The sequence below is a fragment of the Ovis canadensis genome, chromosome 25, assembly GCF_042477335.2.
Source record: "Ovis canadensis isolate MfBH-ARS-UI-01 breed Bighorn chromosome 25, ARS-UI_OviCan_v2, whole genome shotgun sequence".
NCBI classification, from domain to species: domain Eukaryota; kingdom Metazoa; phylum Chordata; class Mammalia; order Artiodactyla; family Bovidae; genus Ovis; species Ovis canadensis.
This window is the reverse complement of record NC_091269.1, coordinates 35,815,163-36,103,520: the sequence shown is the minus strand read 5'-3', so window position 1 is coordinate 36,103,520 and position 288,358 is coordinate 35,815,163. Positions and strand designations below refer to the sequence as shown.

At 38.7% G+C, this 288,358-nt stretch overlaps 2 protein-coding genes and 1 long non-coding RNA gene across 3 annotated transcripts; 1 reads left to right on the top strand and 2 right to left on the bottom strand.

The window, feature by feature from the left end:
- Window positions 1-11,770: 11,770 nt before the first annotated feature.
- Window positions 11,771-37,599, bottom strand: ZNF365 (zinc finger protein 365). Its single transcript, XM_069571759.1, has 5 exons — window positions 37,175-37,599; window positions 34,748-35,503; window positions 19,860-20,040; window positions 13,718-13,755; window positions 11,771-13,009 (listed from the first exon to the last, which is right to left on the bottom strand). Exons 2-5 carry the CDS (start codon window positions 35,488-35,490, stop codon window positions 12,754-12,756), a joined length of 1,218 nt encoding a protein of 405 aa, XP_069427860.1. The 5' UTR covers window positions 35,491-35,503; window positions 37,175-37,599; the 3' UTR covers window positions 11,771-12,753.
- A 57,419-nt stretch (window positions 37,600-95,018) lies between these two features.
- On the bottom strand, window positions 95,019-96,397 carry LOC138430054 (uncharacterized). Its single transcript, XR_011252981.1, has 2 exons — window positions 96,274-96,397; window positions 95,019-95,656 (listed from the first exon to the last, which is right to left on the bottom strand). It is a non-coding gene; the product is annotated as an uncharacterized lncRNA (long non-coding RNA).
- Window positions 96,398-117,471: 21,074 nt separating this feature from the next.
- Window positions 117,472-246,925, top strand: RTKN2 (rhotekin 2). The gene is made up of 12 exons (XM_069571757.1): window positions 117,472-117,753; window positions 128,472-128,668; window positions 158,701-158,759; window positions 178,224-178,277; window positions 179,519-179,636; window positions 182,094-182,288; window positions 194,300-194,394; window positions 205,891-205,997; window positions 206,926-207,057; window positions 238,335-238,500; window positions 243,376-243,483; window positions 244,719-246,925. The coding sequence occupies exons 1-12, from the start codon at window positions 117,694-117,696 to the stop codon at window positions 245,249-245,251; spliced, it is 1,824 nt and encodes a 607-aa protein (XP_069427858.1). The 5' UTR covers window positions 117,472-117,693; the 3' UTR covers window positions 245,252-246,925.
- The last annotated feature ends 41,433 nt before the right edge of the window (window positions 246,926-288,358 follow it).

The following is a 288,358-nucleotide window of genomic DNA, read 5'->3' as shown; positions in this document are numbered from 1 at the left end:
GAAACGTCTGAAAATCAGAAAGGAATTTCCCACTGTTTCATAATGCAAAAGAGAGAGAGAGAGAGAGAAAAAAAGAGATCCTGCCAGGAAGAGGGGGAACAGTGAACACACAAGACATTTAGTTGAGAAAATCCTGAAGGACAATATTTTAGTAAAAGACAAGGTTCCAAGGCAGACTGAACCTTGCCAGAACTGTCGGTTAGCCTCAACTCAGTTCATCCCCTGATTGGTTTAAGAAATTTCACCAACCTAGCAGAGGAAAGGATAAACCCACCATGAAGAAAGAAAAGCCACTTGGAGCAATATAATTTTTAGACACATGCTGCTGCTGCTGCTAAGTCGCTTCAGTCGTGTCCGACTCTGTGTGACCCCATAAACGGCAGCCCACCAGGCTCCCCTGTCCCTGGGATTCTCCAGGCAAGAACACTGGAGTGGGTTGCCATTTCCTTCTCTAATGCATGAAAGTGAAAAGTGAAAGGGAAGTCACTCAGTTATGTCTGACTCTTAGCAACCCCATGGACTGCAGCCCACCAGGCTCCTCCATCCATGGGATTTGCCAGGCAAGAGTACTGGAGTGGGGTGCCATTGCCATTAAAAAAAATTCTATACATGGTGTGACTCAGGACTATATTACTAAAACCACAAGAAAAACCATTCAGTAGGAATAGAACCACAGATGACACAGATATTGTAGTTAGCAGAAAAGGACTTTAGCTATGATTAATATGTTCAAGAAAATAGACCTTTAAAATATCTGTGCAATATGTTTAAGAAAACAGACAATATCAATTTTAAAATGGGAAATTTTCAGAGAATTATAACCTCTGAATGGAATCAAATGGAAATTTTAGAATTAAAAAATAGTGATATTATGGATTTAATAGAGATTAGAAACAGAAGACAGGACTAATGAACAGCAAAAATGACCAATAGGGAATTCCCCAGGGGTCCAGTGGTTAGGACTCCATGGCTCCACTGCAGGGGGCACAGGTTCCATCCCTGGCCAGGAATTAAGAATCTGCAAACTGCACCAAGAGGCAAAAAAAAAAAAGAAAAAAGAATATGTCCAAACTGAAGCACAATGAAAGTAGGAATGAAAAATATAGAAAAAAGCACAAAAGATATGTAGGACAGAATGAAAATACATAATACATATAAACTCTAGAAGGAAAGGACAGAATGAAGCAAAAGGAATATTTGCAGATAAAATGGCCAAGAATTTTCCTAATAAAGAATGATAGCAATACACAAATTCATGAAACTCTGCCACAGATTCAAGAAGCAGCCATAAGCAAAATAAATACAAAGGAAACATCACTTGGGAACATTATGTTAATGCTGCTAAAAATCAGAAGGCAAGGCAAAGAGAGAATCTATGTATACCACAAAAATCCAGACACAAAACAGGCCATATGAACAGAAAAAAGGAAGCTGGATTACCTGGATGATCCACAGGGTGGTACACTTGGCAAAGTATTTCAGAGGTGGAGATGAACGCTCTTAAGAATAAAGAGACAAAGGAACTTTTGAGTTTTACTTTTAGTTCACTACTGCTAAGAAGCCTAAGAACAACAATGAAATCTCAGGCAATTTGTATACAGTAGAGTCACCATCAAGCTTTTTCTCTAGGTGACTCTGATAATAAAGAATCCATCTGCAATGCGTTTTTTTATATAGTTTATTGTTTGATAAATGCTTTAAATGTCAGGAAGGGTCTGCTTCTTGATTGTTGTTGTTGTTTACTTGCTAAGTTGAATCTGACTCTTTTGCGACCCCATGGACTGTAGCCTGCCAGGCTCCTCTGTCCATGAAATTTCCCAGGCAAGAATACTGAGTGGGTTACTATCTCCTTCTCCTGGGGATCTTCTCCACCCAGGAGTTGAAGCTGTGTCTTCTGTACTGCAGGTGGATTCTTTAAAGACTGTGCCACCTTGGTGGGTCCCCAGCAAAAGGCCTCATTGCATATTGAATAGTTCCCCTTTTCTGCCTCCCCTATCCCTATGCCTGGCCCCATTAAGAGCCACTTCACTATACTGATGCTAATGAATCACTCAGGGATCCTATTAAAATGCAGATTCCAACTCTGTAGCTCTGGGGTGGGACCTGGGATTCTGTTTTTCTAGCACCCTCCCAAGGGAGGCAGGAAATTGTTTCACAGACCACTTGGAGAAACAAGGTTTCAGGTGACCCCCAAATCACCTAAAATTGGCCACTTGGGCTGTTAAATGTGTACTGCTTTAGGATAAAAGATCTGAAGTTCTCTCATGAAGTGGGGGCAGTGGGGAGTGATTGTAATTTTCAAATGTTTACCAGTGTATATTCTGAACACTAACTGTAGCAGTTGCAGAAGATGCAGGTTCTCAAGAAGAAATCGTTCCATGGCTAAGTAAGTTTCGGAAGCATCAGATACTTTCCCCCCTCTGAAGAGATTCGTGATGCACATTACCACTTAATGATTCTGAACCATCTGCAGTAGGATAACTTATTTCATCTGATAATTTGTTTAATTAACTGTTAACACTCTGTGATCTAGTGTTCCATGGAACAAACTTTGGGAAATGCAGCCATACAGTGCAGTGGCTGTCAAACTTTGGCGTGTATCAGAATTAGCTAGAGAGTTAGTAGAGGACACAGATACTGTTACTGAACGGAACTTGAGTCTGCTCACTCACCATGCAGCAAAGCTAGCTTACTGACTCTGGGTGTAGTGAAGGAGTGTACAGCATTTATTGCTAGCACCAAACAAGGAGAACAGGCAGCTCATGCTCAGAAGACCCAAACTCCCTGATGGCTTTCAGGGAAGGGTCTTTTAAGGCAACATTGGTGGTGAGGGTTGCAGGGTACATGAATCCCTTCTGATTGGTTCATAGTGAAGAAACAGGATGGTGTTTTAAGAGTCTTAATCATCAACCTCTGGTTCTGGCCAGTCTGGGGTCTGTGTGCTTGCAGGCACCATGTAGTCACCATCCTCCACCTGGGCAGGGCTGTTCGTTTCTGCACAACTCAAAGATATGCATTAGACTGTTATATACATTCCCTGAGGAATATATATTTCTGTTACCATCTGGAGAGGGAGGGTTGCCTATTAGCCTGCTTCCCTTTTGCAGAAGCCTATGTTGTCCCTGGAAGGACAATCATTGGTTACAAACTGCCTTCATCTAAGGAAGAAGAACATTCAGACTAGATGGGGTACCCCAAAGATTCCTACATGTATTCTACATACCACAGGGATTCCTCCAAGTCTTTTCACTGTAACCTCTCAGTCATCAATGGCTATTTATTAGCCTTGCTTCAAATCAGAGCTCAGGAGAAGGACTTTCTGTCTAGAACCAATTCACTGATTCACTGAATACATTTTCATCAATCAGTATTGGGGCAGTACTCAGTGAACAATATGGCACTTCCACAAGGTAGGGTAGGGAACAAATGAGTAAATAATTTCAGATAGTAATCAATGCTGTGAAGCAAATAAAGTGTTACAGGTTGGGAAGCAGGGTTATTGGATCATATCATCACTTGAACTGAGAAGGATCTTGTGGCTGAAAACAAAGCAGGCAGCTCCATAAAGTGCAATTTATTGTGGGTGCCTTACATTCAGATAGACAGGTTGAGGCATACAGAGGATCCAGAAGCATTTGCAGCTTTACCCCACACTGCCAAAGGGGCACAGAGTAATTTAGAGGGGCTAAGGCTGAAAACAGAATCTGACTACCAAGTGGAGGAGGGACCAAGATGGCAGAGCAGAAGCACATGCTCTCATCCTCTCCTGGGGGAACTCCAAAATTGCAACTAACTGCTGAAACCCATTGACTGGAGAATGTTTGATCCCACCAAAAAAGATACCCCATGTCCAAGGGCAAAGGAGAAGCCTCAGAAAGATGGTAGGAGGGGCGAAATTGCATTTAGAATCAAACCCCATACTCACCAGAGATGCTCGGAAGGCTCAAACAAAACCTTGTGCACACCAGAACCCAGGGACCCCACAAGAGACTGAGCCAGACCTGCCTCCTAGAGAGGCACAGGTCAGCAGTGGCCTGCCCCAGGGACCTGAGCTCTGGGTGCAGCAGACCTGGGAGGTACAGCATGTGAGCCCCACCATAGAGCCACCAAGCAGACAACCCACAAACTGGAGAACAATTATATCAAAGAAGTTCTCGCACTGTTGTGAAAGTTCTGGGGCCCAGAACAGATTTCCAAACCTGGGGATCCGGCAAAGGGACTAATTGCACTCATCTTATATGCTAGCAAAATAATGCTCAAAATTCTCCAAGCTAGGCTTCAACAGTACATGAACTGAGAACTTCCAGATGTTCAAGCTGGATTTAGAAAAGGTAGAGGAACCAGAGATCAAATTGCCAACATCCACTGGATCATAGAAAAGGCAAGAGAATTTCAGAAAAGCATCTACTTCTGCTACACTGACTACTCTAAAGGCTTTGACTATGTGGATCACAGCAAACTGCCAACTAAAAAAGATGTACAACTGGAGAGCTGCGAGTTGAGTTTTATCTGGGGCAAAATGGGGACTGCAGCCCAGGAGGCAGCATCCCAAATAGGTCTGAGAGACTTCTCTAAAGTGGCCATGGAGGAAAGTCATTATATAAGGTTTTGGTGAAGGGGGAGTTCAATACCATAAAGCACGCATTTTACAAAAGGTTTTTTTTGTTAGTTATGAGGATCTGATATCACCATGAAGGGATTTAGTGCTTCTGTAGATGTAAGGAGATGCAAGGATTGAGATAATAAAATCTGTTCCTAAAACCATCCAACTATCTAAAGACCTGTCCCACCAGATTCCCTGGAGCACAGAGTGCCTCACTCCATCCTGAACTCCCTCAGGGGTTGTTGAAGGTCAACAGCTATAGCAGCAAGGGATTCAATCTCCATGGCAGATGGCAAATGCCTCTGTTGTCAGCCATTGGCAATGCTCCTGGTAAGTGCCAATTTGTAGTCAAGAAAACTGTGGAAAATTCTTGAAGGGATGGGAATACCAGACCACCTTATCTGCCTCCTGAGAAATCTGTATACAGGTCAAGAAGCAACAGTTAGAACTGGACAGGGAACAACAGACTGGTTCCAAATTGGGAAAGGAGTACATCAAGGCTTATATTGTCACCCTGCTTATTTAACTTACATTCAGAGTATATCATGCTAAATGCCAGGCTGGATGAAAAACAAGCTGGAATCAAGATTGCCGGGAGAAGTATCAATAACCACAGATATACAGATGACACCATCTTTATGGCAGAAAGCAAAGAAGAGCTAAAGAGCCTCTTAATGAAAGTGAAAGAGGAGAATGAAAAAGCTGGCTTAAAACTGACCATTCAAAAAACTAAGATCATGCCATCCAGTCCCATCACTTCATGGCAAATAGATGGGGAAACAATGGAAACAGTGACAGATTTTATTTTCCTGTGCTCCAAAATCACTGTGGATGGTGACTGCAGCCATGAAATTAAAAGATGCTTACTCCTTGGAAGGAAAGCTATGACCAACCTAGACAGCATATTAAAAAGCAGACATATTACTTTACCAACAAAGCTCTGTCTAGTCAAAGCTATGGTTCTTCCAGTAGTCATGTATGGATGTGAGAGTTGGTCCATAAAGAAAGCTGAGTGCCAAAGAATTGATGCTTTTGAACTGTGGTGTTGGAGAAGACTCTTGAGAGTCCCTTGGACAGCAAGGAGATCCAACCAGTCCATTCTGAAGGAGATCAACCCTGAATATTCATTGGAAGGACTGATACTGAGGCTCCAATACTTTGGCTACCTGATGTGAAGAGCTGACTCACTGGAAAAGACCCTGATGCTGGGAAAGATTGAAGACAGGGGGAGAAGGGGATGACAGAGGATGAGATGGTTGGATGGCATCACCAACTCGATGGACATGAGTTTGAGCGAGCTCCAGGATTTCGTGATGGACAGGGAGGCCTGGCCTGCTGCAGTCCATGCAGTCACAAACAGTCAGACACAAACAAGCTACTGAACTGACCGACCAAGTGAGGAGCAATTGAAACCAAGTCCACACAGATTGGAACTAGGGGTTTTTCCCCCACTCCCTGAGGGCATCTCATGACCATCAGCCATCTGTGTCAGCAAAAGGCAGTCTTTAAATTTTCCTGAAAAAAAGCTAAATGGGGACTCATCTGATTTGGTGCATTCCTTGTGAGTCAGGCTAAAGCTCAGTCACTCAGAAAAAGGGAAGGGGTAGGACTGTGGGCCTAAGCAGGAGCTAGCAAAATGGTGGCAGAGTGGTTCAGCCACATATCATGGGATGGAGAATGACTGAGTCAGGTAGTCTGTTTAGATGTGGTCCTGAAAGACAGCAAAAGCCCTAGGGCCAATCAGGGTAATGTAGACACCATTCCAGAAAGGCCAATAGTGATTGCGATTGGCCTTAAAGGTTGAGAAAACTTCCTTAGCTACTCCAAATATATCTGGTCAGGAGGCAGCCTGTATCATTAGTGACTGGTTCCTACAGGACTCCTGGTGAATGTTGGTGAACGGTTGGTTCGATGCATGCACGGATGGATGGATGAGTGGATTGTTGGATGTATAGTTAGTTCCAGTAATTCTGACAAAATTTCTCTGGTGAGAACTTAAAGCAGGATTTGTTTAAGCCATTGGGCCAAACGGGCTTCCCTGGTGGCTCAGAGGTTAAAGCGTCTGCCTGCAATGTGGGAGACCTGGGTTTGATCCCCGGGTCAGGAAGATCCCCTGGAGAAGGAAATGGCAACACACTCCAGTACTCTTGCCTGGAGAATCCCATGGATGGAGGAGCCTGGTGGGCTGCAGTCCACGGGGTCACAAAGACTGAGCGACTTCACTTTCACTTTCACTTGGGCCAAACTGGGTATTCACTTTGATGAACAGCTCCTTCTACATGATAAGGCTAATGGTGAGATTCACTACATCTGACTCTGTAGGTACGTGGTGGTCTAAGCCTCATGAGGCTGCCTTGAGGAAGTGACAACTTACTGGAAATCTGAAGGCTGAGTAGAAATTAACCAGGGTAAGAAGGAGAAGGGCATTTCAGGCAGAAGGCATAACCCAGCATACCTGTGGTGCAGGGGGAACAGCAGGTCCAGGTGAGCCTCTGGAAGGAAGCTGGTCTGGACAGAGGCAAATCGGAGTTATGGGCAAGGTGGGGTGGGAGAGGCAGGCCAGTCCAGAGTCTGCAGGCAAGCTCAGGGCTTTGTTCTGAATCCTAGTAACTGGCTGTGTGTCCTCTCATTCGCCCTTACTCCCTGTCAGCTCCCTTGTGTTTATGCTAGGGTGTCCCTCACCTAATAAGAACCACAGTTTCTTCCACCAGCCCTCTGTGTTTAGGATTATAGTAGCTTCCCTGGTGGCTCAGATGGTAAAGCGTCTGCCTTCAATGAGGGAGACCCGGGTTCGATTCCTGGGTCAGGAAGATCCCCTGGAGAAGGAAATGGCAATCCACTCCAGCACTCTTGCCTGGAAAATCCCAAGGACGGAGGAGCCTGATAGGCTGCAGTCCATGGGGTCACAAAGAGTCGGACACGACTGAGCGATAATTCACATAATTCACATAAAGAATTTCAGCTATGGTGTCAAGTTACAGGCAGCCTTAAATAAGGATAAAAATGAAGTGATGGTTCTTGAGAATGAGGGAAATGGATGCTCCACCTTGAACAAAAAGGAAGGATTGAGATATATAATCAGATATTTCCCTATGATATATTTGACCAAGGTAAACGCAGTGCCCCTCTCATCAGTCAGCAAACTACCAATCTGAAGTATCCAAACGTGTGCACTGAACTCTTAACAGATTTAGAATCTGAAACTGGAATTCCTTGGCAAGTTGGGGTGGCTCTGTTATAAGGCAGGGAATGTACAGATTGTGTAGAATGTTATATCCTCCACGGTGGCTTGCATTAAGTAGGTGCAATAACTGATAATAAATACTAAGTTGACTTGTAGGACACTGACAGCCATTGTATAATCAGTGAATGCAGACATTAAGGAGCATGTTCTGGGACTCTTGTCAAGGAGTGGCACCAAGTTGTGAAGAGCACTAGCTGAGGTTCATGAAGACAGTATTCTGGTTCTTACTCTGGCTCCGGCATAAAGGAGATTTTGGCCCCTAGACAACTCTTTCAAACCACTATAAGCCTCACCTTCATTGTTAAATATGACAAAATCACCTTCTTAAGTATGTGACTTAAATTTGCCTTAAGAAGAAAGATGCAAGTTAAATATCATCAAAACTATCTGAAAGATGGCTGAGGAAAAAAATGCCTGAGGAGGGCACATGGCTGGAGCTTGACACACTGCACCATCTCTTACCAAGTCCAACGGTGCCAATTTCTCTCCCAGTGTCGGACAGAATTGCTGTTGACTCAACTGATGAAGCTGTTGGCCTGCATTCAGAAGCCATGTTGTAAACAAGGAATGTACCCTCTCTTTAAACACTGGAACGACATTTTAGCAAGGTGAGATGCTTCCTGGGAAGTGCCTGGTTCTGACTGAGGTAACACTGCCACATGTATCTCTCCAATTTCCCCAACTGCTGTTCCTGCATCTGCTAAGAGAAGCAAGTGATACCACCTCATCCCTGCCTGCCTCAAAAGCATTCTATGAGGATAACCTGTATATGCATTACAGAAACCTTTACAAAGTCCAAGTCAGTGGGGAAAATCTCCAAGATCAATGTCATGTCAACACTAAGTTTTATGCAGCCAATATTTACAATAAGGCAGTATCACATATGACAGAATCCTAGGGATACAAGTGGTCTTAGAAGAATCCTCACTTTTCAAAAAGGTGACCCACTACATGTTGCACTCAGACATTTTTCCATTAATGACTTAATATCTGCTTCTTCAGGACTGCCATTCACTGTCTTAGTAATGTCTTTTGCAGCCACAAAAAATTAGTATTCTTGCTTATGACAACACTTCAGATATTCAAGGGCGGCAGCTGTGTCTCCTCTCCTCATAGCACATGGGTACCAAAGCTCTCATTCACCATCCCAGACACCTGCCTGCACATACACAAAATTTATTTACCAGCATCCCTGTCACAGGGTGGGGCTTTCCAGGTGCAGCTAGTGGTAAAGAACCCGCCTGTCATTGCCGGAGACATAATGAGATGTGGATTCGATCCCTAGGTTGGGAAGATCTCCTGGAGAAGGGCATTGCAACCCACACTAGTAATCTTGCCTGGAGAATTCCATGGACAAAGGAGCCTAGTCAGCTAGGGTCATAAAGAGTCAGACATGACTAAAGCAACATAGCATAGCATAGCCATTATAGGGTGGGCAGGGTCTTGCCTGTGCGTGAGCTTCCTTGAATGCAAGAAATTCATTTCTGGTATGGAATAATGGCTGCAAAGCCGGAGTAAACATATTGGGCTACAGGCTGAAGATCCTTTTCTTAAATAAAAAATTCAGATGTGTGCATTTTTTACTCATAGAGAACACGGACAAAAAAAGAAAAAAGAAAAGAAAAGAATTCACCATAAGAAAAACAATTTCTGAAGTCCCCCACCCTTTTAAATATTTGAAATGTTTCCAGGGATTGTGTTTGGTTCCTGCATGCATGCCATCTCTGGAATTCAGTTTTCAAGGGCCCAGACTGAACAGAATTGAGATACGGGGATTTATTTATGTTTTCTAATGGCCATAGATAATCAAGAATGTCACAGTTATTTCTCAGGAGCATTATAACCTGGTGAACCCATTAACTTCAACACAAGTAAGCCTAAGAACAGACCAAGTCATCTCCCTAACGGCTCTAACAGCTCCTGAACAAATGGAATCCCCTGCATGTTCCTAATTCCATGGTTCTTAAAAGACCATGGCTGAGTAATTCTACTTGTGACACAACTCTGTTAACTATCCTGATCACTTTCTGAGCCTTATAATGACTAGGATGCATAGCACATACCATCTGAGATACACACTGTGAAATCTGTTCATGGTTTTTGCTAAGAGTTGACAAGTTTAAAAATACCTTGTAGGAAAATTACTCATGGTTGTGGAGGAAGATGGGAGAAAAGTGCCAAATGAGCTTTTAATGAGGACTTCTCAGTGTGAACATATGTAAAAAGAACCTTTGGATAGAGGCATTGTGATAAACAAAAATGATCCAGCTAAGCTCTCAAGAAAACTTACAGGTACAAAATCGTGGTGTTTACATGTACAATGAACAGCTTATTCATGAAGAACCAGCTTGGTTCCCCAGAAACATTTCAGCTAGACAAAACATACCAACACATTAGTCATAAATATAGTTTTATTATTATAATATTTCATAATCTAAAAACCTTTATTTAAAATCTGGGAACAGAATATTCCAACTTCCATACAACAAAATGACCCTGCAGAATACTGGAAAACAGTGTCTAAGTAGTCTGAACTTTTCAGTTAAGAATCTGTAACCTAGTTTGGGAAAACAGAATGAAAGCAAGTTGAAACAAAATACTTCCTCCTTACAAAACAAATAATAAAATTAGATCCATTCTTCAGTTTAAACTCTAACATGTTTTCCTAGAAAACTTTGGTGATTTCTTAAAAAGACCAACTCTGAGGTTGACTACCCATGAGGACAAAGAATGCATTTAAAAATAACACCCAAGTGGGACATGGCACAAGGCTCAGGCCATGGCAGGTAAATGGGATATCCCTTAGAATGAGGTGGCTCGCATGTTTCAAAACCAAATTTATGTCTCTAAGGAAGCACAATATACATAATGCATTTCCTTATATAAGGATCAGAATTTAGTTACAACTTAAAAAAATTTTAATATAATAAACCTTCAAATCATTTGTCTTGTATAATGTACACAGAGTAGATAGGACATTATGGTGCTTTCTGAAGATCACTGGGTACCACTGTCAAAGAGACCTGTTATGCCCTCAAGGCATAGTAAATGAAAACTGAAAACGTAAGTTACATTAAATAAAATGGGAAAAAAATCTGGCTTATACTACCTTTAAAAGCAAACCACTGTCATTACACACACACATTATGGGACAAAGAGCATGCAATACAACAAACCAGTCAAATTTTTAGTATGTAAAAGGTGAGTGCAATCATGGTATAAACATCAATAATAAATAACCTTGGAAGAAGTTAATTCTCCAAATAAATAGTTATTTTTAACATTACAGTTTTTACCATGTCATCCTAACAGTAATATCCACAGCAATGTTTTTTATCACTTGATAGCTGCCTATACACAAGTGAAGGGCCTATCCCCATGAGTTGAAAGTCAAGTGAAGATTCAAAAATCAACAGTTTCACTATGATAGGCTCAAAGTATTTGTATAAATTACACTTTTCAATTTACTGGCATTTAACGTAATTGTTTTGTTACCTGTTTTTAATGCACTGCTAATCTGATGCTTATTGCAGTAACAATCATAATCCTACTAATGTTAATTAGGTTAAGCTTTAATTTCTAAAATCAGAGAATTCAATTTACATGAACATACATAGTTTAAAAATCACCCACCACAAACATACAGCTTTTTCATGAGTATTTAAAAATAAATTGTTAATATACTTGACATATACATTTTGTATTTGTTATATATATATATGTATATAGTTGTGGACATAACTGTTGTTTCCAAAGGAATGTCAGCACTTATAAACTCTGCAGGAGACCTGATGATATTGCTAAATTTTAAAAACTAACACAGAAATTTATTCTTGAAGAAAACTATAAAGCAGGAGGTTCATGACAGATGGTTCTTTATGGAAACAAAGGCCATTTTAGGGAGGCAGAGAGATGATTTCAGATTCTGGATCCCACATGCATTGTTTATTTCAGAAATCACTTTAGAAAGCCATATACAACAAATACATCAGACACTCGGCTGAAAGGTAAGAAAGTGTATTTTAGTCATAAAATGGCACAGAAGTAGCAAGAGATGGAAAAGTCAGGCCAGCAAGGAGAAAGGCATGCCTATAACTGACAGAGAGGCTGCTAACAAACCACCCCTCCCCCCACCACCCCAGGGGAGCAGGTCTTAGGAAAGAGCTGAGTAACATCTGTGGTCTCCTGGATGGCTCGCAATGCACTAAATGTGTAGTCCACGGGTATCCAACCTTTCTGACCCTGAACTGCCGACAGGTGCTGAGCATAAGGGTTTTACTGTTCTCCCCAACCTCAGCAGTAGAAGCAGCTATTAAGATAGAGGCTGACAGCACAGTCTTAGAGTGCAGAATACTCAGCCAAGGAAGAAAGCAGAGAGGCACCAAAATAAGGAACATCCAGGGAAACAGAAAACCTGAATCGAACAAACTGGAAAACAGTCTGTCGAGATGACAACTGACGTCTAACGGAATGAGTTCTTGAAGCAACCCAAACACTGGAATCTCGATTAACCAGAATTTTCAGGGAAACAAGAAGCTTTATTTTGGAGGCTCCCCAATTAATTGACAGTGAGGTTAAAAACAAAAATATTTTTATTTCATAGAACTTTACTGGGCCAATTATTTTAAGAGCTGGAGCTAGCTTCATTTTACTAAAACTTTGGAATAAGACTGATTTCATTATTTTAAAAACAATTCTGTAATCTGCCTCCTGCTTCCAAAAGGGACTTGTAAAAAAGCCTGGTTCACCAAGATTCCCATTTGTTAAATTCTGGTTAATCCAGGTCAATGCCCACATTGACATGAAATATGTTTTATGAGGCAGTGTGTCCAAAAGGACACTACTGATGCCCCCTAGGACATATTTCCCAAAGCCCAGTGATGTGGTCCAGAACCACCCCCCCCCTTTAGATGATGTTCACAATGGCTGTCGGCTTTTTCTTGGCCATTTTGGGTCTGATGTTGCCTTTCCGGCCAAACCCCAGAGGCTCCCCTTTCTTTGCTGGTCTGCAGAGTTCCCTTGGCGACTCGGACTGCTCATGCAGGGCCTTAGCAGGCTGCATGCTGGCTCTGTCATCCTTGGCTTTTTTCATCCTTCCCTTTGGATGGAAATGGGTCTTGAGATCAGGGTGGTTACACACAGAATGCAGGTGCCCTCGGCTTCTACAGATGGTTGTGGGAGGAGGTAGATAAGCAGAAAGATTTAAGTCCTTAAAGGAATAAAAACTACTCAGGGCACAATCACTTCTACGTGCTAAGGTGGCAATAACGCTACCAGTAAAACAAGTAATATATTGTATACTGATTCTTTTCCTTCCACATTGACACGATGGCCTTCATGAAAATGATCTCATGATACTAAATTCCCAGGGAGATATTACTAGTCTTATTTACCAGTGATAGAACCTGAGGCACAGAAAACCTAAATGACTATTGAGGGTAACACACAGTGGTCTATGGAGAAGATGAGACCAGACCCTATACCTTTTGACTATTTAAGTGACTTCTAGGTGATTCACACAAATCTGTAGTACAGCTATCATAAAGTATATGATTCACAGTATAAATTTATGTATAAAAAAATATATATATATCAGTGTGCAAACTACATTAATAGCACTATGACTACACGATAGCACAATACGAGAAAGTTCTATCACACAACACTTTAAAAAGGCTCCTGTAGTACTATCATACTGCCGTATACTCATAGACCATTAGCATAAAAGTCACATCCACATTTTTAGAAAGGCAAATAAGCAGGTAAATTTTCACCTGAAGCTCTCAAAAAACATTTGTATTATAGATAGCATAAGAAGTGCAACAGGAAGGCATTGATCAAATGGTCTAAGTATAAAAAGATATACATACAGGCATTTGGGCTTCCTATTTGAGGAGATATCTGTAAGCTGAAGGAAAAAAAATAAGACAAAATATTACTTTCACTTAAAGGTTGGGTTTGGTTTCATAAAAATCCTCCTTATGTTTTTAAGAAACTGTATTCCCATTAAGGAAGCCAGTGACTGTTATCAGGAGCACAGCCCATGGCACCATCCATCACTGCAGTGAACAAGAACAGTTCGTGCTCAGCTCTGCTTACTCAGGAAGCCTCTCTGGCTCCCTGTCCTCAGAATTCCAAGAAGCCAGTATCAGCAGATCTCAAAAATTTCGAAAAGTTAAACAGCCCCTCAAGAGAACAACATTTGAAGAAACATGTTTTTAAAAACTGGAATGATGTGCCATTGTTTCTTGATTGATTCAGGCTGTATTTGCAGCTAATTTACACAGCTATGACTGGTCACAGTGTATCAACTAAAGGGAAAATTGACACAAAATATTTATTGCCTAAAATACATCATTTCTAAAATGAGAGCACACGGAAACCCAACTCCACAACTGTCCTGGGCCATCTATCATTGAGATAATTTTCCACTCTCAATGAGATATCTGCATGCACTTTTGTGGCTGGGCTCAGAATACCATTTGCAGAATAAATTGATAATTATCATTTTGTGTTCCAGATGTCACCAAACACTTTATAGGCAAGTGTATTTTCAGTGTATTCCCAAGCTTCAGTTCCCAACCTCCCGCATGCAGCCTTCAGCTAAAAGAAGCGCTGTCACATTAACAGGCAGATTGACAGAGAGGGTGACAAAGAGAATGTGGAGAAAGGGCCATGTTGGCCCAGTATGGCCAACATCCACCCCCGCTATACTCAAGTCACCCAAAAAACCAAGCCTGACACAGCAGGATCTTCCTCCAAGTTTTCTGTATGCAGCTTAAGCCGTAGACAGCGGCAAATCAGAAAGGTTTCTTAAACAGACTTCTTGGTGCCCAAGAAGGTGAGATGGAATTCCTGCCTTCTGCCTTGGGACACAATTGAATGTTACATTATTGCCAACCCTGTCCACGCTGGCTGGGTTTGGCATGGGATTAGTAAATGTAAACAGAAAAAGGCACCTTCCTTGCATGAGGGTCCTGAGGTCTTGTAATATACAAAGAAGGGGGAACAGATGGCTCCAGCAAACACCTGACTGGCAGCTTCTGGGAACCCTGGAGACATCAGCATTTCTACTCTCTTTCCTCCAGTCTGCCCATGCCCCCTGCTCCAATCAGCTGGGCTCCTTGAATGGATTTCAGTGTCTCTATAAACTGTAAAAATGTACAGGGTTTTTCTTCCTTTAAATACTTTCCCACTTAAAAAAGTCATTATTATTGAGATATAACAAAATGTTTTCAACTTTATGTGTGTATGTAAACATATACTGTGATGATTTGCTGCATATGGGTACATAATTCCCTTTGGAATTTTATTCAAAAGTATGTGTGTGTGTGTGTGTGTGTGTGTGTGTGTGTGTGTGCGCGCGCGCGCGCGCGTGCACGCCTCCATGTACACACATATACATGCTCCCTTACTGGGGAAAAGGCCAACAGTGATCTGACGGATTATGAGGTTTGTGGGTGGAGGTGGTGCCTGTTATCACAGGCACCAAAGAACTTCCTTTGCTCTCCTCCCTGTGAACACAAGAGGCCAGTGTTCCTTCTGGATCCACAGCTGTAGGCAGATGGAAATGCTCTTCCCACTCAGTCAATCCACCTACCTCCATTTTTTCCTGGTCCAACTACTCTGTCTTTTTATTTAGGGAGAGAAGGGTGTGACGATGGGTATCAAGAGAGGCCCTGGTCAATATTTCTGGTTGAAAAAAATATAAATAACCTTATACTGAGAGCCAATCTAAGTACTTCTAAAACACAAACATGGTGTCTCAGGTTATAACAGGTTTTGGGAAACTGGAAACCTAGCCCTCCTCCAATTTTGCTCTCTGTATATACCCAACTTCTTAGGCCAAAACCATGAATTTGTTGTTGACTCCTCAGTTTCCCTCACCAGCTAAATCTAATCCTTCATCCAGGCCAACTGGTCCTGTCAATTCTCCTCCAAGAACATACCCTATACTTTTTACTTCTACTTTGGCTCTATCTGAGCTGCTGCCCCCTCTCACCGGCCACAACATAACCCATCTCTTATTCTTGCATCCCTCCATCAGTTCCCCCAGAGAAGCAGAGTGATTCAGCTAAAACATAGATCTGCTGCTAAGTCGCTTCAGTCGTGTCCAACTCTGTGCAATCCCAGGCTCCGCCGTCCCTGGGATTCTCCAGGCAAGAACACTGGAGTGGGTTGCCATTGCCTTCTCCAATGCATGAAAGTGAAAAGTGAAAGTGAAGTTGCTCAGTCGTGTCCAACTCTTAGCGACCCCATGGACTGCAGCCCACCAGGCTCCTCTGTCCATGGGATTTTCCAGGCAAGAGTTCTGAAGTGGGGTGCCATTGCCCTTCCAGTGGTTTTCCCTATGTGTGATGGAACAGATCCACACTCCTTACATGACCAAGAAGCTCCTGCTTAATCTGGACCCCTCCCGCCTTTCCAACTTATCTCCTGCCTCTCAAATGTGCCAAGCTTATTCCCTCCTGAGGCAGCTGCACTTCCTATTTCTCTGCCTAGAATGTTCCACTTCCAAATTTTCCAGAACTGCCTCTTTGCCATTCAGGTCACCATGCAAATGCTGCCTTCTCAGCGGGGCTTTTCTCGAAAGATTTTTGCTAAAGCTAAAGTGACCATCTCAAACATGTCATCTTACTTTTTTCTTCATAGTAGTTATTCACTATACGGAATTATCTTCCTTATGTGTTTGCTTATTGAATGTCCCTCCTCCCTGAGACCAGGGACCTCATCGATCTCGTTCACAGCAGTTTCATCAGCACCCAGTAAGCACTGCGTCCCCAATAAATATGGTAAATGAATTACTGCTAGCACTAATTTAGCAACCTGCAGGAAATAAATACAATGCTTAAAATAAGATTATCCAAGCTATTTCATGACCTTCTATTTGAGCAGGTCTGTGAGTAATTCTGGCAGATGGTATATTAGGTCACTTTGTGTCTAATTCGACAGCATGTTTCAGAGCATACAGACAAATTATCTGAGTAAGCACATTGCATTTTTAGAAATCAGCCAGGTGAAAAAGAACATAAATGCTCAAGGGGATTAATGCTGAAACATTATTTTAGAAAAGGTGCTAATTGTGAGGGGGAAGGAAATTTTTCTAGTGCACAAAAGAATCTTAAAGCTAGAAAGAATCGAGGTACACATCAATCTAAAGATGCCATTACTCTCTGGAGGGGTAATGAGAAAAAGAGGGAAGAGGAGAGAGGGAGGGAGGGAGGCAGAGAAGAAGGGAGATGTTGGCCACGCTGTTTCTGCAGAGCAGCCTTGGTGGAAATGGGGAGAGCAGGCCAGGCTGGGGATGGCATTCCCCATGGTTCTGGAGGAGGGAGTTTAAGTGCTGGGAGTTCAAAGTTCTGCTCCATCCTGGGGTGCACCCGGGCAAGAAGCTCTCCCAGACAGAGCTGAGGCTCCAGAGGCCTGCACCTTCTCTAAGCTGGACCAAACAGGTTACTACAGATATGACCCATAGCTTATCCTGCTAAAAGCTTCCAAGTTCTTCCATGGCCAGATGGAGTAGTTAAATTACATCAAAGACGTGGTAAATGTATTTTATCATGTAAAATAGACTAAGTTAAAAGGAAAAATTATTTTAGGATTCGTAGACTGTCTCATAACATGGCACATTATGGCCCAAAGTAGAGTTGAGAGGACTATATGTGAAAACAGGGAAAACCACATCTGCCCATTCTTTCGGAAATCAAGCATCTCATCCTTGACACCTCTCAGGGTGATGTGTCCTCCCTCCAAAGTCAGCTTACCTCGCTCCAGCCTGATCATGCCCTACTTACACACAGCTCTCATTTCTAAATTCCCACTCAATCTCAACTGTATTTTATTTGATTTAAGTTCTTTCCTATGTGGATTAAATCTGAAAAAGGCAGATGGTGACATGTTTGGGACGTAAAGAACAAAAACATAAAAATTCACTATTACATGTCCTACCATATTTGCACGTACATGTATACATATATTTATGTGTACATGTGTGCATATATACATCATGTGTACCTACACACACATATAATTTATATCTATACATTTGACTACAAGAGCTGGGATGCTGTTTGACTTTTGATTATGTGATACAGTAGGTAAGAACTAATGACTGGCTATGTCTTTTAAAAGGTGTTCAGTTTCCAAGCTGGAAAAGTAAAGTGAGCAGAGGAAGTGAACATAGAGATACAAATAAAGGCAAGAACTAATGGGCTTCCTTTCTTTCTCCTTGCCTTCTCTTATTTTCTCTTTCTTTAAGAATTCTTAATTTTGTACAATAAAAATTTATACATTTCGTAGCTCTGCATTACTTATAAGCCTAAGTACTGAAAATATTATGGCTACATTTTAATTTTAGAACTCCTAACCACCAAAGTCAGGTGATGGTCAGAGACTCTGAGAAGTTTAAAGCCCTTATAGAGCGTCTAGTCCAACTGCTCCATTTTATAGGAGAATGAAGAGCCCAGGAAGACCAGCTGTCTCCCCCAGTCAGAAGCAGGGTGGGAATGGTCTGGAAGCCAGGCGAGCTGACCGAACATCTGGTCTCCATGATCTCATGCCACACCCCCCTCCTGAGAGAGGGCAAAGTGGAAGGAGGAGGCAGGGAAGAGCTCAGAGTGTCCCTCTGTCTATAACTGGACTCTCGTAGTTTCCCAAGGAGGTGACTAGGGAACCAAGGAGGGGGATAAAGCTTCCTTCTCAGGAGACCACAGACACCCGCCCAGAAAATAACAAATACATCAGGTAGCTAAAACTGCTTTGATGACAGTTGCCGAAAGCTCACAGGCATAACACACTGACTTCCTTCCAATCAACTTTGTTCTTGACTGCTTGCACAGTTGTTTGCACAGGGGCTTGCACAACTGCACAGCTGTAAGGCTGAGTGAATGTTACTACAGTAAGCGCTGTGTAAGTCTTCATTTCTTCCCTTCCTCCTTGCCTCTGTACTTTCCAGCTATCTGTGTCTCTCCCTATGGTCTTCCTTCTTTCATTTCACTCCTTGTTTATTTAATCATGTTTCCTGTTAAATCTTGGCTTCCAGACTGCTCAGCCTAAATTTTTCAATCAACCAACAGCAACCTTACTAATCTTTTGGTTAGCATAAATGTTTCCTATTTTTCTTTTCCTCATTTCGGGGTTAGTAAAAGAATTATTTTTAAATCTTCTGAGAAGATGGTAAGCGTAAATAAAATTCAATTGATAATGAAAATGTTATAAATAAACCACTTTAGGTTTTCAAAAATCCATTCTTTGGCTTTGTTGTTTATACCATCAAGGAAACTGTATAGACGGTGAATGTGACCACCCACATCCCTCATCTGAAGTGTGCTTATTTGTAAACCACCCACCTCCCACCCACCCTCCAAAGAGACCAGGCAACCTTGATCAAGCCACTTATGACAGGTGGGCCTTCATCTATACTCAGGGTTCTCATTTGGGCTCTGGGGGTTTCTTAAGTCCCTGCTACCATATGTAAAATTGTATGCAAAATCCTATTATAGAATACCATTTGGGAATTTTGCTTAATCTTTTTGAAAATCTACTTAAAGAATGTTTCACCTACAGAGACTTCCAACAAGGGGGACTTCCTATTAAGGGGGGAAAAAGTGATTAAATCTTTCGCTAACTATGAAGCATGAAGGTTTTCAGATGATTCCTTGACGAGCTCAAAAACAGAATAATATTAACAGCTTCCTATCCACCTGACACATAATTGGGACAAATGATTTCTTTGGATACTTCAAACTGTTAAGCTGCAACATAAAAGTATTTCTACCACCTCAGCTTGATGTGGAGCTGGAGGTGAAGACCTGGAGACTGTGCATCCAGGGCCTCACTTACTCCCAGGTGTCCTAGACGCACCTGTATCACTTCCGCAACACAGGTGTGGCTGGGGCAATGCTTTCAAATGATGCCTAGAAAATTCCTGCAAGTCATCCCCCAGCACGCTTTTCTTCTGCCCTTGACCCCACTTGACGCATCACGACCCTGACACCGGCCTGCAGGACTCACCGCGTGCTCACGGGAGTCCCCGCAGAGGCCGGCCCTCTGCTGGCTGTGATAGTACTCCAGCTGCTTTTCCGCTAGCTCGACCCGGTGCAGCAGATTCTCTATGAAGTCCTGGAGCCGAGCTTTTCCTTGAACCTCCTTCTCAGCTGCTGTTTCCAGGAAATGGTTGAACGTAACCACCTCTCTGCAAGGCAAAAATGTCAGAACACAAAATGGAGGACTGAGACAGGAATTCATTCATTCAGTGAATATTTACTGAGAGCCTACTCTGTGTCAGGCACTGCCCTAGATGGTATGGCCACAGCCATGATGAAAGACATGAAATTCCATGTTAGTGATTGCATTGAGAGGTTGCATTTTAGTGGAAGACAGTCACTATAAAATAAACATATGTGTCAGTAGGTGACGAGTGCTAAGGAGGAAATGGAAACTGGGTGCAAGGGACAGAGAGTGACCAAGGAAGGAAGGGAATAAGTGATACTGTAGACAGCAAAGACATCCACCTTTTGGATGGGGCAGCATTTGAATGGACACCAGGAAGCAAGCACAGCCGTGAAGACAGCTGGGAAGAGTAAGCCAGGTCCTCGCTGGGAAGACGCAGAATGGTCTCAGGTACAGAGCAGAGCGGGGAAGCGGGGGACAGCTGAGGCCAGGACCAGGTAAGGTCTCCCAGGTCAGCATGAGGACTCCAGATTTTATTATGAGATGGGAAACCACTGGCCGCTTCTGAGAAAAGTTCTGTCCTGTATTTTAAAAGTCTGGCTATTAGGGAAGAAAAGACTATAGGTAGGGAAGTATGGAAGCAAGATGCCACACTGAGCACCAGAGCATATAGAATAGTATATGTCCAACAGTATATTTTGAGCTAAGAATGAAACAGTCCAAGAACTGCCATCTTGAGGTAGATCCAAGGTATGTTGGGGAAGCTATTATAGCTGACATAGAAGAAGCAATGTGCAGGCTGCCCCTCCCTAAAAAGTTGAGCAAAATACCTTCATCTACATAATTCATTGTGATTCACAAATCCAGAAAAATTTTAATAACTATATTACTATTTTATATCTTATTTCTAATGCAAGTATGGAAATAATACTTCCCTGAGTTACAACTAAAGAAGTTGTTTATTAAAAATTCAAACACATTAAACATATAATGAAAATATCACCTAAAATCCCATTAACCCAAGACCATCACTACTTACATTTGGTAATTGTCCTCACAAACATCTCTACAAATACACACACACACTAATCAGCACTACCAGTAGGTATATAGTATCACAATTTCTCATTTGATTTGCTTCACCCAATAAGAAATCATGAAGACCTTTTTGGCCATCCTCTTTGTATGTTTTGTCACACCCACTGGAGCAAATGAATTCAATAATTTCACTACCTGTTGGATACAATATTTATGTGTCTTTGAACTCTCAACCTTCAAGGAGTGGGCCCTCATTTTTCCGACCATGTTCTACTCATGCAGAACCAAGATTCTAAAGAATCTGATCATTGTCCCCTAAACCTTTTCCATTTTAGATTAACAAATCCTATTTTTTTAAAATCTAACCTCAGGCATTTGTTCTAGTCAATTAAATTCTATTCCTTCTCTGAATCTTCTCAGCCTCTACTTGATTTTTATTTTCTGCTAAGCTCCATAATTTCTTGAGAGTAAAACTTCATGGATGGTCAGCTCAGGAAGTCATAGTTTCACAGGTCTTTGCCAAATAATTGGTGGTGACTTCCAATTCCTTTATTTTGTACAACTAGTCAGGAGGCCACTTTTACAATTAGTAATGATTTTTCTCTCACAAATACATTACATCATATTTTGCCATACTGAAAAGTTTCTGACACTTCCTACAGAGTCAAGCATCTCTGCAAAACTTTCAGAATTATATATTTATACAAACAGAAAAGAGACTGGTTCTAACAATGATTCACTCCAAAAACTGCTCATCAAACTTGTTCTAGTTTCCTATCCAGATCAAATATAAACTCAGAGCCCATAAGAATTCCATTATCTTTCAGTAGCTAAGAAGTATTCACATATAAGAAGTAAGAGTCCTTTTGGAAAGTTCTCTTTTGTAATTAAGTTCCAATTTTATTTCCAGATGTTTCCCTATGAGCCCTGAATAGAAGATGTACACTTTCCAAGCTGTTCAAGCCACAGAGAGATGCCAGTTGTCAAGTTCTGCTGTCACTTGCCTTTGCTCTGCCTCCTAGGTGAGTCACAAAACCCTAACCAGCAGCAAAACAGGGAGGGTCCATTCAGGTGTCACATGCAGCCAGCCCTGTGATGGTCCTCAGTTATAGGAGAGAAACTTTGGATGGAACATCTTCATATGGCTCAAAAGCACCACCAAAAACAAAGCCCAGGAAATGGCTACTCCTTCCTCTTTCCAAAATCAAGGCTTCAATTTATGTGGAATCAAGCCTGTAATAAAGAGCCCTCTAGATAGAGAGTGATATTCAGGATAACTGACTCTTGAAGCATCTCCACACTGGTACTAAAAGGAGAAACCACCAGAAACCCACAACCCTCTTGCTGACCAAAACCAAAAACGTAGAAAAAAGAGCCAGTGTATTTTTTCAGCTTATTTTGGTTTAAATATTTACTATATTTATCTCATTACAGAAGTATTTCACATTTATTATGAGAAATATAAAAAGTGATCTGTGGAAGACCCAACTGAGCAGAAGCTCAGTCACCTTTTTGCTTTAACTCCATCATTCAATACACAACACATGATACTCAATAAATATTTATCATAATCAATGTTTAAAAAGGACAAAGAAGAAACAAAATGTAACCCATAGTCCCATAACCCAGAAGCCACTACTGTCAACATTCTGGTGTACTTTTTCCAGTTGTTTTTTTTTTTTTTCTGTGCATATTTACTATTCTTGGGCTCTCAGGCTATACAGTTTAGAATGTAAGACATCAGTGTTTGACAGCTTAATCCCACAGGATCAACATCTCCAAAGCAAGAAGACAAATCTGAATGCAATGAAGCTTATGATTGTGGCTGTATTTTCACATCATGTGATGTTTTATAACTGGTTCCATATAAAACTTTTTTATTTCATATAAAACTTTTAAAAACATTAATGCCATTAGTTGATTGTGTAGTGTTATGTCATGTTGTAAAAAGGAAGCGTCTTTTTCTAACCTCCCTCATCCAATTATCTTGTGCCCTAAAGCTAACAAGTTAATACCCTTTTTTCCAAACAACCTGGCATCAATACTAACCTAATTTCAGTTTATGGATGTTTCACATCAACTAAGAAAAAAAAAAAAAAAAAACAATGATTTAATTCTAAAAGAGAAGTTACACGAGAAAAGGGCTGGAGAAGTTCATCATACTGAGACTGTGTTTGGGTATCTGTATTAGATAAAAACAGGAATAAAACCTGGTGGTTAACTGAGGAATAATATGTGTGCACAATTGCACATCCCCTTTTCACATCCTGTTCAGTCTGGATTAACAATATCCAGAAACACCTCTTATTTCCCCAAGGAATTTTGTGAACTTCCTGAATGAAAAAGAAAGAGCTTTAACTACTTTGCATTTGTACTTTTAAAAATAATTATACTCCTAACAGTAAAATATCCACTCCGAGGGCGAGACAGACCAATGGATTTCAACGGAGGGGAGGAGGAAATGTTTGTTCACTGGTGTGGTTTCAGATTCCACACTGCAATTAACCTTTGAGAAACTACCAATTGTCAAGCTTTGGCACAGTATCAAAGCAGAATAGCCACCATTCTCTCAAAAGACTATTAAGGTACCTCTCCACTTTCCTACTACCTATCTGTGTGAGACTAGATTTCCTTCATCTACTTCAACCAAAACAACAAATTTGCAACAGATTAAAGGCAGAACTAACGAAGTTCAGCTGCCTCCTGTTAAGCCAGACATTAAAAGTATTTCCAAAATTTCAAAAACAAAACCATTCTTTTCACTAAATTGTTTTTGGGAAAATTGATGCTTTTTGAAATATTTTCATTGTGTTAAACAAGTAATGGATTTAATATTGTTATTTTTATATGAATTAATAACTGTCCTTTTTTACTTTTCTAAATTTTAATTTTTAATATAGTAACCCTTGATAGAATAAACCTACACAGAGCAAAGTTTCTTGGGGTCCTCAGATTTTTTAAGAGTGTATGGGGAAGTGAAGCCAAAGAGTTTGAGAACTGCTGCCATACCATGTACCGTTCAGTTCAGTTCAGTCGCTCAGTCGTATCTGACTCTTTGCAACCCCATGGACTGCAGCACGCCAGGCCTCCCTGTCCATCACCATCTCCCGGAGTTTACTCAAACTCCCGTCCATTGAGTCGGGGATACCATTCAACCATCTCATCCTCTGCCATCCCCTTCTCCTCTTGCCTTCAATCTTTCCCAGCATCAGGGTCTTTTCAAAAGAGTCAGCTCTTTGCATCACGTGGCCAGAGTATTGGAGTTTCAGCTTCAACATCAGTCCTTCCAATGAATATTCAGGATTGATTTCCTTTAGGATTAACTGGTTGGATCTCCTTGCAGTCCAAGGGACTCTCAAAGAGTCTTCTCCAACACCACAGTTCAAAAGCATCAGTTCTTTGGTGCTCAGCTTTCTTTATAGTCCAACTCTCACATCCATACATGACTACTGGAAAAACCATTGCTTTGACTAGATGGATCTTTCTTGGCAAAGTAATGTGTCTGCTTTTTAATATGCTGTCCAGGTTGGTCATAACTTTTCTTCCAAGGAGTAAGCATCTTTTTATTTCATGACTGCAGTCACCGTCTGCAGTGATTTTGGAGCCCACCAAAATAAAATCTGCCACTGTTTCCACTGTTTCTCCATCTATTTCCCATGAAATGATGGGACCAGATGCCATGATTTTTGTTTTCTGAATGTTGAGCTTTAAGCCAACTTTTTCAATCTCTTCTTTCACTATCATCAAGAGGCTTTTTAGTTCTTCACTTTCTGCCATAAGGGCGGTGTCATCTGCATATCTGAGGTTATTGATATTTCTCCCAGCAATCTTGATTCCAGCTTGTGCTTCATCCAGCCCAGTGTTTCTCATGATGTATGCTGCATATACATTAAATAAGCAGGGTGACAATATACAGCTTTGATGTACTCCTTTTCCTATTTGGAACCAGTCTGTTGATCTATGTCCAGTTCTAACTGTTGCTTCCTGACCTGCATACAGATTTCTCAAGAGGCAGGTCAGGTGGTCTGGTATTCAGAATTTTCCACAGTTTATTGTGATCCACACAGTCAAAGGCTTTTGCATAGTCAGTAAAGCAGAAATAGATGTTTTTCTGGAACTCTCTTGCTTTTTCGATGATCCAGTGGATGTTGGCAATATGATCTCTGGTTCCTCTGCCTTTTCTAAAACCCGCTTGAACATCTGGAAGTTCACAGTTCACGTATTGCTGAAGCTTGGCTTGGAGAATTTTGAACATTATTTTACTAGTGTATGAGATGAGTGCAATTGTGCAGTAGTTTGAGCATTCTTTGGCATTGCCTTTCTTTGGAATTAGAATGAAAACTGACCTTTTCCAGTCCTGTGGCCACTGCTGAGTTTTCCAAATTTGCTGGCATATTGAGTGCAACACTTTCACAGCATCATCTTTCAGGATCTGAAATAGCTCAACTGGAATTCCATCACCTCCACTAGCTTTGTTGGTAGTGATGCTTCATAACGCCCACTTGACTTCACATTAAAGGATATCTGGCTCTAGGTGAGTAATCACATGATTGTGATTATCTGGATTGTGAAGATCTTTTTTGTACAGTTCTTCTGTGTACTCTTGCCACCTCTTCTTAATATCCTCTGCTTCTGTTAGGTCCATACCGTTTCTGTCCTTTATTGAGCCCATCTTTACATGAAATGTTCCCTTGGTATCTCTAATTTTCTTGAAGAGATCTATAGTCTTGCCCATTCTATCATTTTCTTCTATTTCTTTGCACTGATCACTGAGGAAGGCTTTCTTATCTCTCCTTGCTGTTCTTTGGAACTCTGCATTCAGATGGGTATATCTTTATTTTTCTCCTTTGCTTTTGGTTTCTCTTCTTTTCACAGTATTTGTAAGGCCTCCTCAGACAACCATTTTGCCTTTTTGCATTTCTTTTTCTTGGGGATGATCTTGATCCCTGTCTCCTGTACAATGTCACAAACCTGCATCCATAGTTCATCAGGCACTCTGTCTATCAGATCTAGTCCCTTAAATCTATTTCTCACTTCTACTGTATAATTGTTAGGAATTTGTTTTAGGTCATACATGAATGGTCTACTGGTTTTCCCTACTTTCTTCAATTTAAGCCTGAATTTGGTAATACCATGTACAGCACGTGCTAAGTCACTTCACTGGTGTCTGACTCTTTGTGACCCTGTGGACTGTAGCCCACCAGGCTCTTATGTCCACTGGAATTCTCCAGGCAAGAGTACTGGAGTGGGTTGCCATTTCCTTCTCCAGCAGACCTTCCCAATCCAGGGACTGAACCTGCATCTCTTACGTCTCCTGCATTGGCAGGTGGGTTCTTTACTATTAGCGCCACCTGGGAAGCCCTACCGTATACACAGTGATCCTAAATCTCAGAAATCAGATGAGGGTGGACAACACAGGCTAGAACCCTGGTATAATGCAGCCATTATCCCTAAATTTATTTACTCCACTCTTCAGTAACTCAGCAAACATTTACTGAATGCTACCAGGTATCGGGCTTAGTGCAACGGCATTTATGAACCAGTAGCTGTCCTCATGAAGCTTACTGTCTAACCCAGGGATCAGCCAACTTTTTCTGTAAAGGAAGTAAATATTTTAACCTCTGCAATTCACACGGTCTCTGTTGCAAGTATTCAAGTCTGCCTAGCGCAAAAGAGCCACAGAGGCTGTGTAACAATACAACTTCATTTATGGACACTGAATTTTGAATTTCATATAATTTTCAAATGTCATGAATTATTATTTGCCTTTTGAATTTTTTTTCAAGCACTCAAAAAAAAAAAAAAAAAAGAAAAGAAAACTATTCTTAGCACAGGGGCTCCACAAAAGCAGGTGGTAGGCTGGATCCAGCTGTGGTAAGGCAGACTCCCCATACAGTGGGGAAGCAGACATTAAAAGAAACAAACATGTAGTTAGGAAGCTGAATGTGACTAAGAAAAAGAGTAACAACATGATGTTATCAGGAAGCAGAGTAAAAGACCTGTGGTTTTAAGTTCTCAACACTGACTCAGAATACAGTGCAAAGCTGGAAGGCCAGATAAGAAGATAAGGGCAAACCTGAAATTCAACCCAGGTGTGGGTGCAGACCAGCTCTGGGAAAATTAACTGATTCTAGGCTGCTTCCTGGAAAAGGCAATGGCACCCCACTCCAGTACTCCTGCCTGGAAAATCCCATGGACGGAGAAGCCTGGTGGGCTCTAGTCCATGGGGTCGCTAAGAGTCAGACACAACTGAGCAACTTCACTTTCACTTTTCACTTTCATGCATTGGAGAAGGAAATGGCAACCCACTCCAGTGTTCTTGCCTGGAGAATCCCAGGGACAGGGGAGCCTGGTGGGCTGCTGTCTATGGGGTCACACAGGGTCAGACACGACTGAAGTGACTTAGCAGCAGCAGCAGGCTGCTTCCAGCCCTTTTTTTATTTTTGACTTATTATTTTTTTTTTAAGGTTTAATATGATTGAAATCGAGGTTTTAAGCTTCAATGGAGAATGCTTTTATTCTAAGCAATATCTGATACTAAAGGAAAAAGATACCAGTATATAGTATAAGAAAGAGGCCTGAAGCTCATTATCATGCTGAATGATTTGCAGACCTAGGAATCTATCGGTTTCCTGAGATGCACAGGTATTCAGAAACAATGTCTAGAAGGAGGCAGGAAGGGAAAAAGCCCCTTCAGTACAAAATTTTATTTAGAAAGAAATATTTGCTCACTCATGCACTCATTCATTTGCAGGATAGCTATAAGCTCTAAAACATAGGTAATACTTCATTTTATTGCAGGGTGAATCCCTTCAGTTACTTCTTCAGAAGTAGGTTAAAGATGCGTTAATTTCAGAAAAATCAAAGATACACTGTCATGCGAACAAGACACTCTAGAAGCCGGTGTAGAGACAGAGGGAAGTGCATGTTCACGCTCCATGGTGTTCACTGCCATTTTACACTGGCAGTGAACTGTACATTGTTAATGAGGGGCGGCACACTGATCATATCACCCGTTGTAATCTACTGTCAACAAACCATTTCCAGCTTTCACGGCCATCCTGTAAGCCGTCGGTTCACCTCGGGCCTCATCAAGGCACATCACGTCCTCTCCGCTCCAGCATTAGTTCATGCCCCTCAGCCTCCAAGCCAGATGCTTCCTCCTGCACATGCTGTTCCCTCCACCAGGGTCCCTTCCCAAGCCCCCTCTTAGCGATCCTTCTAGCCTCAGGCTCCCAGCAGGCCCACGCCTAGATGATCTGCTGTGTTCTCCCGCAGAGCCTGGTAGGCACACTCCAGGGACTAAGCTGTGCCATCGATGCCATCAGCCACAAAACCAGGGACTGTGGGGTCCTGGCCTGCTCCTTCTCTGCGACTCCCACAGCACCTCACATGAGGCCAGAACACATCAGCCGCTCCACAAATGTCTGCTGAGTGCGTGAAATGTGTTATTAGTAACTCTATCTTTAGTCAAAAATCTTTAACCGACTGTAAGATTCTGAGGTTTCTTTGTGTCTTGTGCCAGACAAGTATTGGGGCATAAAATGAGTAAGTGACCTACAACAAAGGTACCTGCTGCAGAAATACAGGTGGGATCTAAAATCGATGCCTCTTTTCTATTCTTAAACAACACTTTAACAGCTTCCATCCCAAGGGCAAAGCTCTACCCACTTATTTAAATTTCATTTTGCATTACTGATTTATGAACCTCTTCAGAGGTATACGAAACGGTAAAAATACCCCTAGTTAAAAATAGCCTAGCTATTGATCACAGAGCACCTCAGACAGACTGTAGTGTCACCCATGAGGCAAATCCTAAAACTAGAGCCAACTGCCTCCAAGTGCTGGAAGCCTGGCTGCTCACTCAGAGCTCGGGGTCAGCTCCTGTGTCCCTGGAGGGGCCCACAAGGTGGAATCCACACCTGCTACACGTCAGGAGCCACATCACATTTCCACTCGGGTCAGCCCTTTGCCTCATCTTTCTTTTATGACCTCCTGGAACACATCAAAAAGAATACAATTCTAATTAAGGACTTAAAAAAAAGAAGAAATCAAATTATTCTTATTTGCTCTAAATAGATCAAAACCACATCCTAAGCCCCTCAGTCCAGACAGAGAGGGAGGTAGGGGAAGGAAGGACAGACGTGAGAGAGAGACACATCAGGGGCTCCACAAATTTCTGCTGAATGCATGACATGTGTTATTAATAATTCCATCTTTAGTCAAAAATCTTTAACCGACTCAAAGATTCTGAGGTTTCTTTGTCTCTTTTTCCAGACAAGTATTGGGGCATAGAACAAGTAAGTGACCTACAACAAAGGTACCTACTACAGAAACAGAGGTGGGATCTCTTTTACAAAATTTGAAAATTTGGGCGGGGGTCTCCAAATTTTATCAGCGATCTAAGAGGGCATGTCTGACATCCTGTTGTTTCCCACCTTCGTCTGTAAGTCTGCACGGAGCACAGCCTGCACAGAGAGGACTCCATTCACATAAATGTGTTAAAACGTGAAGCAGACACCTCCCTGTTGCACTGCACTCTACATCTAACGTGATTTCTCTAAGCCTGCTTCCTAGCTATGGGTCAGTCTGGAGACCAAATTGCCCGCTCACTGCTGTAGTTGATCAAAGATGGGAAAGAGGGTTCAGTTGTGCAAAGCAAGTTACCAAGTCAAACTTGTCTTTCAAAGGGCAGTGTTCTACAGCCGGCTCTGGGTAGAAACCTAAGTGGACAGTCCTAGCTCAAGCCACCCCTGGATGTCTCTTCTAACACACCCCTCACGATGTTTAATGTCTGACTGACCTGCTCATCCACTCCTGTCATAGAAGCAGGAACTGGATTCCTTTGGTTATCACTGTATGACCAGAACCCAGAACAGTACCTGGCACTCAGCAGGCACTCAATAAAGAGCTGTCTTCTGGCTGACACCAGCCTGGGAACAGGACAAATGATGAAGGAAGAAGGGAAAGGTCATATCTACGGCAGCTTGCAAGGGAGCAGCATGGAAACGACATGGAACTACAGAGTCCCCCTCACTGCCGTCCAAGGCTGGCAGAGGCATGTACTCCACCCTGACTGGGCATGGACACCTAGAGGGCCAAGTTCACAGCCCTTGTTGGAAGCTAGAAGTCCTGAGCTGGTGTTCCAGAAGCTTCATATCATAACTATCCTGATGATGCTGCCATTCCCCATTTCCCAACACTTCTGATGCTAAGTGATGTCACCATGCCAGGCCTCTCGACACAGCAGAGAAGTAAGCCCATTCCAAAATAGGCCAGATTTGGTATTACCTAAGTCTTGACGCTCTGGGCAAATAACCCACTTTCAGTCTGGCTGAGGCACAGTAAATTAATGGAAAAGGCACTCAGCAAAGAGACAAGAAATTTGGGTTCCCATTTCAGGTTTGCTACTAAATCTTTGCCTGTCATTCTACTGTCTCAGGCGTTATTTCTGACATGTGTAAAATGAACGTGGTTTCTTTCCACGAAAAGTACACAGTCCCCTCGGGTCCACCTCTAACAGTCACCTCTCTGATGCCTTCAGTGCCACCGTCCTCCGACTACCAATGCAAATCCCACCCTTCCTCCTCACTCTTCAGTGTGGCCTTAACACAAGGGAAAAACCCTTTCTCTAATGTTCATCAACTTGAAACCGTGGCTTGTATTTAAGCACTGAGTTTGAACATGGATATGATTTATTCTTCCTATGTAGTGTGGAAGCTTCTTAGGGAAAAGGACTGTTATACGCCCCCTCCCACCCCACCCCCCACCCCAACACACACCCCTAGCACAGCGTAGGGCACAGCATAGGTGCTTGGTCAGGGCTTTCCAATCCTGCTAGCACCTGACTGTGCAAGTAAGTTTAGGATTACTGCTATTACATTGATGTTCTCTGAACCCCAGGTAACCAAATCAGCCAGGAGTCAGCTACAATCCAATCCATGTCTATCTTTCTAATTAAGGGATACCCTACTGCAAGGTTGGCCAGGGTTGATTTACCTGATCATGGACAGTGCTACCTACAAGCTCTAAATATTCTGAGACAAGTAAATACAGTACCTGTTTGCATAAAACTTTTAAAATTGCACAGGCTGAAAACAATGGGCAGTTTCTTTCTTGGATGTGCACTCCAGAAACAGAGATACCTCTCTGTGCAGGTACAATGAGACTCACGCGAAAGTACAAAACTGCCAATTCAATCAATCTCTGTTACACAGCATAGAGATGACTTCTATATCCAAGTTGGTTCCGCCTATAGATGGCCTCAAGGCAGAATCAGCCCTTAAGTCTTTTATTTCAGTATGAAAAAAAGGATTTTTTTTTTTTTTTACTTCAGCTATGCTGTGCAGCTTGTGAGATCTTAGTTCCCAAAAAGAGACCAGGGATGGAATTGTGCCCTGTGTAGTAGAAGTCCAGTGTTTTAACCACTGGACGACCAGGTAAGTCCCAAAAAGGATTTTAAAGTTGAGGGGGAAATCCATAATCAAGAGAACCTCATGTGAATCTCAAAATACTAGAAGTCTGCTTATTTTTTTAAACCAAATCTACCTGTGTCTTAAGGGGTCCCTGGAGTTAAGTCAATTTCAAATGGGACTGTAACAACCTCCTTTTTCTCACAAATGAGGCTTGAGAGCTGAGGAGACCTGGGTTCGATCCCTGGGCTGGGAAGATCCCCGGAAGGAGGACATGGCAACCTACTCCAGTATTCTGAGCTGGGAAATCCTATGGACAGAGGAGCCTGGCAGGCTACAGTCCGTGAGGTTGCAAGAGTTGGAGACTTAGTGGATAAACAGTATCAACAACAAACAGGAGAACACAGCTCCCGATGTGTTTGTTGGGCAAGCAGGGCCTTCCGTATCTGAAAGGTTGCCTCTTTCCTTTGGTGGCAGGCACAGCACTGTGAGGGAGTGGTGAGGGGGGAAGGAGCGTGGCTGAGCCAGGCTGATCTGGTCAATCACCCTGGCATGACAGATGGACAGCTGGCTTGCCCTGCTCCCCACCCTGGGGTGGGGCTGGGGCTAGCTGTCGCCACTGAGGCTGCTGGCTACAGTTGCTCTCTCAGACCAAGAGCTCCACTGTCCTTCCTGGAAAGAACACTCTTTCAGTCCTATTTTATATACAGAAAGAGTGATTATTTGAGGCATGAATACAGAAATTAATGGGACAGGCCAAACGAATGCTTAACAAAATGAAGACTTTGTTCATCTCATGTTTAAAAGTTTAAGGCAGTTTCACTAAATTTTCACTTAAAGTGGTTTTTGTTCTGTTTTTGTCCCTGCTCTTTTTCCCCTGGTCGTCCAAAAATGTCATACTAAAACTCAACTCATAATTTATCCTTAGGTATACACCCCAAAATGTGAACAAAGATATATGTACAAGGACATTAACTGAGACATTACTTTTTAATACCAGGAAAATGGAACAAAACCCATGTACTCCTCAGTAGCAAACGGATCAGAACAGACGTGTCATGATTCCACTGGGGAAAACACAGTAACTCTGTAAGTGCATATAAAGTACCTTTGACTGTATGCACATAGGAAAAGTCCAGAAGGATAGCCACTGACCTAAACAGTGGCTGTCTCCAGAGAATGGGGGGGCGTATACTTGAAGAGGAGGGAGGACTTTAACACATACAATTTCACCCTGTTAAATCTTATTTTTACGGATATATTTAGTTTTCTAATTGGTCCTCTGGTAACAGCATTGGATTATCCTTATATACCATATTATCACTGCTGATTTATGCGTGGCCTGCTTTTATTTAAGCTATTTGACCAGTTATTTTTTAATAATAAAGCACCCTCGAACACAAAATGAAAGTTAGATCCTTGACAATAATCTGCTACTGCTAAGTCACTTCAGTCGTGTCCGACTCTGTGCGACCCCACAGACGGCAGCCCACTGGGCTCCCCCGTCCCTGGGATTCTCCAGGCAAGAACACTGGAGTGGGTTGCCATTTCCTTCTCCAATGCATGAAAGTGAAAAGCGAAAGTGAAGTCGCTCAATCGTGTTCGACCCTCAGCGACCCCATGGACTGCAGCCTTCCAGGCTCTTCCGTCCATGGGATTTTTCAGGCAGGAGTACTGGAGTGGGGTGCCATTGCCTTCTCTGACAATAACCTAGATCTAACCATATGCTCCTCCCTACCATCATATTGTTTTCCCATGCTCCAGGCAACCACCACCCCAAAGCCCATCTCCATTATTACTTGTGTACTTAATAAATAAAATACTACAAATAAATAAACAAATGCACACGATTAATTTGGTTGCCTTTTAAACTGACTGCTCTTCCATCAAACAGAAATATCACAAGTTTAACTCCACGCTCCTCTCTGCACATAAAGCAATGCCATCTGCCATTTCTTCTGTGGTGCAGTGTTAGTCACCCTTGGTGCTATAGCAAGTCAAGGCACTAACTTCCCACCAGGAAATACCAAGAGCCAAGAGTGAAACATTTTTCAAAGCAGATCATTTCCATAGGAGTAAAGTAAATCAGTGGCTGATTCAAATCTGTCCTCACTACATGATTTTAAAAAAGTATCTAGCTGAGCAGTGCAGGCTTTTTCTCCAGGCAGGCAGTAAGCATTTAGTAATAGCAAGTGGTGATCTCTTTAATACATAGGGTTTCTCAGCCTCTTACCAAGTGGAGAAGCTTTAATTACCACATTTTAAGAGACAACACAAGATAGAAGAGTGCCAGAGGACAAAGAAAGCATGAAATTAAGTCAATCTGTATAGCATACCTCAAATTATTTGAAAATCTTCCTTTTAGGCTGTTTCAGTCAATCAATTTTTACTTCCTTTGGTTCTATGAATTCTGAGCCTCCATTTAAAATTAAATCTAACATTCTGCATTTGGGATATAACACTGCATTGTTACATATACTTTTCTAGTTTGAGATGAATCCATATACTTATTGATAAGGAAATGCTTTACCAAGTGTGATAATTTTTAAACGAACAGCTTCTCCAATCACCTGTAATTTGTAAAAACCAGCGTCAACTCTGCAAGCAGGCATGACTTAGTCTAGTATTTTTCAAAAAGAAAATTCTCAAACTTAAATCATAAAAGTATGGCAATCTCAGATGCTTCCTCTGGGTTTCCTAATGTCTGCTTCTTTTAAATAAAAATTATTATTAATAGATTCTCAGTTACAAATATTTAATTAACACGGACAAGTAATACGAAATGGCTAAGAAGCAAAAATTATTTATATTTAGACCATATTTTTATATTTGAATAAGACAACATCTCATGTTCTTGATTTTATTACACGGAGTTGTCAATAAGACAGAAAGGGTGCCCAGCACTCCCTTTCTGCCTTCCCATTCAACTTACCACCCCTATCCCCCCACTCCCTACTCTCCTCACACACACACACCAGGAATGGATCCCAGCATGGACAGAGGACACTTGTAGTAGACATTTGTAGTGTCTACAGTTTCTAAGGTGAGAAGGAATGCGATATTTCGACTTTCAGGTTGCTGAGCTGGAGACCATAGCAGAGACGGTAAACGGTACTAAAAGTCTTGGGTCTCCTACATTCAACTATATCAATGGGAGACTGCAGCGAGGTATCTGCAAGCAATTAAAACCAAGCCATGCTTCACACTGGAGTGTAACTTGGGAGTGGGTGGGAAGTGTCTAAAGCAAGGGGTTTAGCATCCATTCTCAACGCCACTTACTCTTCTTTCCTGAGAAGCTCCTCTTCGGATTCCGTCAGGCGTTGCCTCAGGGCTGCGATCATCTCCACGGCCACATCCACCTGTCTGTTCAGCGCCCGCTCTCGTCTCTGAACTTCCTGCTTCTTCTGCGTCAGTTGCACAAATGCCGCCCGAACTTCCAACAGTTCAGCAGTTTTCTGGGCCAGCTCTTTGGTGAGTTTATCAATCCTCTTCTCTATGGTCCTGTCCACAGCCTCGACCATCCGACTGAACTTTTCTCTGACATGTGCCTCGAAAGCTGCTTTGGTGTCTGGGGCAGGAAGGCCTGGGCTGGCCCTTGGTGCCTCCGGCGAGTCTGCACGCAGGTCCACTGTAGTGTAGGTCTGCACGTAGGACACAGGCCTCTCTGCCACCATCTCGAACGGCTTCCTGTCCTTGGAGTGTTCGTGCGAAATACTATACAAGTTCACATAGCTCGGTTTCTGCTTTACTATGTTACCACAGCTCTGCAGTCTTCCCTGTTTCGGGGGTTCGGAGGAAGTGACCAGGTCTGTGTCTTTGAGGGATGGAAAGAGGCTGCATTTTGTCAAGAGGGTTCTCTCCTGGTAGCTGTGACTAAATTCCAGATGGGCCCTCAAGGAGGACAGGCTTCTAAATCTGGTATGGTCCCCACACCTCGGGCAACGGAAGGGCAGGCACACAGCGACATTCTCAAAGGACTCTTGCCAGGGGTATCTGCTTTCCTCAAAGGCCTTCTGTTGCATTACTCTAAAAGTCCTAGGCAGGGGAGAATAAAACAGGTAGTTTGCATGTCTGTTTAAAAAAATACTACTGAAATGAGCTGATCTCCATGGGGACAGAGGCTTTGAAATTCCAAATTACTTTTACATATAATAACTAATAAAAATTAAAACCTACAATCCATGGGCCAAATCCAACAACATTTCCATACTGTCTACTGCTGCTTTGCACTGAAGGATGGAGGTGAGTAGTTGAGGCAGAGGCCCTATAGCAGGCTAATTCAAAATACTTACTACTTGGTCTTTACAGAAAAAGTTTGCCAACCCCTACTTAAGATAAAAAAAGATGGGTATCATTCCCTTTTCACAGATGAGGAAATTGGAGAAAGAAGGTAAAAGCAATTACTCCAAGGCCAAATGGACAGTGTCAGATTCCCACACGGAATTCAACTTTCCTGCCCTCCTGAATTTAGTACAGTCACTGCAAAAACACACACTATTTTACTGAGGACCCTGATAAACATGAAAAGAAAAAAGAGAGAGAGAGAGAGAAACTCACATGAATTGTCAAGACAGGTCCTAAGACAGCAGACTCAGCAACCTTCCTCAGATCTAGGGAAGGTATCACTCAGACTAGCCAGGGGCATTAAGCACACAATCAGCTGAAAATTTTCCAGTCTGAGGTTTCTGCCCTTAATTTTATTTTAAAATTATTGCTGTGATGATTTAATCAACGTTTATCATAATAACGATGCTTCCCTAATACTCCAGATTTACTGAAATCTGGAAACCCAATGTATCAAATACTAAGTGGGGCCACAGATAAGGTTTTACTAAAACAGAGTGTTCTGGATGGATTTGCCTCAACTGTGATCCTGTTTTAACATGAGGACCGCTAGGGTGGCCAAAGTTTGAACCATGTAGGTAACAGAATAACTCTTTTAGTAAAGGGAAGTTCTTATTTCCTCATAGAAATTTATTTTCTTAACCCTCGCAACAGATGACTGCTAGCAGCCCAGTTCTACAAGCAGCGCCTATCTAGTCCCTCCAGGAATGGTTCCTTCAATGTAATAAGCACGGGACCCTAAAGGGAGGGTGCCAAGAGTCTTGGCTAAAAAGTACTATTATTGGGCCCTCTACCTCTTTGAAAGCAGAGGTACCAGTGGTCCCCACACAGTAGACAAAGCTTCCATGTTAATAAGCCTCTGCCCCCAGAGACGGGACCCTCTTCCTGAGCTACAGCAAGCTGTTTAAACACGCGTATTCTGGGGACAGGAGGCCAACTCTGGCAGAAAACGGAGGCCAGACGTGAAAGAAGGGGTACCAGAATTCCAGGGAGCAATGAGGAAGGAATGGCATCCCCGGATGGGGAAACCGGTGCTCACGCACCCCGGGAGTGCGCAAGGTTTCAAGGGCCCGGAGGGGGCCCCAGTTCACAGGGCTGGCAGACAAGTCCTAATTTCCTCTGCCTTAATAGGTGCAGGCTGGAAATGAGTGTGCCTCGGGGGTCCCGGCTCTCCCCACCCCAGCTCCTCTGCGTGCCAGCCCGCCGGTGCCAGAGTGGATACGTGCGCACACGAGTGCCCGCAGGCGGGGGCCGAGATGCCCAGCTCCCCGCCGTGGTGCGGGACGGGACCTGCTGCCCAGCCCGGACGGCCCCTTCTGCTGCGCCCCCTGGGCCGGGCCGCGGGCGCAGATGCCCACTTACCCGACTTGTTGCTGCAGCTGCTGCTGCCGCCACGACTGTGCTACTGCTGCGGGAACGAAGCGGTTTTCAGCAGAGCCGTAAATCAGGCTGAGCCGGCCTGCTCGCACCCCCCGCGCACCCCCGCGCCGGGACCAAAGCTGCTTCCAGGGCGGAGCGTGGCGCGTGCCAGCGGGGGCGGCGTGCGCGGTGGCCGGGACCCCGCGCGCGGAGAGAGCTTTCGCCTCAGGGGTCCCGGACCGCCGTGGTCCCGCGGGGTACACCCCAGCTTTTCCTGGCTGCCGAGAGCACCGTCTGCCCTCTCCCAGCCGCGGAGCGGGATGGGGCTCAGGATTCCACTGACATCACCGTCAGAGGTGCCGGGATCTCTCCCCCATCCGGGGGAGGAAGGGGGAAAGCGTGCCAGCCTCTGAAGCGCTGCGCTTTCTGCAGGCCCTGGCAGGGTTTGTTTGGACTTTACAGTTATTGGGGAGCGGGAGAGTGTGCGTCAGGGTGAAGCACGGCCGGGCATCTTCTTTGAAAATCTGCCAGCAGGAAGATGCGGGTGTATATGTTAGGACCTCTTCATTCTAACTGTCATCCCAGAATAACTAGCCTAGACAGTCCATACTTCCTAGCGGAGAATGCTGGTGCTGAGTTAACTGGCAGAACTAAGTCTAGAAAAGTATATGGGTTGTGAATAAAGAATGAGACCCTACCATTTGCACTCCCATCTCTGAGATACACCCTCCCCCTGTTCCCCCAGCAGAAGGGAGGATTTCCCATCCTAAAGAGAGGTTTCTTCCTTTCTAAAGGACACAGATGACTCAGCTTTTTTTTTTTTTTTTAACCTCTTTTGGAATATTCCTAGTCTAATGAAATGAAACCAGAATAAAAGTTACCATTGGGTTTTCTTGTCAAAAACAGATTTTGTTCATCTGCAGTTACTCTGATGAATCTTCTTAAGTCCACAGGGTGTCTCTATTCTCAGAAGGTACTGTTACTCATTTTAACCTTGATTTTAACTGTAAATATCTCAGTAATTATCTCAGATTTGGGGGAGAGGTGCAAATGAATTATCACATCAATGTAATTAAGAGTCCAAGCTCTGGAGTTAGGCTTGATTCGAATCCTAGTTCTAGAATTCAAGTGTGTTTTATAGTAAATACGGTGATTACATTTACCAGAAATCGACCTTAGGAGACCTGAAGAGGGCCCCGCTGTTTGTATAAAGCTCCTGTGAAGGGAATGCAGGTCAGATTCCTGTCCCTTCTCCATGTCTGCAACGTGAGTGTGTGTGCAGAGTCCCCTGGGTTGCAGAAGTAAGTGACCTGAAGAGCAGAGACAGTCCTTTGGAATCAGACACATCATTTCACACACTGCCAAGTAATTACTAAAATCCAAGGTGATTATGAGTGAACTGGTTTCAGGCTGACTGAGGATTGACTTAGGTAGCATCTGCTGCTGGGTCTTCATCTCCCTAATGCAATTAACTGCATTCATGCTTTGTTTTTCCACCAGTGTAATGGTGTACCTACTGTGTGCCAGTACTTGCATCACTTGCCTCAGTTAATCACTTGCATCATTTAAGCTTAAGAATCAGAGCTGTAATCTGGCTTTAAAGCCTTCCCCCAGAATAATCTACTAGAACACTCTATTTCTGTTAAATTTTGTTGGCATGGCAACCACCAAGCAACACCATGGAAAGTGCCTTAAATCCCACAGCAGTCTGTTAGCCAGAGTGAGAGCAGAGAGCACAGGGTATACGGAGGCTAAAAATAGGCAATTTACAGGGAGGTTTCCCCTTCCCCACTAGGAGGAGTGCAATTTACTTGCTCCCTTTGGTGGAGTCAAGTCTTCCCTGGTGGCTCAGAAGTAAAGAGTCCACCTGCAATGCAGGAGACTTGAGTTTGATCTCTGTATCTGGAAGATCCCCTGAAGGAGGATCCTTCCTGAAGGAGGAAATGGCAACGCAGTATTCTTGTCTGGAGAATACCATGGACAGAGGAACTTGGGCTACAGTCCATGGGGGTCACAAAGAGTCAGACATAATTGAGCGACTAATACTTTGGTGGTATCAAACATGAGCCAATTGAGAGAGTGCTCTAACTTTCCAGTTTACAGGTTTCTTCACCCCCAACACCCGGCCTGGAAATGTGCAGACTCAAGGTCTAACACCAGTTTCACTCCCTCATTAGCTGTGTGAGATTCAGTCCAAGAGGGGCAACATCTCTGGGCCTTAGTGCCATTACTTATAAAAGGCAGGGGCTGGAATGGACCAAGGGCTTTCCAGTACAACAATCTTAGTTGCTAGTTCAGTTAATGTGTTTGTCATTTCCTTGCTAGCGTGGATGGGGTATCTAGCAGAGAGGGCATGGCAGGCAGGTGTGGTGGTGATAAAGTTTGTCATTTGTCAACAGACGATTTGGCAAAAATGAGGTTATCTCTGGTAATAACAGCTGACATATGGTGTGTTTACCGCATGCTAAGGAAGGTTCTAAGTGATTTTCACATAATATGCCATTCAACCTTCCTAACAGGGCCATGAGAGAGAAATTCCTGGTATCCCTGTTCCATAGGTGAGAGTGTGTGTATGAGTGTGTGAGTTGTGCAAGCACATGTGCTTAGTCGCTGAGTCATGTCTGACTCTTGGCAACCTCACGGACCTCCTCTGTCCATGGAATTCTCCAGGCAAGAATACTGGAGTGGGTTGCCATTCTGTTCTCTAGGGGATCTTCCCAACCCAGGGATCAAACATGGGTCTCCTGCATTGCAAGTGGATTCTTTACTATTTGAGCCATCAGGGAAGCCCCATAAATGAGTAAGCTGAGTCACAAAAGTAATAGAATTAATAGATCATATTTACACAGGTAGTAAATTATTTGGGCTTCCCAGGTGCCAATAGTGGTAAATTATTTAGTTGGAATTTAAACACAGACTACCTAAATTCAGAACCTATGCTTGACCATTATCCCATTGTACTCCAGTGCTCAGATCATTGCCTGACCCCCCAAGGGTCCTCAAAAACTAACTGTTGAACGTGCAATACGTGACTGCTATGCCAGAAGATTCTCAGTGAGTATTATTCACAAAACTTCAAAGCCCGTTCCTTTCTTAGTAGTTTATAATATGAAAATAAACCTTTGAGACATCTCCCCTAAGAACATGGTTGGGGGCAGGTAGAAAACATTGCTATGGAGTAAAATATACAGAAAAAGATACAGTTAAAATATAAGTATTGTTAGGTAATGAGTTTAGATTATGTGAAAAATGAATTATGCAACTGATGTTTTATCAAAATAGGGCCTGTTTTCTAGGACCTAGAATATATAGGCCATTTTCTTCTGTTTTAGTTGAAAGTTATATTTGTTTCTAGAAGCAAGAGGGGGAAAGTGGGCACTTATAAGTGTAGGCATGGAGAACTGAACTTGAGAATAACATATAGGCTATAGAAATAAATCTTCTGATTGGGAAGAAGGATTCCCCCCACCTGCCCCATCTCGCCTATCACGGCAGTTACAGGAGCTATTTTCTAGGGTTAAGAGAGGTATTTTATCATGTGGCTCAGGGCTAAGATCATAAGGTGAGTTAAAAAGATAACTTCTTTGGAACATTATTATTGTAAGGTGAAATTAGTGATGTACATCAGTCTCGACCTGCTAGTCTAATTCCTCTCTAAAAATGAGTTGTTAGTGTATTTTGAACTTTTTACTGGAGACGAATATACATATAATAGTTTTTCATATCGTAAGTGTAAATCCGAATGAATTTCACAACTAGATACATTCCTGTGACCAACATCTAGATCAGGAAACAGGATGATTTCCTGCTTCTCAAGATACTCCTTGGTATTCCTATCAAACACTTGTACCCTCCTCCATTCATGTAACCATCATCCTGACTTGAATCGCAGAGGGGCTCAGGCTTGCCTCTGTGTGCTTCAGGTAAATAAAATCCTATTGTATGGACCCTTTTTAGTTTTAGCAGATACTGCCTAATAGTAGTCAGAAATGTACCAATATACAAACCTTCTAACAATGTATGAGAGTTCCAAATGGTACATACACATCCCCTTCAACTCTTGGCATTTTCTGACTTTAGCCATTCTGGTGAGTGTGTAGTAGTAATCTCAAGCTGTGGTTTAATTTAGAAGTTCCTGATGGCTCATATCTTTCCATACTGTTCACGGGGTCCTCAAGGTAAGGGTACTGAAGAACACCAAGGAACGCCCCAACTACAGTGCAACTGCACTCATCTCACACGCTGGCAAAGTAATGTTCACAATTCTCCAAGCCAGACTTCAACAGTATGTGAACCATGAACTTCCAGATGTTCAAACTGGATTTAGAAAAGGCAGAGCGGAAACAGAGATCAAATTGCCAACACCTGTTGGATCATTGAAAAAGCAAGAGAGTTCCAGGAAAACGTCTATTTCTGCTTTATTGACTATGCCAAAGCCTTTGACTGTATAGATCACAACAAACTGTGGAAAATTCTTCAAGATATGGGAATACCAGACCACCTGACCTGCCTCTTGAGAGACCTGTATGCAGGTCAAAAAGCAACAGTTAGAACTGGGTGTGGAACAGCAGACTGGTTCCAAATTGTGAAAGGAGTACGTCAAGGCTGTATATTGTCACCGTGCTTATTTAACCTATATGCAGAGTACATCATGAGAAATGCAGGGCTGGATGAAGCACAAGCTGGAATCAAGATTGCCGGGAGAAATATCAGTAACCTCAGATATGCAGATGACACCACCCTTATGGCAGAAAGTGAAGAGGAGCTAAAAAGCCTCTTGATGAAAGTGAAAGAGGAGAGTGAAAAAGTTGGCTTAAAGCTCAACATTCAGAAAACGAAGATCATGGCATCCAGTCCCATCTCTTCATGGGAAATAGATGGAGAAACAGTAGAAACAGTGTCAGACTTTATTTTGGGGGGCTCCAAAATCACTGCAGATGGTGACTGCAGCCATAAAATTAAAAGACGCTTACTCCTTAGAAGAAAAGTTATGACCAACCTAGCTAGTATATTCAAAAGCAGAGACATTACTTTGCCAACTAAGGCCCATCTAGTCAAGGCTATGGTTTCTCCTGTGGTCATGTATGGATGTGAGAATTGGACTGTGAAGAAGGCTGAGCGCTGAAGAATTGATGCTTTTGAACTGTGGTGTTGGAGAAGACTCTTGAGAGTCCCTTGGACTGCAAGGAGATCCAACCAGTCCATTCTGAAGGAGATCAGCCCTGGGATTTCTTTGGAAGGAATGATGCTACAGCTGAAGCTCCAGTACTTTGGCCACCTCATGCGAAGAGTTGACTCATTGGAAAATATTCTGATGCTGGGAGAGTTTGAGGGCAGGAGGAGAAGGGGGCGACCCAGGATGAGATGGCTGGATGGTATCACGGTCTCGATGGACGTGACTCTGAGTGAACTCTGGGAGATGGTGATGGGCAGGGAGGCCTGGCGTGCTGCGATTCATGGGGTCGCAAAGAGTCGGACACGACTGAGCGACTGAACTGACTAACTAATACACATCCTAGATATTACTCCTTTGTTAGATACGTGTGTGTGTGTATATATGTATATATAGGGATGTTATTCTCTGTGTTAATAATGTACTTTATGTCTTGTTTAAGAAATCTCTACCTACTCCAAGATCAAAGGATGTCTTCCTGTGTTCTCCTCTAAAAGCTTTATTGTTGTATTTTCACGTTTAGATTGGCAATCCATCTGGAATTAATTTTTGGGTAATGGTATAGGAAGAGGTACATATATATATATATATATATATATATATATATGTATGTATGTATGTATTTTTAACATATCCTATTAATCCAGCAACGTTTATTGAGAATACTCTTCTTTCACCCATTGCATTTTTGCCTTTGTCATGAACCAGATGACCATTCATGCATAGCCCTCTAATCTAGTTCACTGGTTAGTTTATATAACTAAGTCAATCCCATGAGGTCCTCATTAACTATGATTGGTTTTGTTCTTGGGTAGAATGAATCTTCAGCTTTGCCCTTCTTCAGTTGCCTTAGGTATTCTTGGCCCTTTCATTTCCATATGAATTTTAGAATCAGCTTTGTCAGCTTTCCCAAAAATCCTGCTAGAATTTTGACTGGGGGAGTGTTAATTTATAGATTTATTTGGGAAAAATTGACATCTTTACAATATTGAGATTTCTGAATGTTAAAAGCTTTCTGAAATGTTTATTTCTAAATTTATCTAAATATGTAGCTTCACTCAAGGATTTTTTGGTTTCCAGTGTTGGAGAATTATAAATATTGGGTTGGCCAAAGAGTTCACTCAAGCTTTTCATACCCTTACAAAAACCCAAACAAACTTTTTGGCTAACCCAATATTTTATATGATATTTATTTTATAAGAATTATTTTTATGTAGCCAATATATTCTATTATAAATAATATATTTTAAAATATAATTTTCTATTTGCAAATCATATATAGAAATACAAATGATTTTTCAAGAATGACCTTTTATCCAGCAACGTTGCAGATTCAATGTTAGGTCACAGAATTTATAGATTCTTTTGGATTTTCTACCATATAATTATGCTGTCTACAAATAATGACAACTTTTCTTTCTTTTCAAATTCATATATATATATTTATATGTATACATTTAATATACCACAGTGGCTGGGACCTCCAGTACAGTATCAGTTATAAATAGTAAGAATGGCATCCTTATCTCATTCCCAAGGTTAGAAGGAAAGTTTTCAGTTTTTCACCAGTGGGTATGACGTTTGCTATTGTTGTTGTTGTTTTGGGAATATTCTTTAATTGTTTAGACCCGTGGACTGTAACCTACCAGGCTCCTCCATCCATGGGATTTTCCAGGCAAGAATTCTGGAGTGGGTTGCCATTTCCTTCTCCAAATTGTTTAAGAAAGTTGCCTTTTACTCCAAGTTTGTGAAGGCTTTGTTTTTAAATATAAAATACATGACGAAGAGAAAATTTTTGTCAAATTGTTTTGCTGCATCTATCAAGATGGTCATATAATCTGTTTTCTTTTATTTACATCAATATGATTGGGTTAATTTTTAAATGTTAAGCCAATCTTGCATTCCTAGAATAAGCTCAACTTATATATCACTAGATTCAATTGCCTAATATTTTGTTAAAGATTTTTCATCTGTGTTTATGAAAGATCGGTTCTGTTAATTCCTTCTTGTCATGTCCTTGTCAGATTTTGGAATTCTGGTTATATTGCTCCTACAGAGTTGCATTAGATCAGTTGTCTTTTTGTTTTCTAGACGAAATTGTGCAAGATTCATGGTATTTTTTTCCCTTAGATTTTTGTAAGAATCTACCAGTCAAACCATATGAGCCTAGAGTTTTCTTTAGGAGAGATTTTTAAATAATAGAGAAAATATGTCTAAGCTAACTACTGGCTTAGTTAGCTTAAATACTGAACTAACTACTGGCTTAAATACTGAACTAGTCAAATTTTCTACTTCTATTTTGGTAAATTATGTATATAGTTTTAGAAACTTATGCATGTCACCCAAATTGTCAAATTAATGCTGCAGTCCATGGCATCACAACAAGTCAGACACCTGAGCAACTGAAAAACAGCATAAGCCAGTTAAGCCAAGTTGGTCAACTGGGTATTGTTTTTACAGTTTTTTTTTTGTTGTTGTTGTTAGACTGTCTTATGAGCTATTAAATAAAGTATGCTGAAGGTTTTCTTTAAGAGAATGCATCTGTTCACTGAGCCTTTTCATTCTGTTCATTTCTCCTTTAATATTTGAAGCTCTGTTATGGAGTACAGAAAAACTCAAGATTGTAAATAGCTTCCTGCTGAATTGATCCTTTTACAATTATGAGGTTTCTTAATTGTTCTTTTTACTTTATATCTGCAAATTTGGTAATTCTTTTTGTGTTAAATCTATCTTATCTGATTTTACTATAGATACACTACCTTTGTTTTGTCTATTGTTTGCATGCCATATGTTTTGTTTGTTTTTTACTGTTAACATTCCTGTATATACTTAAAGTGTGACGCTTTAAACACGATATTGTTGTTGTTGTTGAATCCAATCTGACAACCATAAACCTTTACTTGGTGTATTTAGTTCATTCACAGTTAAAATAATAACTGACGTAGTTTGATTTCTATATCTATGTTCTATTAAGGCTGTTTTGTTACTACTTTTTCTATTTTTCTTTCCTTCTTTAGGACTAAACTTTTAAAGTTATTACTTCATTTATCCTTTCTATTATCTTGTAATTATTGGGTTGCCCAAAATGTTATGGAAAATTCCAAATGAATTTTTTGGCCAACCCAAAATATATCAGTTCAGTTCAGTCGCTCAGTCGTGTCCGACTCTTTGCGACCCCATGAATCACAGCATGCCAGGCCTCCCTGTCCATCACCAACTCCTGGAGTTCACTCAGACTCATGTCCATCGAGTCAGTGATGCCATCCAGCCATCTCATCCTCTGTCGTGCCCTTCTCCTCCTGCCCCCAATCCCTCCCAGCATCAAAGTCTTTTCCAGTGAGTCAACTCTTCGCATGAGGTGGCCAAAGTTCTGGAGTTTCAGCTTTAGCATCATTCCTTCCAAAGAATATTTCTCATTAACCATTCACATAGTAGTCCTCCTGGATATGCAGCCCTGGTGGGGGTTTAGTCTCTCAGTCGTGTCTGAGTCTTGTCACCCCATAGACTGTAGCCTGCCAGGCTCCTCTGTCCATGGAATTTCCCAGGCATGAGTACTGGAGTGGGTAGCCATTTCCTTCTCCAGTGGATCTTCCCAACCCAGGAACTGAACCCTGGTCTTCTACACTGCAGGTGGATTCTTTGCTGATTGGGCTACGAGGGAAGCACTAGCATGCCCTGGCATGGCCATATTTGCCAGGATCCTAGCAGATGTTGCCATCATTAGGGGACACTTTCACTTTTTCATCCAGTCTACTTCACTCACTTAATTCACCTGCCTGGCCACTCTAGGAATTAAAGTTTGAGATTCTTAAGTCAGAAGTTCTAAGATATACATCATAGTTCTTGCTCTCAAGATGCTTATATTCTAGAGGAGAAATAATGGAGTATGATCATCACTGCTCTGTAAGTGCCAATCTACAACCTGTGGGTCAAATCTGCCCTACTGTTTGTTTTGGTGAATAAAGTTTTTACTGGAACACAGTCATGCCCGTTTGTTTACATATTGTTTATGCGTTCACACTACTGTGGCAGACTTGGATAGCGGTGGCTGAGATTGTACATGTGTTCCTGGATTAGCTAAGTTGGGGGGCTGAAATCATAGAAATTGATTCTGTCACTTCGTGTAGGTCAGAATCCAAAGTGAAGGTGTTGACAGCACCACACTCCCCGCAGGGTTCCAGAGCTGTCCATTTTCTTTCTTTCTTTTTTTTTTTTTTTTTTTTTTGCCATATCCAGCTTCCAGTGGCTGACAGCATTGCTTAATTCATGGCGGCATCACTCTGCTCCACCCTCTGTCTCTATGGTCACATTGCATCCTCCTCTCCTACCTATCTTCTCCTATATGTTTCTTTTATAAGGACACATCATTAAATTTAGTCTCCACCTGGATGGTTCAGGATGGTTTCATCTGACAACCCATTACATCTGCAACAATCTTTTTTTTTTTTTTCAAATAAAGTAACATTCATAGTTTCCTGGTTTTAAGACATGGATCTTTTTAGGGTCCGTTGTGTAGCCTACTTGGAGAAGGAAATGGCAGCCCACTCCAGTATTCTTGCCTGGAGAATCCCATGGATGCTATCAGAACCTAAAATATTTATTATTTGGCCCTTCACAGAAAACAGTTGCCAACCTTCATCATAGAGTAGTACAAAGAAGGCCATATAACCCAGATTGATGAAGGCAGGAGATCAGAGACATACATATTCCTGGGGAAAGGCGACATTTGAGCTGAATCTTTAGGGCTGAATACAATGTAGCCAGTTTTGAGGAGTGTTTGAAAGATATGAGAGTATAAAAAAGTGGGAAAAAACTTCAAGAGAGGCAATAGCAGTGTGTGCAAGGGCCCAGAAGAATACACAGTGTGGTATGTAGTTAAATACAAGCATAATAGCTCAGCCTGGCTACTGTGTCAGGTATGTATGGCAGACGGGTAAAGTGCAGATCATGAATACCTTTAGAGACATAATGAAAAATGTTGTATTTAATCCAAAATACTATAGTGAACAATGATGAATTTTAAACTGGGAAGAGAGGCAATGAGATTTCCATTTTGTAAGGATTGATTGGAACCAGTACACACCAAATAAATTGGAGAAGGGCACAAGATGAGTCCAAAGGAAATTAAGTGGCTATTACAAGAATCTGAAAGTTGGAATGAGGGCCTGAAGTGGTAGCCGTGAAGATGAAGAAGATATGGTATTTAAATATAATTTTGGAGGTAAAATCAATAAGACAGGGAGATTTATTTCCCCTGGCTGTGCTGGGTCTTCACTGCTGTGTGAGGCCTTCTCTAGTTGCAACAAGCCGGGCTGCTCTTTAGCTGTGATGCCCAGGCTTCTCACAGTAGTGTCTTCTCTTGTTATGGAACTCAGGCTCTAGACTAGCGTGGGCTTCAGCAGTTGGGGCACATAGTCCCAGTTGCCTCATGGTACGTGGGATCTTCCTGACCTGACCTTGAACCCATGTCCCCTGCAGTGGCAGGCAGACTCCTAACCATTGGACCACCGGGAAGTCCCAGGAGGTCTTTTTGTTTTAGTGGATGTAACAAAAGTTGAAGAGATAAGATGACTCCCATATTTCTGTTGGAAAGGGGGTCAATGTTTGTGCAATATGAACATAGGAAATGAAGGAATATGAAGATAGAAAATGCAGGAGAGTAGATTTAGAAGGAAAGATGGAGAGGTCCATGGTCCATTCTGAGATGGGAGTAGGATAATAACTAACATACTGAACAAGTTTGAGTTGTAGATATACAATTGAACCTATTGTATAAGCCCTTGTGTGTGTGGGTGTGACAATTAGAAAAGATATCAAGTGTTTCACTATTATTATTCACTATTATTTTTATACCTTTTGAAGACCATGTTTTAATTATCCTTATCTGTTTCAAATCTTTCCTAGCAGAATGAGGTAAAGACTCATTTTCTTTAAACTAACAAGATGAAAGGACAGGAGGATGCTATTCTCTGCAATAATATTGTGATGATGTTTGTTACTATCGGGTGATGAAAATCAACCACTACTTAACTCCTGTTTCTCCTCCTACTTTACAAATACTAATTAGTATTCAAATCACTAAGGCACAGTGAGTAAGAGCTTCACAGAGATTATTCATATACTTTCTGGTTGCTGGAGATCCAATTTATCCACATAGTAGATTGGACACACAGGAAATGACTAACATATGTGGTGTTAAGTTGCATGAGGAAGTAAGCTAAACAGGTAGAATTCTTTGAGTTGAACGCTTATAAGAGCAAGAAAAAAAATCTCTCTTTCAAATAGCATTCAGATATTATACAGGGCTTGTTTATCCAGTTTATATCTACATGTAATATCATATATTACCATAGTATATATCTTGATACAAAGATGTTTCTTCCTTTTCCTGTTGTTGCCATCCTGTGGTTATTGGCAAAGAAAAACAGATTCTGTGATATTATGCATACATTCAAGCAAAGTTCTACCCCATATGATCCTCATTTGCTTGGTCCTGAATATGGAAACTGAGTGGTTTTCAATGCACGATGCTCTTTCTAACCTCAAGAACATCCTAGAAATCTTCCCTTCGCTAGATCCAAATATCCTCCGTCTAGGTTGTCTTCACTCTTAGATTAGGAAAACTTTCCCCGTACTGTGTTATCTGTGCTGGTTCGCCTAAGTTTTTCTTCCCATCCCAGAATCCTATGATTCCTTCTTAGAATCAAGTAAAACCTGTATTATCTGTTCTATTTTTTTTCTTTTTTAAACTGAAATATTGAAATATTATGTTAGTTTCAGGTGTACTACATAATGATCTGACATTTACATACATGATGAAAAGATCACCATAAGTCTGGTAACCATCTGTCCCCATACAAAGTTATTGCAATACTCTTGACCACATTCTTTATGCTGTGTATTATATCCCCATGACTTATTATTATATAAATAGAGGTTTGTACCTCTTAGCCCCCTTCACCTATTTCTCTGATTTTACCAGCCCTCTCCTTTCCAGCAAAACCCATTTGTTCACTCTATCTTTGAGTCTGTTTTCATTTTGCTTCTTTATTTGTTTTGTTTTTTAGATTCCACGTGTAAGTAAGATCATGTGGTATTTATCTTTCTCTGTCTGATTTATTTCACTAGCATAATACCTTCTTGACCCATCCATAGTTTTGTGAATGGTGAGATTTCATTTTTTTAATAGCTGAGTAGTCTGTCCCTGTAACATCTATACCACATCTCATTTATGCATCTGTTGATGGACACTTAGATTGCTTTCATACCTTAGCTATCATATTGAATAAATAATGCTACAAGGAACACTGGAGTGCATGTATCTTTCAAGTTAACATTTTGTTTTCACAAGTGAAACTGCTGTATCATATATTCATTCCATTTTAGTTCTATGACACACCTCTGTACTGTCTTCCACAGTGGCTGCAGCAATTTACATCTCCATCAACTGTGCTAAGGTCCCCTTTTCTACACATTCTCACCGGCACTTGTTATTTCTTGTCTTTTTGATAATAGCCATTCTGGCAGGTGTGAGGTAGTATCCCCTTGTTGGCCTTCATTTGCATTTCTCTGATGATTAGTGATGTTGAGCATCTTTTCATGTGTCTTCTTTGAAAAAATACTTATTCAGGTCCTCTGCCAATTTCTTAATCAGGTTGTTTGTTTTATGATGTTGAGTTGCAGGAGTTCTTTCTATAATTTGTATATTATTGATATACATTTGACCATCAGATATATCATTTGCAAATATCATTTGCAAATATCGTTTGCAAATATAGATATACATCTGATCATCAAATATATCATTTGCAAATATCTTCTGCCATTCAGTAGACTGCCTTTTTGTTTTGTTGCTAATTTCTTCCACTGTGCAAAAGGCTTTTAGTTTGATGTAGTCCCATTTGTTTATTTTTGCTTTTGTTTCCCAGGCCCAAAGAGGCATATCCAAAAAAAAAAATATTGTAAGACCAGTGTCTGAGAATACACTGCCTGCATTTTCTTCTAAAAGTTTTATGGTTTCATGTCTTACATTTGTCTTTAATCCATTTTTAGTTTATTTTTGTATACGGTGCGAGAAAGTATTTCAGTTGCTACTTCTGCATTAATTCATGTTTTTCCCAATGGTATTTATTGAAGAGGGTATTACTTGTTATTACTTGTTATTATATTATGGTAATTTTATATTATTATTATATTGTATTGTATTAATATATTTTTATCTCCTTTGAAATAGATTAATTGATTAAATAAGTATATTTCTGGATTCTCTATTCTGTTCAGTTGATCTATGTGTCGTTTTTGTGCCAGTACAATCGAGTTTTGATTATTGTAGCTTTGTAGTTTAATTTGAAATCAGGGAGCATGATACCTCCAACTTTGTTCTTCTTTTCTCAAGATTGTTTTGGCTATTTGGAGTCTTCTGTGTTTCCATGCAAATTTTAGAATTATTTGCTGTAGTTCTCCAAAAGTATTTTTGTATAAATTATATTAAATCTGTAGATTGTCTTGGGTAATATGGACATTTTATCAATATCAATGTTTCAAAATTTTCAGCACAGTGTATTTTTCCATTTGTCTGTGTCTTTAGTTTCTTTCATCAGTGGCTTATGGTTAGCTAAGTACAAGGCTTTTACTTCCTTGGTTGGGTTATCTCCTAGGTATTTTATTCTTTTTGATATAATTTTTTTAATTTTTAATTTTTACTTTATTTTACTTTACAATACTGTATTGGTTTTGCCATACATTGACATGAATCCACCACAGGTGTACATGCGTTCGCAAACATGAACCCCCCTCCCACCTCCCTCCCCATAACATCTCTCTGGGTCATCCCCGTGCACCAGCCCCAAGCATGCTGTATCCTGCATCGGACATAGACTGGCAATTCGTTTCTTACATGATATAATTTTAAATAGGATTGTATTCTTCATATCTCTATCTGATAGTTTGTTATTAATGTATAGAAACACAACAACTTTTTGTATATTAATTTTATAATCTGAAACTTTCAGTTCAGTTCAGTTCAGTCGCTCAGTCATGTCAGACGATTTGCGACTCGATGGACTGCAGCACACCAGGCTTCCCTGTCCATCACCAACTCCTGGAGCTTACTCAAACTCATATCCATCATGTTGGTGATGTCATCCAACTGTCTCATCCTCTGTTGTCCACTTCTCCTCCCACCGTCAATCTTTCCTACCATCAGGGTCTTTTCCAATGAGTCAGTTCTTCACATTAGGTGACCAAAGTATTGGAGTTTCAGCTTCAGCATCAGTCATTCCAATGAATACTCAGGACTGACTTCCTTTAGGATTGACTGGTTTGATCTCCTTGCAGCTCAAGGGACTCTCAAGAGTCTTCTCCAACACTACCGTTCAAAAGCAACGATTCTTTGGTGCTCAGCTTTGTTTATAGTCCAACTCTCACAGCCATACATGACTACTGGAAAAACCATAGCTCTGACTAGATGGACCTTTGTTGGCAAAGTAATGTCTCTGCTTCTTAGTATGCTGTCTAGGTTGGTCATAGCTTTTCTGCCAAGGAACAAGCGTCTTTTAATTTCACGGCTGCAGTCACCACCTGTAGTGATTTTGGAGCCCCCCAAAATAAAGTTTCTCACTGTTTTCATTGTTTCCCCATTTATCTGCCACCTATTTGTCTGAAACTTTACTGAATCATTTATTAGTTCTAATAGTTTTGGTGACATCTTTAGGATTTGCTATATACAATATTATGTCATCTGCAAACTGTCTTCCTTTACAATTTGGATGTCTGTTATTTTTTCCTTGTCTGATTGCTGTGGCTAGAACTTCCAACACTATGTTGAGTAAAACTGGCAAGAGCATACATCCTTCTCTTGTTCTTGATCTTTGAGTAAATGCTGTCAGCTTTTCATCATTGAGTATGGTCTAAGCTGTTGGGTTGTCATCAGTCAGTCAGTCAGTTCAGTCGCTCAGTCATGTCTGACTCTTTGCGACCCCATGAATCACAGCACGCCAGGCCTCCCTGTCCATCACCATCTCCCGGAGTTCACTCAGACTCACGTCCATCGAGTCTGTGATGCCATCCAGCCATCTCATCCTCTGTCGTCCCCTTCTCCTCCTGCCCCCAATCCCTCCCAGCATCAGAGTCTTTTCCAACGAGTCAACTCTTCACATGAGGCCGAAGTACTGGAGTTTCAGCTTCAGCATCAGTCTTTCCAATGAACACCCAGGACTTATCTCCTTTAGAATGGACTGGCTGGATCTCCTTGCAGTCCAAGGGACTCTCAAGAGTCTTCTTCAACACCACAGTTCAAAAGCATCAATTCTTCGGTGCTCAGCTTTCTTCACAGTCCAACTCTCACATCCATACATGACCCCTGGAAAAACCATAGCCTTGATTAGATGGACCTTTGTTGGCAAAGTAATGTCTCTGCTTTTGAATATGCTATCTAGGTTGGTCATAACTTTCCTTCCAAGGAGTAAGCGTCTTTTAATCTCATGGCTGCCATCACCATCCGGAGTGATTTTGGAACCCCCCAAAATAAAGTCTGATACTGTTTCCACTGTTTCCCCATCTATTTGCCATGAAGTGATGGGACCAGATGCCATGATTTTCGTTTTCTGAATGTGGAGCTTTAAGCCAACTTTTTCACTATCCTCTTTCACTTTCATCAAGAGGCTTTTTAGTTCCTCTTCACTTTCTGCCATAAGGGTGGTGTCATTTGCATATCTGAAGTTATTGATATTTCTCCCGGCAATCTTGATTCCAGCTTGTGCTTCTTCCAGTCCAGCGTTTCTCATGATGTACTCTGCATAGAAGTTAAATAAGCAGGGTGACAATATACAGCCTTGATGTACTCCTTTCCCTATTTGGAACCAGTCTGTTGTTCCATGTCCAGTTCTAACTGTTGCTTCCTGACCTGTATATAGGTTTCTCAAGAGCCAGGTTTGTCATATATGACCTTTATTGTTTTGAGGTATTTTATTCTATACCCCCTTTCTGGAGAGTTTTTATGTTTAAAAAATGGGTGCTGAATTTTATCAAAAGCTCTTTCTGATCATTGAGATTCTTTACTTTGTTAAATAGACATATCTTCCCTTGTGGCTTCTCTTGTGGTTCAGCCAGTAAAGAATCCACCTGCAATACAGGAGACCTGAGTTCGATCCCTGGGTTGGGAAGATCCCCTGGAGAAGGGAAAGGCTACCCACTCCAGTATTCTGGCCTGGAGAATCCCATGGATTGTACAGTCCATTGGATTGCATTGGATTGCAAAGAGTTGGACATGACTGAGCGACTTTCACTTCATCATGTTGATTTGCAGAGATTGAACCAAACCTGGGATGAACCCCACTTGATCTTGGTATATGATCCTTTTGAAGTGTTGTTGGATTTGGTTTGATAGTGTTTTGTTGAGGAGTTTTGAATCTATTTCATTCAGTTTTAAATCCAATATCAGTATTGGTCTATAATTTTCTTTTGTGGGAGGAGGTTGGGTCTTTGGTTTGGTATCAGGGTGATGCTGGCCTCATGGAATGTGTTAAGAAACATTTATTCTTCAATTTTGGAGGAAATAGTTTGAGGATAGGTGTTAACTCTTCTTTAAATATTTAGTAGAATTCATCTGTGAAGCCAGAAGATTTGGACTTTCATTCGTTGGGAGTTTTTAAATTAGTGATTCAATTTCACTCCTGCTCATATTTTCAGTCAGTCTGCTCATATTTTCTATTTCTTCCTCATTCAGTCTTGGAAAATTGTGTATTGCTAAGGCAATGGCACCCCACTCCAGTACGCTTGCCTGGAAAATCCCATGGATGGAGGAGCCTGGTAGGCTGCAGTCCACGGGGTCGCACAGAGTCGGACACGACTGAAGCGACTTAGCAGCAAAGATGCATCCCATTCTTCTAGGTTGCCCATTTTATTGGTATATAATTATTTGTAGTAAACTCTTTTAGTCTTTGTATTTCCACTCCATTTGATTCTTCTTTGTATTTTCTGACCCTGTTAAATTCTCACTGTGTTCATCCACTCTTCTCCTTAGTTTGTTGAGCATTTTTTACAATCATTACCTTAAACCGTTTATCAGGTTGATTGCTTATCTCACTTTGTTTAGATCTTTTTCTGAGGTTTTGTCTTGTTCCCTCATTTAGAGTGTATTTCTCCATCTCCTCGTCTCCCCTAATTCTCTGTGTTTATTTCTCTGTGTTAAGTGAGTTGGTTATGGTTTTAGATCTTGGAGAAGTGGCCTCCTATGGGAGACTTCCTACGAAGCTCAGCAGTATGCTAGTAACCAGAGCTGTATGCTCTGGGGGTGCCCACTATGTACTGCATAGGTCCTTCTGTTACGGTAGGACCAGCTGCTGACCTGCTATTGGGCAGGGCTAGGCCCTGGCAGATTTCTGCATAGCCTTGGGTGTCCTTGGCTGGTTCTGGCCCACTGGTAGGCAGGTCCAGTTCCTGGCATGGCTGGTTTTGGAGCCCGGAGGACTGAGGGCTGGTTCTGCCCACTGATGAGAGGGGCCACATCCCAGGGTGATTGGCTGAAAGACCTTTGGGGACTACTCTATTTTTCTTTAATCAGACTCAAGAAGAGTTTAATTTTGTTACTCTTCTGTATTTTTGAGAGCATTATTATCTTTTTTTTTCTTTACATTTATTAACTTTCTTATCTCCTATCTTTAAATTCCATATTTCTAGTTCTTTCAGTTTATTTTATTGATTTTTTCCAATGTTCTTAAGAGATATACTAAAAATGCATCCTTTTTTTTGTTATTTTTTCCTTGGTGATGCAAACATTTAAAGGCTAATATTTTCAGTTTTTAGTATAGCTTTTGCTGCAATGTTTCATAGGTTTTGATGTGATCTCCTTACATATACTTCTATGTGCATTTTTCCACAATAAAAATATTAAGTGAAAAAAGTTATCCATGTTCATTTTAGGTCATGGCTCCTCCACATAAAATTTTAAATGGAGAATATCCTATCAATATCTTTGCCATAACATTATTGAATCCTAATCTTTTAATACAGAGTAAGTTTCTAAGTTGCCTTTAGACTTTTTTTAGTTTTACATTTTTTTAATCTTTAAAGGAGTTGCTTTTTGGAGGGTTATTTTTATGCTTAAGAACTTTATATTTTACAATAATTTTTGGCAAATATTCAGATACATACAGAAAAGAGTATGTCATAAATTTATGTCTTGATGAATTAACACAGGTGAATTGCTCATATAAATACTAACCAAATCAAGGAACAGAACATTACCAACCCCACCCCTTAAGAAGTGTTCTTTGTGTTCCTTCTAATTCACTAACTTTACCTTCTTCCCATAAGAAACTACTTATTTAATGTGTAATTTTAATGTAGCTTGGTTTTACAATGCTTCCATTATAAATTAATGCTTTTTGTTCCCAGTTCAAGAACTCTCCTTCCCAAGTTTCTTAAAGTCTTCTCCCTTGTTATTATGTTTCAGATGTTTCCACTGTGACATCTTTGACTCATAAATTATATAAGTGTATGAGATTAATCTCCAGAAATTGGAGTTATTTTATAATTTTCTTCCTATTATTGATTTCTAGTTTAATCCTGCCATGATTAATTTTAGTCTTGTCAAATTTGTAGAAGCTTGCTTTATGATCCAGCATGGGATTAATTAAGGTTTGTTCCATGTACACCTGGAAGAATGTGAATTCTCTCACTGTCAGGTAGAATGTTCTGCTTATGTCTGTTAGGTCAATTCTTCTTTACCTTTAATGATATTTTCACCTTAATTTTTTTTGTGTGTGAGAATGCCTAAGATCTACAATCTTGGCAGATTTCAAGTATATAATACAGTATTGCTAACTATAGTTACTATGCAGTATATTTAGATCCTCAGAATTTATTCACCTTATAAATGGATTTGTGCACCACTGGATCAAGATATCCTCATTTCTCCCATCCCCAGCTCCTGGCAAACACTATTCTACCCTCTGTCTCTTATAAGTTTGATTTTTTTTTAGATTCCACATATAAAGTGATACCATATATTATTTGTCTTTCTCTGTCTGGCATATTTTACTTAGCAAAATGCCCTCTAGACTCATCCAGGTTGTCCCAAATTGTAGTATTTCCTTTGTTCTCATGACGAATAAGATCCCATTGTATATACACATCTTCTTTATTCGTACATTCATTGATGGACACTTAGGTTGCTTTCATATTTTGGCTTAGTGTGAGGGATGCTGCAATAAAAGATGGGAGTGCAGATATCGCTTTTGATTTCCTTTCCTTTGAATATATACAGGAGTAGGATTTCTGGATCAAAGAATTATTAATTCTTTGAAGAATTATTTTCCAGAATGGCTATAACAATTTACATTCCTACCAACATTATCAAAGATGAATTTTTGACTGCTTGTTTAGTCACCTAGCAAAAAAATATATAAATTCTCCCACCATCTTTGTAGACTTGGATACTCCTACTTTTAGGTCAATAAGTTTTGCTTTATAAAGAGACATATAGCCAAATATATTATGCAGAACTTGTTTGTAATGTGATAGGAAAATGTATTTTAAGACACCAGGGGTATTTGAACATAGGCTATTGTTGTTGTTCAGTCACCAAGCCGTGTCCATCTCTTTGCAACCCCATGGGCTTCAGCACACAAGGCTTCCCTGTCCTTCACTATCTCCCAGAGTCTGCTCAAACTCATGTCCATTGTATCAGTGATGCCATCCAGCCATCTTATCTTCTGTCACCACCTTCTGCTCTTGCCCTCAATCTTCCCTACCATCAGGGTCTTTTCCAGTGAACAGGCTTTTCACGTTAGGTGGCCAAAGTATTGGAGCACCAGCTTCAGCATCAGTCTTTCCAATGAATATTTGGGACTGAGTTTCTTTAAGATTGACTGGTTTGATCTCCTTGCTTTCCAAGGGACCCTCAAGAGTCTTCTCTAGCACCACAATTTGATAGCATCAATTTTTCAGCACTCAGCCTTCTTTATGGTCCAACTCTCACATCTATACATGACTACTGAAAAAACCATAACTTTGACCATATGAACCTTTATCAGTAAAGGATGTCTCAGCTTTTTAATACCTGTATAGGTCTGTCATTGCTTTTCTTACAAGGAGCAAATGTCTTTTAAGACGTAAGCCACTATCTGCAGAGATTTTGGAGCCCAAGAAAATAAAATCTGTCACTCTTTCCACTTTTTCCCCATCTATTTGACATGAAGTGATGGGACCAGATGACATGAAGTGATGGGACCAGATGCCATGATTTTAGTTTTTTGAATGTTGAGTTTTAAGCCAACTTTTTCCACTCTCCTCTTTCACCTTCATCAAGAGGCTCTTTAGTTCCTCTTCACTTTTTTTTTTCCATTAAAGTGGTGTCATCTGCATATCTGAGATTGTTGATATTTCTCCCAACTATCTTGATTCCAGCTTGTGATTCTTCCAGCCCAGTGTTTCTCATGATGTACTCTGCATAGAAGTTAAATAAGCAGGGTGACAATATACAGCCTTGACATACTCCTTTCCCAGTTTTGAACCAGTCTGTCCAGTACTAACTGTTGCTTCTTGTTCTGCATATAGGCTTCTAGGGGGCAGGTAAGGTGGTCAAGTATTCCCATCTCTTTAAGAAATTTTCCACAGTTTGTTGTGATCCACACAGTCAAAAGCTTTAATGTAGTTAATGAAGCAGAAGTAGAATTTTTTAAATTTCCTTGCTTTTTCTATGATCCAGAGGATGTTGGCAATTTGATCTCTGGTTCCTCTGCCTTTTCTAAATCTAGCTTGTACAGCTGTAAGTTCTTGATTCACATATTGCTGAAACCTAGCTTGAAGAATTTTGAGCATAATCTTGCTAGCATGTGAAATGAGTGTAGTTATTCGGTAATCTATATATTCTTTGGCATTGTCTTTCTTTGGGATTGGAATGAAAACTGACCTCTTCCAGTCCTGTGGCTACTGCTGAATTTTCCAGATTTGCTGGCTTATTGAGTACAGCACTTTAACAGCATCATCTCGTAGAATTTGAAATAGTGCAGCTGGAATTCCATCACCTCCACTAGCTTTGCTTGTAGTAATACTTCCTAAGGCCCACTTGACTTCACACTCCAAAATGTCTGGCTGGGTGAGAGACTACACCACCATGGTTATTCGAGTCATTAAGATCTTTTTTGTACAGTTCTGTGTATTCTTGTCACCTCTTCTTAATCTCTTCTGCTTCTTTAGGTCCTTGCCATTTCTGTCCTTTATTGTTCCCATCTTTGCATGAAATGTTCCCTTGGTATCTCTAATTTTCTTGTAGAGATTGCTAGTCTTTCCCATTCTATTGTTTTTCTCTATTTCTTTGCATTGTTTACTTTAGAAGGCTTTCTTATCTCTCCTTGCCATTCTCTGTAACTCTGCGTTCAGTTGGGTATATCTTTCCCTTTCTCTTTTGCCTTTTACTTTTCTTCTTTTCTCAAATATTTGTCAGGTCTCCTGAGACAACCACTTTGCCTTTCTGCATTTCTTTTCCTTGGAGATGGTTTTTGTCACCACCTCCTATGCAATGTTATAAACCTCTGTCCATAGTTCTTCAGGCATTTGGTAGATTACCAGATCTAATCCCTTGAAGCAATTCATCTGTCCACTGTATAATAATGAGGATTTGATTTAGGTCATATCTGAATAGCCTAGTGATTTTCCCTACTTTCTTCAACTTGAGACCAAATTTTGCAATAAAGAGCTCATGATCTGAGCCACAGTCAGCTCCAGGTCTTGTTTTTGCTGACTCTATAAAGCTTCTCCTTCTTCTGCTGCAAAGAATATAATCATTCTGATTTTGGTATTAACCATCTGGTATTGTCCATGTGTAGAGATATCTTTTGTGTTCTTGGAAGATGGTGTTTGCTGTGACCAGTGTGTTTTCTTGGCAAAACTCTGTTAGCCTTTGCAATGCTTCATTTTGTACTCCAAGGCCAACTTGCCTGTCACTCCAGGTATTTCTTGACGTCCTACTTTTGAATTCCAGTCCCCTGTGATGAAAAGGACATCTTTTTTTTTTTGGTGTTAGTTCTGGAAGTTCTTGTAGGTCTTCATAGAATCATTCAACTTCTGCTTCTTTGGCATTGGTGGTAAAGGGAACAGACTTGGTTTATTGTGATGTTGAATGGTTTGCCTTGGAGACGAACAGAGATCGTTCTGTTGTTTTTGAGATTGAGTACTAAAGTACTGCATCTTAGACTCCTGTTGACTATGAGGGTTACTCCATTTCTTCTGAGGCACTCTTGCCCATAGTAGTAGATATAATGGTCATCTAAATTAAATTCATCCATTCCCATTCATTTTAGTTTGCTGATTCCTAAGATGTCGTTATTCACTTTGCCATCTCCTGTTTGACCACATCTAATCAACCTAGATAGTATATTCAAAAGCAGAGACATTACTTTGCCGACTAAGGTCCATCTAGTCAAGGCTATGGTATTTCCAGTGTTCATGTATGGATGTGAGAGTTGGACTGTGAAGAAGGCAGAGCACCAAAGAACTGATGCTTTTGAACTGTGGTGTTGGAGAAGACTCTTGAGAGTCCCTTGGACTGCAAGGAGATCCAACCAGTCCATTCTGAAGGAGATCAGCCCTGGGATTTCTTTGGAAGGAATGATGCCAAAGCTGAAATTCCAGTACTTTGGCCACCTCATGCAAAGAGTTGACTCATTAGAAAAGACTCTAATGCTGGAAGGGATTTGGGGCAGGAGGAGAAGGGGACGCCAGAGGATGAAATGGCTGGATGGCATCACTGACTCAATGGACGTGAGTTTGAGTGTACTCCGGGAGTTGGTGATGGACAGGGAGGCCTGGCATGCTGTGATTCATGGGGTCACAAAGAGTCAGACACGACTGAGCGACTGAACTGAACTGAACTGAACTGAATTTACCTTGATTCATGGACCTAACATTCCAGGTGCTTATGCAGTGTTGTTCTTTACAACACTGGTCTTTACTTTCACCACCAGACACATCCACACCTGGGGATATTTTAAGAAACCAGGGACATTTGAACATAGGCTGTGCATTGGGTGATATTAAGGAGTCATTGCTAAATTTGTTAGATGTAGTGATATCTACTAGCAATACAGGCTAAAATGATTATGGGCTGTTTTACATTTTATAGAATTTGCTTATAGGGACTTCCCTGGTGGTCCAGTGGCTAAGACTCCTTGCTCCCAGTGCAAGGGGCCCAGGTTAGATCCCTGGTCAGGAAACTAGAGCCCACATGCCACAACTAAGGTTTCACATGCTGCTGCAAAAGATCCCGTGTGCGACAACTAAGACCTGAGGCAGCCAAATGAATATTATTAAATATTAAAAAAATGAATTTGCTCATAGAATAAACTGAGACAACTGAGAAATATATTTCCTTTAAGATTTTTATAACAAAGGTCTTTTGTTACTCATGAAGATATCATAGAGACATGATTGACAAGGATACGATTTATCACATGCTAAACAAATAGAGCTACTTGGCTTCCCATGGCAAGTTGGCTTGGGAGTTTGTCAGGCATTTAGTCAGACGTAGATACAGATTATATCTTTTTTAAAGCCACTAATAGATGATTTTTCATTCTATCTTTTTCTAAACATGAGCCAACAAATATTTTTGGAAAAAAATATAGACATGCAGTCATGGGCGGGTAGGAATATTTTCAGAGTGAAATCAGAAGACTCATGGAATGGTTAATTTTATGTGTCAACCTGACCAGGCTGAGAGATGCCTAGGCAGCTAGTAAAATTCTGGAGTGTTTGTGAGGGTATTTCCGGAAGAGATTAGCAACTGATTCCATAAATTGAGTTAAGAAGATTGGCCCTCACCAATGTGGGTGGGCATCACCTGATCCATTGACAGCATGAATAGGACCAAAGGGAGGAGGATAAAGGAGTCCCCTCTTTCTCTCTTGAGCTTGGACATCCATATATCTTGCTTTCAGACACTGGAGCTCCTGGCTGTCTGGCCTTCGGGCTCTGGGACTTACACTAGTGGCCCTCCAGTTTCAGGCCTTTGACTTTGGATTAGGGCTGACACCATGGGCTCCCCTGGCTCTCAGGCCTTCTGACTTGGACTGAATTATACCTCCAACTTACCTGGTCCTCCAGTTTACAGACAGCGGATCATGGGCCATCCTGGCTTCCATAACTGCATAAGCCAGTTCCTATGACAAATTTCCTTATATATGTCCTTGTAAGAAGGCATGGTTATATTCATTTGACAGATATGAAAACTGAGTTTCTGAAGGTGTAGGTGACCTGTACAAAGCTCGGCTCTAAGTGCTGGGTGGTGTTGTTTAATTGCTCAACTGAGTCCAACAGCTGGGATTTAATCATAGATCCACTGGCTCCAAACCCTGTATTCTTTCTTGTATCATAAAACTATTGACTGCCATGTGCTTCAAATTAAAATGATCATTTAACTACATTCATATGGGATTGTTTTCAAACATGCTAATTTTTTTCTTTTCCTTGATAATTATTTTGTTTATTTGCCACTTAATTACTTTTTTAAATTATAAAAGTATGCTTGCTTGTATTATTTTTTAAGATCAAATAATAAGAAAAGTATAGTTAATTCCCCTATTAACATCCCATGCCCTTCCTATAGATGTGTGCTTAGTCACTCGGTCGTGTTTGACTCTTTGCAACCCCATGGAGTGTAGCCTGTCAGGCTTCTCTGTCTATAGCAGTTTCCAGGCGAGAATACTAGAACGGGTTGGCATTTCCTTCTCCAGGGGATCTTCATGACTCAGGGATCAACCTGAGTCTCTTATGTCTCCTGCATTGTCAGGCAGTCTTTTACCACTGTGCCATCTGGGAAGCTGTCTCCTATAGATGACCACTGTTACGTTTCTTACATAGTCCTTATGAGAAATTTTATCTCTATATTCAAAAGCACACATGTATTTTTTTTTTTTGCTTAGATGAATGTATATTTTGCAAATTTCTCTGTCCCTTTTCTTTTTCACTTAACATATCTTACACATATTTCCACATAAATATATAGATATATAGTTCTATATTTTCATTATTTATTTATGGCTGTTTTGGGTTTTGCTGTTGTGCAAAGACTGTAGTTGGGTGACTCTAGTTGCTACTCTCTCTTTGCAGTGCAAGAGCTTCTCATTGCAGTGGTTTCTCTTGTTGCAAATCACAGGCTGTAGGCACATGGGCTACCGTAGTTGCAGCACGTGGACTCAGTAATTATAGCTCACCAGCTCTGGTTCAACAGTTGTTGCACACAGGCTTAGCTGTCCTGTGGCATATGAGACCTTCCTGGGCCAGTTATCAAACCCATGACCCCTGAATTGGCAGGCAGATTCTTTATGCCTGAGCCATCAGAGAAGCCCCTATATTTTCATTTTAATGGCTACATATATCCACATTCCTTTGTATGGATGTATGTCATCCAGGTAACCAATCCCTATTAGAATTACTTCCTTTTTTTTTTTTTTTTTAATTGCAAACCATACTGCGATGGGCTTCCCTGGTGGCTCAGTGTTAAAGAGTGTACCTGCCATGCAGGAGACATAGATTTGATCCCTGGGTCAGGAAGATTCCCTGGAGAAGGGAATGGCAATCCACTCCAGTTTCTCGCCTGGAGAACTACATGGATGGAGGAGCCTGGCAGGCTACAGTCTATGGGGTTGCACAGAGTTGGACAAGACCAAGTGACTAACGTTCTGCAATGATCAGTACTGTATGGATATCTTTGCATACTTATGTATCTGTCTAATTGAATTCAGTCAGTTCAGTCACGCAATTGTGTCTAACTCTTTGCGATCACATGGACTGCAGCACACTAGGCTTTGCTGTCCATCACCAACTCCCAGAGCTTGCTCATACTCATATCCATCGAGTCAGCAATGCCATCCAACCATCTCACCTTCTCTCGTCCCCTTCTCCTCTTGCCTTCAATCTTTCCCAGCATCAGGGTCTTTTCCAGTGAGTCAGTTCTTCACATCAAGTGGCCAAAGTATTAGAGCTTCAGCTTCAGCATCAGTCCTTCCAATGAATATTCAGGGTTGATTTCCTTTAGGATTGACTGATTTGATCTCCTTGCTGTCCAAGGGACTCTCAAGAGTCTTCAACAACGCAGTTCAAAAGTATCAATTCTTTGGTGCTCAGCTTTCTTATGGTCCAACTCTCACATCCATACATTACTACTGGAAAAGCCATAGCTTTGACTAGATGGACCTTTGTCAGTAAGGTAATGTCTCTGCTTTTTAATATGCTGTCTAGGTTGGTCATAGCTTTTCTTCCAAGGAGCAAGCATCTTTTAATTTTATGTCTGCAGTTACCATCTGCAGTGATTTTGGAGCCCAAGAAAATAAAGTCTATCACTGTCAAATTGAATGAGATGCTTGAAAATCAAGATTACCTTCTAAGCATGTCCTAATTTTGATTATAATAAGTAATGAGACATAAATTTAAAGGGATCCAAGAGACCCAGAAGTCAGTTAAAAACAGTTACTATATAGCACCTTTAATCTCTACTGAAAGCACATTTAGTCAATATTCATATATTCCCACATTGACTTCAGTCTGCAGCCAGTCAGCAGAATTCTTTCAAATATATGAGCTGTCTGGATTCACTGTGTTTTACCAAGATGATCATGGAGGGTTTCGCCTCCAAGTGAATGACATCTTCAAAGGGCAAGTAAGGGGGATGAACATGGCGGCACGTCAGGGCCAGGGGTTCCCAGTTGTGCTCTCAGGGCTCGCCATTGCAGCTGGGAATGCTCGTTTCGTGGGCTCCTGGGTCCCCGTCGATTGGCATCCAGCGAGCAGAGCGGAGGGCTGTGGACCACAGAACTTGGGCTCTGGAGCATGCAAACTTCAAGAGTTGTTCAAGGGCTTCATTGCCCCTGGGCGTGTGGAATCTTCTACACAGGAATTGAACCCGTGTTCCCTGCATCGTAGGTCATCCAGAGGACCCAAGACATGGTGGTTATTAATAGACTTCCCACAGTACTTCTTCATTCCACGTGGACTCCTTCAAGGGCAGTGAGCATCACAGCTTCCCTTGAACTTCGTCTGGGCTCAACTTTTCATTCACTTGTATGACTATGAGCACTTTGACCAAGTTGAAGAAGATGACTCATTTGTAGTCTTCCTCATCAGCTCATTCCATCTACTGGCTTTAAAATCATTTAGTACAGAGCTCACCGTCTAGGTGTTCATCCAGTGTTTTGTTTGCTTATCATGCAGGATCATTTTAAAAGGAAAAGTATGTGTATATGAGTTAGAGCTCTGATCCCAAGAGTCCATGTAGAAGCTTCCCCTGAGAAATGTATCGTTTTTGCACCAATGCTACTGAAATGTGTGAATGTGGTATACCACGCATCCCAATCAGTGTAAACAGCTTCACATGCTACTTATTTGAAACGACCAGTACTCATGACATTCTCATTCATTTGAGGACTAAATATAGCCAACGTAGGCTGTGTTTGCCAAATAGACTTTGAAGTATTCTTCACACAGTCCTTCATCGACGCCAGTTTTCAGATCGAAGAAACCCTTGCTCCATGAAGTTTGTGAACACATATACTCATGTTTTGTTTGAGATTTTAAAGTCATTCTTCAGTTTTGTTGGAGGAATGGTTCTGTATATGCCCCGTGGATCCCCAAATCCACTGATGTCCATGTGTCTTGGGGCTTCCCAGGTGGTTCTAGTGGTAAAGAACATGCAGAACATACCCATGCAGGAGACATGGGAGATATGGATTTGATCCCTGGGGCAGGAAGATCTCCTGAGGGAGAGCATGGCAACCCACTCCAGTATCCTTGCCTAGAGAATCTCATGGAGAGAGGAGCCTGGTGGGGCCTAGTCCATATGATCCCAAAGAGTTGGACACAATGTCAGTGACTTAGCACAGCACATGATTCATTGTCATAGCTAATATAATGGAGATGACATAAAAAGAAGCACCAGCGGGCAAAAGTCAATATCCATCACTTTTAAACTTTGGAATGTATTGTGATATTTTACATCATATTTGTATGACTTGATAGTTGGAGAATCGATGCATATGAAGGCCTGATTGTGTTATATGTATGTTGAGGGAAGATATATTTTTACGTGGTTTGACATATGGGTCCCATTTCATTCGTAGACATATGCATACTCATCACTTATCATCATTTTTTTTGAAAAGACCATTGTTTGGAAAGGTTGTTGTCTAACCATGAAAGATGCTTGAATTCTTGGGCTCCTTAGAGAAAGAATTCAACCCAGGGCCAGTGATGAGGCTTGATCACTCAGAGCCTTTGTGTCCCAACGTTTTATTAAAGTATAAAAGAGAGAAAGCTTCTGACATAGACATCAGAAGAGGGCAGAAAGAGTGCCCCCTACTCATCTTTAGCTGGATGTTATCTAGCTACTAGCAGTCTACTCATTAGAGAAAGGAATGGCAGCAGACCCCTCACCCACAAGATATATGGAGATGACCGTGGCACCAGGTGAGTCATCCTGGGCCATAAAACGATTGATATGAGCAAATGGATAGCTTCATTCACATAGATCAGGAGAACCATGTATGAGTAAAGCATATTGGTTTGTCAAGTCAGTTCTGAGCCTTTAGGCAGAACCTACTTGAAGATAGAGTCTAGGGTAAATACATAGTACATTCACATAGCTTAAGGCAAACCTTTCCATAAGAAAAATGCCTTGGTCAGCTCAAAGTATGAGAAAAGTGAAGTTCAGGCGGAACCAGGTGTCATTATAGCAACACAGAATTGTAAGAGAAAACCTCTTTTTAAATTTGTATCGAGAAGGGGAAAAAAGATAACAGCTTGTTTCCTCCTGCCTCGGAAGTGACAGATAACAACTGTCTGACACTTGCACCCCATTTCCTCCCTTTGGAGACCCCTGGCCTTCCTGGATGTTACCCTCTCAGTTTCACTCATTGAGTGTTTTCTGCCTTGTGAAACATTGGGCATAGAAGTATGTGTTTATTTAGGGGTATTTCATCCAATTTCATTTAAATGCATATGTGAATTAGAAAGTTTGACATGCTGTTGCTTTGTATACCGATTGGGAAATGTGAGTCTCCAAGTTTAATTTAGTTTTTCATGTTCATTTTTCTTTTTAGGGGTACAAAGAAAAATAATATGACTGTTAAGATCAGCTTTTGTATTTTTTTGCCAAATATGAATTGAGATCACATCGATCGGCGATGAGTCTGTGCATGAAAGCCCTAATAACTAATGTTAATTGACTTCACTACCATGGGATGTTTTCATATCTATTGAGGATTTACTTCATGTATTTCGATTTTAACTTTCTGTCTTACAGCCTTGTTTGTAGATCAAAGCTATTTGAAATTGTCATCTGGTTTTAAATGGCTTGTGAGGTTATTCATGAGTGGTTTATAAAACCGAATGGATTGTATGTAGCCATACTTTGTTGTCATTCTATGAATTTGAAGAATGTCTGAAGAATGTCTGCAGTTATGCCTTAAAGATTCATACAATTCACGTCCAATATTTATCTCAATAGACTTGCTTTCAATTTGTAGTTTCCTATGCGTATGTCTTTCTTTATGGATTTGGGTAGAACTTGTATTGGAACACTGAAAAATCTGTGATATCAACCGTGCTGACCTTCTTTCTGGTGGTCATCATTAAGATTTTCACGCTCACTGTCACTTTGTGCAATGCTATGGATCCTAGTGGAAACAGGTGCTGTTCATCCTACTTTTGTGAAGATTGAACTCATCGTAGAAAGTGGAATTTGTTGAAATATTTATGGTGTAAATAAATCTTGTGTATATAATTACCCAGAAAAAAAAAAAAGGGCAAGTAAGTTTTGATTCTTTTAATTACCTTCTCTGAGGTAAAATCTTTTGGGTTATCCCAACTCCCTCATCCTAATTGTTAAAGTAATAGTTTAGCATTCTGGATCTGTTTACTGAACAGAGATTTTCCACAAACTCTGCAGTCTTTACCCAGTGAATCTGTGGCAATAACGTGAAGGTTTTTTTTTGCTAAGAAAGAAGCATGTTCTTCCCAATACATCTTATTTGTGAACAACTGTTATCTCACAGTTTCATATTTCTTTTTTTCTTCAAGAGACAAAAAGGTTGTTAAATACATGAAGTGATTTGACTAAGGATTTATTGGAATGAGTAAAAATGCTGTCTTCAATGGTATGCCTTCTAAATTTTGATTGTTAAAATGCTATCTAATATTGTTTAAATGTATATTCTCACAAGTTTACAGTACTCTGAACCCTTACCTATCTCCACATACACATTCTGGAAGTTACTAATTGTAATTGTGGAAAATATTATTTGTGTAATATGAAGTCTTGTTTTTCAATTGCATCTTTAACTTATGAATGTGTTCTAGCATCACATATTTCTTTTATTTATGAACTGCCCAACTGAGAATTTCTGTTAAGCCTCTCAAAGGAAATTGGGAAAATCATCCCATGATGGGTAAATATGAAGGCAGATAAGTCCAAATTCTCTTTGCAAACCAGATTCTTTTCTGTAGGACAGCTCAGATTTTTTAGTACATTCACAAGCACTGTGACTCTCTAAGGGAAGGAATAGGTTTGAAGGAAAATCATTTCACACTCTCCTCACCTGTAACCTTTCTTACCACAATAGTTTTGGTTTTGTTTTAAATATTTATTTGTTTGTTTGTTTGTTTGGCTGCACCCAGTCTTAGTTGTGGCACTCAGGACCCTTACCACAGCAGTTATAATGACTTCACCTCTGGTTCCTAAATGCTGTGGAAATATTATTTATGAATATTTATTTCTACAAACTGTAAAGTAAAAGTTTACTTGTTATTCACTATACAGTTCTGTTATATTTTTATCTTCAACAACTGTCTTATGTGATGATCACAAAGGGGGTTGGATAGTATAATTGATTATCTTCCATCAAGCACTGAACACTGTTTCCCCTCCCCTTGACTCCAGTTGGCCTTGTGACTTGCTGTGACCTATAAAATGCGACAGAAGCAATGGTGGGCAAGTTCTAGGCCCTGCACCTAAGAGTTCTGGCAGGTTCTCCTTTTGCGTACTTTTATAGAGTAAAACAAGAATTGAACCATAATTGTAGGAGAGGAAGAGAGACTCCAGCAGCTCCCAGTCATTCTTTGCTGAGGTGCCCAACACGTAGGTGAAATCATCTTGGACATTCCAGGTTCATGTGAAGCTCCTGGCTGACTGCAGTCACATTAGGGATCCTAGTGAAGAGGAAGAACCACCAACTGAGACTGCTCACTTCTCAGAATCATGAAAATGAAAAACTGAAGCACTAAGGCAAGCACTAAAATAGTACCTGGAGAGAAAATATTGTGAAATATAAAATAAAAACCAATTGTCAAGAAAATGAGCTCAGTGTAGATGGACAGGGGAGACCCCAAACAAGCAGGAGAGTACAGAATTCAAGTTAGGGTTCAGTGGCTGGGACCAGTATTCTAGATATGTGTTTCCAGTATAACTGTTTTCGATGATGGAAATGTTCATCTGTGACTTGACAATTTTAAATTTAAATTTTAAATGCATTCATCCATGGAGCTGAATTTTAAATTTTATTAAATTTTAATTAATTACATTTAAATTGAAATAGGTCCATGTTGCTAGTGACCACCATTTTAGACAGGGTAGCTGCTACATTACATGTCAAACTTCATCCTGATGAAGGGATAAAAATCAATAACTTGACCCCAAATTGTATTTTTTCATCTGTGCTCCTCAGGATTCTGAGAGGGACCTCATTCTACTGAGACCTTGATCTGCTTAGGAGTCTCAGCAGAGAATGACTATATAATCTGTCAACATATCCACTTGGAGAACCAAGAATTAGAATTCCTCTTATTATTGTCCCTGCATAAACAGAGGTGGGACTGAGAATAATAGCTTTAAAAAAATCTGTCTTTGCCTTTTATTCTATGTCTATAAATAGTCTTGAGGTAAAAGCACCTACTATAAAGGCAATTTCTAAGAACTTTAATTAGGGTATGGAAATGCAAACCCGAACTTATACATATGTATGTGGGGTTTCCCAAACTTCTTTAATATAGAAATATTTTGTGTGCATGACCTCTATTAACCTCTTAACAGCAGCCATAGGACACATTTGAGGAATGCCCTTCTAGAAAACTGCAGAATTTTTATTAAACTGGGCCAAATGTCATAATGAAATATTGAACACTTCAACCATGAATACTACATGATAACTTTCCAAAATCAATTCCATTTCCTTAATTAGGAAATTAATCATTTGAGATTATTAAACAAATATGAGGCAAGATTAAAATGATGATTTTCATTTCCTTATGGGTTAATTTTTAAATATTTAACAAAAATAGATTAATACTTTTCTCAGAGAAGCCAAGATTGTAGCTGAGATTTAATTTAATTATATGATACCTAGGCTCCAAAATTTTCAAACATTGGTTTTAACATTCGTACCTCCTAAAGGCAATATTGACATTCATATGAATAAAAATCATTCTTCTTCTATACCCATCTGGCAGTAAGTCAAAGAGCCAAGGACAAATAATTATTTCAAGGACTTTTTTTTTGGAAAGAAATTCTTACTTTCTTAGAATAGAATTTGTTCTGCTTTACTGTCTGATTTAACAGCAGTGAAACTGAAAATGCATTATTTCTACTGCCTCTGCGCCCTCAAAAGACTCTCTCATCCTCTGGAGATTTTTCCAGTTGGTTCATCAAATTAAGGTAAACCAGCAGATTATTCCAGTTGCTTAAATATCTGGTTAAGATGTGAGAAGATCTCTCTTTTCCCCAAATTCTTGTATATGGAATTTTATTGTCAACGGCAATCCTCAAAGATCATCTTCCTTCATGTTCTTGTGTTGGCTGCATATTAGGATGAGGACGGGGAAGGGGTAGTTTTAAAAATACAGATTCCTGGGCCCCACTCCAGATAAATTTGCGCAGGGGGAAAGGAAGCAGGCTTAGATACCCTTAAAGCCACTTTTGGAGATTCTAGTGACTATTACTGCATTTCGGACTCTTTTGTTGACCATGATGGCTACTCCATTTCTTCTAAGGGATTCCTGCCCGTAGTAGCAGATATAATGGTCATCTGAATTAAATTCACCCATTCCAGTCCATTTTAGTTCGCTGATTCTTAGAATGTCAACGTTCACGCTTGCCATCTCCTGTTTGACCACTTCCAATTTGCCTTGATTCATGGACCTGACATTCCAGGTTCCTATGCAGTATTGCTCTTTACAGCATCAGACCTTGCTTCTATCACCAGTCACATACACAGCTGGGTATTGTTTTTGCTCTGGCTCCATCCCTTCATTCTTTCTGGAGTTATTTCTCCACTGATCTCCAGTAGCATATTGGGCACCTATGACCTGGGGAGTTCCTCTTTCAGTATGCTATCATTTTGCCTTTTCATACTGTTCATGGGGTTCTCAAGGCAAGAATACTGAAGTGATTTGCCATTCCTTTCTCCAGTGGACCACATTATGTCAGACCTCTCCACCATGCCTGCCCATCTTGGGTGGCCCCACAGGCATGGCTTAGTTTCATTGAGTAGCCTTCATGGTGAACAAAAGAGTCCGAAATGCAGTACTTGGATGCAGTCTCAAAAATGACAGAATGATCTCTGTTTGTTTCCAAGGCAAACCATTCAATATCACGGTAATCCAAGTCTATGCCCCAACCAGTAACGCTGAAGAAGCTGAAATTGAATGGTTCTATGAAGACCTACAAGACCTTTTAGAACTAACACCCAAAAAAGATGTCCTTTTCATTATAGAGGACTGGAATGCAAAAGTAGTAAGTCAAGAAACACCTGGAGTAACAGGCAAATTTAGCCTGGAATGCGGAATGAAGCAGGGCAAAGACTAGCAGAGTTTTGCCAAGAAAATGCACTGGTCATAGCAAACACCTTCTTCCAACAACACAAGAGAAGACTCTACACATGACATCACCAGATGGTCAACACCAAAATCAGACTGATTATATTCTTTGCAGCCAAAGATGGAGAAGCTCAATACAGTCAACAAAAACAAGACCAGGAGCTGACTGTGGCCAAATTCAGACTTAAATTGAAGAAAGTAGGGAAAACCACTAGACAATTCAGGTATGACCTAAATCAAATCCCTTATGATTATACAGTGGAAGTGAGAAATAGATTTAAGGGCCTAGATCTGATAGAGTGCCTGATGAGTTCTGGACAGAGGTTTGTGACATTGTACAGGAGACAGGGATCAAGACCATTCCTATGGAAAAGAAATGCAAAAAAGAAAAATGGCTGTTCGAGGAGGCCTTACAAATAGCTGTGAAAAGAAGAGAAGCAAAAAGCAAAGGAGAAAAGGAAAGATACAAGCATCTGAATGCAGAATTCCAAAGAATAGTAAGAAGATATAAGAAAGCCTTCCTCAGCAATCAAAGCAAAGAAATAGAGGAAAACAACAGAATGGGAAAGACTAGAGATCTCTTCAAGAAAATTAGAGACATGAAGGGGACTTTTCATGCAAAGATGGGCTCAATAAATGGCCTGGACCTAACAGAAGCAGAAGATATTAAGAAGAGGTGGCAAGAATACACAGAAGAACTGTACAAAAAAGATCTTCACAACCAAGATAATCACGATGGTGTGATCACTCATCTAGAGCCAGACATTCTGGAATGTGAAGTCAAGTGGGCCTTAGAAAGCATCACTACGAACAAAGCTAGCGGAGGTAATGGAATTCTAGTTGAGCTATTTGAAATCCTGAAAGATGATGCTGTGAAAGTGCGGCACTCACTATGCCAGTAAATTTGGAAAACTCAGCAGTGGCCACAGGACTGGAAAAGGTCAGTTTTCATTCTAATTCCAAAGAAATGCAATGCCAAAGAATGCTCAAACTACCACACAATTGCACTCATCTCACATGCTAGTAAAGTAATGCTCAAAATTCTCCAAGCCAGGCTTCAGCAATACGTGAACCGTGAACTTCCAGATGTTCAAGCTGGTTTTAGAAAAGGCAGAGGAACCAGAGATCAAATTGCCAACATCTGCTCTATCATGGAAAAAGCAAGAGAGTTCCAGAAAAACATCCATTTCTGCTTTATTGACTATGCCAAAGCCTTTGACTGTGTGGATCACAAAAAACTGTGGAAAATTCTGAAAGAGATGGGAATACCAGACCACCTGACCTATCTCTTGAGAAACTTGTATGCAGGTCAGGAAGCAACAGTTAGAACTGGACATGGAACAACAGACTGGTTCCAAATAGGAAAAGGAGTATGTCAAGGCTGTACATTGTCACCCTGCTTATTTAACTTCTATGCAGAGTACATCATGAGAAACGCTGGACTGGAAGAAGCTCAAGCTGGAATCAAAATGCCGGGAGAAATAGCAATAACCCCAGATATGCAGATGACGCCATCCTTATGGCAGAAAGTGAAGAGGAACTAAAAAGCCTCTTGATGAAAGTGAAAGTGGAGAGTGAAAAAGTTGGCTTAAAGCTCAACATTCAGAAAACGAAGATCATGGCATCCGGTCCCATCACTTCATGGCAAATAGATGGGGAAACAGTGTCAGACTTTATTTTTTTGGGTTCCAAAATCACTGCAGATGGTGATTGCAGCCATGAAACTAAAAGATGCTTACTCCTTGGAAGGAAAGTTATGACCAACCTAGACAGCATATTGAAAAGCAGAGACATTACTTTGCCAACAAAGGTCTGTCTAGTCAAGGCTATGGTTTTTCCTGTGGTCATGTATGGATGTGAGTGTCGGACTGTAAAGAATGCTGAGTGCTAAAGAATTGATGCTTTTGAACTGTGGTGTTGGAGAAGACTTGGACTGCAAGGAGATCCAACCAGTCCATTCTGAAGGAGATCAGCCCTGGGATTTCTTTGGAAGGAATGACGCTGAAGCTGAAACTCCAGTACCTTGGCCCCCTCATGTGAAGAGTTGACTCATTGGAAAAGACTCTGATGCTGGGAGGGATTGGGGGCAGGAGGAGAAGGGGACGACAGAGGATGAGATGGCTGGATGGCATCACTGACTCGATGGACACGACTCTGAGTGAACTCTGGGAGTTGGTGATGGATAGGGAGGCCTGGCGTGCTGTGATTCATGGGGTTGCAAACAGTCGGACACAACTAAGCGACTGAACTGAATTGAACTGAATGACAGTTACACCTTTGAGCTAGTTCATCCTGCTCACTTACGGACAGGTAGACTAAGGACCAGATGGCTAAGTGCGACCAATGTCATCATCTTGTTTCTTATTATATGAGGCCATCAAAACTAGAATAGTCTGAACAAGGGGTGGTTTTCCAGAGTGTGCACAAGTCCCTAGGATTATAATTGTGTGTGTGTGTGTGGTGGGAGTGGGGGTGTCTTCAGGACCATCCCTCGGTGAAAGGAGGATAATGTGGGAGGGCCCCCACCTAATTGTTCATTTATCAAGTTTCTTCATATTTTATTTAAAGAGAGGGTTCCACTTCTAAAGTTATGCCAAGTCTCAAAAGTAACTTCTCTACAAAGGAATGTATCTCAGGAGGCAGACACCAGTTCAACTATTAGTGAAATGTGAAAAGAAACAGAAGAGTGTTTGTTCTTAAATCACATTTTTTTCCCAGGTGTTTGATTAGCTCTAAGGGACTATCTAATCTCAAATATTTGCACCTATGAAAAATATGTGTAGCAAGTAAGAATCTCAGACCACAAGTGCAGGTTTTTGAAATGTGTTTCATTTTTATACAACTGACTTAATTACTATTTTTATCTTCTATTGCCCTGATATCAATGGCAACCCACTCCAGTACTCTTGCCTGGAAAGTCCCATGGATGGAGGAGCCTGGTAGGCTGCAGTCCATGGGGTCGCTAAGAGTTAGACACGACTGAGCGACTTCACTTTCACTTTTCACTTTCATGCATTGGAGAAGGAAATGGCACCCACTCCAGTGTTCTTGCCTGGAGAATCCCAGGGATGGGGGAGCCTGGTGGGCTGCCATCTCTGGGATCGCACAGAGTCGTACATGACTAAAGCGACTTAGCAGCAGCAGCAGCAGACCTGATATCTGATACACTTTGACCCTGTTCAGGGTATTTAGGTAATTACAAGGTATCACAGAGGGACTTTGATCCCTGATCCTATCTGCCCTCAGTGGTATCCTTTGAAATAACATCTTTCCCATCTGGCCTCAGGTCATGGGTACCTGTGTGTCCTATTTACTCCTAATCACAAAGTCTCTTAGGTCCAGCTCTCTATTAGCGGCCTGTCCCCATCACTTGGCCTCTCAGGAAAGCAGGAAAGCATTCTGCTGTTTCCCCAGCCTTCTTGGGTTTGGGGGACCATGAGAGGGTGTCTCAGGCTCCCCTGGGCAGACACTCCTCCACCATGTCTACTGATTCCTCACCATGCTGCTGAGGGGAGACCCATAAAGCTTGCTGCCTCTCTCTGTTTCACACAGGAAGTGAGTGAGGCACAGCTCTTCTTTGGAGCCCCAAATCTTTTTGAGGACATGCCCTAGCAGTGGAGACCAAGGTACAAGAGCCTCTGCAGAAAATGAAAGTGTCTAAGTGTGCTCTGATTCTCTCTTTATGGATTATCATAGCTGAGAAGGTGGGAATAGTGTCTTGAATTGAGAATATTTTCTTTGAGAGCCATTATTCTGTTCTAAAGGATTCAGAATCCAGGCTCTTGCAACTCTTTTATCTCAAGACAGCTATTTTTGCTGTCTTTCCAAAGACCTATTTTAATACTCAACAGTAGAAGTGCCTGCTTATTCTTCCTTTCTCTTGTGTCATCTCTTCCCAGAAGCTACTCCAGTGGAGGTGAGGAGAGTGGAAAGAGGCAAAAGTGGACAGGGGAAAAAAAATGCATCTGGTAAGTTCTTTTAGGACTTCCCTGGTGGCTCAGACGGTAAAGCATCTGTCTACAATGTGGGAGACCAGGGTTTGATCCCTGAATGGGGAAGATCCCCTGGAGAAGGAAATGGCAATCCACTCCAAGACTATTGCCTGGAAAATCCCACAGACAGAGGAGTCTGGTAGGCTATAGTCCATGGGGTCGCAAAGGGTTGGACACTACTGAGCGACTTCACTTAATATACCTTAATATCATATCTTTCTACACATGTGTAAGGGGGAAATACTGATCAGGTTCTGATCAACTGCTTGACCTCTCTTCAATTCTTATCACTGTTTCATCCCTTCTTCCTTGTCGCATATATTCTCCAACTGGGACATGCTGTATAATTCGAGGAGCCCAGCACAAGACAAAAATGCAAGGCCTCTAGTTCAAAAATTACTACTAATTTCAAGACAGCTATGGCAGAACATTAAACCATGCACAGGGCCCGTTTGAACACAATGGCCTGGGTCAAATCCATGAAGCCAGCCTTGTTTCTAACCCTTAAAGGATCTCTTTCCTTGACTTTTATTGGACTGTTGTTTGTATTGTCAAAAGAAAACTCAAAGACCTTTACTTGATATGAATAACTTTTTGAATGAGAAATGAGACCAGGGAGCTTCCCAAAACTTGTGTGAAGTACAGAGGTGTGAAATTACAGGATGGCTTTTAAATGCAAAGAAGAATGCTCTTTAGCGTTTCCCATTATCAGTTATTGAGGGATTCCAGACTGCAGGAAATTGGTGAAAAGTGGTTATCTTATACCATTTGGGGAAGATGACTGAAGTTTATGATTATCAAAGGAATTGACAAGAAGTAACCTAAGTCACATTTCACTTATATTCATGAAATAAACTAGATTAAGTTTTGTGTAAGTGGCTTAAGTGGTTTTTGTCAGCTTTAGGGATTTTTAAACCTGGTTTTCATTTCATTTTATTTTAAAAGTCTTATCAAAATAACTTAAGACAATGTAAAGGTCCTGCGATAGGAATTCATTCCATAAATTACAGAATTTCCATATGATAGACAGCTATGCAGTTATTTATAATCAACAAAATATTTTAATTTATTAAACAACATGGGAAAATGTTATCATGATTCTGTACACTGGAAATGTTAATACACTTGCCATTCACATTGTCAGGGAAATAGCCCCACCCGGGTATCTTGCAACTGAGAGCAGGGCCTTGTTTTACCACGATTCTTCCTTCTACCATTGTTGATTGCCTCAGGAGAGTAACACATCCGAGAGTGACCACCCAGGAGACTCGACAGCAACCTATTGTCTGTATGGACTTGATGGGAAAATGAACAGGGTAACGTTTGAAACCTGTACTAAAGACTCAGAAACTATGAGACAATAAGAATGAGAGCTCAGTTAAAAGGTCATAGGGTTGAGTTGAAGATTGAGAAATTGCTGTAAGACTAAAACTATGAGGAAGCAGAGATTCTTAAGGAGACAGAGCAATTGAAAGTGGGGCAAAAAGTCAGATGGAGAGCAGCCAGCCAAATTGTCAAGCATCCCTGCAGCGGGGACTCCAGCTCCTGCTGTGGAGGTCTTGGCAGATGCTTGGGATCCAGATCTGAAGTCCAGCCCTTTGTGCAAGGAACCAGTCCCTGCTCTTAGATTTCCAAGAGAGTTTGCTTGTCATTCTTTCTAAATCCTTTCAGGAATGTCCTCAGTGGATTTCTGTCTTGGAACTGTTACAGGGGCGTATAGGCTATGAGCCCAATTTTATATTTGTAATGTGTGCTCACATGTATCTATGGATATGAGGTAAAGTCACCAACTTACTAATAAAATTCTTAAATGTACCAAGATTATGTGGCTTCCTTATTTCTCCATTAACAGAGCTGATTCCCTGAAAGATACTTCTCACTGGGCACCTGGGACAATTCTGCTTGGCAGTGCTCCAGTCTTCTGTGGCGTAAATGTCTCCATCTACTTTACACAGTTATTTAAAGTTCAGGACTTCCCTGGTTGTCCAGTGGTTAAAAATCCACCTACCAAAGCAGGGAACACAGGTTTGATCCATGTTCCGGGAAGATCCCACATGCTCTGGAGCAACTAAGCCCATGCATCACAGCTGCTGAGCCCACTGGCCCCAGCTGCTGAAGCTCGTGCACCCTAGAGCTCATGCTCCACGAGAGAGTAGCCCCTGCTAACCACAACTAGAGAAAGCCCATGTAAAGTAATGAAGATCCAGTGCAGTCAAACAAAAAAAGTTCACCCCCTCCTAGGTTTTTGGTAAAAAATATACCTGCATGTAAACAAAATAGCATATTTGTAAGGCTATTCATTGCAGCAGTACTTGTAATAGCAAAATTTTATCTATGTCCATCAGGAAAGAGTTGAATAAATTATGAAATATTCTTACACACTACTCTCCAAAAAACAAACAAAAGAATGAGTACCCTGTGTACAGCCCTGAAACAGAAACCCAGTGATACATTTTACATGGGAAGAAAGGTCAAAATAGTTATGCTATCTTTGCTTTAAGAAAATGAAAAAATAAGATTAAAAATATATACTAGCTAGTCTAGTAATAGCATAAAGAAACTCTGAAAAGATACACAAGAAACCAATTAAAATTGTGCTCTTTGAGAAGAATACTGGGAGATTAGGAATGGGGTGGGTGGGAAAGAAAGTCTTTTCCGTACATTGTTGCAATATATGGATCATACAACTATATTACTATAAAAATGCAGCACATTGTGTAAACAATAGCATTCAATCTGTGATTTCAGATAGCTATCTTTTGTGTGACTCTGAGTGAAATGACCCATCCCTCAGATTTACCCTAATTTTCCCTGAATAGCATCTGGTTAGGGTAGATTAAGTTATCTCATAGCGGTGGAGTGCGGTGAACTTGGAGGTTGGTGATCATAATTTATTCAACCTGCAGGCTGGTGACCTCTCGCTTCTGCCTGGTCATGTCTTCCCTCTGGCACTGCAGCTGAAGTTGGCAACCCTCCCATACTGTCTGGTCTCAGTGTGGTCTGGCCCAGCGGTGCTGCCAGCCTGAGTTGGCCATAACTTAGAGCTTGATAGTGCTCTAGCATTCCTGGGGCTCTCCATAGCCTCTGTCTGGCTCTGCTTTGAGTCTGATCCAGCAGCCCCTCCTAAAAGATCATTCCTTCCAGGCCTGCTGACTTCTACAGAGAAATCTTCTGATTTGATCCCACCCCACACCCCACTTCCCACCTCTACTATCTGGAAACTCTGAACCCAATTAGTGGCACGCAGGAAAGCTAAACCTTCTTCCTGTGTATCTCCCAGGGAGAGAACATCCCAGTTCACTAATGTGGTCAGATTCCACACTGGTGTGTGGGAAACTTGCAAGTGTATCTTCCCAAGAGACCCAGGAAGAGATCCTGGCCCAAGGACCCACCGTAAGCATCTTGGCCACTTTTCTTACATGGTCGAGAGCGGGATTTTGTTTCTTAATTTTTACTTTTAAAAGGAGCAAGTGTTTACGTGTTAGTTTTCTGTTATGAGTGGTGAGAATATGGGAGTTGGATGTATTGCCCTTTGTACTTTTCTTATTTTTTCTTAATATTATTTTCTAAAATTTAAAGACAAAAATTCAGTCAAGCTGTAGGTTTACTGGTGTTTCAAGGCCATTTTTAGAATGATTTTTGGGGGACAAGCTGGGATTTAATTCAGTATCATCATTGGTTTGTGAGATGCACAAAAATTGAGGTGGGGAGGGGTTTTGTTGCTGTTCAGAGGCTAAGTTGTGTCAGACTCTTTGCAATCACATGGACTGCAGCACACGAGGCTTCTTTCTATCTCCCAGTGTTTGCTCAAATTCATGTCCATTGAGTCAGTATTGGGAGGGGTTTAGAAAATCAAAAATGGAAGATAATCCACCCCCCCCACACACACACACATATACAAACACAATATCTCTTCCATTGAAGTTGTTGCAAAACACAATATTTTGGCTAGTTCAGACCAGGCCTAGGAAACAGATGTCTGAATTTGCCTGTAATGCAGGAGACCTGCGTTAGATCCCTGGGTGAGGAAGATCCTCTGGAGAAGCAATGGCAACCCACTCCAGTATTCTTGCATGCGAAATTCCATGGACACAGGAGCCTGGCAGGCTACAGTCCATGGGTTGTGAAGGGTCGGACATAACTGAGCGACTAACACAAGAAATATAAAGGGAGATAGCTTATGTGGTTCTTCCATAATTCACTTTTCTTAGGTATCAAAATTTGGTCCTTGATGTCCATCCTGTTTGGTCAAGTGAATATTGACCTTTTTTCTTAGTAACAGCAGATTTTATTTGAGGTAAAAGTGTACTCAGAAAAATACTGCCTCTTTGGAAATTTGCCTCCAGATTTCATTCATGTAAAAAAATAACTCCTGTGTTTTTAAGCCACTGTAGCTGGGTTTCTTTTAACATCAACCTGACTTAATTCCTAACTGATACAATCATGGGCAGGAATTTATTCATTCATTCAACAGATTGTTATTGAGAATCCAGGTCCTAGGCATTGGGCCAAGCATTGAGTATTCTGGCACCAGATACTGGAAAAATGAGGGGGAAAGTAATTATAATTACAGTTAGGCTGAGGTCTTTTTTCCATCTGCCCCGTACTCCCCAAGTCCACTCTCCATGCACCCTGCTTTGTACCCCTGTGAGGCTGGCTATATGGATGTTACCAGTGAGCTACCTTATTCTTTGGCTCCAGTTGGATTATTTATTCCCCCAGCTCCGTCCCTGTGGGATTGCTACACACTGACTTGGTCTGTCTACTGAAAGTTCCAGATGCTCTTAGGAAGTCCTCTCCAGCTATTCTCTCTGTCCCCGGGCTCTGGTGCATGCTAAGTTGCTTTAATCATGTCTGACTCTTTGCGACACTATGGACTATAGCCCACCAGGCTCCTCTGTCCATGGGATTCTCTAGGCAAGAATGCTGGAGTGGGTTGTCATGCCCTCCTCCAGGGCATCTTTCAACTTAGAAACTGAACCCACATCTCTTGTGTCTCCTGCATTGGCGGGTAGGTTCTTTAACACTGGTGCCACCTGGGAAGCCCCAGGTTCTGCTAAATGTCCCCCTTTCTTACTTATTTAGGTCTCAGGTGAATAGTACAGTTGTACTAAGCTTGGGGTTTCAGCACATCCCAGGCCTTTATAAAGAGCTCCTTTTAAAAAATATTCCTCAAATTAATCTATTGGATGGGCCATCTTTTTCTTTCTAATGACACAGCTATCATTTGTCAAGAACCTTTGTGCTAAGAAACTATCAGATGTGCCATTTCACTGAATCATTACAGTCTTGTCCACACTTTAGCAAGACTGAAGAGCAGAAATGAACTATAACTGAGTTGTTAACTCTGTGCTCTGTTGCTCAGTCATGTCCAACTCTTTGCGCCCCATGAGACCTTTTTGTAGCCCACCAGGCTCCTCTGTCCACAGGATTTCCCAGGCAGAATACTGGTGTGGGTTTCCATTTCCTTCTCCAGCAGGTCTTCCCAACCCAGGGTCCAAACCCACATCTCCTGCATTGGCAGGCAGATTCTTTACTGCTGAGCCACCTGGGAAGACCTCAAGTTGTTAACTAGGTTATTTTCTTTTTGTAACCAGGAAACTTACAGAAATAGGCTCACAGATATCAGCACAGTCAGCATTTATCATGATTGTGCCCCTCCATCTTGCTCCTCACTGCCCTTCTCCTTTCTGCGCCTCTGGCTCTCAGTATCCTGGTGCTGCCTCCTGGGGCTCAGTTCCCTTCCTGGTGTCTCTCTCCACTTAGCCGTCCCAATAGTTCTCCAGGCTTTGGCCACAGTTACCTTCCCTGAGCCTCAAGCTTTCAGAACACTGCCCTCCTTCCTCTCCAGTAATGCAAGTTATCTAAATAGTAATACTGCAATACTTGCCAATAATTAGTCATGATTACCTCTCTGAGGGGTAGCAAGAACTCTAGTTGACCCATTACCGTCATCCAAACGAAGGGTTTAACCTGTACTGGTAATTTTAGAGAGGGCTGTGATGATTAGAAGAGACATTTTGGTAGTTATGTCTTTATTGACTGCAGATCCACTTGGTATAAAGTGGTCTTATGCAAGACACTAAGAAAATATCTCATATTTGCTTTATGGCAGTTTTCCACCAAAGTAATCTGATTCCTGAATTTATTTTCCCTTATGTATCTTTTAAAATTCCAAGTTGTATATTCCACATATATAGAAGGAGAGGAATTCTCCAGGCAACATGTAGAATTAATATAGGTTAAAAAAAAAAGATCATTTTTGATGGTGAAAAATAGTCCCTGCTACCTTTCCTTTGTATAGAAAAAGTCCAGCCAAGTCCATTTATAAGTACAAAGGAAAATAAGAAATTTAACCTCCTAAACACTTTCACATTCTCTTTCCAAGTTATAACACATTTTTAAGAAAAGATTTATGTCCAAAAGTGCATCAGTATGTTTCCCCAGACAACGTACATTCTATATCTTCAACTTATTTGTTTCTAGTATTACTGGGAGGCAGGGGGAAAAAATTTCAAATAGTTCTAGTTACATAACTAAACCTGCATGCCAGGAATTCTTAGAATCACAGTTCCAGAAGCAGCCCTCCAACTGTGCATGTTCTGTTGAAATTATCCAAATAATGCTGGAGTTACCAACTGGGCTCTTGGACATCCCCAAATAATAGAAATTGACGAGAGGCCAGACAAGAAATTCAGGCAAGATTTTATTGGGGCCCCTGCTGTGGCAGCGGGGATGAGGTACCACTTCACACCAGTCAGATCCAAAAATCTGCAAGCAATAAATGCTGGAGAGGGTGTGGAGAAAAGGGAACCCTCCTACACTGTTGGTGGGAATGCAAACTAGTACAGCCACTATGGAGAACAGTGTGGAGATTCCTTAAAAAATTGCAAATAGAACTACCTTATGACCCAGCAATCCCACTTCTGGGCATACACACCGAGGAAAACAGAATTGAAAGAGACACATGTACCCCAATGTTCATCGCAGCACTGTTTATAATAGCCAGGACATGGAAACAACCTAGATGTCCATCAGCAGATGAATGGATAAGAAAGCTGTGGTACATATACACAATGGAGTATTACTCAGCCGTTAAAAAGAATTCATTTGAATCAGTTCTGATGAGATGGATGAAACTGGAGCCGATTATACAGAGTGAAGTAAGCCAGAAAGAAAAACACCAATACAGTATACTAACACATATATATGGAATTTAGGAAGATGGCAATGATGACCCTGTATGCAAGACAGGGAAAGAGACACAGATGTGTATAACAGACTTTTGGACTCAGAGGGAGAGGGAGAGGGTGGGGTGATTTGGGAGAATGACATTCTAACATGTATACTATCATGTGAAGTGAATCGCCAGCCTATGTCTGACGCAGGATGCAGCATGCTTGGGGCTGGTGCATGGGGATGACCCAGAAAGATGTTATGGGGAGGGAGGTGGGAGGGGGGTTCATGTTTGGGAATGCATGTAAGAATTAAAGAATTTAAAATGTAAAAAATAAAAAACTAAAAATAAAAAACTAAAAATAAAAAACAAAAAAAAAAAAAAAAGAGCAAACATCAGGGTCCCTTGCTTGCTCTCTCCCCAAGCTTGTTCCTTATATGGGGTGAGGGTTGGGGTATGCCCAGGGGTCAGGCCAGAGGGGTGGCATAGGTGTTTGCCTACCCTTTAGGTGGTCTTGAGTATAGGGGGCATGTATAGTACCCTGTTTTTGCACCAAGCTCCTCAAAAGTAGCAGTTTGGGTGTTTTATTTTTTGGCTTCTTTGGATCTTTTGGGTCTAGAATTTGCCCCAACTGTGCATGCATGCAGTTATAGTTTCTTTCTATTTTGTTTCTCTAGGAAAGGTATGTCCAGGTGCAAACACCACAGCACTGCAGCAAAGAGTCCCAAGCCCTAGCCTGTCTCAGTTTAGTGAGCCTTGTTTATAGTGAAGGATACCAATAGCAAAAAATTCTGCCGAAACATTCTGTTGCACAGTCCCGAGGCTTGCCTGAAGCATAAGACCCCAGCATAGAAACCCAGGAGTCATTTGGCTTGGTACCTTTAATCCCAATATGGAATTTTCAAGCAAGTGTGGAATCCCTTGTAATATTCTTCTCTTAAGACTGTGGAGAGAAATACATTGCTCACTCCCACCAATCTTCCTTGACTTCTGCATTCGTAAAGCAGAGACCGCAGAGTTGAGTAAGTCCGGCACTTTAAAACATGGCTGCAAACTCTTTGACACTCCTCCCATTGAGATGTGAGGGTCTCCGCCCCTCCCCTTGAATCTGACAAGCTTGTGACAGCTCTGAAAACTAGAATATGGCACAGGGATGCTATGCGATTTCCAAAGCTGTGTCATAAAAGGCCACGCAGCTTACGCCTTGTTTGCTGGCACATTCTTCTTAGAGCCTTGGGCCACCATGTAAGAATCTGACTGCCGTGAGTCTGCCATGCTGAATATCATCAAGCAAATAAAATTTTGTGAAGTTTGTTCTGCAGCAATAGGTAACTAGGACAGTTATCTCCCAAGTTATCTAGTCATTGATCAGCACGCCTTTATTAAGCAGCATAATCTGTTCGATAGTAAGAAACTGAACCACAAAGTCACACAGTAATGCAGGGCTAGAACTGGATTTCAGCTCTTATTGAAAGCTATGTTCCTTCTTCTATGACATCTTTTCATGCTGGTCATAAATTTTTCAAACTAGAATATTAAAAATAACTAAGTCATTGGTTATTGCTTGTTGAAGGTTATTGACTTTCAAATTGTATTCCCTGGAGACTTAGGGTTCCAGAAAAGATGACTCAAGGCTCATCCTGGCCGAGGAAGCAGTGTGGGTAGAATGGCCAAGCAAGGGAGGTTCCGGCCCTGTTTCAAACCAAATTTGTTCTGCTTTTAGTAGATGTATAGAGTGTGTTGATACACTTTTGTTATCTTTTAACAAATATGTTTCATTACTGAAACAGGACTAACAAAAATGTTTTCAGGGTAGTGATGTCGCAAACTCATTTTAAAATTAAAAATCCATGTCCTGAGAAACAAAGTATTGTTTCTTGCCCAGAGTTATACCTAGTTATTGGCCAATCAAGTTCAATGATTCCCATTATTGTGATTTTATCATGATTGTACAGTTAGCCTATATCACGCATGTTAACAAAACCCAAGACAGAGATGAATTTATTTATCGAGTTGTTAGGGGAAACACACTGAATGACACTGCCCATCCGGGCCAGACACCATAGTAACCATTCATGTGAGTTATTTTACGACAAGAGGTCTTGGTAAGAGTTACAACAGAACTAACAAGCCACTACCAACTGGAAGAATTTCAGTTCAGTTCAGTCGCTCAGTCGTGTCCAACTCTTTGCGACCCCATGAATCGCAGCATGCCAGGCCTCCCTGTCCATCACCAACTCCCGGAGTTCACCCAAACTCATGTCCATTGAGTCGGTGATGCCATCCAGCCATCTCATCCTCTGTCGACCCCTTCTCCTCCTGCCCCAAATCGCTCCCAGCATCAGGATCTTTTCCAATGAGTCAACTCTTCGCATGAGGTGGCCAAAGTATTGCAGTTTCAGCCTTTCCATCAGTCTTCCTTTCAGCGTCAGTCTTTCCAATGAACAGCCAGGACTGATCTCCTTTAGGATGGACTGGTTGGATCTCCTTGCAGGCCAAGGGACTCTCAAGAGTCTTCTCCAACACCACAGTTCAAAAGCATCAATTCTTCTGTGCTCAGCTTTCTTTATAGTCCAACTCTCACATCTATACATGACCACAGGAAAAACCATAGCCTTGACTAGACGGACCTTTGTTGGCAAAGTAATATCTCTGCTTTTGAATATGCTATCTAGGTTGGTCATAACTCCTCCTCTTTGGAATCCATCTTGCCTGAGCAATGTGTGTGACACCAGGAAGGACCCTGAGTCAGAATGATTGGTCAGAGACAACCTGGAAACCAATCCTATCACCATAAAACCTGAGACTGCAAGCCACGTGGCAGAGCAATCCTCCTGGGTTCCAGCTCCCTTACCAGGTCATGGAGATGTGATGTTGAACATGATGGGCATGGTCATTGCTCTTATTGGGGTTACCAGTCAACAGGAAATCATTATCAACCAATAACCCATAGACTTCCTTTCCATAAATGGCTTTGGCTTCTGTCCTCATCTTACTCATAACATGAACTATCAATAAGCAGAATATTAAAGTCAGACCATTTAGTTTCTGGCTGAGGACAAAAGAGGAAAAGGAAGGAATCAGGGAAGTGTAATAATCTAGAAGCAGGAATTACTCGGTTCTAATTAAGCAGAGTAGGGCCATGTATAAAAAAAAAAAAAAGCAATCTAGAGTTTTTTAATTGCTATGAAATTGCCAAAATGAATTTTCAAGAAGTCCTACCTACTTCTTTGTGTTGTTGAAGGAATTTTGTTAAAACATCTTCTTAGTTATTCCAAGAATAATAAGCTTTAAGTGCTACAGATTTCAGGTAGCATTTCTATAACATACTTTATAAAGATCAAACTAAACACAGGTTGGAATGTGAGACTGTTTTGAAAGAGAAATAGGCTACTTGAGGGGGAAAGTGGATATGTGTAATTTCTAAGCCTCTATAGGTATAAAGCTAACAAATGAAATATCTCATCAGTTCAGTCTTAAAATTCAATCTCTTTCAGTTCAGTTCAGGTCAGTCGCTCAGTCGTGTCCAACTCTTTGCCACCCTATGGGCTGCAGCACTCCAGGCCTCCCTGTCCATCACCAACTACCAGAGTCCACCCAAACCCATGTCCATTGAGTCGGTGGTGCCATCCAACCATCTCATCCTCTGTCGTACCCTTCTTCTTCTGCCCTCAATCTTTCCCAGCATCAGGGTCTTTTCAAATGAGTCAGCTCTCCACATCAGGTGGCCAAAGTATTGGAGCTTCAGCATCCTTCCTTCCAATGAACACCCAGGACTGATCTCCTTTAGGATGGACTGGTTGGATCTCCTTGCAGTCCAAGGGACTCTCAAGAGTCTTCTCCACACCACAGTTCAAAAGCATCAATCCTTCTGTGATCAGCTTTCTTTATAGTCCAACTCTCACATCCATACATGACCACTACAAAAACCATAGCCTTGACTAGACGGACCTTTTCTGACAAAGTAATGTCTCTGCTTTTCAGTATGCCGTCTAGGTTGGTCATAACTTTCCTTCCAAGTGTCTTTTAATTTATGGCTGAGGTCACCATCTGCAGTGATCTTGGAGCCCCCCAAAATAAAGTCAGCCACTATTTCCACTGTTTCCCCATCTATTTACCATGAAGAGATGAGACCGGATGCCATGATCCTAGTTTTCTGAATGTTGAGCTTTAAGCCAACTTTTTCACTCTCCTCTTTCACTTTCATCAAGAGGCTCTTAGTTCTTTTTCACTTTCTGCTATAAGGGTGGTGTCATCTGCATATCTGAGGTTATTGATATTTCTCCTGGCAATCTTGATTCCAGCTGTGTTTCTTCCAGTCCAGCGTTTCTCATGATGTACTCTGCATAGAAGTTAAATAAGCAGGGTGACAATATACAGCTTTGACGTACTCCTTTTCCTATTTGGAACTAGTCTGTTATTCCATGTCCAGTTCTAACTGTTGCTTCCTGGCCTGCATACAAGTTTCTCAAGAGGCAGGTCAGGTGGTCTGGTATTCCCATCTCTTTCAGAATTTTCCACAGTTTGTTGTGATCCACACAGTCAAAGGCTTTGGCATAGTCAATAAAGCAGAAATAGGTGTTTTTCTGGAACTCTCTTGCTTTTTCAATGATCCAGTGGATGTTGGCAGTTTGATCGCTGGTTCCTCTGCCTTTCCTAAAACCAGCTTGAACACCTCGAAGTTCACGGTTCATGTATTGCTGAAGCCTGGCTTGGAGAATTTTGAGCATCACTTTACTAGCGTGTGAGATGAGTGCAATTGTGTGGTAGTTTGAGCATTCTTTGGCATTGCCTTTTTTGGGATTGGCAATCTCTTTAGGCAAACCAATTGTAGAACCTGTGAACCAAATAAATTTTAACCCCTGAGTTAACACCACTGAATCTTTAAAGATTGAAGAGGGATGGTTTAAGCTTTCTATTTTAATTTAAATTTAAATAGATTAAGGCTCTGTTTGAACTCCTGAGAAAGTCTAGCTGTTGGAACAATCTTTCCAACTCATTCTCTTCTTTGAAAGACTTCAGTTTTGACACAGTCGTTTTCAGTTCATCTACAAATCATTTTCTTTTCACAGTCCCTAATTTCAGTACAAAAATGTTTTTCTTTTTTAATAGAGAGAGCTCATTTATCTGGCATTGTCATCATGAAATATTGTGTTATGACAAACTAAAATTTCAGAGAGTGATCATTTATACTACGTATGAACTACTAATTTTCATATCTATAAAAAACAAACCAAAATGTCTCATACAAATGTAGACTGATGACGATTTAATGTTTGGTGGTTCAAATGGCACAAAAAAGATTGAGCCTCAGTATCACACTGTGGGTTTCCCAGCTGACTCTAGTGGTAGAGAGCCTGCCTGCCAATTCAGGAGACATGAGACATGGGTTTCATCCCTGGGCAGGGAAGATCCCCTGGAGGAGGCCAGGGTAACCCACTTCAGTATTCTTGCCTGGAGAATCCCATGGACAGAAGAACCTGGTGGGCTGCAGTCGATAGGGTTGCAGAATCAGAAATGACTGAAGCAACTTAGTACGCACATCATGTTGTAAACATTTAGTTCCATTGATCGCAATAATAGATATAAGTGATGGCAAATAATGGGCCACTAATATGTGATGCTGGAGAAGGCTTTTGAGAATCCCTTAGAAAGCAAGAAGATCAAACCAGTCAATCCTAAAGGAAATAAACCCTGAATATTCATTGGAAGGACTGATGCTGAAGCTGAAGCTCCAGTACTTGGGCCACCTGATGGGAAAAGCCAACTCATTGGAAAAGACCTTGATGCTGGGAAAGATTGAAGGTAGGAAGACAAGGGGTGCCAGAAGATGAGATGGTTGGCTGGCATCACTGACTCAATGGACATGAGTATGAGCATACTCTGGAAGATAGTGAAGGACAAGGAAGCCTGGTGTGCTGCACTCTATGGGGTTGCAAAGAGTCAGACGCGACTTAGTGACTGAACAATAATGACAACAAGTGAGCAAAATTTTGAAGTCTTTTACAATAAAATTTTTATACGAGTTTTTTACTTCTGTTGTCTAGAAAGCATCCTAAAAAAGTAAACTTTATATGTACACAAATACATAAATATAGTTATATATATTTACTCTCTCTCCAAATTAGAGATGAAACTTGTGATTACAGCCTGTATCTTGAAGCTTTATGCATTAAGTTCCTAGAACAGAAGCATGTCCCAAAGATGGTACTCAGTAAATGTTTGTTGAGAGAATAGATAATAAACAATACTTTACATTTCACTTACATTGTTTAATTTTGTTTTGCTTTCTTACAACAATCTTATGACTAAATAATGTCAACTAAAAACATGACGCTTAGAATATTTATCACTTTTACAGCCAAAATAAAAGCCAGAACTCACCAGAATTCACAATTTTTAAAGATTTTACTCCATTTACGGACTTTACGTGCCTCACCAGTAAAGAATCCGCTTTTAATGCAGGAGACGCAGGTTTGATCCCTGTCTCGGGAAGATTCCCTGGAGAAGAAAATGGCTACTCACTCCAGTATTCTTGCTTGGGCAATCCCATGGTCAGAGGAACCTGGCAGGCTATAGTCCACGGTCACAAAAGAGTTGACCACGACTTAGTGACTAAATGAAAACAACTCCATTTATAGTTATTATAAAATATTGGCTATATTTCCTGTGTTGGACAATATATCCTTGTAATTATTTTATACATAATAGTTTGTGCCTCTTAACCCTCTGCCCCTATCTTGCCTCTACCCCCTTTCTCCTTCCCACTGGTAACCACTAGTTTGTTCTCTATATCTATGAATCTGTTTCTTTGTTGCTATATTTACTAGTTTGTTGTATTTTTTAAATTCCACACGTAAGTGATAGCGTCTTGTATTTCTCTTCTTCTGTCTGACAGTTCACTTACCATAATACCAAATCCATCCATGTTTTTTGTAAACGGCAAAATTTCGTTCCTTTTTGTGGCTGAGTGGTATTCAGTTGTACGTATGTACCACGCCTTCTTTATCCATTCGTCTGCTGATGGACGTTTGAGTTGTTTCCATAGCTTGGCTGTTGTAAATAATGAGACTATAAACATTGGACTGTGTGTATCTTTTTGAATTAATTTTTTTGGCTTTTTTTTTTTTATATATACCCAGGAGTGAAATTGCTGGGTCATATGGTAGGTCTGTTTTTAGTTTTTTGAAAAACTTCCAAACTGTTTTCCACAGTGGCTGCACCAATTTACACCAGTGTGCAAGGGTTTACCAACAGTGTACAAGGATTCCCTTTTCTCCACATCCTTGCTAACATTTGTTATTTGTGTTATTTTTGATGATATTCTGACTCAGATGGTATCTGCTTGTGGTTTTGGTTTGCCTTTCCCTGATGAGTAGTGATGTTGAGCACATTTTCATTTGCCTGTTGGCCATTTGCATGTCTTCTTCGGAGAAATGATGATACGGTTCTTCTGTTGATTTTTAAATTGAGTCGTTTGTTTAGTTGCTGTTCAGTTGTATGAGCTGTTTATATATTTTGCATATTAACCTCTTATCAGTCATATCATTTGCAAATATTTTCTTCCATTCAGTAGATTGTGTTTTTGTTCTATCAATGGCTTCCTTTGCTGTGAAAAAAAACCTTTAAGTTTAATTAGGTCCTATTTGTTTCATTTTGCTTTTATTTCCTTGGCTTTTATATTGTTGTCTTTACTCCAACAAAATGAACATGTGGTATGTTGTTTCATTCATTCATTTTTTTCCTGACACTGAGCCTTTTCACTTGCTTCACGATACTTATCACAATGTGCCCTTCTGTCTCTATTCGCTTATTGTCGTCTGTCTCTCCTGCTAGACTAAGCTCTGCAAGAGCAGGGAGCAAGTCAACTTAATATCCAGAGCCCAGCCCAGTGCCTCACACATAGCGGACATTCAAAAAGATGCGCTGAATGTTGAACATGACAGAAAATGTTTCCATTCCATCTTCAGTCCTTGGCTTTCCATACTGTTAGAAAGAATGGGGTGGTGTTAAGTAAATGGGGCAGCCAGCCCTAGCACCAGGCATATAGGGCCTTACCCTGTGTTTGACCACACTTTCAGAGCCAAATAACCAACATTTAGTCTCAGATATTTATTTTTTGTCTCATTCAGATGTCATTTCCAATAGAATCTGACATCCTCATCCGTGACTTACTTCTAGCATAAGAAAACTGAAGTGTACAATCCTTCTGATTGTTTGACAGATGTGTCCTTTAATTGTTTTGATTTTCTTTAATTTTGGAAGTAAAGCATACACTTGATATAAAATTCAAACAAATACAACTCTTCCCCAAACCTAATCCCATTTCAAAGATAACCTCTTTTCAGTTCCTTGGAAAGCTTTATTCATTTATTCCTGTATGTGAGTACATGCATGTATATATATCTGTGTGTGCATGTCATTATAATTTATTTTCCAAACCAAGACACTTTTGAGAGTGAAAGAAGGTACTGTTAACAATTAAGCAGACAGCAAGCATAAACCAAGAATGTCCTTAGCAAACCTAAACATGTGGTCACCCAACCTGAAAGTGTTACCCAAACCCTAGCATGCTTCATCCTCAAAGCCTCTTACCTTCCAGCATTCACTGCCTCTAGATGCTAGTATGACTTACTCTTTTCTCACTTAGGCCTCCTCTAACCATCCTACATAAAGTGACAACCATCATCCGCCTCAACCCATCACTCCCTCTTTCATTTTTCTTAATTTTTCTCCAAGCCCACCATCTGCCATACTCTTTATGCATTTAGTTATAGTCTTCTCCCACTAGAAAATAAGCTCCCTGAGAGCAGAATTTTTTGTTTTGTCCATTGCTAATGGTTGGTTCTGAGCTTCCCAGGTGGTGCTAGTGGTAAAGAATTTGCCTGCCAGTGCAGGAGACAGAGACACAAGAGATGCAGGTTCGATCCCTGGGTCGGCAAGATCCTCTGGGGTAGGAAATGGCAGCTCATTCCAGTACTCTGGCCTGGAAAACCCCATGGACAGAAGAGCCTGGTGGGGCAGAGTCGGACACAACTGAGCAGCTGGGCACAATGCTTGGTTCTAATGCTTAGAACTCTGCCTGACTCGTGGTGGGTGCTCAATTAACGATGAGTAAAGGAATGAATAAATGACCAAACTGGTGTGGAGTTTCATGATTCATCCTTAGGCCTGAAGTAGAAACCTGTCTTTCCTAAGATCAAGGGATTGCCCTTCTCTAACTGGAAGAGGAAGTCTTCCCCTAGCAGGTGGAAAGGCTGCTCGGTAGGTAACAGGCAGTGTCGACAACCACATTCTTACTGAGGAAACTGAAAACCTTCTGTTGGCTCCACCCAGTTAAAAAAAAACAAATTATACTATCTAGAACACTTCCTGGTCACCAATATTATTACCTCTCTCTTTTTCATCATTGCCCCAGCCCTTCAACAGGGCTGATGACGTCAGTCTTCACTCCTTCTAGTTGGACAGCCCTTCCAGGAGCACCATCACTTCTTAGCTGTCCATTTTCTCTGCATGGACCCCTGACAGCTTCCACTTCCCAGGGCTGCCCTATAGCCAGCTCCTTTTTCACACCCCAATCCTCCCTACTGTGGAAAATTGGCCCTAAACAAATAAAACACTTATCTATGTATCTTAAATGTAAATTCCTAAGCAGAACATCATCAATAAATCTTAATGACTACATCAGTCAAAACTAAAACAAAATATCAATATATTAGATGCATTGAAACAATGTATATCAGAAGGCACACACATAAAAAATTGAGGAGTGAAATAATTTCAAATTTATTTAAATAGAATTCCTAAAGATAAATTCTCACTCTGCTGACTTGAATCAAGATTCTAGTCCTTGGTGAGCAGTCACCATTGGAAATGTAACTAGATTCAAAATAACAAATTCTAAATTGGTCTTTTAACTCACCAATTGTTCTCTGCCTCTAGACTTTACTCCTCACTCTCTGCTTCTCCCTGGGTTGTTCCAAATTCACATCGGGAGTTCACCTCTATTATTGGCCTAAATTTTTTTTTAGCAAAATGATGATCAAATGTTAGGAAATTGAGAGTAAGCTGCCTGATTCTGTGTTGCAGCTTGGAGAGTGGGTGCGCCCACAATGTGGAGAACAGTCCATGGTGTTGTGGGAGGGAGGCAAGAGAAAGGGAGGCAGAGTCCCCCGTCCCTGGCATGCACAGAATATCTGTTTCTGTACATTAAATGGAACATCAGACTCCCCACAGCACCATAAACGAACTTCTGAGGCATAATTGGGTGGGTAGTGTTCAAAAGAAAGAGTATGCTCTGTAAAAACAATTTTTTCAAATTTTGTATAAGATTAAATAATTTCTTTTCACCATTTCAACAGTGGATTTCAAAACAAACATAAAATTATTCTTATTTCAGTTGGCTTTACCATGGAAAACAGATTGATGGCCCTCTCCTCTCTACCTCCCTGCTCCATTCCTGGGGTATATATATGCATGTGTGGACGTATGAGGTGGACATAATTCATTACACAGATAGGAGCTGACCATCTATCATGAGCTGGACACTGCAGGTGGAGATGATAATGCTCAAGACCAACAAAATTCCTGCGTCCAGGGAGGTTATAGTCTAGTGGCATGTGACTATAAATAAACATCATACAGTAAATGAATAAGCAAAAAAATATAGATATAAATATAGCTGAATGCTCCATACTGTATTATATATGAAAATGTATGATGAATAAAATTGAAACTATTCATATATAATATTCCTGGAGAAGGGAATGGCAACCCACTCCAGTAGTCTAGCCTGGAAAGCAGATTTGAGAGTTACTTTGGATTGGGTGGTAAGAAGCCATCTCTAAAGAGGTGTCATTTAAGATGAAATCTAAGAAGCAGCCAGCCACAGAAAGATCAGGTGATCTTCATTCCAGGGAGAGGGAAGGTCTAGGTCAAAGGCTCTAAGGGAGAATAAGCGACTTACTTAAGGAACAGGAAGATCAATGACCAAAGCAAAAAGGAAGGAGGGATGATGTTAGTGAGGTGGGCAGAGCCAGGACTTTGTCAGCTGAGGTAAGGAATCTGGACTTTATTCTACTCCTTGCCATACAGGATTCATTTTATTTGACTGTTGATAGGCACCGAATTGTTTCCAATGCTGTGACAAAGGATTTGATAATGAAAGGGGATATCTGTACCTTCCTAACAGCTTTGAAAAGGCATACCCTTCTAACACCTAACACCATTGTTTAGATAATAAGAAAACACATCCAGGGCTTGATACCACATCTTTACATTTTCAAAGTAATACACTTTCTTTCTTGAAATGTAGAGGAAAAAACTCTAAGGAAGAAAATCATCATCCCCTGTACCCTGTCACCCAGACGCTCTGGATGCCTTCCCTTCGTTTCTGCGCATCCACGTCTCTCCCTGCTTTGAGCTCTGGGAGCCTGATCTGTGTGGGCTGCATTAACCAGCCCCTTCGCCTTCTGGCTTCCTGTTAGATTTGGCTAAGAGCAGGCACCAGTCGGAGACTGGAAGGATGTAGGAGAGAGAAATCCGGGTATTTATTCTCCTTGTTCACTGCTTGCTAGATCTACGTGGATTGGCTGTATCTCTCTATAAAAGGCCTCAGCTCCTGTTTGGCAGCCTTCTCCATATAGCCACTCTCTGGGTTCTAACAACTGTTCTCTTTGAATCTTGACCACATCTTTGTAAATAGTCCCTTTATTAAATTCTCTTCAAAATACCTGGCCTGAGAGTACCCATTGTATCCTGTCAGAAACCTGATTGATAGACCAGAGATAATATTTTCTGTATTTATTTCCAATATAGTTCCAGTAACTAGCTTATAGTTTGAATCATGTCTTTATCATTTGATATTATAAACTATTATTTGAAAATATTACTTGCATGGTAATATCTTTCTATTAATCATTTAAGCATTCAGCACTTATTGAACACTTAAATTATCTCCAAATTCTTGCTGTTATGTGACGAATAATATCTATATTCCTACTTTTCTGATTAATAAGCTCTTTCCTTATTCTCAGGTTATTAAAATATTCTCCCATATTATCATCTAAAGCTTTATTGTTTTGCCTTCATATTTAGTTGTACAGTATAACTTTAGCAGAATTTTCTTTTACATGGACACCCAAACTGTCCCAACACTATTGATTTGAGTGATAACCCTTTCTTCCTTAAATCTGCAGGGCCACCTTCTTCATAAATTACATGTCCATATGTACAAAGGTTTACTTCCAGACTTTGAGAAACCTATATGCAGGTCAGGAAGCAACAGTTAGAACTGGACATGGAACAACAGACTGGTTCCAAATAGGAAAAGGAGTACGTCAAGACTGTATATTGTCACCCTGCTTATTTAACTTCTATGCAGAGTACATCATGAGAAATGCTGGACTGGAAGAAGCACAAGCTGGAATCAAGATTACTGGGAGAAATATCAATAACCTTAGATATGCAGATGACACCACCCTTATGGCAGAAAGTGAAGAGGAGCTAAAAAGCCTCTTGATGAAAGTGAAAGAGGAGAGTGAAAAAGTTGGCTTAAAGCTCAACATTCAAAAAATGAAGATCATGGCGTCCGGTCCCATCACTTCATGGCAAATAGATGGGGAAACAGTGGAAACAGTGTCAGACTTTATTTTTGGGGGTTCCAAAATCACTGCAGATGGTGACTGCAGCCATGAAATTAAAAGACGCTTAGTCCTTGGAAGAAAAGTTATGACCAACCTAGATAGCATATTCAAAAGCAGAGACATTACTTTGCCAACTAAGGTCCATCTAGTCAAGGCTATGGTTTTTGCAGTGGTCATGTATGGATATGAGAGTAGGACTGTGAAGAAAGCTGAGCGCCGAAGAATTGATGCTTTTGAACTGTGGTGTTGGAGAAGACTCTTGAGAGTCCCTTGGACTGCAAGGAGATCCAACCAGTCCATTCTAAAGGAGATCAGCCCTGGGATTTCTTTGGAAGGAATGATGCTAAAGCTGAAACTCCATTACTTTGGCCACCTCATGCAGAGTTGACTCATTGGAAAATACTCTGATGCTGGAAGGGATTGGGGGCAGGAGGAGAAGGGGACGACAGAGGATGAGATGGCTGGATGGCATCATGGACTTGATGGACGTGAGTCTGAGTGAACTCCAGGAGTTGGTGATGGACAGGGAGGCCTGGCGTACTGCGATTCATGGTGTCGCAAAGAGTTGGACACGACTGAACGACTGAACTGAACTGAACTGAGAAGACGTCTCAGGCCACTGGCATAGCAGGAAGTAGTCTAGAATTAGCAAAGAGCATCAAGAGTTTACCAGGCATTCTGACTTAGCTCATATCATCTCAACTTTTAAAAACTTGGCCTTTATTTCATCCACTTCTGCAAAGTTTTTTGGTAGAAACCAATGCCCCTCTTTTGTGGTTCCCTTGTAAAACTATGACATGCAGTGCACATGACATTTATCTGCTAAGTTGTAATAATGGATTTCCCTCTATCTCCCTCATTAGACTGGGAAGATAGGTTTTGTGTTTTGAAATTCTGTATCCTCGGCACCTATGTAATATCCTGGATTGTTCCAGGAAAGGATACAGAAATGAAGTCAGATTCATCTGACTAAATCCCAGGACTACTCTCAGAACTTTTTTTGAAGGAAGTTATCCCTAGGCTGAAACCATAGTGGTAAATATGATATTAGTTTGAACCTGCCTGGGGCCACTAGCTGGAGAAGGCAATGGCAACCTACTCCAGTACTCTTGCCTGGAAAATCCCGTGGACGGAGGAGCCTGGTAGGCTGCAGTTCATGGGGTCGCTAAGAGTTGGACACAACTGAGCGACTTCACTTTCACTTTTCACTTTCGTGCACTGGAGAATGAAATGGCAACCCACTCCAGTGTTCTTACCTGAAGAATCCCAGGGATGGGGGAGCCTGGTGGGCTGCCGTCTATGGGGTTGCACAGAGTCAGACACGACTGAAGCAACCTAGCAGCAGCAGCAGCAGCAGCAGCAGGGGCCACTAGCTGGAGCCTGATAATGAATCCAGTATTGAGGAAAACAGAGTAGTGAGAAAAACAGATAAATATCTGTTAATATTTCACAAGTTTCTGAACATAGCAATGCTTGAAATCAACAGTATAGCTTTTGGCTATATATATACCATTCCCTTAAAAACAAACATTCCTTTTCCTCATATAACGAAGAGTTTAGGAGTAGGTTGTTCTAGCAGTGACTCAGTTGATCAAATTAGGACTCTTGGTACATACAGCTTGTCCAATCACAGCAGCATCACAGCCTCATACAACCATGTCCAGAGGTGAGAAGGAAAAGTGGATTCTCCTCAAAGACTTTTTCTTTTTATAAGGAAGGAAAGTTTTTCTAAGGGTCCCAGGTGGACTTCTCCTTGTGTCTCACTGGCCAGGACTGGGTCAGAGGTTCATATCTAGGTTAAGGGAGGCTGAGTAAGTGCAGATCTCTCATTTCATTTTTTACCTCTTCAATGAGAGACAGGCTCTTCCAGCAAGCCAAAAATTCAAAAATAAAAATGGTAGTAGGGGGAGGTAGACCACTGGCAGGTTCTACACCACTGATTTTATATGGTATGTGAGGAGAAATAGCTCATTTATTTAAGATTTTTTGATCCAGTTTCTGTCCCTTAAAACAAATCATGGGTAACAAAATATATCATTTTACCACACTTATCTTTTTATTATAATTTAAAAATATTTAAGTGAAATTTCTTATAAATTATATACCCTTTCCAAAGAAATAAAAAACTTATACAGATTATAAACACTGTTCCTTTTTTTTGCTGTCTATATTTTCAGGTTGACCCAAACATTCATGTATGTTAAGTAGAACCTTCATGCACTTACTAAGAAGATAATTGAGCTTTTACCTCACAAACAGAGCTTTGGTACAATTCCAGCATAAAATCAGTTAATATTTTAAAAGGTTATTCACCCTTATCCTGTTTTCAATCTTTGGCATAAAAATATTTTTAGAATTTAAGATTAGTGTGCTCTTTTATCCACCACACATTCTGCAAATGCATGTCATTCCGTTGCTCACTGTTTTAAAAAGAAACACAGAAGAACACAGAGCATAAAGACATAAAAGCTGCACTCAGTTGACTGGCAGAATTGGGACTCAGAAGTTTACTTCACAAGAAAAAAAAAAAAAAACTAGGCTACTTCCAGTAAAAAACACATTTCTTTAGTTCATTTTTCAGTGACTAACTTTTAAAGACTTGAACTATTTGTAAATTAGATATTCTTTCCAAATTTTTTCTTAATGATGTTGCTTTATTTTTTTCAAAAGCTGGGACAGATGGCTTTTTTATTTTCAAATTTAATTATAGCTATACATATGAGAAGCAAACTTGTCACTGCCTTTTGCATGAATTTTTCTCAAAATTTTATAGACAATTGTATAAACACTAAATTTATGGGTTCAGAAAATATATCCTAGCGGGGCAGCTGGACTAATTTGGAATTAATAGTATTAAAAAACATGTGCTTTGTACCCCAATCACAATTGTACTGAGATATCGATCTCTTGTGAGTATAATTATATTTTAGTGAGCAAAAATATAATCTGGTCAGGGAACCAAGGTGAATGTTAATCGTAATTGCAGTTTTGAACTCTTTGTAAAGTCATTCAAATATTTTTTTAAATCTATGGCATATCCCAAATTATATGTTAAAAATCATCAAAACTGATGTAATTAATGCCAACAGTTACTGCCTAAAATGTGAAGATGATAAAAATAGTTAGATGAACTGGAAAAAGTTGGGAAAAATAATCAAACTTGAACTTGATCATGCCTCTGTAGTTTCTCAACCTTGGCACTACCGACACTTTGAGCCAGATAACTCCTGTTGGGGCAGGTGGCCTCTCCTATGTATTGTAGGATAGTTACCAGGATCCCAGGTCTCTTCCCACTAGATGCCAATAGACTCACCTCCATTGTGAAAATTAAAAATGTCTCCAGGCATTGACAAATGTCACCTGAGGGCAAAATTGCTCCCCCCTCTCTGACTACACCCCACACTGAGAATCACTACTCTGGATCCAACTACCAAGTTAAAAGAAATTCAGAGGACAGAAGAACAGGAGATGCAATTAAAAAAATCTACTCTGTGGGAAATTCTGCAGATCAACTGACTTTATTCTACGAATAAATTGTAAGAAAGAAAGAAAAAGAGATTAAAGGAGACTTAAGAGGCGTCAACCAACTGTAATGTATGGGACATATTTTCACCCTGATTCCTATAAAGTATAAAAATATCATACAACTATCCACCAATTAAAAATAGATTTTAAAATATTATGCAACAATAAGAGAACTATGAGTAGATAGTTCTACTCTGAACTGAATAGATGTTTGACAATAGTATGGAATTATTGGAATTATGAGATTGTGGCTATATTCCTAAAAAATATTTTATCCTCTAGAGAGACTAATAGATGGGGAAACAATAGAAATAGTGACAGACTTTATTTTGGGGGGCACCAAAATCACTGCAGTTGACTGCAGTCATGAAATTAACAGATGCTTGCTCCTTGGAAGAAAAGCTATGACCAACCTTAGACAGCATATTAAAAAGCAGAGACATTACTTTGACAACAAAGATCCATCTAGTCAAAGCTATGGTTTTTCCAATAGTCATGACCAACCTAGAGAGCATATTAAAAAAGCAGAGACATTACTTTGCTGACAAAGGTCCATCTAGTCAAAGCTATGGTTTTTCCAGTAGTCATGTGTGGATGTGAGAATTGGCCCATAAAGAAAGCTGAGTGCCGAAGAACTGATGCTTTTGGACTCTCAAGAACTGCAAGGAGATCAAACAAGTCAATCGTAAAGGAAATCAGTCCAGAATATTCATTGGAAGGACTGATGCTAAAGCTGAAACTCCAATACTTTGGCCACGTGATGCAAAGAACTGACTCATTGGAAGAGACCCTGATGCTGGGAAAGATTGAAGGCAGGATGAAAAGGGGACAACAGAGGATGAGATGGTTGGATGACATCACCGACTTAATGAACAGGAGTTTGAGCAAGTTCTGGGAGTTGGTGATGGACAAGGAAGCCTGGCATGCTGCAGTCCATAGGGTTGCAAAGAATCGGACATGACTGAGCAACTGAAGTGAACTGAAGGACATATTTTCAGCATTTGGAAAGGTAATCAGGAGACCCTGTGAGGCCTGGGCATCAAGTTTGAGCAAACATACCAGGTCCATCTGAGGCAGAACCACATTTCAAGCAATGAGGTCTTATGTGTTAGAAAATTCATTCCATTTGGAAATCCCATAAGGTCAGGAATCAGGTCTGGTGTATTCACAACTGTATGCCTAAGCTATTCCAAGGAGTGGCTTGTACGAGTTTTATTTCCCACCTGTCTCTCCATTAGTTGCTATCAGGATATTCTAAATTCCAAATTAAATAACTCCAAATTAATTAATTAGTATTTGCAAAGTTTCTAACTCATACTTCATATAAGATTCCTGAAGTGATTAAAGTATTATCTAAACAGATTCCAACTCTATTTTTTAAAGGGGAAATATTTAGAAAGTGTAGAAAGCAGTTAGAAAAATGGCATGCTTTCCTAAGCATAGCATTTATTTAGCATACTAAGATCAATAGATATAATTTAAGAGAGGAAAAATAAGCCATTAAAACAAGCCATTAGGAAAATATGTACTGCTTTTGAGTAACGTAGGTGAGAAAGAAATTGACCCCAATTAAGTTAAATGATAAACTTAATGTTAAGAATAATTGGTTGATAGAATTTTCAAAAAAGAATTATGTTTTCAGGATAATGATCCTGTTTATCTTTATTCTGCAGTTATTTTCATAATTTTTTCTATTTTATTATTCTTCTGTAACTTAGCAATTGCTAAGTGAAGTGATAAATTCTATAAATACATAAAGGGAATGAACTTTCTCAAATATAGAAACCATAGAGGAGTTTCAGCTTCTGTCAAAAACCCAGTATCTCTTTCAACATGTCTAAGATTCAAAAGTTTAATTTTCTTATTTGACATTTCAGATCTGTATTATTTCCTATAACTTGTTAGATAATATGACTCTTGCTAGCTTTATACCCTTGCTAAAAGAAAATTCAAAGGGTTTGATTCTTTATCTCTTGGACTCCAGCCTAAATTAATGAGAGATTTATGTATCAGACATGGAGTCACAAAACTCAAAACCAGAGTACAAAATAATTTAAAAATTAAGGATGTTAATGGTCCCTTTTATATTTTAAGCTAAACATCTTGAATATAAATTCCCTCTAATCAATAGTGTAATAATGAGAATGATTTTTGTGCTACAGTCATATATGATTAATTTTAGAGTAAATCAATTTTACAAAATTTATTAGAAGTAGAACTAATAAAATTACTGTGCTGTTATCATATTAGTATATGATAATTAAAGAGAAAATGAGCATATCAAATTTAAAGGATGAAAACATGATATATCTGTAAGGATTAATAACTTACAAGAGAATCACTAATTTCTTTAAACAGTTTTGGTTTATTAAAAGCTAGAAGTGTGAAATGACTAGCACTCATTTCATATTGATCTATTTTAGAAAAAAATCAAGTTGATTATTAGGAAAGCAAATGAGAGCCAACAGAAATAATCTATCCTAATTGATGGTTACTTAATTTTGACTGGTTATTCTTGCTAGACATTTGTATGAAATTATTAATACTGAAAGTACTTCAATAATTTAGCCAAGTATTTGACATAAGTTATTTTAATGATACATGAAAGACATCTTGTTAACACTCTCGAATGAATAACTTTATTCATACAATCATAAATATGATGAACATAATAAAAGACTCAGATTTGTAGTCTCATTTTTTTAATTGATTACTATGGCATCAGACTGACATTTTATCTAGTTTTGTATAACCGTTTGATATTAACCTTGTTAATTTGGGGTTTATTGCCACAGAATTATAATGATCCTGAGGAATTACTTAATTCAACATACAGAATTTTACAAATTCTCTATGGAAGTATTGAGGCTGATGGTGAAGGTATAGGTGGCAAGTCTTTTGTTGCACTTTCCATTTGAAAAATTAGATATGTAAAATCAAGCAGGTAAAATCCTATGCTGGCTATACTTCTAATGAAAATCCTTCTCTAATGAAACCTGAAAATGAATTTAACAACACTGAGGCTGACTCTTGAGAGATAAGTGACTCTTGGTCAAGAGCTCTATCCTAAAAGCTAGATTTAGCTTTATATTCGAAAAGAAAAATTGCTGCTTCTTCTTGAAAGAAAAAAAAATTACTTTCTTAGTATAAATTAATATATTCGTTCTTTGGTAACTGCAGCTGTACCACAGTGCAGTAAAGGGAGGTGTTTTATTTAAAAGACTTGGAACTGTCACAACCCCCGAGCTCCTGGCTGATTAATGAATCATTTATAAACTACGACAACTGGACACGGAAGGCAGGAGAACGAGAGGCACAGCAGGATCCTCAATACTAGACATCTTTTCCTTCTCACTCTTTTCTTCACATTTAACTGTCTACACGTCCAACACCGCTTATAACTTTTGGGCTCACAGTTGGAAAGAGAAACAGTAGCAAGAACTTTTCACATATTTCTATTGAAATTGATGAACATGAGGAGATGGCCATTGGTGAAATCATGAATTGCGACCTGGGTGAAAACTTTGCCAATTCTGTAAGCAGTCAATTCATGCCCTTCAGTAAATGTTGTCACCAAAAAGGTCACATCAGAAATTGACTTTGTGAAATGTTCTTTTATCAGATATAGGAATTGCACCCCAAAATGCCTTTAATAGTATATATCAATGTTCATACAAGTACATAATAAGTGAAAGCTAGCAATTTATCATATTACTAAAGATCTTTAGGAAGAGATTGCCAGTATGCCCCAGTTGTATATTAACTGTACCTAATAAGGAGTAAATTCTTTTGCTATTTTTATAATGTTTTATAACCATTATGTGGCTCAGCTGGTAAAGAATCCGCCTGCAATGCAGCAGACCTGGGTTCGATCCCTGGGTTGGGAAGATCCCCTGGAGAAGGGAAAGGCTACCTACTCCAGTATTCTGACCTGGAGAATTTCATGGATACAGTCCATGGGGTTGCAAAGAGTCAGACCCGACTGCGACTTTCACTTCACTTCACTTCATAATCATTACCTTATTTTAATCCTCTTCTATAAAATTGTAGACTAGAACTAGATAGATAATTTCTAACACTTGTTTTAATTTCTAAAATTCTGTGATAAATCTTCTTTGCTCTGAAAGTCCTATGACCCATTTTAGCAATAGTCACAAAAATTCTGACCTAATAAGCCATAAAGAATCGACACCAATCTAGATCTCTTTTTTGCTAACATTGTTACACAATAGATTTTACTTTGTATGGTAGGAAAACATAGTATAGCATCTATCTTATACATTTAGTGATAATTACTAAATCATTCTCCAATTCAAAATACATATTGTAAGATCTTCTATTTACTTAACAAATCTAACCTGGTATTCTATTAAAATAAATTTTCTGGACCACCTACATTTTTTTCATGGGGAAATATTTTGTTTGAATAATAAAAGTTGATTAACATGCTCAGTTTGAATAAAAAAGGTGATTAACATTCTTAATCAGCAATTGGTTTCTCCTATTAATGAATTAAGATATAGGAAATAAAAGATACACTAAGGGCTTTTAAGAATTTTGAAAATTGTCTCTGTAGACATTTTCAACTTATAAAGCTCATTTTTGTTAAACTGCAGTATATTAAGTAACTTAAGGTAATCCTGATTTCATTAACCATTATTTTTAATTTTTTTAATCTTATGAACTTGAAACAGTTAATAGAGGCAAATTTAGTTTCAGTAAACAAATGTAATGTTCAAAAGTAGAAACTAATTTCACATTAGGTAATAAAATACATATCATTTTGTATGTAATTTCTATAATTATCTTGAACATAAACTATTAAGCAAAGATGTGAAGTAGAATTCAATTAAATAAAAACAATGAAGAAAAATAAGATATTGGGCATTGAGAAGAAAGTTCCTTCAACAAGGACATCACCTCATTTTTTCTGTTTTTGTGTGTTTTATGTATTCACCTTTTCTATTTAATATAAATATCCTTTCTCAGCCCAGCAACATTTAAAAGAATATTTTGGTTAGATATTTTTCAAATATGAATCACGTGTATTAGTACATAGAATTGTTCAAAGTTTTAAAGCTACACATTAAGGAAGCTACACATTAAACCTTCAGGTAAAATCTCAGGTTTTATTTGTACTATGCTAGGGAGAAAGAGTGACATTATTATGCTAACATCTACAAAGCAAAGAAATGAAAGTCCAAAAGATGAAGATACTGTTAGGACATAAAAAAGAAAGATGTATATCTGATGACTACATCCTTTGAAAGTGAAAGTGAAGTCACTCAGTCATGTCCGACTCTTTGCGACCCCGTGGACTGTAGCCTACCAAGCTCCTCTGTCCATGGGATTCTCCAGGCAAGGGTACTGGAGTGGGTTGCCATTTCCTTCTCCAAGGGATCTTCCTGACCCAGGGATCGAACCCAGATCTCCCGCATTGCAGGCAGACGCTTTAACCTCTGAGCCACCAGGGAAGCCCATATTCTCTAGTATGCACGAATATCCTTTGAAGAACTCAGAGCTACATTATTTGAGTTAAAAGTGACTAGTTTCTTGTTGATGCTATATACTTATTATACTTAAATTTCAACTAAAGAGTTTAGTGCATGTTTTACAAATGAATATTTTTCTGTAAGTAACAAAGAAATGATTTGAAGAAGTAACTCAGAGTTTCATATATAATTATTCATCACACATCATCTTCATTACTGTGGCAGCACCAGTCAGCATAGGACTTTATTGGAGTGGCTCGGAGCCCTGCCCTCCCTGCCTGGCCATTCATAACACAACACAAGGCAAGCCAAAAACAACATTCCCCCAAGACCCAGAAATGGCTCTCACAAACACCTCTAGTGACCAGTTTATGGTTGTCATTAACCAGTGCAGAACCGCTCAACATGCTCACACACTCTGCAAAGTGGTCACAGGGTTCTCCTGTCTTTAGGTGTTTAGAAGATAATAGGAAAGAGCATTTTTACAGGACTCTATGAGTCACTCTTTCTAATGTAAGGATGATAATGGAAGATAGGGGTCAAGCCCTTGAAATTCAGAAAGTGGGGGTGAAGGAACAGCAGATGGAGTTTGAAAACAAAGTTTAATCAGCTTGACTGATATTTGTGGTAAACAAGCCATCTCAATTCTCACTTTGATATCACAAAATAAAACTGTCATATTTTCTAAGGCCAAAATAAACTTTAATTCTTCTAAAATTACCCTCAGTTTTACTTTTGCTAGTTACAACTCTTTAACTTACAATAAAATTTCAAAAGCATTAAAGACTCAACATAATAAAAGCTATATATGACAAACCCACAGCAAACATTATCCTCAATGGTGAAAAATTGAAAGCATTTCCCCTAAAGTCAGGAACAACACAAGGGTGCCCACTTTCACCGCTACTATTCAACATAGTTCTGGAAGTTTTGGCCACAGCAATCAGAGCAGAAAAAGAAATAAAAGGAATCCAAATTGGAAAAGAAGAAGTAAAACTCTCACTGTTTGCAGATGACATGATCCTCTACATGGAAAACCCTAAAGACTCCACCAGAAAATTACTAGAGCTAATCAATTAATATAGTAAAGTTGCAGGATATAAAATCAACACACAGAAATCCCTTGCATTCCTATACACGAATAATGAGAAAGTAGAAAAAGAAATTAAGGAAACAATTCCATTCACCATTGCAACGAAAAGAACAAAATACTTAGGAATATATCTACCTAAAGAAACTAAAGACCTATATATAGAAAACTATAAAACACTGATGAAAGAAATCAAAGAGGACACTAATAGATGGAGAAATATACCATGTTCATGGATCGGAAGAATCAATATAGTGAAAATGAGTATACTACCCAAAGCAATCTACAGATTCAATGCAATCCCTATCAAGCTACCAGCGGTATTTTTCACATAGCTAGAACAAATAATTTCAAGATTTGTATGGAAATACAAAAAACCTCGAATAGCCAAAGCAATCTTGAGAAAGAAGAATGGAACTGGAGGAATCAACTTGCCTGACTTCAGGCTCTACTACAAAGCCACAGTCATCAAGACAGTATGGTACTGGCACAAAGACAGAAATATAGATCAATGGAACAAAATAGAAAGCCCAGAGATAAATCCACACACATATGGACACCTTATCTTTGACAAAGAAGGCAAGAATATACAATGGAGTAAAGACAATCTCTTTAACAAGTGGTGCTGTGAAAACTGGTCAACCACTTGTAAAAGAATGAAACTAGATCACTTTCTAACACCGTACACAAAAATAAACTCAAAATGGATTAAAGATCTAAATGTAAGATCAGAAACTATAAAACTCCTAGAGGAGAACATAGGCAAAACACTCTCAGACATAAATCACAGCAGGATCCTCTATGATCCACCTCCCAGAATTCTGGAAATAAAAGCAAAAATAAACAAATGGGATCTAATTAAAATTAAAAGCTTCTGCACAACAAAGGAAAATATAAGCAAGGTGAAAAGACAGGCTTCTGAATGGGAGAAAATAATAGCAAATGAAGCAACTGACAAACAACTAATCTCAAAAATATACAAGCAACTTATGCAGCTCAATTCCAGAAAAATAAACGATCCAATCAAAAAATGGGCCAAAGAACTAAATAGACATTTCTCCAAAGAAGACATACGGATGGCTAACAAACACATGAAAAGATGCTCAACATCACTCATTATTAGAGAAATGCAAATCAAAACCACACTGAGTACCACTTCACACCAGTCAGAATGGCTGCGATCCAAAAATCTGCAAGCAATAAATGCTGGAGAGGGTGTGGAGAAAAGGGAACCCTCTTACACTGTTGGTGGGAATGCAAACTAGTACAGCCACTATGGAGAACAGTGTGGAGATTCCTTAAAAAATTACAAATGGAACTACCTTATGACCCAGCAATCCCACTTCTGGGCATACACACCGAGGAAACCAGAATTGAAAGAGACACATGTACCCCAATGTTCATCGCAGCACTGTTTATAATAGCCAGGACATGGAAACAACCTAGATGTCCATCAGCAGATGAATGGATAGGAAAGCTGTGGTACATATACACAATGGAGTATTACTCAGCCATTAAAAAGAATTCATTTGAATCAGTTCTGATGAGATGGATGAAACTGGAGCCAATTATACAGAGTGAAGTAAGCCAGAAAGACAAACACCAGTACAGTATACTAACACATATATATGGAATTTAGGAAGATGGCAATGATGACCCTGTATGCAAGACAGGAAAAAAGACACAGATGTGTATAACGGACTTTTGGACTCAGAGGGAGAGGGAGAGGGTGGGATGATTTGGGAGAATGGGAATTCTAACATGTATACTATCATGTAAGAATTGAATCGCCAGTCCATGTCTGACGCAGGGAGCAGCATGCTTGGGGCTGGTGCATGGGGATGACCCAGAGAGATGTTGTGAGGAGGGAGGTGGGAGGGGGGTTCATGTTTGGGAACACATGCAAGAATTAAAGATTTTAAAATTTAAAAAATAAAAAACTAAACCTGAAAAAAAAATGATACAATAAGATATAATAGAACTTTAACAGAATGTAAAAAAAAAAAAAAGTTTTATGGTTATAAAAGAAGGTGTGCATAGTTATTTAGCTACTTTAGGTGGAAATATTACCACTTCAAGCTGAAATTATCAAGTCATCCATTCCCCATTACCTGAATTAAATATATCCTTGGCTTCGCATGACTTCTCTAATTTTTTTCCTGGAGATTGGCATTATACAGGGGCGAATAAACCAATCCAACGTTGTTAATGATACGACTGGCATATACTTGCACATGGTTTAAATTTTTCACTTTCACAAATGCTGGATACAAAAAAAAAAAAAATCCAGTGAAGCAGAGAAGGGAGAATGACTAATCCTATGTCACAAGTGAGAAAACTTACACTTAAAGAAGTCAAGTGACTTGGCGTATAGATAGGTGGCAGGGCTAAGACTATAATGTAAATACCATCTCTTAGTCTGGTACTTGTATCGATGAAAATGGGCTGGGTAATGCTGTAGTGACAAACAATCCCCAGGTGCAGAGGCTCAAAACAACAAAGATGCATTTCTTGCCCACAATACATGTCCATCACTAGACGTCTATGGGTTCTCTAGTTCTCGCACTCTGAAACCCAGGGTATTGTACTATCCATCATCTGTAAGGTTGCCTGTCACTGGGACACAAGGAAAGAAAATTATATCAAATCACACACTTGCTCTTAAAGCTGCTGGACAGACACTTTTGCTCACGATCCATCAGCCAAAACAAGACTCTCAGGCAATTCTGACATACACTACAATGTGGGTGAAACTTGAGGACATTAAGCTATATAAAATAAGCTAATCATAAAATGATAAACAGTGTATGATTCCACTTATATGAGATACCTAATCAAAATCATAGAGACAGAAAGAAGAATGTGGTTGCCAGAGGCGAGGAGGAGAGAGAATAAGGAATATTTGCTTAATGGGCATAGAGTTTCAGTTTTGCAAGATGAAAGAGTTCTGAAGAGGGATGTAAACAGGCAAAGCTATGAGCAAGGGAACCAAATCAGAAATATTTTGTGAATGTCTCTGATTATAACAGTGCCAGAAGGGCCTTTCAATGAGGTCATCAAGTTCAAAGAGCAAGCTCTATGGGTGATATATTACAGTTCCTACATCAGGAAGAAATTCACTTCATGTCTGGGTATGGCTCCTCTTGAGTCAAAAAAATCTATGAACTAAAAAGGCAAGTCATTTGTTCCCCAAACATCCAATACACACAGGTAAAATGTGCTCATGGTAACATCAATAACTATTCCCTGGGAAAAAATGGGAGACACAGCAGTTACTGATGTGTAGCAGGTGGGAAATCCCAGTAGGCTGATATTGTAAGGATCCTTTATCCCAAGAGGAGAGAAATGTTCCTTGATTAGACCTGGAAGGGGCTTTCCAGTCCAATTATCCTCCATGAGTCTCTGTTATAACCTTTAAAAAATTCTGTCTTTCCATTCTCCTTTTTGGACACATTCAAAGTGAACATCAGGGAATATGACCTTGTTGTGACACTGAGCAGCTTTTCCTGGTGGCTACATTTACAGAAAGAGAAAGAGAAAGAGATAATACGGTGAGTTTTTCTTAAAATCAAATATGTGCAATTTAAGACTGCTTTTTATTCTGTAATTATTTACTTCTTCTATTTTTGCTGTTCAAATATCCTTACTTGTGGACTTCAATATCAGCAGCATGGTGGATTTTGTGAATAATATTTTGTTTCCTGAAACCATTAAACATAAATTTGCAGGAACCATGAGTTTTGCATAAAACATAATTTTTATAGCACTGCTGAGATCTCCAGAAAGAAAAATCTCTACGGGACTAAAATCAGAATAATAGTAACCAACCAAACAAAAAACCCTGAGTTGAAACCAGAGCTGTAAGCTAAATGTGCACACAGGGTTTTGCTCTATCAGTGGCAAGTAGAAGGACCTGTACCTGAGATCCTTATAGAAAGCCTAAGAATCTGGCCGAACTGGTCTCAGGTCCCTAGAGTCTTTTGGCTCCCAGAAGAAGCAAAGACAAATCCTCTCTGGTAGAAAGTCAAGGTTAGCCAAATTTGAATACAAACTTCAGTTCTGGAATGACAGAATACAGAGAACAGAGGAGAGGCCATTTTTTGAAGAGTTAGTGCTTTAATGAAGAACATAAATCAAAGTGTACAGGTTGACTTTGTATACTTACTGAGATAAAGAAATCAACATTAGAAACATTTCCTTCAAATTGAGGAAGAAAACAAAAATGCCCTACATCACCACTTCAACATTATAATGGCCGCCTGCCTTAGCCACTGCAGTTAAGTAATGTAAAAAGAATAACAAGAATTAGAAAAGAAAGAAACAAAATTGTTATGATTCACACTTAGTCATCTACATAGAATACCCGCCCAAACCCACAATTTATTGGGAATAATAAGGGAATTTAGCATGCTGCCTGCATGCACGCTCATTTGCTTCATTTGTGTCTGTCTCTTTGTGACCTCATGGACTACAGCCTGCCAGGCTCTTCTGTCCATGGTAGTCTCCAGGCAAGAATACTGAAATGAGTTGCCATGCCCTTGAGATCTTCCCAACCCAGGGACTGAACCCACCTCTCCTATGTACTCCTGTATCACAGGTGGTTTAATTACCCATTAAACCACCAGACAAGCCCTTTAGCATGGTTGCTGCTGCTGCTGCTGCTAAGTCACTTCAGTCATGTCCGACTCTGTGCAGCCCCACAGACAGAAGCCCACCAGGCTCCTGGGATTCTCCAGGCAAGAACACTGGAGTGAGTTGCCATTTCCTTCTCCAATGCATGGAAGTGAAAAGTGAAAGGGAAGTTGCTCAGTCGTGTCCGACTCTTCGCGACCCCATGGACTGTAACCTACCAGGCTCCGCCGCCCATGGGATTTTCCAGGCAAGAGTACTGGAGTGGGGTGCCATTGCCTTTAGCATGGTAGCTGGATATAAAACCAACAGATGAAAATCAATTTTATTTCTATACACTAATCACAAATAGAATACATATCTTTAAAGCTTCATTTCCAATATTGAGATATAGGAATCCAAAAATGGAACAAAAGATATGGAAGGCTTATGTAGAAAAAACTGTAAAACTTCAATAAAAGACATTAAAGAAGATCTAAATTTGCAGCATATGTAATGTTCATAGATAGGAATGCCAATATCCTAAATATATCATTTGTTTCTAAATTCAGTGCAATTCTAATAAAAATTCCAACAGGCTTTTTTATTTTGTGAGAACTTAAAAAGCTGATTAAAAATGTTATGTGAGAGAGCAGTATCTTGGCCACTTTTGAAAAGGAGAAAACAATGGTGGATATATTCATAAGGAGAACCATTAAAGAACCAAAGTGGAAAGAAAAGGGTTTAGCCTAACTGATGGTATTAATGTACGTAAAGAAAAAAAGTTACCTAGAGAAGTTATCTAGAGAAGGAGCTGGGTCCATTCTGGAAACTAGAGGTCCATATGAGAGGCCATGTTTTGGGGTGGCTGCAAAGTGGAAGGAGAAGAATCAGAGAGATATTTGAGGAGGTGAGTCTGCAGGTGTATGTCCTCTGTTAAACACAGACGTGTTTGGGTACTGTAGCGTGGTGCTATTAGATATCCAAATCAGAATTTTTTCAAACATTTTTGTGTAAAACACCTAAAAAAATTTTATCCCTTACATAGATTTTAAGGTGGCATCTGTTATGTTTTAGCATATATCTAAATAGTTACAAAGGATGCAATAGCTGATGTATTGAGAAATTATAACTTAAAATTAAAACATTGTATTTAGTGTGTCCAATGGAACCCAAAATGCCAAAGACTCAGCCGCCATTCAAATATATGAACAATTTCATCTGCAGGTTTTAGTGTTCCTCTTCCTACTTGAACTTGTATTTTTATCCCACTTCCTCCACAAAATTTTGTGCTTCTATAAAATATTTTTATGCTTAAGAGGTCTTTATTGCTCATCCTATCATGTTTCTCTGCAACATACACATGTTAATTGGAATTTTAGATTTCATTGTCAAGAGTTTTCTTTTGGGTTGCGTTATTAAAATTATTAGTAGCACATAGCTGATAGAAACAAAATAAGTTGATCACAGATTATGATGAATCAATATTATACATTAAAAGTAAAATTTTCCTGGAAATGAATCTCATGATGAGACGGATGAGCCTTTTCTTCCCTGCAGGTAGTTTATGTATCCATGGATGAATATTAAATAATGCTAGAATGAGACAGCTTTTAATATCAAGTCTACATCTGGCTTTCATTTTTATGAATGTAAGCCCTAAGCCTGTGGTTCATTGCTTAGAGCAACATCAACACCAATAAATTTAATTGTCCCTTTGGCTCCCAGATGGCTTTTATACCCTGGGGCATGCAATAGGAATGGGTGACCGGGATGCCCTTCTTTGTCAAGTGGGAAAAGGTGGCTGCGAAAACGGGACCTATGTGAAGCCTAGAGAGCAGGCAGGTTGTTATGTAGATCAATTTTAGGGTGGAGAACATAAGTTGAAGATCATGATGATGATTCCTTTAAAAGTGCCCATGCCTTTATAAACCTTGAAAAGTCTTTGTGTGCTATAGTTTGAGGATCATTGATTACAATCTTAAAACTAATTCCTCCGGCTGATTGCTTGCTTGGTATGGAGCCCTCCGATTTTAATGCCATTCGAATATCCTAAGGCCTATGTGTAATATGCAGGTCCTATTAACAGTAATAACTCAAATTGCACTTAATTTCATCCCCACCTACTGACAAAACCTCTCATCCTTTGCAAATTCCACCCCCTCCTCTTACCCAGGCTTTTAAAGAATGGCTCTTAAGTGTTCACAGATAAATCTACATGGCCAGATGGCCAGTTCTCGTCTCTCACAGGGCACAGGCACCAATGTATCACAGCTGTACTTCTAACTTTTCACATAGTATAATATGTACTGGAAATGAATTAAAGGTAAATCTATTTTGTAAGCCAAAAAAATGTATTATTATTTTGGTAAGTATCTTTTAAAATACCATACATTATCACCATTATTTAACTTATACAAGAATACTATAAATATTATAGAAATATTTCTTATTATGAAATGTTTGAGACACATAAAAGAATATTTAGGTAAGTTACCTACCAGGTAAACATTAAAATGTGAACCCATCACCTAATTTAAGAACTAAAGCATTACCATTACTAAAGTATGTTCTGTTTCCATCCCATTGCCTCTCTCCCAGGGATTGGTACAGTCCTGAGCTTTGTCTTTAGCACTCTCTTCTTTTATAGTATAAACTTCTACCATATGTATGTATTCCTAAACAGTGTACTGTTTAGATTCTCTTAGTCTTCTGGAAATTATATATTTTATGCACTCTTTAACTTGCTTGCTTCATTCAGTGTTTCTAAGATTAAACCATGACAGTACATGTATCTATGGTTTATTCATTTTTATTGATATATAATATTTCACTGGGTAAATCACCACAGTTTTTTTACCCAGTCTCCTGAAATGAACTTTTGGCTTGCCTTAATATTTTTGTGATTGCAAGCAATGTTGCTGGTACACAACTGCAAAAATTTATCTCAGGATGTACAGGCCTAAGAGTGGAACTGTTGGGTATTTACACTTTCAACTTTACAAGATAGCTCTGAATTTTTTTTCCAAAGTAATATAACAAATTTACTTCCCCTCTTATCAGTATATAGTATCTTCTTGATTTGTATCGTCACCAATCCTTAGTATTATCAAACTTATTATCTACCAGTCTAGTGACTATAAAATAGTACCTCCATGTACAGATTAAAACTAATGATAAAGTTGAGCAACTTTTTACACATTTTGTCATTTGGATTTACTGTCCTGTAATACGTGCCTACCATAACTTTTGATCATTTTCCAGTTGGACTTTTCTGATCTGCAGGAATTCTCTCTATATAATCTAGGTATTATTTTTCAGTGGTGAACGATATATTTTGACTATATCCAACCCCATTCATATAAGCTTTTCTCATTCAGTTCTCAGTGTTCCTTGGGTCGCTTGTAGGTACTGGTGTTTTCTTCCTGCCTAACAATCCCTCATGTTTGTGTTGGATAATCAGTTTACAAAGCACTCTCACGAATCTTACCTCATTTGAGTACCTCAACAACTTTTAAAAGACAAGCTGGGTATTATTATATTTGTTTTATAGATAAGGACACTGAGTAGCTTGCCCAAGGTCATAGGGCTCATAAGTTCTCAGACTCTGTGCATATTCTTCTTATGATTACATGATGCTTCAGCTGTTTGTAGATTATGGCTTATTCATTTCAGCAAATGTTGCACCTCTGCTTAGCATCTTTACTTCAGTTCCTTCTTTTTTATGTATATAATTCAAGATACAGCTCTAGTCTGTGAGGTTCATTCTAAGTTCATTACCTTCAAGCTAACAGATGAGTAAAGGAAGCACCAAGATAATGTTTTTTAATAGGATTAAAAAAAAAAAAAAAGAATGTTCAGGAGGATATCAGAAACCACAAGTTACCTGTTCTGGGGCAAATCACATTTTTAAAAAATGGGTCTATTATGTAAGAGTTGAGTTCAAATTTACTATTTTTCTTTCTCTTGGCCTTTTAGAGAGTTAACAAAAGGAGTATGGTTAATAAAGAGAAGAAAAATATACTTTAATATTTATTAGTATTATCTAAATTGGCTGTCCCATTTATGCCAGACTGATTTTCTATTAATTATTAAGTATTTGTTATATTAGCTATAACTGATACTTATATTAAATGTTGAACTTACAATGGGAAGTGACATTGATAGGACAGTAATTCCATCACTCAACCTCCAGTTGAAGTTCCTATGCCTGGGCAGTTCGGTGAGACTCTACCTACTGTGGGAACCCAAGGAGGGTGGGCTGTTATCTGTCAAATGAGAGACCCCCCCCACCAAGTGTTACCTCTCAAACATCTCAGATGGTGAAAGGTAGTACTTGTTACTTTCTGGGAGTTTTAAAATTCATTCATTCATTCACCCTCAAGCTGACCAAACTACTTCATGTGATATCTTTAATTTTTTGGTGGTTTTCATGGATTATTCAATTTTCATGTACATTGCATACACCAGAGAAAACTGTTTGATGAAATTAGCAGCAATACCAAAGGACCTGAGTATAACTAAGGAAATAGCATTCCTACTCTGAGCTATTTTAATCACTGTATAATAGTTGTATCTTGAGCACTTCCTGAACACATCCCTTGATGAATAATAGAGATAGAACCTCATTGTATCTTCTCCAAAAAGAATAGTTTTAACAGCAACTGTCTGTTCTACAGATTATTACTAAATATGACCTTTCCTAGGTCTCTTTTTCCTAGTATATCTCCAATTATGTACCTAGTATTTACTCATCAAATATTCCTACCTCAGTGTCTAATTTAAAATTGGTTGGCTTGCTATTTTATTTTTGATCAGTGGCATTTTGGCCACTTTAATAAGGGTATTGAGCATCACTGTTAGTACTAGGGTTTTTATTTTTCTTGGCTTTTTCTTTTTTGGCACATGTGAATTTTGTTTTGTCAGAGACTTTTTCTTGGTCTCTGATGATGGGTTTAAAATTAACGGAACATCTGGTTTTGGTGTGGGGATGAGCCAGGATTATGTTATTACTGATGTATATTGGTTACTATATATATATATTTTTATATATATATATATATTTATATATATATATATTTATATATATATATTTGATCTTTGCAAGGGGAAAACTACAAGGAATGAGTTTTATGCAATAAATTTAAATTTGTTACAGGTTTTCATGTTCAGGGTAAATAATTTTTCAACTTTGGGTGAAAATACTTGCAACAGTTTAAGGTGACTATATTTTACCTTAGGACAACTGTTGCATGCTAATTTGTATGTGTGTGTGTGTGTAAACACTTCAAAACTGAGTTAAAAGATGCAAATTTAAAATTGGTTGTTTGTCTAATGTGCTCCAGGTTCAGTAAATAAGCAGCTATTTAAAAGACAAACCAAAACAAAAAACAACTGGTTGGCTTGGTCCTGTTTCCCTGAAGTGATGGCTTCTCTAAGTATTTTGATCGAGAGCTGTGTGTGATATGTGAAAAAGAATATATGGTTGAGATGAGCATCCAATATTTCTGGGTTAGGTACTATACTAGGTTCATGAGGCTCACTTTGAGTAGGGGATAATTATATCACAAAGTGGTAAGTATAAGAGAGAGGTGTGCACTCAGAAGGGTACCTAACGACTCTGGAATGCAGATCTGTATTTGGAGAAAATGAGTTGAACTCTGTATCAGTAGCTTTGAGCTCTACGTATTTCATGGTTTTGTGTAAGGATGTAGGTCATCATCCCTAATGACTCAGGCATTCCTAATGTAAGGGGAGGGCCATTCCTAGATGGGCAGCTTCTAGAATCACTGGTCCAGGGCCTCAAAGAGGCAAATTACCCTTATGAGAGAAAGGGCATCCTTTATATTTTCACAGATCATCTTCAGACTAACTGGTTTAAAAAAGCCGTGTGGATGTGACCACATAATTTAATATCCACTCTAACTGGAGAAGGAAATGGCAACCCACTCCAGTATTCTTGCCTGGAGAATCCCATGGACAGAGGAGCCTGGTGGGCTACAGTCCACGGGGTCGCAAAGAGTCGGACACTACTGAGCGACTTCACTTTTACTTTCTAACTAGAACAAGACAAGATCTGTGGAATCCTGATTGGGACAACAGACTCAAATAAGGACGGTCTCAGGCAAACAAAAAATGTTGAATGTTTCATTTTACTTAAGGAATGAAAAGTGCCCCAGGCCTTTAAGAGGTGAGGGTGGGAGGGTTGTTTTGATAGATTCTTCCCTTAGGAGAAAAAACATGTTAGAAGCCAAAGAAGCTTCTGTTGCTTTTTCAAGAAGACAGGAGGAGAACAGGATGACAAAGGATGAAATGGTTGGATGGTATCACCAACTCAATGGACATGAGTTTGGGTGAACTCCAGGAGTTGGTGATGGACAGGGAGGCCTGGCATGCTGTGGTTCATGGGGTCGCAAAGAGTCGGACACGACTGAGCGACTAAACTGAACTGAACTGAGCAAGTGGCTTAACTTCTTAGAATTTTGGCCTATAAGTAGAAGTAGTAATATTTATCTGTTAAGGTTTCATGAATATTAAAGAAGTTGATATATATAAAATGTGTAGTAGTTTAATCCTCTCCTTTTTAGTACTGAGTGGTCAAGCCAAAAGAAAAGAAGGGAGCTCTTCTTTTGGTATAGTTAAAAAAACTCCATTGTATTATAGATAGGTAGCTTAGAACTCAGAGTCCACTGTATGAATTCACTTTAACAAGGTCACTTGATGTGTGTGTATATCTATATTTTTCCTGTTATCTGCTATATAGGCTTGTCTTTAACAGTTATTAGAAGATGAATAAAATACCCAGACATTTCATAGTGATTGATGTCCAGTTTATGAATTGTTTCATACACAGACCATTTAATTAATAAATTATGATTATGCAAACTTCAAAAAAAAAAGGACAATGGGGTTTTAAAGAACTTACAAAGGCCTGAAATCTTTGGGACTTCACTTTTGACTTTTAAAGATTCCATGTTTTGGCATTATAATTAATTCCCAATAATTAATTTCCCAATATAATTAAAAGGGTCTTTATATTTGTCTTTAGGGACAGCAAGGAAATGGCAACCCACTCCAGTGTTCTTGCCTGGAGAATCCCAGGGACAGGAGCCTGGTGGGCTGCCCTCTATGGGGTCACATAGAGTCGGACACGACTGACGTGCCTTAGGCAGCAGCAGCAGCAGGGACAGCAAGAAATGAGAGTGGGGAAATAATACCTCATTCTGTTGTCACTTTGGATGTTGGTGGAGAAAGAGTAATGAAAGGGTGTTTTCCAAGAAAGAACAGACTACTTAGCAGCGGGGAGGGGCATCTGGAATTACAAAGAGACGTTGGGGACAAAAGAAAAAGCCTTGTGAAATGCCTGACACGACGTCTCACCAGCCTGATTAATAAGGCCGTGGCTTCTAAGTGACCTCGGGTGACAATCTGCGTTGTGTGAGAGAGTAATCGCTGAGGGCAGTGTCACTTGGTTTTCTGGAATTGAGGTTGTCTGCGGGAGTCCAGGGACTGCACGTTGGGTCAGCTGACCCCGAGAGCTCTGGCGGGCCTTGGATGAGATGCAGGCCGAAGGCTCCGCATGCAAAAGGCTGGCCTCGAAAACCACAAGCCTAAACGGGCCTTCCGGTCAGGTGCGTTCAGTGGGCTATGCTTTCCCCACGACCCCGCCCACTCCTGTCCCAGGCCCGCCCACACCGCAACCTCTCCCTTAAGTGGGCCGGCTGCTCCCTACTTCCCAGCCGGCGCCGGGAACTCGGGTCTCGGCAAACTTGAGACTCGGGCTGCGCGGGGTGCCCTCTGCGCGTGCGCACGCCGGCTCTCAGCCCCCTCGCCCCCTCCCCTGCGCTGGGACTTGGTACGGCCGGGCCGGCGGTTGGCGTCCTCCGCGGCTCCAGCCAGGGGCGCGCTTTTCAAACCTTACCTTCGGAGTTGTGCCGGCGGCCCTAGCTGTGGCGCTGGAGATGGAGAGGCACGTCCTGAGGGGACACGAGCTCCGCGCCGCGGGGCTTGCGGCCCAGCAGGTGAGTGAGGGAGGGGCCCGGCTTCAGGTCCTCAAGCGGTAGTTCTGTCTGGACGACGGGAAACGCCCCAGTCCGCGTCTCAATTCAGCCGAGGCCAGAAACAAAAGGAAAAAGTAGGCGACTGCATTTTTGGGGCCCTAGTGGACCTTGGAGATCTCCCTGTTCCCACCTCCCCACCCCCGCCCCCAGTTTCTTAGGAAGGAAGCTGGCCTGGAAGGGGGAAGCGAGTTTGGGGCGCACCTGCCCCTCACCCCTCCTCCCAGGATGGGGACCTTGTCTTTTTGCAAGTGTGGCTGACTCGGGGGACTGGGAGCCCCAGGATTTTCCGGAAGCCCACCCGAGGCCAGTGGAGAACAGTTTGCTTGTTACTAGATTTGATGTAAAGCACAATTACTGTAGATGCTGTGTCTACATGCTGTATAAACTTGATGGGGCGGGATGGAGAAGCAAACTGGAACATCTGAACTGGAGAAACAGTTGGTCTGCTAGTGGATTCTTCTGTTATTTCTTGGCATTTATTAAAAGATTATATTTTCCACTCTCAACCTTTAAAGAACACTTAAAAGATGGGGCTTGAAAGAAAACTCTGCCTTTGAACGGGATATCCACTTCCAATTTAATCTCCAGTTTTACCTATTTCTGAAGTAGGTTAAACCATATGAAATTCCCAGTTTTGTAGATCAGAATTGGTAGAATATTAGCAATTTCGTATGGTCCAACCTATTATCTTTGCTTAGAAACCTGTTTTCTTTTCTGGAAATCTTAGAATCCTCAGCAGATACAAAGCTATTAGAACGTCTTCATAATGGTATGAAAACTAAAGCATGACTGCAGAGAGTGCAGTAACTTTATCAGTAATTTATACTGTTTTATGGCAGCATTTAAAAAAATCTCTAACATTTCGATGCACAGTGTTTCTTTTTCTATCTTGTTGTGTACCTTTTTTTCCCCTTAAACTGTAAATGGTATCCAGCTGGGCCGCTCAATGCTTAAAAGCCAATAAAGAGGCAAGGCTGGTGGAAAGGAAAGTTTACTTCATTTTGGAGGCCAACAGGGTGGGGGAGGGCAGTTGTTGTTATTTAGTCACTCAGTCCTTCCACTCTTTTGTGACACTAAGGACTGTAGCCCACCAGGCTCCTCCATCCATGGGATTTCTCCTGACCCAGGGATCAAACCTGTGTCTCCTGCAGTGGAAGGCAGATTCTTTACCTCTGAGCCACCAGAGCAGCCCTGGGGGAGGGCGGACTCCTGTCCAAAGGCTGACTTCACCCAGTATCAAGTGGCCAAGAGCATTTATAGGCAGAGGGAGGGGGCTGCATGCAGAAATAGCACAGTCAGCTTTGACAGTCATCTTAAAATTGTCATGGGTAGTCTGACCAGTGGCATCTTGATTGTTTTAAGTATAGTTAAGCTTCACTTCCAGGATAGGTTTGTTCCCATTTCTTTGAGACCAGTTCTTGGAGTTATGGCAGCTTCTGTGATGGCTACTGTCTGGTCTTGTATTAACAGTTAGCTTGTTCCTCCTGGTTGGAGTTTCAGTATCCATAAGTCAGCTCATGGGATATGGCTTAGAATATTATCTACAGCCCTTGAGAAGGAACTAAATGGCATTGACTTTCCTACTGACTACATTATTGATATTATTGTTTTGTCCTGTTTTCAAGCTTTTCTTTGCTTCTGTATTTTCTTACTTCTCTGATTAAACTTATTGTTAGGCTAAAGATGTTTCACAGGCAAAAAGGTAAGCTGAGGACGTGGGGGGCAGGGACCTTAAGGGTCCCGCTCTGTTTCACTTTGATTGTACTAATTATTTTTTTAAAATTTGATTTCTAGTGAATTGGTGGTATCTTGAGGCTCTTGCATTTATCACATAGGTGTTGGTGGGGCCGATCAGGTGTACTTATTGAGCTGTGTGTAGCAGCAGTATTTTGGAATGGTACAAAAGAGATGAGAATAAGGTCATAAAAGAAGTTTTATGTGGAATGACAAGAAATACTTAAATATACATAAAGGTGAGATGATTTACATGTAGGAAAGTACAATACTTAATGATTTCTTAGGTAGCAACAAATTAAGATAATTGCGTTGTGGAATCCCTTCTGTTTGGATCATGGAGAAAAATTGTAAATAGTAATAGGTTGTAATCTAACAGGAATACTGAGGGTCAGTAAAAAAATTTTATACTTGACTAACACTGAATTTTTGTATTTCCTTTGGTATTAATGAACCTGCCATAAGATAGGGATAGGCCCAAAGATTCTGAGATGGTCACTCACTAGTATAACTTCTCTACTTGAACATTAGAGTTATCTGTCACTACTCACAGCATAGAATATTGGCGTTGAAGTCCAATTAAGGTAAAATCCAATTCTGCTTGTTGTGGAACCTTGCATAAGTTAGCTGTCTTTTCTAAGTTGCAGTTTCTGCAGTTGTGGAATGGGAAAATTGCTTATTCTAGACAGTTGTTGGAATTTGAGAACCTCTTTAAAGTACTTAATGGACTTCCCTGGTGGCTCAGATGGTAAAAGTGTCTGCCAACAATGCAGGAGACCCCAGTTCGATCCCTGGGTCGGGAAGATCCCCCTGGAGAAGGAAATGGCAACCCACTCCAGTACTCTTGCCTGGAAAATCTCATGGACGGACGGAGGAGCCTGGTAGGCTACAGTCCATGGGGTCGTAAAGAGTTGGACACAACTGAGTGACTCCACTTAAAGTACTTAACAGTACCTAGCACTCATACATGCTTGAAAGATGACTGGTTTTGTTACTACCTTTGCCCCATTTATCTGAATAGTTGAAGCAGCCACCTACCTTTTCTTATAAATGTTTGAGCTTTTGCAGTCTTTATAAAAAAAAAAAATTCAAGGCATACTTTCTCATTGCAGAAAAGTAATCCTAGAAACATGAATTTATGAACTCTTTCTCCAGTTCTATTCCCCAGAATGAGCATTGTTAACAATTTCCAGACTTTCCTCTGTACATAAACAATTCATAAAATACACACAGTTTCTTTTGGAAAGAATGTATCTGTATATGCTATTTTGCAGGCTTTTTCATTGCAGTCTCTTGGTTAACAAGGTTTAACTATATGCATTAGATGGGTGGAGGTTCTATCTGGATTCATGCAGTTTTGTTTTTTTACCAGCTGCCAGCTTCGTTTTTTCTTTTTTTTTTAAGTCAGTGCTTAATTCCACCGTTCTGGCATTTTCTTTGTACTTTGTGTGCCATTCTAGCTCTTAAACTTTAGTATATTTCTGTTTCCTACATTATCTAAGTTTTCACATCTAAGTCATCTATTTCCTTCTTAGCCTTGCCCTAGCCCTTTAGTCTTATCAACCTAACTTCAAATACCTATGAGATGAGGCTTCCCTTTGACTTGATAGCAAGCGCTTATTGAGAGACATGCTTTTGTCATGTGTCCTCAGTTCAGTTCAGTCGCTCAGTCATGTCCGACTCATTGCGACCCCACGAATCGCAGCACGCCAGGCCTCCCTGTCCATCACAAACTCCTGGAGTTCACTCTGACTCACGTCCATCGAGTCAGGGATGCCATCCAGCAATCTCATCCTCTGTCGTCCCCTTCTCCTCTGGCCCCCAATCCCTTCCAGCATCAGAGTCTTTTCCATTGAGTCAACTCTTCGCATGAGGTGGCCAAAGGACTGGAGTTTCAGCTTTAGCATCATTCCTTCCAAAGAAATCCCAGGGCTGATCTCCTTCAGAATGGACTGGTTGGATCTCCTTGCAGTCCAAGGGATTCTCAAGAGTCTTCTCCAACACCACAGTTCAAAAGCATCAATTCTTCAGCACTCAGCCTTCTTCACAGTCCAACTCTCACATCCATACATGACCACAGGAAAAACCATAGCCTTAACTAGACAGACCTTAGTCAGCAAAGTAATGTCTCTGCTTTTAAATATGCTATCTAGGTTGGTCATAACTTTCCTTCCAAGGAGTAAGCATCTTTTAATTTCATGGCTGCAATCACCATCTGCAGTGATTTTGGAACCCCCCAAATAAAGTCTGACACTGTTTCCACATCTATTTGGCATGAAGTGATGGGACTGGATGCAATGATCTTCATTTTCTGAATGTTGAGCTTTAGGCCAACTTTTTCACTCTCCACTTTAATTTTCATCAAGAGGCTTTTTAGCTCCTCTTCACTTACTGCCATAAGGGTGGTGTCATCTGCGTATCTGAGGTTATTGCTATTTCTCCCAGCAATCTTGATTCCAGCTTGTGTTCCTTCCAGTCCAGCGTTTCTCATGATGTACTCTGCGTAGAAGTTAAATAAGCAGGGTGACAATATGCAGCCTTGACGTACTCCTTTTCCTATTTGGAACCAGTCTGTTGTTCCATGTCCAGTTCTAACTGTTGCTTCCTGACCTGCATACAGATTTCTCAAGAGGCAGGTCAGGTGGTCTGGTATTCCCAGCTCTTTCAGAAATTTCCACAGTTTATTGTGATCCACACAGTCAAAGGCTTTGGCATAGTCAATAAAGCATAAATAGATGTTTTTCTGGAACTCTCTTGCTTTTTCCATGATCCAGCGGATGTTGGCAATTTGATTTCTGGTTACTCTGCCTTTTCTAAAACCAGCTTGAACATCTGAAAGTTCATGGTTCACGTATTGCTGAAGCCTGGCTTGGAGAATTTTGAGCATTACTTTACTAGCATGTGAGATGAGGCAATTGTGTGGTAGTTTGAGCATTTTTTGGCATTGCCTTTCTTTGGGATTGGAATGAAAACTGACCTTTTCCAGTCCTGTGGCCACTGCTGAGTTTTCCAAATTTGCTGGCATATTGAGTGCAGCACTTTCACAGCATCATCTTCCAGGATTTGAAACCGCTTAACTGGAATTCCATCACCTCCACTAGCTTTGTTCATAGCGATGCTTTCCAAGGCCCACTTGACTTTGCATTCCAGGATGTCCAGCTCTAGATTAGTGATCCCACCATCATGATTATCTGGGTCATGAAGATCTTTTTTGTACAGCTCTTCTGTGTATTCTTGTCACCTCTTCTTAATATCTTCTGCTTCTGTTAGATCCATACCATTTCTGTCCTTTATCAAGCCCATCTTTGCATGAAATGTTCCCTTGGTATCTCTAATTTTCTTGAAGAGATATCTAGTCTTTCCCATTCTGTTGTTTTCCTCTATTTCTTTGCATTGATTGCTGAAGAAGGCTTTCTTATCCCTCCTTGCTATTCTTTGGAACTCTGCATTCAGATGCTTATATCTTTCCTTTTCTTTTGCTTTTCGCCTCTCTTCTTTTCACAGCTATTTGTAAGCCCTCCCCAGACAGCCATTTTGCTTTTTTGCATTTCTTTTCCATGGGGATGGTCTTGATCCCTGTCTCCTGTACAATGTCACGAACCTCATTCCACAGTTCATCAGGCACTCTGTCTATCAGATCTAGGCCCTTAAATCTATTTCTCACTTCCACTGTATAATCATAAGGGATTTGATTTAGGTCATACCTGAATGGTCTAGTGGTTTTCCCTACTTTCTTCAATTTAAGTCTGAATTTGGCAATAAGGTGTTCATGATCTGAGCCATAGTCAGCTCCTGGTCTTGTTTTTGTTGACTGTATAGAGCTTCTCCATCTTTGGCTGCAAAGAATATAATCAGTCTGATTTCGGTGTTGACCATCTCGTGATGTCCATGTGTAGAGTCTTCTCTTGTATTGTTGGAAGAAGGTGTTTGCTATGACCAGTGCATTTTCTTGGCAAAACTCTATTAGTCTTTGCCCTGCTTCATTCCGCATTCCAAGGCCAAATTTGCCTGTTACTCCAGGTGTTTTTTGACTTCCTACTTTTGCATTCCAGTCCCCTAGAATGAAAAGGACATCTTCTGCGGGTGTTAGTTTTAAAAGGTCTTGTAGGTCTTCATAGAACCATTCAACTGCAGCTTCTTCAGTGTTACTGGTTGGGGCATAGACTTGGATAACTGTGATATTGAATGGTTTGCCTTGGAAACGAACAGAGATCATTCTTTCGTTTTTGAGATTGCATCCAAGGACTGCATTTCGGACTCTTTTGTTGACCATGATGGCTACTCCATTTCTTCTGAGGGATTCCTGCCCGCAATAGCAGATATAATGGTCATCTGAGTTAAATTCACCCATTCCAGTCCATTTTAGTTCACAGATTCCTAGAATGTCGGTGTCCTAGTCAGTCTTGACTCTACCAACATGATTTTAGTTGCCTGCTCTCTCTCTGAGGTCAGTAAGCATCTCCATTGAATGCTTACTGTCATTACACAATCACTGTTCTCACTGTGGTTGGCACTAGACATCACTCCTAGCCTTGGAAAGCTTTGTACCCCTTTTTAACTAAAACCAAATCCTGTGACTCCATGAAGCTTTTCTTATTTAGAGTAGTTTCCTTGACCAGAGATGTTTTTTCTCTATATAAAGCATAGATGTGTACTGTACATTCTGGTGTGGTAGTGGTGGTTTAGTCACTTAGCTGTGTCCGACTCTTGTAATCCCATGAGCTATAGCCAACCAGGCTCCCCTGTCCATGGGATTTCCCGGGCAAAGATACTGGAGTGGGTTGACATTTCCTTCTCCAGGGGATCTTCTTGACCCAGAGATCATATAGTATATACTACAGTAAGAGAACTTGTATGGAGAATGCAAAACTGGTCCTTTTGTTTCTCCACAAATACATTAAAAACAGAAGCTAACACAACATTTTAAATCAACTATACTCCAGAAAAAAAAATACACTTAATTTATCCCGCTTGTATAAGCCCTCCAAGATCCACATCCACTCACTGTAGAGTAAGGGAGGTAAGGTCACAGTTTACTATGTATGTTAATTTGGCTGGGTTAGGGATCAGCAAACCAGGTCTGTAAAGGGACACATGGTAAATATTTTCAGTTTTGTGGGCCGCATAGTCTCTCTTGAAATTATTCAGTTCTGCCTTTGTAGCTTGAAAGTAGCCATAGACAATAGAAATGGGCGTGACTGTGCGCCAGTACAAGTTTATTTACAAAAATAGGCACTGGGTTAACTATAGTTAGCTGCCCCCTGCTCTGAAGGATGTGTGTGCTCAGTAACTCAGCTGTGACTCTCTGCGACCCCATGGACTGTATGTAGTCCTCCAAGCTCCTCTGTCCCTGGGATTTTCCAGGCAAGAATACTGAAATGGTTTGCCATTTCTTTTTCCAGGTGATCTTCCTGACCCAGGGATCGAACTTGCGTCTCCTGCATTGGCATGTAGTTTATCACTGAGCCACTGGGAAGCCTGATCTAAAGGATCAGTTCAGTTCAGTCGCTCAGTCATGTCTGACTCTGCGACCCCATGGACTGCAGCATGCCAGACTTCCCTGTCCGTCACCCAACTCCCGAAGCTTGGTCAAACTCATGTCCATCGAGTTGGGATGCCATCCAACTATCTCCTTCTCTGTCGTCCCCTTCTCCTCCCGCCTTCAATCTTTCCCGGCATCAGGGTCTTTTCCGACGAGTCTGTTCTTTGCATTAGAATTCTAATATCTGCCAGCTGTATCTCATTTCTTTAATGAACTTTTAATCTTACAAATACTGTAAGTTTTTTTAAAGCCCTGACTGTACATTTCTTTTCTCCACTCTACTCCAAGTCTCTCCAGTTTTATGAAGTCTTGATCAATAGTTGATGAAGAGAGACAATCTTCATTTACAGGATAGAAACCTTAGAAACCAATTCCTTAGTGTTTTTGTGGCCACCTGCTGGTTCCTTAAGGTTTCTGCAGTTTTCCAGATTGCTGGGGAATATCAAGAAGTCCAGCGCTGGTTCTCTACCTGGACTGTGCACTGAATCACCAAAGGAACTTAAAAAAACAAAAAATGTGCAGGTTCCACTTCCAAAAATCCTAATTGTTTGTTTTTCTTTGCCTGAGGTGATTCTAATGTATAGCCAGCTTTAAGAATGACTGTGCTAGTTCAACAGGCTGCCTCATACTACTATTTAAAAAGAAAACTTGAATTTAATGGCACCAGATGGTATTTGTTTATATTTGAGTTGTGGGGTAGTTTTTCATCCCAGTTTCAAGTTACTCTGTAAGTGCGCTCTCCAATACTAACCTGCCTGCCAGAGTTTATTTCTATAGACCTGTGGGTCACACAGATAATTCTTGTAATTGATAACCAGTTACATTAAAAAGGAATTTACTTTGGGACTGACAAGTCATAAAAAGATGAGATGGAGCTTTTGAAATTCAGTCATGTGTAAAGAAGGAAAAGTAGCAAATGACTACATTTATATAGTACATCAGTTTTGAGTTATGCTACAAAAGAAGGTTTTTATATAGTGATTACATGATGTAATTATAGAACATAATTAAATCTGTTTCTGCATGTGAATAGTACATTTGATGGATTTGGATAGTCAAGTTAAATCATCTACAGTTTTTCTTTTTGAGTAGTCTTCATATGCAGAGTACATCATGAGAAACGCTGGACTGGAAGAAGCACAAGCTGGAATCAAGATTTCTGGGAGAAATATCAATAACCTCAGATATGCAGATGATACCACCCTCATGGCAGAAAGTGAAGAGGAACTAAAAGGCCTCTTGATGAAAGTGAAAGAGGAGAGTGAAAAAGTTGGCTTAAAGCTCAACATTCAGAAAACTAAGATCATGGCATCTGGTCCCATCACTTCATGGCAAATGGATGGGGAAACAGTGGAAACAGTGTAAGACTTTACTTTTTTGGGCTCCAAAATCACTGCAGATGGTGACTGCAGCCATGAAATTAAAAGACGATTACTCCTTGGAAGGAAAGTTACGACCAACCTAGATAGCATATTCAAAAGCAGAGGCATTACTTTGCCAACAAAGGTTTGTCTAGTCAATGCTATGGTTTTTCCTGTGGTCATGTATGGATGTGAGAGTTGGACTGTAAAGAAAGCTGAGTGCCGAAGAATTGATGCTTTTGAACTGTGGTGTTGGAGAAGACTCTTCAGAGTCCCTGAACTACAAGGAGATCCAGCCAGTCCATTCTAAAGGAGATCAGTCCTGGGTGTTCATTGGAAGGATTGATGGCTAAAGCTGAAACTCCAATACTTTGGCCACCTCATGCAAAGATTTGACTCATTGGAAAAGACCCTGATGCTGGAAGGGATTGGGGGCAGGAGGAGAAGGGGACGACAGGGGATGAGGTGGCTGGATGGCATCACCAACTCGATGGACATGAGTTTGAGGGAACTCCAGGAGTTGGTGATGGACAGGGAGGCCTGGCGTGCTGCTATTCATGGGGTCGCAAAGAGACACGACTGAGCGACTGAACTGAATTGAATCTTCATAGACTATTGCTCTAACTTTTCTGCTTTTTAAAAAAGATTGTCTTTTCAGTATCTGAAACTTTTTTTTATTAGATTCATTCATATTTTTGATACAGATTTTATTTCATTTAAAAGGTAAATTATAGCATTCTTTTTAACCACAGAAACCAAGGTGATCTATTTTTAGAAGTAGACATACTGAAGCATTAACACATTTGTAAGACAGTAAAAAGTAACAACTTAGCAACTAAACATCAAAATAAGTATCTAGTGATTTATAATTTTTTTAAAAGTCACTGAATCAAATCAGAAGAGTATGTATCAATTTATAGAATTTTGACGTTGTATCTGAAACTTGCTTTTAGAGCCAGGATGTTACAAGATCATTGTGCAGAATAAAAGACTTTCAGAACTAAAATAACTTAGTAGTTTCATGGTGACTCTTAAAGCTAAAATAAATTTATACAAAACTGTGTTCTAAATCTCTGGTCCAGGAAGCTAAAGCTCCTGACATTTTCTTAGTACAGTGCTTTGACTCTCTTGCTTCTGAGATTTTATTTACATTGCTTACTCTAACAAATAGCCTGTTAACCTCTCTGCTGTGAAACCTTAGTTCCTTTATTCAACATCTCTTCTTTTAGGAAGGTTTTCCTTGGTTAATTCAGTATCATCAGTTAACATCTTGCCTTTTCACAGTGCAACTTACATGAAACATACATAGGCTATACTGTTCACCTTGGTTATTATATTTTTGTGTTGTTTTCCTAAGGTTGCCGTAACAAGGTACAAAAATTGAATGGCTTAAAACAACAGAAATTTTTTCTGTCACAGTTTTGGAGTCCAGAAGTATCTGTAGGGCCATGTTCCTGCTGAAGGGACTAGAGAAGAATCTGTCCTTGCCTTTTACAGCTTCTGATGGTTGCTGGCAATATTGGTGTTCCTTGGCTTGTAAACTCATCACTGCAGTCTTTACCTGCATCTTCACATAGAGTTCTCTGTGTGTCCCTCTGTTTCTCCGTGTGACTTTGCTATGAGGCCAATAGTTATTGGATTTAGGGCCAAAATGAATCTAGTATGACCTCATCTTAACTAATTACATTTACAAAACTGTCCAGGTAAGGTCACATTCTGAGGTTCTGGGAGGACAAGAATGTTTTGGGGACACTGTTCAATCTTGTACAATTACAGTAAAAATATGTAGTATTTCTCACTTTTGTTTCTGTTCTGTTTTTCTAGTAGATTATAAAGGCTCCCTAATAAAGCAAGATATTAAGATTTTGCAGAGAGTATATTTAACAATTTTTATACTATCATATATTAAAACTTTATTACTTTCTGGATATGTTATAAAATTATACTAGATAGTACATTTTTTATTTTTTAGGAATATAAAGAAATACTATTCTGTGTTTTTCTGCCTTTTAAAATGTGTTTTTTCCTCTCTCTTTTCTAAGAACTGCAGCATTCAAGAAAAAATGGATTTGGAAATTCGAATACGAGAAGGAATATGGAAACTCCTTTCTTTGAGCACTCAAAAAGGCCAGATTTTGCAGGCAGTTAAGAATCTCATGGTGTGCAATGCTCGAATAATGGCTTACACGTTGGAGCTGCAGAAGTTAGAAGAGCAGGTTGCAAATCAAGCTGGAAAATGGTTAGTGGCATTGTTTACCCATGGTTTTTAATGTACTTAAATATTTACATTAAAAACACTGTGTGATTCAACCTTAATTTAAAATGTCAAATCACCAAAGCTTTTAAAAAATATACTGAAGTAGCCTCTAGTATCATAAACATTTTGACAGTAGGGCTTAGAGTAAACTTACTATTAAGGCAGCAGTTTTTACTGGGCAGTTTTATTGTGTTCATTACTTTAAGATTGTAAAATGAAGTGGTTAAGAGGCAAGGAGTGAGGAAATATTTTCAGAAGGATCAAGATTGATACTAGAATATTAATGTGTACAAAGTAAATTTTAAAAAGCTGATAACTTAAACTGATAAAAGGTACTGAGAGAGGGAAACTTAGGTATAGAAGTTGAAATGAATAGGCAACAAAATTAAAGCTATGAATAAATAGAGCTAAAGGTATCAATGGGAGGGAACTTAAAAATCAGCAATTCCCTTAGGATAGCTGTTTAATCTCTGTTTAATTTCTGAAGTAAAGAAAAATTTCTTTTCTACAGTTGACTTAATATTTACATTTTGAAAATTAAGATATATACTAAAAACCTAAAAATACCTTTTATATAATTAGTATTCACAATATGTCAAATAATTTTCACTATTATTTATCCCTGACATTATAAAATGAAGTTTTTCCAGTATCATAATCTAGGAAAATATTTTTCAGATACACATAACACTGGAATAAGTCAGTGCTTCCCAAATGGGCCAAATATATTACTTAGAGTACATGATTATGTGTCATAAGACAGGCAAAGCCAAAGAATAACTGTGGCATATCTTTTTGTAGCATGAATTTTTAGGATAAAGTGTGAGATATTTAGAAGTGTGGCTTAGTTTTATATTATGCTACTCACAGGGGTATACATTCCTTCTCCTAGCAATATTTTATCAAGGAGGATTTATAACAACATTTTGTTTAGGAGGATTGTTTAAGTGGAAAAGTTTGAGAATCACTGGATTTTAAGTATAAGCATGCTCAGTTGTGTCCAGCTCTTTGGGACCTATGGACTGTAGCCCGCCAGGCTCCTCTGTCCATGGGATTTTCCAGGCAAGAATACTGGAGTGGGTTGCCATTTCCTGCTCCACAGGATCTTCCCAACCTAGGGATCCAACCTGCGGCTCTTGTATCTTCTTTACCGCTGGGCCACCTGGGAAGCTGGCTTAAGTACAGTGTGGGACTAAACACTCAGTATTTTGTTGTCACTCACAGTTATGTAGAATGTTCCTCTGGGAATCACATCTGCCCTTCATATTTATGTTCTTTAAATATTTATAATGATTTGTGAACTGGCCATTTTATTAATTTGACAGTACAGCTTTCCTGAAGTTGCTGATTTGTAAAAATGTTAAATTGTCTTAATCCCTGTTGGATTTATATAACAAAGATAAGAAAAAAATATCTGGAACTCTCACCTGAAAATGTGTACAACTTTCAGTTTCTTTACTGATTATCTTTGATAAAAATAGCTTTGATGGTATATTTCTTTTATATTTCAACATTTATGTTTATCACTCATATAGAAACATTGCATCCGTTAATTATTATTTCTTTAAAAATCTGAATATTCTGTATGAATTATTTTGTTTACAACTTCTTTTTGTTATGTGCACATATAGTCCGAGGTCACTGATGAAATGTAACTGAAAATCGCAGTACTTTCTTTCTTATTACGTAAAAGAACCTAAAGATAAAAAAGAATCCCGTGATAGTTTTTTTTAGTTCCTTCAAGAAAGTTATGTAAATTATGGCATTTGATTAATCAATCCAGTATTTATCAAATATCTACTACTTGTAGAACATTTACTAAATATTGTGCTAGTGTATTCAAATTCAAAGAACAGAATTTGTCAAAATGTGAGTATATTTGTATATTCAGCAGTGAAATACTTTACCTTCAGAGACTCAGCAGTCTATGCCTTTCTTCGTTTTGGTGGTCTTCAAGGTAGAAAAGTATTCCAGTTTTACTTTGCTGCCAGAACTTAAATAGCACTTTAATGAGTCTACTACCTAACACTAGTCTACCTTCTCTAAAATTTTATGATAAAATGTCAAAAAATTAATAGACTACATCTAGAGTTTTTCAAAGAAGAGTTAAATCACTATAAAATGATATAGTTAAGGAAGGCCTCGGAGAAGGCAATGGCACCTCACTCCAGTACTCTTGCCTGGAAAATCCCATGGACAGAGGGCTGCCGTCTATGGGGTCGCACAGAGTCGGACACGACTGAAGCGACTTAGCAGCAGCAGCAGCAGCAAGGAAGGTCTAATGGAAGAATTGGATAGATAGAGTTTGGTTTGTTTAGTAGGAGGAAAGCAGGATTCCAAGAAAGAAAAAAAATCTCAAAAGTTTAGGATAAAAGACGAGCATGAATTATTCAGTTGCAGTGAAAAGATGTGTTTGGATGAAGCTGAAGATCAAGCCAAAGTGGGAAAGCATGTGGATAGCAAAGATTCAGGAAAGCTTACAGTGATAGGAGTTTAACTGGTATTTCCTGATAGTCTTTCCAGCTGGCATATTCTGTGCCAGGGCGTTTATAAATACCACATCACAAGCTGAGAAAGGTATAAACTACTTTATTGAAGATTTGGGATAGGGACTTAGAGATATTAAGTAACTGTTTCAAAGGGGACCCAGTGGTGTCTCTCTGTTTGGGATGTGAACCCCAATGACTTAAAAGCCAGAGAAAACTTAACCCTCCCCAAAGAAGCCATGTACTCTCTACTACCCCAAGCTACTCTAGTAAGTTATTTGAGGGCTTTATGTTCAGTTCATTGTTTGCTTATCTTTTATCATTTTATTTTCAACAAAAAAGAGGTATGATAAAGTGGGTTTTGGGGAAGGTTAACTGGCAGACCATTGAAAAGAATGGTGAGACAAAATAATGAAATAATCAATTTTTAAGGAAAATATTTAAGAACAAAGAGTCGGATACAACTGAGCAACTGAACAACAAATTTAAGAACAGACAGATGAAGTGAGCAAATAAGTGACTTTTGATGAGACCCTGGTGGCTCAGACGGTTAAGTGTTTGCCTACAATGTGAGAGACCTGGGTTCAGTCCCTGGGTTGGGAAGATCTCCTGGAGAAGGAAATGGCAACCCGCTCCAGTATTCCTGCCTGGAGAATCCCATGGATGGAGGAGCCTGATAGGCTACAGTCCATGGGGTCGCAAAGAGTCGGACACGACTGAGTGACTTCACTTTCACTTATAAAAACTAGTACATGAGTTTTGGATTTTTCTGATAGATATTCTCACAAGGTGTTCTCTACATAGAAACAAGCGTTCTGCAAACAGTTTCAGGTATTTCTTAATTTATTAGGAATTGTCTTGTAAGTAAACAAATAGTCTTGCTTCATTTTACAGTCTGGTTAACTGACATTTCAAGAAACAGTTAAGCCCTAATGCCCCAAGACCTGCATTCTGTGTAATGACTTAACTTCTGTATATGTGGAATAGTGCTAGTTTGGTACCATTTTTGGGAGAACTGAGAAAAAAGTAGTCATTTTCTGGTTTAGTTGAGGAACCCTACTTGATAAATCAGTGATATAGTCATATCATTTGCTCTTTTTTTAACCACCTGGGAATATTGATGACTGGTTAAATGTTCCCTTACTATAATACTCTAATAATGTAACGGAAGCCTTGTTCTCGTTAACTTCTGGTATATTACCCACTTTTTACATCTAGATATGCAAAAAATATCTGGTTTGTGTAAAATCCATAGTAGAGTCAGAGTGACTCAGGAAAAAGTGAAGGGACTTACCTGGTTAAGAATCAGCCTGCCTGTGCAGGGGATATGGGTTTAATCCCTGGTTTGGGGAGATCCCACATGCTTCAGAACAATGGAGCCCACATGCCACAGCTACTGAGCTTGTGCTCTAGAGCCCGGGAGCCCGTGGTACCCGAAGCCTGTGAGCCCTAGAGCCCGGGAGCCCGTGGTACCCGAAGCCTGTGAGCCCTAGAGCCCGGGAGCCCACGGTGCCCGAAGCCTGTGAGCCCTAGAGACTGCTCTCTAGAGCCCGGGAGCCCACGGTGCCCGAAGCCTGTGAGCCCTAGAGCCCGGGAGCCCACGGTGCCCAAAGCCTGTGAGCCCTAGAGCCTGTGCTCTAGAGCCCAGGAGCCCGCGGTACCCGAAGCCTGTGAGCCCTAGAGCCCGGGAGCCTGCAGTACCCGTGGTACCCGAAGCCTGTGATCCCGGGAGCCCACGGTGCCTGAACCCTGTGAGCCCTAGAGCCCGGGAGGCCACGTTGCCTGAAGCCTGTGAGCCCTAGAGCCTGCGCTCTGCAACAAGAGAAGTCACCAGAATGAAAAGCCCATGTACCTCAATGAAGTGTAGCCCCCACTTGCCACACTAGAGAAAGCCTGCAGGCAGCAATGAAGACCCAGTGCAGCCCCCCACCCCCCAAAAAAAAGTGAAATATAGAAAGCTTTCTTGTTTGAGTAGACAGTAGCTAATAGGGGTAAGAGGTAGAGTGTGGACAGCTTATGGCCTTAGTTTAGAGGACAGGATTGCTTGTTTACAGCAGTCTGTCAATATGCTACTCTTTTAATTGGTGAGTAAAACTCACCACCTTTTCCTGTATGTTATAGCTGTGTGTGTGCATGCGCGTGCACACACTCAAGTGCAATGTGAATTGTGCCTGGTTTATTGCAGTGTTCTGACCACTGTGCCAGACTCCTTTGTCTGTGGGATTTTCCAGACAAGAATATTGCAGTGGGTTGCCATTTCCTACTCCAGGGGATCTTCCCAACCCAGGGATCAAACCTGTGTCTCTTATGTGTCCTGCGTTATCAGGTGGATTCTTTAACACTGTGCCACCTGGGAAGCCTGTATAGCCATAAAGAATTGCTTATATTGGTTCGTTTCTTAAAGACAGCTAATGGTTTCAATTTACTAAAATTCTTCAGATAGACACTGCATTCCACGATTTTTGTGGTCTGATCTCAAACTACTTCCATAATAGTTTACAAATTAGTTTGTTAATTTCTACTTTGCAAATTTATTTCAGCCAAATGCTTGGTCTGTATCTGCAAAACGGTTTTTGAATTTTCCTGCCCCTGCTTTTGTCTATACTGAAGTGTCCTATCTTCTGCTTCCATTTTACAAACCTTTTTTGTTCTGCCATACCTTACTTGCATCATCAAAGTTTCCTTCATAAGTGAGTTCACAAAAAGATCATTTCTTACTTATGCTCATAGTGAGGACTCAAAAAATGATTATTTGCTTCCTCTTAGTTCTAGTAACATTTGAACCATGAATATCTCACTGTAACATACTATATTCTCTTTGGAATATGTATTTTCAATTACATGATAAACTTTTGGAGATGGGGACAATGAATCATACTTATTGGTGAAACAGAAATGATGCCTAGAGCTTGAAGGCAATTCAACTGATGTTGATTCTTTTCTCTTTCTACTTTGTATCCCCCAGAACACCTAATAGTGCTCTATAATTATTTAAGAACAGTTTAATTTGTGCTTCATAATGTTTTGTGTCATTCTCCCTTCCATGTGTATAATGAACAAATAGGGCTTATAATTTAATAATTGTTAATTATATGGCAGTTACTTCTTATTCTTCTTGCTACTTTATTCCTTGTTCTTAGGTTCTTACTGTTTTTGCTGGCCTCTGTGCTTGCCATGTTCTCAGTTGTCCTTTTTTATTCTCTACTTTGTTAACCTTTTTAAAATCAACTTTTTATTGTGAGATTTCATATGTAAAAACTTATAAGAATAGTATGATAGACGTCATCTTTATTCTCCACCTGGGAGTTTGCCGAATATGTCCACTCTTTCTGCGTCTTTATCTTCGTACTCATACACACGTGTGCCTGCATGTGCACATGCACATTTTTCTTTGTCTGTGTTGAACCATTTGAAAATAAGTAGCAGACAACATGGCATGTATACTTCAGTAGTTCAGCAGGTATCATCTAAAAACAAGAACATTTCCTACATAACCTAAATACGATTATCATATGTAAAATACTGACAGGAATTCCATAATAATCAACTAATATTCAGTCGATATTCAATTTATCCTAGTTGTGAAAAGAAAATTGTTTATAATTGCTTTTCTCAAATCAGAATTCAGTCAAGATTCATTTGATTATGTCTCTTTAGTTTCTTTAATCATTTTACCTTTTTTTTTTTGGTCATTAATCAATATTTTATTTTATTTTTTAATTTTAATTTTTACTTTATTTTGCTTTACAATACTGTATTGGTTTTGCCATACATGTGACATGAATCTGCCACTGGTGTACATGAGTTCCCAATCCTGAACCCCCCTCCCACTTCCCACCCCATATCATCTCTCTGGATCTTCCCCATGCACCAGCCGCAAGCATCCTGTATCCTGTATCAAACGTAGACTGGTGATTCCTTTCTTACATGATAGTATACATGTTTCAATGCCATTCTCCCAAATCATCCCACCCTCTCCCTCTCCCACAGAGTCTAAAAGTCCATTCTATACATCTGTGTCTCTTTTGCTGTCTTGCATACAGGGTTATCATTACCATCTTTCTAAATTCCATATATATGTGTTAGTATACTGTATTGGTGTTTTTCTTTCTGGCTTACTTCACTCTGTATAATTGGCTCCAGTTTCATCCACCTCATTAGAACTGATTCAAATGTATTCTTTTTAATGGCTGAGTAATACTCCACTGTGTATATGTACCACAGCTTTCTTATCCATTCATCTGCTGGTGGACATCTAGGTTGTTTCCATGTCCTGGCTATTATAAACAGTGCTGCAGTGAACATTGGGGTACATGTGTCTCTTTCAGTCTGGTTTCTTCAGTGTGTATGCCCAGCAGTGGGATTGCTGGGTTGTAAGGCAGTTCTATTTGCAATTTTTTAAGGAATCTCCACACTGTTCTCCATAGTGGCTGTACTAGTTTGCATTCCCACCAACAGTGTAAGAGGCTTCCCTTTTCTCCACACCCTCTCCAGCATTTATTGCTTTTAGACTTTTGGATAGCAGCCATTCTGACTGGTATGAAATGGTACTTCATTGTGGTTTTGATTTGCATTTCTCTGATAATGAGTGATGTTGAGCATCTTTTCATGTATTTGTTAGCCATCTGTATGTCTACTTTGGAGAAATGTCTATTTAGTTCTTTGACCCATTTTTTGATTGGGTCTTTTATTTTTCTGGAATTGAGCTGCAGGAGTTGCTTGTATATTTTTGAGATTAGTTGTTTGTCAGTTGCTTCATTTGCTGTTATTTTCTCCCATTTTGAAGGCTGTCTTTTCACCTTGCTTATAGTTTCCTTTGTTGTGCAGAAGCTTTTAATTTTAATTAGATCCCATTTGTTTATTTTTGCTTTTATTTCCAGTATTCTAGGAGGTGGGTCATACAGGATCCTGCTGTGATTTATGTTGGAGAGTGTTTTGCCTATGTTCTCCTCTACGAGTTTTATAGTTTCTGGTCTTACATTTAGATCTTTAATCCATTTTGAGTTTATTTTTGTGTATGGTGTTAGAAAGTGATCTAGTTTCATTCTTTTACAAGTGGTTGACCAGTTTTCCCAGCACCACTTGTTAAAGAGATTGTCTTTAATCCATTGTATATTCTTGCCTCCTTTGTCGAAGATAAGGTGTCCATATGTGTGTGGATTATTATCTGGGCTTTCTGTTTTGTTCCATTGATCTATATTTCTGTCTTTGTGCCAGTACCATACTGTCTTGATGACTGTGGCTTTGTAGTAGAGCCTGAAGTCAGACAGGTTGATTCCTCCAGTTCCATTCTTCTTTCTCAAGATTGCTTTGGCTATTCGAGGTTTTTTGTATTTCCATACAAATCTTGAAATTATTTGTTCTAGCTATGTGAAAAATACCGCTGGTAGCTTGATAGGGATTGCATTGAATCTGTAGATTGCTTTGGGTAGTATACTCATTTTCACTATATTGATTCTTCCGATCCATGAACATGGTATATTTCTCCATCTATTAGTGTCCTCTTTGATTTCTTTCATCAGTGTTTTATAGTTTTCTATATATAGGTCTTTATTTTCTTTAGGTAGGTATACTCCTAAGTATTTTATTCTTTTTGTTGCAATGGTGAATGGAATTGTTTCCTTAATTTCTTTTTCTGTTTTCCTATTATTAGTGTATAGGAATGCAAGGGATTTCTGTGTGTTGATTTTATATCCTGCAACTTTACTATATTCATTGATTAGCTCTAGTAATTTTCTGGTGGAGTCTTTAGGGTTTTCTATGTAGAGGATCATGTCATCTGCAAACAGTGAGAGTTTTACTTCTTCTTTTCCAATTTGGATTCCTTTTATTTCCTTTTCTGGTCTGATTGCTGTGGCCAAAACTTCCAGAACTATGTTGAATAGTAGCAGTGAAAGTGGGCACCCTTGTGTTGTTCCTGACTTTAGGGGAAATGCTTTCAATTTTTCACCATTGAGGATAATGTTTGCTGTGGGTTTGTCATATATAGCTTTTATTATGTTGAGGTATGTTCTTTCTATTCCTGCTTTCTGGAGAGTTTTTATCATAAATGGATGTTGAATTTTGTCAAAGGCTTTCTCTGCATCTATTGAGATAATCATATGGATTTTATTTTTCAATTTGTTAACATGGTGAATTACATTGATTGATTTGCGGATATTGAAGAATCCTTGCATCCCTGGGATAAAGCCCACTTGGTCATGGTGTATGATCTTTTTAATGTGTTGTTGGATTCTGATTGCTAGAATTTTGTTAAGGATTTTTGCATCTATGTTCATCAGTGATATTGGCCTGTAGTTTTCTTTTTTTTTTTTTTTTAGCATCTTTGTCAGGTTTTGGTATTAGGGTGATGGTGGCCTCATAGAATGAGTTTGGAAGTTTACCGTCCTCTGCAATTTTCTGGAAGAGTTTGAGTAGGATAGGTGTTAGCTCTTCTCTAAATTTTCATAGAATTCAGCTATGAAGCCATCTGGACCTGGGCTTTTGTTTGCTGGAAGATTTCTGATTACAGTTTCATTTTCCATGCTTGTGATGAGTCTGTTAAGATTTTCTATTTCTTCCTGGTTCAGTTTTGGAAAGTTGTACTGTTCTAAGAATTTGTCCATTTCTTCCATGTTGTCCATTTTATTGGCATATAATTGCTGATAGTAGTCTCTTATGATCCTTTATATTTCTGTGTTGTCTGTTGTGATCTCTCCATTTTCATTTCTAATTTTATTGATTTGATTTTTCTCCCTTTGTTTCTTGATGAGTCTGGCTAATGGTTTGTAAATTTTATTTATTCTTTCAAAGAACCAGCTTTTGGTTTTGTTGATTTTTGCTATGGTCTCTTTTGTTTCTTTTGCATTTATTTCTGCCCTAATTTTTAAGATTTCTTTCCTTCTACTAACCCTGGGGTTCTCCATTTCTTCCTTTTCTAGTTGCTTTAGGTGTAGAGTTAGGTTATTTATTTGACTTTTTTCTTGTTTCTTGAGGTATGCCTGTATTGGTATGAACTTTCCTCTTAGCACTGCTTTTATAGTGTCCCACAGGTTTTGGGTTGTTGTGTTTTCATTTTCATTCGTTTCTATGCATATTTTGATTTCTTTTTTGATTTCTTCTGTGATTTGTTGGTTATTCAGAAGCGTGTTGTTCAGCCTCCATATGTTGGAATTTTTAATAGTTTTTCTCCTGTAATTGAGATCTAATCTTAATGCATTATGGTCAGAAAAGATGCTTGGAATGATTTCAATTTTTTTGAATTTATCAAGGTTACATTTATGGCCCAGGATGTGATCTATCCTGGAGAAGGTTCTGTAAACACTTGAGAAAAAGGTGAAATTCATTGTTTTGGGGTGAAATGTTCTATAGATATCAATTAGGTCTAACTGGTCTATTGTATCATTTAAAGTTTGCGTTTCTTTGTTAACTTTCTGTTTAGTTGATCTATCCATAGGTGTGAGTGGGGCATTAAAGTCTCCCGCTATTATTGTGTTACTGTTAATTTCCGCTTTCATACTTGTTGGCATTTGTCTTACATATTGTGGTGCTCCTCTGTTGGGTGCATATATATTTATAATTGTTATATCTTCTTCTTGGATTGATCCTTTGAACACTATGTAGTGGCCTTCTTTGTCTCTTTTCACAGCCTTTGTTTTAAAGTCTGTTTTATCGGATATGAGTATTGCTACTCCTGCTTTCTTTTGGTCTCTATTTGCATGGAATATCTTTTTCCAGCCCTTCACTTTCAGTCTGTATGTGTCCCTTGTTTTGAGGTGAGTCTCTTGTAGGCAGCATATATAGGGGTCTTGTTTTTGTATCCATTCAGCCAGTCTGCCTTTTGGTTGGGGCATTCAACCCATTTACATTTAAGGTAATTATTGAGAAGTATGATCCCGTTGCCATTTACTTTATTGTTTTGGGTTCGGGTTTATATGCCCTTTTTGTGTTTCCTGTCTAGAGAATATCCTTTAGCATTTGATGGGGAGCTGGTTTGGTGGTGCTGAATTCTCTCAGCTTTTGCTTGTCAGGAAAGCATTTGATTTCTCCTTCATATTTGAATGAGATCCTCGCTGGGTACAGTAATCTGGGCTGTAGGTTATTTTCTTTCATCACTTTAAGTATGTCTTGCCATTCCCTCTTAGCCTGAAGAGTTTCTATTGAAAGATCTGCAGTTATGCTTATGGAAATCCCCTTGTGTGGTGTTTGTTGTTTTTCCCTTGCTGCTTTTAATATTTGTTCTTGTGTTTGATCTTTGTTAATTTGATTAATATGTGTCTTGAGGTGTTTCATCTTGGGTTTATCCTGTTTGGAACTCTCTGGGTTTCTTGGATTTGGGTGATTATTTCCTTCCCCATTTTAGGGAAGTTTTCAATTGTTATCTCCTCAAGGATTTTCTCATGGTCTTTCTTTTTGTCTTCTTCTTCTGGGATTCCTATAATTCGAATGTTGCAGTGTTTCATATTGTCCTGGAGGTCTCTGAGATTGTCCTCATTTCTTTTCATTCATTTTTCTTTTTTCTTCTCTGATTCATTTATTTCTACCATTCTATCTTCTTTTTCACTAATCCTGTCTTCTGCCTCTGTTATTCTACTATTTGTTGCCTCCAGAGTGTTTCTGATCTCATTCATTGCATTATTCGTTATCTATTGACTCTTTTTTATTTTTTCTAGGTCCTTGTTAAACCTTTCTTGCATCTTCTCAATCCTTGTCTCCGCGCTATTTATCTGTGATTCCATTTTGATTTCAAGATTTTGGATCATTTTTACTATCATTATTTGGAATTCTTTCTCAGGTAGATTCCCTGTCTCTTCCTCTTTTGTTTGGTTTGGTGGGCATTTCTCCTGTTCCTTTACCTGCTGGGTATTCCTCTGTCTCTTTGTCTTTGTTATATTGCTGTGTTTGGGGTGGTCTTTCTGTAATTTGGGAATTTGTGGAGTTCTCTTTATTATGGAGTTTCCTTGCTATGGGTGGGATTGTATCAGTGGCTTGTCTAGGTTTCTTGGTTAGGGAAGCTTGTGTCGGAGTTCTGGTGGGTGGAGTTGGATTTCTTCTCTCTGGAGTGCAGTGAAGTGTCCAGTAATGAGTTATGAGATGCCAGTGGTTTTGGAGTAACTTTGAGCTGCCTGTATATTGAAGCTCAGGGGTGTGTTCCTGTGTTGCTGGAGAATTTGTGTGGTATGTCTTGCTCTGGAACTTGTTGGCCCTTGGGTAGTGCTTGGTTTCAGTGTAGGTATGGAGGCGTTTGATGAGCTCCTATCGATTAATGTTCCCTGGATTCAGGAGTTCTCTGATGGTCTCAGGATTTGGACTTAAGCCTCCTGCTTCTGGTTTACAGTTTTATGTTTACAATAGCCTCAAGACTTCTCCATCTATACAGCACCGATGATAAAGCATCTAGGTTAAAGATGAAATGTTTCTCCACATTGAGGAACACTCAGAGAGGTTCACTGAGTTACATGGAGAAGAGAAGAGGGTTGACTGGAATGAGATGAGGTGGGATCAAAAGAAGGGAGAGCCAGCTAGCCAGTAGTCACTTCCTTATGTGTACTCCTCAGTCTGTACCGCTCAGAGATGTTCACGGAGTTATACAGGGAAGAGGAGAGGGAGGAAGTAGACAGAGGTGGCCAGGAGGATAAAAGAGGGAAATGAAAAGGAGAGAGAGATCCAGCCAGTAACCAGTTCCCTAAGTGTTCTCCATCGTCTGGAACACACAGAGATTCACAGAGTTGGGTAGAGAAGAGAAGGGGGAGGGAGGAGACAGAGACAACCTGGTGGAGAAAAAGGAGAGTCCATGGAGGAGAGGGTGGTCAAGCCAGTAATTTCGCTCTTAGGTAAAATTGGGTACTGATGATTGGGTTTTTAAATGTACAAAATTGACAACAAATACCAAAAAGCAAAGATAAAAAATCTAGAGTTTGGATTTTCATAAATGCAATATTAAAGAAATGAAGAAGAAGAAGAGAAAAAAAAACACAAAGTTACAAGAATTATTAAACAACAACAACAACCACAAAAAATATATATACAGCATTTGCTTTAAAAATAAGGTTTTTCTTTTTAAAGTAATAGTAGGCTATAAAAATAAAAATTAAAGGAGAAATAGAGGACATAAAAATTTTGAAAAGTTAAAAAAAAGAAAAAAGAAACAAACATCAACAAAACAAAACAAACAAAAAAAGAGAATGATCGAACAAATAGTAAAGATATATCTGGGACTTTCTCTGGTGTTGTGGGCAGTGTGGGGTCACTTCCAAGGCGGTTCCCTCTGTTTAATTTCTTCTGTTTGCTGGTCTCTTCAGTGTCTGATTTCCGCCCTGACACAAGGAGGCGGTGGTGGACACTTTATTTTTTTAGGCTCATTTGTTCACAAGGAGGCGCTGTGGGGAGGGAGGGATGCTGCTACAAATAACACTGGTGTGTGCTCTCAGTGTCTCAGCCCCGCTGGGCCTGCCCCGGCTCACGGCGCATACCGTTCAGGCTCTACGTTGCACCACTGGGAACCATCTGAGGCCGGCCCTAGGCTGCATGTACCTCCCCGGTCTAAGCTACTCAGGCTCGGCTCTCAGGTAGCCCTCAGAGGCACAGATTTGGTTGGGCCTGCGTTTTGTGCCCTTCCCAGGTCTGAGTAGCTCAGGCGTTTGGCAAGCGCGGTTGTTGCGACTTACCGCCTTTCCCGTCCCTGCTGTTCAGTTTTCTGGGTGTACTGCTGGCGCCCCTTGTGAGGCAGATGGTGACTGTCCAGAACCCCCAGAAGTCATAGCAAAGAAGCCTGCTTGCAGTTTGGTAGGTAAAGTCTCTCCAGGGCTGTGATTGCCCCTTCCAGCCCTTACGGCTCTGGCTGCCTGTCACCGGAGGGGGATGGTCTACAGCCGGCTATTTCTGTTCTGTTCTTTGTTCTGTGCGCGGTCCTGGCCGTGTCTTATGTTAGAGCTTTTCGTGTGGTAGCTATCCCACAGTCTGGTATGCTAGCCCAAGTTAGTTCGTTCTGGTTACACTCAGGGCATTCCAGCCTGATTCTTAAAAAGCACTGCAGCCCGCAACCTCCCTGCCCAGCCCCCACTTGCTAGTGGCAGATTGCAGGCGTCTGCACTGCTTCTCTGCTGGGGGAGTTACCGTTGGGCTCATAATCTGTTGGTTTTAATTATTTATTTATTTTTCTTCCCTGTTATGTTGCCCTCTGTGCTTCCAAGGCTCACCACAGACTCGGCAGGGAGAGTGTTTCCTGGTGTTTGGAAACTTCTCTCTTCCCAGGACGGAGCTCCCTCTCTGCCTCCTTTATCTCTTTTTTCGTCTTTTATATTTTTTCTTACCTGTTTCTGAAGACAATGATCTGCTGTTTTGGATGCCTGATGTCCTCTGCCAGCATTCAGAAGTTTTGTAGAATTTACTCAGCGTTGAAATGTTCTTTTGATGAATTTGTGAGGGAGAAAGTGGTTTCACCGTCCTATTCCTCCGCCATCTTAGGCCCGCCCCCCCCCCCATTTTACCATTTTCTAAAAACTCTTTGTCATTGATGTTTTGAAGATTCTAGACTTTAAAAAATATCCTCTAAAAATATTCTGCATTTTATATTTGTCCGTATAGGGGAGGGAAAATTTTTCCATTTGCCCCTTTGATTTCTTTTGACTGGTCTAATATAAGACAGATTAGTAAGAGAAAAAAATTTTAATTTTGTATATATGGTGGTCCCATACCAGACCACCTGACCTGCCTCGTGAGAAACCTGTATGCAGGTCAGGAAACAACAGTTGGAACTGGACATGGAACAACAGACTGGTTCCAAATAGGAAAAGGAGTACGTCAAGGCTGTACATTGTCACCCTACTTATTTAACTCATATGTAGAGTACATCATGAGAAACGCTGGGCTGGAGGAAGCACAAGCTGGAATCAGGATTTCTGGGAGAAATATCAATAACCTCAGATATGCAGATGACACCACCCTTATGGCAGAAAGTGAAGAAGAACTAAAGAGCCTTTTGATGAAAGTGAAAGAGGAGAGTGAAAAAGTTGGCTTAAAGCTCAACATTCAGAAAATGAAGATCACGGCACCTTGTCCCATCACTTTATGGCAAATAGATGGGGAAACAGTGGAAACAGTGTCAGACTTTATTTTTGGGGGCTCCAAAATCACTGCAGATGGTGATTGCAGCCATGAAATTAACAGACGCTTACTCCTTGGAAGGAAAGTTATGACCAACCTAGATAGCATGTTGAAAAGCAGACATTACTTTGCAAACAAAGGTCCGTCTGGTCAAGGCTATGGTTTTCCCAGTGGTCATGTATGGATGTGAGAGTTGGACTGTAAAGAAAGCTGAGCACCAGTGAATTGATGCCTTTGAACTGTGGTGTTGGAGAAGACTCTTGAGAGTCCCTTGGACTGCAAGGATATCCAGCCAGTCCATTCTAAAGGAGATCAGTCCTGGGTGTTCATTGGAAGGACTGATATTGAAGCTGAAACTCTGATACTTTGTCCACCTGATGCAAAGAGCTGACTCATTTGAAAAGACCCTGATGCTGGGAAAGATTGAAGGCAGGAGGAGAAGGGGATGACAGAGGATGAGATGGTGGGAAGGTATCTCTGACTCAATGGACATAGGTTTGGGTGGACTCCAGGAGTTGATGGACAGGACGGCCTGGCGTGCTGTGGTTCATGGGTCACAAAGAGTCGGACATGACTGAGCGACTGAACTGAACATAACTAAAAGATTCAAAAATTGACCAAAGCAGGTGGTTTATTATTTATACCTTGTTGGACAAAGAGTAAATTATTTGTGAAGATTTGAGAAAGCAATGGGATTTGAGCTTAGAGTAGCAAATTAGTGAAGAAGTAATGAAGTTTGCATATACAGCTTCTCTGCCCCAAACTGTGTGTCTCAGGCAATAAAAATGCCTCCATCCTCCAGCATAGGGAGGGGATATTCCCATAGGAGCTTTGTTTCCTGCTTTCAAGGGAACAAAGGAGGGTTAGGGTGTTCTTGCATGAACTATTTCTCAGGTAACTTTAATTCAAAAAATATGCCACTTTGGCATCTCTTGGGGTGGCCTTACCCAATTCCCATCAGTTACTTGTTTATGGTATTATTGAACTTTTTCTCCTTTTTTGCTGTAACTGAAAGTTGGAACTTAGTCAGATTCTGATTAAACGTCTCTTGCAATAATTTTTCTAATTGAGATTGGATACTGTATATTCTGCCGTTGTGTTACAATGTGATACTTGTTTTTACTGTTTTAAATAATGCTAAGTTTGATCCCTTGGTTTAAATAGCAGTTGCCACATTTTTCCTCTGTGAAGCTATAATAGCTTTCCCTTCATGATCATAAGTAATCTTTGTGCTGTTACATTGCAGCTGGGAGAATATTCTGTTATCCAAGAAGCTTTCACTTAATGATTGTATCCATTTATCAGTTCAGTTCAGTCGCTCAGTCATGTCCGACTCTTTGTGACCCCATGAATCGCAGCATGCCAGGCCTCCCTGTCCATCACCAACTCCCAGAGTTCACTCAGACTCACGTCCATCGAGTCAGGGATGCCATCCAGCCATCTCATCCTGGGTCGTCCCCTTCTCCTCCTGCCCCAATCCCTCCCAGCATCAGAGTCTTTTCCAGTGAGTCAATTCTTCGCATGAGGTGGCTAAAGTACTGGAGTTTCAGCTTTGCCATCATTCTTTCCAAAGAAATCCCAGGGTTGATCTCCTTCAGAATGGACTGGTTGGATCTCCTTGCAGTCCAAGGGACTCTCAAGAGTCTTCTCCAACACCACAGTTCAAAAGCATCAATTCTTCGGCACTCAGCTTTCTTCACAGTCCAACTCTCACATCCATACATGACCACTGGAAAAACCATAGCCTTAACTAGACGGACCTTAGTTGGCAAAGTAATGTCTCTGCTTTTGAATATGCTGTCTAGGTTGGTCATAACTTTTCTTCCAAGGAGTAAGCGTCTTTTAATTTCATGGCTGCAATCACCATCTGCAGTGATTTTGGAGCCCCCCAAAATAAAGTCTGACACTGTTTCCACTGTTTCCCCATCTATTTCCCATGAAGTGATGGGACCGGATGCCATGATCTTAGTTTTCTGAATGTTGAGCTTTAAGCCAACTTTTTCACTCTCCTCTTTCACTTTCATCAAGAGGCTTTTTAGTTCCTCTTCACTTTCTGCCATAACGGTGGTGTCATCTGCATATCTGAGGTTATTGATATTTCTCCCAGAAATCTTGATTCTAGCTTGTGTTTCTTCCAGTCCAGCGTTTCTCATGATGTACTCTGCATATAAGTTAAATAAGCAGGGTGACAATATACAGCCTTGAGGCACTCCTTTTCCTATTTGGAACCAGTCTGTTGTTCCATGTCCAGTTCTAACTGTTGCTTCCTGACCTGCATACAGATTTCTCAAGAGGCGGGTCAGGTGGTCTGGTATTCCAATCTCTTTCAGAATTTTCCACAGTTTATTGTGATCCACACAGTCAAAGGCTTTGGCATAGTCAATAAAGCAGAAATAGATGTTTTTCTGGAACTCTCTTGCTTTTTCCATGATCCAGCGGATGTTGGCAATTTGATCTCTGGTTCCTCTGCCTTTTCTAAAACCAGCTTGAATATCTGGAAGGTCACAGTTCACTTATTGCTGAAGCCTGGCTTGGAGAATTTTGAGCATTACTTTACTAGCCTGTGATATGAGTATCCATTTATGATCCTTGCCTAAATTATTAGGAGTTTACAAGACCGTCATTATCTATTAATAATACTCTGTTTTCCTATAACTTTTGGCTAATATTCATTTGTAAGGAAGGGCATTCCTCTTCTTTCTGTCTCCATAGATTTGTTGGGGGTTTTAATACAATGTGTTATTATCATTTGTATTCATTAATCTTTTTATAGATTAAATTGTCCCAATTTTGTTCAGTGGAAGGTCCTTTAAACTGGCTTCTTTGTCCTTTTGACTTGTCTCTCTATTAGTCAATGGGAACTTTCTTACTCTGTGGCACAAAAGGATGACCCAGGTTTGCCTTGTATTTTCTGTGCATTTGACCTTGAGTCTGCCATTTCTTTAATGAGTCTTGATCTGCTTTAAGGGCCAATGGTAATTTGAAACCAAGATATGAGCATTAGGTATGCTCACTTTTATTGGGATTGCTAATTTTAGGCCTTGAAAACAGTAAAACTATGGGAAAGACTTAAAAACTGATGAGTTTATATTGATCTTTATAAGTTTTTTAAATTACTTTGTATTTGTATCTCTTTTTCTTATACTAAATATCTTAATTCCTAAGAAAGAGCAATATATTTCGTTATTTGATTTGTATATATATTTGTTTTATACTATTATTATATAAAATAGTTTTGTAATTATAATACCAGCATTATTGCTGATATAAATCCATCTGGGCAAGTTCAAGATATCCTTGTAATTCTTTTCTTACCTACAGAAATTATTAAAACTTTACATAAAAAGTTGAAAGAATTATACTGTGAAGATGGATATATCTGCAATTGAGAGTCTACAATTAATATTTTACTATATTGGCTTTGTCTTATATCTTTCTACTCATCTATCAGTTCAGATTATTTTTTATGATGAAAGGTCTTTTTTTACATGTGTGTGTGTATACATACAAATACATATACATTCTTGTGGATACAAGGTTAAAAGTTTAAAAGTTACTTAAAATAGCTCACTCTCTGTCTCTGTATTTTATGTTATCAGTTTCATAAACAGCCATTCATTCCTTGTGTCAGTCTGGGGTTGCCTTTTATCCCTCTTTGAATAAACTGTGCTTTCTGTATATGCTTTGTTTGTTTTTCCTCAGTGCTGGATTAGTAGTACCTGCCTCTATTCCCACTTGAAGAGGCAAACACTGCTCTTTTTCTTTTTTTCACTGTAGATTTTGCCTATTCTAGAACTTAATATAAATGGAATTTGTCCAGTGTGTACCCTGTTCTTTTCATCAGCATAATATTTTTGAGATTCTTCAGTAACTAGCATATATCAGTGAGATTCTTCAGTAATAGCATGTATTGTTCCTTTTTATTGATAAGTATTTTTCTGTATGAATATACCATGGTGCCACTTCCTTCTTCTGGGGTTGACTTCTGTCCAACTTATTCCTAGTACAGGTTGCTTGCCAATCCCTTCAGGTAGTTGTGTTTTAAATAGTTTTTCCATATTTTAAATTGTTTTCTTTGGGAGACTTTCTCAGATATGAGTTACTCTTAACATTGCATCTTGATCAGATAAATTTTTATTTCTTCCTACTTTACAAAATGCTTTGACATTTTCTCTCTGACTTCATGTGGTCAGCTTTCATGACTGTCTTACAGATTTTTGAAGTTAAATTTATTTTAATCGAAGTACAAAGTTCAGGCTGGAAGTTGAATGGTTCTGTGAAGATGTACAAGACCTTCTAGAACTAACACCTGAAAAAGAAGTCCTTTTCATTATAGGGGACTGTAATGCAAAAGTAGGAAGTCAAGAAACACCTGGAGTAACAGGCAGATTTGGCCTTGGAGTACAGAATGAAGCAGAGCAAAGGCTAATAGACTTTTGCCAAAAGAATGCACTGCTTATAATAAACATCCTCTTCCAACAACACAAGAGAAGACTCTACACATGAACATCACCAGATGGTCAACACTGAAATCAGATTGATTATATTCTTTGCAGCCAAAGATGGAGAAGCTCTATACAGTCAACAAAAACAAGACCAGGAGCTGACTGTGGCTCAGATCATGAACTCCTTATTACCAAATTCAGACTTAAATTGAGGAAAGTAGGGAAAACCACTAGACCATTCAGGTATGACCTAAATCAAATCCCTTATGATTATACAGTGGAAGTGAGAAATAGATGCAAGGGATTAGATCCGATAGACAGAGTGCCTGATGAACTATGGACAGAGGTTTGTTACATTGTACAGGAGGCAAGGATTAAAACCATCTCTAAGAAAAAGAAATGCAAAAAAAGCAAAATGGCTGTCTGAGGAGGCCTTAGAAATAGCTGTGAAAAGAAGAGAGGCAAAAAGCAAAGGAGAAAAGGAAAGATATAAGCATCTGAATGCAGAGTTCCAAAGAATAGCAAGGAGTGACAGAAAGCCTTCCTCAGTGATCCGTGCAAAGAAATAGAGGAAAACAATAGAATGGGAAAAACTAGAGATCTCTTCAAGAAAATTAGAGATACTAAGGGAATATTTCATGCAAAGATGAGGTCAATAAAGGACAGAAATGGTATGGACCTAACGGAAGCAGAAGATATTAAGAAGAGGTGGCAAGAATACACAGAAGAACTGTACAAAAAAGATCTTCATGACCAAGATAATCACGGTGCTGTGATCATTCACCTAGAGCCAAACATCCTGGAATGTGAGGTCAAGTGGACCTTAGAAAGCATCACTACGAACAAAGCTAGTGGAAGTGATGGAATTCCAGTTGAGTTGTTTCAAATCCTGAAAGATGATGCTGTGAAAGTGCTGCACTCAATTTGCCAGCAAATTTGGAAAACTCAGCAGTGGCCACAGGACTGGAAAAGGTCAGTTTTCATTCCAATCCCAAAGAAAGGCAATGCCAAAGAATGCTCAAACTACCACACAATTGCACTCATCTCACATGCTAGTAAAGTAATACTCAAAATTCTCCAAGCCAGGCTTCAGGAATACGTGAACTGTGAACTTCCAGATGTTCAAGCTGGTTTTAGGAAAGGCAGAGGAACCAGAGATCAAATTGCCAACATCTTCAGGATCATGGAAAAAGCAAGAGAGTTCCAGAAAACCATCTAATTCTGCTTTATTGACTATGCAAAAGCCTTGGACTGTGTGGATCACAACAAACTGTAGAAATTTCTGAAAGAGATGGGAATACCAGACCATCTGACCTGCCTCTTGAGAAACCTATATGCAGGTCAGGAAGCAACAGTTAGAACTGGGCATGGAACAACAGACTGGTTCTAAATAGGAAAAGGATTACATCAAGGCTATACATTGTCACCCTGCTTATTTAACATATATGCAGAGTACATTATGAGAAACGCTGGGCTGGAAGAAGCACAAGCTGGAATTAAGATTTTTGGGAGAAATATCAATAACCTCAGCTATGCATATGATACCACCTTTATGGCAGAAAGTGAAGAGGAACTAAATAAAAAGCCTCTTGATGAAAGTGAAAGTGAAGAGTGAAAAAGTTGGCTTAAAGCTCAACATTCAGAAAACTCAGATCATGGCATCTGGTCCCCTCTCTTCATGGGAAATAGATGGGAAAACAGTGGTAACAGTGTCAGACAAATCACTGCAGATGGTGATTGCAACCATGAAATTAAAAGATGCTTACTCCTTGGAAGGAAAGCTATAACTAGCCTTGATAGCATGTTGAAAAGCAGAGACATTGCTTTGCCAATAAAGGTCCATCTAGTCAAGGCTATGGTTTTTCCAGTGGTCATATGAAAGTTGGACTGTGAAGAACGCTGAGTGCCGAAGAATTGATGCTTTTGAACTGTGGTGTTGGAGAAGACTCTTGAGAGTCCCTTGGACTGCAAGGAGATCCTACCAGTCCATCCTGAAGGAGATCAGTCCTGGGTGTTCATTGGAAGGACTGATGCTGAAGCTGAAACTCCAATACTTTGGCCACCTATGTGAAGAATTGACTCTTTGGAAAAGACCCTGATGCTGGGAGGGATTGGGGACAGGAGGAGAAGGGGACGACAGAGGATGAGATGGCTGGATGGCATCACTGACTCGATGGACGTGAGTCTGAGTGAAGTCCGGGAGTTGGTGATGGACGGGGAGGCCTGGCATGCTGCAATTCATGGGGTCGCAAAGAGTCAGACATGACTGAGCAACTGAACTGACCAACTGAACCGAACAAAGTTCAGTATCTATGTATACTTACATTTATGCAATGGGGCTTCTCTGGTAGCTTAGCTGGTAAAGAATCCACCTGCAATGCATGAGACCCTAGTTCGATTCCTGGGTCAGGAAGATCTGCTGGAGAAGGTGTAGGCTACCCACTCTAGTATTCTTGTGCTTCCCTGGTGGCTCAGACAGTAAAGAATCTGCCTGTGGTGCAGGAGACCTGAGTTCCATTCCTGAGTTGGGAGGGTCCTCAGAAGAATGAAATGGCTACCTGCCCTAGTATTCTGGCCTGAAGAATTCCATGGACTGTATATAGTCCATGGGGTTACAAAGAGTCATCGTGACTGAATGACTTTCACTTCAGTTTTTTATATATACGCAGAAGATGTGTGTTATTGATTACAGTTTTAAGATCTTCTGTTGCCTTGCTTATTTTTTGACCACTTAAACTATCTTGGACAAAAAGAGGTTAAGATTTTTGTTATTAAGGTTTTGCTGTCTTCCCCTTCTATATCTCATACTTTCTGTTTTATGAAGCATTTGGTACCTAGTACTTGTCATGTGTTCATTGCTAGTTGCAGCCTTTAGCAGTATGGAGTCTCCTTTTGTTGTTGTCCTGTAAAGCTTTTGGATCTGAGTTCTACAATTTTCTGATAACAAGATCATATACTCTGATTTCTTATTGTTTGCATTTGTTTGGTATCTCTTTGTCCATCTCTAATTAGCCTTTATGAATTGTTTGTTGAAAGTGTGTTTCTTGTATTCATGAGTTTTACATTATGAGCGTATCTGAAAATCCTTTTACTAGAGAAATCTGGGCTTCCCTGGTGGCTCAGATGGTAAAGAATCCTCCTGCAATGCGGGAGAACTGGGTTTGACTTTGTGTGTGTGTGTATATATATACATATATATAGCTGATATACTTGATTTCAGTTTTGTCATATTCTTATATGTTAACTTACGTGTATTATAATTATAGCTTGTCTTTTATATGTGGCCTGTTTTCCTTATTCTTTTTCTGATTTAAGAAGTTTATTTGTCATAGTAGTACTGGAACTTTATATGTTTAAAGACTATATACTGTTAGCTTTATAATGACCTTAGTTCTTTTTTTTTCTTAGGCTTCTCCTATTTTGTTTTTCTGCTTTATATGATATCATTTTGGAGAAGACAACGGCAACCCACTCCAGTACTCTTGCCTGGAAAATCCCATGGATGGAGGAGCCTGGTGGGCTGCAGTCCATGGGGTTGCGAAGAGTCAGACATGACTGAGCGACTTCACTTTCACTTTTCACTTTCATGCATTGGAGAAGGAGATGGCAACCCACTCCAGTGTTCTTGCCTGGAGAATCCCAGGGACGGGGGAACCTGGTGGGCTTCCGTTTATGGGGTTGCACAGAGTCGGACACGACTGAAGCGACTTAGCAGCAGCAGCAGCAGCAGCAACATGATATCATTTTGTTTATACTTACAGTTTTCTGTGTGGAAATCAATGAACTTGTTCTATTTTCCCATTTCTTCCTGTTCTACCATCCAGTCTTCTTTTTTTAGAGTTGTATTTCTGCTTTGCTAAGTAGATAGTGTTTACATACCAATCCTATATTTGTATCTTCACCTTTCTTTTAGTCTTTGATCTACAGTTAAATAAATATGATGTTTGATACCTGTCTTTTTGTTATGCTTTCTAAAATCATCTGTTGTTTAGAGGAAGCTCATGAGCTAGTGGATTCCTTAGTGAATACAGTTTTCTTCGCATTCTTGTATCTTTAAAGTGCTTTTCTTTAGTGTTGGTACCTAAAGTGCAGCTTGATTGGATACGAAATCCTTGGCCAACACTTTCTTTCGCTGAGATTCTCTGAATACCTTGCTCCATTGTTGTATTGTTATCAATAAATCTAACGTCTAATTTTTTTTCCTTTTTCAAAAGACCAGGTCGTTTATCTGGTATATGACTAAGGCTGAGCATTTTGGCTCATGTAGTGCCTTTGAAATATTGCTCAGATGGTTAAGAATCTGGCTGCCGTAGAGGAGACTCAGGTTCGACCACTGGGTTGGAAAGATCCCCTGTAGAAGGGGATGGCAGCTCACTCCAGTATTCTTGCCTGGAGAATTCCGTGGACAGAGGAGCCTGGCAGGCTACCATCCATGGGGTTTCGAAGAGTTGGACACAACTGAGTGACTTAAAATATATTAATAGATTCAGTTCTTTTATTTTCAGACAGTTTTCCTGGAGTTAAAGCTTCGAGGGATGGGGGTGGGGGAAACATTAATTCTATCCTATCTTGTTATTTTATTTTTCATATTTAAGGACTCCAGTTACATGCAGATTGGATCTTCTTTGCCTGTCTTTTATGTCTATCACTTTCTTTTTGATGTTTTTAAACTCTTTATTTTATTTCATCTTTTTGTTTTGATCCACTGTATCCCTTTTTGCAGCATTTACCTGCTGTTTATCCTGTACTAGTGTGAGGTGTTAGATTTCAGATTCTTGTTTTCTCTCCTGTTTGCAGTAGCTTTGTAAGCTACACTTAATTCATTTTGAAGTATCATGTTACTTTTTTTTTGTTCTTTGTTTTTTGGAAAGTGGTTGGTGGGATATTTTTATCAGCTGAAGCATTGGAATTCTGCTTTCATTTTATAGTAACTTTCTATTGGTGTTTGAGTCCTTTTTTGTTGTTGTTCCTAATGAAATATGTAGGATGTAGTATTTTTCTGGGTCAAGTGGTGATAGTGGAGGGAAGTGGGTAAAAGGAGCTACTTGGGTTCATAGTTCAAAAGTGTTTTCTATTATTGGAAGGATGGATAGGAGTTTTGGTTCCTTTAGACATGTTGGTCAGTTGATTTTGATAGTTTGATGCTATTTTATATCTAAGGCATTTTAATTTCAGTTCCTTTCTCCTCCTCCTCTTCTTTCTCCCCTCCCAACCCTTTCTCTACCTCCTCTTGCTCCCTCTCCCCTCCTCTTCCTTGTCTTCTTCCTTCCTTCTTTCTATCATGGCCAAACCTTCCAAGGATACCTCCGCTATTGTGTGTCTCTTCTCCACAAGACTAACAACTTCTGAACCACAGTTCTTTTGGAACCCCTACCAGGGCTGTGGTAGACACCAGATTTTGTATCCATCTTCTAGAGGAGAGGATTAGATAAGCTGATCTTATTTTGTGTCCTGCAGTTGGTTTTCAGTTGCTCAGTCATGTCCAACACTTTGCGACCCCATGGACTGCAGCATGCCGGGCTTTCCTGGCCTTCGCCATCTCCCAGCTTGCTCAAACTCATGTTCATTGAGTTGGTGATGCCATCCAACCATCTCGTCTTCTGTTGTCCCCTCGTCATCCTGCCTTCAATCTTTCCCAGGATCAGGTCTTTTCCAGTGAGTCAGCTCTTTGCATCAGATGTTCAAGTGTTTTGCAATACCTAACTATTTGGGTGAGGCCTCCAGGAGCTGGCTCTGTTGTTTTCAGTTGTAAATTGAAGTCTCATTTCTAGTTATGCTGTTGGTTTGGGCCATAGATGATTTTATTTGCTTTCCTTGTTGATGTGAAACTTTTCATAGGATTCTAGAAAAGATTCCAATTTAGGTGACTATCATTATCTTCCCTGGTGGCTCAGAGGTTAAAGTATCTGCCTGCAATGAGGGAGACCCGGGTTTGATCCCTGGGTCTGGAAGATCCCCTGGAGAAGAAAATGGCAACCCACTCCAGTATTCTTGCCTGGGAAATCCCATGGACGGAGGAGCCTGGTGGCCTACAGTCCACAGGATTGCAAAGAGTCGGCCACGAGTGAACGACTTCACTATCACTATCACTGTCTATCATTATCTTGTAGAAACTGGGAAGTCATACTCTGATCACTTTAACAAATGATTTAGTGTGTCTTCCATGTAAGCTTCAAATTAATACTAAAGCCACAAGTGCTCACAAAATAATCCTGGTTTTCATGGACCTTCCTGAGAATGATACAGAAATACTAGGGCTTCGCCAGTGGTTCAGATGGTAAAGAATCTGCCTGCAGTGCAGGAGACATGGGTTCAGTCCCTGGGTCGGAAAAATCCCCTGGAGAAGGGAATGGCTATCCATCCAGGATTCTGGCCTGGAGAATTCCATGGATAAGAGGAGCCTGGCAGGCTACAGTCCATGGGGTTGCAGTCAGACATGACTTAGCAACTAACACTAAAAATGATACAGAATACATTAAAAATATTATTTTATTCAGTAGCTATTAGATAAATACTTCCCACCATTTACAGATGAGGATGCTGAGTCTGAGAGGTTAACAGCAACTTGCTAACTAGTTATTAATGGGTAAGAGTCACACCTATAAGGACTTGTTCCACCAAAATGACCATATCCTATTTTACTTCATTTGGTATTCACTAAACATTTGTTGAGTTCCTTAGACTGTACTGAGTTATATATTGGGCACTGGTGATTGAGCAGTGAACAAAATAGGCCGAAATACTATTCTTTTTTTAAAAAATAATTTTATTTATTTTTGGCTGTGCTGGGTCATCATTGCTGCATGAGCTTTTCTCTGGTTGCCGTGACCGGGGGCTGTGCTTTGCTGAGGTGCATGGACTTCTCATTGCAGTGGCTTCTCTTGTTGTGGAGTGTGCACACAGCTCTGGCGGTTGTGGCTCCCGGGCTTTGGAGCACAGGCATAATAGTTGGTGCATGAGCTTAGTTGCTCCACGGCATGTGGGATCTTCCTGGATCAGGGACCAAACCTATGTCTACTGCATTGGCAGGTGGATTCTTCACCAGTGAGCTGCCAGGGAAGCCCCCAGAATTCCTATTCTTACAGAACTTACATTTTAGCAATAATGTTCTCTCCTGGCCTAACCCACTAGTCTATCTTCTTGAAACTTTATTTGACTTTGTGAAAATAATACTAGTCAAAGATATTTATAGGACCTAATTATATGTATCATTCAACATGATTGTGATTTTAATAATGCCACAAAGCTAAATAGTTTCTTACACTCCAATTGACTAGTTTAGTTACTTATATACTATAACATAAACAAAAATAAAGGCTAAAAGTGTAGATTGCCAGTGAAATTATGTACTCCTGGCATTTCTGCAATACAATATGGTATATTAAAGACATTACTGGTTTTACTTTTTTAAACTTCATATTGTTCGGTGTCTGTTGAAACTAGGTTGTTATTTCAAGATTTAAAGTAGAAAACTCATCTTCCCAACTTAACATACTTATGAAGGTATTGAATTTATACCACATAGTTTTAGATGGCTTAAAATTCCATGTTAAGCATTTCTGAGTGTTTTAGTCTTCACTTACTTGCGTGAGGGGTGAAGGATTTTTATAACCTGCTTTTAAATAATAGAATTCTATTTAGAATTCTTCTAGTGCTTCATTAAGAAAATGATGCTTTCATCATGTGTCATTTCTTTATGTATTTTGTTAACTCTGGAAGGCAGTGCTATTGTAAATTCCAATATGGAACAATATAAAATAAGGTAAACTATATTTACTGTGCTAATTTTAATACAGATTTTTGAGCAACAAAGTGGCTGATTGGCACCCTCTGTTGGTCATTTTATTTACCTACAGGCAGAAATATGTTAATAAAATAGTTAAAAATTTGTCTTTTATATTTTTATTTGTCTTTTAAATTAGCTTTTACAAATCTTACCAAAATAATTCTCTAAACCAGGTTTATAAGAATAAGGTACACTGTTATATAGCTGTGCTTTTGATTGAGTGATTTTTATGGTTATTTGCTTTTTCTTCAGACTGGCTAATTGTAGCATTTAGAATTGGCATTAACATTGCAGATTTTAAAGCAAGTATTTATTTAACTGTAGCAAACCATTAGCTACAGTAGCACATTGTTAAATAGATAATGTTTAACAATTTTGTTGTCAATTTGGATTAATTAGAAAACATCACGTTTTAGCACCCTAAATAGCAATTGAGTTATTTGAATTGAAAATAATTCAAGCTTCTGAAACATGAGGCTGGATTACTTCATCTCTTAATTTTTTAAAGGCAGACTTAATTATTCTGTAAGATTATATGGTTAATTGGATTTATATTATGGGGGGTTTCCCTGGTGGCTCAGACGGTAAAGTGTCTGCCTGCAATGCGGGAGATCTGGGTTCGATCCCTGGGTCGGGAAGATCCTCTGGAGAAGGAAATGGCAACCCACTCCAGTGTTCTTGCCTGGAAAATCTCATGGATGGAGCCTGGTAGGCTACAGTCCATGGGGTCGCAAAGAGTCGGATACGACTGATTATATGGTTAATTGGATTTATATTATAGTTTGATAATATTTGTGTATAATAAATTTGTTGACTAGTCCTGAAAAGGACTTTTCTATGCAAGTAATTTACAGTTATAGGGGAAAAAAGCTATACCCTTGCCAGGTGGTTGAATAATTTAGAGTGGAAAAATTTTTTTGGTAAATATTCAGCCAGTTGCTTTTGGTGTTTCTAGTATTTTAGAATTTCACGTGTCTGCCAAAGCCTTAAATTTAATCCAATTTAATAATGCCTAATGGATTTAAATTTTAGCATAATCTATGACCTATTCCATAATACTGAAGTTACTCACTGTATTAGAGCTTCCTTGTATTTTTTCACTGAAATAAATATTTTGAAGAATTTATGCATTGCTCATATAGGAGATATTTTTAGAAATATTTACTTACAAATGCCAGCCAACTGTGTTTATACTGTTTCTTGTACCAATTTGAGGAAATTGAGATTTGTGTTTGATTTCTAGTTGGCCTTTCAGTATATAATTTCACAACATAGTAGACTATTCAGTTGAATTTTTCACTCTGATGACCTAATAAGCCAGCTGGTATTCCCCAACATGACAAACTGAACTTGTCTATGAAATATTGAACTTGACTCTTTAAAATTTATGATTCAACAAAACATTATTTTGAAATAATGAGTACTTCTATTTTTCACTGAGTGAATTCCCTGTTTTAATTTAAATACCAGTGTAACCACAAAATTATTAGATAGGATCCTGAGAATTTATGGCTTTAAGTCTACTATATTACTTAAGTTATACTTAGTGCTAGATTCTATAAATTCTCTATATATAAATTATATAAATACTATATATATATATATAAATGTCCCATATAGGCTTACTGACCGTAAGTACCTCAGTAAATTATTTTTGCTCCTTTGGAATATATTTCACCTGTAATACTTACAGGCTTAATCCAATAAGAGAGTTAAACAAAAAGTAGGATGATATATTTTGTTTTAAAATTTGATGCATGGTAATGAATATTATGTGCAGGCTTTTTAGCAAGGCTACTGACGTGTGCATAGGATGTGTCATACTCTTCTGAAACTTAGATACACTTCACACTCCCACTCAGTCTTTCTCCAAAAGCCCTTTTAGAATCAAAACAGTATTCAAATGAAGCTTCTATCTTATCACATACTTGAGGTACCTAATTAAATTAACTGGCAGTTAATTGGCTAACCAAATTGAATAGAGACAAAAAAAAAAAAGAGTGCACAGAATACTCCTGGATACATTGCTCTAGAAATGGAATGCTAATCTCTAAATGTAGGTTATTTATTAGGAAACAGGATATTGGAGAACTGTTTAGAGATGGGATTGATTTGGTGTAATGGAAATAGAATCCCTTCAACTGCAAGGAGATCCAACCAGTCCATTCTAAAGGAGACCAATCCTGGGTGTTCTTTGGAAGGAATGATGCTAAAGCTGAAACTCCAGTACTTTGGCCACCTCATGCAAAGAGTTGACTCATTGGAAAAGACTTTGATGCTGGGAGAGATTGAGGGCAGGAGGAAAAGGGGACGACAGAGGGTGAGATGGCTGGATGGCATCACCTACTCGATGGACGTCAGTCTGAGTGAACTCTGGGAGATGGTGATGGACAGGGAGGCCTGGTGTGCTGAGATTCATGGGGTCACAAAGAGTCGGACACGACTGAGCTACTGAACTGAATGGAAATAACTATTTTGAAAAAAAAAATTGTGATAATAGTATAGTCTACATTCAAACCTGGAAGTGTCTTATATCCCAAGAATTTCCTTTGAGACATTTTCTATTGTCATGGTAATGTTTTCCTCTCCACATTTATTCTCTCTAGAGGGCCACTCCCTTCCTTTGCCACCTTAGTTAATTTATTGTTCTGATATATGCTTAGCGTTTAAAGCTTCAGGGAAATAAATTACAATATTACTTGCACATGAATATGTAGCAGAGAGTAATTTTTTAAATGTTTGTTGGAGATTTTATAGGGATAATATACTCTTCGGTGGCAAGCTCATGGTTAGAAAGTTTATTTATTAACTTTTTCAGATGACTATAATCTGGTAAGCTAGAAATGTAATTTATGAAATGGTTACCCAAGATATGCTTCCTAGGACTTGTATAAATATGGCATATCTTGTTTATAAATGTAAGAGGTCACAAAAGACTTTCATTGTAGAGTAAGCTAATATGCAATCATCAGGGAAAGTACAGGTTATATAAAAAAATCAGAGAGAGAATGGCCCTATTTCTGTTAAAGTCAGCTAGCTGTTGACTAAACATCACAAACTTTGAGTCAAATAGTTTATATTAACTGGAAGTCATTGTTATTCCAGGATATGTGTTTATTTTTAGTATTTAGGCATTTAAGAAAGATTGTTAAAACAATTGCTAATTAGAGAAGATCTTTGTTTTTTCATTAGGTTTTTATTTTCTTTTGACAGTGAGGAGAATTTTGAAAGTAAAGAACGGACAGCTTGTAGAGGAAAGATTGCCATTTCAGGTATGCTGTAATGGATTATTTTTATATTGCTGAGTAAATTCTATAAAGTAACTTCCTAGAGTTAGTGGTTTTTTAAAATTCCTTATATCCATTTTCATTTTTCATTTTATTTTGCATACCTCTACCAGAACATTTGTTCTAAAATACTGTTTTCATCATTGTGCTCTACATTTGTGCAGAATATTACAGTCTGAGCAAACAGATTCATGTATATTATATACATTAATGTAGTTTTCTCTTCAGTGCAACACCGTGAAATAAGTAGGGTAGTTCTGTTTTTCTGCAGACTCAGAGGTTAAATGACTTCCTGTAAGTGGTTGAGCTGGGCTACAAACTCAAGTCTTTTGGCTCTCCATTCCTTTTCTGCTCGGAAGTTTCGATGCCGCTTTCTTTTAATGTTTGTCTACTCTGAAATTTCCATGAGTGTTGGAACCGTGTTTGCTTTGTTTGCCACTGTATACCCAGAAACTAATACAGTGCTCAGACGTAGTTATTATTCAGTGAATGTTGACGGGATGGATGACTGCACTCTGTTGCCCATAGGATAGAGAGTAGACTCTCCCCCAGCAGAGTTTTATATTTTGATCCAACCATTTTTCCTTGAACTGTATATAGTCCATGGGGTTGCAAAGAGTTGGACACGACTAAGTGACTTTCACGCTCACAACTATTTTTTCTAGTCATATTAAGCTGTCTGTATTAGCCATATACTTTTCTCTGTGTTCTGTCTATACACCCTATGCTCCTGACCCCCAGTTAACTCTTGAAATAACTCTAGTATCTTCAGGATCTATTAGCTCATCTAAAAGCCTTCCCTGTTATCATTCCCCTAGAAACGATGTTTTCCTTCTCTGGATTCTTAATGCAGTTAGGAAACCCTTTACCACTAGATGGCACTTACGCTGTGTTGTCTCAGTTTCTCCAAAGTGTTTAAGGAAGCTAAAGACAATGGCTTTGGAGATACCACAGATTGGAGTGAATAAGTATGTGACTGACTCATGTGTATGCTAGTTAGATAATGTATCTTTTATAATTATTATCTCACTGATACATTTTAGAAACAACAGACCTCCAGCAGTCCTTAAATAATAACTAGGCTGTTTCATTGGCTGAAAGCCTTATTCTCTTAGCTCCAGGAAGCCTGCTGCTGCATTTCAGGCCATGTCACCCAAGGAACTGTTTTTAGAAACGTGTTCATGATAAATAAAAATTCTACTACAGGACGGGTAGAGCTGAATTTTACATATGACATAATTGTCCTAAACAGAGGAATTCTTCTTGGCAGAAATTCTGCAGAAAATAACTATATATAAAAATCTGTTGTTTGCTGTATAGTTATTTCTGTTTTCCTCTTTGAAATTATGATATGAGTGGAATAAAACATGTTTTATATGTTATTTATGCTTCTGATGCCAAACATAGCACTTTTACATATTATACAGTTGTTAACTATGTTCAATAAATTTTAAAGTGAAAAAACAAAATATTATAGATTTTTAAAGAGGATTCTAAAAATACTTAAATATAATCCTTAAATAATTAAATATAATTCCTTGCTTATGCTATAGTGCCACTCAGTGTGTTAAACTGTTGTTGAAGACTGAATGCTGTGATAGTTAGCCTCTATTTTCATTTCATAATAGGTTATGGACTGCTGCAGTTCATGAAATTAGCATTAACTGTCCAATTAGAAGAGTGTTTAAATAAAAGCATTTAAGAGAGAAAACTGTTTTCTTGACCACGAATACTTGAGTGTAGAAATTAATCTTATTTCATGTGTTCTTTTATTATAAATGATAATTTTAAATCAAGGAGCCAAAATTCTCAGAAAATGGGATACATTTTCTTCTACAAAATTTCTTCTCATCTTTGCTTAGGCTCAATCATACCGTGTCTGTGTGTTTGTAAAAGATAAAAGCAAAGAATGTTAAAAATGAATTCACCTTTATAAATCCATTTTATTTTGATAAGGGAATGAAAATATGACTTGTTTTGATCAAAGTGAATATTTGCAACAAAATTTCATAGTGTTTCATTGTTTTCCAGAAGATACTTGGGTTTTCTGTTTCCAGCTTCACCACGCACTGGCCAGATCTTTCAGTTCAGTTCAGTTCAGTCGCTCAGTTCTGTCTGACTCGTTGCGACCCCATGAATTGCAGCACGCCAGGCGTCCCTGTCCATCACCAGCTCCTGGAGTTCACTCAAACTCAGTTCATCGAGTCGGTGATGCCATCCAGCCGTCTCATCCTCTGTCGTCCCCTTCTCCTCCTGCCCCCAATCCCGCCCAGCATCAGGGTCTTTTCCAATGAGTCGACTCTTCGCATGAGGTGGCCAAAGTATTGGAGTTTCAGCTTTAGCATCATTCTTTCCAAAGAAATCCCAGGGCTGATCTCCTTCAGAATGGACTGGTTGGATCTCCTTGCAGTCCAAGGGACTCTCAAGAGTCTTCTCCAACACCACAGTTCAAAAGCATCAATTGTTCAGCACTAAGTTTTCTTCACAGTCCAACTCTCACATCCATATATGACCACTGGGAAAACCATAGCTTTGACCAGACGGACCTTTGTTTGCAAAGTAATGTCTGCTTTTCAACATGCTATCTAGGTTGGTCATAACTTTCCTTCCAAGGAGTAAGCGTCTGTTAATTTCATGGCTGCAATCACCATCTGCAGTGATTTTGGAGCCCCCAAAAATAAAGTCTGACACTGTTTCCACTGTTTCTCCATCTATTTCCCATGAAGTGATGGGACCAGATGCCATGATCTGAGTTTTCTGAATGTTGAGCTTTAAGCCAACTTTTTCACTCTCCTCTTTCACTTTCAGCAAGAGACTTTTTAGTTCCTCTTCACTTTCTGCCATAAGGGTGGTGTCATCTGCATATCTGAGGTTATTGATATTTCTCCCGGCAATCTTGATTCTAGCTTGTGCTTCTTCCAGCCCAGCGTTTCTCATGATGTACTCTGCATAGAAGTTAAATAAGCAGGGTGACAATATGCAGCCTTGACGTACTTCTTTTCCTATTTGGAACCAGTCTGTTGTTCCTTGTCCAGTTGTAACTCTTGCTTCCTGACCTGCATACAGATTTCTCAAGAGGCAGGTCAGGTGTCTGGTATTCACATCTCTTTCAGAATTTTCCACAGTTTTTTGTGATCCACACAGTCAAAGGCTTTGGCATGGTCAATAAAGCAGAAATAGATGTTTTTCTGGAACTCTCTTGCTTTTTCCATGATCCAGCGGATGTTGGCAATTTGATCTCTGGTTCCTCTGCCTTTTCTAAAACCAGCTTGAACATCTGGAAGTTCACGGTTCACATATTGCTGAAGCCTGGCTTGGAGAATTTTGAGCATTACTTTACTAGCATGTGAGATGAGTGCAATTGTGTGGTAGTTTGAGCATTCTTTGGCATTGCCTTTCTTTGGGATTGGAATGAAAACTGACCTTTTCCAGTCCTGCGGCCACTGCTGAGTTTTCCAAATTTGCTGGCATGTTTGGTGCAGCACTTTCACAGCATCATCTTTCAGGATTTGAAACAGCTCAACTGGAATTCCATCACCTCCACTAGCTTTGTTCGTAGTGATACTTTCTAAGGCCCACTTGACTTCACATTCCAGGATGTCTGGCTCTAGGTGAGTGATCACATCATCATGATTATCTTGGTCATGAAGATCTTTTTTGTACAGTTCTTCTGTGTATTCTTGCCACCTCTTCTTAATATCTTCTGCTTCTGTTAGATCCATACCATTTCTGTCAAGCCCATCTTTGCATGAAATGTTCCCTTGGTATCTCTAATTTTCTTGAAGAGATCTCTAGTCTTTCCCATTCTATTGTTTTCCTCTATTTCTTTGCATTGATCACTGAGGCAGGCTTTATCTCTTCTTGCTATTCTTTGGAACTCTGCATTCAGATGCTTATATCTTTCCTTTTCTCCTTTGCTTTTTGCTGCTCTTCTTTTCACAGCTATTTGTAAGGCCTCCTCAGATAGCCATTTTGCTTTTTTGCATTTCTTTTCCATGGGGATGGTCTTGATTCCTGTCTCCTGTACAGTGTCACGAACCTCTATCCATAGTTCATCAGGAACTCTATCTATCAGATCTAGTCCCTTAAATCTATTTCTCACCTCCGCTGTATAATCATAAGTAATTTGATTCAGGTCATACCTGAATGGCATAGTGGTTTTCCCTACTTTCTTCATTTTAAGTCTGAATTTGGCAATCAGGAGTTCATGATCTGAGCCACAGTCAGCTCCCTGTCTTGTTTTTGCTGACTATACAGAGCTTCTCCATCTTTTTTTTGCTGCAAAGAATATAATCAATCTGATTTTGGTGTTGACCATCTGGTGATGTCCACGTGTAGAGTCTTCTCTTGTGTTGTTGGAAGAGGGTGTTTGCTATGACCAGTGTGTTCTCTTGCAAAACTCTATTAGCCTTTGCCCTGCTTCATTCCATACTCCAAGGCCAAATTTGTCTGTTACTCTAGGTGTTTCTTGACTTCCTACTTTTGCATTCCAGTCCACTAGAATGTAAAGGACATGTTTTTTGGGTGTTAGTTCTAAAAGGTCTTGTAGGCCAGATCTTTAGGAAAGTTAAAAGAATAATTGAGGTTTATCCTGATTATTTCTGCTAAACGTAAAAAAATTGCACATATTAAATAGGCAGACTACTAATTCAAATACCTAAACCAAATCAGTTCACAAAAGTAACTTGGATTTCACTTTTGAAAATGACAGAACTTCTAGGACCTAATAACATCAATTTAGCTATCCTAAATAGTTGCAACAATAAAATGCCGATTAAGACATTAAAAAAGAAGGTAAGAGTACTGTAAGTAAAATTGAGTCAATCATTTGCAAGAATGTGGAAGGAATTCTACTCTTTGACACTGAATTTAAAAATAATTACTAACTGATACTTTTTTTTTTGCCATCTGAACAGTACATGACCACCTGGGAAATAGATAAGAAATGTCTACCTTCTCTTCTTGAGGATCTGACATAGCTAGGCATGGGAAAGGGCAAACTGACCAATGGGCTGTGGTTGTATGGCAAAAGAAGCAAGGGTCCAATGTCCCTTCCAACCTGGTGTAAATAGTTAATACCACCCTGGAAGAAAAAGAACAACTATGAAAAAGAGCAGTGGTGAAATGCAGTGAGTCATCAACTATGGTCAAGAAAGTAGCAAGCCCTTTGACAGGACATCAGTGAAGTCATAGACAACAATAAAGGCAATCCTGTTAAAATCAAGAACAAAATAGCATTGTGTATTATATCAATGTTACAGCAGAGTTTTAGAAATTCTAGCTAAAATACTAAGAATGAAACCTGAAACTACTGAAAAGATACAGATAAATTAAGTACTATTTGAAGATAATAGATTGCAGTCCTAGAAAATAAAGGTAATTTACTGAGACATTTACAAAAAGTGGTAGTTGCTCTCAGAGTCAGCAATAACTAGTTACAAAATATGATGGCAAAAGTTTTCTCCTTTACAATAAGATCAGCAAAAAAACAAATAATAAATATCCCAAGAATAAACTTAATAAAGATGTAAGAGTAATTGTATTATACTACTCTATGTAAATAGCATATTTGTAAAGTTAACAGTTCCCAAGTGTGTGCTCAGTCACTCAGTTGTGTCTGACTCATTGCGACTCTTGACTGCAACCTGCCAGGCTCCTCTGTCCGTGGGATTCTCCAGGCAAGAATGCTGGAGTGGGGTGCCATTTACTCCTCCAGAGGTCTTCCTAACTCAGTGATCGAACCTGCGTCTCCTGCATTGGCAGGCAATTCTCTATGACTGAGCCACCTGGGAAAGCCCATTTTGGATAATATAATTCTGATAAAACATTTTGGAGGGGGGATTCTGACACAGTATTTCTAAGATTTACTTAAATTAGCAAGTGAGAATAATATGTTTTCAGAAGGGTATATTTCTGATGGTGAATCACTGTAGATGGTGACTGCAGCCATGAAATTAAAAGACATTTGTTCCTTGGAAGAAAAGCTTTGACAAACCTAGACAGTGTATTAAAAAGCAGAGACATTACTTTGCCAACAAAGGTCTGTCTTGTCAAAGCTATGGTTTTTCTACAAGTCATGTATGGATGTGAGAGTTGGACTATAAAGAAAGCTGAGTGCCTAAGAATTCATGCTTTTAAATGGTGGCGCTGGAGAAGACTCTTGAGAGTCCCTTGGACTTCAAGGAGATCAAACCAGTTAATCCTAAAGGAAATCAGTCCTGAATATTGATTGGAAGGACTGACACTGAAGCTGAAACTTCAATACTTTGGCCACCTGATGCAAAGAGCTAACTCATTGGAAAAGACCCTTATGCTGGGAAAAGTTGAAGGCAGGAGGAGAATGGGACAACAGAGGATGAGATGGTTAGATGGCATCACCGACTCGATGGATGTGAGTTTGAGTGAACTCCGGGAGTTGGTGATGGACAGGGAGGCCTGGCGTGCTGTGGTTCATGGGGTCGCAAAGAGTTGGACATGGCTGAGCAACTGAACCGAACTGATGATGGTCAGCCATGTATAAGATACATATTCTTTGAAGTTTAAAGTACCTCTCCTAAGGACTGGGCTAATGATTGATTCCTTATTTTAGTTCTACTGGAATAAAATGATAACAGGAGTATTTTCCTGTACAATATAAAAGGTCATGTAACATGGAATTTAGTAACTATTGAGACGAATCCAACAGTTAATAATATAAAATTCTAGCCAGCATGTGGTTTTGTGTAAGTATAAGATTATCATATAGAAAGGAAAGGAACTGTAAAGAAACAGACTGTTAGAGATCTAGTCAAGTGCCCTCCTTTTACAAATTAGAGACTGAGACTCAGTCTTGTAACTAACTTGTCCAAGCCACTTCTTAGTGCAGAACCAGCACTGATGCCTGAGCCTGACTCCTGTGCTGGGCTCTTATTTACCATACCCGTGTTCTCTCACTTTATAACTTAATCATATTATTTATTCACTACATTTTTCCTTTAAATTTGGAAAATTAACAAGTAATGAAATGTCTTCTGCCCAACAGCTCTCTAGTTTTTCTCAAAAATGAGCGTAACGAGAACAGGATGCAGTTCCTAACATTAGAGCACTTGCTTAGCTTCATTAAGGTTAAGAACTTTACACAGGAAATGGTTTACTTTACATATAATTCAATTTGGCAGACAGAAACCTTGCATAAAAGTTACAAACTTTAAAACCTCTTTAGTCCATATCATAGTAACTTATGTTGTGAAATAGTTTTCTATAATCTTGAACTGTATAAAACAGATCTTAATGAACTGGATTATGATGGTAGTCGCCCAAAGCCAGACATTCTGGAGTGCGATGTCAAACGGGCCTTAAGAAGTGCTGCTGTTAATAAAGGTGGTGAATGTGATGAAATTGTAGCAGAACTATTGAAATCCCAAAGGAGGATGCCACCAAGGTTTCGCATTCATTATGTCAGCAAATCTGTCAGACCCACCGTGGCCACAGGACTGGGAAAGGCCAGTCCTCATCCGAGTTCCTAAGAAGGGTAGTACCAGAGAACGTGCTGACCGTTGGACAGTTGCACTCACCTCCCATGCCAGTAAGGTGATGCTTAAAATCTTGCATGCTAGGTTTCAGCATTATGTGAAGCAAGAACTTCCAGTTGTCCAAGCTGCGTTTAGAAAAGGAAGAAATTAAAGTGCCAACATTTGCTGAATTATAGAGAAAGCAAGGGGATTTCAGAAAAACATCTATGTGTTTCATCAACTACACTGAAGCCTTTGACTGTGTGGATCATGACAAACGGTAGAAAGCTCTTAGAGAGATGGGAATACCAGACTATCTTACCTGTCTCCTGAGAAGCCTGTATGCAGATCAAGAGGCAACAGTTAGAACCCTGTATGGGACAACTGATTAGTTCAGGATTGAGGAAGGAGTACTACAGGGCTATCTGCTGTCACCCTATTTGTTTAATCTACACACTGAGCACATCATGAAAAATGCTGGGCTGGACGAGTTATAAGTTGGAATCAAGATAAGTGGGAGAAACATCAACCTCAGATATGCAGATGATAACCACTCTAATGGCAGAAAGCAAAGAGGAGCTAAAGAGTCTCTTGATAATGAGGGTGAAGAATAGTGAAAGAGCCAGCTTTCACTGGCTAACACTAAACATAAGACTAAATATTTAAAAAACTAAGATCATGGCATCTGGTCCCATTATTGCACAGCAAATAGAAGGGGAAAATGTGGAAGTAGTGACTGATTTCCTCTTTTTGGGCTCCAAAATCACTGCAGACGGTGCCTGCAGCCATGAAATCAGAAGATGGTTGCTTCTTGGAAGGAAAGCTATGGCAAACCTAGACAGTGTGTTGAAAAGGAAAGACATTACTCAGCTGACAAAGGTCTGTATAGTCAAGGCTGTGGTCTTCCCAGTGGTCACATACAGTTGTGAGCTGGACCTTCAAGAATGCAGAATGCCAGAAGTTGATGCCTTCGTACTGTGGTGCTGGAGAAGACTCCTGAAAATTCCTTGGACAGCAAGGATATAAAACCAGCCAATCTTAAAGGAGATCATCCCTGAATATTCACTGGAAGGACTGATGCTAAAGCTGAAGCGCCAGTATTTTGGTCATCGGATGCCTGCAGATGACTCATTGGAAAAGTCCCTGATGCTGGGAAGGATCAAGGGCAAAGGAGAAGAGGGCATCAGAAAATGAAATGGCTGGACAGTATCACTGATACAATGAACACGAACATGAGCAAACTCTGGGAGATCGTGAGGGACAGGGAGGCCTGGTGTGCTACAGTCCATGCGGTCACAAAGCATCTGACATGACTGGCTGGCTGAACAACCATGGTTTCCCTGGTGGCTTAGATGGTAAGAATCAGCCTGCAATGCAGGAAAACTGGTTTCAATCCCTATATATATTCTTTTTCATATTAAGTATGGAAAATAGTTCCCTAGTATAGTCCTCTATAGTAGGACATTGTTTATCTGTTATATATATATATATATATATATGTATGTATGTATGTATGTATGTATGTATGTATGTATATATATCAGTTCAGTTCACTTCAGTCACTCGGTCGTGTCCGACTCTGCGACGCCATGAATCGCAGCATGCCAGGCCTCCCTGTCCATCACCAGCTCCCAGAGTTCACTCAGACTCATGTTCATCGAGTCAGTGATGCCACCCAGCCATCTCATCCTCTGTCGTCCCCTTCTCCTACTGCCCCCAATCACTCCCAGCATAAGGGTCTTTTCCAATGAGTCAACGCTTTGCATGAGGTGGCCAAAGTACTGGAGTTTCAGCTTCAGCATCATTCCTTCCAAAGAAATCCCAGGGCTGATCTCCTTCAGAATGGACTGGTTGGATCTCCTTGCAGTCCAAGGGACTCTCAAGAGTCTTCTCCAACACCACAGTTCAGAAGCATCAATTCTTCGGCCCTCAGCCTTCTTCACAGTCCAACTCTCACATCCATACATGACCACTGGAAAAACAATAGCCTTGACTAGATGGACCGTTGTTGGCAAATTACTGTCTCTGCTTTTCAACATGCTATCTAGGTTAGTCATAACTTTTCTTCCAAGGAGTAAGCGTCTCTTAATTTCATGGCTGCAGTCACCATCTGCAGTGATTTTGGAGCCCCCCAAAATAAAGTCTGACACTGTTTCCACTGTTTCCCCATTTATTTACCATGAAGTGATGGGACCAAAGAGAAGCAAGAAGAGATAAGAAAGCCTTCCTCAGCAACAGAATGGGAAAGACTAGAGATCTCTTCAAGAAAATTAGAGATACCAAGGGAACATTTCATGCAAAGATGGACTCGATAAAGGACAGAAGTGGTATGGATCTAACAGAAGCAGAAGATATTAAGAAGAGGTGGCAAGAATACACAGAAGAACTGTACAAAAAAGATCTTCACAACCAAGATAATCATGATGATGTGATCACTCACCTAGAGCCAGACATCCTGGAATGTGAAGTCAAGTGGGCCTTAGAAAGCATCACTACGAACAAAGCTAGTGGAGGTGATGGAATTCCAGTTGAGCTGTTTCAAATCCTGAAAGATGATGCTGTGAAAGTGCTGCACCAAACATGCCAGCAAATTTGGAAAACTCAGCAGTGGCCGCAGGACTGGAAAAGGTCAGTTTTCATTCCAATCCCAAAGAAAGGCAATGCCAAAGAATGCTCAAACTACCGCACAATTGCACTCATCTCACATGCTAGTAAAGTAATGCTCAAAATTCTCCAAGCCAGGCTTCAGCAATATGTGAACCGTGAACTTCCAGATGTTCAAGCTGGTTTTAGAAAAGGCAGAGGAACCAGAGATCAACTTGCCAACATCCGCTGGATCATGGAAAAAGCAAGAGAGTTCCAGAAAAACATCTATTTCTGCTTTATTGACCATGCCAAAGCCTTTGACTGTGTGGATCACAAAAAACTGTGGAAAATTCTGAAAGAGATGTGAATACCAGGCCATCTGACCTGTCTCTTAAACCTGTATGCAGGTCAGGAAGCAACAGGTAGAACTGGACATGGAACAACAGACTGGTCCAAATAGGAAAAGGAGTACGTCAAGGCTATATATTGTCACCCAGCTTATTTAACTTCTATGCAGAGTACATCATGAGAAACGCTGGGCTGCAAGAACACAAGCTGGAATGAAGATTGCCGGGAGAAATATCAATAACCTCAGATATGCAGATGACACCACCGTTATGGCAGAAAGTGAAGAGGAACTAAAAAGCCTCTTGATGAAAGTGAAAGAGGAGAGTGAAAAAGTTGGCTTAAAGCTCAACATTCAGAAATCTCAGAGCATGGCATCTGGTCCCATCACTTCATGGGAAATAGATGGGGAAACAGTGTCAGACTTTATTTTTTAGGGCTCCAAAATCACTGCAGATGGTGACTGCAGCCATGAAATTAAGAGACGCTTACTCCTTGGAAGAAAAGTTATGACCAACCTAGATAGCATATTGAAAAGCAGAAACATTACTTTGCCAACAAAGGTCCATCTAGTCAAGGCTATGGTTTTTCCAGTGGTCATGTATGGATGTGAGAGTTGGACTGTGAAGAAAGCTGAGTGCCGAAGAATTGATGCTTTTGACTGTGGTGTTGGAGAAGACTCTTGAGAGTCCCTTGAACTGCAAGGAGATCCAACCAGTCCATTCTGAAGGAGATCAGCCCTGGGTGTTCTTTGGAAGGAATGATGCTAAAGCTGAAACTCCAGTACTTTGGCCACCTCATGTGAAGAGTTGACTCATTGGAAAAGACTCTGATGCTGGGAGGGATTGGGGGCAGGAGGAGAAGGGGACGACAGAGGATGAGATGGTTGGATGGCATCACTGACTCGATGGACGTGAGTCTGAGTGAACTCCAGGAGTTGGTGATGGAAGGGAGGCCTGGCGTGCTGCGATTCATGAGGTCGCATAGAGTCAGACACGACTAAGCAACTGAACTGAACTGAAGTGAACTGATGGGACCAGGTGCCATGATCTTCGTTTTCGGAATGTTGAGCTTTAAGCCAACTTTTTCACTCTCCTCTTTCACTTTCAGCAAGAGGCTCTTTAGTTCCTCTTCACTTTCTGCCATAAAGGTGGTATCATCTGCATATCGGAGGTTATTGATATTTCTCCCGGCAATCTTCATTCCAGCTTGTGCTTCTTCCAGCCCAGCGTTTCTCATGATGTACCCTGCATAGAAGTTAAATAAGCAGGGTGACAATATATGGCCCTGGCGTACTCCTTTTCTTATTTGGAACCAGTCTGTTGTTCCTTGTCCAGTTCTAACTGCTGCTTCCTGACCTGCATAGAGGTTTCTCAAGAGGCAGGTCAGGTGGTCTGGTATTCACATCTCTTTCAGAATTTTCCACAGTTTATTGTGATCCACATAGTCAAAGGCTTTGGTGTAGTAAATAAAGCAGAAATGTTTTTCTGGAACTCTCTTGCTTTTTTCATGATCCAGCGGATGTTGGCAAGTTGATTTCTGGTTCCTCTGCCTTTTCTAAAACCAGCTTGAACATCTGGAAGTTCACGGTTCACATATTGCTGAAGCCTGGCTTGGAGAATTTTGAGCATTACTTTACTAGCATGTGAGATGAGTGCAGTTGTGCAGCAGTTTGAGCATTCTTGGGCATTGCTTTTCTTTGGGATTAGAATGTAAAGTGACCTTTTCCAGTCCTGTGGCCACTGCTGAGTTTTCCAAATTTGCTGACATATTGAGTGCAGCAGTTTCACAGCATCATCTTTCAGGATTTGAAAGAGCTCAACTGGAATTCCATCACTTCCATTAGCTTTGTTCTTAGTGATGCTTTCTAAGGCCCACTTGGCCTTCCCTGGTGGCTCAGAAGGTAAAGCGACTGTCTACAATGCAGGACACGTGGGTTCGATCCCTGGGTCGGGAAGTTTCCCTGGAGAAGGCAATGGCAACCCACTCCAGTACTCTTGCCTGGAAAATCCCATGGACAGAGGAACTTGGTGCAGGCTACTGTCCATCGGGTTGCATAGAGTCAGGCATGGCTATATATATATATAATTTGTATCATAATGGGATCTGCTGATCCCAAACTCCTAATTTATCCCTTTCCCATCCCATTTCCCCTTTGGTAACTGCAAGTTTATTTTCTATGTCTGTGAATCTGTTTCTGTTTTGTAAATAAGTTGATTTGTGTCATTTTAGATCCCATGTATAAGTAATACCATATAGTATTTGGTTTCCCTTTTTCACTTACCTCACTTATGATAATGTCTGGATACATTCATGTTTCTGCAAATGGCAATATTTTATTTCTTTTTATGGCTGAGTAGTATTTCATTATGTATGTGTGTATATACATGTAAATATATCTATATATATCGGAGAAGGCAATGGCACCCCACTCTAGTACTCTTGCCTGAAAAATCCCATGAACAGTGGAGCCTCGTAGGCTGCAGTCCATGGGGTCACTAAGAGTGGGACAGGACTGAGCGACTTCCCTTTCACTTTTCACTTTCATGCATTGGAGAAGGACATGGCAACTCGCTCCAGTGTTCTTGCCTGGATAATCCCAGGGACAGAGGAGCCTGGTCGCAGGCTGTCTATGGGGTCACACAGAGTCGGACACGACTGAAGCGACTTAGCAGCATATATATATATGTATATATATATATACACACACACACAGACAAACACCACATCTTTTTTATCCATTTATCTTTTGGTGAATGTTTAAGTTGCTTCTTTGTCTTGACTATTGTAAATAGTGCTGCTATGAACATTGTTGTGTGTGTATTTTTTTATTTTTTTGAATTATAGTTTAGTCTGAATGTATGCCCAGGAGTGGAATTGCTGGATCACATAGCAACTCTGTTTTTAGTTTTTTGTGGAACCTCCCAATACTTTTTTCCATAGTGGCTGCACCAATTTATATTCCCACCAGCAGTGTAGGAGGGTTCCCTTTACTCCACACTGCCTCTGGCAGTTATTATTTGTAGATTTTTTTTTTAATGATGGCCATCCTGTCCAGTGTGAGACAGTACTTCACTGGTCAGATAATTTTTAAGTTCTGACATACATTTCTCTAATAAAAAGTGATATTGAGCATCTTTTGATGCACCTGTTGGTCATCTGTATGTCTTCTTTGGAGAAATGTCTATTTAGATTTTCTACCCATTTTCTGATTGAGTTGTTTAGCTTTTTTGTTACTGAGTTGTATGAGCTGTTTGTGTATTTTGGAAATTAAACTCTTGGTGGTCATATCATTTACAAATACTTTCTCCCAGTCTGTAGGTTGCCTTTTCTTTTTACTAGTTCCTTTGCTGTGCAAAAGCTTAAAGTCTGATTAGGTCCCATTTGTTTTTTTTTTTTTTTGCTTTTGTTTCTACTGCCTTGGGAGACTGACCTAAGATAACATTGGTACTATATATGTCGGAGAATGTTTTGCTTATGTTCTTTTCTAGGAGTTTTATGGTGTCCTGTTTTAAGTCTTTCAGCCACTTCTGGTTTATTTTTATATATGATGTGAAGGGAGTGTTCTAATTTCATTGATTTACATGTGGCTGTCCATTTTGCCACCATCAGCTGTTAAAGAGACTTTTCTCCATTGCATATTCTTACGTCCTTTTTAGAAATTAATTGGCCATGGGTGTGTGGGTTTATTTTTGGATTCTTTCTGTATGTCTGTTTTTGTCCCAATGCCATACTGTTTTTGACTGTGACTTTGAGGTATCATCTGAATCTGGAAGGTTTATGCCTCCAGCTTTGTTCCTTTTCCTCAGGATTGCTTTGGCAATTCTGGGTCTTTTATGGTCCTATATAAATTTTAGGGTTTTTCTAGTTTTGTGTAAAATGACGGGTAATTTGACAGGGCTTGCATTAAATATGTAGATTCCTTTGGATAGTATGGCCATTTTAACACTATAAATTATAATTCAAGAGCATGGTACACCTTTTCACTTCTTTAAGTCATCTTTAATTTCCTTTGTCAGTATTTTTATAATTCTCAGCATATAAATCACCTGCTTGATCAGGTTTATTTCTAAATTTTATTTTTTTAATGTGATTTTAAAAGCACCTTTTAAAACTTTCCCTTTCTGATATTTCATTGTTAATTGTAGAGAAATGCAACGGATCTGTATGCTAATTTTGTATCCTGCTACCTTGCTGAATTTGTTTGTTAGTTCTAATGCTTTTGGGTGGAGTCTTTTAAGGTTCTCTGTAGTATCCTGTCTTCTGCGTATAATGACAATTTTACCTCTTTCCTTCCAATTTGGTTATCTTGTATTTCTTTTCGTTGTTGTTGTCTGATTGCTGTGGCTAGGATTTCCAATGCTATGTCGAATAGAAGTGGTCATGGAATTTCCTGACTTTCACTGCCATGGACTTGGGTTTAATCCCTGGTTGGGGAACTAAGATCCCACAAGCCATGAGGTGCAGCCACAAAAACAAAAAACAAAAAACTAAGCAGTGAAAGTGGGTTGCATTGTCTTGTTCTAGAATTTAGTGGGAAGGCTTTCAACTTTTCATTGTTGAATATTATGTTGGCTGTGATTTGTGGTAAATAGGTTTTATTATGCTGAGATATGTTCCCGCTACTGTGGTTAAGAGTTTTTTTTTAATCATAAGTGGATGTTGAATTTTATCCGGTGTTTTTTCCGCATCCCTTGAGATAGATGATCATGTGTTTTTGTCCTTTGGTTGATGTGGTGTATCACATTGATTGATTTGCATATGTTGAACCATCGCTGTGACCCTGGGATAAATCCAACTTGACTGTGGTATATGATCTTTTTTATGTGTTGTTTGATTTGGTTTGCTAGTATTTTGTTGAGAGATTTTGGATCTGTGTTTATCAAGGATGTGCTCTGTGCTTAGTCACCCAGTTGTGTCTGACTCTTTCCATGGGATTCTCTAAGCAAGAATACTGGAATGGGCAGCCATTCCCTTCTCCAAAGGATCTTCTCAACCCAAGGGTTGAACCTGGGTCTCCATATTATAGGCAGACTCTTTACCATCAGAGCCATTTTGTTGAGAATTTTTGGATCTATATTTATCAAAGTTCAGTTTAGTTCAGTCGCTCAGTCGTGTCCGACTCTTTGTGACCCCATGAATCGCAGCACACCAGGCCTCCCTGTACATCACCAACTCCTGGAGTTCACCCAAACTCACGTCCATCGAGTCAGTGATGCCATCCAGCCGTCTCATCCTCTGTCGTCCCCTTTTCCTCTGGCCCCCAATCCCTCCCAGCATCAGAGTCTTTTCCAATGAGTCAACTCTTCACATGAGGTGGCCAAAGTACTGGAGTTTCAGCTTTAGCATCATTCCTTCGAAAGAAATTCCAGGGCTGATCTCCTTCAGAATGGACTGGTTGGATCTCCTTGCAGTCCAAGGGACTCTCAAGAGTCTTCTCCAACACCACAGTTCAAAAGCATCAATTCTTCGGTGCTCAGCCTTCTTCACAGTCCAACTCTCACATCCATACATGACCACTAGGAAAATCATAGCCTTGACTAGACGGACCTTAGTCGGCAAAGTAATGTCTCTGCTTTTGAATATACTATCTAGGTTGGTCATAATTTTTCTTCCAAGGAGTAAGCATCTGTTAATTTCATGGCTGCACTCACCATCTGCAGTGATTTTGGAGCTCCCCAAAATAATGTCTGACACTGTTTCCACTGTTTCCCCATCTATTTCCCATGAAGTGATGGGACCAGATGCCATGATCTTCGCTTTCAGAATGTTGAGCTTTAAGCCAACTTTTTCACTCTCCTCTTTCACTTTCATCAAGAGGCTTTTTAGTTCCTCTTCACTTTCTGCCATAATGGTGGTGTCATCTGCATATCTGAGGTTACTGATATTTCTCCCGGCAATCTTGATTCCAGCTTGTGTTTCTTCCAGTCCAGCATTTCTCATGATGTACTCTGCATATAAGTTAAATAAGCAGGGTGACAATATACAGCCTTGACGTACTCCTTTTCCTATTTGGAACCAGTCTGTTATTCCATGTCCAGTTCTAACTGTTGCTTCCTGACCTGCATACAGGTTTCTCAAGAGGCAGGTTAGGTGGTCTGGTATTCTTGTCTCTTTCAGAATTTTCCACAGTTTATTGTGATCCACACAGTCAAAGGCTTTGGTGTAGTCAATAAAGCAGAAATAGATGTTTTTCTGGAACTCTCTTGCTTTTTCCATGATCCAGCGGATGTTGGCAATTTGATCTCTGGTTCCTCTGCCTTTTCTGAAACCAGCTTGAACATCAGGAAGTTCATAGTTCACGTATTGCTGAAGCCTGGCTTGGCGAATTTTGAGCATTACTTTACTAGCATGTTATTGGCTTGTAATTTTCTCTTTTGATAGTGACCTTGTCTGATTTTGATGTAAAGGTGATGGTGGCTTCATAGAATGACTTTGGAAGTGTTCTCTCCTCTTCTGTCTTTTGGTAGAGTTTGGGAAGGATCAGTGTAAGTTCTTCTTATGTTTGGTGGAATTCCCCAGTGAAACCATCCAGTCCTGGATTGTTTTGTGGAGAGTTTTTATTTTTTATTTTTTACGGATTCTGTTTCACTTCTGGGAAAGATTGAAGGCAAAATGAGAAGAGGGTGGCAGAAGATGAGATGATTAGATAGCATCACCGACTCAGTGGACACGAATTTGAGCAAACTCCAGGAGATAGTAATAACAGAGGAGCCTGGCGAGTTACAGTCCACGGGATTGCAAAGAGCAGGACACAATTTAACAATTGACAGCAACAGCAACAAATGTCACTCCCGGTGATTGATCTCTTCAAATTATGCTTCTTCATGACCCATTTTGGTGGACTCTATGTTTTTGGAAGTTGTCTGTTTCTTTCAGGTTGTCCAATTTGTTGGCATATAATTGTGCATAGTGTTCTTTTACAGGTTTCTGTATTTCTGCAGCATCTGTTAGTTCTCCTCTTTCAGTTCTTGTTTTTTATTTGGGTCGTCTTTCTTAGTGAGCCTGACCAGAGGTTTGTTGATTTTGTTTACCCTTTCAAAAACACAGCTCTTGGTTTTATTGATTTTTTTTCCCTACAGTTTTAAAATGTCTATTTTATGTATTTCCTCTTTGGTATTTACTGTTCTCTTCCTCCTGCTGACATTAGGCTTTGTTTGTTCTCCTTTTCTAATACTCTCATTTGGTGGATGAGGTTGTTCATTTGAGATCTTTGCTTTTTGAGGAAGGTCTGTATTGTTGCATCCTACAGGTTTTGTATGGTTGTGTTTTCATGGTTAAACTTGATGGATATTTTGAGGATATTTCTATTAAAAAAATCCAGAATATACATTCTTTTCAAGTGCACATGCAGCATTCTCTAGGATAGACCCACATACTTGGATACAAAAGAAGCCTCAACAAATTTAAGAGGATGGAAATTTTTTCAAGCATCTTTTCTATGCACAATGACATGAAACTGGAAGTAAACCACACAAAGAAACAAGAAAAAGCAATTAGATGGAGACTAAACAACATGATACTAAAAGACTAATGGTTGATGATGAAATCAAAGAGGAAATAAAAAAAATAGTTTGAGATAAATGACAGTGAAAACACAATCATAAGTTGGGAGATATATTTTCAAAATTATTGTTGGATGAGGTATATGTGAAGTGTTTGGTTTGACACAAGAAGAACTCAATAGAATAATGTTTTGTTTTTCTCACTTTTTGATAAAAATGAGTGCTAAAGCAGCAGTGGGAAGAGCACTCATACATGTCTGCCTGGTTAGGAAGCATAAGAATAGAGTAATATACAGCTTTTCTAGAAAGGAAATTGAAAATAGGAGCTAAGAACCCTAGAAAGAATTCCAAACAAAACTGTAGACGAAAGATCATGGAATCTAAAAGTAAAGCACAGCATAAAGATAGCCAAATAGCTTATGTTCATAAAGAATCATAATTATTTGAAAGTGGCATAATTAACAGGTAAGAGAAAATAGGCACATAAACTTCCAAAGTGTAGTAGGGAGATGTTTTAAACAGAAATTTTCCACAAAATTTGAAAATTTGTACTCTGAGTACAAAATTAAAACAAACTTCACTTTACAATTGAGATTTCTAATGTGCTGTGTTATGCTATAATTGCTCATCTTAATCTATTTGGTAAAATCTTAATTCTCAAACTTTGAAAATATGCAGATAACATAAGAATGTCAAAGGAAAGTTATTACTCCATAATGTTAACCAGTATTAAAAGTACAAGGGAGAATGGAGGAAACTAGGAAGAACAAATGTTGACTGTTTGAAAGCTCTAGATTAATTTCTGGAATAAATTTATTATTTATTAAACTTAGAATTTGAAGAATATGTGAATGAGAGAAATATGTTTAGATCACTTTTAGAATATAGGCCCTTTCTTGGCCTGAAAGAAGTAATACATTCCTCTTTTTAGTTTTATTTCTTAAGGAAAATGCTACAGTTTGTAGCATGAATATACAAAGATCTGCACATTCTTTTGTAGACAAGTTAAATCTTCCTAATGGAAAGATCTTGGATTTGTTTGTCAAGAGTTGGGTCTCTTCCAGAAACCAGTAATCTTATATAAGTCACTTAATTTTTTTCATCTTTAAAGTTTACATAGTGGATAAAAGTTCGTTCTAAAGTCATTTCTACCTCTACTGTTCTATGATTTTGAAATTTATTTAGCTACATTTGCTGCTACTGCCTACCCAAAATATAAATTCAACACTAGGTTACCCAAATTTTGCCTATTTCAAAAGCATAAATCACAAAAATTTTATAACAGAAGCTTATTATAGGTGCTACTTGAGTAATACTTGGTGAGGTTTAAAAAGTATAAGATTTTATATTCCTAGTCTAAGCTATGTTTACGAGAAAATATTACTATGTTAGTATATTTAATAATAAATAAATGCTGGCTTTAGTGGTCAGAATCCATTATGGAATACAGAGGTTTACTTTACGCTAAGAGATTAAATTTACCAAAATTATTCCTTGTAATTTCTTTTTCCCCTCCATTATAGATATTCGTATACCACTAATGTGGAAAGACTCTGATCACTTCAGCAATAAAGAACGTATGTATGGTTTTGATTGTAATCGATGTATTTTCTTTAGTATGTAGTAAATTTGAGATAATTGGGAGAAAAAGCTGCTTCCACACTGAAATAAATGTCATTTGACAGAATAAGCACAGTCTTATTGATGGGAACCTGTGCAAGGATGCCAACAGGTAATAGACAAGGAAATTGTGAAACAAAAGGAGGTGTTTGAGTGAAGTAGTAAAGGCCACATTTTTTGACCAGAAATATTGGAGATTTTTTTTTGCCTTGTCCTCTTCCTTCAGAATATTTAATGGGATATAAGAGAAAGATTTTTAGCTTGATCTAATTTTTCTTCCCCTTCAGCATTTTATAGCTTTATATAGTCTTAACAAATCCATGCATGGCTTGGGTCATGGAAATTAACCTCAAATGATTTGTAGCTGTTAGAGGCAATGCAGAAAAGTTATGACAATCCTTTATCTTTCGTGTCTATTATGATAGCTTTGTTCCTCATACTTTAAGCCTGAATCATATTGAACATAATTAGTTTTATATGAAAAATACAAAATCAGGTTAGTATATTTGTTATTCATTTAAGAAATATAATTTAGTTTATAAAGGAATACATGGGGGAATTAAGTGTATCTTTCTGATTACTATAGAGAATTAAGTTTATCTGAAGAGCTCCATTTTCTCAGTAATAAGGATTTAGTCTTTTAATCACCTAATACTTTAAAAATATATATATTAAATTAGAAAGTCCAGCAGCTATGGTTTTTGTGTTCACATCTCTAGTTTTTATTGATTTTGTAATTTCCCCCTTCTCTGTTTGGTGGAAAATGTTTTGTTGTTAATGTGTCTGCTCCTAACCTCTTAAGATAGAAAACTTATTTTTATTAATTATATTTGGAAGCCAAAATGACAGGGGTAATAGTATATATGTAGTGCTAAATTTGCTATTAATTAAAGCTTAAGGAGTTTTCTAGGAATAAAATTGATGAGTTTGGTGGTTACTTTAGACTGCTGAGAAACCTATATTTTTAACTTTATTTTTTGATACTCTGTAGTTTAGTTGTATTTTAATTGGGCAAGCAATTAATATATACTGACAAAAGAGTCTCAATAAAAAGTTAAAGGATTACAGTGTACAATGTATTAAAATAAGAATCTATTAACAAATATTTAGGCTGTTTTTTTCATTTTCAAGTAAATTTTAACATAATGTAAACATGATTCATCACATGAGTCATTGTTTTAATGTTTTTCTTCTCTAGGATCACAGTACTATGCCATTTTTTGTTTATTCAAACTGGGAGCTGAAGTTTTTGATACTGAGATGGTGATTGTGGATAAAACAGTCACAGATATATGTTTTGAAAATGTGACCATATTGTAAGTATTTTTTTTTTAATCTTATTTGAAGGAAAAGAACCTAAAATTCTACCTTTTTCAGAGGAAGGCAAAGTTATTGACTTATTTTTGAAGCATTAAAATCTTTAACTGTTCAAATTGATTTTGAACGTTGCATTATTTATAAGCCATTTCTGGATTTGAAATTTTTCCAATGTAAAATAAAATGGAAATCATAATATTAGTAGTAAAACTATGAATACAGTGGCATATCATTATAATGTGATTTTATATAGAGTGAGTTTGAGCATAAAACACATTCTTACATCTCATATAGGAGATTTACTTACAGAAAAACTAAAATAGTGTAACAACCTTATTAGATAGTTCTGAAATATGTACTGTAGGAAAAGCACTTTAGTAAAATTTCAAGATGTTCTTTTTCTTATGGTGCACTTCTTTCATGTATTCCAAAACAATAAAAAAATTGGGTGATCCTCAGGGCCATTTTTATTGCCCCTGCTCTTTTACAGGCTTATTTTATTGTGGTCATAATACAGAACCAGAAAGAACTCCTCCGGTAGCCATAGAAATCATTTTTAACTAATATAAGTTTTTCCTGGCATTTTTTTCTATTGGCCTAAATCAGTATGTGATTTATATTTCTTATAGGGTTTCAAAGACAGTATCTTCATATTGAAATACTAGTAACTACTTATCAATCAAAATGAAATCAATATATATATTTTTCCCCAATCTTTAGTTATGGAACTATATACAGTTGAGATTGAAACTAGTTTTGCCACTCATGTAGCATTAAAAAAAGAACTGTTACAACCATGTTTTGGGGCTTTGGTCCACTGTTCCCTAAGTAATTGTACAACACAGAAAAATAAAGTACTTTTTTGGTGTGTAATTAGTAGTGTAGGCCATCTTATAAGCTCTGTTGAACCAAAGGAATTTACTTAGGATCCCCCAAATATTACCAAATGTTTACATAATGGAGACTAAAAAATTAATTTTTGTTATTTAAATATGTTTATTTCCATTATCAACTATTATAGTGCATTTTTTCATGGCAAAATTGTCCTGTCAATGGACTCTTTTCTTTACAACAATTTGCTTTTGTTTATTTTCACCACAAAGAAAAAAACCATAATTTTTTTTCACAAAATAGTGCAAGTTCCTTGGGAAGACAACTCATGATTTATAACTTTTTAATATTTCTGTAAATATTTCAAATTGTTCTAAAAATAACTGCTCACAAATGTTCTAAATGTTTTAAAATATGCTTTTTGTTATGATTGTTTCAATAAGTATTCAGTATTTATGAATCCCTGATTTTTCTCTAAATATTGACATTTGTTAGTCATTACCAGGAATACTGTATGTTTAAAAGTTGCCAAATAATAAACTATAAAAGTATTTCAAATCCAATTATTCCTTGGATTTATTCAAACTATAGATTGGCTATTTAAATCTTAAAAAGTCTATGCTGTGTATTTAAAATCTCTGAGACTGATGGATCTTCCTTCACAAGCAAAATCTGCTGATGAACCTCTTTTACAATTTTAAGTATATTTTATTTGTAATAATATCACCACAGTCTTTTATTGTAAACATAGTTCATTGTGTCTGAGAAAGAACAAAGCCAGTCTTGACATTGCAGATTTTCTGCATATTGTTTTAATACATACTGAATATATTTTATGCTAGGTTAAGAATACAAATATTACCAAGACTTCACTCCACTGCAAGGAGTTCATGCCTTGAAGTCTCTCTCTCTCCCTTTTTTAAGATTGGTAATATTTATATTTATGCTGGGTGCTAATGCACAAAGTTTATTTGTTGTAGCATTATGCATTTTTACAGATACATCTAATGTTTTGTGAAGTGTATCTCTTTTTATTTGTTTGTTTTCTCCTATATAACCAAATAGTGAAATGTTAGAGTTATTAGCTACAAAGGTGGGGCGGGAAGGAGGGGCACATTGTTGAGTGGACTGTAGGCACTTGATGAAAAAGACATGAAAACTAAAGGTTTCAGCAGAGGAAACCTTTTGTTTAATTTTCTTTCCTTTTTGTTTTCACATCTTTTCCTTTTGAGGAATGATCACTTCAGGAAATCACACAGATATAAATGCCTTAAAATGTAAATGCCTTAAAATAATTATATTAAGGAAATGAAAAGGAACAATAGCATTGGCAACAAAACGACCAGGGCATTTTATTCTTTTTCTTTAAGTAATTTGCCTGAATATATTGTTTACATTGAGTTAAAATTGCCCTACTTTAGAAGCTGGTAGCTCTAGAAGTTGCAGTGACCCTCTCAAGTCATTTAGATACTAAATAAACTCAGGGAGATTCTATCTTATTAATATATATTAACATAAACCTGTTCTAAATGCTGCTTTGAAAAGTTACAAAAACATCAGAGGGTGTTGTAATTTTATTTTCTCCTAAGTTAAATTTCTAACATTATGATTGTCCTTGTTTTTAGTAATGAAGCAGGGCCAGACTTTCAGATAAAGGTGGAAGTATATAGTTGCTGTACAGAAGAATCTTCTATAACTAATACACCAAAAAAATTAGCTAAGAAACTGAAAACATCTATAAGCAAAGCTACAGGGAGGAAAATCAGTTCAGTGCTTCAAGAAGATCATGAAATGTGCTTGTCCTTCAGTTCTGCTATTTAGTAAGTTTTCTAATACAATATTTATAGAGACATAGTATAATTATGTATTTGTGACATTTTAGAGTATTGTATGTGGTGAATATGTTTACATTTTAAATGGGAAAAGACTTCCTGAAGCAGTAACAAAACTTGATTGTCTGACATTTACCCAGCTGAGGTGGTATGTTTCTTTGAAAGTAGAAAGTTGGGTGACAATATGTTTTTAGTGATTTGAAATTCCAAGATCTAGCAGAAAGATGAAATTTTTTTTGTTGAAAAGGGACTAGCTATTGCCCCATTTCTGAAGTTCTCTTCTGATTTGTGCAAATCAAGGTCCAGACAAGGTCTGTCACATTGCATTTACGTGAATCCTTTACGTTTCTTTTAATCTTAAACAAGTTTCTGTTTCTTTGCCATCATGTATTGAAGAAGCTAGATCTTGTAGATTTCCCGTATTTTCAATTTATCTGATTACATCTTTGTGGTCTTTTTAAAACCTCTGTTTCTATCCCCTGTGCTCCTATAGCTTGCAATTAGATCTAGAGGACTGATTAGTTTCAGATTCTCTTTTAGGGCAATAATATTTCATGTTGATTATACGTACTTTCTACTGTATCCCGTTTGTAGGTCTGTTTCACTTTCAGCTGTGTTAAAAACTGATCAGTGGATTCAGGTGTTGTTAGCCTGATACATCCATTGTCAAGTTCCCTGTCAATGTTATATCTAATAGTTTTAGCAGCTGTGAGTGATGATTATTACATTCAGGATTATAATTTAGTGGCTTTCTAAATTTGTCCTACATTTATTTATTTATTTTTCTATATGCAGTCATTTTTAAAATTTTTATTTATTTCTAATTGAAGGATAATTGCTTTATAATATCATGCATTTATTTTTAAATCTGGAATTCTCTCAAAGAATAACCTTCCTTCATGAACTCTGTATAAATGCAAAAAATTGATGAAGGAAAAGGAGGAAAAAAATATACTTGATTCTTTTATTTATCCGATTTTACTGTCTGAGCCACGAGGGAAGCCTTATTTACCCAATTTTAGAATAATAATTTGATATCCTTGCATGGAGGTGATTAGTGTTTTGTTTTATTTGAACTCCTGAAGTTTTATGTATTTGTGTTTCAATCTAATGCAGTTGTTATTCTTTTTGAAGGCAAATTGCCCCATCTTTGATCAATGGGAACCCTTTAAGCTGACTCAGCATCTTTTTGACACACCCTAATCAGAGGAGCCTGGCAGTCTGCAGTCCATAGGGTCGCAGAGTTGGACATGACTGAAGCGACTTAGCAGGCACACACAATCTCTAATTAGCTTCTTTGCTTTGTGACCAGGGAACATGTTCTGTGTTCATGTTTTATTTTTCAGCTCACACTTAGAATCACCACCTCTGTAAGGAGCCCTGGTTTCTTTCAGATACTTTCTTTAAACATTGTGTTTGTTGCTTTACAAGTAGTTTTATCTTTCTTAGGAAAACTGTTGTATAGGCAGCATTCCTAGAATTTCTTTGCATTTGGCTCTTTAGCATGTCAATAATTTTACTATAATTATAAAGCAAAATATTTTAGGTACAGATCCTAGAAATCTCAGTCATCAGAATATAGCTAATTAGCTTTCCATATCAGTTACATTACATGTGAAAAATGCCTTGGGACTTTAGCAATGTGGCTTTCAGTTTATTTTGATTGAGACCGCGAGTACTGAATACACAGTACCATCAGCAGTCAGATTTCATGAAACAAAACTTAGCTCTTGCTATTTATAGTATAGCCATTAGACTTCTTTTATTCTAGGTATCTTCAGTTTTTTTTTAAATGCTGTTTATGAATCATTAAATTGATTTCATGATTCTTGAATGGGTCCCATCTATTGAAGAACAGTCATAGAAGATAGGTCTTTATAATATAAATGTCATTAAAAAGGATTAAGATTATATCAAGTATTTGCTAGAAAATGTTTTAATTCAACTGTAAGGTAATGCAACTATACTTTTTGATGAATAAATGAGCAATTATATTTCTAGTTTGAAACGTAGGTTTTAGAATTGAAAGAGACCTTAGAGATAATCACCAAATTCAATAGTTTTAAAATGTTTTTAAGCAGCAAAATTCTTTATTTAGAAAATGACAGCACTAGTAGTGTCCTGAACAAGTATTTCCTGGGCCTCAGTTTTCTAATATGAAAGGTAAGGATTCTCAGACATAATCATTTAAGAAGGCTCCTTAGATCACTTCTTGGCCTTTTGGCTAAGATCAAGTATAGAAGCCTCCTTAGAGACATTTTAGGCTTTCCTGTACCTTTCAAGCATGTAAAAACAATAAGTGGGCTTTTCACACAGTTCACACGTCATGGTTTCAGTACTTGATTTTTTTATGCTGTCATTTATTATTAGTGTGACCCAGGACAGATTAATATACTCCCTGGGTTTTTCTTTTTCCCTCTGTAAAAAGGGAATAATATTTAACTCCATAGGATCATTATGAGATTCAGAAAGATAATTCGTGAACTTGGTATGTTGTAAGCATTTAATGAATGTAGCTCTTAGCATTATTGTTACTATTTTTACTGTTCTGCGATCAATGTTTTTTCTGAAAAATTTTATTTAAAAAATTCATGCTGAAGCACTGCATGAAGAAACCTTCCTAGGATTATAAAATGTAGGCAGGGTCTTCCCTGGTGGCTTAGTGGTAAGGAGTCCACCTGCCAATGCAGAAAACATGGGTTTGATCCCTAGTTTGGGAGGATCCCACATGCAGCAAAACAACTAAGCCCATGCACGAACCCACTTGCTACAAGTACTGAAGCTCATGTGCCCCAGCGCCTGTGCTCCCCAACAAGAGAGGCCACCATGGGCAATGAGAAGCCCAAGCACCACAGTGAAGAGTGGTCCCCACTCACCACAACTAGAGAATAGCCCACACAGCGACAAAAACCTAGCACAGCCAATAAATAAATAAAACTGGTATTTTAAAATGTAGGCAGATATTTTAAAATTTAACTCCAGTGATTATAATTTCATAGAAGATAATCTAAGTGATTATATATAAATTTAATATTTTATATATCATAATATATATTATATATCAATAATATATAATATATTTATATGATATATATAACATTATATTTAATGTATTATATATTTTAAATATAGTTTAATATATAACATATATTAAATATAATATATAAATATATATTTTATAATATATAATATATTTACAATATAATATTTTATAATTTTATAATTTATAATATAAATATATTTATGTTATAAATATATATTCATAATAATATAATATATAGTACATTATATTTAATATATGTAACAATATATAAATCTAAGTGATTTGCCAACAAAGGTCCATCTAGTCAAGGCTATGGTTTTTCCAGTGGTCATGTATGGATGTGAGAGTTGGACTATAAAGAAGACTGAGCACCAAAGAATTGATGCTTTTGAACTGTGGTGTTGGAGAAGACTCTTGAGAGTCCCTTAGACTGCAGGGAGATCCAACCAGTCCATTCTGAAGGAGATCAGTCCTGGGTGTTCATTGGAGGGATTGATGCTGAAGCTGAAGCTCCAGTACTTTGGCCACTGGATGCAAAGAGCTGACTCATTTTAAAGACCCTGATGCTGGGAAAGATTGAGGGCAGGAGAAGAAGGGGACGACAGAGGATGAGATGGTTGGATGGCATCACCGACTCGACGGACATGGGTTTGGGTATACTCTGGGAATTGGTGATGGACAGGGAGGCCTGGTGTGCTGTGGTTCATGAGGTCGCAAAGAGTCAGACAAAACTGAGTGACTGAACTAAACTGAACTGAATCTAAGTGATATTATAACTTATATTTAACCTATACTCCTCTTCAATGCCTAGAAGTGTTTTTGAGAATAACATTTATTGATATTAAGTTCTTTGTAACAGGGACTGACATATTTGTCTTGAAGTGTTTATTATTCTGTTCAGGTTTGTCATTCTATTTTGTTGTTGTTTAGTCGCTAAGTCGTGCCCAACTCTTTTGTGACCCTGTGGTCTGTAGCCCACCAGGCTTCTCTGTCCATGGGATTCTGCAGGCAAGAATACTGGAGTGGCTTACCATTTCCTTCTCCAGGGAATCTTCCTGACCCAAGGATAATTCTATTTGGTTTATACCTAAATAAAAGTATCAGTTTTCCTTATCAACATTTCCCATGAAACTTATATGGAATTTGTTTATTTATATCATTAAAGCTGATCAAAAGACAGGATAAAACCTTTTATATCATTTCACCAATTTATGTTCTTTTAATACCAGCATTTCTTTTGAGCTTTTGGTGTGAATGCTGAGTGTACCAAGTTAAACTCATAGCCCAGGACCAGTCTTACCTGATCCTTCCTTAACTGACCACTTCAGCACCCTGGTAGGAGTTTCAGAATAGCAGTAGTGATGAAAATGCCTAAAAGGATCAGTTTTTATTTCTTTAATAGTGATTTAGTTGAATGAGAAGATTCCTAAGATAGCTTTTAATTTTTAACCAAAATGGGCAACATATATCTTCTTTAGTAATATGTCATGTGACCAAATATAGCTGTTCTTCCTTACAAAAGAGTACATTTTTTTTTCAGACTTCCATTTAAGGTAGTCATTTATTTTTTCATAATGTTTTTGGAACCCTTGCTGCATCAAATGCTACAACAATTGGCCTATTTGTTAAAAAAAAAATGTAGCTGATTAAACTTTTGGGAACTCAATATTAGGGTTGGCTTAAAAGAATGAGTGTAATGTTTTAGTAAGAAAATGTTATCCTGACAAGAATGCTTTAAAAGTGAGATCATTGTTGATTTTGGAAGCATTGGCATTGTAATTAGTCATGGTTTAAAAATGAAGTAACTTGAAATATCATCATAAAGTATTGTTTGATCTGAAAGAAGACAGTGAACATTTTTGGTAATTCTTAGCATGCTCCCTGGTGTGATTCATTTATTCGTTTTATTTGTGGAATTTAGCTTACTGAAATTCCTGTAACTAGATTTTTCCCAGTGTTTCTAATAGCTGAATTAACTATTTTATGTACCTTGAGAACCAATTAGTACATTATTCTTCATTGTATAAATACATGTTATTTTAAACAATTATCTTGTGGAAACTAGTAAAACTGAGAGTGATTATTTACTTGACAGAAAAGTATTAACTAAAAATTAACTAAATATTAACTAAAAAAATAAGCCATTATACTACATTTTAAATTAAAGTTATAAAGCAAATATCTTTGTGCAGAATAACTGGATTATTCATGTTTTGAGGAACAGTGAAGTTGATGGTTTGGTAGTGTGAAAGATGATACAGTGTTCAAGATTAAGGAATTACTCAGCTATGGGGTATAATTTTATTTATTCATTCAATCATTTTAGAAATGATTATTCAGCCGTTGTATCATGTGCTACTTTGGATTTAAAGGTTAGTAAGCCATGTCTACTGCACTCAAAATTCTTGCAGTAGTAAAAGATAGTATGTATCTGTTTTAATAGACAAGTACCTTAATTAAATTATTAATGAAGTATAAAGGGTAGTGGTAGTAAGTATAGTATAGTGGGATTCTGTTTCCAGTGTACTGCTTGCTAGCTACAGGCAAGTCAGTTAAACTGCGCATAGGTAGATGTAGTATTATAACGCTTTGCATGTTTGATTTTTAGGGGAGGGTTTTCATCCTGCTACTTCACAGATCCTGCAACATTGTTTAATTCATTGTGTGTGTGCTTAGTCGCTCAGTCGTGTCCTACTCAGACTGTAGCCTGCCAAACTCCTTTCTCCATGGGATTTTTCAGGCAAGAATACTGGAGCAGTTTGCCATTTCCTCCTCCAGGGAATCTTCCTGACCCAAGGATCAAACCTGCATCTCTTGGGTCTCCTGCATTGCAGGTGGATTCTTTACCTGCTGAGCCATTGAGGAAACCCAGTTATTTCATTATAAAAGTAATATAAACTTTAGAAATAGAACCTAGAAAGAGAAAAAAAAATGTGTGCAGTTTATTATAGATCAGTTGGGCTTCCCTGATTGCTCAGTTGGTAAAGAATCCGCCTGCAATGCAGGAGACCCCAGTTCGATTCCTGGGACAGGAAGATCTGCTGGAGAAAGGATAGGCTACCCACTCCAGTGTTCTTGGGTTTCCTTTGTCGCTCAGCTGATAAAGAATCTGCCTGCAATGCGGGAGACCTGGGTGTGATCCCTTGGTTGGGAAGATCCCCTGGAGAAGGGAAAGGCTGCCTACCCCAGTATTCTGACCTGGAGAATTCCATAGACTGTATAGTCCATGGGGTCACAAAGAGTCAGACATGCCTGAGTTACTTTCACTTTATAGATCAAATCAGTTCAGTTTACTCTCTCAGTCGTGTCTGACTCTTTGTGACACCATGGACTGCAGCACGCCAGGCCTCCCTGTCCATCACCAGCTCCCAGAGCTTGCTCAAGCTCATGTCCATCAAGTTGGTAATGCTCTCCAACCATCTCATCCTCTGTTGTCCCATTCTCTTCCTGCCTTCATTCTTTCCCAACATTAGGGTCTTTTCCAATGAGTCAGTTCTTCACATCAGGTGGCCAAAGTATTGGAGTTTCAGCTTCAGCATCAGTCCTCCCAGTGAACATTCAGGACTGATTTCCTTTAGTATTGGCTGGTTGGATCTCCTTGAAGTCCAGGGGACTCTCAAGAGTCTTCTCCAGCACCACTGTTCAAAAGCATCAATTCTTCGGCACTCACCTTTCTTTATAGTCCAACTCTTACATCCATACATGACTTCTGGAAAAACCATAGCTTTGACTAGAAGGACCTTTTTCTGGCAAAGTAATTTCTCTGCTTTTTAATATGTTTTCTAGATTGGTCATAGCTTTTCTTCTAAGGAGCAAGTATCTTTTAATTTCATGGCTGCAGTCACCATCGATAGTGATTTTGGAGCCCCCCAAAATAAAGTCTCTCATTGTTTTCCCATCTATTTGTCATGAATTGATGGGACCAGATGCCATGATCTTAGTTTTCTGAATATTGAGTTTTAAGCCAACTTTTTCACTCTCCTCTTTCACTTTCATCAAGAGGCTCTTTAGTTCTTTTTCACTTTGCCATGAGGGTGGTATCATCTGCATATCTGAGATTGTTGATATTTTTCCCAGCAATCTTGATTCCAGCTTGTGTATACTTTTTATATTTTGAACTGATGTTTTACCTCCAGGTTTTAAAGTAACTAGCTTTGTGAGATATATATATTCATAATTATGCTGTACATTCATATATATGTGTATGTATCTATGTACACACATGTTTTTTTCCTTGAGTTATTAGAGAGTCTTTATATGATCATTTTAATGACCACATTATCTATCAATTGGTTCTATCATACTTTCTTCTTAGGGGAGGTTATCAATAACTTTTTTGTATTGTTATTTTAAGATGTGTAATTCATTGGAAACAGAAGCAAATGTATTACATGTTTATCTCAAATAGTTGAGGAAAAGATGTCTTAGCCACAATTGTTTTATAAGGCCTGAGAAAAAATTCGACATATATTTGGGTCATCACACAATTTTAGCCTATTTTGCCACACAGGTTGCCACCTCTGCAATGCACTTGGTACAAATACACAGCCTGTAACATAGCTACTTCCTGTGTATACTAAAGCAGTATTTCATATTCCATTGTGTATGGAAATGATGCTATTCTTGAAGTGAAGAATACTTTAATACTTTTAGTGGTCAGTAAGAATAAATTACATCACTCCTAAAAGTAAAACACCGAAGTATCTTCATTCTCTTTCTCTCCCAGTCTCTGCCTTTTATCATTTCAGATAATATTTCTTGATGAATTTAAAATACATGCAGACTTTTCATCTAATACCTTGATCTCTAAGATTCATGACTTCCTTGCCTCTGGTGATCTTGTGCCTGTTTTAGCCATCCATCCCACAGTTGTACCCTAGATCTTGTCATTACTAATAATTGCATATGGTCTGTGTAGTAATATCCAATGATACCTACCACCTCCCACATTTCCAGCTTTCTCTGTTCAATATTCTGACTCTAATTAGCTTAAATTCCTTGATGTACCATTTTATTATTTTCTATTATTTTCTCCTTTTGTTATACTTACCTTGGAGAAACTTCAGTTCAGTTCAGTCACTCAGTCATGTCCGACATTTGTGACTCCATGAACTGCTTCATGCCAGGCTTCCCTGTCTATCACCAACTCCCGGAGCTTACTCAAACTCAAGTCCATCGAGTCGGTGATGCCATCCAACCATCTCGTCCTCTGTTGTTCCCTTCTCCTCCTGCCTTCAGTCTTTCCCAGCACCAGGGTCTTTTCCAATGAGTCAGTTCTTTGCATCAGATGGCCAAAGTATTGGCATTTAAGCTTCAGCATCAGTCCTTCCAGTGAATATTCAGGACTGATTTCCTTCAGGATGGACTGGTTTGGTTAAATCCTTCCTTTAGCTCCTCTGCACCTGCACTTATGAGGAATAGATGAGGAAGTGAGAAGAATAATACTGTCTGGTCTCACTTCAGAGGGATCGCTGATCTTAAGTGAGTTCCAGTATGAGCAGTCGTCCTAAGTGTCCACAGCCTTTCACTTTACCTCTCGTCAGAATTAGTATTTCACATTACACTACTCTCTCTTATAGAACCTCTTTTTCCACTCCTTATTCAAAGCTAATGTTGTTGTTGTTGTTCAGTTGCTGAGTCGTGTCGGACTCTTTGTGATCCCGTGAACATACACTTCAAGCTCCTTTGTGCTCCACTATCTCCTGGAGTTTGCTCAGATGTGTATCCATTAAGTTGGAGATGCTGTCTAACCATCACATTCCCTCTGACCCCTTCTTCTTTTGCCTTCAATCTTTCCCAGCAACAGGGTCTTTTCTAGTGAATTGGCTGTTGGCATTAGGTAGCCAAAGTATTAAAGCTTCAGAAACAGTCCTTCAAATGAATATTCAGGGCTGATTTTCTTTAGGATTGACTGGCTTGATCTCCTTGCAATCCATGGTACTCTGAAGAGTCTTCTCCAGCACAGTTTGAAAGCATTAATTCTTTGGCACTCAGCCTTCTTTATGGTTCAACTTTCACATCTATATGTGACTACTGAAAAACCATAACTTTAAAAGACACTTGATCCCTGGAAGGAAAGCAGTGACAAACCTAGACAGCATATTAAAAAGCAGAGACATCACTTTGCTGACAGAGGTCTTTATAATCAAAGCTGATGACTTCATTTGATACAGCATTGATGATGCCGAAGTAATCAGAAGAGAACTTGCGTATCCTCCGTCAACCAAATCTATCAGCCTGCCTGCATTTGTATCTTCGTTTGCTGCTTTCCTTCCTTTTGAACTGCCCTTACTCCATCTGAGACCACCCGCCTGTGCATTCGGTCATCTTCTCAAGTTCTCAAAAGTTGGCTCCTGCACATGCCCCCCCTTCTCTATCATCAGTTTCTCTTCTACTGCATCATTTCCAAACACATAAACATGCTGAAGTGCCTTGCGTTTCTCCTGCCCCATTGCACAGCTGTCCTTTACAGAGAAGTTTTTATGTACTCTGTCTCCACTTCCTGTCCTCCCCAGTTCAGTCAGGTTTCACCATGTTAACTTCTATCCCATCCTGTAGAAACTGCTCTTATCGAGGTCAGCAGTGATCTACATGTTGCCAGATACCAAGGTCATTTATCAGTGTTCCTCCTCCTGGAATTTTCAGTATTCAGCATAGTTGATCACTCTCCTTGAAACACTTGTTGAACTTGGCTTCCTTGGATACCACTTTTGTGATTTTTCTTCTGCCTCAGTGACTGTTTGTTCTTTGCCTGTCTCCTTTGTTCATTGCGCTTCAACTTAATCTGAGATGATGGAGTGCTTGTGTCCAAATACTCAGTTGTCACATTTTATGTAACTAACTTTCATTAAATATCATTTATATATTGGTAACTCCCAAATTTCATTCTTTAATACTTTTTTCTCTTATAACTCCAGATTCATTATCCACCTGCCTACCCTACAACCCAGACTCAAACCTAATCTGTTCAAAACTAAATTTTTACTTCCCATATCCCTTCTTTTCTCAGTCAGCCTCTTTGCAGTTAGTAAGAATTTGCTTTTTCTAGCTGCTCAGGCCAAACTCTTTGGAGTTGTCTTTGATTCTTTCCTTTCTTTTGCATCCTGTGTCCACATTGGGTCAACTCTAGAATATATCAAAAATTTTACCACTTCTCACCATCCCAGCAACTACCACCTTATTCCAGGCCTGCATCAGCTCTTGACTGGTGAGGTGCAGTAGCTTTCTGGTTGGCATCTCCATTTCTCTCTTGGCCTCGGTGGTCTTTTGTCTGCATGGCAGCCAGAGGGATCATTAAAAAATACAAGTCACATCATAGCACATGCCTCTGCTCAAAACCTACCACTTGCCTCCTGTCTCACTCAGAATAAAATCCAGGGGCCTCCTCATGCCCTACAAGGCATGCCCTCCTGCAGTGTATGGTGTCCGCCTGTACTCAGCTTGCAGACATTGTGTCTCCCTCTCTGTCACTGTGATCCTGCCACACTGATCGGCCTTGTTGTGTGTCAGATGCACCTAGTGTCACTCTCTGGCATCACTTATCCACCTCTTGTCAATAATCTGTTCCTGAAAATAACACCTTTTGCACTAAAACACTAATAGGGAGTCTATTTACCGTTGGAAAAATTGTAGTTGCATAAAACCCATGTATCAATGACCAATTCTTATGTTGAGATAGTGCTTAAATGTTGTGCCCCATCACCAAGCATTCATATGATTGTTAATAGGCAGTTTTGTGTGTAGTAATACTTGCTCTTCTATTATAATTGCTGTTCTCAATTGCTTTTATTCTTCACCATTAAAAAAAAAAAACTTCCTCAACTTTTGAGGGGCACTTATTATGTAACAATAGGGAAAAATAAGAGCTAATAATGAAACTCACTATAGAAATTTGTTAGGACAAGTGAAGAATAGCAGAGAATGCCCACCCTGAAAATGAGGTTCTCACAGTGTGTCTTTGCCCTAGCAACCTTCCCAATAGTCTGAATAGAAGTCTGAATTATATCAGTCATATTCAGAATGTAACTTAAAAATGTACTTACGAGTTATTCTGTTAAATTTTTTTTGGGGGGGTCAAGTTTTGGAGACAAGCATCCATTTTCTTATGCAAACACTGACAAAAAAACATTGGCTAGTAAGATATATCTCTTGTCTATGATGCTTGTATATTGAAAACCATGATATGCATGCTCAGTTGCTGAGTTGTGTCCAACTCTTTGAGACTCCTTAGACTGTGGCCCGCCAGGCTTCTCTGTCCAGATAAATCAAACCAATAAAATCAAGTGCTATAAATCTTAAACTTATACAGTAATGTATGGCAATTGTTTTTCAGTAAAACTGAAAAATCCAAAACCAAGACGCCTTCACCCAGGGAACAACATTCTGTGGAGTGTGCCATTATTTATTAATGAAGTGCATGCATGCATTGCATTATTGCTACATGTATATGTATTTTTTGTAATGTTTATTTTATTACATATATAGTAAGAGACAAAGAAGATTTATGAAACATATCACCTGGCCCAGTTAATAAAAATTCTCATCAGACTTTACATGGTAATTCTATTTTATTTTTCAAAGAATGACCATACTGTTTTCCATAGTGGTTAACATTTTACATTTCCATCAACAATGCAGAATGATTCAAATTTGTCCACATCCTTGCCAATAACTTGTTGCTTTCTGTTTTCTTTTGTTTTGTTTTGTTTTTTAAATAATGGTCGTTCTAATGGATGTGAAGTGGTTTGATTTGTGTTTTCCTAATTATTAATGTTCTTGAGTATCTCTTCATATTTTTATTGGCCATTTGTATATTTTCTTTAAAGAAATGTCTATTCAAGACCTTTGCCCATTTTTAAATCGGGTTGTTTATTTTGTTGTTGTTGAACGTCTAAATATTTTATGTAGTAGAAAATATACTAAAATTCTTAACACCTGTCTTTTTTCTCACTATTAGTGGTGCAAAGTACAGTTTGCTAGCTCATACTACCCTGAGCTTGGAAAGCGCTGAGGATAGCTTCAAGACTCATAGTCTCTCTGTTAATGGGAATGGTAAGTACAGTATTTATTTTACTTATTATACATGTTATGTCAATATATGTGTCGTGACAGTAATAATTGCTGATTTTAATATGTTCCTCTGAAGTGACTGTTAGCTTATATGAGATAGGCATGAGTGATTCTGTGGATTCTTTCAAATATGTCTGTCCCTTTTCCCCAAAAGTGAAAAGTTTATTTTTCTCTCTGTCTCCTGTGTGCTAGAGATTTGTTTGTGAGGCTTGCTTGTTAAGAACAGAAAGGTTTTGCATTTTCTGAATCCTTTTCTTTGACTTGAAATGAGAGACTTCACCACTCTTCTGTTAATAGTTGTCAAAGACCTATCTTATTTTTGAATTTGTAATTGAGGAAACCAACCTGTCTATTGGTAGAAAGCAGAGGATATAAGGGAAAAGTGAAAGTGAAGTCGCTCAGTCGCATCTGACTCTGTGCGACCCCAGAGACGGCAGCCCACCAGACTCCCCCGTCCCTGGGATTCTCCAGGCAAGAACACTGGAGTGGGTTGCCATTTCCTTCTCCAGTGCATGAAAGTGAAAAGTGAAAGTGAAGTTGCTCAGTCATTTACTCAGTTACTCCACGGACTGCAGCCTACCAGGTTCCTCCGTCCGTGAGATTTTCCAGGCAAGAGTATTGGAGTGGGGTGCCATTGCCTTCTCCAAGGGAAAGTGGGGCTAAATTAATCTTAAACATTCCAGTGGACCTGCATCAAACCTAGACTGGCGATTCGTTTTTTATATGATATTATACATGTTTCAGTGCCATTCTCCCAAATCATCCCACCCCCTTCCTCTCCCACAGAGTCCAAAAGACTGTTCTATACATCTGTGTCTCTTTTGCTGTCTTGCATACAGGGTTATCGTTACCATCTTTCTAAATTCCATATATATGCATTCGAATATTGTATTGGTGTTTTTCTTTCTGGCTTACTTCACTCTGTATAATCAGCTCCAGTTTCATCCATCTCATTAGAACTGATTCAAATGTATTCTTTATAATGGCTGAGTAATACTCCATTGTGTATATGTACCACAGCTTTCTTATCCATTCATCTGCTGATGGACATCTAGATTGCTTCCATGTCCTGGCTATTATAAACAGTGCTGTGATGAACATTAGGGTACACATGTCTCTTTCAATTCTGGTTTCCTTGGTGTGTATGTCCAGCAGTGGGATTGCTAGGTCATAAGGCAGTTCTATTTCCAGTTTTTTAAGGAATCTCCACACTGTTCTCCATAGTGGCTGTACTAGTTTGCATTCCCACCAACAGTGTAAGAGGGTTCCCTTTTCTCCACACTCTCTCCAGCATTTATTGCCTGTAGACTTCTGGATAGCAGCCATTCTGACTGGCGTGAAATGGTACCTCATTGTGGTTTTGATTTGCATTTCTCTGATAATGAGTGATGTTGAGCATCTTTTCATGTGTTTGTTAGCCATCTGTATGTCTACTTTGGAGAAATGTCTATTTAGTTCTTTGGCCCATTTTTTGATTGGGTGTTTTATTTTTCTGGAATTGAGCTGTAGGAGTTACTTGTATATTTTTGAGATTAGTTGTCAATTGCTTCATTTGCTGCTATTTTCTCTCATTCTGAAGGCTGTCTTTTCACCTTGCTTATAGTTTCCTTTGTTATGCAGAAGCTTTTAATTTTAATTAGATCCCATTTGTTTATTTTTGCTTTTATTTCCAGTATTCTGGGAGGTGGGTCATAGAGGATCCTGCTGTGATTTATGTTGGAGAGTGTTTTGCCTATGTTCTCCTCTACGAGTTTTATAGTTTCTGGTCTTACATTTAGATCTTTAATCCGTTTTGAGTTTATTTTTGTGTATGATGTTAGAAAGTGTTCTAGTTTCATTCTTTTACAAGTGGTTGACCAGTTTTCCCAGCACCACTTGTTAAAGAGATTGTCTTTAATCCATTGTATATTCTTGCCTCCTCTGTCGAAGATAAGGTGTCCATAGGTGTGTGGATTTCTCTCTGGGCTTTCTATTTTGTTCCATTGATCTATATTTCTGTCTTTGTGCCAGTACCATACTGTCTTGATGACTGTGGCTTTGTAGTAGAGCCTGAAGTCAGACAGGTTGATTCCTCCAGTTCCATTCTTCTTTCTCAAGATTGCTTTGGCTATTGGAGGATTTTTGTATTTCCATACAAACTGTGAAATTATTTGTTCTAGCTCTGTGAAAAATACCGCTGGTAGCTTGATCAGGATTACATTGAATCTATAGATTGCTTTGGGTAGTATACTCATTTTCACTATATTGATTCTTCCGATCTATGAACATGGTATATTTCTCCATCTATGAATGTCCTCTTTGATTTCTTTCACCAGTGTTTTATAGTTTTCTATATATAGGTCTTTATTCTCTTTAGGTAGGTATATTCCTAAGTATTTTATTCTTTTTGTTGCAATGATGAATGGAATTGTTTCCTTAATTTCTTTTTCTGTTTTCCCATTATTAGTGTATAGGAATGCAAGGGATTTCTTGTGTTGATTTTATATCCTGCAACTTTACTATATTCATTGATTAGCTCTAGTAATTTTCTGGCGGAGTCTTTAGGGTTTTCTATAGAGGATCATGTCACCTGAAAACAGTAAGAGTTTTACTTCTTCTTTTCCAATTTGGATTCCTTTTATTTCTTTTTCTGCTCTGATTGCTATGGCCAAAACTTCCAGAACTGTGTTGAATAGTAGCGGTGAAAGTGGGCACCCTTGCCTTGTTCCTGACTTTAGGGGAAATGCTTTCAATTTTTCACCATTGAGGATAATGTTTGCTGTGGATTTGTCATATATAGCTTTTATTATGTTGCGGTATGTTCCTTCTATTCCTGCTTTCTGGAGAGTTTTTATCATAAATAGATGTTGAATTTTGTCAAAGGCTTTCTCTGCGTCTATTGAGATAATCATATGGATGACCCAGAGGGATGGTATGGGAAGGCAGGTGGGAGGGGGTTTCAGGATTGGGGACACATGTACACCCATGGCAGATTCATGTTGATGTATGGCAAAACCAATACAATATTGTAAAGTAAAAAAATAAATAAATAAAATCTGAAAAAAAATAATCTTTAACATTTTTCTCTAGATGACAATTGGTAGTTATAATTTGTTGAAAAGAAATAGATAGCAGGGTGAAGAAGGGACGGGAGTGATTAGGAAGATTTGTAAAACTTAGCATAAGCACTCTCCACACTCCCAGATTACTTTTAGCTATGATGAAAAATATACAGTAGTGTTGGTAAAGTAGATTGGAAATATGATTTGGATTATTTATTTTTTCATTTTTCAAGGTAGAATATACAAAATCATTTACTACCTTATACTTTTTGCTGTAAAGAGAGATGACTCTCTACATTTTTAAAATTTCACACTAAAATATTACATTAAAAATAGAGAAAAGTTCATAAAATGTAAATGTGCAGTTTAACAAGTAATTATGATATGAATGGGGCTTCCTTGGTGGCTCAGAGGTTAAAAATCCTTGTGTGTTATATAATACCTTATTACATCTGGGATCATTTTCCTCCTGCTTGAAGTATAATCCTTAGAATTTATTTTAGTATGTTATGTCAGTATCATACCTCTTGGTTCTTTGTGTTTGTCTGAAGATGACTTTGTTTAGCTTCATTCTTAAAAGGCATTTTTTACACGGTGTAGAAGTTTGGCTCTTTAATATTTTTCTTTATGAATATTAAAGCTATAATTCCACTACCTTCTGGTGTCCTGTGAAAAGTGAAAGTGAAAGTGGCTCAGTCATGTCCAACTCTTTGTGACCCGTGGACTATACAGTCCATGGAATTCTCCAGGCCAGAATACTGGAGTGGGTAGCCTTTCCCTTCTCCAGGGGATCTTCCCAATCCAGGAATTGAACCGGGGTCTCCTGCATTGCAGGTGGATTCTTCACCAACTGCTCAGAGGTTAAAGCATCTGCCTCCAATGCGGGAGACCTGGGTTCGATCCCTGGGTTGGGAAGATCCCCTGGAGAAGGAAATGGCAACCCACTCCAGTATTCTTGCCTGGAGAATCCCATGAACGGAGGAGCCTTGTAGGCTACAGTCCACAGGGTCGCAAAGAGTCAGACACGACTGAGCGACTTCACTTTCACTTTCTTTACCAACTGAGCCATCAGAGTCTTGAACTGGCTATTAAAAATCATTTGTCAGCATGTCGCTTCTGTGATGGTAACTTTTCATTTTTTTCTTTGTCTTTGGTTTTCTGAAGCTTCACCATGCTATAGGTGAAGAATTTAGTTTTATTTATGATGCTTTTGGAAATCTTGAACTTCTTAATGCTGATTGATGTCTTTCATTATTCTGGACAAAATCTTGTCTGTTCAGACAGCCTCTGATCCATTCTCTTGCCTTTCTTCCTCTAGCATTCTTATTAAACCTATGTTAATCTTTCTGACTGTGTTCTCTCTTTTTATTATCATTTATGATCTATTCCTCATCTTTTTTTTCCTGTCTTTGCTACTTTTCCTAGAATTTTTAATGCCTTCTTTTATTTCCTTTAACCTCTGTGCAGCTCTGTCTGATCTGCTGTTGTATCTGTATACCAAGGTCTTTATTTCATTTATTGTACTTCTTATTTCTAGAAGTTCTGTTGGATTTTTTTCTCAAATCTGTTATGCCACTTTATATTCCCTGCATGCACTGTTAATATTCTTTCAGGTTTTTATTAAGAGAGTAAGTATAGCTATTTTATAGTCTATGGCTAATAATTCAGATATATAAAGTCTTTCTTTCAGTTTCTATTTTTTTTTGTAACTGGTTACCACTCAGTTTCTTCATGTATAGTTATTTTCATGTACTTGTCATTATAATTGACTATTTACATAGCAGAATAAATTAATGCTTAGTATTTGTTTCTGGTAGGAACTCGGAGAGACTAGGCTCACTTTATCCAAAGACCATGTCTGAGTTTCTCTGGATCCCTTCATCCCCATTTCTAGGCAGTGGGAATCCTGGGCAGTTAGACTGGTTTATTTATGGAAGGAAATGGCAACCCATTCCAGTTTTCTTGCCTGGAAAATCCCATGGACAGAGAAGCCTGGTAGGCTACAGTCCACGGGGTCACAAAGAGTTGGACACGACTGAGCGACTTCACTTTCACCACCCAGTTGGTGATTCCTTTGGGCTATCAGTTTAATATGAGGAATCCTCCCATTAATCTGCCTATGTTGTTAAAGTCCTAGACTGATTTCTGGTCTACTTCCCTCATCTTGCAAGATCTTTAAATCATAAATTGGATTTGCTGGGATTAGCAAATGCTCTCAAGACAGATTCTGTGCTCATTTAACTTACTGGTTCTCATTTATCAGATTTGTACTGGTAGTTTCTTTTAGCTTGTTACCTCTTTGTTGCGCTAAAGTTTTTAAAATAGATTTGGTTCAGCATTTTATAGTAGTTTTCAGTGGGAGGATTGGTCTGAACAATTCAATTGAGCTTTCTTTCATCCACAACTTCAAGTTTGTAATAAATAGTATTAGCATTATCAGTTGGCAAATCGGAAAACTTGGCAGATTAAGTTTTAATTCCATTTTGTGTCAGTTCTCTAGAATTATTGATGTTATCACCATATATTGAGTGCCTGTTATGTTCCAGACATATTCAGCCTTGAGAAAGAAAATTCTGTAATATGTGACCTCATGAATGATATTTGACATAATGCTAACTGAAATAGCCAGTCACAGAAGGACAAATACTACCTGATTCCACTTATATGAAGTGTGTGAAATAGACAGACTGTTAGAAGCAGAGCATAGTTTACTGTGAGAGTTACTATGGCAGTGACTAGGGGTTTGGAAGAAGAGAAAGGGGGTGCTAATAAACTGGTATAAAGCTTCCGTTAAGCAAGGTAAATAAGTTCTAGAGATCTGCAGTACAACATGTGACATAGGTTAACAATACTGTATTGTTCTCCCCCAAATCTGTTGAGAGTAGGATATCCTATTACATGTTCTTATGCTAAAGCAGTTTTTATTTTTAGCCTCTGTGAGATATAGTTATTAGGGAGCATTACAATGAAGTGATTAATGATGGAGACTGTGGAGCCATCAGCCATGGATTCGTATTCTAGTTCTACCACTGGCTAACTCTGTGACCTTCCCAAGTTCCTTATTTTGTTATCATTTACATTTTACAGATGAATAAAATACAGCTTAGAGAATGTAATGTGCCAGATTATGTAGCTAGCTAGTGTTCAAGCCAGACTTTAAATAATCCAAGACAGGCAGTGCTTTTTCTGCTATGTGTTCTGGTCAGGCATTATATTATTACTGATAAAGCACCTGAAAATTCAAAATACCATCGATTTGTTAATAATGGAATTGATGATGAAAGATCCTATTCTTTCAACTAAATCATCGGAAAGACCGTTGAAATGAATAAAATTCACAAAGAAAGCATCAATGTCATCAGTGTCCCTTGTCGTTAGTGTTCTTTAAGATATTACTAGATTCTCCTGTAATAAAATGCGCATGAGCAAATAAGCATGAGAACTAAGTGGTATATTTCTTTCTAAGAGAAACACAATAGAGATTAGCATATTGAGCATTCATGCTAAGTCGCCTCAGTCATGTCCTCACGTGTCTTTGTGCCCCTGTGGACTGTTGCCCACCAGGCTCTTCTGTCCATGGGTTCTCCAGGAAAGAACACTGGAGTGGCCATGCTCTCCTCCAGAGGATCTTCCTGACCCAGGGATTGAACCCACATCTCTTATGTCTCCTGCATTGGCACTAGTACCACCTGGGAAGCCTGAGTAGGATATTAAAGACTACGAAAAGACCTGTGCTTACAGCAGTAATACCCCAAAACGGTTTACAGCCGAACTTGTAGCTTCCACTGGAGAAAATTTAAGAACACTAGCCTATATGCCAAACTCTTTTGATGTGATAAGTATGTTCCTAGAAATGTGTGTGTAAATGAAAATCTTGTAAATCAGTTATATTTTGGGGAAGAAAGTACATAATTAAAAGTAAACACAATTTTATGCAGGAAAAAGTCACCTTTTATTTGTTAATAAATCTATGTTTAATAAGGTTTTCCTAAATAAAGTTATGTCAGTGTCTCCCAAATACTGTAAAGAGAATATACAAGATTTTTGAAATTTATAACTCAACTTTATTTCTCTTACTAGTTGAAGGAAAAAGCCAAAATGGGATCTTAAGGCTTGTATTTGTCATCAATAAATTTTTATACTTTTTATAAAACAATGAAACCACATTGTAAAGATTGACTGACATGGAACTGAGATGTTATCTGGATTCTTTCTCTTGCCTCTGTTTTGTTGTCGCTGTCATTTTAAAACTCCATTTTGTTCCCCATCTGAAACTACAGATGAATTAGATAAAATCTTTGAGTAATGAAAAGTCAAACTGTTCTTTCACTTCCTGTTTCATTTCATCTTGTCCTAATACCACCCTTGGTTAGAAAAGAAGAATTAAGTATTTTGATTAAATGTGTTGCACAAGACTGGAAAGACAGCATTGAATAATGGAAAGGAGATGGCTTCGGGACTGAGAGTGCCCTGGATATAAAATTATAAGGAGCATCTGTTACATGCCAGATACAGTGAAAAATGTCATATGTATGCATTTTCTTATTTGATTTCGCAACAGCCCTAGTACTTTATAGGGAGTATTCTTAAGAATGAGGGTTTATACTTGGGCAAGTTAAGTGCGCAGCATAGATGCCGTCTTTCTTGTTAAAAGTGGAGAGAAGAAGCTGTAGTTCTGTGCTTTGTTCTCCAGTGGTCATGAGCTGTAGAGAAATCTACATGCGAAGTAACAGCTGATTGCGGCCTGTGTGGCACGTGATCTGTAGAGCAAAGAATTTTACATCGAATATCTGTTTTCAAGGACTGCAACTAGGAAGGAATTATTTTTCTTGGTGTGCCATGAAATCTGAAGTTATTTTGCTAGAGAAACTGTTACATGTGGTGTTTAGGTTCCAGGTACATTGTTGATTGAACAAACTTTATGAACTGGTCTGAAAAACTAATCACTTATGATTCTATTTCTTCAGGAGTTACATCCTAACTTAAAAAAGAAGTCATCCATAAGTCTTGTATGTAAAGAAATTCACTTTGAAACTTTAAATTCATAAATCACAAATTTGATTTCAGATGTATTACTTAGATCCATGCTTTTATATAATGTTTCTTTCATTTCCTGGCTATTTTAAGAAAGGAGATTCTCATTTATTTATATCTGCATTTTAAAATCATTGCCTGTATTGTATTTATACACTTAATTTCTCTCAGATGAAGCCCTTCATTTCTAAAAGATAGCAGCTTTAACAAGGTAATAATAAAAAAGAACATGTCCAGAAAATTTGTGGTGTGCTATTCTTTAGTAGAATCTTGAGCAGGTAAATTGATAAAAATTATTTTATTTTGTGCTGTTCATTTGGGCTCCTCAGGTGGTACTAGTGGTAAAGAATCTGCCTACCAATGCAGGTTAGAGGTAAGAGACTCAGGTTCGATTCCTGGGTCTGGAAGATCCCCCTGGAGGAGGGTATGGCAACCCACTCCAGTATTCTTGCCTGGAGAATCCCATGGACAGAGGAGCCTGGCGGGCTACAGTCCATGGGGTTGCACAGAAATCGGTCACTACTGAAGCAACTTAGCACCCACACGCGTGCTCTTCATTTAGGCTGGTCTTTCTCATTTAACTGATGTACCAAACCTTGGCTACATCTATTAAATATATCTTAAATAACTGTAATTTTACCAAAAGTATTTTATTTTCTGAACTTACTTTTTGGTTAATAATAGTAACAGCCAATGGTTAGTCATTTAATAGGCATTTACCGACAGGGGTGCAGTGAAAACTTTACAAATCTTTTTTTGTTTGGTCCAGTGTGAACAAAGGACTGACCATATGTTGCATTTTTATTTATACCCTGATACACACAATAAATTATACAGTGCTTTCCTTCCATACAGTTATAAAGGCTGTATACCCACCTGCACATTAGAGGAGTATCTTAATGTTTTTTGAAAGAACTTTGTTAAACAATTGCAAACTTATAGAAAAGTTAAAAGTTGAATATCAAGGTCTTTTTGTTTTCCTCAAGAAGTATATAAGAGCAAGTTGCTTATCTGATGCTTCATTACTCTCAACTATGTTAGTATCTATTTCTTGCTAAAAGATATCCAGCTACATCATTACAGCTATCCAAGTCAGGAAATGAATATTAATGGTATTACTGTTATTCCTATTAAACAGACACTATTCAAGTATTTTTCCAGTAACGTCCCTATGACCAAAGGATCCAGTGTAGATTCACTTACTGCATTTAATCATCATGCTTCTTTAGTTTCTTTCAATCTGGATCAGTTCTCCAGTCTTTCCTTGGCTTTCGTAACTGTGACATTTTAAAATACCATAGTTATTTTGTAGAAGTTCTCTGTGTTTAGGTTTGTTGAATGTTTTCTGGTGCTAAGACTCAGGATATGCATCTTTGGCAGAAATGTCACAGAAGTGCTGTGTTCTCATTGCATTCTATCAGGTGGCATAGTTTGAGTCATCCCATTACTGATGATGTTCACTTCGATCGCTTGATTTTAGGGTGTCTGTCAAGCTTCTCCACTGTACAGTTACTCCTTTTGTTTCCCCCTTTTGTAATTAATATATAATTTTTGTGTGGGATGGGGATACTTTGAAACTAAGTATAATATTTATTAGACTTTCAACTTATTCATTGATTTATTTATATAATGACATGGATTTGTGTTTTATAGTTTTACTCAGTGCATTATAATCTGTTAATATCTTGTTTATTTTGAGGTTAAAATTGTCTCCATTTTGGCCAGTGGGGTTACATTCAAGATGGGTCTCTGACTTTTTCCATGTCCTCCTCATTCATTGAGTACTTCCTTGCTTCAGGCATGACAAGATATTTCAGACTCATCATGTACTTTACCTGCCCCAGTCCTGGAATCAGCCATTTCTCCAAAGAAGACTGGTTCTTTTTAATAGAAATAATATTTAGAAGACATGGGAGCTTTAGGTAAATTCATTACTATTAGACTGTCACCATTAGTTGTCACTTTTCCTAGGCCCTCTTAGTGGACATACATGTATATATTTTTTGTCATGGATTTCTTAATATCTATATGTTGAAAACCATGAGTTCATACCAGTACATCTAGTTCTAAACCAATACCAAAGAGTTCATTCTGCATATTTGTATTTCCTTTCTCTGATAGTGAGAAACCTGTCTACTATTATCTTTATATTATCTACTGTTTTTATTCTTTAATTAGTCTCCTTAAAAGCAACCATTTTCCCATCTTTTGCACATAATTGCTTTCCTCACCCCACTCAGGTTTTAACTCCACACGCCTGCCTGCCCCCATTACCCCGTGTGGACACCCTCGTCAGCCTGCCTGTGCTCTGACACCCCATACCCAGCTGCCCCTGTGCTTGGATTTCCTTCTTCCTGGACTCTGACGCACTCCTCTCAAGCTGACACCCATGGCTGGACCACCCCTGAAATGTGCACACTTCTCTTACTCTCCTTGGATTCTGACACCTCACTTGGGCAGCCACTGCATATAGATACCCTCCTTGCTCTACCTGGACCCCAACTCTCCATGCCAGGCCAACCGCTGGGAAGAAATTCCCCTTGGGTTCTAGATTCCCCATGTGATCCACTGTCCTCAGCCCATTCAGGCTCTGCCGCCTCATGCCAGGAAGCTTTCTCACTCACCCTTCTTATCCTGCCCGGCTCCAGCACCTAGCTCTGCCCACTACTGTTCCCCTCCCCCCAACTCCTGGCACAGATCCCCATCTTGGTGGGCTTCACTTAATGGCTTACAACTGTAAGGAAAGGGAGAAGGGGAAGGGCCAGAGGTTTATTATTAAATTCTTTAAGTTGTGCTCTAAAGTGTTTTATTCAGAGGATCAATTTGCTAATTACTATAATGAAAATCAGAGTATGTGACATACAAAAATCATTTTATTAGGATGGTTTTTAAATTACCTGAGTTTACTTATATGCCCTGAACTACCTCCATTGATTAATTGTTTTAACATCAAGAAAGAGATCAAGAGACTAAAAGTTCCATGTCTGTTCCAGGTGATAGCATGCTATAAACCAGGGATCCCCAACCTCCAGAATCTAATGCCTGATGACCTGAGGTGGAGTTAATGTAATAATAATAATATAAGTAAAATGCACAATATAAGTAATGTGCTTGAATCATCCTGAAACCATTCCACCCTCCCAGTCTGTAGCAAAATTGTCTTCCACAAAACCAGTCCCTGGTGCCAAAAATGTTGGGGACCACTACTACAAACTATTAGTTTAATATCATCCTGTCCTGACTGGTTTCTTTCATTTGATGTTGTCATTGAATATGGTAATATGAGTAGGAAGGACCTTTACATATGTTCTTATATAAAGCAAAAAAAAATTGTAAAAATAAAATGTATAATGACCTTAAATAAACACACATTTATACCTTGACTTTTTTCTTATTTAAATAGAAGAATCTTCATTTTGGCTTCCGTTATATGGTAACATGTGCTGCCGACTAGTCGCCCAACCAACCTGTATGGCTGAGAATGTATTTGCGGGATTTCTTAATGAGCAGGTTAGAAGACTTTAAATATCCTACAACAATTATAGCTCTAATTTAGATCTTAATGGCAAATTGTTTGGCCTTTTGATATTGAGAAGTATTTTCTTTTACATATATATATATAAAATCATCTATTGAATGGCAGCTTCCTCATTGTTAGACATAGAATAGGAGTTGTGGCTGGGAGTTATAAGGTGGGAAGGGGAAGGGCCTTAATGCAATTTTGATGGCCAAGGAGCTGCCTCTCCAGGTTCCTCTGCTTCATTAATAGCAGCAACAGGATAATCGCTAACAGAGGACTACTTGGGGAAACTGATGAGGACTTCTCAAACCTTTCCCGTAAAGACCTTTCTGGAAGACAGCTTTCAGCACAGTTTTGGCCTCTAGGCTTCCAAAGCTGCCTCTGTGCAACATACTCCTTATTTATTTATAACTATAGTTATTTATATTCAGTAAATAATTAATTATGGGCTTAAATGAATCAATAGCTTTTTAAAAAAGATTCCATTAAGAGGAAAGAAAATTTGCATTTATACAGGGAAGTCCGTGTTCTGAGAACAGTAAGGGAAAGTTATATTTTGAATATTGAGTTATTTTTATAATTTTCCTGAGTCATTCGGTGAATTGCTGTGGAATTCCAAGCACTAATTTTTAATAGGCTAGCTTCTCTTAAATTGCATTGACTTATGATTTTACATGTATGAGTTATGTGATAATCATTACTTCCCTTATGCATAATACTTTTGAGAATTCAAAACATTTCTTCTCTGATACTAACTTTTTTACTCTAAGCTACTAACTTATTGTATGGTAAATTAATTGGGTAGCTATCATGTTAACATCTTTAAAAACTAACTTAATTCAAGTATTTTGTTGAGTTTAGAGTTAAGATGATAAATAATGATTTAAAGTTGAGAATTTCTTGATTTTTCTTTTTCAGCAAATGGTAGGAGGTCTAATTCATTGGAGAAGGTTGTATTGTGTTTTAAGAGGGGGTAAACTCTATTGTTTTTACACTCCAGAAGAAATTGAAGCTAAAGTGGAACCAGCTTTGATAGTGTCTATTAACAAGGTAAATAAAATGCTGTTTTGAAGATAAAGATATAATATTTTATGAAATTATTTTCTATTACAGTTCACACTGTTGTCATCTTATTTACAAAAAAGGGAAGAACTGCTAAAAATAGTTCATAAAGATAATTTAATCTTATTTTTCTATTTATGGAACTTATCTGGTAAAGGAAATACTGTATATTTTCTAAGTGTAATAATTGGAGATCTATACCAGCAAATAGATCTTAAAGCAGAGAATGTGACCTGACGTTAACAGGTGGTTTAAATTTTTTATGAATGTATAATTAAGAGATCATATAAACATCATGTTACAGTAATATGCTCTTTCTAGTTAATGCTTAAATGAACCCATAAAAATAAATTCCTGAGTATACTTTCTGGTTTCTTATGGGATTGATAGACAGTTGTTCAGCCTTCTGCCAGAAGAATACACATACACGTAAATATACGGGTTTGATAAAAAGGAGATTATAACATTTTAGTTTGAAATTTTTCACCCAGAAATCTACACGAAAATTTTTCAGTCTAAAGCAGACTTATTTTATCTCACCATCTTAAGTTTGTCTATCCTCCAAGTCTAGGGTTTATTAGAGAGTTTTTCTTCCTTCTTTATAGCATTCCAACTCTAGAATTAAATTAGCATTTCTAGATTAGAAGATCATGTTTTCTTCCTATGAACGTCAATTGTTTCTAGTTGTTAAACTTTGCTTGCCTTCAGTGTGTGGTAAAACATGAGCCATCACATCTGTTAACTGTAATATATATGTTCTACTTGCCTTTAAGTTATCTTTTGAGAAAAAATTGTTATATATGTCTATGTCCTGAAAAAACATGTAGATACTGATCTGCTAGTGTATAAAGATTTAGTTAATTTCTATGATCTTTCCAGTAATGACATTTGATCTGTTTATGCCCTGCTTTTAGAGATGATGCCACTTTTTCTTAAAGGAAATCCTTTAGTGTGAGACCTTTTATTATATAATTAAGTCCACTTAATTTATCTGTTGTATTAGAAAGATTAATGTTGCTCTTAAATAATGTACCTCAAATATTATAACAGTGAATTTATTTTCATTTAAAAATTAGGTTAAAGCAAGTATCTTTTTACTATTGGAAAATTGATGTAATTTTTCCTTTGTCAACTTTTTGTTGAACATAGTGTTCACTTCCCTCCAGAGTTTTTTTTAAAATTTCAGATGTATAGAAAAGTTGAAAGAATAGAAAAATAAAACCTGATACCCATCACCTAGATTATTTATCTGTTCTTAACATTTTACCACATTTGCTTTCTCTCTAGATACTTAAAAAATATTTTTTTTCTGAACCATTTGAAAGTAAGCAGCAAGCAGCATGAAATTTCTTTCCTAGAATGTATTAGCATGTTTCTCCTGAAAACAAGGACATTTCCTTCATAACTGTAATATTATTATTATAGTCAATAAATTTATTGTTGATGAAATAATACTATCTAATATACTGAGCAAATTGCCTCAATTGTCTCCAGAATGTTCCAGTTTTTATTTTTTGTTTTATCCAAGACTCCATCAAGGATCACAGGTTGCATCTGGTCACCATGTCATTTGTTTCCTTTTTATCTAAATTGTACCCTTCACTTGCCATTTTTAAAAAAATTTATCATGACTTGACATTTTTGAAAAGTCCAGGCAAGTTCCCAAATTTGTTTTTGACTAATTGTTTTGCTTTATCCATGTTAAATACTTTTGGCTAGAGTTCTTCTGATACATAGATGATTTTGTGTAACCTGATTTTCACTAGGTAGTTAGGTAATAAAAATGGAATCTTACCAATTTTTTTCTTGTATATTGTACAATGGAATATGGATAGCTATAAACTAAATTAAAATGTAATCCAAACAAATGATATTTTAAAAGTTAGAAAAAAAATAAAAATAAATAAATAAAAGTTAGATTTGCATGCTTGGTGCTGGTGCACAGGGATGATCCAGAGGGATGTTGTGGGGAGGGAGGTGGGAGGGGAGTTCATGTTTGGGAACGCATGTACACCCGTGGTGGATTCATGTCAATGTATGGCAAAACCAATACAGTATTGTAAAGTAAAATAAAGTAAAAATAAAAATTAAAAAAAAGTTAGATTTGAAAACAGCCTTCAGGGTATTCATTTTTACTATCACAGCCCTTTAAGGGAGGCAGAGCAGGTAGGTCAACCCTATTTTACAGGTATCTTATTTCTGTTTTACAAGAGAAAGCCCGTACTCAGAGATCAGATAGAACTTGTCTAGCTAGTACATAAAATTATATGGCTCACTTTTTTCCTAATGGGTAAAAAACATAGATTAAAAATTCATGGATTTTTTTTTCTTTATAGGCATACTGCTAGTCTAGATTTGGGAAGCAAAATTAAACTTTTTCCTATCTCTGAATCCACTTTGAATCAGTTTTGAAAGTAGAAAGTAGCTTTGAAATAAGGTTCTCAGTCCAAAGCCAAGTTACCTGTTGGCAGTAACTTATGAATCTATTGAAACTTTACCATTTAAGATTAAGAGGACAATTATAATAGAACTTCTTGGTTACTGTAGTCAGTGCATCTGTATTTTCTTATTTGATGATAAGAATCTAATTTCCAAAAAGTGGTTAACAGTATTTACATGGCCTGACTAAATTGACCTTTTTCAATTGACTCATTTTTCCTGTGGTAATAAAGGCTGATGACCTGGCAACAGATGGGATTCTGTAGTCAATCAGCTCCATTATTATGATCACTGAAATCAGCGTATTTAGAAATCCCGTGGTGGCTCCACAATTAAGCATTGCAGATTCACAGGAAGATTATTTATCTAATAATTTGTATAGACTCAGCCTTAGGCTTGGTATAACATGAGCTGTATTTGACCCTGAGGACTGATGACACAATTACTGCTTCCAGTGAATATGACTATTGTCTAAAGTACCAAAAAGAATTTTAATATTAAATCATAAGGTTAAGGTTGGGAAGATTAATATAATTTAGTTGCTTCTCTCAAAAATTAAATTGATGACAAACTGTTAAATTACCTAACTTTGCAATATTTCCATCTTAATTTTCTCCAGTGCTGATTCCAGCACTGATTCCTGCCCTTTCTCAGTAGAAATTTTTCCTTTGCATTTCTTACTTAAAAAATTTTTTTGTATGAAAGTGTAGTTAATTTACACATTGTGTTAGTTTCAGGTATACAGCAAAGTGAATCAGTTATACATATATGTATCTCCACTCTTTTTTTAGATTCTTTTCCCATATAGGTCATTTACAGTGTATTAAGTAGAGTCCCCTGTGCTATATAGTAGGTCCTTATTAGTTATCTATTTTCTATGTAGGTGTGTATACATCAATACCAATATTTCAGTTTATCCCTCTTCCTTCTTTTCCCCTGGCAACCATAAGATTATTTTCTGCTTCTTTATCTGTGTTGTAAATAAGTTCATTTGTACCACTTTTCCAGAGTCCCAAAATAAGCAATACTGTATGATATTTAATTTTAAATATCTAACTTAACTTCTGTCATGGCTTAGTATCATTGAGTTAGACAAGGCTGTAAGTCCGTGTGATCAGATTGGCTAGTTCTCTGTGATTATGGTTTCAGTGTGACAGAATGTGGTCCACTGGAGAAGGGAATGGCAAACCCTCACTATTCTTGCCTTGAGAACCCCATGAACAGTATGAAAAGGCAAAATGATAGGATACTGAAAGAAGAATTCCCCAGGTTGGTAGGTGCCCAGTATGCTACAGGAGATCAGTGGAGAAATAACTCCAGAAAGAATGAAGGGAGGTAGCCAAAGCTAAAACAATACCCAGTTGTGGATGTGACTGGTGATAGAAGCAAGGTCCAATGTGTAAAGAGCAATATTGCATAGGAACCTGGAATGTTAGGTCCATGAATCAAGGCAAATTGGAAATGGTCAGACAGGAGATGGCCAGAGTGAACGTCGACATTCTAGGAATCAGTGAACTAAAATGGACTAGAATGTATGAATTTAACTCTGCTGCTGCTGCTGCTAAGTCGATTCAGTCGTGTCCGACTCTGCGCGACCCCATAGACGGCAGCCTACCAGGCTCTGCCGTCCCTGGGATTCTCCAGGCAAGAACACTGGAGTAGGGTGCGCTTGCCTTCTCCGAATTTAACTCAGATGGCCATTATATCTACTACTGTGGGCAGGAATCCCTCAGAAGAAATGGAGTAGCCATCATGGACAACAAAAGAGTCCGAAATGCAGTACTTGGATGCAATCTCAAAAATGATAGAATGATCTCTGTTCGTTTCCAAGGCAAACCATTCAATATCACAGTAATCCAAGCCTATGCTCCAAACAGTAACACTGAAGAAGCTGAAGTTGAACGGTTCTATGAAGACCTACAAGACCTTTTAAAACTAACACCCGGAAAAGATGTCCTTTTCATTCTAGGGGACTGGAATGCAAAAGTAGGAAGTCAAGAAACACCTGGAGTAACAGGCAAATTTGGCCTTGGAATGTGGAATGAAGCAGGGCAAAGGCTAATAGAGTTTTGCCAAGAGAACGTACTGGTCATAGCAAACACCCTCTTCCAACGACACAAGAGAAGACTCTACACATGGACATCACCAGATGGGCAACACTGAAATCGCATTGATTTTATTCTTTGCAGCCAAATGGAGAAGGTCTATACAGTCAAAGACTGGGAGCTGACTGTGGCTCAGATCATGAACTCCTTATTACCAAATTCAGACTTAAATTGAAGAAAGTAGGGAAAACTGCTAGACCATTCAGGTATAACCTAAATCAAAGCCCTTATGATTTTTATAGTGGAAGTGAGAAATAGATTTAAGGGACTAGATCTGATAGATAGAGTGCCTGATGAACTATGGACTGAGGTTCGTGACATTGTACAGAAGACAGGGATCAAGACCATCCCCATGGAAAAGAAATGCTAAAAAGCAAAGTGGCTGTCTGGGGAGGCCTTACAAATAGCTGTGAAAAGAAGAGAAGTGAAAAGCAAAGGAGGAAAGGAAAGATATAAGCATCTGAGTGCAGAGTTCCAAAGAATAGCAAGGAGAGATAAGAAAGCCTTTCTCAGCGATCAATGCAAAGAAATAGAGGAAAACAACAGAATGGGAAAGACTAGAGATCTCTTCAAGAAAATTAGAGACACCAAGGGAACATTTCATGCAAAGATGGGCTCAATAAAGGACAGAAATGGTATGGGCTTAACAGAAGCAGAAGATATTAAGGAGAGGTGGCAGTTCTTTTTAATGGCTGGGTAATACTCCATTGTGTTTATGTACCACAGCTTTCTTATCCATTCATCTGCTGATGGACATCTAGGTTGCTTCCATGTCCTGGCTATTGTAAACAGTGCTGCAGTGAACATTGGGGTACACGTGTCTCTTTCAATTCTGGTTTCCTTGGTGTGTATGCCCAGCAGTGGGATTGCTGGGTCGTAAGGTGGTTCTATTTCCAGTTTTTTAAGGAACCTCCACACTGTTCTCCATAGTGGCTGTACTAGTTTGCATTCCCACCAACAGTGTAAGAGGGTTCCCTTTTCTCCACACCCTCTCCAGCATTTATTGCTTGTAGACTTTTGGATCGCAGCCACTCTGACTGGCGTGAAATGGTACCTCATTGTGGTTTTGATTTGCATTTCTCTGATAATGAGTGACATTGAGCATCTTTTCATGTGTTTGTTAGCCATCTGTATGTCTTCTTTGGAGAAATGTCTATTTAGTTCTTCGGCCCATTTTTTGATTGGGTCTTTTATTTCTCTGGAATTGAGCTGCAGGAGTTGCTTGTATAATTTTGAGATTAGTTGTTTGTCAGTTGCTTCATTTGCTGTTATTTTCTCCCATTCCGAAGGCAATCTTTTCACCTTGCTTATAGTTTCCTTTGTTATGCAGAAGCTTTTAATTTTAGTTAGATCCCATTTGTTTATTTTTGCTTTTATTTCCAGAATTCTGGGAGGTGGATCATAGAGGATCCTACTGTGATTTATGTTGAATCCATTTGAATCAGTTCTAATGAGGTGGTTGAAACCTGAGCCGATTATACAGAGTGAAGTAAGCCAGAAAGAAAAGCACCAATACAGTATACTAACACATATATATGGAATTTAGAAAGATGGTAAGAATAACCTTGTATGCGAGACAGCAAAAGAGACACAGATGTATTGAACAGTCTTTTGGACTCTGTGGGAGAGGGAGAGGGTGGGATGATTTGGGAGAATGGCACTGAAACATGTATAATATCATATACGAAACGCATCACCAGTCTAGGTTCGATGCAGGATACAGGATGCTTGGGGCTGGTGCACTGGGATGACCCAGAGGGATGGTATGGTGAGGGAGGTGGGAGGGGGGTTCAGGATTGGGAACACGTGTACACCTGTGGCGGATTCATGTTGAAGTATGGCAAAACCAATACAATACTGTAAAGTAAAATAAATAAATAAATAAATTTTTAAAATAGATTTAAAAAAAAAGGTAGCAAGAATACACAGAAGAACTGTACAAAGAAATATCTTCACGACCAAGATAATCACGATGGTGTGATCACTCACCTAGAGCCAGACATCCTGGAATGTGAAGTCAAGTGGGCCTTAGAAAGCATAACTAAGAACAAAAGCTAGCAGAGGTGATGGAATTCCAGTTGAGCTATTTCAAATCCTGAAAGATAACGCTGTGAAAGTGCTGCACTGAATATGCCAGCAAATTTGGAAAGCTCAGCAGTGGCCACAAGATTGGAAAAGGTCAGTTTTCATTCTAATCCCTAAGAAAGGCAATGTCAAAGAAAGGTCAAACTACCACACAATTCCATTCATCTCACACGCTAGTAAAGTAATGCTCAAAATTCTCCAAGCCAGGCTTCAACAGTACATGAACCCTGAACTTCCGGATATTCTAGCTGGTTTTAGGAAAGGCAGAGGAACCAGAGATCAAATTGCCAACATCTGTTGGATCATCGAAAACGCAAGAGAGTTCCAGAAAAACATCTATTTCTGCTTTATTGACTATGCCAAAGCCTTTGACTGTGCGGATCACAATAAACTGTGGAAAATTCTGAAAGAGATGTGAATACCAGACCACCTAACCTGCCTCTTGAGAAACCTATATGCAAGTCAGGAAGCAACAGTTAGAACTGGACATGGAATAACAGATTGATTCCAAATAGGAAAAGGAGTATGTCAAGGCTGTATATTGTCACCCTGCTTATTTAACTTCTATGCAGAGTACATCATGAGAAACGCTGGACTGGAAGAAACACAAGCTGGAATCAAGATTGCCAGGAGAAATATCAATAACCTCAGATATGCAGATGACACCACCCTTATGGCAGAAAGTCAAGAGGAACTAAAAAGCCTCTTGCTGAAAGTGAAAGAGGAGAGTGAAAAAGTTGGCTTAAAGCTCATCATTTTGAAAATGAAGATCATGGCATCTGGTCCCATCACTTCATGGCAAATGGATGGGGAAACAGTGGAAACAGTGTCAGACTTTATTTTTCTGGGCTCCAAAATCACTGCAGATGGTGACTGCAGCCATGAGATTAAAAGATGCTTACTCCTTGGAAGAAAAGTTATGACCAACCTAGATAGTATATTCAAAAGCAGAGATATTACTTTGTCAGCAAAGGTCCATCTAGTCAAGGCTATGGTTTTCCCTGTGGTCATGTATGGATGTGAGAGTTGGACTATGAAGAAGGCTGAGCGCCAAAGAATTGATGCTTTTGAACTGTGGTGTTGGAGAAGACTCTTGAGAGTCCCTTGGCCTGCAAGGAGATCCAACCAGTCCATCCTAAAGGAGACCAGTCCTGGGTGTTCATTGTAAGGACTGTTGTTGAAGATGAAACTCCAGTACTTTGGCCACCTGATGGGAAGACCTGACTCATTTGAAAAGACCCTGATGCTGAGAAAGATTGAGGGCAGGAAGAGAAGGGGATGACAGAGGATGAGATGGTTGGATGGCATCACCGAGTCAATAGATTTGAGTTTGGGTAAACTCCCGGAATTGGTGATGGACAGGGAGGCCTGGCGTGTTGCATTCCATGGGGTCACAAAGAGTTAGACATGACTGAGGGACTGAATTGAACTGGCTATATGCCCAGGAGTGGAATTGCTCGATCGTATGATATCTTTATTTTTAGTTTTTTAAGAAACCTCCATACTGTTCTTCACAGTGGTTCTACCAACTTACATTCCCACACAGGACAGGAGTTTCCTTTTCTCCACTCCCTCTCCAGTTTATTGTTTGTAGATTTTTTGATGGTGACCATTCTGACCAGTGGAGGCTTCCTTGGTGGCTCAGATGGTAAAGAATATGCCTGCAATCCAGGAGACCTGGGATTTGATCCCTGGTGGGGGAGATATCCTGGAGAAGGGAATGGCTAACTACTCCAGTATTCTTGCGTGGAGAATTCCATGGATAGAGGAGCCTGCTCGATGGGCTATAGTCCATGGAGTCGCAAAGAGGCTAACATGACAGAGCGATCAACACTTTCACTTTGATTCTGACCAGTGTGAGGTAATAGCTCATTGTATTTTTGATTTGCATTTCTCTAATAATTAGTGATGTTAGGCATATTTTCACATGCTTTTTTGGTCATCTGTTTGTTTTCTTTGGAGAAATGTCTGTCTAGAGCTTCTGTCCATTTAATTGTTTTTTTTTTTTGTTGTGTGTGTGTTTCTTTTTAATTGAGCTGCATGTGTTTTTTGTCTATTTGTCAGTCTCATTGTTTGCAAATATTTTCTCCCATTCTGTGGGTATTCTTTTAGTTCTGTTTATGGTTTCCTTTGCTATACAAAAGCTTTTAAGTTTAATTAGGTCTCATTTGTTTATTTTTGTTTTTATTTTCATTACTCTAGGATGTTGTTCAAAAAGATTGGTTTGATTTACATCAAAGAGTGTTTTGCCTGTGTATTCCTCTAAAAGTCTTATAGTATTCGACCTTACATTTAGGTCTTTAATCTATTTTGAGTTTATTTTTTTGTGTAGTGTGAGGGAGTATTGTAATTTCATTCTTTTACATGTAGTTGTCCAGTTTTTCCAGCACCACTTATTGAAGCCACTTTCTTTTCTCCATTGTATAGTCTTGTCTCCTTTGTAATAGATTAGTTCGACCAGAGGTGTGTGGGTTTGTCTCTGACTTGCTATCCGGTCCATTGGTCTGTATTTCTGTTTTTATGCCAGTACCGTACTGCTTAGATTACTGTAGCTCCCTGACTTGATTGACTATTTCCTTCTCCATGTTGGGGAAAGTTTCAACTATAATCTCTTCAAAAATTTTCTCATACCCTTTCTTTTTCTCTTCTTCCTCTGGGACCCCTATAATTTGAATGTTGGTGTCTTTGATAATACCAGAGGTCTTTGAGACTGTCCTCAGTTTTTTTCATTCTTTTTACTTTACTCTGCTCTTCAGAAATCATTTCCACCATTTTATCTTCCAGCTCACTGATTTGTTCTTCTGCTTCAGATATTCTTCTATTGATTCCTTCTGGAGTATTTTTAATTTCAGTAATTGTGTTGTTTGTCTCTCTATGTTTATTCTTTAATTCTTCTAGGTCTTTGTTAATTGATTCTTGCATTTTCTCCATTCTGTTTTCAAAGTTTTTGATCATCTTTACTATCATTTTCTGAATTCTTTTTTAGGTAGTTTGCCTATTTTCATTTATTTGGACTTCTGTGTTTCTAGCTTGTTCCTTCATTTGTGTAGTATTTCTCTGTCTTTACATTATTATTTTTTTTTACCTTATTGTGTTTGAGGTCTCCTTTTCCCAGGCTTCAAGGTTAAATTCTTTCTTCCTTTTGGTTTCTGCCCTCCTAAGTTTGGTCCATTGGTTTGTGTGAGCTTCGTATAGCGTAAGATCTTGTTGTTGTTGTTTGTTTTGTTTTTTTCTCTGATGGGCAAGGCTGAGTGAGGTGGTGATCCTGTCTGCTGATGATTGGGTTTGTATTTTTGTTTCGTTTGTTGTTTAGATGAGGTGTCCTGTACAGGGTGCTACTGGTGGTTGGGTGATGCCAGGTCTTGTATTCAAGGGGTTTCCTATTGTGAGTTCTCACTGCTTGATACTCCCGAGGGTTAGTTCTCTGGTAGTCTAGGATTTTGTAGTCAGTGCTCCCACTCCAAAGGCTCAGGGCTTGATCTCTGGTCAGGAATGAAGATTTCAGAAGTGGTTTGTTATGGCATTAAGTGAGATTAAAACACATACCCAAAAACGAGAAAAGCTGAATCCCATACAAATGGCAGTTACAAAATCAGTCAAATAGTAATTAAAATAATGGAATATACATATACATATACATATACATATACATATACATATACGAGAAGGCAATGGCACCCCACTCCAGTACTCTTGCCTGGAAAATCATGGAGAGAGGAGCCTGGAAGGCTACGGTCTATGGGGTCACTAAGAGTTGGACAAGACTGAGCGACTTCACTTTCACTTTTTGCGCTCATGCATTGGAGAAGGAAATGGCAACCCACTCCAGTGTTCTTGCCTGGAGAATCCCAGGGACAGGGGAGCCTGGTGGGCTGCTGTCGATGGGGTCACACAGAGTCGGACGCAACTGAAGCAACTTAGCAGCAGCAGCACGTATAGATATATATACACACACACATAGACCCATAATCAAAGTCAAAACAGTCCAGCAAAAATAAAGTACAGTAGATTGTTCTGGCAAACAAAGGAAATCAAAAATTACATCTACCAGTTAGATAAAACTAATTAAAGCACAAACTGGAAAACAAAACTAAAGCAAGGTGCCAAGTGGGGAATAAAGCAATGCAAACAAAACTAATAAATATGTTGAGAGGAAAGGAAAGAAAGAAAAGAAAGAAAGACTATATATGCAAAATTAAATAGAGTTAGATACATTTTTTATTAAAGCAATTTTTAATTATTTTTTCAACTTATAAGATTATTCATATTTATAGAAAACTTGTAAAAAAAAAAAAAACCTCAGTGAACACTTGTGTATCATCTAGAGTCACCCATTAACATTTTGTCATATTTGCTTTATCTCTTTATTTTTCTTTTTTTGGGAGTGGGTTAAACACTCTGTGTAGTATTTAGTTTTTAATCATCTTTATGGTTGTATACTTTTTATAAAATAAAATTCACCAATTTTAAGGGTATAGAAGTGAAGTCACTCAGTTGTGTCTGACTCTTCGCGACCCCATGGACTGTAGCCGGCCAGGCTTCTCCGTCCATCGGATTTTCTGGGCAAGAATACTAGAGTGGGTTGCCATTTCCTTCTCCAGGGGATCTTCCCAACCCAGGGATCAAACCCAAGTTGCTGGCATTGCAGGCAGACTCCTTACCCTCTGAGTCACCAGGGAAGTCTTTAAGGGTATAGTTTGATAATTTTGACAAATAAGATACACTTATGTAATCATTATTACAATCATTATTGGATTATAGTTTGTTTAGATCTTTTTTATGAGAACATTAATTCTATTCTCTTAGAAAGTTTCACTTATACAGTACTGTTATCAACTATAGTCACCATGATTTACATTAGATTATTGGACCTAATTTAGCTGAAAGTTTTACGAAGTCTTTTATGTGTTTTTTTTTGTGGAGACATTTGAACATAAGTCTCCAGTATTGATAATTCATCCCTGAATATTTCAACAGGAGCCTCTCAAATTATATATATTTATATGTATAGAATTATGTATGTATATATAATTATATCATCCCAGCTGGGCAAATTAGGAGGGTTTCCTATATATCATCTAATATCCAGTCCATAATCATGTTCCCCCATTGTCACTAAAATATCTTTTTAGTTTTCGCTTTCAATCTAGGCCAATTCAACAATTATGCATCCTAACTTCTAAACTGTAAATTAGGTCTAGAGACTTGATTAAATTCATTTTATACATTTTTATTAAAATATTTCAGGGATGTCAAATTCTTTATAGAACATTATGTTCAAAGTCACATGATGTCAGGTTGTCTCACTATTGGCAATGACAAGTTTAATGACTTGATTATGGTGATGACTGCTAGCTCTCTTCAAAATAAAGGTTAACTTTTGTCTTTATAGTTAGCAAGTAGTCATTTTGATGATTTAGCCAGAGTGTAAATATGTTTGTTGTCCAACAATCTTTCACATGGTTTTAATGAACTGATTGCCCTTATGTAGATCAGTTATTACTTTGGAGATTGCATATATTTTTCTCCCTACTGTGCTTCCTCTATATGTGTTAGCTGATGCTCTTTTGTAAAGGAGAATGAATTATGTCACTCCTGAAAAGGCTAGATGCATGTTTAATGTTAATGACCGATTTTCAGAATAAGGAGTTGGTCTTACATGTTGACATTATATTGACATTGGCAACATGTATTAGAGTAGAATTACCTCCCCCAGATGTAGCATATGAGTGCCATTTCTGTTGTCCTGTCCCACCTCCAATATTATGATAAACTCATAAATTTCAAACCATGCAGTCTACTCAGTGTTTTAAATTACTTGGTTTTTAAATATAAGGTAAGTAAGTAAGTGAAGTTGCTCAGTCGTGTCTGACTCTTTGTGACACTATGGGCTGTAGCCCACCAGGCTCCTCCATCCATGGGATTTTTCCAGGCAAGAGTACTGGAGTGGGGTGCCATTTTCTTCTCCAGAGGATCTTCCTGACCCAGGGATTGAACCCTGGTCTCCCACATTGTAGGCAGACTCTTTACTGTCTGAGCTGTGAGGGAAGTATAACATAGATGTTTTAGTTATTTTGCTTACTTTATAAATTTCTAAGGGAAGATGTGCCATTAATGTGTTCTTAAATAGGATCATTGATAAATGCCAAGTTGGTATTTTCTCATAGGTAGGAAATGGCAACCCACTACAGCGTTCTTGCCTGGAGAATCCCAGGGACGGTGGAGCCTGGTGGGCTGCCATCTATGGGGTCACACAGAGTCGGACACGACTGAAGCGACTTAGCAGCAGCAGCAGCAGAGCAGATGAGCACCACATAAAACTTTTAAGAATAGTGTTTTTGTTTCACTTGTTAGTGTATTTCCAATACTGGGTCTCTAAGATCTTTCTTTTTATGCTTAATAATGTTAAATATCAAATAAAAAGTAAAATTCCTTTCTTTGATTGTCTTCTCTCATGATTTAGAAAATAGTAATTTTGCTTAATGCTACTTTAAAAATTATGTAAAAGCATAAATTTTACAGTTGCTAAGGTATATAAATAATAGCTCTGCTATTTTGATCATAGGATCTTTTCTATGACTATAATTCTTGTCCTTCTAAATGGCATTTCCTGTGAGGCTAAGTCAGTTCATTAATTTTCAGAGGGAGCCATCTGTGGAAATAGTCACATTAAGAAAAGAAAAGCCTAAAAGCTATTCCCCTTTTCTTTTCAGTCCAAATTTGAAAGGATGATTTACTTCAAAGTGATTGTTTAACTTCAAAAAACTTCCCTATGAATGTTGTTGAGCTAGACATCCTCAATAAAGGGTACTTAACTGGAGCCACTGAATCTCCTATACATTGCTGAAAGCATTTTATTAGCCAAAGTTTTATCCATTGCCTGTGGGGTAGGGAGGGGAATGGAAAAGAAGTGTGAGTCTTTGAGATCAATAGTCTTTTCTTGATTTAAATACTATGCATGACTTCATTTTAATGAATAATAAAATCTGTACTAAACAAGTCAATAACACTAGTTGGTGTGATAGTCCTTTGTTAAATTGTCTTGAAATGACTTTTAACCATTATATTTATTATGGACCCTAGCAAGTAAGATTATCATGAAGCACATGGGATTTTCTTCTGATTATGTTAGTCCTTTTAATGTATGAACCCTATCAACTGTTTAGATTGTCCTTTATTAAATACAGCAAAAATAATTTTTAAGCAACCTTTTTATTCAGAGTTTGCATCTGATTTCATTGACATAAATTGAAAATAATTATATCTCACTAATACTGATTACACCCAGTACTTATTTTAACTTATGCTTATGCTTTATTTCAAACATTCCTTGCCATATGTTTGTAGAAGGTATACTTTCTTTGTCATTAGAGTATGTATAAGTTCTAAAGCTTGTTTTTAGCCATCAACAATTTTGTCTTCATACCTGATTAATAAGAGTTTAGCCCAGACATCTTTCAAAGAACTCACTTGTCTTTATAACATGTTTCTGAGGAAGATGTGAGTGCAGTCTTATCTCTGTATTATAAGTAAGAAAGCAGGCAGTTCATTTTTGTAGTTGTATGTTATGGTTTTTTTTTTTGGAAAAAATTTCAAGACAATCTGTAGAAAGAATATTACCTCCACCATAGGATTATTTTGAAGCAAATTCTAGCAACCGTATCATTTTACTTGTAAATATTACTATTGCCATACTTAAGAAAATCTGTAGTTATATATAAAGATAATATGTTATCAAAATCAGACAGTGTTCAAATTTCTGTCTTGTGATTTTTTAAACAGCTGTTTGAATCAGGATCCAAATAAGGCCCATATACTGCGGTTGACTGATTAGGTCTCCTAAATTTCTTAATCAGTTGGCATTCATTCCACCATCACCCTGCTTTCTCTCTTACATATACACACACACAATTACACACAATTTGTTTGTTGAGGAAATTTGGTCATTTATCTTACACAGTTTTCATAGTCCAGAGTTTGCTGAGTGCATCTTCAAGTTGTCTTTTTTCTTTCTGTTTCTGAAGCAGGTTTAGGTTTGTTCATTGGTTAGTTTTCACTCCAATCCCAATGAAAGACAGTGCCAAAGAATGTTCAAACTACCGTGCAGTTGTGCTCATTTCACATGCTAGCAAGGTAATGCTCAAAGTCCTTCAGCCTAGACTTCAAGAGTATGTGAACCAAGAACTTCCAGACATACAACTGGATTTAGAAAAGGCAGAGGAACCAGAGATCAAATTGCCAGCATCCACTGGATCATGGAAAAAGCAAGAGAGTTCCAGAAAAACATCTACTTCTGCTTCATTGACTACACTAAAGCCTTTGTGTGATTCACAATAAACTGTGGAAAATTTTTCAAGAGGTGGGAATACCAGACCATCTTATCTGCCTCCTGAGAAACCTTTATGCAGGTCAAAAAGCAACAGGTAGTACTGAACATGGAACAACAGACTGGTTAAATTTGGAAAGGAATACATCAAGGCTGTATATCATTACCCTGCTTATTTAACTTCTGTGCAGAGTACGTCATGTGAAATGCCAGGCTGGATGAATCGCAAGCTGGAATCAAGATTGCCAGGAGAAATATCAACAACCTCAAATATGCAGATTATACCACCCTAATGGCAGAAAGAGAAGAGGACTTAAAAAGTCTCTTGATGAGGGTGAGTGAAAGAGGAGAGTGAAAAAGCTGGCTTGAACCTCAGCATTCATAAAACTGAAATCATGGCATCCAGTCCCATCATCTCATGGCAAATAGATGGGGAAAAAGTGGAAAGTGACAGATTTTATTTTCTTGGGCTTCTGATCACTGGACAGTGATTGCAATCATGAAATTAAACGATGCCTGCTCCTTAGGAAAAAAGCTGTGACAAACCTAGACAGCTTATTAAAACACAGAGACATCACTTTGACAACAAAGGTCCATGTAGTTAAAGCGATGGTTTTTCCAGTAGTCATGTATGGATGTGGGAGTTAGACTATAAAGAACGCTGAGCACTGAAGAATTGAGGGTTTTGAACTGTGGTGTTGGAGAAGACTCTTGAGAGTCCCTTGGACAGCAAGGAGATCAAACCAGTCAATCCTAAAGGAAATTAACCCTAAATATTCATTAGAAGGACTGATGCTGAAGCTGCAATACTTTGGTCTCCTGATGCAAAGAGCAGACTCATTGGAAAAGACCCCGATGCTGGGAAAGATTGAAGGCAAAAGGAGAAGGGGGCGACAGAGGAGGAGATGGTTGGATGACATCACCAACTCAATGAATATGAGTTTGAGCAAACTCTGGGAGATAATGAAGGGCAAATGAAGCCCACTCTGCTGCAGTCCATGGGGTCACAAAGAATCGGATATGACTTAGTGACTAAGCAATAACAATGGTTGGTTGGTAAGAATATATGTGACTGTTTTTATCAAGAGATGTATAATACTGTCTGAGTCTTCCGGTCATGTTAATGTCTGTTGATGAACAGTATATAAATTCTTTATTTCATCAGGGATTCCAAACTGGTGCTATTTTTAACATTCTTTCTTCATTTATTTGCTGGCGTATCTCAGCTTTATCAGCTATTAGGTTGAAGGACAATTCTTAAAGGAAAGGCGGGATAAATGCTTGTATTTTTGCATTTATATACTTCTGTGTTGTTCAGTTGCTCAGTCATGTCCGACTCTGCAGCATGCCCATGGACTGCAGGATACCAGGCTTCCCTATCCTTCACCATATCCCAGAGCTTGCTCAAACTCATGTCCTTGGAATTTGCGATGCCATCCAACCATTTCATCCTCTATCGTCCACTTCTCCCCCTGCCTTCAATCTTTCTCAGCATCAGGGTCTTTTCTAAACAGTCAACTCTCTGTATCAGGTGACCAAAGTGTTGGAGCTTCAGGATCAGTCCTTCCAATGAATATTCAGGGTTGATTTCCTTTAGGGTTGACTGGGTTGATCTCCTTGCAGTCCAAGGGGCTCTAAATAGTCTTCTCCAACAATTAATACACTAGTTATCAAAACTATGAGGTGGTTCCCCAGCATCCTTCAGAGGTGATCAATGAGTTAGTTTTTAAATATCATATGAATTTGTGGATTTAAAGACTTTCCATGCATTGGACCATTTCTGTAGTAATTCTTAATGATGTTCAGTTGCCCTCTAATTGGCTCTGGAAGCGTCTTCAAGTTTACTCTTGAGTCTTTTTGATACAACCTTAGTAATCTTTGATTTCTGGTAGGAAAGATGTTCCAGGCTTATCCTATTTCTTGAGTCAGGTTGGAAATGAACCAGAGTTCTCTAAAGAACTCTGATTTCATTTAATAGGAAAGAGTATTTAAAAATCATAGTATATAGTATAAAAATCAGAGTATATAGTAGACATTTTAAAAGTCACATATTCAAAAGTAAGATTAACAAGTTATAAATCTATTTCTGATATGGTATTTTTCCATTACCACAGAAATGGAGAAGTTAAAGTACAGTTTTAACTCAAAATAATGAAAAAATTTTGACTTAATTGTATTTTCTTACAAAATTGACTTCTCAGATTGTATTTGTATTATTCTAAAGCCTCTCAAATCAGCTAAAAGTTTTTGAATTAGCAAAAGGAAAACAAGAAATTGACCTTGGAGAGAACACATAGAACATGTTTCCTCATCTATAAAGACTGACTGTGGATTATCTCTAGGATCTGAGTCTTGCAGTAGCAAACTTTTAATTGCTATCTGAGTGATTCTTTGGTTATGCATTTATTCATCAAATATTTTTCAATCAATTAGTGGGTACCAGGCAATATTTTAGTTGGTGTAAATAATGGGGGCAACAGTACCCACATTGCTCACCTTCATACCCTGCTGAGAGGAGAAACTCACCACATGTATACACTGTGTGAGCCTATAGTGATAACAGTCCTAAAATGCACCATGTATATATTTTCTAATTCATTCTTTGTTGGGAAGTGAAGTCCTGAGCACTATTACTGATACTTTTTCTACAGTGAAAAACTGATTGCATGAACTTTCTGACATTATCAGAAACTTTTTAATCACTTTTTCTTTGATATACATTTTATTGGTTGAAGAAAGTTTCTCATTAGTTAAATTATTTTGGATGATAACATATTGAAGTTAATTCAGATGATATCTTCTGTTTCATTTGTACCTTTAAAAATCCTCTTGTGTTATAAAGGTTTAGTGGTACTTATGGCTCCAGTACTCTTGCCTGGAAAATCCCATGGATGGAGGAGCCTGGTAGGCTGCGGTCCATGGGGTCGCTAAGAGTCAGGCACGACTGAGTGACTTCACTTTCACTTTTCACTTTCAAGCATTGGAGAAGGAAATGGCAAACCACTCCAGCGTTCTTGCCTGGAGAATCCCAGGGGCGGGGGAGCCTGGTGGCCTGACGTCTATGGGGTTGCACATGGTCGGACATGACTGAAGCAACTTAGCAGCAGCAGCATGGCTATCAGCCATTGGAGGCTGATGCTGAAGCTCAAACTCCAATCCTTGGGCCACCTCATGGGAAGAGTTGACTCATTGGAAAAGACCCTGATTCTGGGAGGGATTAGGGGCAAGAGGAGAAGGGGATGACAGAAGATGAGATGGCTAGATGGCATCACTGACTCAATGGACATGAGTTTGGGTAAACTCCGGGAGCTGGTGATGGACAGGGAGGCCTGGCATGGTGCATTTCATGGGGTCGCAAAGAGTTGGACACGACTAAGCAACTGAACTGAACTGAACTGATGGCTATCAGAGTTAATGGAGTGCTCAGTATTTCTGTGTTGTACTGTTTTCTTGTAGAAGCATATAAATGATCAAGTTGTCATTTTCCACATAGCTATTTTTGTTCGAAATGGTATATTGGTAATATTAAAAATTTAGCCTACTCATCTATAAAAATCTTATTTAAAAATTAAATCCATTTTAAGTCTGTATATTAGGTTGGTACAAATTTAATTGCGGTTTTGCATTGTTGAACTTTGTTGTTTGATATTGGAATACATTCCTAAATGTGGTTAGGTTATACATCACTTTAATGTGCACTTCTTGCTTTATATCTTTTTACCAATGACGTTTCTTGTTGTTTATTTTATGTTTATTTCAGATTATAGAAATGGTGTTAAACAAAAAGCAAATTCTAGTGACTTTTTTTTTCTTGGATGCTATCTCAAAAACGACAAAATAATCTTTGTTTGTCTCCAAGGCAAACCATTCAATATCACAGTAATCCAAGCCTATGCCCCAACCATTAATGCTGAAGAACTGAAGTTGGACGGTTTTATGAAGACCTACAAGATCTTTTAGAACTAACACCCAAAAAAGATGTCCTTTTCATTCTAGGGGACTGGAATGCAAAAGTAGAAAGTCAAGAAACACCTGGAGTAACAGGCAAATTTGGCCTTGGAATGCGGAATGAAGCAGGGCAAAGACTAATAGAGTTTTGCCAAGAAAATGCAATGGTCATAGCAAACACCCTCTTCCAACAACACAAGAGAAGACTCTACACATGGACATCATCAGATGGTCAACACTGAAATCAGATTGATTATATTCTTTGCATCCAAAGATGGAGAAGCTCTATACAGTCAACAGAAACAAGACCAGGAGCTGACAGTGGCTCAGATCATGAACTCCTTATTACCAAATTCAGACTCAAACTGAAGAAAGTAGGGAAAACTGCTAGACCATTCAGGTATGACCTAAATCGAATCCCTTATGATTATACAATGGAAGTGAGAAATAGATTTATGAGTCTTGATCTGATAGAGTGGCTGATGAACTATGGAATGAGGTTCATGACATTGTACAGGAGACAGGGATCAAGACCATCCCCATGGAAAAGAAATGCAAAAAAGCAAAATGGCTGTCTGGGGAGGCCTTACAAATAGCTGTGAAAAGAAGAGAGGCAAAAAGCAAAGGAGAAAAGGAAAGATATAAGCATCTGAGTGCAGAGTTCCAAAGAATAGCAAGAAGAGATAAGAAAGCCTTCTTCAGTGATCAGTGCAAAGAAATAGAGGAAAACAACGGAATGGGAAACACGAGAGATCTCTTCAAGAAAATTAGAGATATCAAGGAAACATTTCATGCAAAGATGGGCTCGATAAAGGACCGAAATGGCCTGGACCTAACAGAAGCAGAAGATATTAAGAAGAGGTGGCAAGATTACACGGAAGAACTGTACAAAAACGATCTTCATGACCCAGATAATCATGATGATGTGATCACTAATCTAGAGCCAGACATCTTGGAATGTGAAGTCAAGTGGGCCTTAGAAAGCATCACTACAAACAAAGCTAGTGGAGGTGATGGAATTCCAGTTGAGCTCTTTCAATTCCAGAAAGATGATGCTGTGAAAGTGTTGCGCTCAATATGCCAGCAAATTTGGAAAACTCAGCAGTGGCCACAGGACTGGAAAAGGTTATTTTTTATTCCAATCCCAAAGAAAGGCAATGCCAAAGAATGCTCAAACTACCACACAATTGCACTCATCTCACATGCTAGTAAAGTAATGCTCAAAATTCTCCAAGCCAGGCTTCAGCAATACGTGAACTGTGAACTTCCAGATGTTCAAGCTGGTTTTAGAAAAGGCAGAGGAACCAGAGATCAACTTGCCAACATCCACTGGATAATGGAAAAAGCAAGAGAGTTCCAGAAAAACATCTATTTCTGCTTTATTGACTATGCCAAAGCCTTTGACTGTATGGATCACAGTAAGCTGTGGAAAATTCTGAAAGAGATGGGAATACCAGACCACCTAACCTGCCTCTTGAGAAATCTGTATGCAGGTCATGAAGTAACAGTTAGAACTGGACATGGAACAACAGACTTGTTCCAAATAGGAAAAGGAGTACGTCAAGGCTGTACATTGTCACCCTGCTTATTTAACTTATATGCAGAGTACATCATGCGAAACGCTGGGCTGGAAGAAACACAAGCTGGAATCAAGATTGCCAGGAGAAATATCAATAACCTCAGATATGCAGATGACACCAGCCTTCTGGCAGAAAGTCAAGAGGAGCTAAAAAGCCTCTTGATGAAAGTGAAAGAGGAGAGTGAAAATGTTGACTTAAAGCTCAACATTCAGAAAACGAAGATCGTGGCATCCGGTCCCATCACTTCATGGCAAATAGATGGGGAAACAGTGGAAACAGTGTCAGACTTTATTTTTGGGGGCTCCAAAATCACTGCAGATGGTGACTGCAGCCATGAAATTAACAGACGCTTACTCCTTGGAAGAAAAGTTATGACCAACCTAGATAGTATATTCAAAAGCAGAGACATTACTTTGCCGACTAAGGTCCGTCTAGTTAATGCTATGGTTTTTCCTGTGGTCATGTATGGATGTGAGAGTTGGACTGTGAAGAAGGCTGAGTACCAAAGAATTGATGCTTTGAACTGTGGTGTTGGAGAAGACTCTTGAGGGTCCCTTGGACTGCAAGGAGATCCAACCAGTCCATTCTGAAGGAGGTCAACCGTGGGATTTCTTTGGAAGGAATGATGCTAAAGCTGCAGCTCCAGTACTTTGGCCACCTCATGCGAAGAGTTGACTCATTGGAAAAGACTCTGATGCTGGGAGGGATTGGGGGCTAGAGGAGAAGGGGACAACCGAGGATGAGATGGCTGGATGGCATCACGGTCTCGATGGACGTGAGTCTGAGTGAACTCCGGGAGTTGGTGATGGACAGGGAGCCCTGGCGTGCTGCGATTCATGGGGTCGCAAAGAGTCAGACACGACTGAGCGACTCAACTGAACCAAACTGAACTGAACTGAGTTCAAAGTGGATCAGAAAGCAGTACAGACAACTCGCAACGTCAACAAAGTGCATTTGGCCCAGGAACTGCTAACAAACATCCAATGTAGGGGTAGGTCAAGAAGTTTTGCAAAGGAGACAAGAGATTTGAAGATGAGGAACACAGTGGCTGGCCATCTGAAGTTGACAGCTACCAGTTGAGAGGATCATAGAAGTTGATCCTCTTAAACTCACACAAGATGTTGCTGAAGAACTCAGTTTCAGCCATGCTATGGTCATTTGGCATTTAAAGCAGATTGGAAAGGTGAAAAAGCTTGATAAGTGGGTGCCTCATGAGCTCACCATGAATCAAAAAAAAATTGTCATTTTAAAGTTTCAGCTTCTATTATTCTATGCAGCAAGAATGAACCATTTCTAAACTGGATTATGACATGCAACAAAAAGTAGATTTTATGTGACAACCGGCAATAGCTGACTCAGTGATTGGACCGAGAAGAGGCTCCAAAGCACTTTCCAAAGCCAAACTTGCACCCCAAAAGGATGATGGTCACTGGTGGTCTGCTGCCAGTCTGATCCAATACAGCTTTCTGAATCCCAGTGAAACCATTACATCTGAGAAGTATGCTCAGCAACTCAGTGAGATGGACCAAAAACTGCAATGCCTACAGCTGGCACTGGTCAACAGAAAGGTCCCAGTTCTTCTCTATGACAGCGCCCGACCTCACGTCACACAACCAGTGCTTAAAGTGGAATGAATTGGGCTATGAGGTTTTTACTCATCTGCCATATTCACCTGACAGCTTGGTAGCAGACTACCACTTCTTCTAGTTATCTTGATAACTTTTTGCAGGGAAAACACTTCCACAACCAGTAGGAGGCAGAAAATGCTTTCCAAGACTTCATTGAATTGTAAAGCATGAATTTTTACTTTGTAGGAATAAACAAACTTATTTCTCATTGGCAAAAATGTGTTATTATAATGGTTCCTATTTTGATTAATAAAGATGTGTTTAAGCCTAGTTATAATGATTTTCAGTTCACGGTCCAAAACCACAATTACTTTTGTACCAACCTAGTATAAATGATAGTCAGGATTTGTATTAAGATCGATTTGAATGGAGGGAATCACAGTTTCAGCAACAATACGAAATAAGAATAGTTTGTGTTTTATCATTCAGGTTTGTTTTTCAGTATTAACAGGAATAGAGTATTGTCACCCCAGCCCTCCATATCTGCAACAGCTTTTATTTAGTTTGAAAGGAATATATCAAAAATTATTTTGAGATTTAAGTCATTCTCTGCTAATGATAATAAGGTTTATATCTGAAAAGGTTAATTACATGTATTCAAAGGCTCCAGATGCCATTTAGGGCAGCATTATTGAATACTGTATAAGTAATTACTTAAGGAAGTTAACTCCTCAAGTTTATTCCAAGGCATAAGAGTGTAAAAAGATCCTATTACAATAAAATAACAATATTGGCCATAAGTAATAACAATCCTCTGAAGATACATTCCTACTTTTTAAAAAAATGACAGGATAGACTGTCTCTAAGTTACCAGTCCTTATATTTTACTATACTTGAAAATTTCAAAGCTTTGTAATTACATGGGGTTCTCAAGGCAAGAATACTGAAATGGTTTGCCATTCCCTTCTCAAGTGGACCATGTTTTATCAGAACTCTCCACCATGACCCATCAATTTTGGGTGGCCCTGCAGGGTATGGCTCATAGTTTCATTGAGTTAGACAAGGCTGTGGTTCATGTGATCAGTTTGATTAGTTTTCTGTGATTGTGGTTTTTATTCTGTCTGCCCTCTGATCCCATCACTTCATGGCAAATAGATGGAGAAACAGTGGAAACAGTGGCAGACACTTATTTTTGGAGGCTCCAAAATCACTGCAGATGGTAACTGCAGCCATGAAATTAAAAGATGCTTACTCCTTGTAAGAAAAGTTATGACCAACCTAGACAGCATATTAAAAAGCAGAGACGTTATTTTGCCAACAAAGGTCTGTCTAGTCAAGGCTATGGCTTTTCCATTAGTCATCTATGGATGTGAGAGTAGGACTATAAAGAAAGCTGAGCATCGAAGAATTGACGCTTTTGAACTCTGGTGCTGGAGAAGACTCTTGCGAGTTCTTTGGACTGCACAGAGATCCAACCTGTCAATCCTAAAGGAAATCTGTCCTGAATATACATTGGAAGGACTGATGCTGAAGCTGAAACTGCAATACTTTGGCCACCTAATGCGAAGATCTGACTCATTGGAAAACACCCTGATGCTGGGAAAGATTGAAGACAGGAGGAGAAGGGGATGACAGAGGATGAGATGGTTGGATGGCATCACTGACTCAGTGGACATGAGTTTCAGTAAACTCCAGGAGTTGGTGATGAACAGGGAGGCCTGGCATGCTGCAGTCCATGGGGTCGCAAAGAGTCTGACAGGACTGAGCCACTGAACTGAACTGAACTGCCCTCTGATGGATAAGGATAAGAGGCTTACGGAAGCTTCCTGATTAGAGAGACTGACTAAGGGGGAAACTGGGCCTTGTTCTGATGGGCGGGGCTATGCTCAGTTCAGTTCAGTTGCTCAGTCATGTCTGACTCTGCGACCCCATGAATCGCAGCACACCAGGCCTCCCTGTCCATCACCATCTCCGGAGTTCACTCAGACTCATGTCCATCGAGACCGTGATGCCATCCAGCCATCTCGTCCTCGATCATCCCCTTCTCCTCCTGCCCCCAATCCCTCCCAGCATCAGAGTCTTTTTTCAATGAGTCAACTCTTCGCATGAGGTGGCCAAAGTACTGGAGCTTCAGCTTTAGCATCATTCCTTCCAAAGAAATCCCAGGGTTGATCTCCTTCAGAATGGACTGGTTGGATTTCCTTGCAGTCCAAGGGACTCTCAAGAGTCTTTTCCAACACCACAGTTCAAAAGCATCAATTCTTTGGCGCTCAGCCTTCTTCACAGTCCAACTCACATCCATACATGACCACAGGAAAAACAATAGCCTTGACTAGACGGACCTTAGTCGGCAAAGTAATGTCTCTGCTTTTGAATATACTATCTAGGTTGGTCATAACTTTTCTTCCAAGGAGTAAGCGTCTTTTAATTTCATGGCTGCAATCACTATCTGCAGTGATTTTGGAGCCCCTCAAAATAAAGTCTGATACTTTTCCACTGTTTCCCCATCTATTTGCCATGAAGTGATGGGACCAGATGCCATGATCTTCGTTTTCTGAATGTTGAGCTTTAAGTCAACATTTTCGCTCTCCTCTTTCACTTTCATCAAGAGGCTTTTAGCTCCTCTTGACTTTCTGCCATAATGGTGGTGTCATCTGCATATCTGAGGTTATTGATATTTTTCCCGGCAATCTTGATTCCAGCTTGTGCTTCATCCAGCCCAGCATGTCTCATGATGTACTCTGCATAGAAGTTAAATAAGCAGGGTGACAATGTACAGCCTTGACGTACTCCTTTTCCTATTTGGAACAAGTCTGTTGTTCCATGTCCAGTTCTAACTGTTACCTCATGACCTGCATACAGATTTCTCAAGAGGCAGGTTAGGTGGTCTGGTATTCCCATCTCTTTCAGAATTTTCCAGTTTATTGTGATCCACACAGTCAAAGGCTTTGGTATAGTCAATAAAGCAGAAATAGATGTTTTTCTGGAACTCTTGCCTTTTCCATGATCCTGCGAATGTTGGCCATTTGATCTCTGGTTCCTCTGCCTTTTCTAAAACCAGCTTTAACATCAGGGAGTTCATGGTTCACGTATTGCTGAAGCCTGGCTTGGAGAATTTTGCACATTACTTTACTAGCATGTGAGATGAGTGCAATTGTGTGGTAGTTTGAGCATTCTTTGGCATTGCCTTTCTTTGGAATTGGAATAAAAAGTGACCTTTTCCAGTCCTGTGGCCACTGCTGAGTTTTCCAAATTTGCTGGCATATTGAGCGCAACACTTTCACAGCATCATCTTTCTGGAATTGAAAGAGCTCAACTGGAATTCCATCACCTCCACTAGCTTTGTTTGTAGTGATGCTTTCTAAGGCCCACTTGACTTCACATTCCAAGATGTCTGGCTCTAGATTAGTGATCACATCATCATGATTATCTGGGTCATGAAGATCGTTTTTGTACAGTTCTTCCGTGTAATCTTGCCACCTCTTCTTAATATCTTCTGCTTCTGTTAGGTCCAGGCCATTTCGGTCCTTTATCGAGCCCATCTTTGCATGAAATGTTTCCTTGATATCTCTAATTTTCTTGAAGAGATCTCTCGTGTTTCCCATTCCGTTGTTTTCCTCTATTTCTTTGCACTGATCACTGAAGAAGGCTTTCTTATCTCTTCTTGCTATTCTTTGGAACTCTGCACTCAGATGCTTATATCTTTCCTTTTCTCCTTTGCTTTTTGCCTCTCTTCTTTTCACAGCTATTTGTAAGGCCTCTTCAGACAGCCATTTTGCTTTTTTGCATTTCTTTTCCATGGGGCTGGTCTTGATCCCTGTCTCCTGTACAATATCACAAACCTCATCCATAGTTCATCAAGCACTCTGTTTTTCAGATCTAGGCCCTTAAATCTATTTCTCACTTCCACTGTATAATCATAAGGGATTCGATTTAGGTCATACCTGAATGGTCTAGCAGTTTTCCCTACTTTCTTCAGTTTGAGTCTGAATTTGGTAATAAGGAGTTCATGATCTGAGCCACTGTCAGCTCCTGGTCTTGTTTCTGTTGACTGTATAGAGCTTCTCCATCTTTGGATGCAAAGAATATAATCAATCTGATTTCAGTGTTGACCATCTGATGATGTCCATGTGTAGAGTCTTCTCTTGTGTTGTTGGAAGAGGGTGTTTGCTATGACCATTGCATTTTCTTGGCAAAACTCTATTAGTCTTTGCCCTGCTTCATTCCGCATTCCAAGGCCAAATTTGCCTGTTACTCCAGGTGTTTCTTGACTTTCTACTTTTGCATTCCAGTCCCCTAGAATGAAAAGGACATCTTTTTTGGGTGTTAGTCCTAAAAGGTCTTTTAGGTCTTCATAAAACTGTTCAACTTCAGGTTCTTCAGCTTCTTCAGTGGTTGGGGCATAGGCTTGGATTACTGTGATATTGAATGGTTTGCCTTGGAGACGAACAGAGATCATTCTGTCGTTTTTGAGATTGCATCCAAGTACTGCATTTCGGACTCTTTTGTTGTCCATGATGGCTGCTCCATTTCTTCTGAGGGATTCCTGCCTGCAGTATTAGATATAATGGTCATCTGAGTTAAATTCACCCATTGCAGTTCATTTTAGTTTGCTGACATTCTCGGGAATGTCGACGTTCACCCTTGCCATCTCTTATTTGACCACTTCCAATTTTCCTTGATTCATGGACCTGACATTCCAGGTTCCTATGCATTATTGCTCTTTACAGCATCAGATCTTGTTTCTATCACCGGTCACATCCACAGCTGAATATTGTTTTTGCTTTGGCTTCATCCCTTCATTCTTTCTGGAGTTATTTCTCCACTGATCTCCAGTAGCATATTGGGCACCTAATGACCTGGGGAGTTCCTCTGCCTTTTCATACTGTTCATGGGGTTCTCAAGGCAAGAATACTGAAGTGGCTTGCCATTCCCTTCTCCAGTGGACCACATTCTGTCAGACCTCTCCACCGTGACCCGCCCGACTTGGGTTGCCCTGCAGGCATGGCTTGGTTTCATTGAGTTAGACAAGGCTGTGGTCCTAGTGTGATTAGATTGACTAGTTTTCTGTGAGTATGGTTTCAGTGTGTCTGCCCTCTGATGCCCTCTTGCAACACCTACCATCTTACTTGTGTTTCTCTTACCTTGGGCGTGGGGCTCAGTACATCTTTAATCCAATTTTCTGTTGTTGGGCTGGGCTGTGTTCCCTCCTAGTTGTTTGACCTGAGGCCAAACTATGGTGGAGGTAATGAAGGTAATGGTGACCCACTGTTCAAAAGGTCCCATGCATCCATTGCTGCACTCAGTGCCCTCGACCCTGCAGCAGGCCATTGTTGACCCACGCCTCTGCCTGAGTTGCCTGAACACTCACGGGTAAGTCTGGGTCAGTCTCTTGTGGGGTCACTGCTCCTTTCTCCTGGTCCAGATGCATACAAGGTTCTGTTTCTACCCTCCAAGAGTCTGTTTCCCCAGTCCTGTGTTAAGTTCTGGTGGCTCTATGGTGAGGTTAATGGTGACCTCCTCCAAAAGAGCTTATGCCATACGCAGGTCTGCTGCACCCAGAGCCCCTGCCCCTGCAGCAGGCACTTTGCAAGAGACACTCAAAACACAGCTCTGGCTCAGTCTCTGTGGGGTATGTGGGTCCTGGTGCTCACAAGGTTTGTTTGAGCCCTCTGAGCATCTCTGGTGGATAAGGGGTTTGATTATAAATGCAATTTCGGCCCTCCTATCGTCTTTCTGGGGCTTCTCCTTTGCCCTTGGACATGGGGTATCTTTCCTGGTGGAATCCAACATTCTCCAGTCGACAGTTGTTCAGCAAGGAGTTGTAGTTTTGGAGTTCTCACAGGAGAAAATGAGCACACGTCCTTGTACTCACCATTTTTCAGGTCAGTTTTCATTCCAATGCCAAAGAAAGGCAATGCCAAAGAATGTTCAAACTACTGCACAGTTGCACTCCTCTCACACACTAGCAAAGTAATGCTCAAAATTCTAGGTCATTTTTCATTCCAGTCTCAAAGAAAAGCAATGCCAAAGAATGTTCAAACTGCTGCACAATTGCACTCATCTCACACTAGCAAAGTAATGCTCAAAATTCTCCAAGCCAGACTTCAACAGTACATGAACCGTGAACTTCCAGATGTCCAAGCTGGATTTAGAAAAGGAAGAGGAACCAGAGATAAATTGCCAACATCCGCTGGATCATCGAAAAAATGAGGGAGTTCCAGAAAAACATCTATTTCTGCTTTATTGACTATGCCAAAGCCTTTGTGTGGATCACAACTGTGAAAAATTCTTCAAGAGATGGGACTGCCAGACCACCTGACCTGCCTCTTGAGAAACCTATATGCAGGTCAGGAAGCAGCAGTTAGAACTGGACATGGAATAGCAGACTGGTTCCAAATTGGGAAAGGAGTACATCAAGGCTGTATATTATCACCCTGCTTATTTAACTTCTATGCAGAGTACATCATGAGAAACACTGGGCTGGATGAAGCACAAGCTGGAATCAAGATTGCCGGGAGAAATATCAATAACCTCAGCTATGCAGATGACACCACCCTTATGGCAGAAAGTGAAGAGGAGCTAAAAAGCCTCTTGCTGAAAATGAAAGAGAATTGTGTAAAAAGTTGGCTTAAAGCTCAACATTCAGAAAACTGGGATCATGACACCTGGTCCCATCACTTCATGGTGAATAGATGGGGAAACAATGGAAACAGTGAGAGACTTTATTTTCTTGGACTCCAAAATCACTGCAAATGGTGATTGCAGCCATGAAATTAAAAGATGCTTACTCCTTGGAAGAAAAGCTATGACCAAACTAGACAGCATATTAAAAAGCAGAGACATTACTTTGTCAACAAAGGTCCATCTAGTCAAAGCTATGGTTTTTCCATGGATGTGAAAGTTGGACTATAAGGAAAGCTCAGCACCAGAGAATTGATGCTTTTGAAATGTAGTGTTGGAGAAGACTCTTGAGAGTCCCCTGGGCTACAAGGAGATCCAATCAGTCAATCCTGAAGGAAATCAGTCCTGAATATTCATTGGAAGGACTGATGCTGAAGCTGAAACTACAATACTTTGACCACCTGATGCGAAGATGTGACTCATTGGAAAAGACGCTGATGCTGGAAAGATTGAAGGCAGGAAGAGAAGGGGACAGTGGAGGATAATTGGTTGGATGGCATCACCGACTCAATGGGCATAAGTTTGAGTAAGCTCCGGGAGTTGGTGATAGACAGGGAAGCCTGGTGTGCTGCAATCCACAGGGTTACAAAGAGTCAGACATGACTGAGTGACTGAATTGAACTACTTTCTATGGCATACATTTTTTCTTGTGATTTTTAAATAGGAGTTCCTTCAGAAAAGAATTTATGTCATCTGTATGGTGTTCACCTGCTCATATTTATCTGTTTGTCAGCGAATGGATGGCTTTTCTTCCAAACTCTTTGCTACTTCTCAAATGTCCACATAGGACATCATTGAATGTATACATCGGTTTTGGTGTGTGACTCTACACACAGATTCTCTTCATTCTATATTCAGTATAAAGTGAATAATTTCTTCCCACTCTGAATCAGCCTTTGTAACTGCCAGCCAAGTATTCTGCATTCATTACAGTAGGCTTAAGCATCCAGCTCTAGAACTGCTCTACTCAGTACAGTTGCCGCTAGCCATTTGTGTCTGTTAGGTGCTTAAGATGTGGCCAGTCCAAGTTGAGATATATTGTAACTGTAAAATACAGACTGGAATTTTTTGAGACTTTAGTGAAGAAAACAATGTAAAATATCTCAACATTTTTAGTCAATTACATGTTAAAATATTTTCAATATCTGGGTTATAAAAATATATTATTTTAAAATAATATATTATTACATAATTATTTTCACTAGTTGCATTTTACCTTTTTTAAATTTCGTTACTGGAAAATCTTAAGTTACTTATGGGGCACACAACATATTTCTAGTGAACAGCATTGCACTAGAAAAATGTAAGTGTCAGTCATTATCCAGGCAGCCAGATCACTATCTTTGCTTTATAGGTCTATTTCAGACTTTTTTCCATAGTTCCTTGGAAACTAGTTGTAGTTGCTAGCTTATCACGAGACGAATCAATGCATATATGTGACTTGGGAATAGTCTCTTCTACCCATAAACACAAGGCGGATCACACAGTGTCATACTACTGCCACTCAGAAAAAAGGGACTTCCCTTTTTCCTAGATTGGGACTTCCCCGCTGGCACAGTGAATAAGAATCTGCATACCAATGCAGGAGCGTGGATTCGATCCCTGATCTGGGAAGAATCCACATGCCCTGGAACAACTGAGCCCGTGCTCTAAAGCTCTCAAGCTGCAACTCCTGAAGGCTGTTTGCCTACAGCCTGTGCTCCTCAATGTGAGAAGCCCGTGCACCACAATGAAGAGTTAACATCCCAGTCCCCCCGCCCTGCTTGCTGCAGCTAGAGAAAAGCCCACGTCCAGTACAAAGACCCAACACAGCCAAAAATAAACACTGAAAAAAATTTAAAGAAAAGGTTTAGACTATCAGCATGTATGAAGCTGTTGCCTTTGTTATAAAGTGGTGCATTCATCATTTTAAAAAATATTTTTGTACCATTTTCAAATTTATATTACTTTATGGATCTTTAGCTATGAGCTTGGTAAATGAATGTTACGTATGAAATAAATGTTAATAATGAAAGCCTAACTTTACTATTTACTACATTATGTAAATGTTACATTATGATTTTACTGCTTTAACTGATAACACTGTATTTTATGAGTGAATATTAGAATAAGAAACATACTTTACTAATTATTTTATTACTGTTGGAAATACGGTTAACATAACTCATTACAGTTATAACATGCTTGCTTGTTTTATTACAAATTTTAAGATTTATATAAAAGACAGCAAATTCCTACTTAAACTGAGAGATCAACAGAGGTTATGTTTTAATCTCATGTAATTTAACATTAGGGCTACATGTAGTATACTTTAAAACATTACTCAGTATTTTTAATGTATTTTTAAAAAACTTTCTTGATTTGAGCTTGTATATTGAAAATTGTCAAAATTACATGTTTTAAATTTCAACTGATCAGCAATAAGATTGTAATTGCATCTGGTATAAACATGGTAGCTATGCAATAACACATTTATTTGATCATTACAGAAATAGTCTCTTGTTAAACACCAATTTGTCTTAATTTTTAGGAAACCAGAATTCGAGCAGTGGATAAGGATAAAACGAAAAGAATTCATAATTTCTCTGTCATCAACCCTGTTGCTGGACAGGCTGTAATTCATATATTTTCAGCTGACAATAGAGAAGATCTTCAGAAGTGGATGGAAGCCTTCTGGCAGCATTTCTTTGATCTTAGTAAGCTGACATTTGGATTCTCTAGTAGTATATTCATGTAGCATGAAAGGATGTACATAGCAAACTAAATACTAAAATTACAGTTGTATAGTTTGTATTAAGAATTTGTATGCTCTTGAATAAAATGGTAGTATATCATCAATGCATTGATGCTTTTTTCTGTCAATTTTTTCCCAGTGCATGACTGATAATACCTGTGAATTTCTAGTATCATTGCCTGTTACTTTTAAGTTCTGGTCCCTAAAACAAGTAAACCACATTTTCTCAAAATACTAGGTTGAATGGCTTAAGGCAGTCTCTCCGATCAAAAGGATAATAAGCTATATGAGTAAAAAAAACTTCTCTAGGATAGTGATGATCATAAAATAATGAAATGTTCAAAAGGAGATTCGTTTTTATGTAGACTTCTGTTAACTCCCAATTCATTATATCATTTTGGACATCATCCAGAGATTTTTTTTTTAAAACAGCACATATGGTTTTTCAGTTTCAATAATACAATTCAATGACATGGATTATAAAAACAATGTGATAGTAATGTAACAGAGTTATAGTATATAAAATATATGAGGTTCTAATATTCTCAATTTAAGGAGGAATTTTATCAACAAAAATATTGAAACTGTGTATTGAAAATGTAGACTATTGATAATGACTGTTTCTAAGCAAACTAAGCCTACTGTTAGATTCAACCAGTATTTTATGTCTTTATGATACTTTTCTATAGAATTGCAAAGTAAAACCATTTTTAAACAATAGGAAGTTATTTCTACAGCTCTTTGAGATAATCCTAGAGTTATATTAGGAACTAGGATTAGATCCTAATCCTAGACATTTAGGAGCTGTTACTGAGAACTCTCTAAAATAGTTAATATCTGCAGTCCTCAGTTTAATTTTTATAAGCATACTCTGATCCATGGCTTGGCCAGTTATTTCAGTGATGGTTGGGGAGGGGGCAGAAAAGGGAAATAAATTTATTGATTAGTTTCCGAATACCATATGGCTTTATTTATTTTTCATAACAACCCAGTGAAGTAGAAATTATTTCTCTCTGTTTTTAAGATGAGAAAATTGAAGCCTGAATAGGTTTCAGGTTTATTGCGGGGAACCAGAGGACTCCTTCCAGGGCTTTCTTGGATTTTTCAGAACTTGTTTTCCTTAAGTATTGTCCGTTGGCACTCAGTAGATGTTTAAATGGGTCTTCCCTGATGGCTCAGATGGTAAAGAATCTGCCTATACAGGAAACCTGGGTTTGATCCCTGGGTTGGGAAAAGCCCCTGGAGAAGGGAATGGCAACTCACTCCAACATTCTTGCCTGGAGAATTCCATAGACAGAGGAGCTGGGTGGACCACAGTCCATGGGGTTGCAAAGAGTTGGACACGACTGAGCAACTAACACCAGTAGATGTTTAAATATTTGTTACACGTTGACCTGCATGTACTGCATTTCTTTATTTTAAAATTTCAGCTGATCTTAGGTATGTAACTTAAAAGACAACAGCTTCCTCTCATTTGCTGATTACAGCTAAAATTTTCACTACTTTCCTAACTGCTCTTGGTTTAGAGTCTGTCTTGTAGAGACTGTGTTACTTTTAGAAATGATTCTGGCATTTTAAGGGCTTCCCCAGTGGCTCAGCATTAGAGAATCTGCCTTCAATGCAGGTGCTGCAGGAGACACAGGTTTGATCCCTGGATTGGGACGATCCCCTGGAGGAGGACATGGCTACCCACTCCAGTATTCTTGTAGGCTACAGCCCATGGGGTCAGAAAGAGTCAGACATGGCTGAAGCAACTTAGGATGCACACACACACACTGGCATTTTAAAATTTTTGTGTAGACAAAAACAGGAAAGAGGAGTAAAAATGTGAGAATAGTATTCCTCAAATTATGTAAAATAATTTATTATGCTAAAAGAGAGAGTTGGTGGGGTAAGAATCTCATGACATTTGAGGAGAAATGAATCAGAAGATTGGAATCGACACTGTTGATACTACTTGTATAAAATAGATGACTAATGAGAACCTCTTGAATAGCACAAGGAATTCTACTCAGTTGCTCTACGGTTCCTTCCTAAATGGGAAGGAAATCAAAAAAGAGGGAGTATACGTATACATATAATATAGCTGATTCACTTTGCTGTACAGTAGAAACTAAACATTGTAAAGCAACAATACTCCAATAAAAATTAACTTAAAGAATCTCATGACTTTTTTGTGCTGTCAAAGTAATAAAGTGATGACAACTAGGTTCTCAGGTCTGGCTACTTCTTTAGTATTTAATGCTTTGGAGATAAAGTCTGCCAGTCTAATTTTTAAAGTATAAATAGTATTACATTTGCTGTTTAGAATTCATTGTGTAAGATATGAAGATCTGAAGCAAAAATGGAATTGCACATATTATCCCAAAGAGTGACTTGTACTTTAGAATTTTTACTCTCCTAGTAATAAGTGTAGCCTCTTGTAATCTTCAGTGAAATGTGATGTATGCAATGAAATAGAGGATAGATATCTAGGGCAGAATAAAGTAAGAGTAATTTAATACTTAGAACATATTTCAATTACTTGACTTAGCTTGAGAGTAGAAAGTCATGAGGGTGAGAAAACTGGAAATGATGAGAACACACTGGTGGAGCTAGGTGTGTTTAGCCTGTGGAAGGACAGCTTGAGAAGGCGGTTGGGAGGCAGGGAGGAGGTAATAGCTAATTTTTAGTATCTGAGAGCTAACATGTAAAAGAGGAGTGACACCTGTTCTAGACGATCAAATAGGTTACTGCTTGGAATAGTGAAAGATTTTTTTCAAATATTTAATAATATAGACTAAGTTAAATAAGCATCTTAACATAATAGATTATTTTGAATGGGAGCATTATAATAGTATATGTGGTAAGAAACATCTTCAATATACAGGTTTTATGTGAGTAGAATGTACCCATTTAATATCTCATACTGGGCCTTTATTGCTAGCATGTTCATATTACATATACCTATGCTTGCTAATTTATTTACTGGTGAAGTGTTTAATTGTAATGTCTTGATGAGTGAACATGGCACATTTATATCTGACTTGTGTAACACATGGGATAATGTGGCTCTATATTGCAGTTTTCAACATAGTATTCTATCAGTTTAACAATGAAAAGCTTTCAACTATCAATATTGAAACAATGCTGTACTATATTACTTGTCTAAGATTTGACAGAGAATTGTTTGCTGGTTTAAAGTGTTTCATTACTTTTCCATTAGATAAGGCCATTTTTTTCCTGCCTCCCAAAAGAAAAGGCTGGTGCTTCTATATCTAAAAAAGGAAGTAAAAGAAGGAATAATTTATCAAATCTCAGATCCTACTAGATTTAAATTCTACAGAGCAACCTTTGAAGGCTTAAACTCAAGATTTTATTCCCTTTATATATTGCTATATGAGATATTTTGAAATTTTTTACCATATTCTATACTTAGCATTGTAATAAAACATATTGAAAGGGATTTTAAAAAATATTTCTTAACTATTTAAAGAGATGGATCTAAAATTTATGTATATATTACCATATTAACATGATATAAATTAGACCTAAAATAACAAAAATAGATAATTTGAGTAAACATGAAGTATCTTTAATTTTTAAGCCATGGGAAATAAGTTGAATGTTGAATGTAGAGGTTGAGAATATAATAAAAAGAAATACAGATCATAAATCAGTAGAAAAAGGCACGTGTATATTACATTTACTTTTCTGCTAATGTAAGATAGCATGTAAGAATGGTAAAACCCAGCATACAAGTCCACAATAAAGATGGAAAGGCTAAATATTTTTTAATATCCACTCAGGAGAAATAAATCTGAGAATTTTATTTTGAGATGAACACAGTAAAACATAATTACAAGAAAAATTAATACGGTCCACACTTTTCAATTTTAATAATTAAAACAACTTATTCGAGTATTTTTATTATTTTGAATGCCTAATGGCTTTATTTAAGTGTCCTTCCTAAAATAAATTCAGTTCAGTTCAGTCGTGTCCAACTCTTTGTGACCCCATGGAGTGCAGCATGCCAGGCTTCCCTGTCCATCACCAACTCCCGGAGCCTACTCAAACTCAAGTCCATCGCATCCAGTTAGAATTTTGAATGATCTGTCTTTATAGTAACAGGTTTTTATGTATCCAAAATAAAATGAAAATACAGCATTTTTCTAGTTTTCCTGATTTTTAGGAGGGCAAGACTATCATCTTAAAAGAATTTTTTGTAAGCAATTCTTATTTGTTAATTAAAATTTTCAAAATTAAAATCATTTTCTGGCAGATTCATGTTGATGTATGGCAAAACCAATACAATATTATAAAGTAATTAACCTCTAATTAAATATATTTTAAAAATCTGTATGTCATGTTCATAGCAACTTAATCATGACAGCTCAAAACTGAAAATAAAATGTCCATTAATATTTAAAAAAATAAAATCATTTTCTGAGAAATACTACTTATATTTTTTTTGCTTCCTTCCAGATAACTATATTTCAGTTAATCTTTACTTTTCAGCTGCTTTAAATACTGAAAGTTTTTATGTAATATTTAAGAGAACTTACACAAATTTTTACCATAAGCATTTTAGTTATTGACTGTTTAGAGAAGTAATGTAGTATTTAGTTGCCTACAGAGCTTAGCTTAATATCTGTTCATAGAGATTTATATTTAAAATAGAGTACATTTGTGCCTAGACTTAGAAATAATGGGTAGTACTAGGTTTTTATAACTTCTTTAAGATAATACTTCATGAATTAACTTATTTTTTCAAAGCAAAAAATGTGTTGATAATCTATTAAAAATTAAATATATATTTCACATTTGTTTTAAACTAGCCTACCTTTTTCTTTCTTAGGCCAATGGAAGCATTGTTGTGAAGAACTTATGAAAATTGAAATTATGTCACCACGGAAACCGCCTTTGTTCTTGACAAAAGAGGCAACCTCAGTCTATCGTGATATGAGTAAGTGGGGTTTGTCTTTTCTAAGCTTCAGGGTAACAAAAACGACATTGTCCTAACACAAGCAGCTTATTCTATTGACATTAAAATGCTAAAATTTTCAAGCCACAGTCAGAAATGAATGAAAAAAGACTATGATTACAGACTAAGAAACTCATGTTTAAAAGATGAATTAATACAAAATTAATGAATACACATTTTTCATAGTTTGAATGCTTAAGATCAAACAGAAATGTTAAGACTTCAAAATGAATAAGGGTACACTGAAAATAAATATTAGCTGAGTAGCTGATGAAAATTCTGAAGATATAAACCTTGACATTTTAAAATGTAATTATGTTCAGTAATTTTTTCCATATTTTATTAAATTTGTTTTAAAGTAGTGTTGATAAATGAATATTAATAAATGAAAGTTTTCCTCTCAGGCAAAAAAAAATGGTTAAGTTTAATACTTTGGAAAATTTTAGATTTCTAGTCTCATAAATATTCCATTTTCCCCACACTTTGAAGTATATTTATTTATCTTTGCGTGATTGCCTCAGTGAGCAGTATTGTGAACAAGCACAAATCAGTGCTAAATTCTAGCATATTTTACCACCAGTGTTCCTGCACTTACATATACCTTTAAATGTTAGATTTAAAATAAAACATTTGAGCTTACACATTTGAAAATATCATGTAATTGACATAAATGCCTCCCATTTTTCCCAAGGAAAATCACCAAAGTGGTATTAAGGCTTCACTCTGTTTCCATGGGGGTTTTGTTTTGGATTTTTTTCCTATTACAAAGACTTTGCTGGTCTACAGGAAGGAATACTAATCCAGTTACATTTTCCCAGTTTACCTATTAGGGGTTTATAAAAGGGAATCCACTCTTACCTATAAGTCAGAACAGATTTTAAACCCAACAAAAGTTATTTAATGAATACTTAATCTGCAGAATTCAAAAAAATTCTGATGAAGTTCAACTCCTTTGAAAACTGGATTTTCCACATATATTTAGAAATATACTTATGCATGTGTGTGTATGTGTGTGTGTACATGTGTGCCGTACATGATCTTATTTTTTGATTCCATTAGTATGGTTATTTTTACAAGTAAACATATAAAAAAAAAACACTTATCCTGGTCTGGTTTGGATAACTATTATATAGATAACAGAATGTAATAACTTACTTGGGTAAAGGGTGTACTGCTTCAGAATTTGTTCCATGTATTTTTTCTAATAACTACTACAGGCATTGATTCACCTATGAAACTTGAAAGTTTAACTGGTATAATACAAAAAAAAATTGAAGAGACAAATGGAGAGTTCCTAATTGGCCAGCATGAAGAAGCCTCATCTCCTTCTTGGGCCACACTCTTTGATGGTAATCACCAAGTTCTCATCAAGAAAAAGGTGTTATCTCCTGCAAGCAAGCAGTTACATGAAGAGAAAGGGAAAAAGAGACGAGCTCCCCTTCCTCCTTCTGATAAAGCTCCATTCAACTTAAAAACACAGAGCAACAAAAATCAATTGGTTCAGGGCAACTGGGAAAAAACAAGTGTATCTCAGACCTCGCCTTTGGATACCAAACTGTCAACCCCGATGCATCACTTACAGAAACCAGTGGCTGCTCCTCGAAAACTTCTTCCTGCCAGGAAAAGTAGTTTAACTGATGGTGAACACACAGACACTAAAACTAATATTGAAGCCAAGCCAATACCAGCTCCAAGGCAGAAATGTATCAAAGACATTTTGGACCCTAGATCGTGGTGGACACAAGTATAGAAAACCCTTAATGTATAAAACATTAAAAAAATCTATAACTGTGAAGCTTAATTCAGAAGCACTGTGGATATAGTAATATGTAATTATGTAGGTAAATATGATAGTGATTTATATCAATTAATAGGTATAAAAATATTTTATAATGAAGAAATGGATTTCTCTTTTATGATTTTCAGAATTGAAGTTATTTCTCTAGCAGAGGATAAGAGGCAGTTTCTAGACAATATCTCAATTGTTGGAAGGGTTAATTTATTCCTAAATTACTACTAGGCGGTGAGCAAGCACTAGGCAGAAAAAAGCATTAAAATTTCTTTGGGGAGAGATTGTCTAGTAATTTAAACTGTGTTAAATAAGAGCCATATTCTCATTGTGAGAATTTTAATACTAATGGAATGTTTCAAAAGTTTTATTCAAACCACAAATTATAGAATCCACCCAAGAAGATTTCTTCTTAGCATTCTGGAATTCTCATCTAATAGTCCACTGGCTCTCATCTATTGTTTTACTCACTAGTTGACCTTTCAAATTCCTGGGATAAATTTTGGAATATTAAATTCTTCATCTTTAAAGAGAATATGTAATATGTTATTCAAAGTTGTTTCCTTGATGATCCCTGAAATCCTGTTGACATTACCTTTCATATGTAAAGCAAAATATTTTTAAGTTTAGGTAACAAGTAGATGAAATGTTCTTTACTTCCACTTTTCTATGTGTGGTATTAATTTCCATTGTGACATTGGCATTTGGGGAAATGAGTAGCTGTTAACACCTTAAAATTCATTTAATACTTATTTAAAAAGCAGATGACCTATTAAAAATATTAGAAAATTTGGCCATGATAATTTCAGAATTAATCCTTCTAAAAATATTATTTAGATTTCCTTTTTCTAGTAGGGGTTCGTGTCTGCTATTGATATTTGTCATTAAAGTCATATTATTACAATAATGACATTGGAATCATTTCCATAGGAGGTAATTTCCGTAGCAACTAATCATAGTGACACAAACAGAATTGTGAAATCAAGTGAGGAATAAATAGCAAAAGAATGAATACCTTAAAGGAACCAAAAAAACCCCTTTTTCTTAATAATTAATGCTTCTTATAAATAAGAGCTGGACAGTTTTAAAAATCAGAATTTCCAAATAAAACAGTTTCCATAAGCTGTCAGCAGCAGCACTAAAAATCTCAAATATCATTGTAAGAAATGAAAATATAAGAATTAAGTTACTGCCCTGTATATAATCTCTAGAGATTTTTTAAAGCTCATAAGAACTCTATTTGAATCAGAATTACATTATTACAAAGTAAAATGAATACTTCACAAAAAATAACATTAATTTAAATGGATCCTTTCATTATTTTTAGATAGCAGAGTCTTTTTTCATTTATGTAGAATGATGTAACTGCCAGGTTACTTTTGTGTTTGCCCAGGACTCCTAGTAAGAATTGGGACTCAAGGGAGTAATGATACAAAAGGTCTCATGTGACTGGAGACACCAGGACAGACATAGCATTTGATGAGAAGGAAATCCCATATGCTTGCCTGATAAAATTTAGAGACAATGAAAATCTAAAAAGGTACGATTAATTTGTTTTTTATAACTAGAAAGCTCTCATAAATCTCAGTTGTGATTGCCAATTCAGTAAATGACATATTAAAAATGTGAAGGATATTATTGTTTGAATTTTAATTTTTAAACCTCACTGCTGTTTTTGATAGCATTTATGACTCTTGTTGCCACTAAATTACTAAGCTAGATGATGTGTAGGAAAAATTGTTTCTGAAGCTGACATCTACGCATTTTTTTTTCCAGTTAAAGCCTTCCTCAGAATAAACCAGTGTTAAAACTTCCAAATTATATTCTTGTTTCTCCTTATGCATATTATTATCAAGAAGGATTCAAATGGTACAGGAACCAGAATATGTTCTTAGAGAAATTACCTAGCAGTTGTGCCCTCAGTGGGCACTTTGAAATAAGGTGAAGCCTTTCTTCCTAGAACCATTTAGATGAAGCCTGACCAAGGGCCGTCTCCCCCAGAATTATTCAGACTGTTTCTGGCGTCCCGTCTTACTATGTGTTACAAAGCCTTTAAAATCGGGCTGAAGTCTTGAGCTGTACTTCTGAGCTGCTACTCCTCAAGTGTTAGTTCTTCCCACTCTCCATTCCCAGCAAAAGGTGTAATACAAAGTTGGGGCTCCTGTCCTCCCTCCCTTCCTCCCTCCTTTTCTTTCTTCCACAGTTAAAAAAAAAATCTAAAAATACTGAGTTAAACACTTTTTCAAGGAGTTTGTCAAAAGAACTATTTGTTTTCTCATTTTCCTAAACCGGAAGTTTATGACAGAGAAAAATATGCCACATAATAAAAAACATTTCAGCTTTTTATGAGCTGACTTTTCACATTCCTTGTTTGTCCTTTTAATTTGCTTCTTGATATATGAAGACTATAAATTTGAAACAAAGAGTTACCTGTCAGATTTTAATAATGTTACAATTGGAGAATCATAAATAGAATAGGTATTTTATGATATTATAATACAGATGATCTGATAATATCTTTAAAAATTACATTTACTTTTCAAGTCCTGAGATATAAATTACTTAAAACAGCATTAAAGTAGTATTTTAACTGCTACAAAGTAGTGAACTTTTTATTAAAAATCTTGCAAGGACAAAGAAGGCATTTTGTTAATATAAATGCATACCTCCTAAGGTAAACAGTCTTTCAAAATATCAGCCATGCCAACTCTTGATTAGTTTTGTTAAATCCTAACTATCTGCTGTGCCCCCTGACTTCTTTTAAATGGACATGCATGCTTGTGGAAAACTAAATCCATTTATTATAAATGCCTTATCTTTACCCTTTAGGTCCTACTAAATATATTTTACCTGGTACTGTTTATTAAAATGGAAGCTGCCTTGATTTAGAGACAATTCACGGAAGGTAGGTTAAGCAGTCAAATATTTCTTTAGGCTTATGTTCAGTACCTCAGCCACCTACTGAGAAGTTAATTAATTCAGTCCAAATGAAATTATAGGGCAGTTCGGTGCAATTTATGGTAAGTGCCATTTGAATGCAGTCACCTGTGTTACCATGAGCAAGGAACAGCCATACTAGATAGAGATAAAATGCTGCACCATGAATGAGAGAAGTGGTTTGGCAGGAAAAATATCTGTCCCTGTGGTTAGAATTTGTCAAAACTCACTGTCTTTTTAAAGAGTGAATTATCACACAGTATTTAAACTTTTGTGACCTTTTATATTCTCATAGTTGTCTTCAGTGTTCTATTAGTCTTAAACTTATAATGTAAGTAGAGTTGACTTTTTGCGTTTACATTTCAAAGACACTCCTTTTTAAATGCTTACACATTTATGTGTAACTGCAGTGTTGCTAGTAATAGTTATAATGAAAATGGTCTATTCTGTATCGTGCTTATTCTTGGTTAATAATAGAAATGTTACCTTTGAATTTTTAAAAATAAGATTTCATTTGACAATATTGTAGAATGTTATTTTCTGTGGAATATTTGTATAATTGGCATTGTTTATAATTTTTACCTTTTTAATGTAGGTCAGGATTCTGGATTAAAAAGTATTAATTGTGCACATATGTATATTTAACTATTAGAAATTGATAAATCAAGGTCATGTGATTAAAACTTCTATACTTTAAAAGACTGATTCATGAAAACATTTTCTAGATTTTTTCCTTTAGGTATGTCCTCTAGGCTAAACTGATAGAAGTAAACAGTGTTGTGAAATCAGGGTAAACAGAAAAGACATACCCAGCAGCTGGTGCTAAGAAATGTACTCAAATGAACAAAGTACCTTAATGTTCAAATAACATAACTTTAACTATTAAAGAAATATTAACCAACATTTTTATTTATCTCAAAATAGGAAAAATACCAATCTTGGTGTGTTTGATAGGCAAAATCATCTCATATCTTGCTAAACTTGTGTTTTAAATGGCAGTGATTTGCTTTGAGAGATGTGGTAATCTCTTAATGTTAACTACTAAAGGAGAGAAATACTGAAAAGATAGATATACATAATTATGCTATGTCATAAACATGTTTCAAGATATCCAAATAGATAATTTTGTTGAAAATGGATACTTTCCTGAGTGTTGTATCAGGATACATTTTATTTTTGTTTACTCAAAAGAAAACAAAATTTGGTTTTGTGAATGGATGTATTTATGTTGCATTTAGCCAGTTTAGAAACATGTTTTCAGCTTGATTAGTTGGAGTGATTTTAATTTTACAGGGGAGAAAAAGTATTGTTATCCGTCTATTAATCTTAAGTATTAAAACATGTATTTTATATTTATTACATGTAGAAATAGAAATATATATATCTATATCTACACACTTACATATGTATCTGTACTCTGTCAAGTCTTCAATCCAGATATTTCCAATTAATTTTAAAAGATTCTTTAAAAATGTGCTGCCAGTGCTAGCAGAGGTAAAGTCCAAACCTTCCCCACAGTTTGCAGGAAGCATCATAACCCAGCTCCAACTACCATACCCTACTAGGTGCTTTCCTCTTATAGTCCTCATCTTTTGGACATTGCCTCAACAATCTGTGCTGTCCTCTCTTTGCCTAGAATATCTTTCCTCTCCTCTTCTTCACACATTCTCCTCTCAACCCACAGTCAGCAGATTTTATTCATTTTGCAAAGTAGTAGCACCACTAAATTCACAAAGACTCTGTGCCCTTATACTCCTTCCTTTATGCTCCACGGATACCTCCATTTATAGCCTAAGTCCTTGTTTGTGTTTTTGTGTTCCCCTACATATTAATGTTATGTGCTTCTTCTACGTAACAAATTATCATCAACTTAAAATCCTTTTCATTATCTAGCATTTCTTTATTTTTTCTCTTTTTATATTTTAAATTATGAAAGTATGGTAATACCTTTACAGGAGGCTTGGAAAATACAGAACAGAGTTATGTGTAGTTCCACTATATCTTATAATTATTTAAGTAGGTAAATTAAAATTTTAGTTGGAGTTTTGATATCAAATCCTTAAAAATAAATAGAATGAATATACAGAAAAGTAGGATGTAATAGACCTGAAAATCATCATGAACCAATTCAACATTATTAAGCCTTATATAACTTTCATATAATAGTAGGATACAAATTCTATTCAAATTCCAATAGACTATCAACTAGGAGACACTGGAACATATCTGTGGACTTAAGGTGCAAAACTTTCATGGTCTACAGGCATTGAAGTCATACAGAGTGTGTTCTCTTAACACTGTAGAATTATGTTTAGAAATTAATATCAAAGATATCTGAAAATAAGCCACATATTTTCAAGTTCTGTGTGACATTTACCAAGAGAGATCTTTGACTTAGCTGTTGAGAGCCTCAATAAAGTTAGAAGACTTTAAAGTTAGAAAAAACAGAGGGTAATTGCAGAGAAGAAAGCATTTACATAAGAAATTAATATCAAAATAATAAATTAATATCAAAGATACTTTAGAAACCCCATGTATTTAGAAAATAAGTATCCACTTTTAAATGATGGATGTATCTAAGAAGCTATAGGTACACCCTTAGAAAATATTTCAGTTGGGGTTTCAATATCAAATTCTCAAAAATAAATAGAATGAATATATAGAAAAGTAGAAGGATATAGTAGACCTGAAAATCAGAAAATATTTGTAACAACAAAAATAAAAAGAATTTATCAGAATTTATTGCATGCAGCTGAAGCTTCTCAATGCAGTTAAATACAATGTGGAATCTTGAATAAGGAAGGTATGAAAACAAATAATGGATACTAGCATAAAATTTTGTGAATTTTGAACAAAATCTGTAATTTAGTTAATAATACTATATATCACATGTTAATTTCCTGTTTGTTTGGTTTTTTTACATAGCATTTCTTTATATTCTCAGAATTGGATTAGATGTTTCCAGCCTCATTCAATTTTTTTTTTTTAAATCACCAAGATAATAAACTTTCTAGTCTTTTAGCAGTAATAATAGATGTAAAATACATGGAACTATATCAAAGTTTTGAGTAAATATAAATTAGAAATCTGGCATTCTATTCATACTAAGTACAACAAGTGGAATCAATATGTCATAAATTTTTTTAGCCAGGCAAAAATTCACAAGTTTTCTAAAATATATATATTATGCATACCATTTATATATATGTATAAATGTATGTATATATGTATGTGTGCAAAAGCTTTTCTGCTCTGCTTGATACAGGCTTGAGAAAGAACAACAGCAAAAAAAACAGAAATTGGAAAACATAAACTAAATGAAATGGTGAAACAATGTGAAATAGAAAAAGTAAAACAATCTAGATAAAAGTAAAAACCTTCACATAGTCCAGTTGTTTTTAAACATGGATGCTCGTTAGAAACACATCTAGAGCTTTGGAGAATAAAAGCAACACTTGAACATTTGTATTTTTCAAAAAATTCCAAAATAATTCTGATATACATCTGGATTTTAAGAAACGATTACAGTGTTTTCTACAAAATCGTAGTTTCAGTGATCTAGAATTCTGCTATTTTCTGTTGACTGTCAATACAATGTTATTAAGGGAATAATATTTATATAATCACAATAGTAAAAGATGTTTATCAGTTTTTACAGTCAATAGCCAGACAAAAATAAAAGATAATTACAATTGCAGGCCATAACGGAAACACGATTAACTTAATATGAAGTACTTACATACGGTTTAGGTGATTGGATGGAGTGCTGTGGTAAATGGAAGTGCGCGCATGCAGGCACGTGTTCATCCACCCAGCCTATCTATATCTTTTGGCTGGTGCATTTAATCCGTGTATACTTAAGGTAATTGTTTATATGTATGATTCTCTTATCATTTTCTTAATTGTTTTAGGTTTATTCTGTGTGGGTCTTTCCCTTCTTTTGTGTTTCCTGCCTGGAAAAGTTCCTTTAGCATTTGTTGAAAAGCTGGTTTGGTGGTGGTGAATTCTGTTAACTTTTGCTTGTCTGGAAGGCTTTTAATTTGTCCATCAAATCTGAACAAGAGTCTTGCTGGGTATTCTTGGTTGTAGGTTCTTCACTTTCATCACTTTAAATATATCGTAATTCACCTTTCTTTAAATTAGAAATCTGTATGGGTTTCAATGGGTTCTCTGCTTAGGATACTACAAAATCCATATCAAGGTGTCAGCCAGGCTGGACTCCAATCTAGATGCTCTGGGAAAAATCTGCTTCCAGTCTTTTTCAGGTTGTCAGCAGAATTCAATTCCTCATGCTTGTTGATTGGCCAGGGGTCACTCTCCAGTCCTTATATGTGGACCCTCAGTCTTCAAAGCCAGCAATAGCTCATTAAACCTGACACATCCAAATTCTCTTTCACATCCAAATCTCTCCTGTCCAATCAGCTAGAGAAAACTGCTTTTTAAGGGCTCATGTAGTAGATATAGCACATCAGGATAATCTCTTTTGAGTAATTCAAGGTCTACTGATTAGTAAGCTTAATCATATTTGGAAAAATGTCTTTTGACTATGGTATAGTCATGGGCATGATGTCATATTCATAGGGCAGGAAATCTTGGAGGCCATTTTAAAATTCTGCCTACCCCAAGCTAGATTTTTCAAGAGCAGGCAGCATGTCTTATTTGACTATTAACCCTCTCATGATAATAACAAGGGAGGATGATTATTATATGTAAAGTATTATGCTAAGCATGTGACTTAACTCACTTAATCCTTAAATAGTCCTTGTAGTGACCCCACTAAACAAATGTAATGTAGAAGCCTTGCGCTGGGTCACAATGCACAGTAGTTAAGTGTTTGAATTCTGGAATTAGACCTGGGTTAAATTCTAGCTCTGCTGTGATCTAGCTGTGGGATAGGGCCAGGTTTTTTTAATCTCGTGGTGTTTTTTTTTCTTTTAAACATTTAAGATGGCAATAGTTCTCACCTCATAGGATAATTGTGATTTTTAAATAAGATAATGCATGTAACGCACAGCCCAGGGCCTAGCATATGTTCTTCCATTGTTTTTATAACCTGATACGTAGCATGTAACAAATAAAGAAAGAGGAATGAGAAGAAAGAGCTGGTACTTGTGTGTGTGATATGTGTACATACATACAGATGTATCATTTTAAAAGAAAGGATAACTCTTGCCTCATTTTTACTTTATGCTTGATGAGCGCATACTGGAATTACAGTGCCTAAGAATTTATTTGTTGTGTGGTTTAGTTGCTAAGTCATGTCCAACTCTTTCAAACCCAGGGACTGTAGCCCACCAGGCTCCTCTGACCATGGGATTTCCCAGGCAAGAATACTAAAATGGGTTGCCAACTAAACCTCTGTCTCCTGCATTGCAGGCAGATTCTTTACTGCTGAGCCATCAGGGAAGCCCATGCACAAAAATTTTAAAGATACTTAAAATATGTCCATATTCTTATTGTCCTTATAATAAAACTCAGAGTTTATAAGATTAAAAAAATACATATTCTTGAGAAGTTCACAGTTTAGTTGGTGGGATCAACTATATTAGAGACTATTGGTATGGCTTACTGCTTAAATTTGCCTGCCTCATATATATACATAGCCAGGCTTCCCACGTGGCTCAGTGGTAAAGAATCTACTTGCCAATGTAGGACACGCAGATTTGATCCTTGGGTCAGGAAGATCCCCTGGAGAAGGAAATGGCGACCCATTCCAGTATTCTTGCCTTAAAAATTCCATTGACAGGATCCTGGCAGGCTACAGTCCATAGGTTCACAAAGAGTCAGACATGAGTGAGTGAATGAGCATGTGAGTGAATGAGTATATATAACAAATATATCTGTATACAGACACTTAAAACAGTCTCTACCTACCATCAGTGAACTTAACAAATCAGTTGAAAAGATTAATACATAAAACAATGATGGATACTATAAAAGAACAGTCACAATAATAGGATTACACATCTGATTTTAAGTGCTGTGAGAGATCCACAAAGGGTATGACAACTTGTACATAGCAATTTTTCAACAAGTGCAGAAAGCCTTTGTATCTTTTTACTACTAAAATGATGAATTAAGGAGTATACAGTTATATACTATGAATATCTTTGATGTCAGAATGTCATAAAAAGATTTTTCAAATCTAGGAGAAATAAGTAGAAGTCAATTTATTCAGCAGGCTATAGGAGTTTAATTTTATACCATTCAAATTTAAGGGAGATGAGTTGTCATGGAAGTTTGTAGAAAGGAACTATTGGATAGGGCAGTTAACCTACTGTTAAGGCAAGAATCAACAAGCAGATTGGTATGACTGAAGGAAAAATGGAAGTAGGGAAAGGTCACCATCTGCTGGACCATGAGCAGGGCTTTAATGCCAGCTCAAGAAACTAAGTCAAACTAAGTAGGACTCCTGGACACTCATGGGCAGGTCTGGGTCAGTCTCTTGTGGAGTCACTGCTCCTTTCTCCTGAGTCCTGGTGCTCACAGGGTTTTGTTTGTGCCCTCCAAGAGTCTGTTTCCTTAGTCCTGTGTAAGTTCTGGTGGCTCTATGATGGGGTTAATGTAGACCTCCTCCAAGAGGGCTTATGCCATACCCAAGCTGCTCCCAGAGCACCTGTCCCTTTGGCAGGCCACTGCTGACCCGTACCTCCACAGGAGACACTCAAACACTCAAAGGCAGGTCTGGCTCGGTCTCGAGGTTCTCCTGGTGCACACCTGGAATGTTAGGTCCATGAATCAAGGCAAATTGGAAGTGGTCAAACAGGAGGTGGCAAGAGTGAACATTGACATTTTAGGAATCTGAACTAAAATGGAAGGGAATGGGTGAATTTAATTCAGATGACCATTATACCTACTACTGTGGGCAAGAATCCCTTAGAAGAAATGGAATAGCCCTCATACTCAACAAGAGAGTCCATAATGCAATACTTTGGTGCAATCTCAAAAATGACAGAATGATCTCTGTTCATCTCCAAGGCAAACCATTCAATATCACAGTAATAAAAGTCTGTGCCCCAGCCAGTAATGCTGAAGAAGCTGAAGTTGAACGGTTCTGTGAAGACCTACAACCTTCTAGAACTAACACCCTCAAAAGACATCCTTTTGATTATAGAGGACTGGAATGCAAAAGTAGGATATCAAGAGATACCTGGTGTAAAACAGGCAAATTTGGCCTTGGAGTACAAAATGAAGTAGGGCAAAGGCTAATAGAGTTTTGCCAAGAGAACACACTGGTCATAGCAAACACCTTCTTCCAACAACACTAGAGAATACACATGGACATCACCAGATGGTCAATACTATAATCAGATTGACTATGAACTTTGCAGCCAAAGATGGACAAGCTCTATACAGTCAGTAAAAACAAGACCAGGAGCTGAATGTGGCTCAGATCATGAACTCCTTATTGCCAAATTCAGACTTAAATTGAAGGAAGTAGGGAAAACCACTAGAGCATTCAGGTATGATCTAAATCAAATCCCTTACGATTATACAGTGGAAGTGACAAATAGGTTCAAGGGATTAGATCTAACAGAGTGCCTGAAGAACTATGGATGGAGGTTCATGACTTTGTACAGGCAGTGAACAAAACCATCCCCAAGAAAAAGAAATGAAAAAAAGGCAAAATGGCTGTCTGAGGAACCCTTACAACTAGCTGTGAAAAGAGAAGTGAAAGGCAAAGGAGAAAAGGAAAGATATACTCATTAGAATGCAGAGTTCCAAAGAATAGCAAGGAGAGATGAGAAAGCCTTCCTCAGCGACCAGTGCAAAGAAATAGAGGAAAACAATAGAAAGGGAAAGACTAGAGATCTCTTCAATAAAATTAGAGATACCAAGGGAACATTTCGTGCAAAGATGGGTTCAATAAAGGACAGAAGTAGTATAGACCTAAAAGAAACAGAAAATATTAGGAGGTGGCAAGAATACACAGAAGACCTGTATAAAAAACATCTTCACGGCCCAGATAACCACGATGGTGTGATCATTCACCTAAAGCCAGACATCCTGGAATGTGAAGTCAAGTGGGGCTTAGGAAGCATCACTACAAACAAAGCTAGTGGAGGTGATGGAATTCCAGGTGAGCTATTTCAAATCCTAAAGATGATGCTGTGAAAGTGTTGCACTCAGTATGCCAGCAAATTTGGAAAACTCAGCAGTGGCCACAGGACTGGAAAAGGTCAGTTTTCATTCCAATCCCAAAGAAAGGCAATGCCAAAGAATGTTTAAACTACCAGACAATTGCACTCATCTCACATGCTAGCAAAGTAATGCTCAAAATCCTTCAATTTAGGCTTCAACAGTATATGAATTGAGAATTTCCAGATGTTCCAGTTGGATTTAGTAAAGGCAGAGGAACCGGAGATCAAATTGCCAACATCCCTTGGGTCATCGAAAAAGCAAGAGAGTTCCAGAAAAACATCTGCTTTATTGACTACGCCAAAGCCTTTGACTGTGGATTACAGCAAACTGTGGAAAATTCTTAGAAATGAGAATGCCATACCACCTTACCTACCTTCTTAGAAATCTGTATGCAGGTCAGGAAGCAACAGTTAGAACTGGACATGGAACCACAGACTGGTTCCAAATTGGGAAAGGAGTACATCAAGGCTGTATATTGTCACCCTACTTATTTAACTTACATGCAGAGTACATCATGAGAAATACTGGGCTGGATGAAGCACAAGCTGGAATCAAGATTGCTGGGAGAAATATCAATAACCTCAGATATGCAGATGCCACCACCCTTATGGCAGAAAGCAAAGAAGAACTAAAGAGCCTTTTGATGAAAGTGAACAATGCAAGTGCAAGTGAAAAAGTTGGCCTAAAACTCAACATTCAGAAAACGAAGATCATGGCATCTGTCCCATCATTTCACGGCAAATAGATGGAGAAACAATGGAAATTCTGAGAGACTTTATTTTGGGGGGGCTCCAAAATTACTGCAGATGGTGATTGCAACCATGAATTAAAAGTCTGTTGCTCCTTGGAAGAAAAGCTATGATCAACCTAGACAGCATATTGAAAAGCAGAGACATTACTTTGTCAACAAAGGTCTGTCTGGTCAAAGCCATGGTTTTTCCAGTAGTCATATATGGATGTGAGAGTTAGACTATAAAGAATTCCGAGCACCAAAGAGCTGATGCTTTTGAACTGTGTGGTGTTGGAGAAGACTCTTGAGAGTCGCTTGGACTGCAAGGAGATCCAACCAGTCCATCCTAAAGGAAATCAGTCCTGAATATTCACTGGAAGGACTGATGCTGAAGCTGAAACGCCAATGCTTTGGCCACCTGATGTAAAGAACTGACTCATTTGAAAAGACCCTGATGCTGGGAAAGTACCACAGTTGGCAGATTTAGTGGTAAGAGCACTTAGTTTTATGAATTGGGGAACTGGATTCTAGCCCTTGGAAAAAATCACTAGCCATGTTGTCTTGAGCTATTATTTACCTTTCAACATGTTTATCAGTAGAACCGCTAAAATAGTGTTTGTCTCAAACAAATCTAGAGAGCAGTAGGTTCCTGAATTCATGCCTTTAGAGACTGTAGTCTGTGGGGATGATGCCAAGTGTTTCTCCTTCTAATTCAGCTGGAACAGTTCTAAGTTGATCTGTTTTGTGATTAAACCCCATGAGCTAGTAGTATAAAAGCCATCATTTTACAGGTGAGCAATTTGAGGGACAGAACAATTCAGTAACTTGCCCACGATCTCATGGTTTATGAGACAGTATTTGAAAGTAATCAGTAATGATCCAAAGTGAGTGATCAACCTCATTGTACTACAGCCTCTAATAAAGGTGAAATAGAAAAAAAAAAAGAGCATTGAGAGAATGTTTTGCCATAACTAACCTCTAAACTCTTTTTCCCTAGTGATGTGATCACTTGAAGTATTTCTTCATATTAAAGACCCTGATGAAAATTGATGTCATTCACAGTTAGATCCAGCCTATACTGTTTGGGTATCATGTCTGGCCCTAGGAGGCATTTGGGAGGGAAAGTCTGGATTTATATAAACCTGACTGTACTAGCAGGCTGTGGAGAGCATTACAATAGAAATATGAAAGGGAGGAAAAGATTCCATCTAAGGACTTCTGGGAGGATGAGTATTTGAGCCAGGGTTAAAATATGAGTTGGTTTTCATTAATTGCAATTCTTTTTGATAAAAAAGCAAGAGACAATAATTATTAAAAAAAAAAAAAACAGCAGCAGAAGATAAGAAAAATAAGTTGGCTGAATAATCCAGAGGAGTGAAGGGATACTAAGGAAGTTTGGACAGGAAAAGTTGGGGTCCCAGCAGAATACTGATTAAAAGAATAAAGTTTGTTTTCCTAGAGTGGTGACTACATCAACATATTTTAATATTGGGGTGAAAAAATGAATACAGAACTTAAGATCTTAAGAACTGTAGTTCTAAGCCAGGAGTAATTTGTGTTCCATGGGAAATTTGGCAATGTCTGGAGACATTTTCAATTGCCCTGATGTGGATTCAGAATACTGCTTGAATCTGGCAGCAAGAGACCAGGGATGCTGCTCAGTGTATATAGAAAGTCTTAGGATTGGGCTCTGCAGATATGGGAGAAAGTTTTCTGAGCAAGGGAATGGAAAGAACAACGGTGCAGGAGCATTAAGATGGCTTAACATATGTCCACAGATGCTTTTGTTGCAGGAAGGGGGACCCCTTCCAGGGCCCAAAACTGGGCTTTTGTCTAACACTCGGAAAGGAATTGTCTGGGGAGACACATGTGCTGACAAAGCAAGAGATTTTATTGGGAAAGGGCACCCGGGTGGAGAGCATTAGGGTAAGGGAACCCAGAGCAGCTCTGTCACATGGCTTGCAGTCTTGGGTTTTATGGTGATGGGATTAGTTTCCAGGTAGTCCTTAGCCAATCATTCTGACTTGTTCAGCCAAGGTGGATGCCAGAGAGAAGGATTCTGGGAGGTGGTTGGACAGATGGTGTCTCCTTTTGACTTTTCCCAAACTCTTCTGCTTGGTGGAGGCTTATTAGTTCCCTGTTCCTTACCAGGACCTCCTGTCATAAAACAACTCATGCAAATGGTTACTGTGGTGCCTTGCCAGGATGGGCGGATTCAATCAGTGTGCTTCCCCTAACACTTTGAGGGCTTCCCTGATAGCTCAGCTGGTAAAGAATCTGTATGCATTGCAGAAGACCATGGTTCAATTCCAGGGTCGGGACAATCCCCTGGAGAAGGGATAGACTACCCACTCCAGTATTCTGGCCTAGAGAATTCCATGGATTGTATAGTGACTTTCAGTTTCACAGATGCTTTGACACATCTTCAAAGGTAGAGCCTGATTCTCCTCCCTTTGGATTCCAGGATTCACTAGTAATAGAGTATGGTGGAAGTGGTGCTATGTGACTTGTGAAGCTAGTTCAGTTCAGTCACTCAGATGTGTCTGACTCTTTGCAACCCCATAGACTGCAGCATGCCAAGCCTCCCTGTCCATCACCTACTCCCGGAGTTTACTCAGATTCATGTACATTGAGTCAGTGATGCCATCCAACCATCTCATCTGTTGTCCTCTTCTCCCGCCTTCAATCTTTCCCAGCATCAGGGTCTTTTCAAATGAGTCAGTTCTTCACATCAGGTGGCCAAAGTATTGGAGCTTCAGCTTCAGCATCAGTCCTTCCAATGAATATTTAGGACTGATTTCCTTTAGGATGGACTGATTGGATCTCCTTGCTGTCCAAGCGACTCTCAAGAGTCTTCTCCAACACCACAGTTCAAAAACATCAATTCTTCAGCACTCAGCTTTCTTTATAGTCCAACTCTCACATCCATACATGACTACAGGAAAAACCATAGCCTTGACTAGACGGACCTTTCTTGGCAAAGTAATGTCTCTGCTTTTTAATATGCTGTCTAGGTTGGTCATAACTTTTCTTCCAAGGAGCAAGTGTCTTTCAATTTCATGGCTGCAGTCATCATCTGCAGTGATTTTGGAGCCCCCAAAAATAGTCTGTCACTGTTTCCACTGCTTCTCCATCTATTTGCCATGAATTGATGGGACCAGATGCCATGATCTTAGTTTTCTGAATGATGAGTTTTAAGCCAAACTTTTCACTTTCCTCTTTCACTTTCATCAAGAGACTCTCTAGTTCTTCTTCGCTTTCTGCCTTAAGGGTGGTGTCATCTGCATATTTTTATTGATATTTCTCCCAGCAATCTTGATTCCAGCTTGTGCTTCTTCCAGCCCAGTGTTTCTCATGATTTACTCTACATATAAGTCAAATAAGCAGAGTGACAGTATACAGCCTTGACGTACTCCTTTCAATTTGGAACCAGTCTATTGTTTCATGACCAGTTCTGTTTCTTCCTAATCTGAATACAGATTTCTCAAGAGGCAGGTCAGGGGGTCTGGTATTCCCATCTCTTTCAGAATTTTCCACAGTTTATTGTGATCCACACAGTCAAAGACTTTGGCATAGTAAATAAAGCAGAAGTAGATGTTTTTCTGGAACTCTCTTGCTTTTTCAATGATCCAACAGATGTTGGCAATTTGATCTCTGGTTCCTCTGCCCTTTATAAAACCAACTTGAACGTCTGGAAGTTCACGGTTCACATACTGTTGAAACCTGGCTTGGGGAATTTTGAGCATCACTTTACTAGCATGTGAGATGAGTGCAATTGTGCGGTAGTTTGAGCATTCTTTGGCATTGCCTTTCTTAGGGATTGGAATGAAAACTGACCTTTTCCAATCCTGTGGCCACTGCTGAGTTTTCCAAACTTACTGGCATAGTGAGTGCAGCACTTTCGCAGCATCATCTTTCAGGATTTGAAACAGCTCAACTGGAATTCCATCACCTCCACTAGCTTTGTTCGTAGTGATGCTTTCTAAGACCCACTTGACTTCACATTCCAGGATGTCTGGCACTAGGTGAATGATCACACCATTGTAATTATCTGGATCATGAAGGTCTTTTTTGTATATTTCTCTGTATTCTTGCCACCTCTTCTTAATATCTTCTGCTTCTGTTAGTTCCACATTACTTCTGTCCTTTATTGAGCCCATCTTTGCATGAAATATTCCCTTGGTATCTCTAATTTTCTTGAAGAGATCTCTAGTCTTTCCCATTCTGTTATTTTCCTCTATTTCTTTGCACTGATCACTGAGGAAAGCTTTCTTATCTCTCCTTGCTATTCTTTGGAACTCTGTGTTCAAATGGGTATATCTTTACTTTCCTCCTTTGCTTTTCACTTCTCTTCCTTTCACAGCTAGTTGTAAGGGCTCCACAGACAGCCATTTTGCGTTTTTTGCATTTCTTTCTCTTGGGGATGGTCTTGATCCTTGTCTCCTGTACAATGTCATGAACCTCCGTCCATAGTTCATTAGGCACTCTGTCTATCAGATCTAGTCCCTTAAATCTAGAGATTCTTGTGAAGCTAGGAAGAAAGGATAACTCATACCTAAGCAGTCTGTCCTGGATCACTCACTTTGAGGAAAGCAGCAGTTACACTCCAACAGTCCTGGAAGAGACCCATGTGAGGAGAAACAGACTTCCCCTCCACAACCAACACCGAATTTTGAATGAGTACTCACATGCAGATCCAGAAGCCTAGGTAATGGCAGCCTCTTGAGAAATTCTAGGCCAGAACCCTATTATTTCAGTCAGTAGGCTTGGGTGGATTTGTTTCCATGGCAGTGTATATTTTTCAAAAGCAAAACAAGTGTGGGTATGCCACGGGCTTGAAATGGTTGAATTGTGTATGGTTAGGAATTAGTGTCGAGAAGGTGATGGCATCCGACTCCAGTACTCTTGCCTGGAAAATCCCATGGACGGAGGAGCCTGATGGGCTCCAGTCCATGGGGTTGCGAAGAGTCGGACACGACTGAGCGACCTCACTTTCACTTTTCACTTTCATGCGTTGGAGAAGGAAATGGCAATCCACTCCAGTGTTCTTGCCTGGAGAATCCCAGGGACGGAGGAGCCTGGTGGGCTGCCGTCTGTGGGGTCGCACAGAGTCTGCCACGACTGAAGCGACTTAGCAGCAGCAGCAGGAACTAGTGAGAAATAAGGTTGACTGGACAAGTGGAGTCAGTTCATGGAAGGCCTTGAATGTCAGACCTAAGTATTTGGCTTTTATGTGGTAGCTGAAGAAATCTGCCATATGGGCTTAGTATGTGCAGGTCACATCTGGCTTATTCGCTGTTAGAGTAGAAAGGGTGGAAGTAACTACAGTTAGTCTTGGGGACCACGCTCATCATTAAATTGTCTTTAGAAGAAGAAAAATGAATAACCTATAAATGCCACCCCTACATGTTAAGTTCATGAAAGACAGGGACCACTTTATTAGTCCTGCTTTGTCAATATAAAGGCGCTGAGAAGATCCAGCCTTCCCTGGCTTTGTGAACATATTTTTTGAAGAAGAGAAAAACTTCTCACATGTATCCAGGTCACTAATGTGACACCATTGGCTCAATTTTTTTCTTACCTGCCAGCCTTTTTGCAAGATGAGGGTGACACATTAAATTGTTTTCACCTGCAACATCGTAGTATGACTAGATTTATCAAGTTCTGTTTCCAGTAGGCAAGAGGGAAGGAGAGCCCTAGAGGGCTGTGAAGAGTGACACAGAGTGGTCATCAGATTGAAAGCAGGAAACTTGTAGGGGCTCAGGGCAAACCTCATTTATATGTGTCCACTTGAATGGATTCCATGATTCCTATTCCCCTCTGGGGGAAATTCAGCTGTGTATTTTGTTTGATTTGGCTGGATTTTTGTTTGCTTGTTTTTATAATTTGTGGTACCAAAAGTGATTTTAAATAGTCACTTGTGAGAGCAGGCCTGCTATCATATCATCCCAGAATCACTCAGAGTATCTCAGGGAAATGAGAATAATGTGCCCAGTATACTTCAACACCTTTATCAAGTCATGCAGCAACATCCCCAAAAAAGTAAATTCAGTGAAAATTTGGAGATATGATTATGCTTGAGATTGATTTCAGCCAAATCAATTACTAAAATAACGTACCTAGACTAAAGAACCCAGAAAGGGTTAGACTAAATGTACCATGAGTCTTATCAATTCCAGTGAAAATAGTCTGTTTAATTTTCTGCCATGAACTTCCTGGGAATCAGCTGATAAGTTGTACAATTTATATACTATCTTTTGGGGAACAAAAAGGTATGAATTCAGCCAGCACTTTGCTAGTCCCCATTAAAGGTGGTACTCCATTAGCTGCCTGGGTGTATGAAGAGGGGGATGAAAACTAGTCTTTGTCCTCACAGAGTTTATAGATTGGTTGCATTGATTCATGGGGTTTAGTTCGTGTCAAAAAAAAAAAAAAGTATTTGTCTGACGAGTAACCAGCATTGAAATAACAATGGTACAGTGGGTTTAGTTTTGTTTCAGCCACAGAGCCTCATTTCCAAATAAAATCTTTAGTAGGCTTTTTAATATGCAAAATAGGTCAAAGTGGAGCTAGCCTGGGGTGGGAAGGGAGTGCAGGGTCCTTGACTTGTATCCTACTTCATCATCCATCTCACTTCCTAGCAGGCCCAGCACCTTCTCATAGGACCTTGGGGTTCCCCAAAACAATTTGAGAATGTCCCATCTAGTGTATTGTTTGAGTCGGTGAAGTATTGCTGGATATTCACTTTAGAAGCCGATGAGCTTTAGATTAACTTTTTTCTTTTCTAAAATATTGGCCTTCTAGAACCTTACATTTTAACTGCTCAGGACTAGATTACTCAGTAGGCAAAAACAAGCAACACTCAATCCAACAAAACCTACACACATGGAAGAGACAGACCAGATTTTTTAATAAGAAACTATTAATTCCATCACATGTATAATATTTGTATTTATGAGCTGGTATAGAATTGTTTTTGAATTATATAGAGTGGAGGGAGGAAGGCACCAAAATTTTCAGTGCTTCAAGTCTTCCAAGGGCTTCCTTCCCCACTAACTGTTGTTGTTTAGTCACTGAGTTGTGTCCGATTCTTTGTGACCCATGGCCCACGAGGCTCCTCTGTCCATGGCATTTTCCAGGCAAGAATACTGTAGTGGGGTTGCCATTCCCTTCTCCAGGAGATCTTCCTGATCCAGGGGTTGAACCTGCATGTCAGGGATTGAGCCACAGGGAAGCCCTGCCCACTAGTTAGCCCTCAACTAATTCTTGAGCCTGTGACTCCAGGAGAGAACGTAACTCCTTAAACCACACATCCTCTCTGACAGGGCTGGTAGCCACATTTCCTGTTGTACCAATACCCACTCCAGTTAGCAAACAGAAGAACGCAAAGATGTTCGCTGTGTTCTGTCTTCCTCCATGGTGGCAAAGTTTCCATATTTGTCCTGTTCAAGTCAAGAGCAGTTCCCTTCATCAATTCTGTTTCTAATAAGGCACTCATTTAACTTGTCCCTTTAGCATAACTTCATGTGGGTGCATAGAAAGGAACGTTTAGTGTATCTGTGCATTAAGTAGAAACTGTAACAATTATAGAATATTTCCCCAATTTAAAATAAAAGAAGTACAAGATGAATGTTTATATGTTAAGAATGAATGGCCTTCCCTGGTGACTCAGATAGTAAAGAATCTGCCTGCAAAATAGGTGAAAGTGAGATCCCCTAGGCAGAGCAGCCAGGCATGGAGTAGAGAAAAGCAAAGGTGTGATGACCCAGCTCCCTCCGGTGGTTCATCACATTTTACACTCTCCTTCCATTGTGCCAAAAGAGCACTACTCTGGGTTCCAGTCCCAAGGGTGCTGCTGTCACTGACTGACTTTAGGCTAGTGTCTAAGTCTGCTAAGCCTCAAACCCTGTAAAATGATAATAATAGAACCTTCCTCAGAGTGTTGTTGCAAGGATTCAGTGAGAAACTGTATGTAAAACTATGTCTATAGTGCCAAGAAAACAGTAAGTATACAATAAATGTTAGCAACTAAGGCTATTATTAGTGTACCAACCACTGAAGTTGTTCTGAGCACAAGAAATATCGGATACACTAGGAAACAGCCGAGCTTGGGGTGCCTACAACGTAAAAAGCTAGCAGTAATATATAATCATACCATGAACTCTGATGTTAGGTTAACCTGGACTCTTCCTTAAAAACCAACCAACCCAAAAGCCCCTCCTTCGATGTCTCACCACAGTTTGAAAGTGAGGCAAGTCTTTACCAAAAGAACTTTTTAAAATTGAAGTACAGTTTACTTCCATTGTTGTATTAATTTCTCATATAACAGCAAAGTGATTCAGTTACACACATAGGTAAATTCTTTTTATATTCTCTTCCATTATGGTTTATCACAGGATTCTAAATATAGTTCCTTGTGCTATACAGTAAGACCTTGGTGTTTATCCATTCTGTATGTGATAATTTGCATCTGCTAATCCCAAACTCCCAATCTACCCCTCCTTTTGCCCTCCCTCTTGGCAACCACAAGTCTGCCCTCTGTGCCTCTGAGTCTCTTTCTGTTTTGCAGATAAGTTCAGTCGTGTCATATTTTAGATTCCACTTGTGAGATATGATATGATATTTATTCTTTTTCCGGCTTCACTTAGTATTATAACCTCTAGTTGCATCCATGTTGCTGCAAATGACGTTATTTCATTCTTTTTATGGCTGAGTAGTATTCCTATGTGTGTGTACCACATCTTCTTTCATCCAGTCATCTGTCGATGGATATTGAGTTTGTTTCCACGTTTTAGTTGTTGTGAATAGTTCTACTATGAACATAGGGGTACATGTATCTTATTATAGTTTTGTTTGGATATATATTCAGGAGTGGGATGGCTGGATCACATGGCAATTATATTTTTATTTTTTTAGGAACCACCATACTGTCTTCCATAGTGACTGCACCAATTTACATTCTCACCAACAGTGCAGTGGGCTTCCTAGGTGGCGCTAGTGGTAAAGAACCTGCCTGCCAGTGCAGGAGACATAAGGGACACCAGTTCAGTCCCTGTGTCGGGAAGATCCCTGGAGGAGGGCATGGCAACCCACTCCAGTATTCTTGCTTGGAGAATCCCATGGACAGAGGACCCTGGCAGGCTATAGTCCAAAGGGCCGCAAACAGCAGGACATGACTGAAGTGACTTAGTGTGCATGCATGCGACAGTGTGGGAGGGTTCCCTTTTCTCCACACCATCGCCAGCATTTGTTATTTGTAGACTTTTAAATATGGCCATTCTGACCAGTGTGAGACAGTACCTCATTGTTGTTCTGATTTCTGTTTCTCTAATAATTAGCGGTTTCAGCATCTTTTGTGAGCTTCCCAGGTGGCTCAGTGGGTAAAGAATCCGCCTGCAATGCAGGAGACACAGGCAGACGCAAGTTCAGTCCCTGGGTCGGGAAGATTCCCCTGGAGAAGGAAATGGCAACCCACTCCAGTATTCTTGTCTGGGAAATCCCATGGACAGAGGAGCCTGGTGAGCTGTAGTCCATAGGGTCCCAAAGAGTCAGACACGACTGAAGCAAGTTAGTACTGAGCATCTTTTCATGTTCATGTTGGCCATCTGTATGTCTTACTTGGAGAAATGTCTTTTTAAGTCTTCTGCCAATTTTTTGATTGGGTTGTTTATTTTTATTATTATTTTTATTGCTATTGAATTGTATGAGCTGTTTGTATATTTTGGAAATTAAGCCCTTGTTGGTCACGTCATTTAAAAATATTTTCTCCCAATCTATAGGTTGTCTTCTCATTTTGTTATGTCTCCTTTGCTGTACAAAACCTTGTAAATTTGATTATGTCCTGTTTGTCTATTTTTGCCCCAAGAGCAATTTTTGGATCAGAGATAGAGGAACTGATTGAACCAAACGCTTATTAGCTTAGGACTCAATGCCTAAGTGCCAGTCAACTTGGAGAGGTTGCCAATCAAAAATGTGAGTTTTTATTTTTACTCTGGAGGTCATATTTATGATAAATTATAGAAGCAAGAAGTGTCAAGTTAAATTATGTAAGACGAAACAAGAGTTGTCTGAAGTTGGCACTTAAATCAGATGTGTCGGTGGCAAATTAATTAGAACACAGAGGTAAGAGCAATGGGAAAGTTTTTAGTGAGGTTTCTGGGGACTTGGGAGGTGGGTGGTAGGGGTCCTGGGCTGACTGTTGACCTGGTTTACCTTTTAAATTTGACAGGTGTTTGACCAGTGAATGGTAATATTTCTAATGAGGCAAGAGAATATCTGGTAAAAGCTATACTTTAATTCTCTCTTCAGTAATTAACAAGGCCTATTTTCTTTACTCAGCTCTGGTTCAAGAACGTTGTTAAATAATTATAAAATATAAATAGAATATTAGCATCTTGGGTGTATTTGGTTGTTGAGAAATCTTTCTGTTGAGAATATGTAACTTCACAATTGCTGTACTTATTTTAAGTTCCTTAGGCTAGAAAGGAAACTCAGAGGCAATCTATTTCAACCTCCTTCCCAAGGCAGAATCACTCCCCCAACCCATAATATCCATCTATTCCAGCCTCTAGTTTGCCGTACTTCTTTTGTTTATTTTTTAATTTTTAGATTGTGTGTTTAGAACATTCAGCCTGATTTCTTACAAGTTCCAGTTCTAAGAAAGGTTGTCTTTTTTTTTAATTGGATGGCATTTTAATTTCAAAACGCCTGAACTATCAGCCTAATTTCAACTTGTCTTACATATTCAGTTGGCTCATCTTTTCTGAAACTTGTAACCTTTTCCTCTGACTACCCTTTGTGATTCTGACTGGCAATGACATTCTGGTTTCCTCTTCACCTTTGTGAGAGTAAAGGCTTTTTTTTTTTTTTTTCAAAATTATAATAATCAACTGCATAATCTCCAGAAACAAATACTGCCATCAGTCTCCAAATTCCTCTTCACATAGCATCTCAAATACAACATTAGAGCAGTCACACAAAATTTAAAATACAATGTAGCATTTCTCTGGCAGAACATAAGCTTCATGAGGGAAAAGACATGTGTTATCTTGTATTCTTAGCCCCTAATACAGTACCCAACACACAATAATGGCTTTAGAAGAATTCTTGAGAGGCGATGAACGAACGCTTTGTAGAGCTGTTGCTGCTTATGATTTTCCATTCAGAATTTACCAGTAACTTTCTTTTAAAGATGTCTGCTTAGACAGTCACTTCATTGTTCATTAGTACATGTCTTTGGTAAGTATGTCTCCTGTGAAGAGAAATATTAAAACAAATTATTATGGCATTCCATAGTGGTATTTCAGTTACTCAACTAATCCACCCACTGATAGAGTGAACTGTGAATAAATGCTTTGAAGAATAAAGTCAAGTAAATCTTTATAAAAAATCAAAGGCTGAGGAAATCTTGTTTGACAGAAGGCATGAACAAAAATGCTAAAATGAATACTATTTAGGGAGAAACACTCATTTTAACAGCAGACTAAATGAGGAGTAATAGTTCAAGAGTATCAAAATGCCTTATGTGATCAAAACGCAGAAACAGCTTATTTTTACTATGTCTTTTAATATTCCAGGACTCATAATATTCTACCTACATGAGCACCTGTCTTTTGTGGTAACTCAAAGTATTTGAACACCTTATCTAATCCAACCTCAAATTTCCTGTGAGGTAGGTAAGCACTGAGAGCTCTTGGTATTGTTTTCAAGATGTGACAAGTAAATTAGAGAGACTGTTTACACACTCTAAATTTCACAGAAGCCTTAGGGGGGAATTGAAGCTAGGAATTACCAGTTGATTCCCAGTCGTAGATATCATTATCAGAGTTCAAAAGGACATTGTTGATAACTTGATCCAACACAGGCTTTCCTGGTAAGACTTGTGGTGACTTGGTTCATTTCACCAACCACACAAATTTTTTTTTTTTTTTAATTTTAAAATCTTTAATTCTTACATGCGTTCCCAAACATGACCCCCCCTCCCACCTCCCTCCCCACAACATCTCTCTGGGTCATCCCCATGCACCAGCCCCAAGCATGCTGCACCCTACGTCAGACATGGACTGGCAATTCAATTCTTACATGATAGTATACATGTTAGAATTCCCATTCTCCCAAATCATCCCACCCTCTCCCTCTCCCTCTGAGTCCAAAAGTCCGTTATACACATCTGTGTCTTTTTTCCTGTCTTGCATACAGGGTCATCATTGCCATCTTCCTAAATTCCATATATATGTGTTAGTATACTGTATTGGTGTTTTTCTTTCTGGCTTACTTCACTCTGTATAATCGGCTCCAGTTTCATCCATCTCATCAGAACTGATTCAAATGAATTCTTTTTAACGGCTGAGTAATACTCCATTGTGTATATGTACCACAGCTTTCTTATCCATTCATCTGCCACAAATTTTATGTAACTTTTAAATCATATAAAAAATATAGGACACAGTTTTATATGTGTTTATATATATATATATGTATAAATACATGACATAGAAGGGTATTAAAATTTTAAAACAAACAAAAGATTTGTATTACTCCCTCCTCTCATATCCCAGCATCACTTTTGAAGATTCTCATTACCCAGACATAGCCATTAACAGTTATAATATTTATTTATATCCAGAATCCAACAAGTTACCACATCCCTGTTGCTTCCACCCTAATTCAGACCACCATCATCCATTGCTTGAATTGTGGCAATTGTCTTCCAACTGTCCTCCCCACTTCTCTTTAGCTTCCTGTTATCTATACTTATAGCAGACAGGGCTCCTGGGAAGACACCAGTTAGATTATATCTCTTCCATACTCAAAAGTCATTCAAGGCTCCCCATTCGATTCAGAGTGAAAGCCAAATGACCAGTAAGTCTCTATACATTATACTGGCCCCTTACCTCTGTAACTTTATCTTCTGCTCTTGAGAATGCCTCACTCTGTTTGCCTTAGACATTCTGGCCTTTTAGCAATCTTGAACATGCCAGGCATGTTTCTGCCTCAGAGCTTTTACACTTGCTATTTCTTCTGCCTGAAATGTTCTTGCCCCAGTTAGCTTCCCTTCCTTCCTGTCTTAATTTAAATGTAAACTTTTTAATGAGTCCTTCCCTAGCCACCCTTGGAGAAGGAAATGGCAACCCACTCCAATATTCTTGCCTGGAGAATTCCATGGACGGAGGAGCTTAGTGGGCTACAGTCCACAGGTCGCAAAGAGTCAGACACGACTGAGCAACTTCACTTTCCCTAGCCACCCTACTTAAAATTGTTACTCTGTTCCCAAACTCATACTTTCTATACCCTTCCTTCAGTTTTCTCCTTAAAATTCATTTTTACTTGTTTGTCTTACTGGTCATCTAGAGATAGATGGCTTCCAAATATAATTACGGTAACTCCCATCCCACATACTCTTTTCTAATGTGACATTGCTGCTCCCCACCCCTGCCTTCAAGAAATGGAGTCTGTTTCCCCTCCACTTGAATCTGGGCTTCTGTCCTTCATGTTTGCAATACTTCCTCTTGGAGGCCAATAGCCAAGTGAGAAAACCAACTACCTTAAGACCACCACACTGTAAGGAGGGCCAGGCTAACCAAGTGGAGAGAGGCCATATACAGATGAGTACCCCGTGGCTCCAGACATAGTAAAGTCTTATTCCACATTGAGCAGAGGCATCTTGAACTTTCTATCCCAATAGCCATCAGATGAATGGAGTCGAGTGAATGACCCACTATCTGATACTACATGGAATGGAGTTGTCAAGCCAGGCCCTGGATTCCTAAATCATAGAATTTTGAGGAAATACAAGATTGTTTGAAGACACTGTGTCTTGGGGTAGTTTATGAAGCAACAATAGATATGTGAAACATTCCGACACTAAAATATAAGCTCCATGAGGACCTGGATTTTTTATTGGTTTTGTTGACTGCTGTATCCCCTGTGTCCCCACTAGTGTTTGTAACAAGTTAGGTGCTCAGTAGGCATCTGTTGAGTGAACAAATCGAGAGAAAGAGAACATGATGACAGGAACATTACTAGCAGGTCAGAGTTTCCTTCTGATGCCATAAAACAATAGGATATGGCACTGTATTCTTAGGAAAACCAGCTTCACAGACATCGTCTTCAAACTTTTTGTTGGAGATGTTAAGTGAAACTTTTAATGAACCATATCACCTTTTAAGATGAAATTTGTCTTTCTAAATATAGAAGTGACTCAGATACATGGCAGAATTTTTAAACAGCACATGAAAAGTGAGCCTCATTTTTATCCCTCGATTAAGTTCCTTTGGTAATAGTCTAGAAAGTGTTGTAGTCACAATGAGGCCTAAGATTATCACTCTACATAGTATTTAAAGAGGGTTCCCTAAATATACCAAAACAGCATTTAGCCCCCATTTACTGAATATCTACTATAGCCACCCACTTAGTCCTTCAGTTCAGTTCAGTTGCTCAGTCATGTCTGACTCTTTGCGACCCCATGAATTGCAGCACGCCAGACCTCCCTGTCCATCACCAACTCCTGGAGTTCACTCAGACTCACGTCCATCGAGTCAGTGATGCCATCCAGCCATCTCATCCTCTGTCGTCCCCTTCTCCTCCTGCCCCCAATCCCTCCCAGCATCAGAGTCTTTTCCAATGAGTCAACTCTTCACACGAGGTAGCCAAAGTACTGGAGTTTCAGCTTTAGCATCATTCCTTCCAAAGAAATCCCAGGGCTGATCTCCTTCAGAATGGACTGGTTGGATCTCCTTGCAGTCCAAGGGACTTTCAAGAGTCTTCTCCAACACCACAGTTCAAAAGCATCAATTCTTTGGTGCTCAGCCTTCTTCACAGTCCAACTCTCACATCCATACATGACCACTGGAAAAACCATAGCCTTGACTAGACGGACCTTAGTCGGCAAAGTAATGTCTCTGCTTTTGAATATGCTATCTAGGTTGGTCATAACTTTTCTTCCAAGGAGTAAGCGTCTGTTAATTTTATGGCTGCAGTCACCATCTGCAGTGATTTTGTAGCCCAAATAAAGTCTGACACTGATTCCACTGTCCTTACACAACCCAATAAGGTAGATAATATCATTTCATAGATGAAGAAATTGAGGCTTGAATAGTGATGTAGCTTAACCAATGGTAACACTTTGGAAGTGATAGATTCAAGGTCTAACTCCCAAGCTATGCTTAACTTTTTTCCTTCATTGCCTCTGTTACAGAGATTGGCCCCTTTATCAAGTGCCACATTGTTATATTCCATTGAAACAATCTTTTGTGCATTTTAGGCTTGAACAAATGAGTAAATATATTGAAGATATTGGGAGCCAGGTTTCCCACTATTGGGGAAGGGAGTTATAAGTATGGAAAGGGAAAAGGAAAGGGTAAAATATATCCTACTGTGATAGATTAGAATTGGAAGCATCACTATGAACCCATTTCTATTATATATCTATCTGTATCTTAGCTCTATTCACTTAGAGTGCCTGTATATAAAAAGACATACCAGTAGAAATGAATGTGCTCAGATCTTGCTTCTAAATACTGTTCTCCAATAAAAGGAACTGGAGCTCCTTGTAAATGTGACTGAGTCTCTTGCTGGCATAGGGACAGCACAAGATGAGTCTGGAATGTCTTACTGCATCTAGAAAGTAAGAAAGTGCTCCCAGTAGCCAAAGCTGAAACTATTTGAGCAACAAAATAAAGTAGTCTTGGATTGTGACAAGAGTATAAAATAACTATTCATGGATTCATACTGACAGAAATGAATGAGTAAATAGCAAGGCTTCCCAGGTGGCACTAGTGGTAAAGAACCCGCCTGCCAATGCAGGAGATCCGGGAATTGTGGGTTTGATCCTTGGGTTGGGAAGATCCCCTGGAGGAGGAAATGGCAATCCACCCCAGTATTCTTGCCTGGAAGATCCCATGGACAGTGGAGCCTGCTGGGCTATAGTCCATCAGGTCGCAAAGAGTTGGACATGACCAAAGTGATTTAGCATGCATGCATGCACAAATAGCAAAGGAGAATTCCAGTATACCTTTATATGTGTTATACATTTGTAATTCATGTAGATACCCCTCTCTCAAGGAGGTGGAATATGACTTCCCATTGCATAATCTGGGGCTACGCACAGTGACTTCCTGCCAAAGAGTACAATATGGAAAGAAGGAAGGAGAGTGGTGAGACGTGGTGAAACACTACCTCATCTAGGCGAGCTGTTTCAGTTGGCCCCAGTTTTCCTATGACATACCTCAGACATTGTACTTTTGTCTGAGCTCTTCCTCATTTTCTGGCACTACAAAATTCTCCAGGCTCATCTGTATATTTCCTGCCCCAATCCTAGAATCAGCCATTTCTCCAAGGAGCCCTGGTTCGTTATATTGGGGAATGGTGTTAGAAACCAAAATCTGATAGCTCACTGTGCTCATTGTTACTGAGGTATCCTTGCTTGTAGCTCTCTCTACTGACAGAGTTAGAAAATATATGTGTATATACTAATATATGTATTTTCAAAGAATTTATGCTCTTCATCCAAACAGTCAAATTTATTGATATAGCACTGATTTGTTTCTTTTCTTATTTTTCTGATTAGTCTGACTAGAAGTTTATTAATTTTACTGTTCTCAAAAAATCAGTTTTTATTTTATTGATTTTTTAATTGCCTCTGCATTTTCAGGGTCATTGATTTTCACTTAATCCTGTATTATTTTTCTTCTGCTCACTTTGAATTTCATTTGCTCTTTATTTTCTAATTTCTTAAGGTGAAAGCTGAGGTCACTAATTCGTAACTGTTCTTTTTTCTTTTTTTTTTTTTAATTACAGGCATGTAGTGCATGAATTCTCCTCTAATTACAGCTTCGTGTGTTAGTTGCTCAGTCATGTCTGACTGTTTGTGACCCCATGTACTGTAGCCTGCCAGGCTCCTCTGTCCGTGGAGTTCTCCAGGCATGAACACTGGAGTGGGTTGATATTTCCTTCTCCAGGATTACAGCTTCAGCAGAAGACTATTATTTAGTTTCTAAACATTTTATGATTTTCTACAGATCTTTCTGGTATTGATTTCAAATTTAATGCCACTGTCAGAGATCATGCTGTATATAGACTGAATTCTTTTAAGCATGTTGAGATTTGTTTTAGGGGGCAGAATGGTGTGTCTCTTGATAAGTGTTCTATGTACATGCACTTAAAAAGAATGTATATTCTGTCATTGAGTGGAATGTTCTATAAATGTCAATTAAGTTCAGTTTTGCTGTTCAACTCTTCTATGTACCTGTTACCCACCTTTTGTCTACCGTTTTAGTCAATTATTGAGAGAGGGATAGTGAAATCCCTAACTCTAATAATGGATATATTTATTTTTCTTTGCAGTTTTATCAGTTTTTACTCATCTATCTTAAAAATCCATTATTGGTTTCATAAAAGTTTAGGATTTTCATATCTTCCTGATGAACTTATTCCTTCTTCTTTGTGAAATGATTTTCTTTCTCCTTGTCACTAACTTTGCTCTGTGCTCTGAAATTTACTTCATCGGATATTAACATAGTCACTCTTACATTCTTTGGATTAATGTTATCCTTGTGCTTCTCATTTCAGCCTTTTACATTTTTTTTTTTTACATTTAACTCCATTTGTTTGTTATATTTTAGCAAGTTTCTTCTAGGATTAAACAGTTAAGGTCTTGCTTTTTCATCCAGTCTGACAATCTCTGCGTTTTAATTAGTATGTTTATTTAGGTCATTTACATTTAAGGTGATTTTTTATATGACAAAGTTTAAATCTTATATTTTGCTATTGTTTTTTACTCAAGCCATTAGTTCATTGCTCCCTCTTCCTCTTTTTTTGCCTTCTTTTAGACGAACAAGGTATTGTTATTGCTATTATTACATCTTGTCACCTTTGTTGGCTTATTAACTTTAGGTAACTCTTGTTGTTTTAATGATTCTTTTAGAGTGTATAATAAAGACTAACTTGTTAGACTAGCAATTGAATTTCTCTGCTGTATCACTGCTTTAAAAGGTAGAAATAGCATTTTTAAGTATCTACTATGTGCCAGGTACTGTTCAGCATGTGTAATAGCTTGTAATTAGTTCATGTAATACAACAAGACTCTGAAGTATGGACTGTTGTTTTCATTTTGCACATGTAAAAACAGGCCTGAGAGGCTGACTTGCTCAAGGTTACACAGCTAGTAAATTGTTGAGTCTGGATTAACCTACTCTTTCCTTAGCTCTGTAAATTAACAGTGATGACTTCAAACCAATACTATACGTGGTAACTGCTTCCTTTGAACATTTTTCTTTATATAGTTGTTTTTATTTTTTATTGTTTTAACTTTCAAATCTATTTGTGGTAGCTAAGAATTAAGAGTTTTCTTGCATTCTTAATCTTATGTGATTTGGGAAATTGCCTTACCACATGGCTCTATCCACAGCCTTCTCAGTTCCTGCAAAGTAATCCATCAAACAGAAACCAAAACATTTATTGTTCTAAATATTCTTCCACTAGAGGTTATATTGAGCTCTATAATTTCTGAGGGTTTTTAAACCAGTTTTACCAGTCTGAATTTTAATTCTCCCAAAAACAAATTATAAGCTTAACAGTTAAATTTGTTTATAATTTTAAAAATTTGATGTCTCCCTTTTAATATGGATGTGTACATTATTATTGCCAAAATGTTACACCAAAAGAATAAGATTTAATTGCTGAATTATGTCAGCTAATATGAATGTACATTTAGCAGGTTGGTATATAACTGGTTTTCTAGGTATGGTCCACAAAACCTTGGCAATAGTGGTAATGGAAGAGACCCTTTCAGCAATATGAGAAAACAAAACTATTTTCATAATAACACTGAAAATATAATTTGCATAGTTTATTATGTTGACATTAACACTGATGGTTTGAAAAAGCACTAATGGATAAAACTGCTGGCATGTTAGCAGGAACACCAGACTGTACTTAATAGTCACAATTCCTTCACTATCATGTGGGAGAAAAAAAAATAATTTTGTTAAATATCCCTGATGGATTAGTAAAAAAATTTGGGGCTTCTCTGATGGCTCAGATGGTAAAGAATCTGCCTGCAATGCAGGAGACCTTGGTTCGATCCCTGGGTTGGGAAGATCCTCTAAAGGAGGGTATGGCAGTCCACTCCAGTATTCTTGCCTGGAGAATCCCCATGGACAGAGGAGCCTGGTGGACTACAGTCCATGGGGTTGCAAAGAGTTAGACATGACTGAGCAGCTAAGCACAGCACAGCACAATTTTATTAAACACTGATGCTTGGTTACATGTGTTTTTAGTATTCTGGTGAAATAGAAAATATGAATATTCCTATATTTCATAATTAGGAATATGAATGAAGTACTCCTCTGTACCAAAGTGTGACAGTTTTCTCAAGGAAAAGCACTTATATGGTTTCTTGTGTTGTGAGCTCAACTATGCTTTTTCTTTTTATATGTAACATTTTTACTTAAAAGAACAACTGACAGGCAAATTATGGTTATTTGGACTTGTTTCTTTGGCAGACATTTTCTCAAAATGGATGAAGTCAGTCTGTCTCTACAAGACATGCAATTGAAAATATTTGTTTCCAATGCTGAAATTTAAGATTTCAAATGAACATTAGAATTTTGGAAAACTATTATCTGTTACCATGAATGTGAACAGTTTCCCAAGACTTAAATCTTTTATGAAAAGATTGGTAGTGATATTAGATGCTGTGATTTTTACATATTGTTTAATGAAATTCATCAACATTTGGAAAATCTACATGACTCAGCCAACCAGTATTTTCCAAATGACCTCATGATCTTACAAAATCCTGCATAGGTAAAATTGTGATATAAACTAATGTATACTATTGTAACAGAGTACAAAATTTCATTGATATGATTTCAAATTGCATTTATCTCTTGTTAGACTTCCACATAGTATCAAAAAAGATTATCTATGAATATATTAAAAAGCTACTAAAATGCTCCTGTCTTTACCAAATACATATCTATGTGAGGCCAGTTTCCTTATTTTTTCTTTTTTTAAAAAATTAATTTATTTTTTAATGAAGGATAATTGCTTTAGAGAATTTTGCTGTTTTCTGTCAAACCTCAACATGAATCAGCCACAGGTATATTTATATCCCTCCCTTTTGAAACTCCCTCCCATCTCTCTCCCCATCTCACCCCCTAGTTTGATACAGAGCCCCTGTTTGAGTTTCCTGACCCATACAGCAAATTACCATTGCCTATCTATTTTACATATGGTAATGTACGTTTCCATGTTACTGTCTCCATACATCTCACCCACACCTCCCCTCTCCCTATGTCCATAACTCTGTTCTCTATATCTGTTTCTCCATTGCTGCCCTGTAAATAAATTCTTCAGTACCATTTTTCTAGATTCTGTATGTATGTGTTAGAATACGGTATTTATCTTTCTCTTTCTGACTTACTTCACTCTGTATAATAGGTTCTAGGTTCATCCACCTCATTAGAACTGACTCAAATGCATTCCTTTTTATGGCTGAGTAATATTCCATTGTGTATATGTACCACAACTTCTTTATCCATTCATTTATCAATGGAGATCTAGGTTGCTTCCATGGTCTAGCTATTGTAACTAGTGTTGCAGTGAACAGTGGGATACATGTGTTTTTGCAATTTTGGTTTTCTCAGGGTGTATGCCTAGGAGTGGGATTGCTGGGTCTAATGGTGGTTTTATTCCTAGTTTTTTCTTAAGGAATCTCCGTAGTGTCTTCCATAGTGGCTGTATCAATTTACATTCCCAACAGTGCAAGAGTGTTCCTTCCCTTTTGTCCACACCCTCTCCAGCATTTATTGTTTGTAGACTTTTTGATGAGGGTCATTCTGACCAGTGTGAGATAATATCTCATTGCAGTTTTGATTTGCATTTCTCTAATAATGAGCAATGTTGAGCATCTTTTCATGTGTTTGTTAGCCATCTATATGTCTTCTTTGGAGAAATGTCTGTTTAGGTCTTTTCCCCACTTTTTGATTGGGTTGTTTGTTTTTCTGGTATTGAGTTGTATGAGCTGCTTGTATATTTTGGAAATTAATGCTTTGTCATGGCAACCCACTCCAGTGTTCTTGCCTGGAGAATCCCAGGGACAGGGGAGCCTGGTGGGCTGCCATCTGTGGGGTCATACAGAGTTGGACACGACTAAAGCAACTTAGCAGCAATCCTTTGTCAATTGTTTCATTTGCTATTATTTTCTCCCATTCTGAGGGTTGTCTTTTCACCTTGCTTATGGTTTCCTTTGCTGTGAAAAAGCTTTTAAATTTAATCAGGTCCCACTTGTTTCCTATTGTTTTTATTTCTGTTACTCTAGGAGGTGGGTCATAGAGGATCTTGCTTTGATTTGTGTCATCGAGTGCTCTGCCTATGTTTTCCTCCAAGAGTTTTATAGTTTCTGGTCTTACATTTAGGTCCCTAATCCATTTTGAGTTTATCTTTGTGTATGGTGTTAGGAAGTGCTCTAATTTCATTCTTTTACATGTAGCTGTCCAGTTTTCCCAGCACCATTTATTGAAGAGGCTGTCTTTGCCCCATTGTATATTCTTGCCTCCTTTGTCAAAAATAAGGTACCCATAGGTGCATGGGTTTATTTTTGGGCTTTCTATCTGGTCCCATTGGTCTATGTTTCTGTTTTTGTGCAGTACCATACTGTCTTGATGACTGTAGCTTTGTAGTATAATATGAAGTCAGGAAGGTTGATTCCTCCAGCTCCATTCTTCTTTCTCAAGACTGCTTTGGCTATTCAGGATCTTTTTTATTTCCATATGAATTGTGAAATGTTTTGTTCTAGTTCTGTGAAAAAAATGCCATTGGTAATTTGATAGGGATTGCATTAAGTCTGTAGATTGCATTTGATAGTGTAGTCATTTTTACAATATTGATTCTTCCCACCCAGGAACATGGAGTATCTCTCCATCTGTTTATGTCATCTTTTATTTCTTTCATTAGTGTCTTATAATTTTCTGTGCACAGTTCTTTTGTCTCCGTAGGTCAGTTTATTCCTAGATATTTAATTCTTTTTGTTGCAGTGGTGAATGGGATTGATTCCTTAATTGTTCTTTCTGATTTTTCACTGTTAGTATATAGAAATGCAAGTGATGTCTGTGTATCGACTTTGTATCCTGCAACTTTGCTAAATCCACTGATTAGCTCTAGTAATTTTCTGATACTATCTTTAGGGTTTTCTATGTACAGTATCATGTCATCTGCACACAGCGAGACCTTTACTTCTTTTCTGATCTGGATTCGTTTTATTTCTTGTTCTTCTCTTATTGCTCTAGCTAGGACTTCCAGAACTATGTTGAATAATAGTGGCCAAAGTGGACACCCTTGTCTTATTCCTGATCTTAGGGGGAATGCTTTCAGTTTTTCACCATTGAAAATAATGTTTGCTGTAGGCTTATCAATGTGACCTTTACTATTTTGAGGTAGGTTCCTTCTATGCCCATTTTTTGAGGAGTTTTAATCATAAATGGATGCTGAATTTTCCCAAAGGCTTTCTCTGCATCTACTGAGATGATCATATGGTTTTTTTTATCTTTCAGTTTGTTAATGGTGTGTCACATTGATTGATTTCCATATATTGAAGAATCCTTGCATCCCTGGAGTAAACCCAACTTGATCATGGTATATGAGCTTTTTGATGTGTTGCTGAATTCTGTTTGCTAAAATTTTGTTGAGGATTTTTGCATCTATGTTCATCAGTGATATTGGCCTGTAGTTTTCTTTCTGTGTGTTGTCTTTGTCTGATTTTAGTATCAGGGTGATGGTGGCCTCGTAGGATGAGTTCAGAAGTGTTCCTTCCTCTGCAATTTTTTGAAAGAGTTTTAGAAGGATAGGCATTAGCTCTTCTCTAAATGTTTGGTCTTGTGAAGCCATCTGGTCCTGGGCTTTTGTTTTTTGGGAGATTTTTTATCACAGCTTCAATTTCAGTGCCTGTAATTGGGTTGTTCATAATTTCTATTTCTTCCTGGTTCAGTTTTGGAAGATTGAACTTTTCTAAGAATCTGTTCATTTCTTCCAGATCATCTATTTCATTGCCATGTAGTTGTTCATAATAGTCTCTTATAATCCTTTGTATTTCTGCATTGTCTGTTGTAACTTCTCCTTTTTAATTTCTAATATTGTTGATGTGATTCTTCTCTCTTTTTTTCTTGATGAGTCTGGCTAAGGGTTTGTCAATCTTCTCAAAGAACCAGCTTTTAGTTTTATTAATCTTTACTGTTGCTTCTTTCATTTCTTTTTCATTTATTTCTGCTCAGATCTTTATGATTTCTTTCCTTCTACTAATTTTGGGGGTTTTTTCTGCTTTGTTTTCCAGTTGCTTTAGGTGTCTATTTGATGTTTTTCTTATTTCTTGAGGTAGGATTGTATTGCAATAAACTTCCCTGTTAGAACTGGTTTTGCTGTATCCCACAGGTTTTGAGTTGTCTTGTTCTCATTGTCATTTTTTTTCCAGAATTTTTTCCCCTTTTGATTTCTTCAATAACCTTTTGGTTATTTAGAAACATGTTATTTAAGCTCCACGTGTTTGTGTTTCTTAGTTTTTTTTTTTTTTTTTCTTGTAATTGATATCTAGTCTCATAGCATTGCGGTCAGAGAAGATGCTTGATACAATTTCAATTTTATTAAATTTACTGAGGTTTGGTTTGTGACCCAGGATGTGGTCTATCCTAGAGAATGTTCCATGTGCACTTGAGAAGGTGTTTTCTTCTGCTTTTGAATGGAATGTCCTGAAGATATCAATGAGATCCATTTCATCTACTGTATCATTTAAGACTTGTGTTTCCTTATTAATTTTCTGTGTTGATGATCTGTCCATTGGTGTGGGTGGGGTGTTGGAGTCTCCTACTATTATCGTGTTACTGTCAATTTCTCCTTTTATGTCTGTTAGTGTTTGTTTTATGTATTAAGGTGCTCCTATGTTGGGTGCATAGATATTTACAATTGTTATGTCTTCCTCTTGGATTGATCCCTTGATCATTATATAGTGTCCTTCCTTATCTCTTGTAATCTTTATTTTAAGGTCTCTTCTGTCTGATATGAGGATTGCTACTCCAGCTTTCTTTTGCTTCCCATTTGCATAGAATATATTTTTCCATCCTTTCACTTTCAGTCAATATGTATCTTGAGATCTGAAGCGGGTTTCTTGTAGACAGCATATATATCTTGTTTTTGTATCCATTCAGCCAGTCTGTGTCTTTTGGTTGGAGCATTTAATCTATTTACATTTAAAGTAATTATTAATATATATGTTCCTATTGCCATTTTCCAATTGTTTGGGGTTGATTTTGCAGATCTTTTTTCTTCTGTTGTATTTCTTGACTATATAAGTCCATTCAACATTTGTTGTAAAGCTGGTTTGGTGGTACTGAATTCTCTTAACTTTTGCTTGTCAGAAAAGCTTTTTATTTCTCCCATCAATTTTGAATGAGATCCTTGCTGGGTACAGTAATCTTGGTTGTAGATTGTTCTCTTTCAGTACTTTAAATATACCCTGCCATTCCCTTCTGGCCTGCAGAGTTTCTGCTGAAAGATCAGCTGTTAAGCATATGGAGTTTCCCTTGTATGTTACTGGTTGCTTCTCCCTTGCTGCTTTTAATATTCTTTCTTTGTGTTTAGTCTTTGTCAGTTTGATTAGTATGTGTCTTGGCATGTTTCTCCTTGGGTTTATTCTGTATGGGACTCTGTGCCTTTTGGACTTGATTGGCTATTTCCTTTTCCATGTTGGGGAATTTGTCAACTATAATCTCTTCAAAAATTTTCTCTTACCCTTTCTTTTTCTCTTCTTCTTCTGGGACCCCTATAATTTGAATTTTGGTGCATTTGATATGGTTCCAGAGGTCTCTGAGACTGTCCTCAGTTTTTTCCATTCTTTTTACTGTATTCTACTCTTCAGAATTTATTTCCACCATTTTATCTTCCAGCTCACTGATTTGTTCTTCTGCTTCTGATATTCTGCTATTGATTTCTTCTAGAGTATTTTTAATTTCAGTAATTGTGTTGTTTGTCTCTGTATGCTTATTCTTTAATTCTTCTAGGTCTTTGTTAATTGATTCTTGGATTTTTTTCCATTTTGTTTTCATGGATTCTAATCATCTTTACTTTCATTGTTCTGAATTCTTTTTCAGGTAATTTTCCTATTTCTTCTTCATTTATTTGGACTTCTGGGTTTCTAGTTTGTTCCTTCATTTATACAGTATTTCTCTACCTTTTCGTTTTTCTTTTTTTAAGTTATTGTGTTTGAGGTCTCCATTTCCCAGGCTTCAAGGAAAGTTGAATTGTTTCCTTGATGAACTTTGAATTCTTTCTTCCTTTTAGTTTCTGCCCTCCTAAGGTTGGTCCAGTGGTTTTTGTGAGCTTCATATAGGGTAAGATTTGTGCTGAGTTTTTGTTTGTTTGTTTGTTTTTCCTCTGATGGGTAAGGCTGAGTGAGGTGGTAATCCTGTCTGCTGATGATTTGGTTTGTATTCTGTTTGTTTGTTGTTTAGATGAGGTGTCCTGCACAGGGAGCTACTGGTGGTTAAGTGATGCCTGATCTTGTGTTCAAGGGGTTTCCTTTGTGTGAGTTCTCACTTCTTGATTCTCTCTAGGGTTAGTTCTCTGGTAATATAGAGTCTTGGAGTCAATGCTCCCACTCCAAAGGCTCAGGATTTGATCTCTGGTCAGGAAGGAAGATTCCACAAGTGGTTTGTTATGGCATTAAGGGAGAGTAAAACAACTATCCAAAAATGAGTAACCAAAGATGAACCTCAGACAAGTAGTAGTTACAAAATCAGTGAGGCCGGTTTTCTACATATACTTGAGCCAAAATAACATAAAAGGTTAAATGCAAAAGCATATATGAGATTCAGGCTGTTTCGTACTAGTTCAGTTCAGTCACTCAGTCATGTCCGACTCTTTGCAACCCCATGAATTGCAGCACACCAGGCCTCCCTGTCCATCACAAACTCCCGGAGTTCACTCAGACTCCTGTCCATCGAGTCAGTGATGCCATCCAGCCATCTCATCCTTGGTCGTCCCCTTCTCCTCCTGCCCCCAATCCCTCCCAGCATCAGAGTCTTTTACAATGAGTCAACTCTTCACATGAGGTGGCCAAAGTACTGGAGTTTCAGCTTTAGCATCAGATCTTCCAGAGAACACCGTGGACTGATCTCCTTCAGAATGGACTGGTTGGATCTCCTTGCAGTCCAAGGGACTTTCAAGAGTCTTCTCCAACACCACAGTTCAAAAGCCTCAATTCTTCGGTGCTCAGCTTTCTTCACAGTCCAACTCTCACATCAATACATGACCACTGGAAAAACCATAGCCTTGACTAGATGGACCTTTGTTGGCAAAGTAATGTCTCTGCTTTTTAATATGCTATCTAGATTGGTCATAACTTTTCTTCCAGTGAGTAAGCATCTTTTAATTTCGTGGCTGCAGTCACCATCTGCAGTGATTTTGGAGCCCCCTCCCACCCCCCCAAAAAAAGTCTGACACTGTTTCCAATGTTTCCCCATCTATTGCCCATGAAGCAATGGGACCAGATGCCATGATCTTTGTTTTCTGAATGTTGAGCTTTAAGCCAGCTTTTTCACTCTCCTCTTTCACTTTCATCAAGAGGCTTTTTAGCCCCTCTTCACTTTCTGCCATAAGGGTGGTGTCATCTGCATATCTGAAGTTATTGATATTTCTCCCAGCAGTCTTGGTTCCAGCTTGTGGTTCATCCAGCCCAGTGTTTCTCATGATGTACTCTGCATATCAGTTAAATAAGCAGGGTGACAATATACAGCCTTGACATACTCCTTTTCCTGTTTGGAACCAGTCTGTTGTTCCATGTTTCTTATTAAGCTAGACATTAATGAGATTTGTAGAACTGCAAAATAATGCTTCCTTGATGGCTCAGTAGGTAAAGAATCTGCCTGCAATGCAGGAAACATAGACGCGGATTTGATCCCTGGGTCAGGAAGATCTCCTGGAGGACGGTGTGACAACTCACTCCAGTATTTTTGCTGGGAAAAAAAGCCATGGACAGAGGAGCCTGGTGGGCTCTGGTTCCCGTGGTCAAAGAGTCACACAACTGAAGTGTATCAGCACACATAGCACACAAAATAATGGTACTTTCCTCCCTGAGTTTATTTTTTTAAATATAGTTATTTTTTCATAAAAATGTTGTTAACATACTTGACTTAACTTGAACTTATGTGCATGCTTAGTCCTGTCTGGCTCTTTGAGACCACATGGACTTTAACCCACCAAGCTTCTCTGATTTCCTTTTCCAGGAGATCTTCCCGACCCAGGGATCAAACCCATGTCTCTTGTGTCTCCTACATCTCCTGCATTGGCAGGCAGATGCTTTACCAGCTGAGCCACCAGGGAAGCCCCAGTAGTACATAATGTCAGTTACCCATCTTTCCACCTAGTGGAGGGAATAAGAACAGAAGTTGGTTTGCAGACCAAGAAATGAATGAATCAGATAGACAAAGAGAAGTAGAGATGAGAGGCAGAGTGAAAACGTAAATTCTTAGATTTCTCACAGACCTCTAGCTTGGTTCCAGTTTATGCCTGAGCATAAACTGGTCTCTGTGAAAGAGACCAGTATCACAATAATAAATCATGCCTTTTCCTGTAGCCAGATTGAGTGAGTTTCTCTTACTTGAAACCATGTGAATGAGTTATAGCTAATAAAGTAGGACACATGTGATCTGTTATCAAACTTTATAACATTTATCATGTGCTGTACATTTTAGGATATGATTAGGCTAGAAATACAAAGCTAGTTTCCTGGAACTGCAAATGTACTATTTTTATATTAAAATTAAAAAGAATTACCATAGTCTACATGTGGATTAATTATTATCTTCAAAGAATTAGAACTCTCTCAAACATTCTTACCACAGAATCATACTGAACAAAATTTAATTTTTCTATGATTCAAAAGAATTTAGAATCTTTAATGCTCCAGGGGTATTACCATTTCATATGTTGCACAAAAAAGTTCTCATTATTTCAGCTTTCTGGTAGTTTGGATTCAGAATAAATGGGAATTTACTGTAATACTTTGAATTATTAAGTTCCGAGAAGCTCAAAGTACTTCAAATTCACATGAATTATATCACTTATCTTTCTCAACTCTTCTCAACTGAAGGAAATTTACAAATGGAAACTGCAATGGGTGGATTCAGGATACAGTCATATTTCTCAATGTCCAGACAAATATTCTATTGGGTTACTCTGAATGGGTACTAACTTCTTTTTCTACTTAAAAATGTTTTGTTTTGTTCTTTTTCTAGCTAATGATTAAGTAAGACTAAGGCCAGCAGCAAAGAACTGGAGCTATAATTTTATTTTGAAGTACATGTATGTGTGCATGCTCAGTCAGTATGTTATGTCTGACTCTTTGTGACCCCATGGACTATAGCCCACCAGACTCCTCTGTCTATGGATTTTCCAGGCAAGAATACTGAAGTGGGATGCCATTGCCTTCTCCAAGGGGTCTTCCTGACTCAGGGATCAGACCCATTCCTCCTGCATTGCAGACGGATTCTTTACCACTGAGCCATCAGTGATGCCCTTGATAAATACATGCTGATTTGATTATAGGTATTGACTCATAAATTTTCTGATGAATCTAGATCTCACAGTTTATTTTCATGAAGAAGAAAAACATAATGGTGAAAAATCAAATGCATCTACACATTCCTGGTTTTCACAGGAGCTAAAACTAAAGACGTATCTTCTTTAAAAAGATAAATGTTTTAATTTAAAAAATGTTGGTTTAGTATGCAGCCTTGGCCTTAATATAGTTTGATTTTCTATTTTTGGATTATCTATGACCAAATATAATATTTAATGTGTAAATGACCCTCTTGCCATCCAACCTCCCTTCTGAACACCTCTCTCCTTTAAAATGTAATTAGTTTCTTTCTGCTGCTAAAAGATTTAATGCTTTCTGAAGCCAAAGCTTATTTCTATATCACCTGCTGTTTTGGAGTATCTGTACCTTTCCTTCTGCCAGTTAGCCTGGATAATCAAAAGTGAACTGTAAAGAGAAATCTTCCATTTAGGACACATCAATTTGTACTAAGTCTGAGCTAAAAGATTAATATGGAGCATGTGGTACATTTAATAGAAAAGTGGCATTTAAATATTAATACTAGATAAATACATTCTTGCTGCTATCTTTGATAATTTATGTCATATACTTCTAGAAGGAAGTAAATCATTTTTTCCTTTTATGCTGTTGCTCAGTAACATTATATAGCAACATGTAAAACAAGGCACCATTTTCCTAGTCAGATCTGACAAAGGAAAATGAAAAATTTGGGTCCAATTTCAACCTCATTTCCTTACAGCCTAGATTTGTGTCACATGCTGGATCCTAACTGGTGCTTTCCAAATTAAATGTATATTTCTCAAACCAATATCTTAAGTGGTAATGTTCCAACAGTCCAAATGTTGATTACCAAAACAAGCATTTGTTTCTCTAGCAAGTGTTTTCACACAAAAGCATTTGATTCACGTACTGCAGCAAACAAACATTTGCTTTAGGCTGTCAAGGCAGCCAAAGTTCTTACAGAAACATTTCACGGGCTGGCTGGCACCCCTGCCTGGAGCAGGGCTAGCCGATGTCCGAGAATGCTTGTGAAGCCAGTTGCTGACCAAGAGGATCCTCGGAGAGACATTTAGACCATGAAGAGACACAGGCATTTTCAAAACAAATCTTATGAGAAAATGTGCTTCTAATTATGATGTTTCTATTAGAAAATGTCTTCATGTCTTCACAAAGCTACATTTGCTAATATAAATTCAGCCTTTGATGTAATCACAAAACCAAATTCTCATGAAAGTTCACAAAGGCAGATTTCACATAAAAACTCATGCAATTCAGGAATCATTATTTATGCAAGAACCCATGAGAGTTTCATTACATAAATAATCCCATTACTGCATTAAAGTCTATTTCTCTCTGAACAAGATGTAGATAATATGGGTAAATATGTTTTTCTTAAGTGTGCATCTATTTCACTGTCAAGATGAAGCTTTCACATAAAAACTCTTATTTTCCATATTATTTAAATGCTTTTGGAATGAATCGATATTTTTGAGGAAGTTGTTTACTTAAATATGTTCTTTAACGCATAGGGAAATTGATTCTTAACTTCTTCAAAGAGAGTTTCCTAGCAACCGGGTCAAGATTGATTCTTTGACTAGTTCTAAACTGAAAATAGTTACTAGCTGGCTTAAAAGCAAATTAAGAGGGGTTATTCTTAGATGAATGAAAACACAGAGTATCACTTGTTATATTTGATAGAACACATGACAGTTTTAATCACTAAGGTAATCAGCTTGCCAGAAGAGTTTACTGACCACTTTCTATGGATTTGACTCTGTTTTGACACTTATGGGTTGGGGCAGATATGGTGCAGGGAGCAGCTGGGCTTGTGCTCAGTCACTTCAGTCATGTCTGACTCTGCAACCCCACGACTGTGGCCCACAAGGCTCCTCTGTCTGTGGAGTTCTCCAGGCAAGAATACTGGAGTGAGTTGCCATTCTCTTCTCCAGGGGATCTTCCTGACCCAGGGATCAAACCCAAGTCTCCTGCATCTCCTGCAGTGCAGGCGGATGCTTTAACACTGAGCCACCAGGGAAACCCTACTACCAACATTCTCTCTGAAAGGCTTGCCAATTACTCTCCCACCAATATGCCAACAGGATTTTAGTTTTCCATCTGCCATATTTTCAAATACTTTAAAATTTATTTTTTTCTTTAAAAATTATATCCCATATTTTTTGTTTTGCAGATCTTTTGCAATAGTGAACCTATTTATATATAACAATAGTTTATATTAATTGACTATTTATATTTATTTTTCTATAATTCATGTTTGTATTTCTTTCTTATTCCAGCGAGTAGTTTGGGTCTTTTTTTCTTGTTGATTTGTAGAAACTCTTTATATATTATGTTGTCTTTGTTTATTATATATGTGCAATAATTCTCTCAGAGTATTGTTTTTCTGCCAACTTGGATATTAGTGTATTTTTTCCATATATGTTACTATTTATGTAGCTAAATGTGAAACTCTTTTAAATATAGATACTGGACTTCATATATGTAGAAGGAAATGCCAGTGTTATAAAAATATTCTAGTATTTTCTCCTAGAATTTAAAATTTTTGATATATTTGCATTTCTATACTTATATTTGATACATTTTATCCATCTGGAATATAATTTGGTTTAGGTGTGAAGCAGGAATTTATTTTCAT

What these genes read in the sequence shown, in the direction of transcription:
- ZNF365 (XM_069571759.1), bottom strand. Translation starts at nt 35,490, where the DNA reads ATGCAACAGAAGGCCTTTGAGGAAAGCAGATACCCCTGGCAAGAGTCC. An exon ending in GAGCTTCTCAGGAAAGAAGA is followed by an intron (nt 20,041 to 34,747) that starts GTAAGTGGCGTT and finishes TTTGCCTTGCAG; the next exon opens with AGAGGTGGTTACGTTCAACC. An exon ending in AATAGGAAGCCCAAATGCCT is followed by an intron (nt 13,010 to 13,717) that starts GTATGTATATCT and finishes AACCATCTGTAG; the next exon opens with AAGCCGAGGGCACCTGCATT.
- RTKN2 (XM_069571757.1), top strand. Translation starts at nt 117,694, where the DNA reads ATGGAGAGGCACGTCCTGAGGGGACACGAGCTCCGCGCCGCGGGGCTT. An exon ending in AGGAAAGATTGCCATTTCAG is followed by an intron (nt 158,760 to 178,223) that starts GTATGCTGTAAT and finishes CCTCCATTATAG; the next exon opens with ATATTCGTATACCACTAATG. An exon ending in CGGGATTTCTTAATGAGCAG is followed by an intron (nt 205,998 to 206,925) that starts GTTAGAAGACTT and finishes TTTCTTTTTCAG; the next exon opens with CAAATGGTAGGAGGTCTAAT.